This window comes from Phascolarctos cinereus, unplaced genomic scaffold (genome assembly GCF_003287225.1).
Source record: "Phascolarctos cinereus isolate Bilbo 61053 unplaced genomic scaffold, phaCin_HiC Scaffold_4;HRSCAF=312, whole genome shotgun sequence".
Taxonomy (NCBI): Eukaryota; Metazoa; Chordata; class Mammalia; order Diprotodontia; family Phascolarctidae; genus Phascolarctos; species Phascolarctos cinereus.
Genome location: NW_027555847.1, coordinates 58,606,106 through 58,838,411, shown reverse-complemented (window position 1 = coordinate 58,838,411; position 232,306 = coordinate 58,606,106). Strand labels below are relative to the sequence as shown.

Sequence of the window (232,306 nt, the reverse complement as noted above, 5' to 3'; positions counted from 1 at the left end):
GCTCAGAGATGTTATGTAATTTGCCAGGAGTCTTTGCAACTACCAAATGTCAGAGTCATAACTTAAATTTAGGTTTCCTATTTCCAAGTCCAGATCTACTTTCATCTCCTCTAGCCCAGTTCTTCATTTGGAATCAGCATAATCACCAAAAGCTAGAGTAAAATATTTCCACAAGGTGTTTGTTTTCAAGAGAAAGTCACCTTTCAATCTGTTCACTCCATCAATTTGATAAGTAATCCTCTACGAAGAAAAGCAAAAGGAAGTCCCTGCCCTCAAGGAATTTATAATCTAATGGTGGGGACAACATGCAGACAACCAAGGGAAGGCACTAAGATTAAGGAGGACTGGGCTTCTTGCAGAAGGTGGGACTTTAGCTGAGACTTCAGGGAAGCCAGAAGCAGAGACAAGGGAGAGCGTTCCAGGCATGGGAGAGAGCTCGTGAAAATGCCTAGAGTCAAGAAATGGAGGGTTATGTTCAAGGAACATGAAGAAACCAGTGTCACTGGATCATGGAGTATGTAGAGGGGAGTAAGAATGCAAGAAGACTGGGAAAGGAGGAAGGGGCCAGGTTATGAAGGCCTTCAAAAGCCAAACATCGGGTTTTATTTTTATCCTAATGGTAATATGGAGCCACCAGGGTTTACTGGGTATCATCATCAGACTGACACTTAAGGAGGATCCATTTGACAGTTAAGTAGAGGATAAATTGGAGGAGAAATGTAAAGAAAGAGGACCAACCAGCAGGCTATTTAAATAGTCCAAGTGTAAAGTGATGAGGGCCTGTATCAGGGTGGCAGCAGTGTCAGAGGAAAGATCATAAGCTGAGCTTTTGGACAGGTTGGATTTGGGGAGCTAACTGGACATGCAAGGAGAGATGTCCTCCAAGTAGTTAGAGATGTGGGTTTAGAGTTTTGGAGAGAGGTAAGGGCTGGAGATGCAAATTTGGAAATCATATCCATAGGTGTGATAGCTGAAACTAACAGGTTGAATGACATTGCTGAAGCAGAGAGGAGAGAGAGAGAGAGAGAGAGAGAGAGAGAGAGAGAGAGAGAGAGAGAGAAAAGAATAGGAGTAAGGACAGAACTTTGGTGGGGATAGGGGAGGACACTTTAACGAGTAATGCATTTGGTTATATTTTTCCTTTCATTTGTAAAGCCTTCCCCTCTGCTCCTTTTCTGTTTATCTAAATCCTACTCATCTTTTTTTTGTTAATTTTATTTAACTTTTCCTAATTACTTGTAATTTTTTTTAACATTTGGGTTTTTTTTAACTTTTGAGCTCCAAATTCTTTCTCCCTTCCTCCTCTTGAGAAGGTAAGCAATTTGATATAAATGATGCATGTGAAGTCACACAAAACATATTTCCATATTAGCCATGTTGCAAAAGAAAACACAGACCAAAAACAAGAAAAATGATTTTTTTTAAAAAGTATGCTTCAATGTGCATTCAGACCCAATCAGTTATTTCTGTGGAGGTGCATAGCATTTTTCACTGTAAGTCCTTTGAAACTGTCTTAGATTGTTGTATTGCTGAGAATAGGTAAGTCATTCACAGTTAATCATCATACAATATTCCTGTTACTGTGTGCAATGTTCTTCTGGTTCTGCTTACTTCATTTTGCATCAGTTCATGAAAGTCTTTCCAGGTTTTTCTGAAACCCCTATTGTTTTTTGGGGTTTTTTTTTAAGGCCCATCTCTTCAATCAAGCCTTTCTTGGCTATTCCAGCTCATGATAATCTCTGCCTTCCCTAAACAGTATTTATTCTCTATATCCCCACAATTCATCACTTACCTGTTTTCTTAACTACATACTCTGTATATTCTAGTTTTGTCATATATACATGAATGTCTGGACAATCAACAAGATTTACTCAGCACCTGTTATCTACCAGGCACTGTGCCAGGTTCTAGGAATAAAATAGACCAAATAATGAGACAATCTCTGTGCTCAAGGAGCTTACACTCTACTCACACACTTATACACGTATACAGAATAAATACAAAAGAAACACAATGTACTTGGAGGGAAATACACTTCAAAGACAAGAGATGTTGAAAGGCATACTGTAGCAGAAAGTGGTGCATAAGCTGCCATCTTGAAGGAAGTCAGGGGTACTGTGGGGGGCAGGCATGTCCTCCAAGAATGGAGGAGCAAGCCTGTATAAAAAGTACAGACACAGGAGCTGGGGTGCCATATGTGAGGTCAGAGAGAAGGCTGGTTTGGCTGGACCACAGAGTGTGGGAAAGATTGTAAGGTGCAATAAGGCAAGAAAGCTAGAACGGGGCAAAATTGTGAAGGGCTTGAAGAGTCAAACTGAGAAGTTTCCAGTCTATTCTAAAGGCAATAGGGAGCCTCTTGGGGTTTATGGAGTGAGGAGAATGACACAGTAGGATATGTGCTTAAGATAAGTCAGGAAGGTCAAAATAGGAAGCTGGCATAATAATTCAGGTGAGACATGATGAGTACCAGAACCAAGTAGTAGCCAGCTTTTGTGTCCTGAATATTATTGTACACATCTAAAGGGCTGGGGCTATGTCTTATAATTATAATAACCATATTTCCCCAGCAAAAAATCAGGACACATGGCCTGACAAAGCATTCCTTTTGCAAAGCCTTGTTAATAAATACACCTTTCTTTTCTTGAAATCGGGGCTACTCTGAGAGGTCAAAGAGATAATCTCTCTGTTTGTATTTGTTGCCCATGGTCCCAGAGTAGATACTATAGACGTGCTTCCTTATATGTTGTGGTTGTATAAGGATGTAGAACCTGTAAAATATCTTTATTTTAAACAACTATCAGTAAAACAAATAAACAAAGCAAGTAAAATCTTACATAAACTCTTAACATTTAGTAGGGTTGAGTTAAATGAACCAACAAACAATATATAAAAGTATTTTTGTCCTGCTAGACCTTTCAAGTCTGTCAGAAGTTGGGTTTCTTTTTTTAACCTCTGACGTTGTTTCTTGTCCCTTTTAAGAAATTACATTTAGTTGTGGTCGCTGTGTGTACATTTCTGGTTTTTTGAACTACTTTTGCACCACTTTGAGTAGTTCTTGACATTTCCCCCCTATACATTAGGTTGTGGGTTTTTTTTGCATCACCATTAAATTCCACTATCATACCATGATTTATTTCATAATTCTACAATTGAGGGATGGGTAGAATATCAATTATTTCCAAGTTTTCCTGTTATAAACAGAACTTTTGTGTATATTTCTGAACAAAGTATATCTTTTTTCCTTTTTGCAATGTTTTTGCATGAAGTAGTGAATACTTTTAAAACCACTAATTTTGTTTTTATTTTTGTTTCAAACTATTGCCTGCTTAGTTGGTTTCATTAGGCCTACAGCACCCTCTGCTGTAGATAATTTCTTAGGACAACTTTACGATCCAAGAATATTTTGGTCCACTGCTGTATATATAGGGTCATAGAGAAATCTTAGTCCCCAAATATTGAATTTTTTTAAGATATCTACTCAAACTTTTGCTCTCAAAATTTTAAAGGACTATAAATTCTCTGCATTTCTCTATAACTGACACAAACAAAATGTCATCTTTCAATGTCAATGTCTGAATTTGTCTAGGAAGCACTTGGCTCTTCCATCTATGAATTATTGTTGTAGTCTGAGAACTAGAGGGGCTTAACCGAAGTATCAGAAGAGCCAATCAATGCCAAAGGCAATCAACATCTTCACAGCAAGATGGGGAAGGACAGAGGAGGTATATGAGAAGGGTTATTTCCAGAAAGTCTCTTGTAAGTGAGAGTAACTCATTTGCATCATCAACTCATTAACATCTATAACTCATCTGAAACTTAGAGTCTTAGAAAGCTTTCTGGAAAAATAATAATAGGTGCAAATCTTCTGGTTCATAGAATTGTTACCATCATAGCTTTTGGTCTAGCTGCTAAACTCTAGCTAGACAACTACTGACCCATAGTTACTAGAGAGAACTTTTACCCTCAGATACAGAGATCTGTGAACGGAAGTCACAAGAAGCAATGTGATATTATCTTTTAACTCAGATAGACGGCCTTCTCATTTTCTCTTCTGCTGTGGAACTGAAAACAAGCCCCTTTTTTTTGAGGGAACTCAGCAGATATTCACAGAGCATCCACCACTTTAACCTGGCATGGTCCCAGGTCCTGTGAACCATAGGAGATAGAAAAAGACCAAGTCCCAGACCCTGAGACCCTAATAACGTCTCAAAGGGGAAGAAAAGATTCATATACAAACGATTTTACTACAAAGTGTGTATGTGCCATGAAAGAAATGAAAACAGTTGTGAGGGTTCAGTATTGGGGGGACATTATATCTGACTCTTTGTGACCCTATTTGGGGTTTTATTGGCCAAAGATACTGGAGTGGTTTGTTATTTCCTTCTCTAACTCATGTTAGAGATGAAGAAACAAACTAAGGCAAACAGAGTTAAGTGACTTGCGCAGGGTCACACAGCTAGTTAGGGTCTGAGGTCAGATTTGAACTTGGGTCTTCCTGACTCCAGGCAGGGTTTTCTATCTACTGTGCCACCTCGCTGCCCTGCAGGTAATTTACAAATCCATATATTCAACCCTAATCCGTCTGCTAAGCTCCAGTCCCACATCAACTAGTGATATTGAATATTTCAAATTAGATGTCCCATAGACACCTTAAACTCAGTTCCAAGTCTAACACTATCCACTGTGCCACCTCACTGCCTCTAAGCATCCGTAGCAATCTAGTAAAAACCCCTAAGGAGGTAAGGGAAAAAGAAGCCTTAGCTTCACCATGAGTCTCCTCCACATCCCTCCCCTTTGGCTGGAGGAAGACCTTGCAGTCTTTAGAGGTTCTAAAAGATTTGGGGCTTCCTATCTCCACGCTGGTGTTCTAGTGGCATCCCCAGACCAGCTATGGTGGTGCCCGTACTGGGCGCTAAGAACAGGCTGGACGTGAACTCAGACTTCCCGCAAAGAAATTACACTATGCTTAGGGGAGACTTCTGGAACACCCCACCAATGGGAAAAAGAGTTCTAGCAGCCACAAGCTGAGTTACCCCTTTGCTACATGTTGTCAAAGCCTGAGCACGCTTGCCCCTTAACTCTGTGTGTACTTAAAGGAGAGTCTGTCACAGACTGTGGAGATGTTTTGTACCAAATGTTCTTACTATGTCACTTTAGTGAATGCCCCTTCCTAAAATGGGCACATAAGGTTGGATGAATAAAATAATTCTCTGTACATCATCTTGAGGGGAAGCACACTAGTAGAGGTTCAAGCTAATGGCATCAGAGTAACACTGCCTACTCAGAGATATCTCTAAAACTATGAGGGGGAGGGGGGCTCAAACTAATCTGTGAGAGTAAGAGTTAGATTATGAATTTTTAGAGCTTATATAGATTGCACTAGTATTCCCTGCTTGATCTATTATAGTTTAATTTTTCAAAAAGCATTCCTTCCAGAGGCAAAGCAAACCACCTGCAGCAGAAATAAAGCAATTCGTTTTCTTGCTTTAAAAGTAGAAAGCTGTCAACTTTCCTCTGTCTGAGCCTTTCCCTATACCTTACTTCTCCCAAACCTATACCTTACTCCTATCAAAATCTCCATATCTCCCTACCATTTAGTACTTTCTCAATCCATTACCCCAGCTCTGACTTCACGTTCCTTCCTTTCTCATGTCAGCCTTATAGTTAGCCAAGTTAACTCTACACTGTCCTTGAATCTTGAATACTTCAGCCCCATTGTCCTAACACTGTTTGTCTTTTACCTCGGTTGAGGATTACCACCACTCTACCTTTTCTGCTCCTGTTCACCTGCTTTTGATGGAACTGGAAGAAGCTTCCCAACCCTGCTCTTTGAGTACATGTTATCCAACTTCAAATAGGCTCTCACTATATCAAGCTATCCTTTCACTCCTCCCTAGTTGATTCTCTAGGAATCCATTTCAAACCTTCTCTCCTCTCCTTAAGCTGACCTCATCCAGTCCTCCTTGGCTGAGGACCTCACCCTTTATTTTAGTGAGAAAATTAAGGCCATTCCCTATGACCTCTCTTCTACTTTTCATCTGAAAACCCCTTGACTTCAATCCCCAATCTCTCCTCTTTTCACCTAGTCTCTGACAATGATGTGGCTCTTCTCTTTGAAGAGGCCAGTCCCTCTATCTGTACAGTTGATCTCATCCCCTCCCATATTCTCCAAAAGATTGCATCCTCAATTATCTCTTCCCTCTCTGCTTTTCAACCTCTCCCTATCTTCTCATTCCTTCTCTACTGCCTTCAAGTATACCCAAGTCTCCCTCATCCTTAAAAAACCTTTACTAAACTCTACCATCCCCTCAAGTTATAGTGCTTTGACTCCTCCCTTTCTCAGCTAAAGTAGAAAAAGCTGTCTACACTTGCTCCTAATAATTTCTTTCTTCTCTTTTAATCTGGCTTCCAACTTACTCAATTAAAAGCTACTCTCCATAAAATTACCAATGATCTCTTAATTTCTAAGTCTTCTGGTATTTTCTCAGTCTTCATCCTTCTTGACCTATCTGCTGCATTTGACACTGTCAACTATCCTCTCATCCTGGATGCTCTCTCCTCTCTGGGTTTTCATGACATTCCCCTATCCTTTCATTCTTTATATTTGTATCCCTAGTGTCTAGCAGAGTTCTGGGTATATAGTAGCTGCTTAATAAATGCATGTTGGTTGGTTTGGAACCTCAAAATTTTTAATAATGATGAATAGACCATGTCTTCTATTGGTATCTTGAAAATTTAAAAACAATGGAAATTGATGGCCATACCAACTCTCCTGCCCATTTTCAAGGTTCATTATAGTCCAACTTCATACTATCTTACTAATTTGAACCTTCCCTTTTCCCCAACATATACCCTCTGCTTCAATGAAGCCCTCCTCCTCATTGATCTCAACATAAGCCATGGTCATTCCTGCTTGTTTAGATTATTTGTTTCTCAAGAAAAAACTCCTCCACTGGACTCCTATACAGCTATTTTCACCAAAATCTTCACTAGAAAGCAAAAAAAAATGCTCAATCCTTCACCAGTTTCATAAATCTTTATTACATCCCCTCTAAAATGTAACAATGAGGTAATAGGTGGTGTTCCAAGTCCCTCTGCTAAAGGTATTCATGGTAATGTAGTGGAAACAGCACTGAACTGAGAGCCAGGAAACCTGAGTTCTACTCTGGGTTATGCCCAGCACATAGTAGGCATTTAATGAATGCTTGTGGGCTGACACTTCACCTATCTCAGCCTCAGTTTCTCCCTCTGGAAAATGCAGGTAATGAGACTTAACTGAGATAATTGATAGGAAGATGCTTTTGAAATGATAAAGAACCAGGCAAACATAAGTGATGATAATTACTATTGTTGAAGAAATACAGCAAAAAGGCCTAATTTCTTCCTTGGATCCTTGCCTAGATTCGTAGAGCTTTTTCCAAAATGCTTTCATCTAGTACGTCATAAGGAAGGGTGACATTCAGTTTCTGATTTTCCTCCATTGTCTGGCAGATGATTTCATATGCCTTCTTATTTCCAGACCAGCAACGCCGGGCTACCTGTCAATAAGGGTTTCAAAATGAGGTGGATGGTGCTTCAATGTGAAAAAACAAAGAAACCCCCCCCAAAAAAAAACCACGTTTCCAGTATAGATTCAAAGACATGTACCACTGAATTTCTTTGGATGGGTACCACATAAGAAATTTTCAACTATACAAAGTTGTTCCTAGAATACTGGAGCCATGGTCCCAGACCTTGAACTTTGGGGTTGTTGAACAGTGACAAGAAGGTAGACATAGGAGAGTGACATGGGACTGATGTCCCCATGCTGAGACCTTTAAAAATATGAAGCTCATAGGTATATAATCAGTTAATTCTTCCCAATCCTGGAGATTGACCTCCCTTATTAAATATGTGTCCTTTGAGTTGCATCTTAAATTTTTATGACCTCATCTCTTTTTCAGGGAATCCTCTAATGTCTACTGATTTCACTTGGGGGCAAGGTATGATTTATCCCTGGTCTTCTGAGTCTTTTCTCAGGGAAGAGCTTCCAGATGGACAAGGTATATGTCAATGACCATGAAAAGGAAGCATCTGGCTGCACAGATGAATTTTTCCATGGAACCTGACCTATTCACTTCAAATTTCTCTATTTAAGTCATTGAGTTAAGTGACTTCTATTTTTTTTTTAATCTCCCATATGGCAAGTAACAGTTTCAGGCACACAGTAAATACCCAGTGCTCTTACTGAATGAATGCAAAAACATTTCTCTGATTCTAGTAAAATGGGAGATTATGAAGGGGAAAAGAGGATTTTTCAAATGCAGAACTTAAAAGCAGGACATGACCTGACTACCTAATAGCTTTACCTGAATAATATAATCTATCTACAAACACAAGAGGAAAGGTCTAGAGTTTGGTGACTCCAAAACAGAAGATTATGTTTCTTAGCATAGTTGTGGTAGAAGAATAGGCAGGATCAGGTCAGGTTGTAGAGGACATTGAATATTGGATCAAATGATATGAATATGATTCACTGTTGGGATGCCATTGGAAACTTGGAGATAAGCAAACTGATACAGTAAAATCTGTGTTTTAGGAAGATTGATTTAATGGCAGCGTGTGTGTGTGTGTGTGTGTGAGGGGTGGGGAAAGGAAGGAGGGGGAGGGAGGGAGAGAAAGAGGAGAAGGAGAGAGTTGGAAGACAAATTAGAAGCCTAAATTGCCTTTGCCATAGCCCAAGCTATAGGATAGTGGTCTTAGGAAAGAAAAAAGAGGACAAGAGCAAGACATTTTGAAGGAAGGATTTAAAGAACATAGTGACTATTTGGACAAGGGGAATGGAAAGGGAAGAGTCAAAATTTGGGACCAAGAAAAGATAATGGTGCCCTTGATAGAATTAAGGGAACAAGGTTTGTCGATCTGCTTACTCCGTTGGACACATCCCAACTTAGCATCATTCTAGCTTTCCGTTCAGCTTCTTCAGTTCCATCCAGCACCAGGCCAAATCCTCCATTTATTACTTCACCCCTGAAAAAACAAAAAGTAGATGCTTTTTTATGAAATTTACTTTTTCATTATTCCCTGAGGGTACCTTATATTTTTCTACTACCTCACCCTCAAGTGCCTTTCTACTTTCTGTCCATCTATTTGAATTCTAGCTGTCCTTCCAGACCCATCACAAATGTCATTTCCTCCATAGAAGTGGTCACACAAGTCTACCTTTCAGACCAAAATTTTCTTGTCCCTCTGATTTTCTGATTTTCTACAGCACTTCCTCATGGGTATACTAGAAAAAAGCAGTGAATATGACATAAGACCTACATTCAAATTCTGATTTTGATGCTTACTTTTTCTGGGTGATGCTGGGTGAGTTATTTAACTGACGCTTAGTTCCCTCATCTATAAAATGAGTATAATAGTTATAGTACTGCTTATTTGACAGAATTTTTTTGAGGATAGTATTTGGTAAACTTTATAGCAACATATAAATATTATTTTTTATGATCCTATCCCATAGGATCTTATGATCCTATTTTATGATTTTTATGATACCTATTATGCTATTGTCTTGAGCCACAATTCAAATCTTTTATCACTATTTTATTTATTTTTTACCATTTTTATTCATTACTATTTTTACTATTTACTCTATTACTATTTACTAAATAACATATTACTATTTACTATTTTCCAAAATTTGTATCTCATCTTACCAACTAAATTACAAACTCCTTGACAACAGAGAACACTTATTCATCTTTGTATACCCCACACCATAACTAGTACATCCCCTTCTCGTCCCACCTCCATTCCCTACCACCATCATGACCACATAATGGAAACTCAATAAAACTCAATAAATTCTTAGTATTGATCTTCTTACTTTGGGAAACTTGGCACAAAAACTTATCAGTAAGATACTCATAGGATGTGAGAAGATAAGATAGGGAGGAGGAGGTATGAAAAGAGGTTGGAACATTCTTTTAACTGGTTTTAGGATGATAACGGGGAAGACTACAAGATGTTTAGCATGAGAAACTCAAGTTCTGGCTAGGAAAAAACATGATCCAGTGCCAGGGCAAATACTTAGTGCCTTTTGCCATGACTCTCCCATTTTTCAACACCTCCTGCCCCACACCTCAACAATCTCCATCTATTCCACAGTTGTTCTTGGTAAAAACTATAAAGTAGGTGTAGCAGGTGCTCCACCCAGGGCTCTCCATGACTCATCTGCTGCGAATCTACTGATTGTTTGCTGAACTGGAATAACTGAGAACCCAAAGGACCTTTGAAAAAAGAGAGGATAGGGGGCAGTGGATAGAGCTCTGGCGTTGGAGTCCAAAGCACCTGAGTTCAAATCCAGCCTCAGACACTTAACACTTACTGTGTGACCCTGAGCAAGTCACTTAACCCTGACTGCCTCACCAAAAAACAAAAAAAAGGGGATAACTTCTGGCTTTTCCTGGCTACAGCCCTTAAGATAGTTTGACAAAATGTAATTCTAACAAGGGATGGGAAGAAACAGGGTGCCTCTCTATCCTGGGATCATGATGACTTTGCCCATTTGATTATCTAGGGCAGGGGAACTGAAGCCATATGAGCCTGTACTCTATGGAGTACTTGGCTGCCTTTGCCTACCTTTTGGGGTTTCCTCCCCATTAGTAGATCTGAAGTTTTAGCAGATACAAGAGCTAACTGACAATAGAGGCAATATGTACCAGAGCAATTGCAGTTTCAGTAGGAGTAGCAGAACTCAATTTTTGGAAAGGAAATTGTTGGCATTGATCAGAGGTGACCAAAAAGATCAAGCTGGGGGCTGTTTCATCTAGACGGTGCCTAGCATAGAGCTAAAATGTGAAATGACAATTAATGGCCTTGTAGGACCCGTTTTATGCCACAGTGAGGCTTAAAATGGGCTTTCCAACTGACTGTGCTAATAGTAATCAGTGAGCTCCCAAATCCTGTTCTTGTCATTCAGTAATGCAAGCTATGATGCACTGGTACTAATTATTAAGTAGGAATTAATTGTTGTTATGTTTGGGCAGCTAGGTGGCCCAATGGATAGATGGCCCTGCCTGGAGTCAAGGAATCCAGCCTCAGACACTTCCTAGCTGCGTGACCCTGGGCAAGTCACTTAACCCTGTTTGCCTCCATTTCCTCATCTGTAAAAGGAGCTGGAGAAGAAAATGGCAAACCACTCTAGTATCTTTGCCAAGAAAACACCAAATGGGGTCAAGTAGGAATTAATTACTTGTCCTATACTTAGTTCATATCTGTACATTCAGTATACCTATTTTACTCCCCCTTCCTTTTTTGGGAAAATCCTAGACTAGATCCCAAAATATTGAGAACTCAGGATTCCCATCTCAATGAACCCAGTACACAAACGTATGGTTAGGCTATGGAACAGGTGCTGGTACTGTTGCCAGCCCTGGGGCCTCAGCTGAGTGACCACCTCTTGCATATATTAAATAAAGTTTGACCTCAGAGTCAACCACCCTTCCTCCTCATTTTGAGGTAGGTTCTTTACGCTGCTTTTTTAATTCTTAGAACTCTCCAATGAAATTACTTCCTGCTCTCCGATTGCTGTCCTCAGGTAGCACTGCCATTCTGGATTTCTCTTTCTATCATCATGTGCATGAACACATACCTATTGTATGCCTCATTCTGTAATAGAGCTGTTCTCCTGAAAACATCCAGCTAACTAATTCAGACTAAAGTGATAAAGAGTAACTTTTCTTCCCAAGTGCATTTAAAGGAATGATCTTTTAATAGTTGAATTTCAACTATTAGCAGCTGTTGGAGGGAGATATTTTATTGAAAGTGGGGACCTGTCCAAATGTTCCTCAAATCCTACCACATAAGTGGCCACCTTTTCTGCCTACCCTGGTGCTGGTGCTACTCATAGTCTATCCTCTTTACCAATAAGGAAGTTGCCAATAACAGATCATTCATTCAGTCAACAAGTATTTATAAATGCCTACTGCATGCTCAGCCTTTTGGTAGATTTACAGTATACAAGACAAAAGCAAAACAGTCTTTGTCCTCATGGAGCTCACAATTCTACAGATATAAGCTTTTAGGTTTGCAAAGCAAACTTCCTGGGTGGCAAAAAGTATATTATTATTCCTGTTTTACAAATGAAGAAGCAGAAATGGAGAGAAGTGAGGTGGCTTGGCTGGGGTCACACAACTAGTAAACATCAGAGCCAGGACTGAAACTCAGATTTCCAAACTCCAAACCAATACTCTTCCAGGGTGCCATTTTGTCATTATAAAGGAAATCCGCCTGGTCCTATTCTGGGCCCAGTTGAAGTAAGAAATTGCTCCCTGGTGGAAATGTTCCTCAATCCTCTCTTCCCCATGTGCAGCCATTCTTGAAGTGGAGATTCAACTCTATTGTTAAGTGATAAAGTGATCATGATAATACTGAGTCCTAAGAACATAGGATTTTATAGCTGTACATCCCACCTTATATAATCTCTTATCCAACTCCTTACTTTGACAGATGAGGAAACCAAGGCCCAGGGAGGCTAGAGGACTTGCCCAAAGTCACAGGTGGTAAGTTGCTGGTCAAGCTAGTCAAGCTGGTCAACCCCAGGTTGTCTGATTCCCCCTCTCTTCCAATGTCCTTTCTACTCCTAGAAAGAACTACCCTTTGGCCCTGATCACATGTCTGTGGAAAGATTGAAAAAGTTTCCCTGATGCCCTATGGTATACCTGCCTTGTGAAACTGGCAATGAGGCAAAGTTTCTGGGAACTGTTTATAAAGAAATATATGAATGACATATGTCATAACTAAAGATCCTTGTTGTATAGTCATTTTTCAGTTGTGTCCAACCCATTTGGGGTTTCCTTGGTAAAGATACTGGAGTGGTTTGCCATTTCCTTCTCTAGCTCATTTTACAGATGAGGAAACTGAGGCAAAAAGGGTTAAGTGACTTGACCAGGGTTACACAGCTAGTGAGTGTCTGAGGCTTGATTTGAACTCAGGTCTTGTTAAGTCTAGACTGCTATCCACTGTGCGACCTAGCTGCCCGAAGATCCTTAATATCCACTAACAATGAGAAGATAGATTGTGCCTATATTGCTTCTTTGACTCTCAACCAAAATGTTAAGCTTTTTAAAAAAAATCTTCCTTATTAGGGTCAGTTAGCGTATCAACAAGATGCTAAAAGGCCAAGCATCTGCTTTGAAAACAGGAGCTAATTAGGCACAAATTACCATTTTGCCTGGCTCAGCAAACACATTGGATCATAAATGGAGTACTGGACAGGACTTAAGAGGTCACTTAGTCCAACCCCTTCATTTTACAGACTGGAAAACTGAGGCCCAGAGAGTGACTTAGCTCAAGATGACACGGTAATTAGGAGAGCCAAGATTTGAACCTGGGTCCTTTGGCTCCAAATCCAGCTGTACCAAAGAGCAGGGATTTAAATCCAGCTCCTCTGACTTCCCTAATATATCTAGAATGCAAAACAATTACGTGGACAAATATATATTGACATCTGTCTGTATATATGGAAAAAAGATATGGAAGGAGAACAACAGCATTTGATTGTCTCATAGCTTAAGTCTCCCATCACAAATTGTAAAGGATAATTTACACAGGAATTTAGAAGCCCTGAATTTTCATCCCTTCTTTTTAATTTTTCTTCGTAATCTTGGGCAAACTGTTTACCTATTATGCCTCAAAGGGTACAATAAGGATTTCTAAGTTGAGAATATTAATGTTAATACTTATCCTATACCTGCATAGAAAATGAGAGAACTAATTCAATAATGACATTAACTTAGCGTTTCTCATCCAAGAGGGAAAAAAATACCTAATTCTATCTTAAGTTCTGTCCTTAAGCATCAGTTTGGAGAATTATCCTAAAAGCATCATAAATTAAAGTTTGAATCTATTACATTGGCTCAAGGAATTTCCAACTAAGTCTCTCCCTCTTCATTCAAGACTGGGTCACATTTCTAACTAATTAAGGAAACGTGTGGGATCCTGACCACACTGCTGTCAACAATTCTCAGATGTCTATTTTGACAGGCATCAAAGGGTGCAGTGCAAAAGAGATAGGCTTCTCCCTCCTCTGGCCCTCAATTCCTCCCCACCTCCTCTTAGCAGATGACCTCACCTACTGCTTTGCCTAGAATATTGAGAATATCCATCCTGAACTCCCTCCTCTCCCCTCCTCCATACCTCAGAACTTTGCTCTCATTAACTCTCTCCTCTTTCTGTTCAATCCCAGAGGATAAGGTAGCCCTTGAAAACAACAACAATAACTAAAACTAGTCTCTCCACTTTATGCCCTTGATCTCACTCCCTATTGTCTCCTTCATCAACCATGAGCCTTCCTCTTTCTGACATCTGCCATCCTATCTCTCCTATCCTTTAAAACAAACTAGCAAAAAAAAAAAACCCTTTACTTGATCCTACCATTCTCTCAAGTTACCATTCTATCTCTCTCTTCTCTTCACTATTAAAATTTTAGAAGTATTATTATTATTTACTCAACTTTCTCACCATAGAATCATATGAATTAGATCTGGAGTTTAATTCAACAAAAATTAGTAAGCTCCTATTTTGTGTAAAAGTCTGTGTTAAACTCAGATATACAAAGACAAAAAAAAAAGTCTCTCCCCTCAAAGGGGCATACAACATAAAGGCAAATAAGTAAATACAAGGTAATTTAAGAAAGGAGAATGTGGGGGGTGGGGCAGGGAGGACTGGGATCAGGAAAGACTTCTGGGAGGCATTAATGTTTGAGTTGAGACCCAAAGGAAGATAAGCACAGGTGGGGGGGGGGTGGAGAATTCATTCTAAGAATAGAGATTGATTTGTGGGAATGCACAGAGATGGGAAATGGAAAAGTGGAACTAGGATTTGGGGAACAATTAGTACCTGGTTTGGCTAGAACATAGAATATAGAATATGTAGGTAAATGAAAAAGCATTTACTATTCATCATGTCATTTTGGGAATGTAAATAAAAAAATGAGGTAGTCTTTGCCCTCAAGGAGTTCTTAATGGGAGGAGACAACTCATATAGGGAGGAGAATGATTCCAGGTTAGGAAGTCTGCGTCTGGTAAGTCATGGGATGGTGAGTTGATCCAAAGGGAAATTGATTCACAAGACTTTCCTGAAGATGTTGATTTGATTACCCTTAACAAGATGCGGAAAGTTTGGAGAAAGAAGAGGAAAGCAGGTAATGGACTTAACAAAATATGAAGATGGTAGTTGTTGGAGGAGCTGTGGAAGGATAGGCACATGAAATCTGGTAGAGCTGTGAATTGGTCCAGGCATTCTGGCAAGCAATTTGGAAATGTACACACACAAAAAATCATTACATACACCATGATTCAGTGATACCAGTACAAGCATATAATAAAAAGAGATCAAAGAGGGAAAGACCTATACTTATTTACAAAAACCACTTTTTACTGTAGCAAAGAACTGGAAACAAAATGGATGCTCATCAGTTAAGGAATGGCTGAACAAAATGGTATATGAATATAACAGAATATTATTATACCATAAGAAATTATGACTATGACGGATTCAGACAAGCCTGAGAAGATTTGTCTTAACTGATGCATAGTGAAGTGAGCAGAACCAGGAGAACAATTTTTTTTAAATGACCCTGATAATGTAAACAAAAACAACTTTGAAAGACTTCTGGACTCTGATCAATATAGTAATCAAACATGACTTCATGACTTCAGAAGACTGATGATAAAATACACTTGCCATCTAATGGAAGAGGGATAATGGACTGAAGGTACACAATGAGACATTTTCAAACATGGTTAGTTAGTTATTGATTTGTTTTTGCTTGACTGTACTTATTTGACTCATTTGTTGTAAGAGCAGACTTCTGGGGGTGAGGGGTGGGTGATTGGGTGAGAAATGATAGAGATACAAAAAAAGGAAGACAAGCATCAAAAAATATTTTAAAAATAAATAGAGAATGGGTGGGACGTTCAGAAGGGGATGTAGACAAGTAAGGCAATTTTGTTACTGTGTTAAATTTGCTATATATTTTAAAACTACATATAACAAGTTCCATTTCATGTGTAACTTCTTTTTCTCTTTTACTTATTAAGATGTCCATGTTTTTGGATGTTTATTAAGCTCATAATGAAAAAATTTTAAAAGGAAGTGGGGGGGTATGCACGAGATGAAAGGGCAGTTGTCAAGATAGCCTGGGTATTTGTGGGAAGAGGAAGAGTTCATGACCAAACAAAAAATTGAGAGAATCACAGAAGACAAAATTGAGCATTTTAATTACATAAAAGCAAAAGGGTTTGCACAAACAAATCCAATACGTCTCCAAAATTAGAAGGAAAACAATTAACTGGGACAACTCTTTCTCACCTAGTTTCTCTGATAATGGTCTCATTTCCAAGGTATATAAGAAACAGAGTCAAATGCATAAGACTAAGAGCCATTCCCCAATCAATAAATCATCTAAGGATATGAACAGGCAGTTCTCAAAGGAAGAAATCAAGGCTATCTATGGACATATAAAAAAGTTGCCCCAAATCATTAACAATTAGAGAAATGGAAATGAAAGCAATTCTGAGACTCCATCTCATACTTGGCAAAGATAACAAAAAAAAGAAATGGCACATGTTGGAGGGGCAGTGGGAAAACAGGCACATTGATGTACTCTTGGACCTATGATGGACCTATGTATGGGTCCAACTATTCTGGAAAGCAATTAGATGTCATACACAAAACATTACTGAACAGCATGTCCTTTAATCCACTACTAGGCCGATACCCCAAAGAGATCAAAGAAGGAGAAAAAGGACTCGTGTATAAAAATATTTAGCACATCTCTTTTCATTGTAGCCCCAAACTAGAAATAAAGGCGTATTCACCTACTGGGAAATGGCTAAAGAAGTCATGATTTATGAATATAATGGAATATTATTATCTCAGCATAAGAAATGCTGAGATGGACAGTTTCAGAGGACACAGGGAAGACCTCTGTCAAATGGCACAAACTAAACTGATCAGAACCAGGAGAACAAATTGTATTATGATATCAATATTATAAAAATCAACAATTTTGGAAGACTTAAGAACTCTGCTCAACCAGATGGTCAACCATGATTCCAGAGGACTGATAAAGAAGAACAATTCCCACTTCATGATGGAGAAATGATGGCTTTAATATGTAGAAGAAATGCATTTTTTTTGCATGTGAATGATATGGGAATATGTTTTGCTTGTTGTGATACAGGGATTCTGTATTTCTTTATTTTCCATGGAGACGAGGGAAGATGGGAGGGAGAAAAAAATGAATGCTCGATCATTGAAATTTTTTTTTTGAAATATTTTTTAAAGATAGCATGGGTAGACGGCTGGATGAGATGTGAATCATGCTTTTATCTGGATCTAGCTACATCTAGTGGGCCAGATGAATTTGTGCTCACTCACCAATCAGTTTAGCCCTCTGAGGAGAATTTCAAATCAGAGTACATTAACTCCCTTGGGGACCTAAAGCATAGTGTCTACTCATCTGCTGGTCCAGGTAAGGAGAAGCAAGGCAACACATTCTGCATTTTTGTTATTCTCATTTATAAACATGGCTTGTTTTGTCTGTTCATTTGTAAGCTTCTTGAGGCTACGAATTCTGTGGTATTAGGAGCAGCTAGGTGGCACTAGCCCTGGAGTCAGGAGGACCTGAGTTCAAATCCAGCCTCAGACACTTGACACTTACTAGCTGTATGACCCTGGGCAAGTCACTTAACCCTGATTGTCTCACCAAAAGAAAATTCCGTGGTATTTGCATCCCCTTGTACTATATATAGTAGGCACTTTTAAAATATTTACGAAATTCCATTTAAGCGCCCCAGCTGGAAAGTGTGGTTCTGAGATGACTCTGCCCTTCTGATTGATAAAGAGATGGGCTTATCCTGCTAGAGAAAAGTTTGTAAAGCACTAACATTTGACAGTCATTAAACCAGTTTTCATATATGGTTAATAAATCTAACCTTCTCCTCCCTACCTCTTGCTTTGCTGATTTTCTTCAAAGATTAAACTTTGAGTTAGTTCAAACAGTTGCAAACTTTTTAGCCACAAGGGGGAGAATTTTAATGGAAACTCATTGAGAAGACTGAGGGAGTCAGCCTGCTAAAATCCACTAATGGGTGGGGAGGGGTTGCCCCCATTCTCTCAGCAATGGCCATTTTTTCCCTGGTGGGAACTGTAGAATCTTAAGAGCTAGAAGAGATCATTCAGCCAAATGTCTCTTTGCTCCACCCTCTACTTTACAGGTGAGACCCATATTTACCCAACATAATGTTGGCAGAGCTAGGACCAGAGCTGACTAGCTCTAGCTGCCTGTTGGGTGTTCATTCCTTTATACTGGACTGTCACATCACGTGCTCTCTGTTCTCCACTCTCCAGAACTTTTAGAAATACTCATTATCAATACAATTGGGAAATTACACTGTTTTTAAGTCATAAGGCTGGGGGGGGGGAATATCACAAAAGGTCAAGAACATAAAGCACAAATATCCCCATTTTATATCTGAGAATATAGAGGTCTACAAAGATAAAATAACTTGTCCAAGTTCATATAGACTAATTGGTAGCAGAGCCAGGGTTGAATTAGGGTGTCCAGATTCCTAGTCCAACAGCAATTCTGCTCAACTGAGAAAACCAGAGACTAAGAGCATCACCATCGAGATTTCAACTCTGACACGAATAACCTATTACACTTCCTTCTCCCGGTTCTGCTTACCATCCAACTCCACCTCCATTGTGTAAAGCCACCCATGTGGCACCTCGGAAGGCGTCTCCCACGAAGTTCTGCACCGCCATGTCTGGGTAGAAAGAGAGTTCCAGATCATATGATGTTTTTCATAAAAAAGAAACCCCCAACATGGCTATCTCTTTCCCAATGGCTAGAATAGTGATGGGAATAAAAGGTTCTCCATTTGTTAGGAGCCTGTTAAGGACTGGATCTGGGAAGGTAGATGAACCACTGGGTCAAATGAATGATCCTTAATAATATTAAATAATTTACATTTGCACAATACTGTAAACTTTCCAAAGATCTTTTAAAAAATGGTACTCAGTTCAATCCAATTCCGATTGACAAGTAATTACCAAGCACCTACTATATGCCAGGCATTGTGCTAGATACTAGGGATGTAATAGCAACATGGCTAATACGGAAATGTGTTTTCCCATAACTTCATATGTATAATCAATATATTGCTTGCCCCCTCTCAGGGGGTAGAGGAGGGGCAGGAATGAGGGAGAGAATTTGGAACTCAAATTTTTAAAAATGAAAGTTATTTTATTTTAAAAAGTTATTTTAAGTTATTTTAAATGTTATTGGGAAATATTAACAAAATAAAAATACATTAACTTTTTTAAATAAAAAATTAAACAATGCTGTGTGGTATTTCCTACCTTAACTAATTAACTCTTGCTGCCTAGGTGCTAAACTCCCTCTACTTGTGGCTTTGATCCCATCCTTTCCTGTCTCCTCTAGAAGCTTGCCCATCCTCTGTAATTATCCCCTCTCTCTAACTTTCAGTCTCTTCCTATCTGCTTACAGATAGGAAGCAGCTAGGTGTCACAGTGGATAGAGCACCAGCCCTGAAATCAGGAGGACCTGAATTCAAATCCGACCTCAGACCAAACACTTGTCAGTTACTAGCTGTGTGACCCTGGGCAGGTCACTTAACCCCAATTGCCCAAAAAAACAAAACAAAACAAAAAAACTCCTCCCTTGATCCTGCCATCTCCTCAAACTATGATCATTTCTCTCCTCCCTTTGACTCCCAGGGGGGAAAAAAAGCTGCCCCTAAGTATTCTCTCCTCTTCCTTTCCCCTCATTCACCTCTCAATTCCTTGCAATCTTGCTTCCAGCCTATCTCTCATCTAAAATTACTTACCCCAAAGTTAACAATAATCCCGTAATTGCCAAATCTGATGTCTTTTCTTTTCATTCAGTCTCTTTGTAGCATGTGATAATCAACCACTTTCTCCCCGCTCCCTGCCCCGGGACATATCCTCTTTGGTTTTTGTGATTCGGCTTCTCGGTTTCTTTTGCTGTGTCATCAATCATATCTCTCCCTTCATGTATAGATGTACTCCAAAGCTTCAAATCTTTTCTTTCTCTGTACTCTGTGATGTTTTATCACTCCTATGCTTTCAACAATAAGTTCAATGCAATATCCAGCCAAATATATCTATGGCTCTGTACCAAATATATCCAGCCCTAGTTTCTTTCCTGAGCTCCAATCACACATCACTAGCTGACCACTAGATATTTCCAACCAGATATCTTGTGAGCATCTCCAACCCAACACATCTAAAACTGAAGTCATTGTATCTTCCCTCAAATCCATCCCTCCACTGAACTTCCTTGTGTTTATTGAGGACATCACAACCCTCCCATTAAGGTACAGAATATTGGGGGTCAACCCTTAACTCTTCCCTTTCTGGTCATAAAAATGAAAATGAAAAAAAGCCAAAGGATTAGACCAAATGCACATAGAGGAGGAACATACTGGAAACTAGGAAAGATCAATTTAGGTTATCTGAAGAAAAAAGCAAAGGCATCATGGATCTTATTAATACTGAAAAATGGAAATTGAGAGAAAGTAACTGTGGAACTATTAAAAAAAAGAAAGAAACCTCCTTCACCCTGTATATCATTTGTTAAGTTTTTATCAGTTATATTTCTATAACATCCCTACCATCTGTCCTCTTTCTACTCCCAAGTTTACCTCATCCCCTCTTGTCTGGACTATTACAGTATTATACCAGACTGCTAATTGGACTCACTGTTTCCAGGATTCCCCCTCACTAATCCCTAGTCCACATAGCTGCCAAATAGTCTTCCTGTATCATTGGTCTGAACATATTTCTCACATGCTCAAGAAGCTCAGCTCTATATTATGTCTAGGATAAAATACACACCCTTATTTTGGTATGTGAAGCCCTTCACAATCTGTCTCCAACATACCTTTCCAGACATTTCATGTTATTTCCTTTCAAGTACTCCAAATTCCAGACAAGTCTATTTTCTGTACCTTGAACCTGGCATTCTACCTCCTGTGCCCTTTACCTTGGGCAGCTTGTCCATCACACATAGAATGTTCCCTTCCCAATTTGCTTTCTTAGGTTCCCTGAGTTCCTTGAAGGGTCAGATCAGGTACAATCTCCATAGGGAAGCTTTTCATGATTGCCCTGGTTGTTAGTGCTAGATCCATCCTCAAATTAGCTTCCATTTACTCATCTGTTTACTTGTGTAACAGTCCTCTTGGAAAGACTTGGACTGGCCGCCTTGTTATCAATAACCATGTGGAAAAAAATGTTCCAAATCACTAATAATTAGAGAAATGCAGATTAAAGCAACAGTTTCCACATTATGCCCACCATATTGGTAAAGATGGCAAAAAAAAAAAAGGAAAATGACTAGCTGTCTTCTGACGGAAACTAAGTTGCTAAGATGAAGCTATTACAGGGTCAGAACTGGAAGTCAGAGATTTCTGCAGCAGCTAGAGTTTTAAAATCACTCTGGAGAGAGTGAGTGGATGGTAACAGCAATGGCACAAAGTGGAAGACAGTTTCTGGGAAACTGACTCTAAGCCGTATAGTGGCTGAAGTCTTTTCCTTTCCCTGGGTTACTGCCCAGATAATTAATATAGTCCAACAAGAAGCCACTGAATTGTGTCTACTTGTCAGAGAAGCCACTGGAACAACAGTGAATTCATTCCACTGTTTCTCTCCCTTCTGTTTTATTGATGCATGCTACTGGTAGTATGGTTCATTCCTAGGAGTTTCTCTGCAAATTTTTAATTTTGCTTACTGGTTATTTGTATTTTTAAACAATGGTTTTCTAGATAAAGATAAAATATTTTAAACTGTATCATGCGTTGCTTTTTTTTCCTCACAATGTGTGATATGACAGTTGGAAAAGGAGGGGAAAGAACCTGTAGATAATTAATTACATCAAATTGAATTGGCTGGAAAAATTCCCTCTCTGGTCTGGTGATCAAAAGAATTTCCTAGGGGCTCAGAGTTCTATGAATTTTACTAATAATCTTTATGTTTATGCTTTTGAACTATTCAGAGAAGAGAACCCATATGGACTTTGAACTTACGTCTTAGTTAAGTATTTAAAAAAACTCTCTTGAGCCAGTTATTTATCTCCTAGATGACAGGTTGGTCTATACCAAGTACCTTTTAGGTTTTCTCCAACCGTAGAAATGAAAGAGGGAAGAATAGAGGCAATGACCTCCAAGGAAGGTCATGTCCTGAGCCAGGATGAAGGGTAGAGAGTAGAAACAGTAGTGGTTTAGTAAAATCAGACTGCCCTCCACAGTGGTACCTGCTAGACAGCCCTTGATTGTATACCCCTTCTTTGATTAGAACATAAACTCTTTGAGAGCAGAAACTATTTTGTTATTGTAGCTTCAGTAGTTAACACAATGCCTTGCACACAGTAGGTACTTAATAAATGCTTGTTGGATTTAATTGAACTGTTTCAATGCTGCTAAAGGAATTCATGTATGAAAATTCTGCACTCTAAATTTTGGTGCACTTGGTCAGAGCTGCATTTACCCTGCCCTGATTATATTTCTGACCCATGGTTACACAGCTAGTAAATGCTGGAGTTGGGATTTAAACCCAAGTCTCCCCACTTTCACTTTAATTCTTTAATTCTACCATGCCATGAAGAGATTCAAAAGAATGAGTCATAGGCTCTAAAATCAGATCCCCCCAGTGTTCTGAGCCAAATGTAGCTTATTAGTATGAGTATATAACTTCCCTTGAGGCAGCTAGGTGGCACAGTGGATAGAGTGCCAGGTCTGGAAGATTCATCTTGCTAAGTTCAAATCCTGCCTCAGACACTTACTATGTGACCTTGGGCAAGTCACTAAACCCTGTTTGCCCCAGCTTCTCCACCTATAAAAAATGAGCCAGAGAAGGAAACAGCAAACCACTTCAGTATCTTTGCCAAGAAAACCCTAAATGGGGTCATGAAGAGTTGGACACTGCTGAAATGACTGAATAACAAAATAACTTCCCAAAGGAACAACTTTGAACATGCTGACATTCATTTGAATATATATCTATATATCATCTATATATCTATATATCTCTCTCTATATATATCATCTGTATATCATCTATATATCATCTATATATCAATATATCATCGATATATCTATATATCATCTATATATCTATATATGTATTAGTTTCATTCTTATATTTACATTTCCATTGCTTAGCACAGAGCCTGGCACATAGTAGGCACTTAATAAATGCTAGTTTAATGATCGGTGGATATGTTTGTTTAAAACTTAGTCTTGTTATAGTCAATATTTTGGACTTTTCTCTTATTCATACACACTTTTCCAGTCAATACCTCAATTTATCTCCCAATCAAATGACTAGTTTACCTATCTCATCACTGAGCTGTATTAATGCAACCTCACTGACAAATGTGGGCACTGCTAAAGATTGTATTTGCCTTCTTGCCCAAAGAGCAAGGTCATAAGAATTTTTGAAAAATGTCATTTAACAGTTTTTTTAATGTGTCCTCATAATAATTTGATCCTTCTAACCAAGCCAAGAATGTGCCTTATTTAACCTTTATCTTACAGGGCCTGTGAAGAGGCATTGTTAGATATTATTTTTAATACAAAATATGTAGTATTTCATGCTGCTGATCCTTCCTGGATGCCTTTTCCTCTATCCATCCAAACCCTGCCCATACCTTAAGATACGACTCAAATCCTCTCTCCTCCTGACTATTTTATTCATCATAGAGCTTCTTCTCTGAGGACCTTCATCACCCCTCTTACCTGCACAGAAAGCAGATCCATCATAAATGTTGGATGTTTCTCTGAAAGGACTGTCTGTCCCACTGACATCATGGTGGTCTCGGCTGAGGACCACTGGGGCCTAGATAGTCAAGCACAAACACTCAGCAAAGCCTTCTGATAGATAAGGACAACAGTTTTCAAAAGGAAAAATATAAACTATCAATAACCACATAGAATATTCTAAATCAATAATAATAATTATTAATAGAAAATACAAATTAAAACATTCTGAGATTTTGCCTTACTCCCAATATGGTAAAAAAAAATAGTCAAAGTTACAGCTCTTGTGAGAAGACAGTCACACTGATACAATATTGATGGAGCTGTGAATTGATCTGTTTTGAAAACAATTGGGAATTATGCAAAAGTCACTAAACTTTTAATATACCTTTTGATCTAGTGATCTCACTACTGGCCATATACCCCGAGGGTGTCAAAGACAGAAAGAAGGGCCATGTGTATACCAAAATATTCATAGCAGCTCTTTTTGTGATAACAAAAAAACTGGAAACAAAGCTGATATTTGGGAGTGGATGAATAAATTGCAGCATATAAATGTAACGGAATATTATTGTGCCAGAAGAAATGACAAATAAGAGTAACAGAAAAATACAGACAGATTTGTATGAACTGATACAGAGTGGCGAAAGATGAGCCAGGAGAACAGTATCAGCAACGTTTGCAATAATGTAAGTGAAAACAATACAAAAAAGCAGTTAAACTTTAAGTGCAGCGACCAATCCAGGTCTTGAAGAAGCGATAATGAAACAAATTCTCTTCTCTTAGTGGAGAAGTGGGAAGAGGCTACATACAAGCTCGAAAGTGGTTGATATGGTGATCAGTTTGGCTGAATTATTTTTCTTTGTTACAAAGGAGGGTTCTTGTGGGATGAAGGATATGAGGAGCAAGAGAAGGAAACATTTTTATCAAGCGTTTACTATGTACCAGACATCGTGCTAAGTGATTAAGATGTGGCAAGGGTTATCTGTGGTGTTTTAAAAAAAAAAAAAGCAATATATTTTACATGTGAGGAAACTGAGGCAAATAGATATTAGGTGACTTGCCCAGGATCACAGAGCTAATAAGCATCTGAAGTAAGATTTGGACTCAGATGTTCCTGACTCTAGGTCCAATTCTCCATCCACCACTCTACCTAATTGCCTTCTAATAATAGTGAGCTCCTATTGTTGGATAACTCTGAATGTTAAAAAAGTATTTTCTGATGTTGAAACAAAATCTTGTTCAGTCTTTAACACAGAATGGTTCTACATTTTACATCTTTCCTACATGGCAGTCCTTCTGATGAGTGAAGAAAGCAATAACGTCACCAAGCTTTGCTTCATGAGAGGTATGCCGCTAATAATTTCTTAGAGAGCCTGCTCTCAATGGGACTAACATTTTCAGTGGAGTCCAAGTCTTCAGCTAATGGAATGAAACTCTAATGATGGAAACTAAAGCAGCAGCCAGGGGGAGGGAAAGGGTTTTTTGGAGAATCATTGAAATCATACTACTTGTCTTCTATCAATTTATGAGTTAATCAAATATGTAAATAAATATAAAATTCAGAAGAATCTGTGTCCTCCTATGAAAGAGTCAAAAGGGCGGGCAAGATGATTTCTTGAGGTATTGTTCAGGTCTTTAGCTTCAGTTGAATCGAACATATGCGCACACACACAAACACAGAGTTTGGTGTAAAAATACACAAAACTCAATAGTAAAATGGTAAGAGGGAGAATAATGCCAGATAGGGAAGAATCATAAGCAAAACAAACTTCCTGATCATGAAGGTGGGATTAAATGGAGAGTCAGTGGAGAAGAAAATAAATTAATCTGGGTTTTGATTGCCTCTTAGACAGTTGAGGAATGGCTGAACAAATAGTTGTATATGAATATAATGGAATATTATTGCATTGTAAGAAATAACAAAAGACACCATTTTAAAGAACCCTGGGCAGTGTGAATTGATGCAGGGAAAGTGAGAATAACCAGGAGAACAAATTATACATGGACATTATAAAGAAAAACTTAAAAGTTCAAATCAAAGCAATGACCAACTGTGTTCCCAGACATGGATGGTGAAGCATGTTATTCATGTCCTGACAGAGGGGATGGACACAGAGCATTAAGTGACAGACAATTTTTTGGACATGACCACCATGTAGATTTGTTTTGCTTGATTATATTTATTTGTTACAAGGTGTTTTTTTCTTTTCTTTCTCTTAGTTAATTGGGGATGCTAGACCTTCAAAAAGAAGGCCATGGAAACAGTTTTTAAAATGCACAGAAGGGAGTCAGGAAGATGGGAGTTCAAATCCAGTCTCAAACACTTAATATCTGTGTAACCATAGGCAAGTCACTTAACCCCAACTGCCTCCAAAAAAGAAAAGAAAAAGAAAAAAGAAAAAAATGCATAAGAGAGAACAGAAGGAAGCATAGCCACCAGGATAATTGAAAATAATGTGTAGAATTTAGTACATACTTTTAAAAAAGCAAATTATGTTAAATTGAGATTCACAGTTTCATATAGAATCCTGCTTTTGTTTTCTGCATTGTGTATGGAAAGGCTCTTTTTGGGGTGGGGAATGTTTCAGTTCAGAATAAAAAATAAAGTAAAATAAATTGTGAATGATTGATTGATACAACAAGTTCGGTGGGCATGTATCATTAGTTTCTCTTGGTTAAATCATGGTTTCTTGGGAAAGGCCTGGTCAGGACCTCAGAATTCTACTGATTCCCTACCATCACCTTTTTATGGTGGACTCTACCTCACCTTGATTTTTCCTTGAGCGATGCCTTGATTAATAGCCACAGCAATGGCCACTCGACCCCTCTGATCAGAGTACAGGATCCGTGCCTGGGAGCCTACCACCTAAAAGATGTGAAGCACAAGTTGATAAGGATGTGTGCGTGGCCAGTCTCTTGGGGGAAGGAGAGGGAGGGATCACACAGACAACTGAAATCCACTGATAGTCCCTAAACTTTGCAAAGCAAAGAGCTTTTCTCCAGGAAGGCCAAAGCACCTTTGTAGATGAATTCCATTCCCACTTATAATATCCCAAAGGGGAGAGAAGGGAATAGTGATGGTGGAAGTGGGCAGAAATGCTGTTTCTCCTCATTTTGTAAGTGGAAAAATTGTGGCATGAACAACATCTGGGACCCATTCAGCACCTACTGGACATTGCATTGTAATGGTAATTATGTGCTTATGTTTTATGAGCAGCAGCATGACATAGTGGTTAGAGAGAACCAAAAAGACCCAGGTTCAGGTCCCACGAACGATGCATAATGGCTCTGTAACCTTGGGCAAATCATTTAGCCTCTCAGTATTCTAAGACAACTCTCTCTATATCAAAAAGAAATTTCAAGCCTGCATTGGAGGAGAGAATTTGCTTATCTAGAGGTTCCCTATATCAGTGAAATCACTCATCCAATTGTTATCCCAATCCCTATGTAAAGATCTGTTCCTAATTCTCAAAATAATCGGGGGAGGCTTTTTTTTTTTTTTTGGCCACATCTGTGCTACTACATTCTCTAGTGCTAAGACTCAGGCTTGAATTTTGCATCGAATAGAATTGGGATGGCATCCTGACTTGGCTTTATTTGCCTACAGTGGTAGATCCATTTGAAATTCACATAGTCATAAAATTTCAGAGGTGGAAGGGACTTCAGTCCATCTTGGCCCAGTCATACCCAACCAATAATCCCCTGTAGAGCATTATCCAACAAGTGCTAATCTAGCCATCTCTTGAAGACCTCTAGTGACAGGGAGCTCACTACCTTCCCAGGCTGTCTGTTCTGTTTTTGGATGCCCCTCATTGATGGAAATGTTTTTTACCCTTATATCAAACCTAATCCTACTTGTCTATAACCTCTACCCATTGCTTCTTGCCCTTGCTCCTGTAACCCAATAGAACACGTCAAATCTCACTTCTATAGAACATCCTTGTGAATATGTCAAGGCAGCTGTCATGTTATCTTTAAACCTTTCTCCCCCAGTCCTTGCTTCCTTTCATCCAGAAACTGTTTGTTTGTTTGAAAGCATATATTAAGTATCCGTAGCAGTGTAATTCACTTGATCCTCACAGAATAACTAGCATAATTAGTCCCAAAGGATATGCCAATATTCTAGCAGATAGATGCTCTTATTACCTCCATTTCATAGATGAGGAAAGAGAAGTAGACAGAGATTAAGTGACTTGCTCAGGGTCACACAGCTGGAAAGTGATTGAGGCTGGATTTGAACTCAGGTCTTCCTGACTCTAGACCCAGGGCTCTATTCACCATTCTATGTAGAAGCCTGTTAAATATTCTTAATGTTTTTTGTGTCATGGATCCCTTTGATAATCTTGTGAATTCTATGGGCCCCTTTTCACAATAATTTAAAATGCAAAAAAATAAATAGGATTACAAAGGAATTCAATTATATTAATATCTTTAACAAAATGTTTTTTTAAAAAAAAAACAAGTTCAAGGTTCCAGATCAAGAAGCCCTCTGACTTAATCTGTTTATGCCCTAATCACACTTCCTCTTCCTACCTACAGCTCTCCGAACTCCCCCAATAGCCAGAATCTTTTATTCCAGGCTAGAAATACTTAGTTCCCTGGCTGATTGGTGTCTGCTTGAAAAGGATTTCAGGGGTGGGAAACCAATCAGACCCAGCTGAGTTGAGCTCTCTCTTCTCTACAAAATACCGAAGAGGCCTTAATCCCCAAACTTTAAGGAGCCTATCCTTGAGTTTCCCTGAAGCATGGACTCTGGAATCCCAGAGAGAATTTAGTGTGCAAGTCCTGGAGCAGCCTCTCTAAGGAAGCCTGTGGACCCCTTCTTCCTGCCATGGCCTGAAGACCATTGTGTCTAAAGTTCCCTGGAGATGTCCTTGATTATGTTCTTCTCCAACTCTTTCCCAACCCAGCTTTGTAGGTATCAGTCCTGGCCCTGGTGTGTGGGGTTTAATACCCTAATCCCTTTCCTTTCTTGTCCCTATCTCCCCCTCCTTGCCACCTTAGGTGTCTTCAGTTATCATCCAATTTCCCTTTAAATGGCAGATAAAAAGAGCTACTGTTTTAGCATTGATTGGTATATTTCTATTCTTATAATCCTTTTGGGATGTTTCCATTTCTTCCAAAAAGCACTTTTAATCCAGCAATGGTCTTTTATAACTCCATTAGCTTTTGGGGCTGCCTCATCACACTGAAAATTCATAGGGAACTTTCACTGAAACCTTCCAATCTCTTTGATTTTTTTCATATGAACAAGCATTTTCTAGACATGCCTCTCATGTTGTGTACTTGCAAAAATGATTGTTTTTGAACCCAAGTATAGGGCTTTTATATTTGTCCCTACTAGACTTCATCTTGTTAAGTTTGGCCCAATGCTCTAGTCTGTCTACATCTTTTTGGATCTTGACTTTGTGGCTCATCCAATGTGTTTTCTCCCCTTTCCCGATTTTTGTCTCCAAATTCGATATGTATGCTCTCATTGCCTTCATCCAAAACCTTAATAAAAATATAAAACAGCATATGGCCAATGACAGATTACTGCTGCAGTCTATTAGAGCCCTCCCTCCAAGACGGTGTTGGCTTATTCTTTGGGGCTAGTTATGCAAGCAGTTCCATAGGCACCTAAGTGTACTGTCCTCTAACTCACAGCTACCCATCTTATCCACAAGACTAGAATGAGAGACTTTGCCACATGCTTTGCTTAAATCTAGGTAAATTGTATCCACAACATTCTCCTGAAATTCCAATCTAGTTTGTTTGTTTGTTTGGCTGTTTTTTGCCAAATATGAACCTTTGGTTTCACTGCTAAGGTAATTTTTTTGGGTCAAAACTCCCTCTGCTGATGCCAACCAGAAACTTGTCTGTAACTTAATTTTAGAGTTTCCTGGGGCACTGAGAGATTAGGTAACTTCTCCACAGTCACTAAGCCAGTACCTGCTAGAGACAGGTCTTCTAAAGCTGGCCCTTTCTGTGACACCATGCTGCTTTTCCCTTATCTAGTTACCATGTCAACAAAGGAGATGAGTCTGGTGTGGAAAGTTCTTGCTAATCATGGCTTCCCTTTCAGATAGGTGGTACAGGGGATAGAGTTCTGGACCTGGAGTAAGGAGGAGCTGAATTCAAATATGGCCTCTGACACTTACAAGCTGTGATACTCTGGGCAAGTCATTTAATCTCCATTTGCTTCAGTTTCCTCAACTGTAAATTTGGGTTAATAACAGCACCTACCTCACAGTGTTGTTATAAGGATCAAATGAGATGATATTTTTAAAGTGCTTAGCACAATGTCTGACACATAGTAGGTGCTGTATAAATGCTTATTCCCTTTTCTAGGTATTGACAAACCCTCTTTTTAATAATGCTTTCTAGAATTTTGCCAGGAATAAAAAAATCAAGCCCATAGGCCTATAATTTGCAGACTCTACTCTTCCTTTAAAAAAAAAAAGACCAAAGTTAGCCCTTCTCTAGTCTTGTGGTACCTCTACATGTCCCTTCAAGAAGCTTAGCCATCATGCCTACAAGTGCTTTCAATACTCTGGGAGTCAACTTGAACTTGCCAAGGGCAGCTAGGTGCTCTTTTACTCTCCTCTTACTTATCCTGGGTCTCACCTGTCTTTTAACCATTTTTATTCAGTCCCTTCCATTTCAAAGATTATTCTACTTGGGATAGAAAACAGAAGCAAAAAGAGGATTTTACTGTTTCTTCCTTCCCTCTGTCATTCATTATAATTGTCCTATCCACCCCCAGTAGCTGTCCTCTCCAGCTCTAAATCAATGATCCAATCATCTTTTCTGTGATCTTTTTTTCTTTTTGTGTTCTTTGTTTTTTTCCTTTTTTTTCCCTTTGAACAACAAAACCTCTTCTGATGTCCTGAGCATTCACTGTAAACCTCAGTTCATTTTAAGTTTTGGCACTTGTGGTACTGTCCGTCCAGAACCATGTCACATTTTTATATTCATTCTTCATTACCTGCACTTGCTTTCAGCTTTGAGCCATGTCTTTGAAAATGAAAGCTGATGGATGGATTCTTTTATGCATCTACAGCATAAGGAAACTTATGCTGTTTCCCCATTTCTTCCTCATTGGAATTGTCTTGGTTTGAGTCTACAGGATTGTATCTTGTAGTTTCCTACCCCTCTTGGATTGACTTTCCCTGTACAATTTTTGGCCTTGGGATCCTATCTGTGTCTTCTCTGAACCTTTCATGTTATACTTAGCTACCATCCAAGGAACATGTCCAACTATACTTGGCTGTTTCTTCTTCTATAATGAATCCTTACATGGAATGGTTCAGTATTCCCCATGGCTCCCATTGCTTCATCAACAATGGGCTAAGAATTAAGTCCACATTGGTGTTTCCCCTTATTACTCCACTCTTTAAGGATGAAATCATCAGGGCAACTTAATAATTTATTAGCTGCTCTGCTTCTGGCCCAGAAACTTCCAGCAGATGTCTCCCATCTTTACTATATCACCTCTCCATGCCAGGCATTTGATTTATTTTCTGAGTACCTCATATGTTTCCTGCTATCCAAGTGGTCATTAATCAATGCCCATGGTAATACCATCCCTATTTCTCTCCTTTTCAATAGTCACTCAAATATTATATGCTTTGCTTCCCTAACTTGATTCCTGGATTTCATCACATGTATAATGTGGCACCATTCTCCTACCCCTTTAATTTGAATGTGCTGTGACCCTGGGCAAGTCACTTAACCCAGTTTGCCTCAGTTTCCTTATCTGTAAAATGAGCTGGAGAAGGAAATGGCAAACTACTCCAGTATCTTTGCCAAGAAAACCCCAAATGGCATCATGAAGAGTTGGATATGACTAAAAAAATGACTGAACACTGCCACCAACAAAAATGCCCATCCAGGACTATATTCCAGACCGACGTCCCATCCCATCAAGTCTCAGTGACATTGGTGGGGTCAAATTAGCTTCCTTTCTTTGGGGTTTCTATTCCACCTGGTTTATTGCCTATACTTTTTGTATTTATAGGTATTTGGAACCATGAGTTTTATTGCTGGCTTCTTTATTTCATTTTTACCCAGGTATCCTGACTATCTCTACTGCTATCATTCTTCCCATTATAGTAACTATTGCTATCTATAGAATCTAAGTAGATAGAAATAGAAGTAGGATTTTTTTTCTCTTCCTCTGTCTTTTCACTTTAAAGTCCTCTTGATCATATTTGAAATACTCTAGGCAAAAGTGTTTTCAGCCAGCCTTCATTAGGTGTCCTGTCCAAGAGTTCATTATTTCTATATTTTAAGGCATGGTCTAGAAATCCAGTTTCTGTTCTCAGTACCATCTTCTTAACCAACTGCTCACCTCCCAGATTTGCCTTTCTCCTGCTTTCCATCTACAGTGGTGATGAAAACATCACCTGTGCCCTTAAGGTCTTCAGTTTCTTGCTTAGAATTAAATAATGTTTTCTGAATCAGATTGCCCTCTATGCCTCCCTAAGAGCTGAAGCCCCTATTTCAAAGATAGTGGGGTGAAATAGGGGGAAAATAGTTGATTAGAAACACATTGCATCAGGAACAGCCTTATCTAGGACCGAGGCTCAGAGGTTGTGGGCTTGTTCCAACCTCTCTGAGAGGTCTTTGAGGCTGGGTGACCACCTGGGAGTGATGTCACAGAGCGCCTTCTCAGTCAGATACAGGTTGGACTGGTTGTCTCTGACTTCCCTTTCAACTGAGTTTCTGGGATTCTATGAGCACAGTGTAATGTGTCTGACCATGTTTGTAGCCCTTAAATTACCACCATTTTTTTCTGTAATCCACTCACCAGCTTGTGTTTCCCGGCTTCCCGGATCCAGCGGATATTATCTGCATATTGTTGCTTCACAGAATCTTTCACTACAACAAGAAAGGACAAAAAAGGAACATCATGAAGAAGGTGGGGCCTATTTTGTCTTTATTTGGCCCAGTGGGGCAGCTAGGAGGCTCAGTGGATAAATGGTTGGCTTCGGGATAAGGAAGATCTGAGTTCAAATCTTGCCTCAGACACTTCCTAGTGGTGTGACCCTGGGCAAGTCAGTTACATTCTGTTTGCCATCTATAAAATTGGATTAATAATAGTACCTCCCAGGGTTGTTGTGAAGGTCAGATGAAATACCATATGCAAAGCACTTTTTAAACCTTTAAAAAAAAGTGCTATATAAATCCTGAGGCAGCTGGGTGGTACAATAGATAGAGCACCAGGCTTGAAGTCAAGAAGACTACTCTTGGTGATGATGCTATTTGGGGTTTTCTTGGCAACGATACTGAAGTAGTTTGCCATTTCCTTCTCCAGCTCATTTTACAGATAAGGAAACTGAGGCAAACTGGGTTAAGTGACTTGCCCAGGGTCACAGCACATTCAAATTAAAGGGGTAGGAGAATGGTGCCACATTATACATGTGATGAAATCCAGGAATCGAGTTAGGGAATGCCTCAGGCATTTACCAGTTATGTGACTCTGGGCAAGTCCTGTTTGCCTCAGTTTCCTCATCTGTAGAATAAGCTGGAGAAGGAAATGGCAATTATCTTTGCTAAAAAAACCAAAAACAAAATGGGGTCATGAAGAGTTAAAAACAACTGAACAACAATAATATAAATGCTAGCTATTGTTTTTTTTTAAGTTCTCTAGCTCCATATGCTATAAGAAACTACTTATTCTTGCTTCTCCACATCTTCATTGTCTCTTCTTCTACATTTCAGTTGCTCATTAGGAATGTTCTAGACCCAGAATTTGCCCATTTTTTTTTATCCCTAACCCAAGCCCTATGAAAGCTGCTTGTGGTATTTATGCTTCTTCCTTGCTTCCAAGGTCCTTGTTGTAAGGATCAAAGAGATCATATTTGATGTTTTTGGTTTTGTTTTTTGCTAGGTGATAGGATCAAGTGTCTGAAACTGGATGTGAACTCTGGTCCTTCTGACTCCAGGGATGGTGCTCCATCTACTGCACCACCTAGCTGCCCCTATTTTATTTTCTTGAGGCCCCTCTCAGCTCTGAGGTTCTTTGTTCTTGGCCCCTTCCATTTCTAACTTCCTATTTTCTAAGGTCTCTTCTATGTCTGAAATTCTGTGGGTCCATTATTCCACTTTATAATGCAAGAGACAGAATCTGGATGGCCCTCAGTAACAGTGGCATTACCTCCACGGTTGACAGCCTCCTCCAGAACGGATGTAGCCAGCAGGTCTGTGGTCACTAGGTCCTGGGGGTCCCCGGATGTACAAACCCAGCGGAAAGGTCCAAAGCCCAGAGAAAATATGTCCCTGGGAAATGCAAAACGCTTCACTTGGGAGGCATACTTCACGTTCCTGCCTTATTTGTCCTGACCTCTGGCAGTGCTTTCCTTTCATTAGCCAAAGCACAAAGAATCCAAAGAATCCCCAACAAATTAATCTGAGCAGAAAGGGCTCTGAGTGGTTATTTGAAAATTCTCAAAAATGTTTGCACCCAGAAAAATAGCAAAATCAAAGCCAAACCCACATAAGAAGCATGGACCACAACACAGCCTAGCAGCTGGCTGTGGAGTCTGGGGGAAGCTTCACTAGGAAGCATTTTGAAATGGGGGGGGGGGGTAACGACTCAATTTGGACCGAGAACTCCTGATTTTGAGTCTCCACTCTGTGTGACTGTCAGCAGTTTCCTTCTCTTCTCTAGATTTTAGTGTCTTCTTCCATTAAAATGAGAGGGTTAAACAAGGTTTAATCTCTAAAGTTCCTCCCAGCTCTCAATCTTATGGTCCAGTGGTTCTAAGCCCAAGAATACCTGAGGCAGGAAAATAAAAAAAACCTGTCTGAAGGATGTGCTTTCTAGCTACTGGAGGCAGTGCCCAATAGAGGAAAGAACAATTGGGATTGGAAATAGGGAGAATCAACTACCAGGCCTGCCATGGTGTGACCCTGAGCAAATCATGAATTCTCTCGCCTCTAGTTCTTTTCTCTTAAAAATGAGGATAATAGTATTTGGCTGGTCTGAGGATGAATCCAGAAATTATGTGTATATGTATGTGTGTATATATATACATGTATATATATTCATAGACACACACACATATATACATACCTCTATGTGTGTGTGTGTGTGTGTGTGTGTGTGTGTGTGTGTACTCTGAAAGCCATAAAATGGTATACAGACACAAGGGCTTATAATTTGTGTTCTCATCTCATTATCATTTCCACCAATGTCAATCAATGTGTGTTTACTTCATCTACCTTGGGGAGGGTGTGGGAAGGGAAATGGGAAGATATTTTACCCCTAAAACAAGGAGGGTAGGAATCAGAGTTACTAATGGGCTGACTATATGTGTGTATATACACACATACATACCTAATGTATATGTTATGTATGTATGTGTATGATATATTTATATACATGCACATACATACAACATATGTGTGTTCTAAATAATTCAATTTTTTTTTGCTTCCTCTCACTTCTCTGTCTGCCTGGAGTCCCTTTCTTTTTTACATCTTTTATGTCATGGTGGACTAATTCTCCAAAGACCAGGCTCTAGTTCTGGTTCTGCCATTAACAAGCTGTGTGAGTTCAGAAGAGTTCATCTGATCTCCTTGAACCTGTTTCTTTCTCTGTTAAATGAAAGGGTCAGTATAGATTCTGACTAGATTCCTCCCAACTCAAAATTCTATGATTCTTCCATCATAATGACTTTGTTATATGTCCCTTCTTCATTTCCACTGTCGTCACTCAAATTTAGCCCCAATAAGGTCTTGTCCCATGAGTATTGATTGAAAAAGCCTTCAGATAGGTCTATCCAGTCTCTTCTTTTTTGTATTTTGCTGGCAGATTAAATGCTTAGCAATACATAGTGGGTGCTTAGGGAATAGTAATTACTTGGCTGTCCAAATCAGGTGGCCTGCCCTAAAGAGCAGATTCCTTCTAGGCATTACATGGAAATGGCTATAGGCTGCTTCTGCCCATTCTCTCTTACCCCATTATGTGCTGGACATAGGATGGATAGCGAAATTCTGTTTTATTGCCCCCCTTTTTCATCACATCAGCACCTGCAGGCAGACCACAAACACATTGCACAGAATGGTCAAGGCAAGAGCAAGAAGTATGGGACAAACACCTCAACGGAAAAAAAAAATTCTTCCTCTGAAGCTTTAATTTCTTTTCATACATCAGTGAAGTACATATAGCTCCCAATTCTTTTCCCCTTCCTAAATGGCAATGAGAGACGAGACAGCAAGTATTTATTGAGCACTTAGTGTAGTTAGGCATTGGGCCATACTCTGGGAATAAAAATACAAACAGAAAGACAAAGCCTACCCTCAAGGCCCTTACATTGTAATGGAAGAAGACAACATATAAAGATAATTCAAAAAGTGGTGGGAAAGTAGGGAGGAGGAGGGGAGAATAAGGGATGGGCACAGAACTCCTACTTTTCAGCTTGTGGCTATCCCTTCTTGCTCACATGACTCAGAGCCTTTGACTTCTGGTCCAGGGCCCTTCCCACCACACCATATTTCCATTACCCTTGCATAACACTGTAGCTACAAGGAAGTCTTTGTTGCTGTTGTTTTGAGAAATGGAAGGAATAAAAAAGTATTTATTAAGCACTTGCTATGGATAGAGCACTGGAGATACAAATAGAAAATTAAGAGACAGAGACAGAGAGAAAGAGACAACAAAAAATCTACTTTTCCATTTACAATTAATTTCTCCCTTTCTTCCCTCCCTGTGTTTGAAATTTTTCCTTTCTTGCATCAAGAAAAAGATACACATTGCTAATGTGGAAGTACGTTTTGCATATTTTATAATATATGTATTATATCAATATATTTTATATAATGGTTATCATATTTCTTGCCTTCTCAATGAGTAGGTAAGAGGTGAAGGAAGGGAGAGAATTTGGAACCAAAAAAATAAAATTTAAGAGAGGAAAAAAAGAAAAAGAACCACTTTTTGAGGTAATATAGAATTGAAGAAATATGGGTAAAATCTGAGGGAAGCTTATATCTGTATCTTCTGGACATTGAATGATCTATTTTTCAAAACTGAATGCTTTTATTGTTCTCCTAAACTTAAGAAAATTCGTGATTTATAGAGTAATAGCAACATTGTAAAAATAATTACCTTTCAGACTTAGCAACTCTAGTCAACACAATGACCAACAATAATTCCAAAGTACTCATGATGAAACATGCTGTCCACCCCCAAAGAGAAACCTGATAAACTCAGAGTAGAGATCGAAGGATATTTTCTTCTCTTTCTCTCTTTTCTTCTCACCTTTTTTTTTGGGGGGGGGTAACATGGCTAATTTGGAAATTTGTTTTGCATGACATTACATATTTGTGATGGATTCTATGTTTCTTGCTTTCTCAATGGGTAAGGGTGGGAGAGGGTAGAGATAGAGAATTTGGAACAGAAAATAAAATAAAATTTAAATTTAAAAGCACTCATATTTTTTAAAAAAAAACTTAGCTAGCCAGGGTTATTCTCTTAGTTTTTCTTGACTCTTCAGGGAGTTCTAAGTGGTGGGTTGGGAAGTGTCATAGTTGAACTTCCTGATGTCAACCTCAGAGATTAGGAAAATGCCCCACCATCAAATTTCCCCGAATAACTCACAGTCTATCGTATCTGAACTTTCCAGATTGCATTTGAACCCAATTAAGTATTCCATTGCTAACTAAAAACTACTAGCTCTTTTGTAGGTCCACCTTGTAAAGACTTGGGGTATACTCACCAGCTCTCTGAGCTTCCAAGAGGAAAGCATTGCCATAGTCCCAAAAAAAGAAGCTTTTCTCAGAAAGTCTGTTGATTGCTGCTACATGCCTTTTCAGACTGAAACACATAAGCAAAGAGAGATTATAGATTCGAAGGACCTTAGAATTCTAGAACCTCAGAGCTGGAAGGGACTTTGAACAACAAACAACAAAACATATATTGTCCTTACTATGTGCAAAACACTGGGCTAAGAGTTGAGCTAAAATAACCCTTGCCCTCAAGGAACTTTAAATCTAATGGACAGCAGAATGAGAGGACAGGGAGAAAGGCACACAAATAATCATGATAAAAGGAAGAATACGTGATGTGGAAAGGAGAGAATCCAGGCACATTGCTATGGGATATTTGTATAATCTTTTTCTCTCTTTGGGAATCAGTTGAAGAATGTAAGAAGTTACAGGATTATAAGCTCTACAGTGGGAATCTCATTGTTCTTTAATCACTTTCAGCCATGTCTGCCTCTTTGTGACCCCTTTTGGGGTTTTCTTAGCAAAGATAATGGAGTGGGGAAACTGAGAGTCTATCTAATCCAACCGCCTAACTTTGCAGAGGAAGAACCCTAGGGCTTGAGAGGAGATGACCTCAGAGGTCATTCTAGACCAGCGGTGGGGAACCTGTGCTAGCAGAACTAGCAGAAAAGATGTTGATGCCATCCATGGCTAAGAGAATAGCAGTCAGTGCTAAGTGAGCCCTGTGAGCACCACAGCCAGGGAAAGCACCAGCCCTCAGCATGGAGAAAACGCTTTGCAGAATTGTGCAGGGGTGGCAGTAGCTGGGGTATTGAAGAAGGAAGAAGGATGATTACAAGCTGCCAGTATAAAATGAGTCTGGTCAACCTTGATGCCTTTAGGCAATTTGGATTGTTCCCAGAGTAAGAATCTATTCCAGGTGATGCTTTGAGGGTTGGGAAGGGTGGAACTGAATTATCTGTAGCTTTCGTTTCCCCAAGGACAAATTTCCCTGGCAATGGTATGTCTAGCAGATAGGGAGCTGGGGGAAGTAAGTTTGTGTCTGTACAAGTCTCCTGGGCATTTGTCCAATGTGGCAATAGTTACTACTGTGACAGAGTTCCCAGGGTCAAAGCTCTGCTGTCTCTCCCTTAAAGGATCCTGTTATTTCTAGCACAGTTCACTCAGGAAGATAGGGATGGGCTCAGAAGTTGCTGTCAAAGATACAGCTGTCACTGACCTGTGACATAGCATCATTGCTACTCGTGTTCTTTGGTGTATGCTCTGCCTTAAGACCTTCTGCAGCTTAGAGTACAGAGAACTAAGAGAGAGTGTTCCCAGGTTCACACAATACATGGGAACACAAACACAAACACAAAGGAAAAACTACTCAGGCAGCCAGAAGCCTCAGGGCTGTGCCAGCTACCAGCTGCCACTCCTGACAATATGGATGGCACTACCATCCATATGAGGGACAATTGAGAAACACTGGCTCAGACTCCACTTTTATTGGCTGGCTGTTGAAAAACTCAAAGGTAGAAGAGGCTAATATCCTAGTCGAGGTCATTGGCAACACCTGTTTTCCTGTCCTACTGATCTAGTGTTCTGTCTTCCTATCCCGATGATGTATCACCTTGATTTTCTGATTGTGATGAAACCCAGTGACAGGGAATTAGCTTGGGAGTAAAGGGTAAATCAGTGATGTTATTACTAATAAAGAAAATGTCTTAGATTCCTCCCAGTCTTTCCCTCACCCTGCCCCCAGCTGCTCACGCTCTCTCTCTCTCTCTCTCTCTCTCTCTCTCTCTCTCTCTCTCTCTCTCTCTCTCTCTCTCTCTCTCTCTCTCTCCCCCCTCTCTTTCTCTCTCTTACACACACACACACACACACACACACCCCACACACACCCCACACACACCATACACCTGCTTCTGATGCTTGCTGAAGGATTTGACCAAAGTGGGAACCCTGGAGGCTAATTCATATAACCTGTACAGGGCTACCACTTCCCTTACACTAATTCTGCCCCAATTTTAAGGAGAGATTTATAATGTTACTTCTTCATGTAAAAATATTTACATTTTTTAAAAAACTCTTTAATGGTGTCATTTCAAGCAGTCTACCAATGTGAAAAGAAGAATTTCAGGTAGTATGAGAAAAAATATTTTGAGTGAAGGCAAAACCTTCCCAGACCTCTAAATTGCATTATTCATATTGACACTGAATATCTTTACAATTAGTCTTGGCCCCATAACACACCCCAAGATTTTGGGGAAAATTACCAAATATCCAAAGATTCTACAGATGGAGTTCCCTTTACCTTTCTTTCACCAGGTCCCGAAACTTGGCTGGATCTGTAGCCATGAGCTGATTGGCTTCCTGAAAGCTGAGCTGCACTGGGTAATATCCACCATTGAAAGGGTTGTGGCAGGAGGTTTGGTCAGATCCCAGGTCTACTAACAGTTCCCCAGTTGTGTCCAGCTCATAGACAAGTCTCTCCCTGCCCCAGGAAAAGATAAGGGATAAAATTAAGGGCAGTGCAAAGCGACAAGAGAAGACTTGATGACTTTTAGAATATGCAGATGCAAAGAGAAGTGAGCAGAACCAGGAGAACATTGTACACAGTAGCAGCAATACTGTACAGTGATCAACTATGAATTACTTAGCTATTCTCAGCAGTACAAAGATCCAAGACAATTCTGAAAGAGTCATGGTGAAAAACACTATTCACCTCTAGAGAAAGAACTGATGGAGTTTGAATGCAGATCAAAGCATACTTTTCAAAATTTACCTTATTTTTCTTGGGGTCTTTTGGCCTGTGTTTTCTTTTAAAATATGACTAATATGGAAATCTGTTCTTTGGGACTGCACATGTTGCCTTCTCAATGAGGAAGAAAGGGAAGGAGGGAGGGAGAGAATTTGGAACTCAAAATTTTAAAAACAAATGTTTAAAATTGTTTTCATGTGTGATTGGAAAAAATAAAATATATTTGAAAATGCTGCTTTAAAAAAATCAGACTCACAAACAGGATTTGGGACCTAAATTATTTGTCTAATTTTTGCCTGAAATTTCCACTTCCCTCTTTAACTATACAAACAAGGATATGAGATAGGTGAGACTGCAATCATTGTCCCTATATTACTGATGAGCACATTGAGACTCAGAAAGGAAAAATGACATAATCATGATATATAGTTGGTAATGATATATAGTTGGTTTTCTACCCTCTCACAGAATTATACTTTTATTCCATTTGGACCAGCCCAGTCTAATAGGGTACTGAAACATTCAAGCTGAACTTACCAAAGATCAACCACATTCCCATGGTAACCCAGGCTAAGGATCATCTTCTTCTTTCTTGCTTCCCTAAAGTAGAACCATAATGGAACTAGATATAACATTTCAAACATCTTAATTACACTTACTTACATTGACCCTCCTGGCCCACCCATACTGATATTTTTAAATCCCAGAGGAAAATAATCAGGTGACATCTAGTTTCAGGATAATAAGGTCAGAACTTTATTGGAACATTAAAGTGGGCCACAGCACAATTACTCTATCTTCTTCATAAGCCATTGGTATAAATGGGCCAAAATGGCCAAGACAATTTGGGCAGTGATGGCCAGGAAGGCAATGATGATGATGATGATGATGATGATGATGATGATGATATCATGATTTTAGCAACTGATATTTATGAAGATATTAAATCTACTTTGCCTGGGTCATTCTGTTTGATCTTCATGACAACCCAACTAGGCCAGTAAGGCTAATATTCGGATATCCAGTTTTCAGATGAGGAAGCCAAAGTCCAGACAGGTAAGATATTGTTCCCAGGGTAACATAGATAGTTGGTGCCAAAACCAGAATTGTAGCCCAAGTCTCTTGGCTCCCAGCTTAGTGTTCTTTTCATTCCGCCATATTGCCCCTACTTATAAACCAAGCTGTTCATCAGGCGCCTCTGCATCATGTCCTGTATCTTTAACATGAAGGACAGTAAGTCCTACCTGAGCCGCTTTATGCAGTGGTCCAGGCTATCTGTGATTTCCATCAGCCAGCCTTGCTGGTGACGCTTCAAGAGTGCAGCTTTATCGACCTACAACAGATAGCAAAGCATTTTTGCTGAGGTTAGTCCTGCCTTGTGCCCCCCTGTATTCCAAGTTTGAACGTAAAGCATCCTTTTTTGACCTAGAGCCATAGAATGTTGGTCCAGTAGGGGGCCTTAGAAATCATTTTGTCCAGACTCCTCATTCATTCCTTCATTTGTGTGTCTATTTATTTATTTGCTTATTGATTGATTACTCTTGAGAGTGGGCCTTCCTCTTTTGTCCTGTCTAGAAATTCATTGGCCACCTCTGGGCCCATTCCCAATGCCAATTGGTTAGAAGCTTTAACCTGCTCATTTTTTCTGACCTGGGCTGGTTGGGCCCTCCTTAGGCAGCCTGTTGGCCCCCCAGTCTCAAGAGCTCACCATTTTGGTATTGGACTTACTGCCTACTTTAGCCCTACTGTAACCTCCAAACCCAAGCAATCCAGGAGCCTCAGCCTCCTCCCAGGAGAAGGGGTTACAGATGACCCACTATCACCTGCTCAGACTCCTCATTTTAAAGAGGAAAGTAAGGCTCAGGGAGAAGTTCTTTACCCAAGGTCGCACAGCCAGTCAGGGTCAGAGATGGAGAAGTGGCACCAGAATCCAGGCCTGCTGCATCCTTCGTACCACGTTTTGGTACCTAACAGGCCTGTTGGAGCCTGAACCAGATGCTTCCCTAAACTATTTCCTCACAAATAATAAGATGCAAAATCTGAAACTGGTGGAAAGAATGAGATTAATAGACTAAATTTCATTACTTAATGAAAATTTTTTTTTGTTCCAGAACCAGGATTTGGAGCCTAAATCATTTGGCTAATTGCCTTAAATCTCTGTTTCCCTTTGTTATATACAGATCAGACTCAATATTATACTCCTTGATATGATATTTAAAAAGTATGAGTAGCTAAATCAGGGTGAGAGACCTTTTTTTCCTATTCAGGCTACAGATCTAGCTAGAACAAGATAAGTAACTGGGAGGAAAATCAGTAGAGAGCAATTCTCATATAAAAAGCAACATAGCTTAATGGGTTGGTTGATGGGGCTTTTTTTGGTTATAGAGAAGTATAAAATGTTCTAATGATTTAAATACTTAAATTCAGAGCAGACACACAGAACTTCAGTCAATAAATACAGACCCCTATATAAACATACACAACTATCTACCTAGGTGTATATATATGTCTATACATATATGTATTCACACACATATACACACACATATATGAATATATGTAAGCATATACATATATATGTATATATGTAGAGATAGAGATATGCAGACACAAATAGTGATTTCAATGCATGGGGACAGGATGATAGAAAAATGCGATGTAATATATGGTTCAGAATCTAGTTATAAAAGAGGCCAAAGGCATCTAAGTTATGTGGAAGCTTCACCCTTAGGTAGTGTTCATTGAAGAAAGTCAGAAGATGTGAGACTTGGCAATCACTGAACTCTTGACAGGTCCCAGCATTTAGAACTAGAAGGAGTCTTAAAAGTCACCTAGTCCTACTCCCATTTTACAGATGAAGAAACTGGGGCCAAGAGAGGAAAGGGATTTGCCAAAGATCCCCCTGGTAGGAAAGTTGCTGAGTGAGGGCCCCCATTCCCTGCTCTTTCCACTGTCCTATGACTTTAAATGCCTTATGGTATTTTTTCATAATAAACATAAAATAAATGGTCTCTTGATATTCTTCTCCCTGCTGGGTGAAATCAAGATGAAGGCCAGATCTGCCCTGAAGACTCTGTCCTTTCTCTCAGGGGTAGCAGTTGGAAAAACCAGAGGTCACATTCATATAGCACTTAGCAGTTTATGAAAGGTTTTCTACACGAGAGCCCCATGAAGTAAAGGGAGTAGGTGCTATCCCATTTCACAGAGAAAGATCCTGAGGTTCAGACAATGAAATGACTTGCCCATAGTCACATGATTAGTTAGATGGGGGACACAGATTTGAGTGCAGTCCCTTTCCCTCCCTCAGACTGTTTCTACCTCTGTAAAATGAAGGCATTGGGTTAAATGAGCTCTGAGGTGCCTTCTAGATTTAGAGCTATGGTCTTAAGTCCAGGCTTCTTCTTCTTCTTCTTCTTTTTTTTTCAAGAATGCTGGCCTCACCTCGGCTATCACCCCCACACAACCAGCAATGACAGAAGCCTTGGCTTGGGCACCACTCATTCCTCCAAGACCAGAGGTAACGAAAACCTTCCCACTTAAGTCTTCTACTCCCAAGTAGCACCGGCCAGCGTTGAGCACTGTCAGCTGCAGAGAGAACCACAAGAAAGCTTTTGTTAATTCAAAAGTCTTATACCTTGGGCAAATTCAGCCGGGAAATGGGAAAGGTTGGTCCAGAGGATGGTCTGCCCTGGGTACAAGCTTGTTGGGATAAAGGGCATCTATAGCCCAGACAGTACTAGCTGTATCCCTAGGGTACAGGTAATGGCTTCAGACCTTCCAATCCCCAGGAAAAGGCTGGATGGGAGGGAAAAGGGTTGGAGAGGAGGAGCTTGCAATCAGGGAGGTTTCGGGAGATATTAGGCATCATGGTGACCCTGTGTGCGATAGGGTGGTTGAAGAAGGGTCAGTCAGTTCCTCCTCAGAGTTCAGAGATGGTGGCCCTAGAATGATGTAGGGAGGAAGCATGGATTTCTACTCCCTTTGAGACTGAGACACTGGGGCTGGTCTGTTGGAAGCTCTGGCCTTCAGTAGGTCTTTCATTATTTTTGGCCTCCTGGAGATCTAGACTCAGATAAGCCATAAGAATTTATTTCCCTGTATGGCCAATGCCCTCCAGGAATCCCTTACCACAGTGCCATGAACTATTCCCTGGGGTCCAATGTAGCAGTAGCTTCCTGCTGTCATCTGTCCATACCTACCCACAAGAAAGAAGATGGAATGAACATAGCACAAAGTGGTAACTTAAACACTGGGCCTCTAGGTTTCCTTATCTGGGGATAAAATGAGGTTGATAAAAAATTTCACATTTGCATGACACTTCATAGTTTACAAAGCACTTTTCTTGCAACAGCTCAGTGAGGGAAATAGTTCTCTCTTGAAACTTTGCAAACCTCAGGTCTTCTGACTCAAAACCTACTATGCCTGACTCCTGGTAATATTTGCAAGTCCTGCCTCCAAGGGCTGTTGGGAGAATCAAATGAGGATGTGTATAGAAAGTACTTTTTTCCCTTAATTCTTTGGGTTTCTTTTTAATTAAAATGATTATATAGATGTGGGCAGCTGAGTGGAATAGTGGACAAAGCTTGGAGGCAGGAAGACTCATCTTCCTGAGTTCAAATCTGGCCTCGGACATTTAGTAGCTATGTGACCTTGGGCAAGTCACTTAACTCTGCTTGCCTCAGTTTCCTCATCTGTAAAATGAGCTGAAAAAGGAAATGGCAAGCCACTTTAGGATCTTTACCAAGGAAACCCCAAATGGAGTCACTGAGAGTCAGGAACTACTGAAATGGCTCAACAACAACGTATAAATGCACCCACAAACTTGCTATTTATAGATGTTTAAAATGTGCATATTAACTTTGACAATGTTGTAAATGACCCAGTTTGTTTCCCTGATTCCTTCTGACCTTTTTTTGTATGTTTATTAGTTTTGGTACTATTGTCATTGCCTTTATTTACAAAGCTGCAGCCAGGGTGTATATCATCCTCTGATTCTCCTTTCCTTACTCCGTTCATGTTGTAGAAGCCCACAATTATTTCTCACTGTGCAAGCCCACAATTATTTCAACCTCCTGTAAACTCCTACACTTATTATAACAACAATAGCTGAAGCTTGCTAGGCTTTATTTGCAAAATGCTTTATTTACTTATTTATCCAATTTGGCCCTTATCCAATTTTATGTGCATTCTCTGATTTGAGCTAGGTATTACAGGTACTATTACCCCCATTTTATAGATAAAGAAATTGAGGATCAGAGAGGTTATGTGATCTGTGCTTGGCCACCCCGCTAGTGTCAGAAAAGGGATTCAAATACAGTTCTCTCTTGACTAAAAGTCCAACGTTCTTTCTATTATGCCATGGTTTGGCACTGTGATATAGGTATTGCAGGCCTGGTTATCCCCATTTTAGAGATGAGAAAACTGAGGTTCATAGTGGTTAACTGATTTGTCATGGTCACACAGAAATGGCAGATATGGGATCCAGACTTAGGTCTCCAATCCCAATACTGTCTCTGTTTCATTTTCAAAACAACCTGGTGATTGGAGATTGGAAGGAGGGTGATAGAAGAGGAAGTAGTATTGCTAGGGTAGGTAGTGAAAGTATTTCCCCACCTTACTATTACATAATTGACATGGGATCATAGAATCACAGAGGCAGCTAGTGGCACTGTGGATTGAGCATTGGATTAGGAGTCCTGTGTTCAAATACTACCTCAGCTATACTAGTTGTGTAACCCTGGGCAAGTCACTTAACTTCTGTTTGCCTCAGTTTCCTCAAATGAGGATAGACAGCACCTACCTCCAAGGGTTGAAGTGAAGATCAAACGAGATAGTATTTGTAAAAAGTACTTAGCACAGTGCCCGGCACATTGTAGGGACTATGTAAAAGCTTATTCCCTTCCCCTTCTCTCATAGACAAAGAGTTGGAAGGGATAGAGTTTAGAACCCTAAGTCCTTCTCTCACCCTCTTATTTTACAGATGAGAGATGAGATAAGGCCCAGAGAGGTGGCCTTGCCCAAAGTTATCTAGATAGTAAATAACAGGTTGCACAGTGGATAGAGTTCCTGGTCTGGAGTCAGGAGGACTCATCTTTCTGAGTTCAAATCTGGCCTCAGACACTTACTAGCTGTATGACCCTGAGCAAATCACTTAATGCTGTTTGCCTCAGTTTCCTCATCTGTAAAATGAGCTGGAGAAGAAATGGCAAACCACTCTAGTATGTCTGCCAAGAAAATCCCAAATGGGTTCATGAAGAGTCCGATATGACTGAAAATGATTGAATAACAAAATGAGTCAGAACTTGGACCTAACTTCTCTGACTCCAGATACAGTACCCACTCCCCTATACCACACTACCCATATACATACAGAGTCTTGTTCACTAATTGTTTCATGTCTATAGATCCATTTCCTCATACCAATAATGAGCTCCCTGTGGACAAAGACAGGCTCTGACTTACACCAATGCCCCATGGATTTGGAGTGTTTTAGGGACTGAGTAAGTGCTCAGGTCAAGACCACGAATAAGATAACTCCCAAATGATCAAGTTGGTTGCCTTTTTAAAAATGTTGACTTACATTGTGACTCCCATTGCAAAGAGCTTCTCATATTCCATTCTGGAGGAATAATTGGGAATTACCTAAAAAACATCATCAGAAGATGTCTCACACAGAGATGCCTTGGTCCATTGTCCTGATCCCCCCTACCTTTCACATCAGAAAAGATATTTTCTTCCACCAAATTCACATAGCAAGCAAGGAAGGGAAATTGAATGAAGGGTTTGGAAAAGGCACATGACCTCTTACCCAACTGATTCTTCAGTGACTTTCTACAATGCCAAGTGACTATCTATATGGTGATCATTGTAGACACGGGAAAATAGCTAATGTACCTAACTTACTGAGCACCAAAGACAATAGTAGCTGGTTAGGTGAGTAAGTAGTCAGAAATGATGTAAATAAAGCTGTGAGTTGGATATGGGCATGTGCCAGTAAATGTTTAACTCCCACCTCTCCAAAAATGTAAATATGACAAACTTTTATGTGTAATCTTCACTGTCAATATTTTTTCCATCACTTTCTTAACTCTGGACAATCAACAAAATGATAAATCAAAGCCCTGATTTCTAGTGATTTCCAAGATGTAAATGTACCCTGAAAATTTAACAAGCTAGTACCAACTGACTCCAACACACCCCTGATTTGATCACCATGTAGGTCAGTTAGCTTGTTTTGTGACACAGTGAGAGAGACATCTTGCATATACATGCCCTTGGCCACAAGGGGGAGTGTGAAAATTCATTGTAACCCATCTCTAGTGCTAGAGATAAAAACTCAGATCCTGTTGAGAGGGATAGATGGGAGGGTCAGCAGAGCCATCTTGGTATGGGGAAGATGGCCCATTCTATTCTTCAAGGTTACTCACCATTCCATTGGTGATTACAAGCCGTGGTGCACTGGGGCTGCTGGGGAAGAGGCCTAATGGATGGCCGCTGTACATGACCAAGGTCTGCTCCTCTGTCATCTCAGATAAGTAGGACATGACGAGTCTGAACTGGAGGAACAGAGAAAGAATGGAAGTGGCTACATGAGTGAATATCATGTCTCAGTTGTGGAATCATAGAATGATGACTTAAAGGGATCTTGGATCTTCTAGTCTGACTCTTTCATTTTACAGATATGGAAAGTGAAACCCAGGGAGGGGAGATAGCTTATCCACAATCGCATAGTTAGTAATGGCAAAAGCATGACTAGAACTTAGGACTTCTGACTTGTAGCCTAGTACTCCCTTAATTATATTCCCGGGGGCTAAGTCAGAGGCAGATGAAATTATTGGCTCTAAGGGCTGTTCCCAGTATGAGAGGCCCCAAAGTTCTATCCTATGTTACAAATTAACGTCTTTATTCCTAAATACATTTAGGAATGACATCATGAGAAGGTTCTCTTGTGATTGTGTTTACCTTGGGCCTCTACCTGTTCTTTATTCATAGAAGGCCTGAAAGCTATAAAGAAGAACCAAAGCCTTCCCACTCCCTCCATTGCAAGATGACAAGATCCTTAGGCTAACACGACTCAGATCTTTGAAAAAGGTTTGCTTCCTGATTTCATCTTCCCCACCTTTGGAACAGATAGTGAAAACTGGGTCTAGAATGAGCCTAGACTCATGAAGCCCATCTCTAACTGATTTCCACACACCTAGAAAAAGCTCCCAACCCTAACTTGGCTAATGAAGTTGAGCTTCATCCAAGCAAATTAGGAGACAGGAAGTATATGACAAAGAGTGCAGGGGGTTGGGAAGGTGGGGAGGGACGTAAAACCAACTTTATTTAGGCTCAGGAGTCTCAACTCATCCTCTTCTACCTCTTTTCTCCATTCCTATTCCAGCACTCAACATTGATGAACTTTTCCTCAGAAAAGATCATGAAGCCCTAGACTGCCTAGCCCATCATAATAATGAAAGAGATCCTTGGGGCCAGAAGAGACTTTCCAGCATCCATAGGAAACAGGGGTTTCAAGTTAGATTTGATGGCAAATTCTTCTTCATCTAAAGGCAATATGGAGTGAGGGGAAGCCCGAGACCAAATTTCTATAATTTAACCAAATGATGAAATGCACTCTACCTGAGCCCAGTTGCTGAAGACTTGACCATTCCCTCCATAAGTCACGAGTTCCTGGGGAAACTGGGGGACAAAGATGAGGTCAGAGACCGGTTGGGCTTGTGTTGTTCTAAAGCAATGTTGGGCCTAGTTTTGTTACCCCTTTGGAAAGAGAGCCCAATGAAGTATCCTGGAGGATATGATGACTTTACTGAGTTCAAATATCTTAGAAGGGACCATAGAGATCATCTAACCTCATAACCTTTGCTTGCAAAGACTTCCCTGTCATCATGCTTCTCTCTTCTTCAAAAACTTTTATTGGAATATAAAATTCAGCGTTTGGATTTAAAGTCCTCCATAACCTGACCCCTTCCTACCTTTCTAGTTTTCTTATACCCTATGCCCAATTTGTCCCATTCCCTTCCTTGAACCAAACATTATCTCTCAGTGCTAGGCATTTTTGTTAGCTTTCTCCCATGCCTGAAATCTCCCTCCTCATCTCCACCTCCTGGCTTCCTTCAAATTTCAGCTACAATCTTACCTACCTCAAGAAGCCTTTTTTAAACCCCTTTAATGCTAGTGTCTTCTCTTTGTAATTATTTCCAATTCATCATATTATATATATATAATATGAATATGCATATATATACATATATATATATACATATATATAATGTGTATATATCTTGTTTGTAAATAGTTGTTTACATTCTGTCTCCTCTAGACTGTGAGCCCCATGTGAATAGGGACTCCTTATCTTTGTATCCTGTGCTTAGCACACGGGAAGAGCTGCTTAATAAATGCTTGTTGACTTGACTTAGCTACAGGATTTAATCTATTCTCCCTAGTTTGACATCTAAGGACTTTCATACTTTGGCCCTGACCTACCTATTCAAACTGATGTTCTGCTACTCCCATATACAAATTCTCTGTCTGGTTAAGATGACCTTCTCAATTGCATGACCATGCAATGCTCATCTTTGCTCGTGACATCCTACCCACCTTGAATTCCCCTGTTCAGATTGTATCAATCTTTAAAGGCTCTGTTGAGAAGACTTAAGGCTGGAAAGGGCCTTAAATGCCCTTTTCCAATTCCAACCCACTCATGTTACTGCTAAGAAAACTGAAGCCTAGAGAAGGACTAGGCCTGGGTCAGTTAGTCAGTTAGTGGCTGAGTCAGGGTTCAAACTCAAGTTTTCTCACTCCAAATCCAGTAATCTTTCCATTATATGCTGTCTCCCAGTCACTTCCAGTATCCTCTATGATGTTCTCTTTCTCTCCCCTAGTATAACTAGGGGAGTATTAACATAGAACTGTGAAAAGTAAGCTATCTTCTCTTCAATCCTTGATATATCCTTTAAAAAAAAGCATCCCTTTCTCTCAAAGGACTCTTTATTTTCATATTAATTCTTGGTAACCAATTGGAATCGAATTCTTTGAACTCTGGGCTTCAGAAGAGGTGCCATGGTTCTCATGTAAGGAGATGGGGGTAGGAGGTACTCTCCATGACTACACATACACATAGGTGAGAGGCAAGGGTCATGGTAGTGGATTACCTGGGCTACAGAGGGGTCCAGGTTGTTCATAATCATGTGCATTATTGCCGCAGCCGATTTAGTCTTACAAGGATAGTTCTCAATTGGGTAGGCCCTGAAAGACACAGATATACCCAGTATGACAGCAGGAAAGAGAAAAAGTGGTTGGAAAATTATTGTTGTATTGGGGCAAGCAGAAGAAAAGTCACTTCTCTTCCAGTGCCTTGTATGTGTCAGCCTAGAGGCTGAGACCAAAGATCCCTGTAAAGAGGAATTCGTGGTTCACCAAGTTCAGATGCATGTTTTCCTCTCTCTGACCTTTTCACAAAGTGTCTCTCTTGTACTCCCATCCCCTGATCAAAGTAATCAGGTCCAAAACAGTAGCCGGTTTGAGCTCACTCTTTTGAAGTTCAAATATTTTCAACGTCATCCAGTTTTGAATATTTTACCGCCATGTCATTAAATACAGAAGCAGCATAGAATAGTGGATAGAGAGCCAACATATTATTAGGAGGGGCAAAAGTGTTGATTACTGCTGCTGTTACTTCTATTAATTCCTCAGTAGGTGTTATGACCATGAGTTAAGAGTGTTCAGGAATACATAGGTGTCAAGGCGGGAAGGGAGACACAAGAAAGTACAGTTGGAGACAACTGTCCCCTGTCCTTGTCCTGACCTATCCCTTCTCAAAGCCTTTGGTTATTCTAATCCCTCACACCTGGAACAAGCTTCCCCTACACCCTTTTCTTTGTTGAAACCTCTCCTTTTATTGTATTGCTCACCTTCTCAATGAGTGGATGAGGGCCTGGAGGGAAGGAGAAAATTTGGCACTCAGAATTTAAAAATGAATGTTAAAAGAAAGAAACCTATCCTTTCCCTGATACCAGTTCTACTCCCAAGGTGAAAATGGCTTGTCTTTTCTCCAGTTCTTCAAAGCACTTATCCTGAATTCCTTAGCCCATATTGCATTCTACATTCAATTATACTTATTCCTGTACAAGTTGCATCCACCCTCCCATAGACTCTTTGCTTCTTGAAGGCAAGGACTGGGCTGTATTTCATTTCTGCATTCCTAGAACCTGGCCTACTACCTTACAGATAGCAGGTGCTCATTAAGTGTTTGGTAAGCTGAGTTGAAAAGACAATAATTTAATATTTTCATCCCTATTCACATCCTAGACAATTGATAGCTACATTGAAGGGTATAAAAGAGGGTCTGAATCTATAGCATAAACCATTTCCTCTCTTCTTTGAGAAGGATAGCGTAAGCAAAGTCGTACAGTGTATTTGACCTGGATTTGAGGGCTTGCTCTGCCACAAAGATGCAATGTGACTGGTCAATTAATTTAACTTGGTGAAGGGCCTCTAGCTTCCCAGAGGCAGTGGAAACACGTAGATATAGCTCATTAAGAATCTCTGAGGGGCAGCTAGGTGGCACAGTGAATAGAGCACCAGCACTGAAGTCAGGAAGACCTGAGTTCAAATCTGGCCTCAGACCAAACACTTCACACTTACTAGTTGTGTGACCCTGGGCAAGTCACTTAACCCCAATTGCCTTAAAAAAAAAAAAAGCTCTGGAATGGATGGTTCCTTCTTGTGCCAAGTTGGTGTTCTTTGTCTGCTAAATTAGGAGCTTACATCAAATGATCTCTAAGGTTTCTTCCATTTTTAATGGTCTATGATTTCTCTCCCCACCCCACCCCCACCAGAGGTTAATAAAATATTTGATTGAAGTCCTAGAAGGATAATCTATCTCTTTTATCCCCCAGAAAAGTAGAATGAGGGGATAAAAGATAAGAAAGGCTTGAGCTAATGGAAATTGTCTAATAGCCTGGCATTTTTCTTATTTACCCAGCCTGGTTCATCTTGGCAATCTGTAGCATTGCTCAGAACTTCTATGTCTTTCTTCTCCACTGCCTGCAATGTGATCCTCTAGATACTCACTTCATCTCGATATCTGGACAGAATCTGTACATGTAGATGTGCCCATATAGCTTTAGCTCCTGGGCAAATTCTGGTGCCAGAATCTTGTGGACTTCAGGGGGGAAGTACCGCAGAGCATTCTTCAAAGCCAGCTATCAGAGACAGAAGAGGAGAAGTGAAGAGTTATTAAGCAAAGACAAGCTATCTCAAAGGTCAGTCTAAACACCTGAGTCTGGTATTAAGACAATCTAGTACCAGCTTCCCTCTACAACCATCTCACTCACTGCTCCCCTGCCCCACAACCTCCAATTAGGTTAGTCTTTTCAGTGAGCTCCCCAGAATTATAACTCATTGAACCAGATGGTGTTGTTAGACACTAACCTGATTCTGTCCAATAAGAAGGCTTAAGAGCTAAGCCAGTTGAGGATCATACCGGAGATTACACACACATACACACACACACACACACACACACACACACACACACACACACACGCACGCATGTGTATGTATGTATATATCTCTATTATACATATTTTGTATTCATGTATAACTACACACATGTGTATACATACATACATGTATATATGTGTTATTGTGTGTATATGTATACACAGTTGATGCTCATTGTGGAGATTATGTACAGACATGTGTATGCATATTTATATGTGTATCTGTGTATATGAATCTCCTTATCTATATATCAAATCTCTATGTATGTAAATATACATATAATACACGCATGCATACATGTGTATAGGATCACCCTGAAGATTCAGAGACAGAGAGAGAGAGAGAGAGAGAGAGAGAGAGAGAGAGAGGTTATTTAAGGTCATTAAATGCTATGTATATGTAATTGAATCTCTTCTCCAGGGTGACACTACATAAAAATATATAAATGTGTAAATATATATTATATGTGTATATATATACATATATGCGTATAAACATACGTGTGTGTATTTGTTGGTGTTTAGTTGATTAGTTGTGTCCAACTCTTCATGATCCCACTTGGAGTTTTCTTGGCAAAGATATGGCGTGGTTTGCCATTTCCTTCTCTAGCTTATTTTACAGATGAGGAAATTGAGGCAAATAGGATTAAATGACTTGCCCAGAATTACCCAGCTTAGAAAGTATCTGAGGCTGAATTTGAATTTAGGACTTTCTGGCTCCAAGCCTGGCACTCTATCCACTGCCCCTCTCCTACCCTATTAGCAGCCAAAACCAGGCTGCTCCATATAGAAGAGGAGAGGGTCAAAGAGCAAGAGAGACCTTATGATAGCAGTTCTAAATCCTAGAATGTGCTTCCCAAAGTGTACTTTGGGCAAGCAGAATGAAAGGCGCCTCCATGACAATTTGGAGGAAAAGCTCTATTAGAAGGTTAGGGAGAGTCCTTAAGGAGAGAATTTAGATATCAAAGTACAAGGTCCCATGGAGAAACCACAGAACACTGACCAATACTGGAGGGAGACCATGAACCCAGGACTTCATATGCAGAATGAAGCACACATTTTCAGGCCTGGCCAATATGTTGATTTTTGCTTGACTCTGGTTATTTGTTATAAGGAAGGACTTCTGATGCAGAGGACAAAAAATTTGGCACAGCCACTCTGGGGAATGAAAGAGTAAATGAAGAATAAAATGGTTATTGAGCTCTAGGGAGGGTTCGGTGGAGGCTATAGAGCACACCATCTATAAAGAGCAAAGTCAACCTGTTGGTGAGGTCCAAGGTGAGATCCTATCAAGTATATGGCTAAAGTGGAAGGTTCTGTCCAGAATCAAAATTTAAAAGAAAAAATTTAAAGTATTTTTACATTAGGACAGAGAGTTTCTTTGCTGTGTTGAATTGATGGTTTGGTCCAGGGACGGGGAACCTGCAGCCTCGAGGCCACATATGGCCCCGTCATGTGGACAGGTTCCCCACCCCTAGTCCAATTATAGTGTTAAAAAAAAAAAGGTGATGCTTCATTTGGGGGAAAGTTTCTCTCTCTCTTTCTCTCTCTCTCTGTCTCTTTCTCTCTGTCTCTGTCTCTCTCTCTCTCTCTCTCTCTGTTTCTCTGTCTCTGTCTCCCTCTCTCTGTCTCTCCCCCCTCTCTCTGTCTCTCTGTCTCTCTCTCTCTGTCTCTCTCTCTCTCTGTCTTTCTCTTTCTGTCTCTTTCCCTCTCTCTGTCTCTTTAACTCTCTTTCTGTCTCTCTGTCTCTGTCCCTCTCTCCGTCTCTGTCTCTCTCTCTCTGTCTCTCTCTGTCTCTCTCTCTCTCTCTCTCTCTCTCTCTCTCTCTCTCTCTCTCACTTTCTCTCCCCAATGAATACTCCTTCATCCAGGCTCCACTGCCTCCTCTTCCTTGATGTCTTCCCTGACTCCTCCAGCACTTCTCATCTGAACCACAGGGTTTAGTCATGGTTTGCTTGCAAATATTTCATGCATAAAACAAGAGTTCACAGCTTCAAGCACAGGAGGTGTTCCTTCTCCTCCTTTTTCCCCGGAAGAGCTGAACAAAGGGCTGGGCACACAGTAAGTGCCAAATACAAGCTTCATGGATTGGTTTAATTGAAAAGACAGACAGAATCCAGTTCTAGTCCAGGGTCTTAACAGAGGAATACAAGCCTGGCACCCAGCCAAGAGAGTTATGTAAGAGCACAGGTCGTTAACCCTAACCTTTGACATCAGCACGAGGACATCGAGATAATGCTGGAGTGTGTGTGTGTGTGTGTGTGTGTGTGTGTGTGTGTGTGTGTGTGTGTGTGTGTGTGTTGGACGGTGGGAGGGGGCTACAACTTCTTTCAGTTCCAAATGCCTCTTCTCAGAGATCTCTGTGACTAGACTGATATTTAGAGTTTTTCTTCTTAATGAGACAGGTCATATCCTGTAGTGATGATAATAATAATAATCTCTTAAAGTGCTGTCTGGCATATTGAGCCTCACAACTACCTTATGAGAGGCAGCATGATAGCCATATTACAGATGGAAAAACTGAGGCATTAAGTGACTTGCCCAAGGTCATTGGGGAAGAGAAAAGAATCTGAGTTCATTGGTTTGAGAAACTCCCTCTCCCAAAGGGGTCATCTGCTCTGTAATTTTTACTTGCCAAGGGTACTCAGATGACATTTAGTGCAGTTTATGAACTTATGAGTAGAGAGTGTGTTAAAAATAGAGTCAGGAAGACTTGGGTTCATGTCATGTCTCAGATGCTAACCAGCTGTGTGACCTTGGGCAAGGTCACTTAACCCCTCCCAGCCTCAGTTTCCTCTTCTGTAAAAATGAGGATAATAATAGTAGCCAATTCACAAGGTTATTGTGAAGATCAAATAAAATATTTAAAGTACTTTGCAAACCTTAAGACACTACGTAAATACTAGCATTGTTATTATTATTATAGTGCTTTGCCCAAGGGTCACTCAGCTGCTGTGTGTCAGAAGCAGGACATGAGCAAGATGCTCCCACACAGTACATGACTTCTCAGCCTATAAGATTGGGATGCCCCAGAACCATGTCCAAAGGGCTCACAATTTTGCTGTGGATTTACTCATAGGGAAGAGATTAAAACTAAAACCCACTAGGGAAAACATGAGAAATATGGCCATGCTGGAATGATAAACCTGAGTCTTTACCAACTCCTAGGACTGAGAAAGGTACTGGGGGCTAGGCTGCTTCACACCCTGAATCTTAGAACCAATTCATTTCGATTCATGGCTTGGTCCAATGATAGTGGTCAATTAGATCCCTCCATAGTCTGGAATCAGACTCACTGTAGCTCATGTAAGAACCTCTCCTATGAGGTTGCATTTTGTTGACTTGTAGCTCTCCTCTTTTCATTAAAACCCCTATGAAGTAGGTCATACACATGTCATCTTCATTTTGCAGATGAGATTCAGAGAAGACAATGTTTTACAAAACTACCACCTGGTGTTTTGTCTACTAACAAAAGTTACAAAACTACTGAGCACTGAAACTGGGACTCGAACCCTGGTCATCTGAAACCCAGCCTAGTTAGGATTCTTCCTTTTATATCACAGCAACAAGAGTTCTTTCAAAGAGACTGCCATTCCCATAAGGAAAATGGAAAGACTCTTTGGCGGCTAAGAGAGTCCACAAGATGGCAATTATAAGAAGAGAGGAGGCCCAAGACTTCTTACCTGTTTTTCCTCTGGAGTAAGGCTGGGGGTTCTCACAGGGGCATGGGGCAGCCCATCCCTTCGTCCTTTGTTCTCTGGTAAGGGGTGTAAGGGAAGCCCCTTGCATAGCTCTCTCAGGTTAGACATTTCTGGCAGATACAGAGATGGGCAGAGGCAGCCTCTGGAGAGGCTTTAAGATCAGGCCTGGCAAAGAGACAGAATAAAAAATTCCAACATCTCGAGTCCTAAACTCTTAGGCACCACTGTGACCTTGGTCACCCACCTCCTCTCCCTAGCTAACACCATTGGCTACCTAGCTTCCCTTAAAAGTGAATCATTCACAGCTATCATTTGGCCCTTGATTGGGGGATGGGGATAGGGGAGTTTGCCCAGTTTTGACACTTTTTGGTATTGATCTTGCTCAATTGCTTGAGGACGAATGTCCTATCAACACTGAGTGAGGTTCAGGATTCCAAGGCACAGCACAGCACAAGGAGCTGTGGGTCACTTGCGTGACCAGGAGGAAAGCCCACCAGGCACATAGTTCAGTACAGGCGGGACGCTCTCCGGATCTGGGTTTGGGCCAGTTCTGGAGGTACCATTTACATCTTATGTATTGTCTCTCAGGGTTACTTTCCTTTACATGGAACATAGTGGAAACATCTATCCACAGGGTGAGAGGCTCTTTTGTAATGCTCTTGATCTCTAGGAGGAGCGGACAGGTAGCTAGTATTTGCCTCTCTAAGGGCATGTAATGCTCAGCATAGGGCCACTTTGTACCCAAAGCCCACAGGGAAGCTTTTGCTCTGGTACTTGGTCCAGAGGCATAATCAGGGGTGGTAATGGCCTCCCTAGTGTACAATATTCACTGTGGGTACTAGTGAGAGGGCACTGGAGACTGCCCATTGGACAGCCTGCAACGCCTCCATTACTATGGCCCCCAGTACATTCTGTTGACTTATGGGTGATTTGGTAAATCATAGTTAGCAGAATTCGGAGGGCGTGTGTACTGTCTCAAAGCCCCAAAGAGCCTTAGGAGGTGTTGTGTCTTCTGCAGAGTATCTGGGGTTCACAAGTTGAGGAGGTGGAGCTTAACTGGGTCCAGGTTCTGTGGCCCCCTGAGGACCAGATGATCCCCAGGAATTTAACAGAGTGAGGGGATCCCTGTATCTTGTTAGGAGCTATTGCCCATCCCCTCCTAGCTAGGTGCTCAAGTAGTATGGAGAGATCTCCAACTAGGCGCTCTCTTTGGATGCTCCTTAGGAGGATGTCACCTACACAATGCCACATTTTGGTCCTGAAGTCCAGGGAAGTCTCAGGTCCTGTAGGCACAGCCCAGTAGCTGTAGCTGGAGAATTTAGATAGCTCATGAGCAATCTTATCAACATGTATTGGGTTCCCTCATACATGAAAGATAATGGTGGCTGTTAAACCTTGGTAATAGGAATTGAATAAAATGAGTTAGCTGCAAATCATTACACTTTGAGATCTGATTCTTTTTAGTGACTTCTATGATACTAGGGATCCTGATGGGGTGGGGTAACTATGCTATTTAAGCTGCAAAGGTGAGGCACCACTCCTCCTTCTCTGGTTTCTTAACCAGATAGTTGGGCTTCTTAAAAGGGGATATTGTTTTCACCAACACATCTTCCTCTTCTGATTTCATCATAACTCTGATTTCAATTTCCCCACAATTCTTTTGTAATTTTCATATTTTCATAATTTTCATAATTTCTTTATAATTTCAATATAACTCCAATAATTCCAACTTCTTTGTGTCCTGGCTGTGGTTGGAGGGCAGAGGGTGGGAATGTTGTTAACTGTTTGACTGATGGGGGAAGTCTTCTGGGCCCTTTTTGGCCCTTCCTATGAATAGGGTGGTGATAGATTTAATCTTGTTCCATAGGATTAGATGGGCAGCCAAGAAGTCCATACTGATTACAGGAATGCTAATGGAGGCTATTGTAGTAGAAACTCAATTAATGTGATGATGCCAATAGTAAAAAGGAACCGGGACCTCTTACTTAATAATGGGCACCAGGATCTTATTGCCCATGAAGGCCTTGAGGGTCATGGAAGTGCCTTCATGTAGGAAAGGATTTCCTACCATTTTGGTGACTTGGAACCCTGAATCAATAAAGGCCAGGAAATGTTGGCGTTGCACAGGGATGAGTACACAATCACAGTAGAAAGGAGCCTTGGGGGCCTGCGGAGCTGTCAAAACCCTATCTATTTTTTGGGGTGGCCCTGCCATTTATGGAAATGGGCAATACCATTGAGAGCCTGCCCCCCTCTCTGTGGTTGGTATGTTGGAGAGAACATTGAGGAGCTCCAAGTTCCCCTGGGGGGGTGCCCGAATCCCACAGTTACCGGTAAAGTTGGGGCCATCCTCCAGCTCTCCACTGTCTCAGCCTTGCTTCTCCTGTCAGGACTGCGGGCAAGTGTGATGTTCTGAGCCATGTTTTCTGGCCCACAGAGCCTTCTGGGAGCTGTGTACTAGATTTGGGGTGTTGTTGGTGGTTGACCAACAGCCAGCTGGGGGTTCTTCCTCAGTCGCTACAGCGACAAAAGTGGCAGCGTTCAGTTCCCTGCCCCATACCTTAGTGAGTTTCTTGGGCTTCTTTGGGAAGGCTGTCTAGGGGTCTGAGCCAGGAAGCATTTTAAAGTACTAGACAGGATGCTTTGGGGCTAGCTATTTCCTTTCCTCCACTCACATGCAAGAAGCCACTCTTCAGGCAATTCAATTTGGGGGGAAGGCACAGTTAGGTGGCACAGTGGATAGAGTACCAGGCCTGGAGTCAGGAAGACTTGAGTTCAAATCTGGCCTCAGACGCTTATTAGCTGTGTGACCCTGGGCAAGTTGCTTAACCATGTTTGCCTCATTTTCTTCATCTGTAAAATGGAGAAGAAAATGGCAAACTACTCTAGAATCTTTGCCAAGAAAACCCCAGATGAGGTCACTGAGAGTCAGACACAACTGAGCAACAAAAGTTGGGAGTGTGGGGAGGATGTATCCCCATCCTAACTCCATTGCAGAAATGGCTCAGTTGTGCTTGCTTATTTTAATTTGAGAGGAATCAACCTCCCTAGCTTTGGCAGCAGAGAACATGAGCGTAAGCAATGTCCCTCTAGAACTTAGTCAAGTGCTTTATGTTGCCAAGAGGAAGTGTCTTAGAGGTCTAACCACAGTGTGGTTGGGGCAAGTCCCCAGTCCTAGCCTTGGTGTACAAGCTAGCCTTTGCCTTCTATGTTACCTAAATCTGCCAAGAGCATTAGTCCCAGTCATGGAAAACAGCAGATGCTTCCAAAGGAGAATGCTGGTATGGTTGGGAGGTGGGACACTCTAAGACAGATCACAGCAGGAGCCAGGACCTAGCAGGGACAAAGTGAAGCAAACAGGCTTTATAAAGGGGAAATATCCCCAGTATGAAGGGTACTCAGGGAAAACGGAAACATGTCAGGTCTGGGGCCAAAACTAGTGGATTTTTTTAGGGTTCTGAGTTGGGTCAAACCAAACCTGACATTGGGAGAAAAAAGTAGGAATCAAGACCTGGTAGGTAGGTCAAGCTTTTGGCACTGGTGCTGATCTATATTAGGGGAAACTAGAGGAAATTGGTGGATTGGTTGTTATTCAGACTCCCAACTGTCAGGAAAAGGGGCTTCTCACCATAACTTCAGACATACTTTGGCCAGGGCACTTGGGGGATTTGGGCTTCCCTGACTTCTTTGTTTAGGGGTGCAGTGAGGCTATTGAAGTCCTTACACATAATAATCAATGGAAATTTATTGCTTACTCAGGGATAGTACTCTGTGTCCAACCTTATGCTAGGTATAAGAGGGGTGTTGGAAGAAGCTTACAACATGTTTCAGTAATGCCCTGGCCTCAAGAGCTTTCAGTCTAGTTGAGAAGAGGAGACATACATACATATGAAATTAATTCTACAGGTACCAAATGAGTGGCCATGACCAGAGGTGTGAAATTGGCACACCAGAATCAACTCAGGCCTCCTTAAGTGCCTGCAATCCAGATTAGAATGTAATTGGGAAATGTGTAACAAAATAAAAATACAGTACAACCTAGATGTTAATTTGTGGTTTTCTAAGTGAATATGCAATCTACCAGAATCTGTTTCCATTTTAGTTTGACTCCACCAAGTCATACAATAAGTGCCTTAAGAAAGAAGAGGCAACATCACCTACTTCTCATTTTATCCCAGAAGTGGGAAATAGACATATGGTATGTGGGAGCAGCATGGTGTGGTGGGAAGAGCATCAGATCTTGAGCCAGTGAACCTAGGGCATTATCCCATCCCTGTTTGCAGTAAACAGTTATGTGGCAAATCACTTTGCCTCAGTATGTCTGAGATTTGTCATCTTATTATTTCAGTAAATATTAGTGTTTAGTAAAAGTTAATGATATACGGAAGAGCAAAGGATGATGCTTGAGGGAGTGACAGGTCAAGAAAAGGATTTTTTAAGAATGGATGAGACCCGATTATGACTATAGACAGAAGAGAGGGAGCCAACAGATAAAGCTACAACTCATTTGCAAATTAATTTTGTCCCTTTGTACATCATGTGTTGGTGTCATTTAATTAGTAATGAGTGTGATTAATAAAATTGAAGCATAAATATAATTATAAAAATGAATGAGCTATTAACATTTTGAAAGCATCAATATTGCCACGACATGAGCTTCTGGTCATTATAAATTAGGTCTTTGGCAATATCGTATTCAGTTTCTCCCATGACCTTTTGAAAGGTGGGTCAACAACAACAAAAAATCCATCCAGCATGCAGATCGCAATGGTGTGGATCACAACCTTTCCCTCAATACTGTCTCTTCTTCATTTCTTGTCCATGTCACACTTGTCCATGCTTGTCCATAATTGTCCACATTGGGTCCATTCAGCATGCTAGAGTGACCTTCCTCTGGACCTCCTTTTTCTCTCCATTGTATGGATGTCAGTAGAGTCCAGTGCTGATCAGAATCAATCAATAAGCATTTATTAAGTGCCTGCTAAATGCCAGAAAGTGCTAGGCACTCAGGATGCAAATACAAATGTGAAACAATCCATGCCCTCCAGGAGCTTACATTCTATTGCGTCATCCCTTCTACTAATCCACTTGACCTGTCCACTTCCTTCTGCTGCTCATACCTCTCTGATGACATGCTTCCTGAAAGTTCTCCTGATCAGTTCTTGGCTGGTAGAGGACATCAGCTTCCTCCCCTCCCACCCCCATGCGTGTCTTCATGTTCTTTGGGAGACTGGGGTGATCAGTGATTTGTAGCCATCTCACCTCATTTGAAAAATGCTGTTTAAAAGATGGGAACAAATATAACCATCCTTCACTCAGGTCCGGCCCTGACAAGGGGGGGTGCTTGTGGTCAAATTCACAATCCTTGATTTTCCAGACCTAACACTTTTTCATCTGAAGACCCTTCCCAGCTCTAATATTCTATGATTCTATGACTGATGATTGATTGATTGATTAGACGGCTTCTGCCAGCCATAAAGGGAGGAACCATGGTGTAGGGAAGGTATATTTGACGACAGAGAAGCATTGACAGAGGGCGCTCCTGAGACAATTTCAACGCCGTTAGAATGGAGACCCTAGGGAAGGGAGTGGCGACACCCACGTGCTGGGTATTTAATTTAAAGGGCCAGAAGTGTGCCCCCGCCCAACTTCCCCAATCTAGACTGACAAACCGCAGGCTTTACTGTGAAGCCAGTCTTAGGAGCCAGACTGGGCCGGGTTAAAAGAGCCCTCCCTGCAAGAGCGAGGGGGACTTTGGGGGTGACGGGCAGCTGCAGGGGACACAGGAGCTCTGAGTCACCGACAGGACCCGGACAAAAGGGATTTGGTGAAGCAGGGAAATAATGTAACTTTCCCCCTCCCTCCTCCTCCAAGCCGTCTTCTAAGATTGCTCTGATCTGCCCCTCTTCCCTTCGCTCCATCCCCTTCCCCAAAGCTAAGTATTGGCAGGCCTGGGAGCCCGATGCGGGAGTGCGGACAAGGCTCAGTGATTCCACAAGGTCCTTCTCGTTCTTTCTCCCCGCTCGCTGTCCGCACCCCCCACCCCCGTGCTTTTCCCTCTGCTAGCTGGGCACCGGAGGAAGTCACAGGACGAGCGCAGAGCAAGAAGCCCGGCACTAGGGGAGAGGCGACTAGGGCAAACCTTGAGTGCGCAGTGTTCTCCCAGGGCTAGTTCTGAGCGAGGGTCCTTACCTACCCCTAATAAGCCAGTACTAGTTAGCGAGTACCTTGGGAAGAAAGTTTCGGGAGGCTGGTGAGTCCGGGTGATCCTGACCTGTACTTTGATCTCCCCTCCGCAATCTCCCCCTCTTTTCTCTCCCTCCCCAACTTTCCAGAGTGCGATGCCTTCCCTTGCACGCCCGCGCCCAGTGAGCGGGTGAGAGGGAGCCCCAAACCTCCAAATCCGGGAAAGAGTGGAAAGGATGGCCCAGACGGCCGCCCCGCTGGCCTGAGGAGGGGGTCCACGGCTTGGGCTGCAGCTGCTGCCCTCAAAGGTGGACGAAGCCAGCCCTTCTAGCAACCATGGTGGCTGTAGGGCTAGCCCTGATCTTGCTTCTGGAATACGCGGTCTCTGGCTCCGGTGAGTCAGGTAAGGATGGGGCACAAGTTGCTGGGGTTACGGGGAAGGAATATGTATTCAGAAATCCCCTTAAGCAGTCTACCTTCCCCTTCCCCTTCCCGGGAAAGTGCTGGAATTGACCCCTTAAACCTCTCCTATCTCTCCGAATCATTTGATTTCTATTTATTGATTTTTTCCCACCTCCAGACTCAGGAGATATTTAGAGCTCAGGACCAGTCCAACAGGGCACTGAAAACAGAGTCACATTGTCTTCGAGGAAGAGAAAATAATTGGGTCGTATGGGGCGATAGAAATTCATGACCAGGGAATCTTGGAATGTTAGAACTGTAACGGACCTTAGAACCGAAAATAGTGGAACCAGAAAGGATCTTAGAACCAGAATGTCAGAGCTGAAAGGGACCGTGGAACCTAGAATTGTCAGAGCTGGCAGGGGTCTTAGAAATACAATGTTAGAACGTAGACTGTCAGAGATGGACAGTGTGTCAGAGATCACCTCGATCAAGGGTTCTTAACTTTTTTGTGGTTCTGGATCCCCCTGGTAGTCTGGTGAAGCCTGTGGACCCCTTCTCAGAATCAGGTTTTTAAATTCATCGAATAAAATACGTGTGATTACAAAGGAAACTAATTCTATTGAAGTGCATTGTATTTAAAATAGAAACTTTTTTTAAAAAATAAATTTATGGACACCAGTTTAAAAATCTCTAATCTAGTCTGACCTCTTCATTTTCTTGAAGGGGAAATAGGGGTTAAGCTATTTACCAGAGGTTACAGAAGCGAGACTAGAACCCAGGTGTGTTGACTCAAAGCCCAGTGTTTTTACCACTTCATTTACTATAGAATGGATTGGTTAGCTGGGCTTAGGGAGTGGTAAATATTTCTTTAGAGATAAAAATCACTAAATATTCCAGATGGGCTTGATTATCCTTTCAGCCTCCAATATTTTATTAATATTTTAGTCAGGCAATAAGCATTTATTATATGCCTACTTGTGTGCTGAGCACTGTGCTGAGCACTAGGGATATGAAGAAAAGTAAAAGACAGTCTCTGCTCTTCAGGAGCTCATGCTCTAACAGGAGGTGCAGTATGCAAATAACTAGGCACCTGACAAGCTAGATACAGGATGAATTGGAAATAATCCACAGAGGGAAGTGTATTTGTTTAGGAGAATGACAAAGTAACATACTATGTACTGAGGAAACTTGTGAGCATAAAGAATAGATTTTCATCTTTTTCTGGATGCTTGTCATTGGGATAAATGAAATTATAGTGAAGAGAAAGAGACAAAGAGAGAGACAGAGACAGGGAGAGACAAAGACAGACAGAGACAGAGAGACAGCAACAGAAACAGAGAGAAAGCTTCATGTAGCCACACAATTACCTCTCAGACTGACTTTCCTTGTCTATAAGGTGGAGGCAATTTCCCAGCCTCCTTCACAGTATTTTTGTGAGAATGAAATGGAATTATGAGTATAAAAGTATTTTGAAAATTATAAAACTATAGAGATTATATATTTACACATAATATATAAATGGTGATAATTATAACATATATCATATATAAAATAATTTATATAAGTGATAAGATGCCAGAAATGCTCAGGCATAGCTTACATTGATTATTTGAAGCAAAACTCTTTTTTCCCCACTCAATAGTATTTTATTTTTTCCCAATTGCATGTAAAGATAGTTTTTAACATTCACTTTTTTAAGATTTTGGGCTCCAAATTTTTTTCTCTCCTTCCCTCCCCAAGACAGCAAGCAATCTGATACAAGCTATACATGTACAATCATATTAATCATATTTCCACATTAGTCATGTTATGAAAGAAGAATCAGAACAAAAGTGAAAAACTATGAGAAAGAAAAAAACCAAAAAAAAGTGAAAATAGTAAGTAAAACAAAACTCTTAATTCAGGAGTCAAAGGCAGAATACCCTAACGGCTGTGCCAGGAATCTAGTGACCTAGGTCCTCCCCCTAACTCCTGTCTGCATTTTGTTTACCTTTGGGCAAAATTAGCTCTCCTTCCACTGTCTCAGGTTCACCACCACTCCCCCCCCACACACACACACATACACCATAGATAGAGACACATAAACTACAAAATTATTTTAATTACATTGGGGTTTGAGAAAATGGCGTGACAGAGTAGTGAATGCCAGGGGCAAAGGAGGAAAATTGGTTGTAGGCATTAGGCATTTGACTGAGTCATGGCAGATCTTTGTCACAACCGGGGTGGTGGGGGGGGATTGGGAGGGTGGAAGAGATGTTTTCTACCTTCAGAAAGACTGGTTTTGTTTGGACTGGGATGGTTATGATGCTAGTGCCAGAGACTGGCAAGTCCATCGGTCTGGCTCAATAGCTACCTAGGATAAGATTAAAATTCCAGATATACTTGACCAATTGAAAAGCCATTCAGAAATCAATAGACTGGAGCTAGCTTGTATAGGAGATAAAGTACTAGTCTTGGAGTCAGAAAGACCTGAATTCAAATCTGGTCTCAGACACATAACACTTACTAGTTCTGTGACCCTGGGCAAGTCATTTAATCCAGATTGCCTCACCAAAAAGAAAAAAAAAAGACCTGAGTTCAAATTCTGCCTCAGATACTTACTAGCTGTGCAGTTTTGGGCAAGTCACTTAACCTCTGCCTGCCTCAGTTTCTCATCTGTAAAATGGAGATCATAATAGCCCCTGTCTTCCAGGGTTGTTACAAGGATTAAATGAGATCATATTTGTAAAGTGCTTTGCAATCCTTAAAGTTACTAAATGTTAGTAATTATTGTTATTGTCAGGATTTATCATTATTTTTAGCAATAAGGATATAATTGAGGAAGGAAGTGTAGGGTTGGGGACAGAAAATTTTAGCATCTCGAGGTTGAACCACTCTGAACCTGAGCCCATAGAAGGAGAGTTAATCTTGTCCAAAGGTAAATAAAGTGCAGACAGTAGTTGGGGAGAAGACCCAGGTCACTGGCTTCTTGGTCCAGTCATTGGTGTGGATGAGAGAACCATGGAAAGACATATATAAACTGATGCAAAGTGAAGTAGTTAGAACCGCATAAATAGCATAGACAATGGCCACAACTGCGTAAATCAAAAGAACAATACAACAAATAATAAAGTCTGTGTCATTATAATGACCAAGCCTGGTCCTAGAGAAGAAGGGAGAAAAGCTCTTCCCTCCTTTCAATAGAGAGATGGAAGACTATGCTCAGCTGGCTTTACTGGTGTTTTCTAAAATTTTTGTTACAAAAGAAGGCTTCCCTGGTAGGGGAATGATGTAAAAATAACAGTATTAAAAGTATAATATAATGTATCTACTATATTTAATAATGTTATAATAGTGTACAATATATTTTAATAATATACTAACATAAAATATATTTTAATCATATGTAATATATTATAATCATATGTAATATAATATAAATTCATATATTATACATTGTGTATTATAATATAACATAATATAATAAAACATTAAATTTAATATTAAACAGTAAAATATAAAAATTCTTTAAAATAAAACTTTAAAAAAAATAAGGGTATTGGACTAGATGGCCTCTGAAATTCCTTCTAGCTTTAATTTTATGATCCTATAACTAAAGGGTCTCTAATCCCATCCAGCTCTACCATGATTCTGTCTAAAACCAATCACCCCTTGCAAAATACCCCCTTGGAGCTCTACCAATCTTCCAGAGAAATCCAGGTTTTCATTGCAAAACTTAGTGTGAAAACCCCTTCTCTCTAAATAGTACATGTCTTCAGAATCGATGCCAGACTCATAGCTGTGCTATAATGATGTCAGGCAGGACTCCTGTTCCCTTTAGAAGCTAAGCTGTGGACTGAGTATCATCTCTTGCTAAGATTCCCATAACTTTTTCTACCCCACTCAGGCACAACCAGGAAATGTCCACCTTTACTTAGTAATGATTTCCATCATTACTAAGACCAGTTCTTGGCCCTAGAGGGCAGTGGATGGGAGAAGAATAATTATATATTATATATTATAACAGTATATATTATATTTTAATAATATATGATACTAATATATTCTGCCATCCAATGACATTGGCCTCCTAGTTAGTCCCCATGGACGACCCTTCATCTCCAGACTCCGGGCATTTTCTTTGGCAGTACCTCATACCTGAAATGCACCCCCTTCTCATCTCCACCTCCTGGCTTCCTTGGCTAACTAAAACCCCACCTTCTACAGGAAACATTTCCCAATCTCCCTTAATGCTAGCACCTTCCCTCTGTTGATTATCTTCTATTTATCCAGTCTATTGCTTATTTATATGTAGTTGTTTGCATGTTGTCTCCATTAGATTGGGAACACCTCAGGGGTGAGGGATTGTCTTTTGTCTTTCTTTGGATCCTCAGCACTTAGCACAATGCCTGACACATAGTAGGTGCCTAATAAATATTTATTGACTGTTTCCTTCAATAGACTTTGCACTGTTTTGTTTTCATCTTTTTGTCCCCAGTGCCTGGTACATAGTAGGTACTTAATAAATGTTTGTCGAATTGAATTGATGATGAGACTGACATCAAGGGAGGTTCATAATATCCTTTATAAAAAGGGTCCTTAAGCTTCTTTGTGTCCTGCCCCTTTGGCAGGCTGATGGAGCCTATGGTCCTTTTCTTGGTATAATTTTAAATGCATAAAATAAAATATATCAGATTTCAAAGAAACCTGATTATATTAAAATACAGTTATTAAAATATTTAAAAGCAAGTTCAGGGAATAACTTACTCCACGAAATCATAGATTTAGAGCTGGAAGGGACCGCCAAAGTCATTCAATCCAATGCCTGAGTTTCATAGATAAGGGTACTCTGATTTAACCAGAGTCACACAGGTGGTAGGTGGTAGAAGTAAGATTTGAACCCTCCCCCTTTGACTCCAAATACAGTAGAATAAATGTCAGAGCCAGGATTCCAACCCAGGTTCACCGACTGCAGATGCAGGTAACTTTCTACTGTGCTGATCCAACCCCTTCATTTGACAGATGAAGAAGCTGCATCCCACAGAGGGGAAGTGACATGGCCAGAGTCAACAGGTAGTAAGGAGAGCTGGGACTGGGATATTCTGTCTTGGGCTTCTAATTACAATTCAATTTCTACTACATCAAACCTGGAAAGGAAAATTTGTTACATATGTTTTAGAGATACAGGCATGTCTATGATAAGGAGCTCTGCCTTTCATTGACTGGCTCCAGCCTCTTTTCAGGCTTGATTACGTAGTATTCTCTCCCAGGTACTCTGTTCCAGCCCAGTTGGCCTATTTATTGCTCCCTAGACACAATATTCCCTCTCTCACCTTCCTGTATTTGCATAGGCTGTTTCCCATGCCTGGAATGTTCTTCTTCCTCATTTCCACCTCTTGAATTCCTAGCTCCCTTTAAGGTTTATCTCAAATGCCACCTTTTCAAATGTCTTTCCTGATTCCTGAATGTGCCAAAATCCCTTTGTGTATATGTATGTAATGTGTGTATATATGTTTGTCTGTCTGAATATCTATCTATATCTATCTATCTATCTATCTATCTATCTATCTATCTATCTAGCTATGTGACCCTGGGCAAGTTAATTAATCTCTCAGTAGGTAACTCTCTAAGATAAGACCATAAATTGCAGAGAAAATGCAAGGGAATTTTTTCACCTGAGTGTTCCTTTTACCAAAGAAATTACTGGTCAACCTCTTTCTCTCTGTCTCTCTGTCTGTCTGTCTGTCTCTCTCTCACACACTTTCTCCTCTCCTTCTCCTCTCTTCTCTCTGAATATACATATACTATTCATGTATGTATAGATATGTCTGTGCAATATATGTATATGTGGACATGCATATGCATGCACGTGTATATACATACATCTAAAAATGTAACTATATCTTGTATTTCTGTATCTGTGAACATGTTGTATTCTCTCAGTAGAGTGTAAGCTTCTTAATCAGAGGGATTTTTACTTTTGTTGTATTCTCAGTGCCTAGCACATAGTAGATACTTAAAAAATGCTATGACTGATGGAAAGCCAAATTTTATGTCACTGTCTATACTCTTAGGTCTTACTACCCTAATAGTTTTATATATGTATATGATATATTATAAAATATATATTTATATTAAAGATAAATATAATTATAATTATTATCATTTTTATGTTTTCATTATGACTTACTGTGTTTTAAGCATCCTAGGCACTGCCACTGGCCCCAAATGGGTATAAATTTGGCTTTATTACCATTTGTCTTGGATATGTCACTAAAACTATTTGATTAGGATTCAACAATTTTATTATTATTTTTTAAATGTACAAGTTCAGTTACTTCAAAAAGTTGGAATAGCCTCACCTTAAAGAACATTTGCCAGTTTTGGCTCCATAATCACACAGGCCCCAAGAGAACTTGGAAGAGGTTCAGAAGAAAGCTCCTGAGATGCCTCCAGGACGGATAATGAGGCTCCTTAGAAGAGACTGAAGGAAGTGGATTTATGGCTTCTTTGGATCTTGGGGTGTTAGTTCAGAGAGAGAGAGATCTCAAAAGTCATTTAATCTCAAAATTGGGGGGAACTTTTGAAGGAGAAAACATAAAATGCTAGAATGGGAAGGGAGCCCCAGACCTGAGACTATTGGAACAGGAAGGGCCTTTTCAGAACATAGACTCTTGGAGCGGGAAGGAGGTCTTGGAGGTCATGAGTCCCAACACTCTCATTTGACATAAGAGACAATGGAGGTTGAGGCCCAGAAAGATGGTGGGCCTTACTCCAACTCACCCAGTGGTCCCATGGTAGCTATATGCTACTTCTTTTCTTCTTTCCCTAATTAGACTGTATGGTCATTGAAGGCAGGAGGCACGTTAGTTTCTTATAGCAACCAGACCAAGACTGGATGTACACCCTAAGCCTTCAGAAATACAGACAAATTAATAACAGTGAGAGTTCCCATGTTGATAGCTCGTGGAAGTTACAATTTGCATTATTCGCAACAATTCTGTGAGGTACATAGTTCAAGATTATTATTTGCATTTTTTAGATGATGGGGAGAAAAAAACCCAACCTGACTGAGAAAGGCAAAGCAATTTACCTAGTGACACAGTGTCCAGACCTGTAAACTCCAGGCCTTATTACTCTAGGTCCAGCGGTTTATAGAACTACATGGTACTCTATAGTGTTGTCTTTCTGATGAGGAGATGAATGAGCCTCGTGGGTCTCTCTGGCCCTGGCAGTTCAATGAGCCTTTTAGCATCTGCATGGAACTTCTGTGCTTTCTATGCACTCTCTGAACCTCAGTGTTCTTGCTCTTTGAAGGGCTCTGCTTTACCCATAGAGCCTAGCAGGACTCTAAAATGCCTCACTTGTCTGCCTACCTATACCCAGAATTATCCTGAGCCCTCCAGACTTGTTCTTGCTCTGAGTCAGTAGGACCTGAGTTCAAACCCCCGCCTCTATCACTTACCAGCTGTATGATCCTAGGCAAGTCTCTTGACCTTTCTGTGCCTGTTTCCTCAACTATAAAATGAGGGAGGTGGGATGCAGTGATCCTCTTGAGCTCTAAATTTGTGATCTTATGACAGCCCAAACTCCATTTCATTTACTTCAAAAATACTCCCCCCAACAATGGCAAACATTCTACCTTTAGCCATTCATACATACCTTTAGATGTTGAAGGTTTTCCAATGTTCTGAATTCCCCTAGAAGAATAAGAGAAACCTTGACAGAAGACAGACTGTGGCAGAGTTTAGATTTATGGATGAGAATCACTGATCATGGGACCATAAATTTAGAATTGGAAGATACCTTGGAGGTCACACTAGTCCAACTCTATCATTTTACAGATACGAAAGGTGGGAAAGGATTTGTCCAAAGTCACATGGGTAGGGAGTGGCAAAAGTTGAAAATGACCCCAGGCCCTCTGTCCCAAGTGCAGTGTTTATTCTGTGTGCTGGGCTTCCTTCCAGAATGTTAGAGCTGGAAAGAACCTCTTGTGATCAGCTGGTCCAGGGATGCTCAATCTGAGGTCTGTGAACTTCTTGGTTTTAAATATGTATATTTTGATAATTGGGTTCCTTTGTAATCCTCTGTATTTTATTTTATGCATTTGAAAACATTATTCTGGGGCCGCTAGGTGGTGCAGTGGATAGAGCACCGGCCCTGGAGTCAGGAGGACCTGAGTTCAAATCCGACTTCAGACCAAACACTTGACACTTACTAGCTGTGTGACCCTGGGCAAGTCACTTAACTCCATTGCCTAAACAAAAAAAAATTTTTTTTAATTATTCTGAAAAGGGGTCCATGGGTTTCCCTAGACTGACAAAGGGGTCCATGACACAAGGAAGATTAAAAACCTCTGATTAGTCCACTAGCTTTGTTGTAAAGATGATTTCTTTGTTCTAAAGTTTTTTCTAGCTGGAACCTTCTATCAGGGTTAAGTGTGGCCCTAATCCACCTTTACTCCTCTCTTAGCACCAATACCCTTCCTTTAAGAGCTTCCTTATTCTCCTTATTTCTGCTAATATACCCATGGCAATTTCTGCTGGGAACTCCCAGTGTTTTGTTTTGTTTTGTTTTTGAGCCAATGAACTTTCTGCCAGTTGGTAAGAAAGAAGAAGCAATAATTAGCTATTTCTGTCACTGAACTGTAGCCGATCTTCCTGCAACTGCACGTCCTAGAATGCCAAGGAATAGTTATTAACCATGACAGAACTACTAAGCAAGTACCTTCTGGGCAACTTTTTCATGTGAGATCTCAAAGCACTCATTAGTGTTCATGAATGATTATATCTTTTTCGTGATTCATTTAGTATTTTATTTTTCCCCAGCTACATGTAAAAACAATTTTTAACATTCATTTTTAAAACTTTGAGTTCCAAATTCTCTCCTTTCCTCTCTCTCTCCCCACCTTGAGAAAGCAAGCAATTAGATATAGGTTATAGATGTGTAGTCATGTAAAACATTTCCATAATGGTCATGTTATGAAAGAAAACATGGACCAAAAACAAAAAAAAATCCTAAAGAAAAATAAAGAAAGTTAAAAAAAAGTGTGCTTCAGTCTGTATTCAAACACCATCAGTTCTTTTTGTGGACGTGGATAGCATTTTTTTTTATCATAAGTCCTTCAGAGTTGTCTTAGATCATTGTATTGCTGAGAATAGCTAAGTCATTCACAACTGATCATCTTACAATATTGCTATTACTTTGTACATAGTACATTTCACTTTGCATCATCTCATGCAAGTCTCTCCAGGCTTTTTGAGAGCATCCTGCTCATCATTTGCCATAGCACAATAGCATTCCATCACAATCACATACCACAACTTGTTCAACCATTCCCCAGTTGAAGGACATCCCCTCAACCTCTAATCTTTTACCATGAGGAAAGAGCTGCTAGAAATATTTTTGTACATATAGATCCTTTTTCTTTGGGATACAAACCTAGCAGTGGTGTTGCTGGATCAAAGGGTATGCACAGTTTGATTGCCCTTTGGGCATAGTTCCCAATTGTTCTCCAGAATGGTTGGATCAGTTCACAACTCCACCAACAATGCATTAGTGTTCCAATTTTCCCATATCTTCTCCAACATTTATTATTTTCCTGTTTTGTCATGTTAACCAATCTGATAGGTGTGATGGGGTACCTCAGAGTTATTTTAATATGTATTTCTCTAATCAATAGTGATTTAGAGCATTTTTTCGTATGACATAGATAACTTCAATTTCTTTAATTGAAAACTGCTTGTTTATATTCTTTGATCATTTATCAATTGGGGAATGACTTGTGTTCTTATAAATTTGACTTAATTCCCTGTATATTTTAGAAATTAGGCCTTTATCAGAAAGACTGGCTGTAAAAGTTGTTTCCCAGCTTTCTGCTTTCCTTCTAATCTTGGTTGCATTGGTTTTGTTCATACAAAACCTTTTTAATTTAATGTAATCAAAATTATACATTTTGCATTTGTAATGTTCTGTATCTCTTGCTTGGTCATAAATCCTTCCCTTCTCCATAGATCTCACAGGTAAGCTATTCCTTACTCTCCTAATTTGCTTGTGGTATCACCCTTTATGTTTAAATCATGTACCCATTTTGACCTTATCTTGGTATATGGTATGAGATGTTCATCCATGCCTAGTTTCTGCCATACTATTTTCCAGCTTTCCCAGTAGTTTTTCTCAAATAGTGAGTTCTTATCCCAGAAGCTGGAGTTTTCATTAATTCCCTTGATATTTTTGACCTTTTGTTTTTCCAGATGAATTTTTTAAATTATTTTTTTCTGGCTCTATAAAATAATTTTTTGGTAGTTTGATTAGTATGGCACTGAATGAGTAAACTAATTTAGGTAGAATTGTCATTTTTGTTATATTAGCTCAGCCTACCCATGAGCAATTGATATTTTTCCAATTGTTTAGATCTGACTTTATTTGCTTGAAAAGTGTTTTGTTATCGTGTACATATAGTTCCTGGGTTTGTCTTGGCAAGTAGATTCCCAAATATTTTGTATTGTCTACAGTTATTTTAAATGGAACTTCTCTTTCCATCTCTTGCTGCTGGACTTTGTTGGTAATATATAGAAATGTTGATGACTTATGTGGGTTTATTTTATATCCTGTGACTTTGCTAAAGTTGTTAATTATTTCAAATAGGTTTTTAGTTGATTCTTTAGGATTCCCTAAGTATACCATCATATCATCTGCAAAAAGTGATGGTTTTATTATGAAATGCAAAATAGATCATTTTGATTACACTAAATTGAAAAGTTTTTGCAGAAACAAAGCCAATGCAACCGAGATTAGGAGGGAAGTAGAAAACTGGGAAAGAATTATTACAGCCAGTGTCTCTGATAAGGGCCTCATTTCTAAAATATATAGAGAACTAAGTCAAATTTATAGGAATACAAGTCATTCCGCAATTGATAAATGGTCAAAGGATATGAACAGGCAGTTCCCAGATGAAGAAATTAAAGCCATCTATAGTTATATCAAAAAATGCTCTAAATCACTATTGATTAGAGAAATGCAAACCAAAACAACTCTGAGGTACCACATCACACCTATCAGATTGGTTAACATGACAAAACATGAAAATGATAAATGTTGGAGAGGATATGGGAAAGTCTCATGATGGAAAATGCTATCCACATCCAGAGAAAGAACTATGAGCTTTGAATGCAGATTGAAGTATACTATTTGCTCTTTTTTTTTTCCCTTCTGTTTTGTTTTGTTTCCTCTTTCTTGTGGTTCCTCCTATTGGTTCTAATTCTTCCTTAAAACATGACTAATGTGAAAATTAGAAAAAAAAAGAGTGATGGTTTTGTTTACTCATTGTCTGGTCTAATTCCTTCAATTCTTTTTCTTCTCATATTGCTAAAGCTAACATTTCTAATACAATATTGAATAATTGTGGTGATAATGGGCATCCTTGATTCACCCTTGATCTTATTTGGAAGGCTTCTAGCTTATTCTCATTACAGATAATGCTTGCTGATAATTTTAGATAGATACTACTTATCATTTTAAGGAAAGCTCCATTTATTACTATGCTTTTTAGTGCTTTTAATAGGAATGGGTGCAGTATTTTGTCAAAAGCTTTTTCTGCATCTATTGAGATAATCATATGATTTTTTTTTATTTTGCTATTGATATGGTGAACAATGCTAATAGTTTTCCTAATATTGAGCCAGCTCTGCATCCCTGGTGTAAATCCTAACTGGTCATACCGTATTATTCTGGTGATAAATTGCTGGAATCTCTTTGCTAATATTTTACTTAAATTTTTTTTGCATCAATATTCATTAGGGAAATTGATCTATAGTTTTCTTTATCTGTTTTGGCTCTTCCTGGTTTAAGTATCAGCACCATATTTGTGTCATAAAAGAAATTTGATTAAGATTCCTTCTTCACCAGTTTTTCCAAACAGTTTATATAGTATTGGAATTAATTATTATTTAAATGTTTGGTAGAATTCACTTGTAAATCCATCTGGCCCTGGAGATTTTTTTCTTAGGGAGTACATTGATGGCATGTTCAATTTCTTTTTCTAAATTGGGGTTATTTAAGTATTTTATTTCCTCTTCTGTTAATCTGGGCAATTCATATTTTTGTAAATATTCATGCATTTCACTTAGATTGTCAGATTCATTGGCATATAGTTGGGCAAAATAGCTCCTAATAGTTATTTTAATTTCCTCTTCATTGGTGGTGAATTCATCCTTTTTATTTTTGATGCTGGCAATTTGCTTTCTTCTTTCTTTTTTTAATCAAATTAACTAAGGACTTATGTATTTTATTGTTTTTTTTTTCATAAAGCTAGCTCTTAGTTTTATTGGTTCAATAGTTTTCTTTTAATTTTATTAATCTCTCCACTGATTTTCAGAATTTTCTTAGTTTTATTTATTGGTTCAATAGTTTTCTTTCAATTTTATTAATCTCTCCACTGATTTTCAGAGTTTCTAATTTAGTGTTTAATTGGGAATTTTTAATTTATTCCTTTTCTAGATTTTTTAATTGCATGCCCAATTCATTAATCTGCTCTTTCTCTATTTTATTCATGTAAGCATTTAGAGATTAAAAAAAATTTCGACACATAACACTTACTAGCTATGTGATCCTGGGCAAGTCACTTAACCCCACTGCCTAACCAAAAAAACCCAAAATATCATAAAAAAAATTTCCCCTGAGGACTGCTTTGGCTGCATCCCATAATTTTTGGCATGTTGTCTCATTATTGTTGTTCTCTTTCGTGAAATTATTGATTGTTTCTATGATTTGTTGTTTGACTCACTCATTCTTTAGGGTCAGATTATTTAGTTTCCAATTAGTTTTTTATCTACCTTTCCATGGCCCTTTGTTACACATAATTTTTATTGCGTCATGATCCAAAAAGGATGCATTTAATATTTCTGTCTTTCTGCATTGGATTGTGAGGCGTGTTCCCTTTTAGATGAGATCGTTTTATTATTAGTTGCACTTAATGACAGGAAACCTATCATAAAGTGGAAGTAATCTGTAAATATTTGTAAGGTAAAACAAACCATATTGATAAAACTTTTAAAAAATCATTTTAATAAAGGAGATAAGACTCAGGGAGATAAATGTGTTAGCTGCCTTTGAGTAGCTGAAGGGTGATCTTGTGGAAGGGAGATTAGGCTTGTTCCATCATGGCCCCTGAAGTAAGGACTAGAAACAGATGGGTAGAATTTGAAGAAAGGCAGATTTTGGTTCAATGGAAGAAATGTTCCTAGGGCTTAGAGGTGTCCCAGAGTGGAAAGGGCTGCCCTGGGAGATAGCAGGTTTCTTACTGGAGGTCTTCAAGAAAAGATAACTTGTTGGGGATGTTTAATAAATGCTTGTTGGATGAATGAATGTTTTAGAGTCAAAAGATCTGGGTTCAAGTCCCAGTTCTGACATTTATTGTCTGTGGAATCCTGGGCAAACCACTTAATCTCTTTGTAAAATGGTAAATGTGTAAAACTGACTCTCTACCTTAGAGGGCTGTTGTGAGGGAAGTATTCTATAAATTGTGTTGTGTCATGGATGTCAGCTCTTCTTGTTGGGCAGGAGTTGAGCAAATTCTTGTTTAGGTATGTAGGCCGTGATGTCCAACCAAGGTGCTTTCCAACTCTGGGATTTTGTGGAATGGAACGTGAACTGGTATTTAGGGAGACGAGGGGGGGGAGGGGTGTTCCAGACATGAAGAACACTAACAAAGGCATAGAAGGGGAAATAGGGACTGGGGAGGGGAGGGGTTGGAATTATGAGCATTATTTGCTTGGCTGAAGAGGAGCAGGATATGAGATTGGAAGGGTAAGATTATGGAGGGTATAGAATGCCAGTCAGAGGTATTTGGACTTGACACTAGAGACTTAGTGAAACTGGGAAACTGGCAAAGTATTCTTGGCCAATCCAAACCTGACTTTATGAATCCTTTTCACCTCCCATCCCACCTTTAGGCTTCCCTTTCCTTGCTCCCATCTAAATTGAACTTTGTTAAATTCTCTGCCCTCTGTCTTCTACCACTCTGTGTGAATCCTGTCTTGTGAATCCTGTGTGTCCCTGGGCTGCCTCTCCCAAGGAGTTTGTACCCTCAGTCTCCTCTTAGAGGAGACTTTCCTAAGAAAGGTTCTGTCTCCTGGAGAAGGAAGGTTAAGTCTTAGCCTACAGGCAGAAAGGCCTTCCTTAACAATGGTGAAATCTTGGCTTAAGGAGGGGATGCCATACACACTCAATTGGGTATGGAAATCTATCTTACCCTACAGGAAGATAGGAGGGAAGGGGATAAGAGAGTGGGGGAATGATAAAGGAGAGAGCAGATTAGGGGAGGGGGTAATCAGAAGCCAACACTTCTGAGGAGGGATAGGGTCAAAAGAGAGAATAGAATAAACGGGGAGCAGGAGAGGAAGAAGGGAAATATAGTTAGTTTTCCACAACATGACTAATGTGGAAGTGTTTTGCATGACTATACATGTATAACCTGTATCAAGTTGCTTGCCTTCTCAATGAGGGTGGGTGGAGAGGGAGGAAGGGAGAAAATTTGGAACCCAAAGTTTTAAAAACAAATGTTAAAAATTGTTTTCACATGCAACTGGGAAATAAGATATACAGGCAATGGGGTATAGAAATCTATCCTGCCCTACAGGAAAATAGAAGGGGAAGGGGATAAGAGAAAGGGGGGAGATAGAAGGGAGGGAAGATTAGGGGAAGGGATATTCAGAATGCATGCCATCTTGGAGTGGGGAAGGCACGAGATGGGGAGAAAATTTGGAAGTCAAAATCTTGTGGAAATGAATGTTGAAAACTAAAACTAAATTAATAAATTTAAAACAAAAACAAATAAAAAATGGTGAGATCACCCAATGGAGGTGGGCAGACAGTTGCCTACTCTGCCTATATACATGAGGCAGACCCAGAGGAGTTGTAAGTTCATGAACAGTAGAGACCATTTGGGGCTCTCAGGAAATGGGGTCTGGTGTAGGCCCTGAACCAGGAGGGAGAGGATCTGGGTTCTAGGTATAGCTTTGCTATTTTGCTGATTACTACCTGTATAACCCTGACCAAGTCTCTTCTTTTCCTGGTCCTTGGTTTTCTCCTCTGCCATATTCAGAGGTTAATTAGATGATTTCTAATTCTAATTTCTAAAGCTTACTTCCATCTCTATCATTCTATCTTATAATATTTTGTGTTCTAAAGTTCTTTCTAGTTCTTGTATTCTATAAAATTGTAAATGTAATACTTTTTAAATAGGAACAAGAAGATGGAAAAATATGTATGAACTGTGAAGGGGAGGGGCAGGGAGGATGTGAGGTGAGATTACTAAATCTGACCTTTTTTTGGGGGGGTGATGTTTGTGTTGCACATTCAGGGAAGTTCCATACCTTTCACTGTGACCACCGTGCCTGCAACCCACCTGTGGGGAACCTTGCCACAGGCAGGACCCCTACCACATTCACCACCTGTGGGGAGAGTGGTACAGAGCTCTCCTGCTCCTATGTGGACCAACCTTCCCTCCCTTCCAGCACCTTAAACTGTGGTCATCTTCAGTGCACCAAGTGCAATGCTCAGCAACCCAACAATTCCCACCCACCATCCTCCATGACAGATGACGTCTTTGCCTTTCCCAACACGTGGTGGCAGTCAGCTGCAGGTGTCTCCCGAGAAGCGATTCATTTGGACTTTGAGACAGAATTCTATCTGACTCATGTCATCGTGGTCTTCAAGTCTCCCCGGCCAGCCGCCATGATCCTGGAGCGTTCCCAGGATGGTGGACATACCTGGAGGCCCTATAAATATTTTGCCACCAACTGTACGGCCACCTTTGGGCTCCAAGATGACCTCATTGAAGAAGGCTCTCTTTGTACATCTAGGTATTCAGATGCTATTCCTTGTACCAGAGGTGAGGTAAGTACCCCATCCATTAGTTTGGCACTCAAAGCCCTCCATAACCTGGCCCCAGCCTATCTCTCCTCTTCAGTATAAACTCTACTTCCAGTAAGTCTGGTATCCTCAAGGTCTCTTGCACAGGCCATGCTTACTAGTACCTCCCCTCTTTTGCTGATGTTTTCTCCACCATGCCCAAACTCATCTCTAAACCCATCCAATAAGACCCAATTTCTTCTTGAACATTTCCTCCATCACCTTGCCTCCACTGGGCTGGCTCCCTTTCCTCAGCACTTCTGCTCCACCAATTAGCTGTATCCAGGCTCACAAATTTAATTAGCACATTAATTTTAAGTTTATAGCACTTCATTATTACACTCAAATCTTTGTCTCTCTCCACAAAGACTTGTAAATCCAGGTCCACATTCAGCTAAACAAAGGGCTGCATGACACCTCTAAGGCTGAAACCCTTACCCCATGATTGAATTTAGTTTACTGAGCGTCTATTCAGTCTGACCTTGTGTGAGGCATGTGTTAGGATGACATATAAAGATCCTTCTCCTTCTCTAGTAAGTGTCTGAGGCAAGACTTGAATTCAGGTCCTCCTGACTCCAGGGCTGGTGCTGTATCCATTGAACCACCTAGTTGCCCCTCATCATGTACTTCTGAAACTGATTTTTCAAACATGACAGTAGGGCCCTTACATTCACTCCTATTAAATTTCATGTGGTCAGGAAAGTGTGGAATCATGGATAGAAAACTGGCCTTGAAGCCAGGAAGACCTGAGTTCAGATGCTCCCCCTGAGACATACTGACTGACCCTGGGAAAGTCACTTCACCTCTTGCTGTTCTAGGCAGCTCTCTAAGACTATAGATTGCTAAGAAGTTACCGAGCAGTTCTTACCTTCTATCCTTATAAATTTAAGAATTCTTATGCCTTTGTCATTGGTAAAAATGTTAACATGAACAGATCCCTGGGGCACTCCACTGTAGACCACCCTTCAAGAGATGTGGCGATATTAACGACTCCTCTTCTTGTCATTCAGCCAGTTCCAAATCCACTGGACAGTATGTTTATCTAGACCAGAGGTGTCAGACAAACAGCTCAGAACACTCTTGAGTGCTAAGAAAGCCTAAACAAGTTTAAAATGTAATTAGGAAATAATTAACAAAATAAAAATATAGTGAACACAGATAATGTCCATATGTGGTTTTCTAAGTCAATATGTGGCTCACAGGGATCTTAGGTATGGTTTAGTGGCCTCGATTCCTACTTGAGTTTAACACCACAGGTCTAGCTTATGGGTCAAAGAAAATGGAGGCCAAATGAGTTGAGTCATTTGGCCTTATCTCCATCATCCTTTTGCTATCTGCCCTCTTTTCTCTGGGATAGCTGAAGACCAAAATCTCTGTTTGCAGTCCACAGTATTCATTGCCAGCCTGGGATCTTTCTGTATTCTAGAGCCCCTAATTTTATTCTTATGGGATTTATATTCATCTTGGTCATTATCCTTGCTTTCCTCTAGCTAGTTCTAGACTCTAAAGCTAATATGGTGAATAATCCATTTCTTTCTGAAGACCCAAGAATATTTCTCTCTTCTAATCCAGTTCTCTTCCACCTTCACAACATCTCACTTACTTTTCCCCAAAACCACCTTAGCTGCAGAAAAGTAGGTGGTACGATGGATCGAGCACAGACCTGCAATCAAAAAGACTTGAGTTCAAAGCTGAAATCAGACACTCATTGGCTATGTGACCCTGGGCAAGTCACTTAAGCGCTGCTTTCCTCAGTTTCCTCAGCTGTAAAATGAGGAAAATAACAGCACTTGTCTCTCAGGGTTATTGTGAGGATCAAATGAGATAAGTTTATGAAGTACTTTGCAGACTTTAAGGTGCTATATAAATGCTGGCTATCAGGGTCATGCGCATGCATCAGAGCTGGGGTTTGAATCTACTATGCCATTTTGCTGTTGTTTCGTTATTCCAGTGTATCGGATTCTCCATGACCCAGTGGACTTTGTCCATAGGGTTTTCTTGGCAAAGATACTGGAATAGTTTGCCTTTTCCTTCTCCAGTGTATCCCCATTTTACAGATGAGGAAATGGAGGCAAACAGGGGCTAAGTGACTTGTAAATGTCTGAGGCCACAATTGAACTCAGATCTTCCTGACTCCAGGCACAGCGCTCTATCCACTGCAGCTGCCATTCAAAGAAGAGGAGCATAGCATTGTAGAGCCCAAAAGATGCTATGGAAAGATGTCGGAGCAAGAATGGATAGAGGCCAGGAGAGTGGAGGGAGGGGTAGAATGGGACAGGCCAGTAGCAGCAGGAGAATGGGAGCATTTGGTCCCATCAAGGAGCAATTTCCTGCCTCAACTCCTAGGCTTTATATGGTTGGGGGAGGGGAGAGGAGAGGGAAGGGAGAATGAAGAGGGAAGGAATGAATCCCACCAAAGCTGGTCTAGGTCCTCCAGAGGGGAAGCTCTTGGTGGAAATGGGGAATCATCCTGACACCCAGAGCCATTGTAAGGGACCAGATACTTGGAACAATCTCAGGTGGGATCATTTGCCTGAGACAGGACAGGTAAGTCCAGGGAAGAGTCACCCTTTCACCCCCTCCCACATCTCCCATATTCTGTGAGCCAGAATCAGAGGACCTTGCCCAAACTGGCAGTAGGACGGCTCTGATGCCCAGGGGACCTGCCTCTCGGCTGTGCTTGGGTAGGGGATGCTGGAACCTGGACCAGCCAGACGTCGGCTTACGGCTGCATGGGCTGGTGGAATGTGGACAGCCGGCTTCTGCAGCTGGGGCTGTTAGCTCATGGCTCCCTTGGCCTGGGGAATGTCAAGGCCCTCGGTGGTTTGGAGAGAATACGTGACCGCTCAGCTCATGGTGAGGAAAAAGGGGACCTGACACAATCCGGGGAGGGGGGGGCCTCAGGATGAAGGCCGTTGTGGGCCGGGCTGCTTGAGCAGGTGAGGGCTTGTGGCTGCATCAGGCAGTCTGACCGGGCTTTGATCGAGCCAGAGCCACAATAGAATGATCTCTGGGGCATCAGTTGTCACCCCCTCCCCCTCTCCTCTGGGCCCTCACAGAGCACAAAGGAATGGACAAAATATTTTCTATGCAGCAAGTTTTTCAACTTGCCTGTCCACTTGAAAAAAAAATGCAGAGATAGAGAGGCAGGGAATCTATGAAATCAATGGCAGATGGGACAAATGTGTCACCTCTCGGTTTCATGGGCCAGAATCCATAAGAAGAAGGACATAACCACCAGCTCTCAGGTTGTAAGAGACCTCAGAGGGCAGCTGTCCCAACCCCTCCATGAACAGGAAATCTCCTCTGGGATATCCCTGGCAGGCGTTGACACCCCGGTGAGTAATGGCAGGTCACAGACAGGTAACTTCACCTCCCTTCCCCCTCAGTTTCCCTACCTGTAAAGTGAGGGGTGTTGGCCTAGATGACTTCTGACACCTCTTCAGCTCCAGACCTAGGGTTCTGTCGTTCTAGGTGTTGGGCTGAGACCCCAAGTTTGAAATGGATGGGACTGAACCTTGATATAGCTCTTCTGACTCTTGGGAACCCCATTTGGGGTTTTCTTGGCAGAGATACTGAAGTGGTTTGCCATTTCCTTCTCCAGCTCATTTTACAGATGGGGAAACTGAGGCAGACAGTTAAGTGACTTGCCCAGGGTCATACAGCTAGTAAGTGTCTGAGGGCAGCTTTGAGCTCCCCTCTTCCTGATTTCAAGTCCAGCACTCTGTTCACTGTGCTGCCAAACGAATTTGCACGAGGCTACCTCCTACACACGTATATATGATGCAGCTTCTTATGAGGAATTTGTTATTGTTTCTCAGTCACATCCAACTCTTTGTGACCCCATTTGGGGCAGAGATACTGGAGTGGTTGACCATTTCCTTCTCCAGCTCATTTTACAGGTGAGGAAACCGAGGCAGACAGAGTTAAATGACTTGACCAGGGTCTCACAGCTAGTAAGTGTCTGATAGCAGATATGAACTCAGATCTTCCTGACTCTTGGCCTAGTACTCTATCCACTGCACCACTTAGCTACCCTGGATCTCGATAAGTCATGGCTGAAGTTAGTCGGCTGAGGTATAAAGAACTCCGTAAATGGAGTGAATGCAGTGAGAGGCAGTGATGGAAAGAGGCCTGGGGGGCAGTTAGGTAGCCCAGCAGATAGAGCACCAGCCCTGGAGTTAGGAGGACCTGAGTTCAAATCCGGCCTCAGACCAAACACTTGACACTTGCTAGCTGTGTGACCCTGTGTGACACTTAACCCCAATTCCCTAAAAATAAATAATAAATTTTAAAAAAGGTGGGGGTCCTGGATTCAACTTTTTTTCTCTCATACTTACAACTTGTGTGATTTGAAGCAACTCACTTGCCCTCTCTGGGCCTCTGTTTCCCCACCTGGGAAATGAATGTGTTGGACCAGCTAGCTGATCTCTTAGGTCCCTGAATTCAGGCTTGTGAACAGGGGGCTTGGGAGGCAGGAGACCTGGGCTTTCATCCCATCCCTATCAATAATTCATTGTGTTACCCCAAGACCTCTTTCGGGGTCTCAGTTTCCTCCTCTGGAAAGGGAGGGAGCTAGATGAAATGATTCCAAGGTCGCTTCCAGCTCTAAGACTCTCTAAAGAGGAATTAAGCCTGGAGAACAAATGTTGCTGAGTGGGCTGGCTGGCTGGCTGACAGAGAGCGTGCATGGTATGTCAGCCCACCCTCTGGCCCGCCCTTGGCATAAAGGGCCCCGCTGAGCAATACAGCCCAAGCAGAGAGTAAGACTGGGGCCTGATCTCATGGAGACAAAAATAGAACACCCAGATCTGGTCATGACTCAGAGCACCAGCCAGAGGCGCCCACAGAGGCAAGGGGCTCTTTTTCCTTTGGGAGCCCGGATGGAAGAGGGGGGAGTTCATAGCTATTCCAAGGGGGAAAAGAAGCATTCCTCTGTCTGGGGCAAAGGACTGTAGGTTGGCAAAATTCGATTTTTATGTTCCCAGCTCCTTTCTCTAGGTCTTCTCTGACTAAATGCTTGGCACATAAGTGCTTAATAAATGCTTTTTTTTATAATTCATTCATTCATTCATTCATTCATTCATTCATTCTTTCCTTCCCTTCCCCAATCCCTCAGCATCCTTTCCCCCTCTCCCTTCAGGTTCCTAATGACCTCCATCCCTTTTGTTTTCTCCCTCCCTCTCTTTTCTTCCTTTTATATTTTTCTCTTGGTAATAATTTACCATTTAGGCTGAAGATAAGTGATAGAATCCTAACCTATCAAAACCCAAAGATACCTTAGATTGAACCTGATAGGCTTCTATTATACAAAGGGAATCTGAGGCATAGAAAGAGGAAATGCACCCAGGGTCCCCCCGGGAGCCAGAGAAGAAGCCAGGTCTGACATTTCCGGGAGCCGCCAAAAAGCCTTAGCAATCACTGGGCTGATTTAATCCCTTCATTTTAATGGATAAGGACATTGAGTCTCAGAGAGATGGAATCACTTGTTGGAGGCCACACAGCTGAGCCAGTCGCCTTTGGTGATTCTATCTCACAATATCTTTCTTGGCTTGCCTCCTCACCCGCATTCAGGCCCTCATCATTTCTCGTCTGCACCATTGCAGCAGACTCCTAATTGGTCTTCCAGAAGCCAACCTTTCCCCTCTCCAGTCCTTCCCACACACAGCTGGAAACTGGGTATTTGTACCCCCCCACCCCCCTCCTGGCCAATGGTAGATACAGAAGAAACGTTTGTGGAATTGAGTTGAGTGTATTCTGGTGCCAGAGCTAGTGGGCTTGCCATTATACTGAACTCTTGAATTTTAATGCAGTGTTCTCTTCTCTTCATTTAAATAGATACGTTGCAAACACCTCTGGGAGAGTTATTTTCAGCCTTATCTGTAATGGTTGTGTGGAAGACTTTGTCCTTCTTAAAGGAATTTTAGGCATCGGTGAACTAAGTGAGGGAGATATTGGCTCAGGGTGGCTAGTGGGTGCCATAGTGCATAGAGTGCTGGGCCTAGAGGCAGGAAGACTTGAGTTCAAATTTGCCCTCAGACACTTACTAGCTTTGTGACCTTGGGCAAGCAAGCCACTTACGTCTGCCTCAGTTCTGTAAAATGGGGATGATAATCATAGCACCTACCTCCCAGGGTTCTGGTAAGGATAAAATGAGATTATATTTGTAAAGTGCTTTTGCACTACATAAATGTTATTCTTATAATTAATTATTATTATTATCCCTTGTTTTACATGGTTGCATATGTGTAATCTATATAAAATTGCTTGCCTTCTCAAGGAGAGGGGTGGAAAGGAAGGAGAAAATATGAAACTCAAAATTTAAAAAAAGAATATTAAAATTTTTTGTTTACATGTAATTGAGAAAAAAATTAAGTAAAAATAAAATGTTATTATTATAATCCTACCATGTAGAAAGCTTATTCTACCCACCTGCAGGAAAGGCTGGCTGTAACCAAGAATGAACACTACTTTAGGTCTTGACCCACAGAATAGGACCTTAGATATCTTCTAGTCTAACTCTTTTATTTTTACAGGAAGGGACATTAAGGCCCAGAGAAGGGAGGTAACCCAAGCAAGGTCAAATAGCTAGTAAGTAGGAGAGCCTTGACTTTAGCCCAGGTCTTCTGGCTGAATTTTGTTCTTACAGAACAGACCCTCTCTTCTCCATTCCATTCAACTAACATGTATTCAATGCTTGCTAAAATGCTAGTGATACAAACACAAAAATAAGAGAGACCTTGCCTGTGGGGAGCTCATATTCAATTGAAGTAGCTTGATTAGTGTTTTCATCTCCCAGGTCGTCTACCGGGCCCTGACGCCAACCAATCAGATTGACAATCCTTATGGCCCAGAAGCCCAGGATTTGCTAAAACTCACCAACCTGCGTCTTGTGCTGCTAAAAAGGCAGGATTGCCCCTGCCAGGGGGTGAGGCTTCTGGAGAAACCCCAGCGATTCACCCATTATGCCATCTATGACCTGATTGTCCGTGGAAGCTGCTTCTGCAACGGACATGGGGAGATGTGTCAGCCGGCAGATGAGACAGGGAACTCGAGGAGCATGGTGAGGCCGTGATCTAGGTGGGGCCGGGATCCCGTCTTGTCTGCATGCTGGGGACATGAGTGTTCACATGAGCTGGCCTTTAAAGGTTCCCAAAGTGGAAGGGAGGGCAGAGGACTTTGTGATGAATGGTGGAGAGGGAAGAGGGGAAGGAGCAAAGCCCGACTGATGGGAAAGATCTCATGCATTGTTTGTTCTAGATGGCCTAGGATAGAAGACTAAGTGCGTGTGTGCTTTATGGCTCTGCTCATGCCATTAGCTCAGGCCTCTCCTCCATCTTGTTCTATGGAAGTCTTTCCTATCTTGTAAGGCCAAGCTCAAATGCCACTGCCTCTATTAAGCGTCCCTCACCACCAAGGTAGAAATACCCTAAACACCTATAGTGTTTAGTGTGTTTCTCCCATATCACATTCTGTCGTGCATTACAGTGATGTGTGCACTTATCTTACCTTCTTTACTAGACTATAAGCCCTCTGAGGGCAGAGGTTATGTTTTGTACCTCTTTTTATCCCCTATGGCTTTTTTTTTTAGGTAATTGGGGTTAAGTGACTTGCCCAGGGTCACACAGCTAGTAAGTGTCAAGTGTTTGGTCTGAGGTTGGATTTGAACTCACTTCCTCCTGACTTCAGGGCCAGTGCTCTATCCACTGCGCCACTTAGCTGCCCCCCCACCATGGCTTTTTGCAGAGAGCATTAGATCATAGAAGGGAAGGAACTTAAGACACACAATATTAGAACACAGAACAAGGAACATTAGAGCTAGATGTGATCTCAGAGGCCACCTCTCATTCTACAGAGGAAGAAATTGAAGTCCACAGAGGGCATATGGCCAAACCACTGGGACATAAATTTGTTTGTTCTGAGGTAACCAGGTAATTATCTTCTTCACCATCACCATCATCATCATCATCATCATCATCATCCTAACTACCATTTGCATAGAGCTTTAAGGTTTGCAAAATGCTGTACAAATATCTCATTTGATCCTAAGAGGTAGGTGCCTTTATTATCCCCATTTTACAGATGAGGAAACTGAGGCTAAGCAGTTAAATGACTTGCCCAGGATCACATAGCTAGTGAGTGACTAAGGCAGAATTAGAACTCAGATATTCCTGACTCCCAAGACTAGTGATTTGTCCACTTCACCACCTAGCCACCTAAGAATTAGAGGCTATCTCTAGAAATCAGGTGCTATCCTTAACTTCTATTCTCTGACGAACATAGCAATTCCAGTGCCAGAAGATGAGAGTATCGATGAATGCATACAGATGGAGGCAGGAAAGCATTCTCTGGCCACCCAGAAGATGAGCCCAGTGACCCTTCTCGGGGCCAGTAGTGCTTTCATAAGCTCAGGGGCAGTTTCTTCTTTCCCTTAGTGGCCTGTGGGGCAGAGTTGGATGGAAAATTTGGAAAAGATTTCAGTGACTCATCCCTGTAAGAACATGAGGAAACTGCTGTTGGTGTCATGGAAAAAGTCCTGGATTAGTTATTTGGAGACCTGGCTTCTAGTTCCAACACAAATTGAGAAAGCACTTGTCCTGGTGTCAGGAAGACTTGAGTTCAAATCCAGCCTCAGGCACTTACTAGCTGTGGGACCCTAGTCACTGTATCATTGTCTGCCTCAGTTTCCTCAAATGTAAAATGGGGGTAATAACAACACCTGCCTCACAGGGGTTATTGTGAAGATCTAAAGAGATCTTATCTGTAAAACTCTTAGAACAGTACCCAGCACACAGTAGGTACTTAATAAATGCTTGTCTCCTTTCCTTCCTCTGTCACCACTTCACTGTGTGGCCTTTGTCAAGTTCTTCAACTTTCTTGGGCCCCAGTTTCCCCAACTGCAAATGAGGTGGGTTTAGACAAGCTGAAGGGATATTTTGATGGGACAATGACCTTCCTCTCTATGCTTCCTAGTTTATATATGTCCTTCCTAAAAGATGGCACCCAGGGGCAGGTAGGTGGTGAAGTGGATAGAGCACCGGCCCTGAAGTCAGGAGGATGTGAGTTCAAATCCAGCTTCAGACCAAACACTTGACACTACTAGCTGTGTGACCCTGGGCAAGTCACTTAGCCTCTTAGTGCTTCAGTCAATTCTCACAGACTGTAAGTTGCAGAGTAGATTCCAGTGTGCATTGGTAGAGGGAATTTTTCTCCCTGGGAGTTCTGTGTACTAATAAAATCACAGATGTGACCCAAAAAAATGCCTTCTCAGGTTTGGTGGGTCCAGGGCTCTATCCAGGGGTTGGCAGACCAAAGCCAGATCTGGCCTGCCAGCTGTTCTCATATAGCCAACAAACTAAGACTGATTCATGCATTTTACAGTACTTCCTGCAGGAAGGTGATCCTGGGCAATATGCTGAAGCCTGCTTGGACCCATCGAAGAGTCTTTAGGTTGTCCTTTTAGATCACTTGCAACGATAATTGTGCTGGGGTGGTATTCCACAGTTTATGGCCCTGGAAGATCCCCAGGAGGTGGGAAAAGACGTGCTTTTATGGTAGTGAGCCATGGTTTGTCTTTCTCTGTATCCCCTGTGCTTAGCAGTTCCTGGTTTATAGTAAGTGCTGAATAAATGTTTGATGACCAACTTCTAAATGTAATCCAGCTCGGTCTCTTCTCTGTGAGAGGCTGCATGGGCTCTGGAGTGAGGAAGACTTGGGTTTGAATTCTACCTCAGATGCTTGCTGTATCCCCCTGAGAAAGTCACTTTAGCCTCAGTTTTCTCATGTGCAAAATGAAGGTGTCGGACTCAATGACCTTTAAGGTCCCTTCCAGCTCTGAGTCTATGACCTCTATGTATGTCCTCCCTAATCAGTTCTGGTTCCAGCAAATTGTCTATTTGCAATACTTGTCCAAAGTATATATACTGATAGAGTAGCTGCTTATCCAGCTACTTGTTATAATCTGGGTAATATTCATTCTCCATCCACTTTGTGTTTCTAGTGTGGGTGTCTAGGCTGGTCTCTTTTAAATGAACATTGGTTTTATTGAGATGACCTGTAATGTTCCAAGGATCTAGGTAGTTGGCACAATACTATCTGCAAATAGGCACATCTGCAAAACCTCTCCATCAACAGGCAACCTCTTTTCCATTTGTATTTTGTAAGATAGGCAAGTTGGTAGTCCTGAATTAATCTTATATTTAGCCCTTCTGTGCACCGGGTTATGAGGGGAAAGTCATGTGGTGCCCCCTAATCTCCCCCCTTACCTTTTCAGATAGAATGGGGGCAAGTGAACAGAGCTGTGTTCGAGCATCATGACATTCAGTAACCCAAAGCAGCCAATCTGTGGCTGGGGTAGCTAGAGCCTCCTGAGATGTTGGGTTGAGTCCTATTTTCCCACAGGGCTCCTCCCTTGTTGGCAAGAGCAGAAACTTGCTCTGAGCAGTAGCTCTATAAACAAGCTTGTGTTACTGGTGACTGCTAAGTTCCCAAACATTCCTCTCTGCCCAGTGAGGACTCTGTCACAAGGCCATTCCTGGCTCCAGTTTCTAAACAGAGGAAGAACTGTGGCAGGACTTTTGTTGCGCTCCCTGGGGGCCATCCTGCTGCAAACGATGGAAATATTGTCGGGCAGAGCCAGTGAATCTGATCAGGCTGTTTGCCAACTGGAAAGCAAGGGAGACTTCAACTCAGCCGCCTCCAGTAGTTAGCAAGAATAAAAATGAAACATGGCCTGCCCTCAAGGAGCTTACATGTTACTGGGGAGACATACACAAATAAGTACAAAGTATGAGTGAAATTAAGTACAAAGTATAAAAGAAATAAGTACAATATGATTTTTTTCTAGGGGGAAGGCATTAGAAGTTGGGAGATTAGGAAAAACTTCATTTGGAAGATATCACCTGGGTGGAATTTTTAAGGGAAAAAGGAATATATAAGTGAGAGTCCACTCCAGGCATGGAGAATAGTCAATGCAGGGAAAGATAGGACACAGAGTAAAATCCACTGATTTCACTCACATGAGGCTAAAGACTATCACCTCCAAAACGGAACTCCAAAAAGGAAGGAACAGAAAGATGTGACCCAGAGAAATCACCAGGGAGCCCTGGCATGATGTTCTAGGACTCCTGGGATTCTGCTTTTATAGCATCTGGGTCACCTCAGGAATCTAGGCTGCTGTGATCAGAGTAACCCAGATTATTTTTTGTATATTTCCCTTAATTCTATCCTGCCCCCCATTTATTCCATTCTCTCTTTTGACCCTTAGAAGTGTTTGCTTCTGATTACTCCCTCCCGCAATCTGGCCTCTCCTCTATCATACCCAGATGATTTTATAAGGAGGACATTGATCTCATTGAGGGGAGTCTGCCCATGGCAGATTCTAACCTGGGATATTCCAAGCATAGAAGTTTCCAGTGAGGGAGGATTCAGACTAGAGGTTGGGGGGGAAGGGGGAGGTCACCAGGTAGGAAGAGGCACGATCAGGCAACAGACAATCTGTAAGATCAAGGAAAACAGAACTGAAAAAGCCAGAAATTTTTCCCAAGAACATCCAAGCTCTAAAGTGACCCTGGGGCTTACTGCCTCCTCAAATGGCTGGTTCCATTTTTGACGTTTTCAGCCATAGGAAATCCTTCCTTACACTATATGTGTGTGTATACATACTTACATACATACATATATGTATGTGTGTGTGTATACATACATACATACACACACACACACACACACACACATATATATATATTTAGGCAATTGGCCACCTCCAGCCAAATGATCCCTTAAAATATCTTCTGCTATTTACTCACAGATGCTTGAAATCCCTTGCGCGGGCAACAGAGCCTTTCCTTCCTCCCAGGATCAGAGATGAGGCTGAGAATTCCTGTTCCCCTGGGAGAGGGGCAGATCACAACCCCTCCATGCTCTTGTCTTTCCATAAATTCTTCATAGGGAATTCATCCAATGTCCTAGAAGACTTGCCCTGGCTCTTCTAATAATCTGCCGTTTTGGGGCAAAAGCCTGTCAAACATTTGACTTAACGTCATTTCATTTTAGCTTCACAACAATCCTTTGAGGTGGGTGCTGTAGATATTGGTATTCCCATTTTACAGATGAGAAACTGAGGCTCAGAGAGCAACTTACTCGTAGTTACACAGTTGATGGGCATTGAGAAGTGGGATTCGTATCCAGGTCTTCCCAATCTTGGGTTCAGCATACTATGTATTATCTCGATCCATAACCTTTTCTAAGAGTAGGTTTAGGGTCTGTGGGAAGGAGGAAAAAGATGTAAGTTAGACAGCATCTGGAGGGTGAGCATGTAGGCATGAAGAAACTTAGGTCACAAAGGGAATAAGTGTCGGGTGAGATTTGAACCCGGAGCCTGTGAGGTTGCAATCAGTGCTCTTTGTACCATACAGGAGCAGCTTGGGAAGGACAGTTGCAACCACTGAAGACAAACCTCCCAGGTTTGACCACTTTGCAGACTGTGGTCCTGGGTGCTGGGCCAGAGCCTTTGTTTTCCTATTGCCCTCAGGCTAGGTGACTTGGCCCCAGTTCTCCTCACCCTGCAAATAATCTGGACTTTCCACATGCCTCTGCAGTCTGCAGCTAATCCTTGAGCTGAATTTTCACCCTATCTGATCCAGCTTGTGCCAGGGTGGGTGGCCCCCAAGGCTGCTGTTCTCGATGATGATGCAGAAAACACACACACACACACACACACACACACACACACACACACACACACACACTGGGCTGGAAGGCAGGCTTATGGGATCTGCCTTAAGAGAGAGTGGGTTCCCTCTTCATGAAATTTTTCAATCAATCAACAGAGGAATGACCCCTTTTTGGGGCTGTGATGGAGGGGACTCTTGTTCAAGTTCAGAGTGGGCTAGATGGCTTCTGAGGTCCCTTCCTACTCAGAGACTCCATGCTTCTAGCTGGGACAGGGATGGCAATGCCCTTTGGGGGCTTTTGGGAAGAAAACCTAGCATAAAAAGTAGAATTACAGACCATGGGATCTGAGAGGGACTGAGGGCTGCAGAGGAGAAGTGACTTGCCCAAAGTTACACAGCAAGTTAGTGGCAGACATGTGGCCAGAGCCCAGATCTCCTGGTGTCCAACCCATGGGTTCTCCTGGTGGAGCAGGAGCCCTAAGAGAACATTCCCTTAGGTATTTCAACACTTTCAGTTTTGGACAGAACCAGGAAGTAGGGTTTAAGTAGAGGGGAGTGGGTGGGTACAAGAACAGCAAAGAGAAGGAAGACTTGACTAGGATCATAGATCTAGAGCAGTGAGGGTCCTTACTGGTCATCTAGTGCAGTGATTCTCCACCATTTTGTGCCCATGGTCCACATTTCTTTACCATGAGGTATCTCATTATACATATTACCCTTGTGGATAGAGGGGGAGATGTTGGCTAGATATTAGCAGAGTGAAATGGATTCAAAACGGGCTGAGTGAGAGGACCCCCAAACTGTAATACTTCAATTACAACTTGGAAGATGCTAGTAAAATGCCCTAAGGATCTTATGGAGGCCTCCATACCATGGTGTTCAATATTTTCATCAATTATTTGAATGGAGTTATGGAAGATAAGCCTATCAGAGTTATAGATAACATAAATCGAAGAAGGATAGACTGGATAATAGGCCCCAGATCCCCAAAATATTTCATCAACCTAGAATGAGGGTTGAATAGAATGAGATGACATTTATTTAACAGGGGAAAGCATGGAATTTTACACCTGGGTACAGAAAAATGCACTTCACAAGTACAAGACGGGGGATACATGATTAGGTAGCAGCTTGTCTGAAAAACATCTGGGGTCCTAAGTAGATGGAAAGCTCCATATGAGTCAACAGTGTATTATGGTGACAAAAAATCTCATGTTATCCTGGGCTACATTAAGGGATATATAGTGTCCTGAAGGAGGGAGACAATGGCTGTATTCTGGCCAGACCACATGGGGAGTACCATGTTCAGTTCTGGGTACCACATTTAGGAAGGAAGGAAGGAAGAAGGATGGGAGGGAAGGGAGGGAGAGAGAAAAGTAAAAAAAGAAGGAGGAAGGAAGGGAGGGAGGAAGGAAGGGAGGAAGGAAGGGAGGGAGGAAGGAAGGAAGGGAGGAAGGAAGGAAGGAAGGAAGGAAGGAAGGAAGGAAGGAAGGAAGGAAGGAAGGAAGGAAGGAAGGAAGGGAGAGAGAAAAGAAAAAAAGGAAGGAGGAAGGAAGGGAGGAAGGAGGGAGGAGGAAGGAAGGGGGGAGGAAAGGAAATAAGCATTTATTAAGTGTCTACTATAAGCCAGGTGTTGTGCTAAGTACTTTACAAATATTATCTCATTTAATCTTAACCCTGATAGGTAGGTACTATTATTATACCCATTTTACAGTTGAGGAAACTGAGGAAGACAGAGATTAAGTGACTTGCCCAAGGCTACACAGCTAATCAGTGTCTGAGGCCATATGTGAATTCCTAAATCTAGGCTCCATGCTCTATTCATACATGCCACCTAGCTGCCTCAAGGCCATAGACTGGAACATATACAGATGAAAGTGACTGTTCATTGAATGAAAGAATGATGAAATGAATGAATGAATGAATAGAAACCATGTCATATGAAGATCTGTTGAAAGAATTGGGGATATTTAGCTTGGAGAAGAAAGACTTAATGATAGATGTTTTGGGGTATTTGAAGGACTGCCATGTGGAGAAAGGATTAGAGGTGTTCTTCTGAACCTCAAAAGCTAGAGAGGAACTTGCAGAGGGACATATTTAGTCTTGATATATGGAAACTCTACTCAACAGAACTTTCCAAGAGTGGAATGGACTGCTTTGGAAGGCGGTGGATCCCCCTCACCGGAAGTCTTTCTTCAACAAAGTCTCATCACTAATGCTGTCAATGTGATTCTGGGTCAGATACAGATACCAGACTAAATGACCTCTGAGGTTCTTCCAACTCTGTAATTTGGCAGAGTGGTTTCTGCTTTCCTCTTCTGTAAAAATGAAGGAGTTGAACTGAATGACTCCTTCCCAGTCTAAAGTCCTACAATGTTCTGACTTGCACAAGGTCCCAGAGCTAGTAGTAAGTGCCAAAACTGGCATCAACATTTCAGCCTTGAAGTCTGGTGTTCTTTCTTCCATAAGGGGTCAAAATTTAGCACCCAGCAAAAAATCTCATGTTATCCTGGGCTACATTAAGGGATATATAGTGTCCTGAAGGAGGGAGACAATGGCCGTATTCTGGCCAGACCACATGAGGAGTACCATGTTCAGTTCTGGGTACCACATTTAGGAAGGAAGGAAGAAGGATGGGAGGGAAGGGAGGGAGAGAGAAACCAACAAAATTTATTCATTAATTCAATGCACCCTGTTCAGCCCCTGACTGGAGATGTCTAAATCCACAATGGAAAAGAGAGAAGAGAACCTACAAGGGTAATGTTTCCACATCCTTTGGCTCGAAACCACATCTAGCCTTCAAATTCTCCTTGTCTGATAATTACTGAAAAATCTCTTCCTCAGCTGATCAAAGGAATTCTGTCTGATCCTAATGAGATTCCCTTCTAGTCTCCTTGAGTTGGTAATAGGAAGAGGGGTCTTGCTCATGAAGCTGCAATTTAAGTGGGCTTGGTTGGATTTTGGCCAGAGGGTATAATGGGTCCCCTCAGGGGATGGAGAGCTCCCCAACCCTAAAGGTCTTCAGCCATAGATTGGATCACCACTTGTTAAGTGTAGGGGTTGAACCAGAAGAGCAGATCTAAGTAGCAAAAACACCAAAGTCCCTTCTTCCAACTTGGAGATCCTATGATTTGAAACAGAGGCTGATGGCATTTTCATTAGAACTTTCCTGAAATGTTCTGGCTGGAGCTAGAGGCTAAGGGGGTGAGTGGTTTTATTTTATTACTTAACTGCTTAATGACTGTATGGTGGTTATTTTTAATTACTTAATGGATGCTTTGGTTTACTTTCATCTTGTGGTTTTAAATATGATGGTTTTCTTTCCAGAAGATGGCCTTTTATTTTGTTAGAAACACTTATGAATGTTGTTGAGGATCTAATGACCTTGTGGCTCCTTTAGCCTGGGGTTTGCTTTGCTTTTCCACATATGAAAGGGAGTCAACTTCTTTTAAAGAGCTTCCTAGACCAGTTCAAAGTTAGAATGCTACAACTTTCAAAGCTGGAAGAGATTGTCCAATCCAGCCCCTTCATTTTATAGAGGGAGAAATTGAGGCCCAGAGAAGGGAGGAATTTGCCTAAGATGACACACCTAGGTAATGACAGAGCTGAGACTAGAACCCAAAACTTCTGACTTTGTTCTCTGCTTGTTCCGCCATACTTTTTACTGGCACAAAGAGAAGTTTTTCTATTGGGAACTTAACTAGTTCATTGAATGAATGGAGTGAATGAATGAGCAATCTAAACTTCTTTCCGATGTACAGCCATTCAACAACAAAGTATAGTTATTAAACACTTCTCTGTTCCAGGTGCCATGTTGGGTGCTGGAAATACAAAGAATAGAATGAAAAAGTTCCTTCCCTCAAAGAGCTTATATTCTATTTGGAGGATACAACATGGCTACAAATAAATAAATACAAAATATATACAAAGCAGTTTCATTGGGCAACAAGAGAAAAGCACAGGGGTGAATGGGAAGGTCCTTTTATAGAGACCAGCACAAAAAATGAATGTTGAAGGAAGCTTGGGATTCCAAGAGGTGAAGGTGCAGGGGAGAATATTTCAGGTAATGGAGGAAGCTGGTGAAAAAGCAGAGGCCAGAGATGGAATGCCATGGGTGGGGAGCCCAAGGAGGCCATTTGGGTGGGAATGCAGAATGTATGAAAAGGACTGAGGTGAAATCAATTTGGAAAAATTGGTTCTTTTCACATATCACTCAGTTGGTCTTTACAACAGCCTTGTGACGCAGGTTGTATAGGCATTATTGTGCCCATTTTGCAAATGGAGAAACTGAGGTTCTGAGGTGCTACTGCTTGAATAGCAAAAGGATCTGCTATTTGGAGCTGGAAGAGAGCTCAGATCATCTGGTTGAACCCTCTCGTTTTGCAGATGAGGTCCACATAAGTTATATAATTTGCCCAAGATCACACCAGTAGTAAGTGTAAGAAGTTCTCTCTCTCTCTCTCTCTCTCTCTCTCTCTCTCTCTCTCTCTCTCTCTCTCTCTCTCTCTCTCTCTCTCTCTCCAGCTCTCTCTCATTTCTATCATCTATGTATCTCTATCAATCTATGATAATAGATGATAATCTCTGTCTCTCCTTCCTACCACATACACACACATACACATACATAAATGTATATATAGTGTCCCCGAAGTCTCTTAGTGATTTGCCCAGGATCACACAGCCAGTTGGTGTCAAAGGCAGGACCAACCCTGACATAAATGGCTGGCCCTTTCATGACTAGTGGCTTTACAAAGTGGTCCTGTGGCCTCAACACAGGCAACATGAATCAATAGGAGTTGGCTGGCCTGGGAGAACCTTCATCTGAACCTGGATTGCCAGAGGAGAATTTCAAGCATTCTGGTAGCCTGGGCCAGAGCCACAGCAAACCAAGGCAACATTCCCACAAGGGTAGGAGGTGAAATCCAAGGGCAGCCATTGGCCCCTTGGCTGCCATAGAACTGGTTACTCTTCTGGTCAGGATTCTTCTGTAAAAGCATCCCTGGAAATCTAGAATACTGCCTTGGGAATCAGGACACTTGGGGTCTTAGTTGCAGCTTTTGTGGCTTTAGTTGTGTGACCTTGCCCCTCACTTCCCCCCAGGCTTTCCTTCTCTATACAGGACAATAAATCTCTTCCTCTCCTTTTCCCTCTCCCTCCCCCTCCCTGCCTCCTTTCCATCTCCCCACATGTAGACGGATGGTTCCCTGGCCATCCTCCTCAGCCCCTTCCCACCACAACCTTGGAAGTCAGTTGTCAGTCTGGACAACTAGAAGTCTCATATGAGGTGCTGTGTTCTGAGGCAGGGGATTGATACCAAACCCCAAGGAATTTGTGGGAGAGTGTTCCCCCCATGTCTCTCCCATTTATGTCTGCTGCTCTAGCAGGGTATGTTGGATCATAAAAACCCTCTTTGCCTAAGGATAAAGTCAAGACTCCTAAGCCTGGCCTCCAAGGTCTTCCTTAATCTGGCCTCATCTTACCTTTCCCACTTTCTCTTGCATTGCTTGCCTTCGGGTAAACTCAATTCTGGCCATGTTGCTCCATCTCCTTTCTCTTATATGCACCATGCTTAGTTGGACCTCCAAGGCTTTCCTTACTATTCCCTCACCTGGAATGTCATCTCCTTTCCTCAGTTGTATTACTACCCATCTTTTAAAAACTCAGTTCAAGGCTCCGCCTTCTATTTGAAGTCTTCTCTGGCCAGTCAACTCTATGATGACTTCTGTGTCTTCCAACCTCTGAAAGCACTGAGTGTCCAGACTCTTGTTTGACACTTGACATACAGTGCTTCATATTACTAGTTTCCCACATGGGTATGTATAGAGCTATAAATGAGGAATTCTTTTATCTGGGGGAAAATTGATTAAGGGAGGCTGGGTGGCAATGGTGGAGGCACAGATGATAATGCTAGGGGTGATGGCCCAGAAGACAGTCTTGTTGGGGGGTGCAATTGTCCTGGGACAGTGGGACACATAGTTGACGTTCACAAAATACTGGATTATTATATTTATATTAGAACATAGAATGTTAAGCTTGAAGGAGACATAGAACCTAGAATTTCAGAGCTGGAAGGGTCCTTGGAACACAGATTGTCAGAGCCGGAAGTGACCTTAGAACCTAGAATGTCAGAGCTGGAAGGGAATTTGGAACCTAGAATATCAGAACTGAAAGAGATCTTGAAACCTAGAAAGAGCTAAAAGTGACCTTAGGACCTAGATGATCAGAATTGGAAGGGGCCTTAGTACCTAGAAGGTCAGAACTGGAAGGGGCCTTAGAACATAGGAGGTCAGAACTGAAAGAGATCTTGGAACCTAGAATTTCACAGCTGGAACAGATCTTGGAACTTAGAATATCAGAACTGAAAGAGATCTTGAAACCTGAAATTTCAGAGCCAGAAGGGTCCTTGGAACACAGATTGTCAGAGCTGGAAGTGACCTTAGAACCTAGAATGTCAGAGCTGAAAGGGAATTTGGAACCTAGAATTTCAGGGCTGGAAGAGACCTTGGGACCTAGAAAGTCAGAGCTAAAAGTGACCTTAGGACCTAGAAGATCAAAATTGGAAGGGGCCTTAGAACCTAGAAGGTTAGAGCTGGAAGGGACCTTAGAACCTAGAAAGTCAAAGCTAGAAGGGGTCTTAGATGCTAGAAGATCAGAGATGGAAGGGGCCTTAGTTATAGCTCTGCATGTGTGGTTACCCCCAAATGAAACATTTCTGTAAGTCTGTATATTTTCTCCATACCTTAGTAAAGGACCGGGCCTTAGAACCTGGAATGTCAGAGCTGGAAAGGGACACAGAACCTAGAATGTCAGATTTCAAGTAAGAAGTTTCTAACCCCACCTCAACTGCTTGCTACTTGGGTGGCTTTGGGTAAATGCTTTGTCCCCTCTGTTTGTTAATCTGGGAGGTGGTTAGACCAGCCTTCCTCTGATGCCTCCTACAGCTCTAACATTCTCCATACTTTAATGACATGACTTGGATATTCAGAGGATTGCTTTCTACCATCAATGATAGTTCCCCTACCAGTGTTTAGAAGTTCATTCTACATTAAATACTGCCCTCTGCAGGCTTAGCTTTTAATAGATAGGCATGGGGTCCAGGCCTGTGATTTCAATGTTATGGGGAACTCCTGGATGAGGAAGCTCCCTCCACCAAGGCAGGTTGCCACCTCCACTCTCAGTATGGTCTTGGAGAGTTGCCTAGAGCGCTAAAGAGGATTAAGTGACTTGCTCAGGATCACCCAGCTAGGCTGTATCAGAGGCAGGATTTGAACTCAGGTCTTCTGGCCCTAAAGCTGGCCCTCTATTCACTTTACCATACTGCCTTTCTTTTATAAATAAATAAATATGTATGTATGTATATATATATATATATATATGAGTGTATGTGTGTGTATAAACACACATATATTTTATATATATATATATATATGTAATATATATATATATATATATGTAATATATATATTTTAATAAATTTCCATATGCCTGGAAACAATCTCCTTTCTCCTCTCTGCCTGCTGAAATCCTTTCTCTTCCTCTGCATCTGAGCCTTCACTCCATCTCCATCATGAAGTCTTTCCTTCCTGCACCTTGTCTGGATCTCTCCTTTGCTTATATGAAATAAGGATTAGATTCAGGCATTAGAAGGGTTATTTTTAGTTTTTTAGTTAGTTCTAGTCCCAGAGGGAAGGAAGGGGGAAGAAAAAGAAACGAGTATTTATTAAGCACCTACTGTGTTCCAGGCACCTTTTACAAATATTGTCTTATTGATCCTCACAACAACCTGGGAAGGTAGGTGCTATTATGATCCCCATTTTACAGATGAAGGAAATTGAGGCAGGTAAAGGTTAAGTTCCTCGTCCATGGTCATACTTGTTCCTGAGGCCAGATTTGAACTCAGATCTTCTTGACACCAGGCCCAGTCCTCTATTCACTGTGTCATCTAGCATACGTTAGAGGGACATGACCAGGAGCAAAGAAAGGGTGGACAGTGAAAAGAAGTCGACTTACATCTGATATAAAAAAGGCATTCCATTTCACCTTGTGTTACTTGTATATACATCTTAAACTGGAAGCTTCTTAATGACAGGAATTGGGTCATTTTTAAACTTGTATCCCTAGTGCCTAGATGCATGACTTGCAAATATAAATATGTCATTAATAAATATCTTGAAAATAGGGGCAGCTAGGTGGTGCAGTGGATAGAGCTCTGGCCTTGGAGTTAGGAGGACCTGAGTTCAAATCTGACCTCAGACACTTGACACTTACTAGCTGTGTGATCCTAGGTAAGTCACTTAACCCCGATTGCCTCACCAAAAAGCAAAGAAAGAAAGAAAGAAAGAAAGAAAGAAAGAAAGAAAGAAAGAAAGAAAGAAAGAAAGAAAGAAAGAAAGAAAGAAAGAAAGAAAGAAAGGGAGAAAGAAAGAAAGAAGAAGGAAAGACAGAAAATACAAGCAGCTAGGTGGTGCAATGGATATAGCACCAGCCCTGGAGTCAGGAGGACCTGGGTTCAAATCCAGCCTCAGATACTTACCAGCTATGTGACTCCAGGCAAGTCACTTAACCCCAATCAGAAAGAAAGGAAGGAAGAAAGAAAGAAATCTTGAAAATAAATGAATTGAAACTATCTGCTAAATTTACAATAGCAACAGTATACACTTGCATAGTGCTTTACATTTGGACCTTTGAATGTCAACTTGAAGTGACTTTGGAGATCAGCCGAGTCAATGCTTTTCTCCGTGATTGATTGAAGGCATGGATGACATGCTTCTCAACCTTGGGGGGGAGGGGAAGCCAACTAGGAACATGTCAGATTCAGTATCTAAGAATATCCCACCAGGCTAGAACAGTAGGACAAATTGTATAAAATGATAGTGGGGAATATAGAGTTCTCCACAGGGAACTCTTGGTGAGGAAATTCTCTTTCCTGGTGCAGGTTGCCACTCCTACTGTAATTCATAGTTTTAGAATATTGTTTAGAGCATTGAGAGGATTAAGTGACTTGCTCTAGAATGACTCAGCTCAGAATAATACATGTCAACAGAGGGATGTGGCAGCCAAAGAAGTTAGTGCTTTTTTTTTCTTCTCTAGTCTGCATTAATCACAGGATAGAGTCCAGAACAAAGGAGGTAATAGTCCCTTTCTTCTGTATTCTGGGAAGAGTGCTATGTTCAGTTCCGGGCACCATATTTCATAAACAACAGACAGTCATGGCCAAAAAAAGGCATTCAAGATGGTGAAAAGAACAGAGAGTGACATGTAAGAATTAGCTGAAGGGGGGCAGCTAGGTGGCTCAGTGGATAGAGCACTGGCCCTGAAGTCAGGAGGACCTGAGTTCAAATCTGACCTCAGACAAAACACTTGACACTTACTAGCTGTGTGACCCTGGGCAAGTCACTTAACCCCAATTGCCAAAAAAAAAAAAGAGAGAAGAAAAAAAGGAAAAAAAAAGAATTAGCTGAAGGAACTTGGTATGGTTAGCCTGAGAGGAAGACTTAAGAGGAACATGATAATTGTCTGCAAATATTTAAAGGCTGATCATAAGGAAGAAGAATTAGATTTATTTTATTTGTTCCCAAAGGGTGTGACTAGGAGCAAAGGGGGTAAAGTTGAAGAGAGGCTGATGTAGATTTGATATAAGGAAAAACTTCCTGACCATTAGAACAGTCTGAAAGTGGAAGGGGTTACCTTTGGAGGTTAGCCCATTGGGTTTCCCCACTATTGCTACTCTTGGAGCTAAGACTAGAAGACGAGTTATTGTGGATGTTGTGGAAAGGATTCTTAGTCATATATGGGTTATGGAACAGCCTATGAAGTCTCTTCTAATGCTAAAATTCTGGAGTAATTGCAACATCCTTCATTTTCTGGATGAGGAAACTGAGAAAGGAAGTGATTTGTTCAAAGTCACACAGAGAACCAGAGGCATAGAAGTCTGTGGGCAGGTTGTTTCACCTCCCAACCTTTGGTGGAGGGAAGGTCTTCCCTTGTTGGGACAGTCTGCTGGATGCTGGCATGCCAAGTGGGAATCCAAAAACTACAATCATTCTCTGAGAGCTCAACGCAGACCTTGGCTTTTCCCCTTGAATGACAGTCTCATTTTCTTGGTGATAGGTCCACGGGACGTGTGTGTGCAGACATCACACAGCAGGTGTACACTGTGAGAAGTGTTTGCCACTGTACAATGACCAGCCATGGAGGCCAGGAGATGGGAAAACCAGCCAGCCCAATGAATGCAAAAGTAAGTGGCTGGGGTGGAGACCTGAAACAGTCCTCGGTCTCAGACAGTCTCACGCCGCAGTATGTGATGAAGTGTATAATCGAATTTTAGGCTCACCTCCTTTGCTTCAAATTACCATTGTTAGTCATAAGAATGAACCCCAAAATCTGAAATAGTTTTGAAAATAAATTTATTACATCACTTGGTAGGGAGAATGAACCAGGAAGGGTGTAGCTCTTTCTCATTCAGGCTCTGGGAGGGTTTATATCATATAGGATTTAGACTTGGGTACCCACACACAAATCACATATACTTAGTTAAACAATTTTGCAGAGAGGGCAGCTTAAAAGCAAGGTCAATTGAGGTAGATATCAGTAAACATACACATTCAATAAAATTTAGATGAAGTCACAACATAAGGGGAGCCCGAAATACAAGCTTGAGTAGATCTAAAACAAGACCTGAGTGAGGGGTTCCAAAATATGTCGTTTGGGAAATCCAGGACCTGAAGGAACCCAAAATTCCTTAGAAAGTTACTGAGGTCAGTGTGATATTCTGGGTTCGAACAATCTCTAGTCACATTAAGTTAGATTTAAATAGTTTAATTATTAATACATTTTCCAAATAATATAATAAAGCATTTCCCATACCATCTTGTATTTCAATCTTAAAGGGCCTTCGTTGCTCTCAGCTGGCTGTCAGCTAATCCTCACAGAAGCCTAAGTGATGATACCCTAAAGGAATCACCCTCACAGACATATCTGCAATACTGTAGGGATGGGAGACTGAAAAACCTACCAGACCCAAAGGAATGAGTTCTCCTAAGGAGGAATGTCTCCTAGGTGTACTTCCTCCAAAGCTTAACTCATCTCATTCTCAAAATTCTCCTTGACTAAATCCACTGCAAAGTTACCTTTCACCTAATTTTCTGTTCCCTCTTCACACATATTATGATGTATAAAAAGCTCGAGAGACATAGTTTTGGGGTAATCATTTTATTAATCATGCTAGCATATAATTAATAAAAGGGGTCAATGACAGTCTCAAATGCTAAAGACCCCTCATGGAAGCTACCCAATGCTTATATGCCCTTGGAAGAGTGGAAATTAACAATTAAAGAGACAATGAATATTATAATAAGAGGTGGACCTATTCTAATGAGGATCTAGGGTACCCCACTCTGATCACTCAGTCTTGATCAAAGAGACTTATCTATATTCATATCAGTCACATGACAAAAGGGAGAATCCAGTTTTCCCAGGGACCAGAATCCATCAATTCACCTAAACTAAAATTTCTTTACCTCTTGAACAGATCTGCGTTTTCCCTCTCAGTACTAGCCCTGCACTTCAAAGTCTTCCTGAATAACCTACAGGGGCCGATTTCTGAATGAGGAAGTAGAAAAGGGGGGAAGCCTTGGTCCCAATTCAATAATTAGTTATTAATATAAGACAGAAAGAATAATTTCTCTCAATTGTCTATTCAGAGGAGGGAAGGGTAGTGTCTTTTCGCAGCATAGACTAACACAAGATACATGACACATCTAGGCTCCCAGTAAAGACTTATTGAATCAAATTCAGTGCTGGCTCTGAGTTCAAATCACGTGAGATGTGTAAAGTGCTTTGCAAATCTTAAACCACTAACTCAATGTTAGTTATTGTTATCATTCATGCCAAAATCTATAAGGAGATGAATCCAAGGATGTTCAGGGTACAGAGATCCCTTTCTGGCTGTCAAAGCTATCTATTGCTAGGGTAGAACAAGATGGCATCCTCACTTTGAGGTCTTCCACTTTAAGGGGCTTGGAAATGCTTGACTGAATAAGTGCCTAGAGCTACTTAGTGACACAAGGAGGGAGTAGATGAGGATGAGGATGAGGATGAAGGAAGGAAGGACCTGGGGCCCACGTGCAGAGAGTCAGTATGTAAAAGAGTAGGAAGGGCTGCAGGTGGCTGTCTGGCCCCTTTCAACTGGTCTATTCTCATTGTATGACTTCTTTCCCCCTTCAAGGAATGGCTGGATATTTCTTTTAATCTGATTTTACCTAGATACAGATGCTTGGGGGGAGAGGTAGGAGGTAGACCATGCAACATGACTTACCCAAGGCCCCATGGGCACAAAACTGGGGAGGGAGACCTAGAGGCTGTGGCCAGGCTCCCATGGTCTGTGCATATGGGTGAATGGGGGCTGCCTTCCACACAGAGTGCCGCTGTCACAACCATGCTGATAGGTGCCACTTTGATGGGGGTGTCTGGCTGAACTCCGGGAAGCGCACAGGTGGCATCTGTGACAACTGCCAGCACCACACTGAGGGCCGTCACTGCCAGAAATGCAAGTCAGGGTTTTATCGGGACTGGAGCAAGCCTACGTCTTCGCCAGAAGTCTGTAAACGTGAGTATCTATCTGCTGGGCATCATGGCCTGAAGCTTGGAGGGGGTGGGGTGGGGGGATATAATGAGGCCCAGAGCCTTCTTAGAGAATCCTGAAATCCTAGAACATCAGAGATGGAAAGGGCCTTAGAACCCAGAATGTTAGAACTAAAAAGATCTTTAGACCTAGAATGCTAGAGCTGGAAGGGACCTTAGAATGTTAGAGTTCGATGGGGCCTTAGAACCTAGGACATAATAGCTGCAAGAAATCGAAAGGCGTGGAATATCAGATCTGTAAGAGACCTCAGAACCTAGGACATTAGCGCTAGAAGCAAGCTCGAGACACAGCATGTTAGGGCATTAGCCTAAAGGGACAATGCTTAAATGTGTATACTATAGTGCTTTCCCTAACAACCCTGTGTGATATAGTGATAAAATCCCCATTTTTCAGATAGGGAAACTGAGACTCAGAGTTGAGGTGACTTGCCCATGGTCACAGAACTAGCCAGCAGGAGAACTTGACCTCAGACCCAGGTCATCTGGCTTCCAAGTGCATTGTTCCTTTCACTATATAATAATAATAATAATAATAATAATAATAATAATAATAATAATATAATATAATAATAATAGCAGTGGGGTATTGAGGGTGTGAAGGCTTGCTGAGCCCTTTTCAGGACTGCTCACCCACCTTTGGAGTCCACCTGGCATTCAGCTCTCACCTGTGGCCCCAAGAAGCTGGAGCATGTGCAGCAGCCACACCCCAGTCAAACTGCTTCAGCAGACAAACTAAACCAGGTTAAGGGCCTCAGACCCATCACTGAGTTAGGGGGGTGTCTATCCCAGGCCTGGGAAGGCATGCCAGAGGAATGGTCGGATGAGAACAATTTGTTCCAAAGGCCATGAAGGCAGCAGAAGCAGGTGCTGTGGAGCGCTGAGAGCTTGGGCAGATGTCAAAGAAACTGAGGTCACCCACTGCATCCCAGGCCATCCCCAGTCGACCTGACTTTTGTCCTGCCCCTGGTCTTCCATGAGTGTGGAAGAGAGAGTGAGGCTGAGGGCTTTGTGCCACTCTGCCTCACTTACATCCAACTCACACATGAGTCAGGACATCACCTGGGATGTCACTGGTCCAGACAAACAACAGTAGTTAGCAGTTACCTTGTTTGGTTCGCAAAGTGATTTACATACTTTATCTCCTTTGATCCTCACCGCTGCCCAGGGAGACAGATGCCATTTTTATCCCCATTTTGCCCAGGGTCATATTAAATGTCTGGAACGGGAACTGAATTGGATCTCAGGCCTTTTGGACTCCAAGGCCACCTGGGGGCCTCACACGTGCCCCTCCTGTCATTCCCAGGTCTCTCCCTCTTTAAATGCCTGGGGGACCCTGAGGCTGTGACAGACCTGACCATTAGGGTCCTTGATTATTTTGCCCGCTCCATCTTTCCAGCCTGCATGCTGTCATGGGTGATTATGCCAGAGGGGCATGGGTCAGACCACACTGCTTTGAGCGCCAGGATTGGGTTTCAAGTGTTACCTGTCCCCTGCTCCTCAGATATCTCCGTGTCTGGAGCTGTGGGTCCATCTAAGGAGCTGGTCCAAAGCAGGATGTGAGCTTATCACCCTATCTATGAAATCTTCAGGAGCAGCTGAGAGGGCATCACCTTATTTCAAAGTTCCCTCTGTCTGTGTGGAAACCTTACCAGAGGCTCCCGGAGTGGGTCTGGCTACATCCCCTTTGCAGGGTGTTGGCAGGCGTCCCAGGCAGGAAAGAGGCAGCGGAAAGGGTGTAGCAAGCCAAATTCATTTCATTTCAAGTGCATTCACCTGCTGCCAAGGCCAAGAAGAATGGAGAGGCAGTGTGATCCGGATCAAAAGCTGCCCTGGGAGCCAGGAAACCTAAATTCAAATTCCGTTTCTGCCATTCAATGGCCGGGTGACCTTGAGCAAGTCAATGAAAACTGTGAAGGGCAAGGCTGGGAACTGGTGCCGTTTGGCTTAGTGGAGAGTCAGAGGACCTGCTTTTTTTTGTTTGGTTGGGTTTTTTTGGCTTATATTCTACTGGAGAATACGGCCAGGGGTATGCTGGTAAATGTTTAACAACAGGATCTCCAGAAAGAAATGTACAGGACACACTTTTAAGCTTCATCTGTATTATTTATTGCATTTTATTAAAGTTTATATAAGCCACAGAACAATATGTCAAGCCTGACTAGCAGCATTTGCCAGTTCCCAAGGTGTAAGTGCTCACGTTGAAAGTTTGACAATTGGCTCTGTCAGTTGGAGCTGCCTCTAGAGCACCCCTGGATACCTGGGGAGGGGGGAGAGGAAAGGGAGTGTCCGCACCTTCATCTCCTCTCTCCATCACCCTTCCCCTTCAAACCTCACCTTCCCTGCCCCTCAGCCGCTCAGCTACGAGATCATCTGCAGGGTAACTGTGTCTCTGCTGATAATTTAGGCAGCTAGTGTTCTCCATCAGGCTCTCCCCCAGTTACCTTGTGCTTTGGGGGCAGATGAGCCTTTCTGCGCCCTTAGGTCACACTATAGACCCAGAGCCTTTTACATTAGGAAGGAACGCTTTGCCCAAGGTCACACAAAAAGTCGCTGGAAGGGCCAGGCTTAGAACTCCAGGCTCTTGCCTTTCAGTCCAGAGCTTCCTTTGCCTAGTAAACTAGGCACCTTCAGAGAAGGGGGCCACCTCATCTGCCTTCCAGGAGACCAGACTTGTGGGAGGTCCATCCTACCTCCATGCGCCTAGATTGAGAATTCTTACGAGAAGTAACTAGTAAGTCTTCTCTGGGTAGGTGGGTGGGTGGGAGGTGGCAGTGTCTGGGAAAGATCACTGCATGTGGGAGGCAGAAGACTGCCACTCACTGGCTCAGGAAACATCACCTCGCCGTGCCTCAGTTTTCTCATCTGAAAAGTGGGATAAGAACAGTCCTTAATGAATCTATCAGTGGCCTCATTTTGACACTTGCCTTGCCTACCTCACAGGCTTGTTGCAGGGGTGAATATCAGGGGGGCTATTATTACTCAATCCTCTTCACTTTGGACTCTGAAGGAGAAAGAGCTTACCTTCAGAAACCGGGGGAGTGAGACCCGGAGGAGAAGGGGGATGGACCGACCAATGGACGGAGGGACCTCTGTTCTCCTCCTTGAGAGAAAATATTTGGGACAAAGAGAAATGAATAAGTTAATGCAGCTGTCTGAGGTCTGAGGAAGGTGAAGGTCTATCTTTCCAGGTTAATGGATTCAGGGAGAGCAGGTCTAGGGCCGCTTAGGATCTTTAAACATTAGTCACAGCACTTGGCTGCCCAGCCTTTCCTAATCACTTCTCTTGGAACAAGAAGAAAAAGGAAAAAATAAGGCTGTATCCCGATCAAATGCCACCCCACCCATACTATTCAAACCTCTTCAATGACCTTCTCTTAATAAGGACTCAAAGACACTCTCTTTCCTCTTGCTGTCTCTGTCTGTCTCTGTTTGTCTCTGTCTCTTCTTCCTTCTCTCTCCCTGTCTTTCTGTCTCTATTGTCAGCTTCTGCAGTCTGTTCTAAGAAAACACAAACGAAATTAGGCTGTGTCCATGTTTTTAATTTCTCTCAAGCTGGCGACATGCATTGCACGGGAGTTAATGTCCAGAACTGGACCCCCCTAAGGGAGCCAGTCCAAAACTGGCTCGATTTGGGGGTTAGGGATACAAAGTTATATGCCCTTCGAAGAGTAGGTGTTCCCAAGAGGTGCCAATCAACTTTGATCGGTCAACACACTGGGAGGTGGGCTATATTAAAATGAGGGCCTTGGGGTAGTGAGGTCACTTAATCTTGGTCAAAGAGATATCAATTTACATACTGCGGTCTTGACCACAGGGAGGAATCAACATTTTCCCAGACCTGTCAGAACACCACAATGAGCAGGAACAGACCCATTTAGATTAGATCTTAATGTCCTCCTGAAGAAGAAACTGAACTTTGAAAAAAAAAAAGGGGGGCCGGGGGATGAGAGAATCTCTGAGTCTCCAAGATAATGATTTCTAAGAAAAATCATTTTTCACACTACCTCTGTCTCTTTCTTCTCCCCCTCTTTTCTCCCTCCGCTGTCTTGCATTCTTTCTTTTTTCTTCCTCTCCCTCCCTGTTTCTCTGTCTCTGTCTCTCTCTGTTTTTCTTTTAACTAAAACCATAGCTGAGGTCCAGTGCGAGTCCCTGTGTGACACAAAATTATTCCTGCTGCTACTTGGTAATCTCTCCGTCTCTGACCTTGTGGGAGGGAAAAGGTGCGAGGCCACCTGCAGAGCGCCCTGTTTAGCTTCCACTTCGGCCACGGAGACAAAAACCAGGCACCAAGAGGGAGGCAGAAGGCCAGGACAGACTGGGACTTGTTCTTAGGAGCACCAGGTGGGATTAAGCAGTCTGGATGTAGCCCGGGGAGGTCAGAGTCTTGGTCTGGTGAATTCACTGCCCCCCTTATTTCCAACTCACATCTAGGCTCTTCTGCCTCAGAGCCCCAGGATAACTGGTTAGAAAGCTTTCTGTCAGGTCTTGGAGAAAAGAGGCAGTGTGAGGTGATAGAAGGAGCAAGAGGAAAGGAATTAGCATTTATATAGCATTAAGAACTTCATGAGAATCATCTCATTTGATCCTTACAAGAACCACAGGAGGCAGGTACTATAATTATCCCCATTTTACAGCTGGGGAAAATGAGGCAAACACAGGCTAAGTGACTTGCCCAGGGATACACAGCTGGTATCTGAGGATGGATTTTAATTTGGGTCTCCCTGACTCCAGGCCCAGCATTCTATCTACTGTGCTGCCTATGTGCCTCAAGATGTGGACCCTAGGCCTGTCTCTAACTTGCTGGGTGACTTGGGCAAGTCATTTTATCTGAATTGTTTTCTCTTCTGTAAATTGAGAAGAGTGGACTAGATCAGATTAACTATTTTTTTTTTCATGGACCCCTTTGGCAGTCTGATGAAAACTAGTGACCCTTTCTTAGAATAAGGTTTTTAAATGCATAAAATAAAATGCATAATATTATGAAGAACACCAGTTATACTGAAAGACGGTCATCAAAAAATATTTTAATATTATATATAAATTAATATATTTATATTTTATCATGTATTAATATATTTAATATATTTTAAAAAGCAAAACAAAGGCTGATCCCAAATGAAGAGCTTCTGACTTTCAGGTCCCTTCTAGCTCTAATTTCTTTGATTTTCAATGCTGACCCACAGTTCTTCCAGAAAACCAATATGTTGGGTACAATTATGAACAGCCTTTGAAAGTGGTCTATTTCAGGGGCAGCTAGGTGACGGAGTGAATATAGCACTGGCCCTAGAGTCAGAAGGATCTGAGTTCATATCTGGCCTCAGACAAGTAACACTCACTAGCTGTGTGACTCTGGGCAAGTCACTTAATCCCAATGGCCTCACCAAAAAAAAAAATAAATTAAAAAAAAAGAAAGGGGTCTATTTCTTTTATCCCAATGGACAGAAGTGGGAATGGGTGGGGAGCCCTTTCCCCAGGGCTAAGAGGAGTCATCCTCTATGAGTGGGGTGATAGATGGAAGAGACAGCTTAGAAACAGAGATGGTGAACCCCCTCCCCAGCTCAATCAGCAGAGATTTCAGCAAAACTCATCGTGGTTGTTTGACTACTAAATTGGCAAAAGAGGAATAGGGGAATTGTCAGGGTCAATTACTTCCAGCTGCTTCATCTCTCTTCCCTCTTCCACAGTGAACCTAGGGGATTTCCAGCAGTGGGAAGATTAATTTCCTCCTGAAGGCTCAGTCAGAGTAGATGGAGAACTGTTGGACAGACCTTAAGAATTCAGATTTTGTTTTTAATGGCAGCTAACACCTCTTCAGGTTCTCTGATCAAGCCATCAGAACACTACTGGGGAGATTTTTGTCTCTTTGTTTTGAAGGCTGCTGCTACTGCCCTGTCTCCAATGAACAGGTGGGGATGGGGAGTATATATATTCTCAAAATTTGGTTTAAGGGAAGGCAAGGCAGGAATAGCCTTGAATAGATAATTCTGGAAGGACCAGGGATCTCATACTAGGAAACCTTTAGGAAGGATCATCTCATTTGGTTTATGAATTCATTATGTGTACTCATTGGTTCTTTAAAGGCCTAGAAGTTAATGGCATAGTCCCACAACCAGCTGTCACCTGTAGAAGTAGATGATTATTAATTAACTAAGCTCCCTTTACACACGTGACTGGAGACTCAGATTTGAAGGCTAGTTTGCAATTCACTTTGAACTGGGGACCAATTATGTGCTTAGCACCAAATGGGACCCTCAATACCTCTGAGCATCCTGTGGGCCATTTGTCCTGCCTTTGAAAATGGTCTTCATTTGTTTTATCAGAGATCCAGAGTGAGAATGAGTGGAGAGCCCTTTTCCATTTACAGGGGGCTAAGAGGAGTTGGCCTTTAGGAGAGGGCTGGTATATGTAAGATGTTGTAAATTTCAAATTGTGGGGGCAGCTAGGTGATGCAGTGGATAGAGCTCTGGCCTTGGAGTCAGGAGGACCTGAGTTCCAATTTGGCCTCAGACACTTGATACCTATTAGCTGTGTGACCCCAATTGCCTCACCAAAAAAGCCAAAAAAGACCCCCCAAATTTTCAAATTGTGTATCCCTTCGGTATCTCAAGCTCAACATGTCCAAACAGAAAGCGTTATATTCCCCTACCCCCCCAAACCTTCCCCTTTTCCAACCTTCTCTTTACTTGTTGAGGATGCCACCATCCTCCTAGTCCCCCAGGCTGACCACCTTGGTATCCTCCTCCATTCCTCTCCCTCGCTCATCCCACATAGCCAGTCACTTACCAGATCTTGTCATTTCTTTCTCTAAATCTCCTGCATGTCCTTTTCTCTCTGCTCACCCCATGACCACCTTAGTCTGATGCTTCATCACCTCTTGCTTGGATTATTGCAATGGCCTTCTAATTGATCTCCTTGTCTTTTCTCTCCCTTTCTCCAATCCATCCTCCACATAACTGTCGGGGAAAAGTGTGATTTTCCTAAAGCACAGTTCTGACCACGTCAACCTCCTGCTCAATAATCTCATTGGAAATGCTGCTACCTTCAAGATCAAATAAAATGTCCTTTGGCATTTAAAGTTCTTCATTACCTGGGCCCTTCCTACCTTTCCACTTCTCTTACATTCTATTTCCTTTCACAAACTCTATGATCCAGCCATACTAGACACTCAAAAATGGTGCTCCATCTCCCGTCTCCAAGACTTTGCAGCGGCTTTCTCCATGCCTGGAATGCCCTCTCTATCAACTTCCAACTCTTTGAATCCCTACTTCCTTTAAAACTCAGTGAATTGCCACCTCCAGGAGGCCTTTCTTGATCTCCCTGGGGCCATCCATCTACACTGTATTTATCCTGTACATAGAGATTTATAAGTTGTCTCCCCAATAGAATGTAAGCTCCTTGAGGACAGGGACTGTTTTTGTGTTTTCTTTATATCCTCAGCACTAAACACAGTGCCTAGCCCAAAGCACTTAATAAATGCTTGTTCACTGATTAATTGAGGTCTAGTTTTTTTCCATTGTAAAATGGGGCAATCTGCCTCCCAGGACCATTGTGAGGAAATCACTTTCTAAATGTTATGGTGCTATAGAAATGTGAATTATGATGGCCTCATTTGATCCTTAAGAACACCTGTGATATAGATGGCACCCATTTTACAAATGAGGGAACTGACTCAGCTTAGGAGGTTTGACAGAGGTTACCAGCTAACCAGCTGAGCCAGGATTATAACCCAGGTCTTCTTACACTCAAGTCAAGGATTTGTCCACTACACTATGCTTTCTGCATTTCTCAGACACCAATCCTCAGTGATGTCTCCTGTTTTCCATAGCTTGTTCATGCCAGCCCCTGGGCTCAGCCAATGAGACTTCCCACAAGGGTTTCCCTTGCCACCCCAAGACAGGATATTGTCTCTGCAAGCCTGGAGTGGCGGGCCCACGCTGTGACCGATGCCTGGTGGGGTACTGGGGCTTTGGAGGAAATGGCTGCCGTCCTTGTAACTGCTCTGGGGAATGTGATCCCCACACTGGGGCCTGCCTGACTGGGTAAGTGAACCTCCCAAGGGGAAATATGTCAGGGTAATTCAGAAAGCAAGCTTGCAAAGTGAATTAAAAATGGCTCCTCTATAATAGGCAGAGCTGGGATTCAAACTCTGGGCCACCATTGGGCCAAGGTCATAATCATACAAAAGGAAGGTAGAAAACGAATATTTCTGACTCACCTGGCACATAGTAGGAATTAGTAAATATTTATTGAATTGACTGAACCTACTACTTGCTAATCATGGTGCTAAGCCCTTTACAAATATTATCTCATTTGATCCTCACAACCAACAACCCTGGCAGGCAGGTGCTGAATTATTCTCCCCATTTTACAGTTGAGGCAAACAAAGGTTAAATGATTTGTCCAGGGACACATAGCTAGTAAGTGTCTGAGACTGGATTTGAAAACCCAGACTCCAAGCCCAGTGCTAAGGGGTACACAATATAGCATAAGACTTATCGCCTAAGAAGCTGATGTAATACAAGGAACAAGGTGCTCAGTGCCCAAGGATAGATAATAATGATAATAATACTTGCTGTCATTTACATAGTGCTTTAAGTTTGTAAAGCACTTTACAAATACTGCCTTATTTGAGCCTCCTGTGGGTCCCCTACTGAGAAGTAGGTGCCATTATTATCCCCATTTTACTGATGATGAAAACTGAGGCTGAGGCAGATTAAATGACTTGCCAAGTATCCATATGGCTGGTAAATATCCAAGGCAGGATTTGAACTTAGGTCTTCCTGACTCCTAGAACTCAAGCCACCATGTCACAGAGCTAGAGTTTTTTAAAATTATTTAAAATTTTAATTTAATTTTTTAATATTTATTTTTAGTTTCAAATTCCCTCCCTCTTTCCAGCTCCTCCTCCACTCTTTGAGAAGGCAAAAAATACAAACCCCAGTATACCTGTGAAGTCATAGCTATCTGACGATAGGTCATAAGGAGGGGAGAGAGCCTTGTGAGCTGAAGTAGTCAAGGAGGCTTCTCGGCAGAGGTGGGATTTCCCCTGGGCTTTGAAGGCCAAGACCAATTTTGATAAACAAATAGGAATTCAATTCAATTCGACAAGAGTTCATTAATGATAATGACAATGATCAATGACCTGTCACAATTTAAAGTTTACAAAGCCCTGTCCTCATAACAGCCAGCCGGCAGGGTGAGCATGACTGCTGCTTTTAGGGAGGCCTGATGTCAGGAAGACCTGAGTTCAAATCCTGCCTCAGACACTTACTAACCGTGTGACCCTGGGCAAGTTAATTGACCGTTCCTCCCAATAAGGCAAGGAGACTGAGCCAGAAATAGGTGAGAGGAGGTATTGGGATGCTTCCTTGCACTAAATGGACTTGGCCCTTGGGTGAGTTACTAAGGTAGTTTGTGAAAGATCTTTACCTGGGTGTCCTTAAAACAATGGTGAGGAAGTTTTGGTGCTGAACTTGGAGCCAGGAAGAGCCAGGTTTGGATCCTGCCTGTGACAGTCCCTGGCTGGATGGCCTGGGATAGGTCACATAACTTCTTTTGGCCTCAGTTTCTTCATCTGTAAAATGAGGATATGAGACTTACTAACCTCTGAGGTCCTTGGGGTTCTCAGTCTATGGTCCTGTGACCCCAAGTCTACCCATCTGGGATAAGTTAGGCGTAGCCCTGCCCCAAGGCAGCAGGGTTGACTAAATCAGAGATCTCCAAACCAGAGGGCATCTTATATCTCACCCAGATCGCCTTTGTACAAAAAACCAAAGATTTGTCAAGTAGGGGAGCAAATGAGTTGAGTAGTTGACCCCAGGACTGGCTGCTCTCCAGAGGTCTCTTCTAAATGTGGGGACCTCTTCATGATCCCACCCACTGCAGGGGGCTGGAGCATTCCAGGATCTAGTGACGGCTTTCCCTTTTCCTTTCACAGACATGAGAAGGAGCCTTTCTTCCACATCCCCGTAGGTGGGCAGATCCCTGACCTCGTCCAGGGACCAGGGAATGACAGTGAAGAGCGGCTGAGGTGGGATGGTCAAGAGCAAGGGTTTTCTGCCCTGAGGCATCCAGGTAGGAGGTTGAACTTCCATTCACAATTCAATTCAGTTTCTCAAATATTTCTTAAATGCCCACTATAGGCCAGGCACTGGGGATTATTAAGCATAGAGGAGAGAAAGATCACAGTGACATAAGCCCTGCCCTCAAGGAGCTTATGTTCTATTAGAGGAGAGGGGCAAGTGTTATGGCATGGACGCAGATAAATATGACATGAACTAGGAAGTCAATGGTGGGGATGCATGAGGGGGGAACCTTGAGAAGAGAGATCTAGAGAGGGGCTTTTAAAAATATTGTTATCGGAGCAGCTAGGTGGTACAGTGGATAGAGCACTGGCCCTGGAGTGAGGAGGACCTGAGTTCAAAAGTGGCCTCAGAACAAACACTTGACACTTACTACCTGTGTGACCCTGGGAAAGTCACTTAACCCCAATTGCCTATAGATAGATAGATAGATAGATAGATAGATAGATAGATAGATAGATAGATAGATAGATAGATATCTTTGGGTTTTACAGTCACCTTCATTTCCAAATGTATTCCTCCCTTTTCCCCTACCCAATCAGCCATTCCTTATAACAAAGAATTAAAAAAAAAAACAAGACAAAAAGTTGTTCAGCTAAATCAGCTAATATCATCTGGATCTGACAATGTATGTAGTGCTCTTCGGAATATCTCCACATAGTGCAAGAATGTGCTCACAAATGTTTAACGACCAGCTCTCCAGGGGAAAGATGTATGCACAGGACACACTTTTAAGTTTAATCTGCATTATTCACATTTACCCCCATTACTTTCTTAAGTCTTGACATCCACAAAACAATAAACCAAGCCCTGATTTGTAATGTTTGACCATTTCTGAGGTTTAAAGTGCCCACACTGAAAATCTAACAATCAGCTCCCCAAGCTGGTATGAGCTCTGCTCTGATCTCTTTTGATTCTCACACCAGCCTTGGGAAGTGCTATTATGATCCCCATTTTACAATTGAGGAAATAAGCCCAGGGTCACACAGCTGTGAGTGTTATGTATCTGAGGCCAGATCTGAACTCAGGTTCTCCTGACTCCAGGGCCGGTGCTCTATCCACTGCGCCACCTAGCTGCCCCTGTTTAAAATATTATTAAAGAGCTTATTGTCCAATTTCTCTGGTCCTTTTGTTCCCTCTGTTGCCTTGGAAGCAGAAGAATTTTTAACAACCTGTCTGATTTTAGGCAAGCCACTTGGTTTTTTGGGGCTTCAGTTTCCTCAACTGTAAAGTGAGCCGCTTGAAACAGATGACCTCTGAGGTTCCTTTCAGCTCAAAATCTGTGGTCCCAATGAAAGCAAAAAATCTGGCTTTTCAAGAAATCCGCTCTGCCTGTTAAATCTCCCTATGGGAAACGGAGGTTGGTGGTGAGCTTGGGAGGAATTTAGCTATTTCTGGGGTGAAGTTGACTCTTGATTTCATTTCTTTTCTTCTTGCTCCGGCCTCTCCTGGCTAGAAAAGTGTGTCTGCAAAGAGAAGGCTGTTGGGAAGGTCAGGGATTTCTGCCAGATGAAGTATGCATATGGTAAGTGGCTCCTGGAGAAGGGGTGGGGCTGGATGCTCTCAGAAATGGGATTCAGCTACAGGTAAATCTAGTGTGGCCAGAACTTTGGGATCAGACAGAAGTGCAGGAATGGGTTAGGCAACCAAAGAGGATCCCAGCCATGGCCAACAGGAAAGGGGCCGGGCAGGGGAGCAGTTGGAGCCTTGGGAGACTGCTGGTGGTAGCAGAGGGACCCCACTGTTGGGATTAGGGTTCAAGGGCAGGACTATAGTACCTCCAATGCCGAGGCAGAACCCTGGCCTGCAGCAACTGGTGGGCCTGGAAGGAGGAGTCCTCAGGCACTGGGGGTGGGGCATGAGAGCAAAGCTGAATTCAATTACTGGAGTTGGGCTAGGGTCTTAAGTATGAGGAACAAGTCAAGGGTCCTATTTAATTCAGTTCAATATTTTTAAGTGTCTGCTATAGATACAAGGCAGCTAGGTGCACAGTGTGCACAGAGCACTGGGCCTGGAGTCAGGAAGACTCATCTCTGTGAGTTCAAATCCAGCCTCAGGCACTTACTAGCTGTGAGACCCTGGGCAAGTCACTTACCCCTGTTTGCCTCAGTTTCCTCACCTGTAAAATGAGCTAGAGAAGGAAATGGCAAATCTCTGCCAAGAAAATCCCAGACATGGGAGTCAGACATGATTGAATAACAATAGATATAAGGTATCGTGGGTACAAAGATGAAGAACAACAGAGCGTCTGCCCTCAAGGAGCTTATAGTCAGTCAGTCAACAGGCATTTATTAAGTTATCACTATATGTCTGATACTGTTAAATGTTGGGGATACAAAGCCCTCCTTTTTCTGTTTCTTGGCTTCTTTTAAGTCTCAGCTAAAATCCCATCTTCTGCAAGATAGAAGTCTTTCCGTATCCCCCTTAATGCTAGTATTTTCACTCTGACCTTACCTCCTATTTTATATGTGTGTGTGTGTGTGTGTGTATGTATAGGTATATGTACATATATATGTATGCGTGTATATATGTGTGCATATGTATACAAACATATATAGTCTGTTCATAGTTAACATGTTGTCTCCTCCATTAGAATGTGAGCTCTCTGAGGACAGAGATAATTTTTGCCTTTCTTTATATCCCTAGGACTTAGCACAATGCATGGCATACAGTAGGTGCTTGATAAATGCTTATTGACCAACCGAATGGCATAAATAGTCCCTGCCCTCAGGAAGCTTATAGCCTACTAAGTGGGGCTATGAAATATATGCAACTGAGAATAGATCATAAGGGATAATGAGATAGAAAGAAAGGAGAGATCCAATCAAAATCACTCAAGGAAAGTGGGAAGCTTCACTCTACCACTTATTTATTACCTGTGTGATCTTGGGGAATTTATTTAACTTCTCTGGGCCTCAGTTTCCATATTATAAAATGGAGGGTTGCTACTTGATGGCCTGAGGCCCATTACTGCTCTGTCTAATCTATGACTTACAACTGGAGTTGGGGGAAGGGGAAGGGAATCTAACAAGATTGCATGTGAGAGCTGATGTTTGAACTTGGCCTTGGAAGAAGGGAAGAATTTCAACAGATGGAGAAGAGGAGTCAGGAGTCCTAGACGGTGCAATCAGTCAATCAAGCATTTGTTAAGTACCTACTACATGCCCAGAATTGTGCTAGGCGCTTGGGATCCTAGTACAACGAACAGAACAATCCCTACTCCTAATGAATTTATAGGGGAGATAATAATTACCGTCAAGTCCTCAGCTGGCACGGGGATAACGTTCCTGCAAAAGTCAAACACAAATGTTGATACACTGAACCTATGGGAAATAGGGGGATAGGTTCCTGCAACCACCCAAACTGGTAATCTTTTGCTAGAGACTGGTGAAAATATACTGTTCTGCATATAATTTTTTATAACAAAACATTAATTCTGATAATATGTACTTTTCCTAACATAGTAACCATGAAGTAACCCGCAAAATGCCGTACACAGAATAAAACTGGTAACATATAAAACATTTTTTTTCACACGTAATTCCTGGGAACTGTGACCTTTTGTGCTTAATCGCAATAAAACCCCCAGATTTCAGACAATACGATACTGCTGTAAACCTCTCCGCCATGACCACCCTCTGAAAACCAACAGAGAGGTTGCTGGGACTTCAGTTGCTGCTGTTAGATGATGCCAAGTGCCTCCAACATTGTGAATGCCCAGAGAGCTCTTTACAATGGTAGGGTGGACAAAACCAGCCAAATGCCTAGTAGGATATCAGCCTCTCTACAAACTTGCGGGCACCACGCTTCTCATTTTTTCTCTACTTGGAATAGCCTCGAATGTGCATGGTTGCCAACTCAAAAGTGAAAATGAGATTCCTAATAAAATCATGTGAATGCTTGATGTTGTGAAAGTTAAACCTGTATATGTTGAGGAGGACTAACTATATACATATATATGTGTATGTATGCATGTATATATATCCCACTCCCTTTTAGTGACCCTCTGACTTTCTCTATCATGACAGTGCCATGGGCAACTGCTTCTCTCTTCACTAATCTCTCCTGATGACATAGCTGTTAAAGTCTCAGCAAATAGGTCATGGGATTTAAAGCTGGAAGGGGCCTTAGAGATCGTTTAATCCAGCTACCTCATTTTACTGATGAGTAAACTGAGGCCCAGAAACACTAAATGATCTGCCCAAATTCATATAGGTTTTAAGTGACTAGGATTTGAACCAAGGTCATTTGACTCCAAATCCAGGGATCTTTTCTACTAAACCACATTGTCTTGGTTAAAGTGCAAATACTTTGGATTTTTTTTTAAAGGCAATTGGGGTTAAGTGACTTGCCCAGGGTCACATAGCTAGTAAGTGTCTAAGGATGGATTTGAACTCAGGTCCTTCAGACTTGAGGGCTGGTGCTCCATCCATCGTACCACCTAGATGCCTCTGTATTTTTAAAATTAAAAAAAATAAGTGAGGGGGCAGCTAGGTGGCGCAGCAGATAGAACACCGGCCCTGGATTCAGGAAGACCTGAGTTCAAATGTGGCCTCAGATACATAACACTTACTAGCTGTGTGACCCTGGGCAAGTCACTTAACCCCACTGCCTAGCCAAAAAAAAAAAAAGAAGAAGAAAAAATAAGAGAACCCCACCTGTGGCCCTTTTCCTCTGGTAACTGTCTCACATCACAGCCACTTCTTTGGACAATGACATAGCTTTACGTTCTCCCTCTAATCCCCAATCTTCACTTGACTGAATGAAGCAGTGTATGGAATATCAAATGAGAAATCAAATTAGTGGAAAAATCAATCCCAAATCTACTACTATTGAGCACAATCCATTTTCGCCTCTTTGGGCTTCAGTTTCCTTATCTATAAAATGGGAAGATCAGACTAGACAATCAATCAATCAATAAACATTTATTAAAAACGCTGTAACTGTGCTAGGTACCAGGGATATGGAGACAAAGAAATGAAACAGTTCCTGCCCTCCTAAAGCTTGCATTTTGTTAGAGGAGACAACATAGAAGTGTAAAAGTACACACAGGATAAACACAAATTATCCAAGGTGGTTCTGGAGGGAGGGCACTAGGAGTTGAGGGGGTGGGGATCAGAAAAGGGGACATGAGCTATATCTTGAAGGGAGTGAGGAATTCTGAGACAGAGATGAGGAAGGAGTGCATTCTGGGCATTCACACTGGGCACAGAGGACAGAGGGACATGTTTGACTTCAAAGTTCCCCTCTAATACCAACACTACATAATTCCATGAGTCCAAGTTTCAGAAAATACGTCTCACTTGGCTCTACTTTCCACCTTTTGACTGAGTTTGGGAAAGACTCCAATTTTGAGCAGGTGTGTGTGTGTCTGTCTGTCTCTGGGCAGTGATAAAGGCCAAGATTCTTTCGGCATATGACAAGGGCACCCATGCTGAAGTGTGGGTGAAGGTGAAGAAGGTCCTAAAGTCGGGTCAAGTAAAGATCTCCCAGAGTCACCAGAGCATTTACCCAGAGTCCTGGACCCACAGGGGGTGCACCTGCCCCATTCTGAATCCAGGTAAGCAGCAGACGAGGGTGGTTGCTATGGGCCTTGGGATGGGGGATGAGCTACATGGGACCTTTGAGGTGGGGTGAGACAGAGACAATATGGGGTGAGAGGAGGCAGTGTGCAAAGTGCTCTGTCAGCCTTGAAGGGTTACTTATTACTGAGGTAGATAGAACTCTGTGTGTCTATCTTATTAATCACATTCTTCACCATGCCAGGTATAGATTTAGATCTGGAAGAGATCTTGGGGGCCACGGAGTCTAACCCCCTTCATTTTACAGAGAAGAAAGCTGAGGTCCAGGAGGGTTGTGACTTGCCCTGGCCCCCACAGGTAGTAAGAGATAGCAGTGGGAATTGAACCTATCAGGAGTTCTGTAACAGCCTGTCAGGTTGGGGATTCTTCTTGGAGTTCAAGTTGGTAGAGCTGACCGAGGTCTCTTCCAAATCTAAATTCTGTGATTCTATGACCGGGTACAAAAATGCCGGCATGGTTGGAAGAAATCCAACCAGTGAAATCAATGAATCAATCAACAATCACGTATTAAGCATTTGCTATGTGCCAAGCCTTCTGCTAAGTGCTGAGTATTAACAAAAACATAAGAAAAAGAAAAGAAAAAGCAGAAACTTTCCCTGCCCTCAAGGAGTGTAGTTTCTTCCTTAAAGTCATATGCCTATGAGTTGTTCAGGGGATGAATTTTGAAGTGTTTAGTCAGTCAGGCAATAAACATTATAAGTGCCTACTGTATACCAGGTATAAGTGCGGGAGATACAAAGAAAGGCAAAAGATAGTCCCTTGTGTCAAGGAGCTCACAGTCTGACCACATGCAAACAATTTATATAAAAGGTTCGCAGGAAGTCACCAACAGAGGAAAGGCAATAGGATTCAGAGGGTTGAGAAAGGCTTCTGATGATCGATGGGATTTTAGCGGGGACTTAAAGGAAGCCAGGGAGGTCTGTAGTCAGGTAGGGGAGGGAGAGAGTTCCAGGCATGGTGGACATCCAGAGAAAATGCCCAGAGCCAAGAGATGGAATGTCTTGTTCATGGAGGCCAGTGTCACCGGGTGGAAGAGGTGTAAGAAGACTGCAAAGGTAGGAGGGGGCTAGGTTATGAAGGGCTTTGAATGCCAAACAGAGCATTTTGCATTTGCTCCTGGAGGTGCTCGGGAGCCCCCAGAGTGCGCTTGGTAAGCCCTCCTTCCTGGCCGCCATCCCTGGTGGTGGTGGTGGTTGTGTTTCTACCAGGTACAGACTACTTGATCGCAGGGCAGGAGGACCCCGGCAGCAGCAAACTCTTAGTCAACATGAACAGCCTGGTGAAGCCTTGGAAGGTGTACCTGGGAAAACAAGTAACAGGCATCCTCCGCATGGGCTGCAAGTAACCGAGGCAGGCGCCCCAGAGCCTTACTTCTCTGCCACAAAGCCTAGCGTCTTCACCGCTCTGAAAAGCCCAGGCTGCCCAGGCAATCCATGTGGACCGCCCCTCCTTTCCTAAGCTCAGGACGAGGTCCCTCCTGTAGAGCCCCACCAGAATCCCAAACAAAAGGTCTCACTCAAAGGTGTTCTGGGTGCCAGCTCTTCTCGTTGGAGAGGGATTCCACCAGGATTTCAATGCTGGTGACACCATGGCCACAATGGCGGCATCCCGAGGTGGAGGAGGCAGCACTTGATTCGGTCTCTGGAGACCTGGATTCCCATTCTGGCTCCTGTGGCCTTAAGCAAGTCACTTGAACCTGGATGCCTCTGCCACTGGCCTGACTTCTCTCACAGGGCTGTTGTAGGGATGAAGGAGGTAATGGATGTAAAGGCACTTGGTCAACTGGGAAGTTCATACACATGTAACAGGCTGCTATTATGAATCTCCACATCTGAAATTTAACACACAGATTACCTGTCAGGGCGCTGTATTTTGTCCAAGGGCATCTCTTGCTGTCTTTTATTCTAGTGTTACAAACAGAAAATATGAATTGATCATTGGACGCCATACTTTGCTGAGTTTGTTGTGGTGAAGCAAAGGCATCGTGGTTTAGTGGGAAAAGGGCTGGATTTAGACCCAGAAGATCTAGGTTGAAATCCTGCATGCACTGGGGTGAGTCACTCCACCTCCCTAGGACTTGGTTTCCTCATCAGTAAAGTGAAGAGGTCAGACCTGATGAAACAGTGCGCTGTAGAAGATTTGGCTTTGAACCCTTTCTCTGCTTGTTAGCACTTGTGTTACAATGGGCAAGTTTCCTGGGCCTGAGTTTCCTCATCAGTCAAATGAGGGACCCCGGAGAGGACCCTTCCAGCCCTACACCTATGATCCTAGAAATGTCAGTTCCCCAGAAACAGAATCCCCGCTCTTAGACCAGGATGTCAGCGAGCTCTTCAGCTCCCGTGGATTCAATGATCACCTCTATGCTTGTAGATGGCTCTGAGATCTGTTCAACCAGCCTCTACCTCTGTCTTGATTTCCAGTCTTGTATCTCCAACTTCCTGTTAGGCGCCCAGAACTGGATGACCTATAGATATGTTAAAGTCAACATGTTCCAAACGGAACTCATTCTCTTTTCTCTGAACTCTCCCCTCTTCCTAACGCTCCTATTACAGTCCAGGGCACCACCATCCTTGTTACCCAGGCTTGCAACTTAGGGCATCATCCTTGACTCTTCACTCTCTCTCTCTCATCCCTCCCTGCTATATCACATCTGGACTGTTGCAGGAGCCTTTTAGTGGGTCTCCCCGCCTACAAGTCTCTCCTTACTTCAGTCGATCTTCCACTCAGCTATCAAAGTGACCTTCTTAAAGTGCAGGTCTCACCATCTCTTCCCTCTCCACCTCCATTCAGTAAACTCTAGTTGTGTGACCCTGGGCAAGTCACTTAACCCTGTTTGCCTCAGTTTCCTCATCTGTAAAATGAGCTGGAAAAGGAAATGACAAATTACTCCAGTGTCTTTGCCAAGAAAACCCCAAATTGGGGTCACAAAGAATCAGACACGACTGAAATGACTTCACACACACACACACACACACACACACACACACACACACACACACACACATAGTGTCTCCGTTACCTGTAGGATCAAATATAAAAGCATCTGTTTGGTTTACAAAGCATTTCATAATCTGATCCCTTCCTGCCTTTCTAGCCTTCTTACACCTTATATTCCTCCATATACAATACTCTATGATCCAGTGTCATTGGCCTCTTTGCTGTTCCTTGTACGTGACACTCAATTTCCTAACTCTTTCCATCTTCCCTGGCTGTCGCCTATGCCTGGAATTCTCAACTAAAATCCCACCTAAAAGTAGCCTCTTCTGCCCCATCCTCTTAATGCCGGTACCTTTCCTCTGATCCTATCTCCGATTTGTCTTGTATATACCTAGTCTGCACATCGTTGTTTGCATGTTATCTCTCCATCATACAGTAGGCTCCTTGAGGGCAAGGACTGGTTCTGCTTACACTATCTCCAATGCTTAACGTGGTGCCTAGCACTTCATAAATGCTTGCTGGAAATGGGACTTTGGAGAAGAAAGGATCAGAACTGGAGGGGTCCTCAGAGGTCATGCAGTCCAAACCATACCTGTCCAAGAATCCCTCCTGCAACAAGGAGGAATCCCAGCCCAGATTTAGAGATCTTCAGCTCACTTTGCCCAATCCATGAGGCCAGCCTATCGGAGACCTTGCAGCCTGTTTCCAGATGCTGTCAACCTTTGAATATGATGCTTTCTAGCCAAAATGGACAAGCGGCTATTCCTCAACCCTATCCTGACCCTCTCCTGCCTCTGTACACTCAGGCAGGCTGCTCCCCCACACCTGGAATGAGCTTCCTCTCCTCTGCCTTGCAGCATCCTTCTCTTCGTTCAGAAGCTGCTCCCCTTGGTCCCCTCCTCCTCCATCCCACCCCGTGGTTTCTCTTCTCCATTTGATTTTCTTGGAGCATCTGGATTTGTTTATTGCTCCTCTACCCCTTACCGATTATAATATTTACTTAACATCTTTGTCATTCTCTTAGGAGAGAATACACTGCCTGAGGGTGGGGACCAGGTCAATTCAGCACTTAGCAGATGCTTACTTAAATCTCTGCTGAGTTCTCAGGCCCTCTATGGAGGCCCTCCAGGTAGACATCATCACCACCAGCATCAACATTTGAACATCTACAACAGAGAATATCCTGGGATTTGCCCCCTTCACTTCCAGTGTGGCTGTCTCGACATTTTATTTCTGGCTTTGTGAATTGGGACCGATGAGGCAGAAGGTCTGCTTTTGGGTTGGGGGGTGAAGCATTGTATCCAGGTGGCACTGGCTTAATAAAATCCTAGAAACTCAGGAAAGACTGGACCAACCTTAATGAGTGGTAGTGTGCGATACAAGAATGTTTGGCTTGAATCAAAAAGATGTCCAGGTCACTGGGCCTTCTTGGGGAAATGTCTATAGCTGCAGCCATCATGGAGGATGGACTGTTATGGTCACTCCATTCCTCGGGGTTTCCTCTTGGCCCTTTAATTCTGCACCGCATCTCTCGCACTCCGGCCCTTCGGATTGAAGTATTTACATGCATCTCTGTCACCTGATTTCTGGCAAACACCTGGTCTGTGTCTAGACACAGAGTTTATTCTGAGGACATGATAAACAAGGGCCCTGGGCTGAGAGTCGAGGCTCTGGTTCCAGTTTCGGCTCTTGCTGCGTGACCCTGGTTGAGGGAGAGCTTGTTTCCTTGTCTCAGTGCATGTTACTTACTGTTCAAGTCAGATAGCGGACATGAAAAAATGCTTCATTAAGCCATTAACGCAGGAGATGGCTACTGGGATATGGAAAGCGGGGAGTGGCCTTTTGTCCACACCAGTCACAACAAAGATGGGAGGCTTCCCCATTATCGGGGTCACTACCTTCCTCCCTCCCCCCCAGTATACAGACACTGCATCCTAGACAGCCTCAGCCCCAGTCCAGCTTGCTCCGAGTTTTGGAAGATGGCCAGGGGTTCATCACCACTGGCTATGACTGCACAAAAGGTTCATTCTTAAAAGAAATTCAATTTAATTGTCAAATGGCAGGAAAACACCATCTGGCCCGGCCCTTCTTAACTCTCTGTGCTCTGGGGAGTGTTCTGAGCCAGGCCTTCGGCTTAATAAAGTGGGGCAACGGTGAAAGCCAGCTCTTGATTTTCCATGAACCCTCTTTCAATGTCTGATCCCTTCCAACCAGCTCCATAGCCCTTCTTTGCAGACCCTGACATAATCTTCTTACAGGAGCGAGAGCACCAAATAAAGGATCATGGGATTTAGAGCTGCATTATCTAGGCTAGCCACTGTCCCCCTTTTGCAGATGGAGAAACTGAAGGCAGCTGGGAAATACAGGTTGATCTAGACTACTCCCACCATTACACCCTTTTAATATATGGAGATACTGAGGGCCTGACAGGGGAAACAACGTGGCCAAGGTCACACAACTGGGAAGTATAGCTTGAGCTGGGCCACCACCGAGGTCCTTTCCCAGTTTAAAATTCAATAGTTCTCAGAAATGACAGAACTGGGATTCGAAACCAGATCCTCTTGACATTAAATGCAGTGCTTTCCCCACAACGGTAAGGAGGAATAAGAATTATGGAATGAGCTGGAAGGAACCCCACTGACCATCTAATCTCACCACTCCCTTTTACAGAGGAAGATGAGGCCCAGAGAAGGTCACTTGTTCAAGGTCACCTAGTGAATTACTAATCTATCAACCGTGGAGTGCCAAGGCCAATCAAATACGAAATATAGCACCTGTCATTGTACCTTTTCCCACTGATTATTGAAATCCTCAAAAATGGTATTCAAACTGAGTTCATAAAAGCCCAGTGTTGAAGAGGGAATCTGATCCGGGCAATAGGAATCTTCCTGCCTTTTAGATTTTCCAGGCACTATTTAAACAAACAAACAAACAAAAACCAGATAGATCTTAGGGACTTTAAAGAATTAAATAAAGAGGATGAAGAGACTCAGAGTTAAATGGGACCTTAAAGCCATCTAACCCTGTCTCATTTTAACTGAGGGTCCTGAAGTCCAGAGTGCTTAATGGACCAGACCCGAGTGTCATGGTGAGTCAGTGACTGACACGGGACTAAAGCCCAGGCCCCTCGAGTCTCAGGCCAGAGGCTTTTGCACTATACCCCAAGTCAGCCGTTAGAGTAACAGGCCGTCATTCATTCCATTGTAATGAACAGCCTAGTTTCTGGGGCTGCACCTGGCATTGGTGTGGTCTGCCTGGTGGTTCTAGACGTGGGCAAGGAGAGGGTATTCTGACCCCTAGAAATCCATCCCTCCAGCCCTGTTGACAGTCTGTCCTTATGTCTTGTAACAAAGCATCTGCGCTGTACAAAAAAGCACACCAAGTGTACTCTTGATGACCAAGTGGCCTTCATGCTGTGCACAGGTTCCACTCCGTGCCAAGCTAGTCCTTTTCCCTCCAGTTCTTCCACCAGAAACCAGACACATGCCCGTGGAAAAGCCTTTCCTGGAGCCTGTGCTGCAAAGCTTTGGTGACACAAACTGGGAATTGTGGGTCAGTGGTGAATCCAGATCCTTGCTTTTGATCAGGAGTATGCTGGCTGCCAAGTTTTCTCTTCATCAGCTACCCTTTTATATTCAGTCCATAGGCGTTTCTTCTAATCCTGACTCCAAACTCTCACGGCCCACAGTCGGTCCTTTCTTGTCCTTTTGTGTGGAGACTTAGGGCATCTAATAGCAATGACCTGCATTGTCACATCTCTGCAGAAGCACCATGGTCAAAGATAATGTACATTAACCCCCCCCGCCCCATCCAGAACACTGTCAAAAATCCTAAAATAACACAATCTCAAAGAAGTCCATGCATTTTGCCCATAGGATCTCCTTAAACCTTTACCTGAACTACTGAGTCTTACTTTACATAGGAGCAGTGTGGAATGGAGTTACCTGGAATCCGGAAGATCTGAGTTTGAATTCTGACTCAACCCTTCCTCACTCTGTGACCCTGGAGAAGTTGAAAAATCTCACTGAACCTCAGTATCCTTGTCTGTGAAACAAGATCTGTAGCATTTACCTCATATAACAGTAAGGATAAAATGAGATAGTGTATATAAAGTGGTTGGCAAACCTCAAAGCAATGTAGAAATGCCAGTTATTATCATTATTATTATTCTAACTCTAACAAGTTTAGCTCAGTGGTTTCCTAGCATACATATTAGAGACAGAAAAAAAAATTGAGAATAAATACTCTGAAAACAAAAGTTCACAGCACAAGACACAGAGAAAAAAGACAAACCAAAGCTGGGGTAGCAGGTGGAAGGATTCAGTGTAACCTGGAAGTCTAAAAGGAGGCCCTGAACCACAGAGAAGTACCAAGGCCCATCATGCTCAGCAACTTATGATCAAGAAGGCGGGGGTGGGTGTGTGTGTGTGCGAAATGTAATGAACCATCAGCTATCTGGAAAACTCACTCATGTGGAACATGGAACAGCTTGTGGCCCAGGGAGGCTGGAACATAAACGAGGCATGTCTATGCCACACCTAGGGCCATTTCAGCCTTCAGAACACAACACCTTACTTCCCTAGCTGCCTTCAAAACATCAGTTTACTGACTTTACTCAGAGACCTGACTTGGTTCTTAGAGCCTTCTTGAAGATGTTTCCCCATTCCCCTTGGGAGGATCTAGTGGAAAGAACGTTGAGGTCAGAAGCCCTGAATCTGGGTCTCTGCCATTATTAGCTCTAGACCCTGGGCAAAATCATTTCATCTACTGGAATACGTTTCTCTCTTTGTAAAAAGAGTCTCAGTCGTCACTGCCTCCCTCACAGGGTCAAACGAGGTAATGGATGTCCAAGTGCTCCATAAATGATAAACTGGAATGTTCTGGTAAATGATCATCTTCTCTTACACGGAAAGCAATGCTAACCACAAAAACAAAGATGGTGGATTCAAAACCAAGTAAAAATATTTTTTCTTTTAATATGCACTTGAGGTCACACTATTTTCTCTAAGACCATTACTCCAGGTAACAGCTCAGTCTCCACCTCCAAAGGGAATTTTGTATGAACTGATAAAGATGGAACAGGCATTCACAAAGGGACCCTCAACCAGGGCATTCTCAACAGTAAAGGAACAGTGATAACCAGAGGCTGCCTGATGTACCCACACATCTGCACTTTGAAAATGTGTGAAAACCAGAGCTCAGTGCATAAATTAAAAACAAACAAAAATCCCACCCGAGCCATTTCTTTTCCAGAATCTGTCAGCAATATATATAGATATGTGTGTGTGTGTGTGTATATATATATAACATCTATCTATTCCTGATGTAAATGTATCATGAATCAGTACCTTTGCACAATATAAATTTGAGATTTTCTCTTAAAAATCAATCATCTCAGAAAATGGTCCCTCCTCTTTGATATAGATATTTTTTGCATATGTCCTAAGTAGACTATGAAATACACAAAAAAGGGACCTCGACAGAATGAATGACTCCAGCATGCCCACCCTCCTGGTCTGAACCTGGGGAGCAGTGGTTTAGGGGTTGCTGAGAAGCCTTAATACATTATTTCACATAAACCGGTGAGACTCGGGGTGCTCTGGACGAGAATTCAAAAGCAGTAGCAGCAACTATATGTGCTGAGAGGCTCACATGGTACACACACCCACACACAGACACATAGATACACGCACAGAACTCCCATCTTTTTTTCAGTGTTTGTGTCACAGGGTTGAGGCCCCTGCTCATCAAAATAAGTTACTTCACACAGTGCACAAAACATGAAAAGGTAAGAGACTTTCTGTGAAGACCCCCAGAGAGCCACTTGGCGTAAGGTCCACGCCTCTCTGAAAGGGGCAAAGGCAGGAGGTGGACGCCTCCGTCCGTCTTCATTAGCTGGACGCCTCCTCTTTGGTCAGAGCCGCCTCGGCGGTCATCGCTGCTGCCTCGGCCCCCTCCACGCCCTCGCTTGTTTTCTCTTCTTCATCCTCCTCCTGGGGATAGAGGTCTGGGTACTTTTGCATGCATTCCTGCATGGCCCGGAACTGATCCACACAGTCTGAACCTTTGACTTCCTCTGTGCTATAATGGAAACAGGAGAAAGCCGACTTGAACTGTTCTCCACAGGGACCACTGGCCATTCCCCCAAGACACGGGCAATTCCAATTAATGTCTCCATTGGGCAGTATCAAACCTGCAAGGAGGAGGGAACAGAGCTTTAAAACATCACAGGTGTTCTCTGAAGTCTGGGGGGAAAACAAAACTGTTTTGTAGGGATGGGCTGCGGACTGGAACAACTGGGAGGGCGTAAGGCAGTCGGGGGCCCTGGCCCAGGCTCAATCCTTGTGCTAGAAGGACTGGCCCCAAAGGGGAGGAATCCAGTGTTTTCTGGCTCACTGAGAGCATCCTGGTCATGGCCCAGAATCAGAGAATATTAGAACTAAAAAAGACCTTAGAAATCTATCCTGGGGCAGCTAGTGAATAGAGCACTGGCCCTGGTGTCAAATCCAGCCTCAGACACATAACACTTACTAGCTCTGTGTGACCCTGGGCACGTCATTTAACCCCATTGCCCAGCCAAAAAAAAAAAAAAGAAATCTCTCCCAAGCTCTCTCATTTCAGAGGTAAGAGGTGAGGGGTGATGGTCATGCAGTAAGGTAGTGTCAAAAGCAGAACTAGAACCCAGGTCTCAAGTTTCAGTCCAGGGCCCTTTCCTCTATACCACCTGTTCCCTCCAAAGCTACTTGATAAAGAACCCCCAAAGCTCCTAACCAGACCACTCTCAGAGGAAAAGTGGACATGGGCACATGGGACAGGGTCAAGAGCACTGTATTTGGAATCTAAGGACCTGAGTTCAAATCCCAGCTCCTTTCTCAGAGTCTCTGGACAGGCCACTTCATTATCTGGGCCTCAATTTCCTCATCTGTAAAATGAGAGTGCTTGACTTGAGGACCTTTACGGCCTTTTCTTGCCAGAAATCTGATTTCAATGCCAAATTCCAAATCTTTTCCTGAAACACGAGGCCAGTGGGGACAGGGGGAAGTTGCAGGTTTCCTTATCAGCTCTAAAACCCCATCTGTGACCTCACTTTCTGCCCTATGGATGGGACTGTGAGATAAAGGACAGCCACCACACGTTGTGAACCAAGAGAAGTAACTGGCTGTGGTGCTGACAGCCCTACAATGAGGGTGGAGGGCCTGGGTCTCTGCTGGCTATGGGAAAAGGGCATTTGTGAAGCTTGCCCTCTGCACACAAACTCCCTGTGGTCTCTCCCACCGACACTGCGAACGTGGTCGATGACGTGCATTAACAAAATGCTGCCTCGGCTGCCACCTCCACACCCACCAGCGGGAGGGCACTCTCCCTGCCCAGCTGCACCCGAGGAGCTGCCCCCACCGCACCGACCTCCAGTCATTGAAGGCTAATATGCTGCCCACCTCTCGGCAGACAGGTCTAGACTCCAAAAGGCTCTGAGCCACAGGTCCCAGAGGACCGCCAGGGCATCAGACAGTCCAACAATGAGAAAAAAGTGCCCGCCCCCCCCAACCATTACATCTGTACAAAAACATATCATGATTCACTGCCTTCTGCCCTAATTTTCACTTGAGTCTTCACGAAAGACAAAAGATTTGATGCTCCAGGGACTAAACTTCTGCCAGCTCAGAGGACCCCAGTCACAAGGCCCACAAGAAGCAGCCTGGAAAAGCACAGGCCCATTCATATGGATAAAAATATTACTTTTTGGGGATGCCAACTCATTTTCCTCTACCAGTAAGGCAAGGATATGCGGCTGGGTAGGAAAAGTAGTGGCTCTGGAGCCAAAGGTCTGAGTTCAAATCCCAGCTCTAATTCTTATCACTTATTCGACCTCCTCCAGGCTTCAGTGTTTTCTTCCGTAAAACTGGGGTGGGAGTGAAGGCAGCTCTGAATTAACCATCTAAATGATTTACAAACTTTCATTAGGGACCAAGCCAGGCAAAGGCTGCCCCCTAGAGGTTCTGGTCTGACAACAGACCTGCCCTCCCTTCAAACCCTCCTTCATGTCAATCAGATCCTCACGTGGGTACCTGACTGCCCGCATGCCCAGTGGGGGCTGTGGCTTTACCGACTCTGGGATGGCGTCACTGCACAGGACCAGACTCGTGGGCCAGTGTGGGAAAGGGAGCCCTGTTTGGTGGTCTAAAACCAGAACACCAGGATATGACAGCTAGCAAGGGGTATTCACTGAGAACATTCTGCTATCTCCCCAGTCCTGTACAAATCCAAGCTGGGTGGCTGCTTCAACAAGCCTTCCCGGTGGTACCTCAGACACTAGGGCAGGATGGACAAGCGCTGGGCTTTGAGCCAGGAGGGCCGGGCTCTCAGGCAACCACGGCCCCAGGACTAAGCCAGCCAGATGACCCCAGTGTGTCCTTCCTCCTTTCTGTGCCTCAGATTCATATCCATACTGGAAAATGGCCCCAGTGGGTCTGGAAGAATCCAAGTCTCTTTTGCCGTCCCTATCGCTCTAGAGACCCTCCCTGGCTCCACAGGTCTGCTTGCCACTCTGACTCTGTGCCTAGGCTGGCAGCTGAGTGCATCTGCCCAGAACCCCATCCCTAACAGGCGGCCTGGCAAGGAAAACCCTGTCTAGATAGTTAGCGTTCCAGACACCGGGGGAAAGCAGGAAAATTGTGTTAAAGAATTAAACCAGCTAACACCCCACCTGTCATCTCTCACATGCAAACAATACCAAAAATGGATTCTCCACCACATTATACAGCCCATACCAACAATCTCCTCACCTTGTTCCAAAAGGACAAAATTCACTGCATAAAATTCTTTTACAAGTCAAAACTATAACAATTACAACCCGCATAAAAAAAGGCAGCTAAGCCACACCTGACAGTTTATTTCAAGCATCACTGTCCATTACAACAACCCTCCTACACGAAAAGGACAGAGACAGGACCTTGACCTATTCCTCCCAGCTGCTCTGACCTCTTAACACCATTCTTTGGAACTAGACAAGGGGGTTCTACTTGCACCTCCCTAATGCCAACCTTGTGCCCCAATCTGCTATCTCAGGAAAAAAGAGGAAGGCAGAGGACTTCAGGGCCCATCCTCTCCTGTGCTATGCTGAGGGCTGTACGGCCCACTTGAAGCCTCCTGGTTCTCCTTCCACCTCCTTGGCCACGCACAAGGAAGAGAAGAAAGTCCAAAACAATTCATGGTTTAATGTAACTGGCCTACTTACAAATTCACATGGTTCCTCCTGGGACCGGTTCCTAGAGTCAATGCTAAACGCTGAGTACTGGTCTGAAGAATCTCTGTGGAATTTAGCGGAAATGTGCTTTTTGGATGATTACAGAGTTTTCTAGCTTTCAAATGGCTAACTGAAGATTAGAAGCAAAAGTCAACTCTTTATCTCACTTGACAGCTTGTGCCTTGACAGAGTCACACCTCCACTCTTATCGATGTGGGTGCTCGCTCCTCCATCAAAGACCAAACTCTTTCCCTAATTACGCAGATGCAGTGGGAGAGCTCCATCCCTCTGCTGCCCATCTGAGGATGCCATGCTCTTGTGATCCTAACTGGGCCAGGCCCACAGGCTAGCCCAGGCCTGTCCTGAAAGCCAGGCTTCACTCGGGATAAGCTCGTGTGGGCCCAGTCTACAGCACAGCTCCTTACCGGGCATCTGGGAACTTGTTTTAAAATATATTCTAGAAGCTAAGTATTTCAACATAATAGCTGTCCTCTGGAATCCAATGTATTTTATTTTGTGCATTTAAAAGCATTATTCTGAGAAGAGGTCCCCCCAGACTTCACCAGACTGTCACACCCAAAGCTTAAGAACCACTAGTCTAAAGGAAGGAAAACAAGGGGGAATGGCCTTCAGTTCATTGAGGACTTAATGGGGAGAGCTTGCCCAAGGTGGAGGAAGCATTCCTCAGGAGGCAGTGGGGTCCCCCTACTGGGGACCTCAAAGCAAAGGCTGTGCATCATCTGATGAGAGGCCTTCTGACATCTGAGGTCCTGTGAGGCCTTCTTGCCCTGGCGGGCCTTGTCACAGCTTGTGCTCTCCTTGCGCCTTCAAGTTGTCAGGGTCACCTCCATGCTATGCACTGTTATGCAGTGAGGACATTCTTAACTGTCAATGTCCTGCTCCTACAGCATTTTATCATGTCAGACTTCCCAAGAGCCACAGGTTGGTAAATGAGCAGATGAAACACAGGATAACAGGACCAGCAGCTGGTCTGACCACTCCAGGTTTTTTAGAAAACAAAACCCAGCAAAACTGAAGAGAGGTTTTAGAGGCTTTAGGTTACTGAGCATGGAGAAATGGTGACCCTCCCGAAGCTGACCTGTCCCTGCCAGAGCCCTGACTAGCTCCAGAAGTGCATGGGGGAAACTCACTCCCAGGCTCCTTTTTATGGGGGATGGTGTGGGGGAGAAGAAATCTTCCTCAACTCAGAAATGAAGTGCTACTGACCGTGGTCTTCATAGGGATCGTTGGGGTCATCTGCTACCAGCTCAGCGTTGCTTGGAGTCTCATGGTCTTCTTTGGTTACGAATATAATCCGATCCTTTCCTGACATTTGGGAGAAAGACCAAAAAAAGTCCCAGCTAAGTATTAATTTTAACAATATGGTCTACTGATGAGAGCTGTCATCTGGTATGAGTCCTAGAATTAGTCCACTTATTCATATACCCAGTGAGCCCCATGCCAGGTGTTGGGGGTGATACACCAGTTGCTGCCCTCACGGAGCTCATATTCATTTGAAAAGGCAATGATTTTGCTGCTTTTCCTAGTCTTGACCAGGGATCATGGAACCCTGTATTTAGTTTGGGGCACCCATTCTGTCAAGATGCAAGCTGGGCTCAGATTCCTTAAGAGTCTGGCCCAGTTGAACTGCAATACAATAAACCTGGCCTCTGACTAAAAGGTTTGCGTCGAATTCTTTCGAGGCAGGACCCATGTCTTTTGCCCTTGAATTTCAGTGTTCCCAGCATCCCTAGACCTCAACATATGGTTCCCTGCCCAGGAAAACTGCCTAATCTCAAGCTCTTCTCCAGCCAAGACTGGAAGGTGTGTAAGCCTCCTCTCTCTCCCTATCCCTTTCTGGCCCTGCAGTTGGGGTCACTCTCCAAGAACCTGGGAAGGTCTGGAGGTGCTTTTTTTTCGGCCTGATGCACTCAGGTTCCAGTCAAGTCAGACAGTTAGAAGGCTGTCTGTCTCATCAGCCTGATGCTCTCAGGCTCTCGGTCCATCAGTTCAGTTTGAGGCCGTGGACCTGGACACACCTTCTACAGCACAGAGGACAGATGGATGCCCCATGAGGAAGTGTGTGCCCAAGTCTGTCAATTCTCTCAATTCCCTCGGGAAAACCACCGGTGCTTTTTGGTGTCTTGAGGCTTATTCTCTTTGGTCTACACTGCAGGGCTCCCTGTCCCCACACCCCTGGCTGCAGGATCCCCCTTCCCTCCCTACCTCATAGCCACTAGATCCTTGCAACCAGACTCAGTGGGACTTCCCTAAGATTAGAACTGGAAAAAGCTTGGTCTCCAAGACCTTGAAAAGGAAAGCTTTGTGCCTGGCCTCTATGATTTACAGGACCAAGATAAACTGTACAAGTTCAAAGAGAAATTCTTAAGATTCTTCTAGAACAGCTAAAAACATCTTAGCAGATTCTGGAGATTTGTGATTGATCATTAAGGAGTTCTGAGAGACCTTATGACCCTGGTCACTCCCCTCCCCCACTCCCTTCCCTTGAGTCAAGAGGGTATGCAAACAGCCCCAGGTTTTTCTGTTAACCCCTCCCAACCAAGATCAAACTAGGAGAACAGAGTTTCATTCTTCCTTCCCCACCTTCGAATTTGCCCTCCCTCACCGGTCTAACCGAAGGAGGTAGGAGGCCAGAAGCTACAGCGTAGGCCCTACTGGTAATGGCCTTGGACCCAGGGGCAACCCAGAAAGCCTGAAGTATCACCCAGGTTCGGCATATCCTGCTCCTCCCATCCCCCCCTTCCCTCCTCCCCAAGAGCCATGGGGAGAGAGGAAAGCAATCTCATCAAGGCAGTATGAGATAAAAAGCCAGCCAGCCTCCGAACTTGGACTTCAGGCCATTCACCTACAGTTGGTAGCAAACGGTGGGTACCAGCCTATGTCCTCCCATCATCTCCTAGATGCAGCCTGTGCTCAGTTCCAGTCAAACTCCTCTCTGGGACTCCCCTGAGGTAGGGAGAGCTCTACTCTGATTGCCAGCAGGAAGCAGTTTCAGAAGCTGAGACCTTTACCCTTACCCCAAAAGAATTTGGGTCCCATTTGTTTGAGGGGGTAATAATGGGGTGCTAATGATGGAACCCTAAAAGGCCCTGTATTTTGCCATATGGCTTAAGTCCCTGGCATTCGCCTGGGGCACCCGGCCCTTTGCAGTTAATAATCCTTTCAGCTATCCTTGCATTGTGGCTGTGACCCTGCCCCAAACCCCAATTGTCTGTTACCTCTAACCTAGCCCAGCTCTTCATTATCTGTTACCTCTGGATCACTCCCCCCCCCCCTTAAATCGCTCAGAGTCTTAAAATCTTGCTCACCTCAGCCAGTGTTTTAATAAACCTTGCCTCTGACTGGGAAAAAAAAAAAGATGCAAGCTGGAAAGCAAAGACTGGGTACAAGAAAAACTGAGAAAGAAGCCCCAGGAAAAAATACCCAAGACACAATACAAACTTAAGAAAAATACATTGCATTCATCTAGAGAAAAATAAACATCAAAGCAAGATGGAAGAAAGATAATCCCATAATACAATTGTTGAGGGAAGAGGCATCACCCAACGACCTTAAGTGAGGCAACAGTGTTTAGAATGGAAAGACCTTTCTTTTGTAGCTTAATTGTCCTCTCAGAGTGCCAACAGAAGTTGAGAAAACAGTAGTTGCTCACATGCATATCACATTTTTCTGTTGGTCATTTTTTTCAATTGGGTCTGACTCTTTGTGACCCCATTTTGGGGTTTTCTTGGCAAAGATACTGGAGTAGTTTGCCATCTCCAGCTCATTTTACAGATGAGGAAACTGAGGCAAACTGGGCGAAGTGACTTGCCCAGGGTCACAGATTTAGTAAGTGTCTGAGGTAGAATTTGAACTCAGGTCTTCCTGACTCCAAGTTTGGTGCTCTGTCCATTGGGCCACCTAGCTGCCCATGTAACAATTTACAAAATGCTTTCCTCACAACAACCCTGAGGTGGTTAGTGTATTATTCCCATTTCACAGTTTAAGAAATTAGGGCTCATAGTGGCTGTGACTTTCCTATAGGGCTAATGACTATCACAGGCAGGTATTGATTTCAAATCCAGCACTCCACCACACTGCGATGATCTGCCTTCCCGAAAAGACGAAGGCCTCTGATTAACCACAACACCAATGGAGAGGTCAGACGAGATCCTAGCCTGATGTAAGCCACTAAATCGCTCCTTCCTGGACCAAATAATTCCATGTGAGGGTTTGGGGCCGCGTCACTCAATCAGCATTTACTGGCCATCCACCGCACCCTATCCTAACGTGTTGGGGTGATCCAGTCCTACACATACTCCTCGTCTTACTCCCATCCAGGGATCACTGTATATATTCCATGAGTTAACAAAGCCATTCATTGCACTGCAGAACCTAGATCAATGGGGCGTGAACAGACAGCACTAGGGAGGTACTCTGGGCTAAGAGAGCTGGGAGACTCACTCTTCTCAGCCTAGTTTTGTCACCAAACAGCTGCGTTGATGGGGGCAGGGCCCAAGCCAAGATCTTTTCCCTTTGCCCCAAAGGGAATCTGACTCACAGGCCCTAGACCCTCTCTCCCTTGAAAGCCCTAGCTTACCTTTAGATCTTATTCAGATGCACCTTCAACCCTTGCCCTGAATAGAATCTGGCTCCTATTTGTCTACAGGACCTGGAAATCCCTTAAACCTTCAAATTTCCTAATCAACTCCCCTCATATCCCTTTGAAAGCCTTAGGCTCCCTCTTGTCTATAGGCCCCAGAAAGGCCTTCCTTTATCTCCTTTTGAAAGTCCTAGCCCCACCTTGGTTTTGTGCAGATGCCTTTCAAACTTCTGCCTTCCTGTTCCTTCATTATCTATTCAATTTCTCAGACCTCCCCAATTAGAATTCTTACCTAGACCCATTTCCCAACCTCCTTCTCTGGCCACCCAAAGTTACTTAAGTATTTAAGATCCACCTTGGCCCTCATTCAGATGCTAAGAACCTCAAGCTCAAAAGGCTGAGAACCTCTCATGCCCGCTCGTCTTTACGGGCGTCACCTGGCTGAGAATCTCTCGTGCCCCAAAGGCTGAGCCTTTCTCATGCCCACCTGTCCTTATGGGCGTCACCTGGCCCTTGTGATTTACCACTAATAAACCTTTCCTCTGGCTGAAGAAGATTTGAGTTGAATTCATTCAGCAGGGCCTGGTACCGCGATCTTGGGGTCCCAGCACCCCAAAACCTCTAGACCTCTTCAGCGTGACCTTGCACAAGTTCCTCGAAGCTTCTGTGCCTATTTCCTCACTACCATCACATTTTCTAGAATTTCAAAGCAATTTGCAAAATATTTAAAAGTGATCAGTTGATGTGTAGAAACGAGGGAATGGATTACATTATTTCTTTTCCCTCTCTCTTTTTTTATATACTTAGTTTTTGTATCACTTTAATTTACCACTATATTTCTACCTCACCCACTGACCATCCCTTCTTAGAAGAAACAAAGCACAAAAAAGCAGTTCAATAAAATTAATCAATATCATTCCCTGAATCTTGACCCAGACTCAAGGCCTAGATTATCCTTCCTGGCTCTGACGTGCTGATCTTAGGTTGCTGCTGCTGGATGTCCACCTCTGTGTGGGCGCTGGGGGTACCTCGATCCTCAAGGACCTGCTTATCCCATGGAAGTAGAACACAAGAAAAGACTGGGGGGTGGGTAGGTGGCGCAGCGAATAGAGCACCGGCCCTGGAGTCAAGAGGACCTGAGTTCAACTTAGGCCTCAGACACATAACACTTACTAGCTGTGTGACCCTGGGCAAGTCACTTAACCCCATTGCTCAACCAAAAAAAAAAAAAAAGGAAGAAAAGATGCAGACCAGTGACAAAGTTGTGGCCTATGTAAGCAAACAAAATGACTGTGATGAACACAGAATAATCAATCAACATTTATGAAGCACCTGCTATGTGCCAGACACTGTGCTGAGCCCGCTAGCCTCAGCGTCCTTCCCCAGGAGTGGAAGGGGCGGGAGGAGAGGAGCTTTAAAGCCCCACGGCCTCAAACAGTCTAGAATCCTCTGCATACCAAGATTGTGCCCATGGGGGTTGGGCAATCACCCACCAGGTCACCTGGGAAAGAAACGAGGAACAAGTCGGATTCCGCCAATGGCACCTCACGAGTTGCCACGTGATTAACGCTCATTTTCTCCTTGAAAAATAACACAAACAGGATAAGAATCATCTAGATTCTGAATGTTCATGTGACAGCGGACAATGTTCCAAGTACCTGCTTCTGCTCTATCCTGATCCTACCTACTCCTACAGTTTGTAACTGCTGACAGTTATGGACTCTTGAGAGTTGGAAGGACCTCACGGGTCACCACATCACATCGGTTCATCTAGAACAATACCAATATAGCACCTGCTATGTGCCAGGAACTGTGCTATGTATTTTAGAAATATCACCTAAGTTGATCCTAATAACCTGGAGGAGGGGGTGGTTATTACCCCCATTTTACAAATGAGGAAACTGAGGCAGACAGAGCTGAAGTGACTTGCCCAGGGCCACACAACTAGTGAGTGCCTGAGGTCACAACTCAGCTCTTCCTGACTCCAAGCCCACCATGCTATCCACCATTCTGCCTGGCTGCCCCATCCAACTGTCTGTCCATCCATCTGGCCACTCAAGATTTATTAATCTCATATCCAACTTCCAACCAGTAACAGCTGATCCACAACACCTGGACACAGTCACGCAGACTCTTCGGTGCTCTGGGGTCAGAGGACGATGAGGGTGGAAATCCCAGGCCTTGGGTCACGTCTAGCTCTCAATCTTCGATCCTGGCCAGGGTGAAGAAGGGTATGGGCTAGCCAGGAGCGCTCCATCTGGTCTTGAGTGCTGGCTGGCTGCAGGAGCCTGGAAATCCTCTGCTCTTTCTGGCTGAAGTAACAGACCTTCCACCCCTTTCCCATGGTCCATCCTACCTGGTAACCCTACTCCTGCCCCTTTTCTGAAGTCCTCACCCCCCTGGAATTCTAGACTTGGCACATTTCAGGCTAGAACCTTCTAGTTTCTGAGCTGCCTGTGAGCTTAGGGGTGGCCGACTCATGAGCCTGCCTAAATAGAAAGCCTCCCTTCCTAATCACCAGAGCTGCCCTGACCCCTTGGCTGTGCCAGCTCTCTGGACCCCGGGACTGCCTGAGTTGCCCTGAAACAGAGACCCAGGTGTCCGAGCTCCTTCCACAGCCTGGGGACCAAGCTGCTGAGGCTCCCTGCTTATAGACCTTCCCTGTCCTTCACATGAAGGGGCTCAGGACTGCTCCCATCTGGAGGTGCAGGGCCTGGCTCCAGCAGCCCTTTCCAGGGCAGCCTTCCCTTGTCACTCCGGTCTTCCATGCCATCGGGTGCCTCCAGTTAAAAGCTCATGGCCTTCTCTTGCAGACTGTTCTTTAAGCTTGACAAATAAAAGTAGTTCCTGCTTTTTAGCACTGAGCAGCTCACCAGGCTCTTCTACGAAGCCCCTGATCCCACCACCTCCCTGACAATGGGCAAGACCCAGGCCCTCTGAACCTTACCTGCTTCTTTGTCTCTTAACATGTGAATAGTAATACATCCCCTCCAACTCAGCAAACCTGCCAGAGCGCTAGCAACGCAACTATTCTTGCTGGCAAAGCTTCCTCTTGTAAACCCGGGGCAGGTGGTGGCCATCAAACACTGCTAGAGACTGGGCCAGAATTGCCCTCCTGGTCATTTTTCACCCACCTCTTGTTCTCTAAGCTAAACCAAGCAAGCCTGACCTCTTCTATAGCCCTCGTGATATCTGACAACAGGGACCGTGTCGTCTCTTTGGCTTTAACATCCGCAGTTCCTTCAACTGCTCACTGGATGACATTTCACACTCAATGGCCTTTCTCAAAATGGGGCTCCCAGAACTAAACATGATACTCTAGATGGGGAGGGGGATGGAAGAGGGAATCAGAAGTTCTATAGCACCTGACATGTGTCCGTGCAGTGCTAAGCACTTTACAACATCTCCTTAGATCCTCACTACAACTTTAGGAGGTAGGTGCTGTTACTATCCTTATTTTAAAGATGAGGAAAGCAGAAATGAAATGACTTGCCCAGAGTCACACAGCTAGTAGTAAGTGTAAGTTAGTAAGCTAGTAAGGCCACATTTGAACTCAGATCTTCCTGCCCCCAGGCCTCACCAGGACTGTCTTGACTTGGCTGCTAGACTTTATTAATTCAGCCTGAGAAAGTGCCGGTTCTTTCAGCCCCCTCTAAATGCCTCTTGAACTTTTGCAGCAACAGCCTTGATCTAACTGGCCATGGCCGGCTTAATTTGATTTGAGCCAGTCAGAGCTGAAACACGTGGGTGAGGTTCGGCTGTGCCCTAACACAGCAAATTCACAAAGATGCACCAGACCAAAAGCAGGGCCTGAGAGATCACGGAGGCTTCTCTTCCTTTTCCCCACACCCTTACACTCCCTCATTTTGAAGATTCAGAAACTGGAATTCAGAGAGAAGGAAAGACTAACTTGGGCTGAGAATTAGAGTCTTCCTATTTTGCTGTCCAAAGCCTAGGGTTAACATTGAGGCTCTTAAGAGGAGCTCAAAGGAGACCAACGCTGTACCCAGGGTCTAAGTCGTTTGCCCCAGATCCCTGCCTGACCAGGGGCTATACGCTCTCTGCTTGAAAGACTCCAGTGGGAGGGCACCATTGAACAGGACCCCCCAGATCCTTTACCAGACAGCTCTAATGCCTCAATCTTCCCCCTAGCGAGTTCAGGCATGCCTGAAGCCATCTTCACAAGGTCAGCCCCTCTCTTCTACAGGACAGGGCTTTAGATAGGTGAATACAGCTAGAGATCCCCAAACACTTGTCTTATTAGAAATCATTCATAAGAGGTTGGGGTATGTGCCCAAAGGCATCTGGTAGGTGTCAGAAAAAGATCTGATCAGGAGCCAGAGGCCGGCTCTGGTGGGCTCAACCACAGCGTGTCAGTGAACTTGGATAAATCACTGTCCCTCTCTGGGTTTGTTTCATTCTTTGTGAAGTAAGGGTCTTGCCAGGGCCTGCCTCAGCAGCCAGTGCTGGAGAATGACTGAAGCAAGGCTGGCTGTACAAGATCTTCACAAACCAGGGGAGGAATCCTTCTTCTTACCAGGACTGAAGGGCAGGCCCAGGGACCCCCAGCACAGGAAGGACAGCAAGGGAGTATTCCGAGGTTCAGTGCACTCAATCTTATGGACTCTGAATCTTACAGAAGAGATTTGCTTTTGTGGATAGGTTCAAAGCTCTGCCTGCCTCCTGCCCAAACATAAAGCAATGAGACCTTTTACACCCATCTCAAGGAGCCTGACTCTTCAAGAAGCTAGTAGAAATCAGTAGAAATTAGTTTAGGGGCAGCTAGGTGGTACAGTGAATATAGAGCCAGGCCTGGAGTCAGGAAGACTTATTTTGCTGAGTTCAAATCTGGCCTCAAACACTTACTAGTGATCCCAGGCGAGTCACTTAACCCTGTGTGCCTTAGTTTCCTCACCTGTAAAATGAGATGGAGGAGGAAATGGCAAACTGCTCCAGCATCTTTGCCAAGAAAACCCCAAATGGGGTCACGAAGAGTTGGACATGACTGACCAACGATAAAAACTAGTCTGGCTAATGATAAGCAAAAGTAGACAGGCTCAATAGGTTGTGGTTTGTCCTTCATTCTCAAAAAGGCCATGGCATCGGAAAGATGATGCCATGCCTTACAAGTGAATTGGATTACAGTGAGGGAGGGCTGTGCAAGGTCACCAGCCTCACTTTCTCTCCTGGAGCCATCTGGGCCCAGTGGCCAGATAGAGATCAGGACTTCTAGGCTTAATACGTGAAAGGTTTAAAGAGGAGGCAGTCCCAGAGCTGTCCCCAATGCTGCTCACTGAGCAGGCTCAGAAGCCCCCTCTCTCCCCTTTTCAGCCAGCTGAACATTACTTTTTCATACAGCCTTTTCACCCTGTCTGCAGGTATGTTACATTGTGTTTTACAGTCATGGCTGTCTATCTCTTCTCTTCAGTGGCTCTGAGTAGGTTCCTTCCTACCACCAGCAATCACAGTGAGAAAATGTTGGTAAAGCAGCTTGTAACTGGAAAGAACCAAGTCAATGTGGGTGGAGTGTTACCACCTACTGGTAGAAGCATTGCGAGACGGAGGCCAGAAGTGTGCCGCTCTCCAGGAGTCTGAAGTCCAGTCCCTCCCTCAACAGCCTAGTGACAGACACCATCCAGAGGTACCTGGTGACCAAAGGGATGTGATTCAGAGAAAAAGGAGGGGCTACAACTGAGGGACTGTGAATGTTCTCCAGTTAGAGTCTGGGCAAGAAAGGTTGGGTTTAAAAAGTGGAAAGATGCTAGGGAGAATTCAGGCAGGTCAGGCTTCAAGGGAATGGAAGAAGGCAGTTTCTGCCAGGCATGGAAAGATCACACCAGACACACAAGTGGAAAGGATGGGGTGCTCTTTCGGGTCTGAACTGGAGATTTCACAAGTACAGAAGCTCTGGGTGGAGAAAACTCTGCTAATGAGAATCTGCCACCGTTCTAGAGCTTTTGATTTTGGCCAGGTTATACGACTTGCATAGGGCAAGTATGACTGTGGAGGGATTCGGGGGTTGGGGGTGTGGGCAGGCGTAGAATGCCCCTCAGCAGGCTGTCTACACTTGAAATAACAAAAGCATTTTGCAAACCCCCAAGAGCCACACAAATGTGGGCTATGATTGCAGCAGAACCACATGGCAAAAGACACAGGGGTGGCCAGTCACCCATCCTACCCCCATCTCAACACCATAGAAGGAAAGCCTCTCTGCCTGGCCTTCCAAGGCCATCCACAATCCGCTTTGAACTATTTTTCCTATTTTTCTTCTTTGTGTACTTTGGGTTCCAGCCACACTAGACTGGTAGATGTCCCTCTGTCTTCCTTTCTCCCTGAATTCCCCACTCTCTTCTCATCCCCCTCCCCTGCCCCTTCAAGTTCTCCTTTTTCAAGACCAATTCAGGTGCTATGTTTCCCATGAAACTTTTCCTGATTTCCATTTTACCATTTTGTTTTTGAATTTGTAAGCTTAACACAATGTCATATGCTAAAGAAAAGAATGCAAAATGCAGGTATGAGATGATGTTCAAGAAAATTAAGAGTCCCCAAAGGCCGGGCCAAGACTAAATGAAGATGATTCACGCAGAGTGCAGTGTTGGCACCCCGAATGTGATCACAGAATCTCAGCACTGGGAATGACCTCAAGTAGCCATCTAGTCCAGGGGTGGGGAACCTTTGGCCACCAGGCCACAAGTGGCTTTCTAGGTCCTTGGGTGTGACTTTTTGAGTTTTACAGAACAAAACCTTTTATTAAGGGGATTTGTTCTGTGAAGTCTGGATTCAATCAAAGGGCTGTACTAGAGGATCACTCGTGGCCTTGAGGCCACCCTTTATCTAGTCCAACCCATACCTGCTATTATCTTGCCCTCCACTGAGCTCCCACCATCTTGTTGGAACCTTTCTCATTTCAGCTTTTGGAGGGACTGTCACAACTTGAGAATGAGACTGCAGTTACTGATGTATTACTCTACTATTTCTCATTGCACCCCTTTCTCTCGACCCCAAATGCTCAGTACTCAGCACAGGTTTTTTGAGATGGTAGGCATTCATTCATTCAATAAGCACATGAATGCCTCTGTTGGGCACAGTTCTTTCATTCAACAAGCATCATTTAACAACAAAATGCATCTGTTGGGGGGCTCGATGCCTGCTCATTTATTCAGGAAGCATCTGAATGGGTGCTGGATGTCTGCTCATTCATTCAACAGGCATTTGCTAAATGAATTAATGATGAAACTAAGAAAATGAACTCAAAAGTTTAACAATCTGCTACAGTATTGGTAAAGGTGGCTCACAAAGTTCAAGAAACCCAGAATAACCAGAGTAGATTTTGGCAAAGGCATAGCAGGAAGAGCCTGAAGGAACCTATCCTTGCCCGTGACCCACAACACCCCCAGGGATCAGGATTGATTAGACAAAAAAGTCACAAGTACTCTAGATTTCCTAGGACTCTTCCTTCACCTGCAAGGAGAAACTGGGAAGACCTAACAGGTTTGGTATGAGTCAGAGACCCACAGGGACCGAATAAAAAGCCCACAAACCAGGGGCCGCTGTATGGCCCAGGGCCAGAAGGTGATACTAAAACATGTAAGGCCAGCCCCAGTAAGGTGCCCAGATGAATGAATACTACGGACTTAAGTACTGTCCTCTGTCTTGTAATTACATAATGATGGTCTCCATGTTGACCTTGGGAACTCTTCCAAGTGTTCCTCCGTTTGTGAAGGTCATTTCTTAGGGCCACTAGGACATTGGACCCTACACTTTTCCAGGTTTCCCTAGGCTAACCTGAGGGTCTTTAGGAAGCATGAGGTCCAATCTCATTTTACAGAGGGGGAAAATGAATCTGGAGGGGAAAATGACTAGTGCAAGTTCACCTGGGAAGTTAACGGCAGAATCTGGGCTGAAAAGCCCGGCTGCCTCCTGCAAGGAAGTCCCTGGGCTGCCTCAAGGTTGCAGGGGACGGGGAAAAAGCCCCAGCTTCCAGAAGGCCCTGGGTTAACTTCCTGACCCCCGTGGGGGAGCCCCTGCGCACGTGCGCAGGGAAGGAAGCCCCCGGACCAGATCATTCATCGGTAAAGGGGGCACAGAGGAGGTGGGGAAGGGCCCTGCACGTGCGGCCGCGCTCCCCGCGCTGGGCCGGGGGTCATCGGGCGCAGTCCTTGGCCGCGGTCCGAGCGGAGAAACGCGCAGCGGGGGAGCCGGCCGCCACCAGCAGCAGCCCCGGGCTGCACCACGCGTGCCGCGCTCCAACAGCCGGGGCCCCAACATTCGATCGGCTGCGCGCCCGCCAGCCCGCGCCTGCGCCCGCCGCCGAGGGGGCCGCGTGTCCCCTGCAAGCCCTAGTCTGCCCCGTCTCCATAGCAGCCCCTCGGCCTGGCCTCGCGCCCGCGCCCTCCCCGCCTCCCCGCCTCCTCTCGGCCTGGCCGCTCGCACCTTCCTGCCGGCAGTAGGACATGGCTGAGGCCCGGCGGCTCCCGTAGCTCCGGCTCCGACCCGCTCCCCAAGCTCGTCGCTCCGGCCTCGCGGTGGCCACTAGGCGCCGAGATCTCTCTTCGGGCTCCGCCCCCCTTCCCAGGACCTGCCCCGCGGCACACCAGCCGGGCCGCTCCCTGAGTCCCGCCGGCCAGCCAGGAGCCCGGCGGCCTACCTTCCCGAGCTCCTCTAGCCCCAGGAAACTACATGTCCCAGAAGGACGTAGGCCGGGCCAGGCGGAAGGGCCGGGCGGAGGCACCCGCAAGCATCCGCCCCCCAACATAGAAGACTACGTTTCCCAGGAAACCTTGCGGCGCGCAGGCGCAGTAGGGCCATTCGATGTCGTGGATGGTAACTTTGTAGCAGCAAGCCCAGCGTTGTTCGCCAGACTTTGTGCTTTCGAGGCTCAAGAGAAAGGGCTGAGTTTTCCCGGCTCGTGGGGCTCCCGCTGCTTCTCCGGCCAATTGCAGATCTGCCTGTCGCCCTCCGGCCCCTCTGGAGATTGAGGCAGCAGTTCGAGGCTGATCATGTCCCGGAATGTAAGTGTGTGTGTGCGTGCCGCCCCACCCAGCCGGGATCCCTCCCCGCTTGGCTCCCCGAAGCTGACCCAGGGTCTCGGCGACTGAAACTCGGGGGGGCCCTCGGAGCCGCATCTTGCTGCCTGTATGCCTGCGTTGCCTGCCAGCATACCCCCTCCTCTTTGTCTCTTGGGTGGCTGGGCTGTCGTGGGTTCCCTTTGGGCTACTTGAACTACAAGTTGGACACCGATCTCAACTTTCGTGCTGGGACTGGGTGGGGTGGGCCCCTCCCTCCTGTGCCACTTTTTCTTGTAAAGGTGGGAGGGAGTAGCTCACTGCTATAATGACTCACTGTGGCTTCAGAGGATTTTAAATCTGGAAGAGATTTTAGAAATAATTTTATTTTATTTTTTAAATTAAATTTTTTTCAACGAATATGTCTGTTTTTCTCCTTCCTCTCCCGTCTTGTAACAAATAGTTGGCCATGTCCAGAAAGTTATCTCCATGTGCCCCCTAAGTCCATCACCTCTCTGTCAGGAGATGGGTAGCATGCTTCATCATGGGTCCTCTGGAATCAGGGTTAGTCATTTTTTGAAAAGCTAAGGTCTTGTTTGTTGGAAACTTATCAGTTAGGAAATCAGGCTAGAATTCCAGCTCAGATAATCAGACTAACTTTGTAACCATGGATAAATCAGTTAATAATTCTAAGTTTCTGTTTCCCCATCTCAAAATGGGAATAACTCAGTAAATATTAAGTGCCTGCTGTGTGCAAGGCATTGTGTTACCTGCGGTGGATAGAACATTTGACTTTGAGTCAGGAAGACTTGGGTTCAAATTCTATTTCTGGCCCTTACTGCAGCTAGGTGGTATAATGAATAAAGCCCTGCACCTGGAGTCAGGAAGACTTGAGTTCAAAACCAGCCCCAGATGCTTAGTAGTCACTGGGCAAATCACTTAATATCTTTCTGCCTCAGTTCCCCATCTAAAAAATGGGGATAATAATAGCACCTACCTCACAAGAGATGTTGAGAGAATCAAATAAGGTAATTTTTGTAAAATGTTTAGCACAGTGCCTGGCACATGTAGGCATTGTATAAATGCATATTCTTTCCTTCCTTCCATCCTTACTGGCAAGAAGATCCTAGGCAAGTCACTTAACAGCTTTATGCCTCGGTTTCCCTACCTGAAAAATGATGGGGAGAGGGAGTAGACTTTTTGGCTTCCCATCTCTACATCTACAATTCTATCAGTGATTCTGTGATACAAAAACAAAAAAATCACAGACTACCTCATTGGACTGTTTTTAGAAAAAAATGATTTATAAAATTGAAGAAATAAGAGTTTGCAGGTGAAGACTGAAGCCATGTTGTCTTACTGCAGTTTTAGGGTTTTTTTCACAGCCTGCAGCTACTGCTTGTAATGTGGGTTTTGGTTAAGTTTAGTGCTATCTGCATTGACCTGTTGCTTACTAGATGCAAAACCCTGAGCCTTACATGCTGAGGAAGCCAGAGTGTTAGTAATCAGTCACATTCATGGAGGGCTTTATAGCTTACAGATCACCTTCCTCACAAGTATCTTGTGAGGTGGGTAGTGCAAGTATTGTGAGGCAGCATGCGTGACATAAGGGCTAGCAGGAGTCCTGGACTTGGCATCAGGAAGATCTGAGTCCAGATCTCACCTCTGATACTAACTGTGTATTTATGAGCAAGTCACGTAACTTTTCTAAGACTCAGTTTGCTCACCTGAAATATGGGGTCTTGGTGCGGCTCCGTTGAAATAATATATGAAAAATATAAATGCTGCATCAGTGTCAGTTATTGTATAGCTGTAGAAACAGACGCAGAGAGATGGATTGCTCAGATTGAGCAAGGCACCACCATGGCCCTCATTATGGTAGGGATGATAAAATTCCTGTAGTGGTAGTTACAGAATATGATACGAAATGTAATGCCAAGGGTGATGGAAAAAAGTGCTGGATTTAGAGTCAGGTCCTGGGTTCAAATCCTAGCTCTCTTATCAAGTATCTCTATGACTTTGAACTCATTTCTTCACCTCTTTGTGACTCAGTTTCCTCATTTTACAAATGAGGTTAGAGTAAGTGATGGCTGAGGTCCCTTCTAGCTCTAAATCTATCATCTGTAGCTTCAGCTAGGTCCTGGGGAATAGCTAAAAAGCTAATAGTGGAATCACAATGGGAATGCTTTCCCTCAAGGCATTGTAAGGAGATCAAAGTCCTGGGGTGCTTTCTCCTGTTGTCCTAAGACTAAGGGAATTTCTTTCACTTGATGAGGTGATGAGAGGCTTTCTTCAGTATATCCTACCCTCATGGCCCTCACTACTGGACTGGTTGTTCTATGCTTTCACAGCATGTTCCAGCCTCAGAGAGAACTCTTTCATGTTCATTTTACCCCTTGACTCCTATAGAAGCTATATGAAGTAGGTAATGCAAATATCATTGTCCCTATTTTATGGCTGAAGAAATAAAGGCTCAGACAAAAGGATATGTGTACCTTCATGGCTAGAGGTGTTCTACTTGGTCTCTCAGTGAACTCAACCGTACTCTGCACGTTGAGATTATTTCAGGACTGTCTTGGGATGCAAGCACTGTCCATGATCTCTAGAGGGAGCATCCTTGCAGTTAGCACTTTATCACCTAGTATCTAGGACAACTCAACCCATGAAATGCACAAAAGTTCTTTTATGGTAGGAAGGTCTGGAGTTGAATCCTGGCTCTGACACTTTCTAGCCGTTTGGCTGATTGCTTCACCACTTTTACCCTCGGTTTGCTCATCTGTAAAATGGGGATGTATGTATATGTGTGTATGTATATGTGTGGAGAGTGCATTACAAAGTATATAAGCTGTTTATTATTATTGCCATTATGATTATGTGCAGTAAATGTTTGTTAGATAATGTATTCTGGATCCTTTATAAACTTTTCAGTTTTTATTGATCTTACAACGAACAGCCATGGGAAATATAAGCTTAGGTGTTATAGTGGGAAAAAAATTGAATAGCTTCCATTCTTATAGCTATGCTAATGATTGCTAACGATTTTAAATTAATCACAGGTTGATTAGTACTATGATATATGCATACCATCTGTATATATTTTGTATCTTTTCTAGTACTCTGATACAAGTAACAGAAAAGAACATGTCAAAATTACAGCTGAGCAGCAGCCAGGCTTCTTGGAGCGTCTCAGTGAAACCTCAGGAGGCATGTTTGTTGGATTGATGACATTTTTACTTTCCTTCTATCTGATCTTTACTAATGAGGTGAGCATCCAGAGCATCAACCTTGCCTTTTTCCCACAAGAGTCTCTCCTTGAGCATAATGGGAGCTGGACACTTACCTAGAAATCCCCTTTCTCAAAGGCCTGATAGCTTCATTCTCAGCTTATGTAACACCGAGAGCTGGGAAGACGGCCGTGGAAGTTAGATTACTCCTCAATTTCTTGAGTTGGCAGGTGGGATGCTGAAGAGAGGGACAGTGAAGTAGAAAGATGACTAGAAGTGATGATTAACATTCTTTACCACTTTAGCCCTTGAATGATTCCTTCTCTCCTCTCTCTTGTCTTTTTAACTATGTCTATCTTAAGCCCCCTTTCTAGGGTCCATACGTGCCTCTGGGACTTGTATAAAACTCAGGGTAGTGAACCACGGGAGGAGAGAAGTTACCATCATTCTAGAAAATTGGGGAAAAATGTACTGATGCCAAAGGCATTGATAAAGAAAAGGATGTTAGAGGCATCATTGATATTTCATTGCAGACTGGAGAAACATATTTAAAAATCCATTGAATGAATTGCTTCTTTTCCCACCACTCTATTGGGAGAACTTTGGGGTAGGAGGAAGAAAGGGAGAATCTCATGGAAGTTAATAGAGACACCTTGGATCCATTATTACATGTGTATCTTGGGAGTGTGCAGCACTCTGAGGGAACAACTTCTTCCTGGGGTGTGGCAAGTGTGTCGAAATGCTGCTATGGCCAAGCTCTTGTGAGGCAGCCAGTTCCTGTTGTCCAGTTAGAGTGCCATCTTCCCCATTGTCCTGTCCCTTCAGGCTCTTTCTGGTCACTGCAAGAGAGAAAAAAGCAGTTTATTCTTGTATCCTTGGAAAGAGGTAGCCATTCTAGAAACAAGGTGTAGCCAATAGGCTAGCCCTATATTCTCCATGAAGCTTAAATAGTTGCCTGTGCTCAGACATTTGTGGGAGGCCAGAGGAGGGAGATGGAGTCCAGGCTGTGTGAAAGGCTTTGATTCTCTTCTACCTCTGAGTGGGTGAAAACAGCGCAATTCCTTTGTCCCTCCCAGGACTGGGAAAGGCACAGCTGGAAGAGGGCAGAAGAGAGAGAGAATCATCCGAACTGGTTAGAAGTGCCCTCCCCTCGTCCTTTAAAGCCCTGGGCATTTTCGTAGCATTATAGCTCCTCATTTGGTAACATGAACCTACTGGGTGCATAGCCCTGTGCCAGGTGTTGACAAAGTAGAGAGTTTAGACAGTTCTGGTGGATGGTGATGATGTTTGTGTGACATGTACAAATGGGGATAACCCAAAATAACACGTAAGATTGGTATTCAGCCTTCACAGAAGGGTAATAGGTGCAGGGATTTGGGAAGGCTAAGGAGAAGGCAGGATCTAAAATGGAGGATGGCCTTTTCAGGCACAGGCAACACAGATCAGGTCCCAGTAGCAGGGAAGCTGGACGGAGTGCCAGGGGAGCAATGGGTATGTGCTTGAGTGTCTTAGCAGCCCCTATGGGGGAGGGCGCTCTCCCTTTGGACAGACCAGACCTCATTTGGCTTTTCATTTCTTCCTCCTCTCTCCTTCCTCCCCCATTATTAGGATGTGATAGGCTCTTAATAAATGCTTGTTGACCTTGTTGAGGATAAATGTTTCTCCAGTTGAAAGGCATTAAGTGCTTCCCCTGTGGAGGGCAACGTATTTAATAAAGGTTTGTTGAATGAACGCATGTATGGTGCGTTCATTGTGATTTAGTTCTTCATATATAGGAGACGCTGTTCTGTTGGACAGCGTGTGTAATTGAACGCCAGATACTGTATGTATGCAGAGCCTTCTGTTAGCAGTGGCTAGAAACTTAAAAACTGCAGAGAAGCCACGGTCCTCGCCCTTGTAGAGTTTACAGGCTTTTAGGGATTCTAAGACAATTAGACAAAGAACTCTCTTATGGGTGAGAATATTCCATCGGGTGAACCTCTTATTCTTGGGAAGTAGCTTCAGGTCACTAACCTGACTTGTTCCTTGTGTTGTTTATAATAAATGCCCAGCACTGTCAAACTGCACTCTGGTGCGCTGTAGAGAGCAGCGGGTGAGCATCGCCTACTAGAGCTCTCTCATCTCCTTCTCTCCTGCTGTTGTAGGGCCGGGCCTTGAGGACGGCAACATCTCTTGCTGAGGGGCTCTCACTTGTGGTTCCCCTTACCACCATCCACAGCGTGGCCCCAGAGAATGAGGGGAGACTCGTGCACTTGATAGGCTCCCTCCGGACCTCCAAGGTAAAGCCGATGCCTCCTCTCCCTGCACTGCTGCCACCTCTGGCCCTGCATCTGCTGCCCTCTCTGTTCTCTGAGAGTTCAACGTCTGTATCCTGTCAGCTCGACCTAAGAGCTTGTATTGTGATAATTATATCATCCTTTATTATTTCACATGTCTGTATTTGTGTATGTGCGTCCTAAAATGCTTTGTAAATGTTAAAGCACCGTAAAAATGTGAGCTACGGTTCTTACAGTATAAATTCCTTTAGGGTAGGGATTGTGGTGTGGGCAAAGAGCCGTGGTTCTAGAGTTAGAAACACTGTGTGATTCTGGGTGAATCCCTTCTTTCCTATGGAAGAGACTATCTCTAAGGTCTCTTCTAACACTAACATTCTGTGATTCCGAATGACCACATGGGCCAAATACAGATTGGCCATTTTTTTTTCTTTTCAATAAGAAGTTTTATTGATGCTGTGTCTTTACATTACAGTTATTTCCCACACCTCTCCCCACCCCCACGCCCCAATTGAACATTCCCATGTGACAAAGAAAAAAATAATCCCGTGTAGAGACAGTGTCCAGCAACAGATATCATGTCCTGTCCTTTCCACCTTGAGGAAGGAGGCATTTCTCATTTTCTCTTCTTGGATTACCAGTTTTCAAAGAAATAGAATAAAATACATTTAGCAGTAAAACTAGACTGAATACTAATAGCTTACATTTATCTATCACTTCACAGCTTACAAAGCACTTTCTGCATTATCAGATTTAATTCTTATACACTCTTATGGAGTAGGTGGGCACAAGGATTATCCGCCTTTTCCTGGTGAAGGAACTGAGGGGAAGGGACTTCCTTTTCCCACACAGCTTGTAAATTCTGTAGCTGGGCTCAGACCCAGGTCATCTGGTGCTGCCAATTAGAGGATCACAGATTTCTAGCTTCTGACTGTCTCACTTTACAGATAAGAGACTTGAGGCCCAGAGAGGGGAAAGGACTCCACTGAGGACACACAGCCAGGGTCTGCTTTCCCTCCAGAGGAGCAGACAGGGAGTGAGCCTGCACGTTCAGGGCCTTTTCTACTACAGTGCACCTGCCTTTTTGCACCTGGTTTTGTTTTGTCTTTGGTGGGTTGAAAAACACTCTAAGACCACTATCCATATCATCATTATGGATGGGGTAATAATGTCACCACGTTTTTGGTTGTGCAAGACTGCAAAGAGAAAATCTGATTAGTGGAGGCGTCCTGAGGCTGGGGTGGGGTGGGTATAGGGGTCAAAGTTTTTCTGATCACTGAAAATGGACTGAGCCTTTTTCAAGGGCTTTACTTTGAGGTTTATGGTCAAAACTCAAGAAATAAACATACATAAATTTGAAAGCAAATATTATTTTCTTCAAAACAAGTTCCCCTCCCTAAGTTAGACATTTTCTGGGTGTCCTTGGGAGAGTAAGTGGCCTTCAAGTGTATTGGTTTACATTCATCTAGTGGCCTCTCCAGTTCATGCCTCTGATTTGGCTTTCCTTGGGATCTCAGGTCTGGCCTAACTTTATTCTTCTCATTCTTTTAAAGCTCTTGTCTGATCCCAACTATGGGGTCTTCATCCCTGCAGTGAAATTGAAGCGGCAAGTGGAGATGTACCAGTGGGTGGAGTCAGAAGAGTCCAGGTGAGTGGGGCCCTCATCCTGCTGGGGTGGGTGGGTTTTCTAGCCCACATTTCAGTTTGTTGGTACTACTTTCATTTTCTTAAATGCTCCTGCTTCCTTTGGTGTGCTGAGATTGCCTGACCTTTCTTCTATCCTCTGTTCTTCTATGGTCCATGAACAGCACATTAATCTCTTAATTGATCAGAGGGGCATTTAATATAAGGCACTGAAACAGAACAGATAATTGTGGTGGTTGGGATACAAGAACAGATCCAAGGGTCAGCAATTTATAGGTTAGGAAAGGTCTTTCCAGTCCTGTCATCTATCCCCCACCCCCAAGCATTAAGTGCCTACTTATGCAGGCCGCTTTAGGGGTATAAAGACAAAACTGAAGCAGGCCCTTCCCTCAAAGGGTTTACATTTTATTTGAGTGAGAGGAAGGCTGTACCGTAAACAAGCAAGGTACCAGGGGAAACGAGGTAGCACAGAACAAGAAGAGGTGCTTCAGAGTGGAGGGGTTTCATGTAGGAGGTGGCCTCTCAGCTGAACGTTGGAGGAAGACCAGGTATCTGTGGGGCAAGGATGGCAGAGGGACTGCATCACAGATCCAGAGAATGGCATGTGTCACAGCACCGGGAAGGAGGTGAACATCAAATTTAGAGAATGATTTGGCCAATTGGCTGGTAGGGGGCATTTGTGCAGGGGAATCTGGGGAAATAAAGTCAGAAGCTGGGGGTGGGTGGGTAGGAGCTCTCTCCTGCACCCTACTGGTTCATAGGATCATAGGATTTAGAGTTGGAAGGCTCCTTGGAGTTGGTCTAGCCTACCTTCCTTACTGGAAAGGTGCATCTGAGGCCCAGAGAGGTAAAATCCTCTGCCCAGGGTCAGCCAGGAAGGAGATGGCAGAGCCTGGATTTGAAGCTCCGTGTTTTCTAAGCGTAGCCGTTGTCTTTGTGATGCCCCCTCCTGACTCCTTGGCTGTGGCCCAGGCCTAGTCTGATCTTCCTTCCCCTCCAGAGCCCCAGTGAGGAGCTCAAGGTGCCGCTTGCCCTCCTCTTTCCTTCTGGAGTCACCCTACAGCTCCCCAGAGATTTCTGCGCGCTGGCCTCATTGGAGCCATCGGCTCTTTGGCCTGACCCAGTCTCCCTTCCAAATGGTCCTCCAAAGTAGGCTTTGTGAGTAACTATTTTGTCTTGTTCAGCCCTTAAAGAAAAGAAATGTCTTCTACTTCTGTTAGGATCCTTTGTGACCCAGCAGTTCCTTTGGGCCTGCACAGTCCCAGCTAACTTGTTCTCTACCTCAGAACTTGCCCCCCATAATTCCTACACTTTGTCAAATTAACTGACAAGAATAACTGAATGCTCCTGGAGACTGGATTTGCCCATTGGCTTTGGGTAGATCTTGGCCCTTCCTTGCTGAAGGATCTCCAGTCAGTGGCCCCATTTGGGCCCTTCTCTCTGATGGTGGATGCTGAGGACTGCATATTGTTATGATAATTAAAATAAGAAGCACTGCCTGGACACACAGAATTTTCATCATATTCATACCAGTTCTTGTTCCTCACTCCCCCTTCTCCCCAGATTATGCAGTGTCATTTCACCATGGGAGGAGTTGAGACTTTTGAGGCAAAGAAAATTGTATTTAAAGATGACCTGAGATTCCAGTTTTTCATTTTTTAAAAATTTAAAATGCTTCCTTCTTTTGAAAAATAAATCGCTTTTCTCAAGTCGATTAACAATTAACATTTTTATTAAGCATTTAGTATGTGTGAGGTGCCTAAATGCTGAGGTTACAGAAAAGATCACTTAGCACTTTTATTAGTAGCAAGCCAACATCACTGATACTCAGTTGGAAAATTCGATTGTTTTGCGTGTAGTATTTCAACTAAATGTAATAATGCTTGATGAGTTGGCACTTGTTTCTAGTAAGGAAGGGATGAACCTAACATAGACGTGTGTTTCTGCAATGTGATAGCTTGGGGGCAGCCAGCTGGTGTAATGGATAGACCACTGGTCCTAGAGTCAGGAGGACCTAAGTTCAAATCCAGCCTCAGATATGTAACAACTTTGTAGCTGTGCTACCCTGGGCAAGTCACTTAACCCCATTGTCTAGCAAAAAACCAGAACAAACGAACAAATAAAAATGTAATAGCTTGCTAATGCAGTTGCATGGCATGTGTAGGGGGAGTTAGGTGACCTTAGTTTTAGAGTGAATTTACCCTAAAGGATCTGGGGACCCCAGGCAAGTCACTTCTCTCTATGTGCCAGAGTTTCTCAGTATGCAAAATGGGTGGATTGCCTTAGATCAGGGGTTCCCCAAGGAGTCTGTGGGTAGATTTCAAGGGGTCCATGAATATGGATGGGAAAATTCCACTAATCTTAAACTGAAATTTGGCATTTCTTTCAATTATGAATGTAGGCAACAAACATTACTCTGTGAAGAGACTCCCCAGGCTCCCCCAGGCTCCCTGCCAGCTCTGCCGCTGCACAGTTGTAGGGGGCCCTTGCTCCAGGGTGATCCACGGGTATTTTCGAAGCAGACTATCTCCCTGACCTTGACCCCTGACCCTGAGATGGTGAGAGTTGGTGTGGATTCTGTTTGGAATTCTCACCTCCAACATGTATCTTGGCACCTTTGTTCTCTGAGCCGGTGCTCACATCAGGTGCAAATCTGCTGTTTTCCTCTGTCAGTGAATTATCTCATTTCTGCTACTGTTTGTAAGTGGCTTCTCCATGAATTCAAACTCTTTTTACTTCTCATGGATACATTGTTTAAAACAGCAGATTTGCTACTTGGGGCTCTATTAGCAATGATACTCTGTGTCCTTTTGCCGATCTGGCTGAACCTAAGGTACAGATTCCCTGCTGACCCAACCAGGGAGAGATAGGATTGGTCCCATTGGAGTGTTGGCCCAATATGGGATAGTAAAGAGACACCTCCTTGTGTTCTGGTGCAAGCGTAGTGATGATGTTTTTGTGCTGATGTTTGGGCTCGGGTCTGACCATTTTTGCTACATGTCTTTCCTTTGCAGGGAGTACACAGAAGATGGCCAAGTGAAGACAGAGAGGAAATACTCCTATAGTAAGTAGGATTGCAGTCTGTGTCTCTGGAGACAGGGGCTGAAGCATCTGCTGCAGATTCGGGCTTCTTTGTGCACTCCAGGACTGTTGTGGTTAAGTCTTACTGAGTGTGTCAGCACTGTGTTGAGCCCAAACGGGCCCTGATCCCTCCTTTCCCCAAGGAGCTCAGTGGTTCTGTGATGGCCCAAGGCATGCCTCTCAGGCTGTCTTCATGTTATGGCATTGAAGCTCTGCTGCCCCTTTCTGTTCCTGCTGTAGGAGAGAATGACCCTCAGGGTGGAGGCAGGCTCAGAGAGACCACTGTTCTCCACACTTTAGATCCCTTTTTGTGAACATTTAGGTGAACAAATGGATATAAGAAGTAGTTTGGGAGCATCTCAACACTCTCACTTGCTGAGAAATAGAGATTTGCAGTGTAAGGTCCTTGTGGGAATGAGAACGCTAGAAGGCATCTTAAAAATGAGCCGGTCATATCTACGCATTTTAGAGGAGGAAACTCATTTTACAGAGGTAGGAAAGGATTGATCCAGGTTCTTGTGGCAGATTAGTGGGTCACGTCTGCTGACTTCTGGCTCAGCACAGTCATCACCACTGCCACAGAAGCCTCCTGGTCTGGTCCTGTAACTGCAGCCTAACTAGGACTCCAAACTTGAATGAAAATGAATGTACCTGCTTAGAACAAAACATACAATTTCACTTAACAATAACATCATAAAACAGTACCCAATGACTTTACAAATTGTTCTTCCATTATTTAAGACTTTACTTATAGGAATAAAGAGCATGATGACATGCATGACATAAATGTGATGGGAGAAGCAGGTTTTTGTTGTTTCTGCAAGAAAATGAGATTATTTTACAATATAATTTCCCCACTTTTCCTTGTGAGATTGTATGGTGTCCATGACTTTAAAGTGGAGAAAATGTGTCCATTCTGCACACTTTAGATCCCTTTTGATAGGATGCCGGTAAGAGTTCCCAGAATAATGGCATGGGAAGGCCTGAAAGGGGGTGTATCTCTTTTGATTAGTGAGCTAAGGGTGAGGGATTTGGATAGGGAAACAAAATGGTGCATGCACGGCCCTGAGATGGGGGGGGGTCCTGGGCTCCAGCCCTGCAGGTTCCTACCCAGAGCTCCAGCTCTGAAGGAAGGGATCCCACCAAGACACCAAGCAGGTCAGTTGACAGACTTGTTCTTCCTCATGTCCCAAGTTGGGATCAGTAGCATCTGCCTGACTGAGAGAGTTGTGTAAAATAATGAGTCCAAAATGACCGTGCTTAGAAAAACATAATGCAGGCCATCCCGGTGTTGCTTCTGAGCATTTTTTTTCCCCTTTTCTCAGATACTGAGTGGAAATCGGAAATTGTGAACAGCAGGAACTTTGACCGAGAGATTGGGCATAAAAATCCCAGGTGAATAGAGGGCAAGGGCTTGAGGCCAAGTGGGTAGGGTGCTGGACCAAGAGGAAAGACATGGGCTTTATTTATTTTAAACTCCAGCCCTGAATATGGGCAGGCTTTTCTGGAAATGGGCCATCTTACTTGCCTGTTTTTCTTGGAAAGTGAGGATAACTTGCTTTAAATCTTGGAGAAAAACAGAACCTAGAAAAATTATGTCAATAAAAATTAGGGAAATATTTTGAGTTCCTCCTAAGGAAGATGCTAAATAAATATTTAGCTAAAAGAGCTTTAAAATCCTTATATAGGAATCCTTTTTTCTTTCTGATGCTCTTCTGGTATAGTGGAAAGAGTATTATAGGGGCAGCTAGGTGGTGCAGTGGATAGATCACTGGTCCTGGAGTCAGGAGGACCTGAGTTCAAATCTGGCCTCAGACCAAATACTTGACACTTACTAGCTGTGTGACTTAACCCTAATTGCCTATGCCTAAAAAAAAAAAAGACTATTATAGCAGAAGTCGAGTAACCTGGGGTTCTGCTTACTCTGCCTAATTTACTGTGTGACCTTGTGCAAATCACTTTCCCTTTCAAGGTCTCTCTCTCATCTGTAAAATGAAGGAGTTGGAGTGAATTCCAACCAGCATATAGGAGAGCCATTAGTCCTTATGCTACAAAAATTAGTTTCAAAAATAGAGACCAAAAGCACTTTACCAAATTCCTTTTCTGAAACAAATGTGGTTCTAATATCCAAGCAAGAGAAAGAGAGCTATTGACCAATCTCATTAATGAATACTGAAGCAAAGATTTTAAATAAGAAGGTTCCACTAGGTGACCCCAGAGTTGCTTCTCAGGTCTAACATTCTGGTGGTCTCTTCCAGCAGAAAAAATAAGCTGACAAATTTTTACAGTCTTGCCTTCCACTCGAGCCAATTCCTAGCAGAGTTCAGAAGTGAATTGGAAGGTGGACGTTTGGGCAGTTGATTTTGCTGTCTGGATTATAGTGTATAGTATCCTGCACCAAGTGGGCATGCAGTGGATGGGGCCAGTGCATGAGAAACACATTGTTCCTCCATTCCTTGGTAATTGCTGTATCTCTAGGGGAAAGTAGGCCTTCTGTGATGATGTGTGCATGGTGACGGGGGGAGTGGAGAACCTGCAGTGTGTCATGGCCTCTCTGACCCTTTCCTCTCCTTCCAGTGCAATGGCCGTGGAATCCTTCACAGCTGTCGCGCCTTTTGTTCAGATTGGCAGGTTCTTCCTTTCTGCAGGTAAGCCTCTTCTTGGGGCTGGGTTGTTTTTTCTGTGAACATTAGGATTTCACTAACATGCCAGTCAGGTAACCTCTTGCTCTTTCTGCTATGTCAGTCATTCTCAAAGGGCATGCCTCAAGTTTTTCCTGGGTGTGCTGTAAAATTTTAGATGTTAAATTTTGTGGTAAGTAAAAGAAAACTTAAAAATAATTTTTTTATTAAGAAATACAAAAAAGATAATTTTTTCTTCCTTGGCCATACATAATATATAGTAGATATAGTATTTGCAAAAATAAACAAAACTTGCCTATTACATTTACACACTGACATAAAAATACATTAGACCTTGAGCTTGCAAAACGAATTCAACAAAACAGCTATTTTTCTTGGAGGAAAACTGCACATTTGAGCCTGCCTCCTCCGGCCCTGATAATAAGGAGAAGCCCTACACCAAGGAAGAAGAAAAAATCCTGTCCCTCCCCTTCCCGCCCATCTGTTTAATGTGCCTTGCTTGCTCATGGCAGACACTGCTATGCTGAGAGTGAAAAAAGTTAGAGGACCACTTTACAGTCTCACTGTCAGGAAACAAGGGTGCCTTTTCCTGCCTTGATCCCCCCAGAACAGTTACATGGTGGGCCCCCCTCCCCCCCCGTGATTCATAACCTCCTTGTCATCATAAAAAACAGTGGTTTAGCATGGCTCGGTTCCCACAGCAGGCTGTGTACCCCTGCCTTAGAGCCTGCCCCTAACCATGGGAACCCTTCATGGCTTGACTGCAGGGTTTCTGGTACACGTTCTAAGTGCTGTTTTCCTTTTAAATCCTTTGACATAACAAACTGCTTCATTTTGTTCAGGTCTTATTGACAAAATTGACAACTTCAAACCACTGAGCCTGGCCCACATGGAGGACCCCCACGTGGACATCCTCCGACGAGGAGATTATTTCTATCACAGCGAGAACCCCAAGTATCCAGAGGTAAGCCCAAGGCTTTGGTGTGCAAACCTGCCCCAAACTGGGGACTAAGAGCCGCTGCCTCTGTAGCACTGGAGGTTAAACGTCTGCTTGTAGAGTAGACGTCTTGTAAAGATGAAGGGGTACAGTGGGTGTACAGCAGGCAGTGTTCCATGCTGCCACCTCCCTTAGGTACCTGAGCCTGTTGGCTTTCCCTGCCTGGCTTCCTCTCTGCCCAAACCTGGGCACAATCCCCAAACCAGCCAGAAGCTACCACCATCCTCCCGAGCCCAGGTGATTTTCCACTGACTAAACAGTCCGTCTTTCTTCTTTATTCCTAGGTTGGAGACGTACGGGTTGCCTTTTCCTATGCAGGCCTGAGTGGTGATGACCCCAACCTGGGCCCAGCTCACGTGGTAACTTGGTTTTCTTCTTTAACTTAGCTCCAGAGAAGCAAATGCTCCTTGGCTTTTTAGATGGCTTCCTTGCCTCAGGTCTCTTTCCTCTCCCAGCTCTCCTTCTCACAGCTATTTCCCTAAGGCAGGGGTCTGAGTGAGTCCCCTCCTCCACAAATCTGGTAGCTCCCTGTTAGTGTCAGATGAGATCCAGCTTTGTTATACGTCTGTCCCCTTTGCTAGCCAGGGCTGGCTGGGATGCATGCCTGGACCATGCTCAGTCCTCACCTCTGCCTCTCTGATGCTCCCAAGTGCTGGTGCCTTGCCTCCAAATTAACAAATTATTTTGTATATGTTTATGTGTACCGCTTGTCGCCCCTGTGAGGACAGAGATTGTTTCATTTTTGTCTTCGTATCTCCAGCGCTTGGCCTGTAGTAGGCACTTGAGAATTGCTTGTTAATGGTTGATGGCAGGCTGTTCTCCCTTCTTGGAGGTAGTTAGGTATAAGTGGACAAAGCAAAGCTCCGGGTGAAAAGAGCTGAGCCCCATCTTTCCCTCTCTTGCCTGCCTGCTTCTCTTCAGGTCACTGTGATTGCTCGCCAGCGTGGAGACCAGTTGGTCCCGTACACCACCAAGTCTGGGGATACCCTGCTTCTTCTGCACCATGGAGATTTCACTGCGGAGGTGAGTGCCTTCTGCCGGGTCCAGAAAGGTGAGGCTACAAAGCCGTGGGCTTGGAGTTAGGCTCCCACGTCTGACACTTGACCTGTGCCCTGGACCTCTGGAGTCAACGAAGCAGAGGGGTATGATGGGCACAGCACTAAAGTGGAATGTGAGAACCTGGGTTCAGGTGCTGCTTTACTCTCTGGGTGACATTAAGAGAGTTCCTCCGCTTCTGGGCCTTGATATCATCATCTGTAAAATGTGGCTTGGACCAGGTGGTCTCTGATCCACGAACCTTGTAAACTTTCATCTCCCTGTGCCATCTGTGGAGTGATGATGCCTGTTCTCATTGACCACATGGGTGCGTTATGAGGACACAATGATATTTCATGCTATGAAAAGTGCGAGGAGTGGCCCAGATGTGAAGGATCCTCATAATCAGCCCTTCAGCATGCTTGCTGCTCTGCCCCTAGCAAGGCTGTTGGATGTTACTGAAATGGCAGGTCTTGGGAAAGAGAAGCCCTTTTCCTTTCACCTGGGTGGGGAAGCCCTGGGGTGGTGGGCAGTCCTGGATGAGTCAGGAGAGCGTCAGGCTCAGACGGCTGTGTTTGTTACTAACATTGCTTGGGCGGAGCCTTCAGGAAGCTCCGCCTCCCCCCCCCCCCCCAGTGCCTGCTCCAGCATGAGTCATGCTTTCCACTGGCACGGACTCTGCCAAGGTCCATGGCTTTCAGTAGGAAGCCAAATAGGCTTTTCCTTTTGTCCTACCCAGTGCAACTATGCTTTCTCCTGCTCTTTGCTCACCCACCAATCCAGTACAGAGGAAGGGTATTCGTCGCCTTCTCCCTCCTTCATGGTTAGCCCAGCCAGTCGCCACACAGGCAGTGGCCAGTGCACACCTTCCACTGTGAGAGGAGCCTGGTTCTCAAGGACATTCCCTCTTGCAGCTTGTTTGCAGCCTGAACTTTGGGGGTGGGAGGTTGGGGTAGAGGAGGGGACAGTTCTGAGCAGTGAGGAAAGGCTTAGAGCAGTTGTGTGGCTGATGGGAGTCTGAATTCCTGGATGGTCCAGCTTTCCTGAGTAGTTCTCATACTCCAAAGAGATTATGTATTCAGAAAACCTCACCTGGGAGGATATAAATGTGGGATTTGGCCTGAGTGAAAAACGTTCAAGTAACAGATCATGACAAAGCGTGGCTGGTGTTTAAGGGAAGCTATTTATGGCAGAGGTTTCCTTTCTTCCCAGCCTCCACTTGATGTATGCTTCCTTGCCCTGGGTTTGGGGCATCTTTTGATCCAGGAGTTTGGGAAGTCTCCTAGGCCCTGGGGCCCCCGGCTCTGGGTGGGAGTCCTGAGGGGGCAGAAGGCCTTCAGAATCACATGCTAGTTTCCTCCAGGGCTCGGGACCTGCCTAACAGGAGCCCTGAGGCAGGTCCTGGCCTTTCTTTCCTGCCGTGGTTTAGATAGATGTTTATGTTCAGCCTTGGCCCGCTTGCATCCGTTTTATTTATCAGTCCAGTGCTCCAGACCCTTCTTGACTCTTTTTCTTGCCTGTGCCACCACTTGATCACCAGTGCTTCAAGTGTGTCACCCCAGATAGCAAGAAATGGCCATGTGGAGTAATCAGTGACCTTTCACTGGGCTTGGACTGGCTTTATTCAAGTGTCTCAGGATAGACTGTTGTTCCGGTATTTTGCAGTTTGGTGTTTTCCTTATCTGTGCATTGTGGTCTGGTGGAAAAAGGAGACTGATCTTAGAGAAGACCCGAGCTTGAGTTCCATCTGCCACATTTACTAGCTTTGTGATACTGGGACAGTTACCTAGTAGCTCTGTGACTCAGACACTAAACTGTGAAATGGGGATAGTACTATTGGTGTTGATTTCCCTCATGGGGCAGTTGTGAGAGTCTCATTTCATAAAGTGCCATAGAAATGTGAGTTTTTCTTATTACCTATAGAATGAGAAAATGAGTCCTCTCAGCCTTCCTTTCCCAGAGGATTAATTGACGTTTTCTTTCCAGGAGGTGTTCCAGAGAGAACATCAAAGCAACACAATGAAAACATGGGGCTTTCGAGGTGCCGGCTGGATGGCCATGTTTGTAGGCATCAATCTGATGACCCGGATTGTCTATACCTTAGGTAGGTGTGTACCCTCTGAGGACAGCAGATCTGTTCATAGGGCTGTAGAACTTAGACGTCATCCCATGCAACCTCCAACTTACAAAAAAATAAACTGGCACAGTGACTAAGGAGATCAAAGCAGGGTGTAAAAGCCTAGGAGGGTGAGGGACCGTACCTCCCAAAGGTTGATCCTTTCTGTGTTCTGGGCTGGTGGGCCCTGGAATTCTAGAATCCCCATAAAGTTTGGAAGATGATTTTGGATTGAGGGCCAGTCAGACATTGCATTGAACTCAGTTGAGGAGATTGGTGCTGTGAGTGATACAGAGTAGTGTTAAGACCCAGTCTGTGTCCTCAAGGAGGTTAGACTCTCCAGCAGGGAGATGAGACATGTCACAGTGCGGCAGCTGCTTGTCACGGCTGTGAGAATCTGACCAGTCACTGCTTCAGTCCAGGCTTCCTAGCTTTTCTTACAGCAGATCCAAGACTGACCCAGAGGAGTCCGATTTGCCAGGTCCTCACCAAAACTTCCACCCCTGGCACGCAGAGGATGTTCTGCACTTTGCTGTGCCCTCCTCCCAGCAGCCCATGCTTCAGGAAGGATGCTTGGACAGTTAGCATTTCTTAACCCTGCGGATACAAAGAAAATGCTTCCGCGGCTGGCTCCGATGCGCAGGTAGCCAGATCTGTGCCCACAGAACTGTTCATACCCAGGCTGAACCTCAGGTGTTGAAGCACAGGGCCTAGCAGGAAGCTGACTCACTTACCTCTGAGTCTGGATAACCAGCTGCTTGTCTTTGTCTCCCCACAGTGGACTGGTTTCCGCTTTTCAGAGACCTGGTCAACATCGGCCTGAAAGCTTTTGCCTTTTGCGTTGCTACGTCCCTGACCCTGCTGACAATTTCTGCTGGCTGGCTCTTTTACCGTCCCCTCTGGGCACTGGCCATTGGCTTGCTGGCCATAGTTCCTATCCTTATTGCTCGAACCCGGGCACCAGCAAAAAAGCAGGAGTGAAGAACACACTGGGCTCTGGACTGTCTGCTTTCACCTCAGAATGTCAGAGGAGAGTTTGGAGACTCATTGCCTCCCTCACAATTGAAGCTATCAGCACATCCTCATACCTGTTAAGTCACCAGCTCCACCTGGCAGAACAGCCAAACAGGACCTGTTTGAAACTTCACTCTTCGCCCCCATCCTCCAACTCCTGACTTAGGGACTTCAACATCTCTCTGGTATTTAGGCAAACTAGGGAGAGTCCTCTCTTTCTCTCTAGCAAGCACCTTGGGTTGGTGGAAGTGGTGCTTCCAGCTGGCACCACTGGCTTTTTGGAGCTTCCTTTGTTGAAAGAGTTTTATCTTTGGGGAAGGGGTCACTGCAGCACATAATCTGGATTCTACCTCTGATCTTCCAGGGGAGACTTTTTAGCTCCAATGCTGCAGCTGATGCAGCTGCAGTGCAGAGGTAAAAACACCATGAAGTCCACAGAAATCCACTGGTAAAAGGTGCTTAGTATTATTACTTTAGCAGCCCTTGTTCTAAGATATGCAGGGTGGGGAAAAGCTACCTTGACTGTCCTCTTGATTCTGATATTCTTGTATTAGCAACCTTTAGTTAGTATTTTCATTTATATCCATTAGGGCTAAGCATTCCTTCTCAGAGAAAGTTACTTGAACTTAGCTGTGCAACCCTGGGCAAGTCATTTGACCCTGATTGCTTCCCCTCGGCCAAAAAAAAATTACTTGCAAAGAAAGTAAAAAGAATCTAGGAATGTTTAGCATCTGTCAGTCAGTGTTTCCAGTTGTTAGAGAACACATTTCTCTGTCTGCTGTACATACAGAGATGTTCAACTGGGCTTTTTTTTTTTGTACAAATGTTATAAAAGGCTTTTCTATTTTCCATTTCTGCGTGTACCACAGGAAAAATTTCAAATTATTTTGAAACATTACCCAAGCAATTTGTTTTTCTTCTGGGAAGAGGAAGAGTGGCAATTGGTGGTAGCTTCTAAGCAGGAGGTAGCCTTCCCTTTTGAACTCAGCTGATGAACTTTAAGAAACCTGTTGGAAATACTCACTTTAAAGCTTTATAGGGGCAGCTAGGTGGCGCAGTGGATAGAGCACCAGCCCTGGAGTCAGGAGGACCTGAGTTCAGATCTGGCCTCAGACACATAATACTAGCTGTGTGACCCTGGGCAAATCACTTAATCCCATTGCCTAGCCAAACCAAACCAAACCAAACAACTTTATAGAGCTTTTTAAAAACTGATGGCACCAAGAGTTAGAAGCAGTACCAAAGACACAACCATATTGTTACAGTATTAGAACTTGGTGGTTACAAAGGTGCCTGCCAGCTCAGCTATTGATAACTGTTGGAAAGTGCCTTTTAGCAGAGCTGTGTATCATCCTGTACAAGTCAGGCAGGCCTAACCGTGGTTTGGAGGTAGGTGATAGACTTGACTTAGAACAGTGAAGTTTGTGTTTTACCATTGTAATAATTGTAGAGTTGACAAAGGTACTTGCTAACTAGAGATCTGCTCCTTGTTTGTCTGTTACATTTTTCCACAACTTAACTGGTTCTACAGTAATCCACCCCCATTCTTCCATTCAACTCACCTCATCTTAAATTTCCCAACCACTCATACATAGTTTTAAAGATGGGTGTTTCAACCTTCTAGATTCTTTGTGCATCAGAATTATCACATGCAGTGGTTGCCTTAGCAGAGAAATATGTGGTAGGAGTTGAGATTTGGGTCAGAATTTCTGAAACCAGTGATTCCATTAATTCAGATTCTCCCTTTGTTATCTTGGAGGTGTATCTCTGTAGGAAGTTGAGGCTCCTCCCAAAATAGGGTCCCTTTATTGTTTAGGGACAAAAACAACACTGCTAGTTGAATAAGCAATTTACAAATAGTATTTTTTCAGTCCTTTAAATTCCAACCTTATGAAAGGTTCTATGTTTTTTTTCTTTTGTAACATAGACAATGTAACCAGATTCCATCTAGAAACACTTGGAAGGCACTGATGGATGGGATCGTTGAGCTTTTTTCTTGTGTGGATTTTAATGCCTGGCAGTTTCTTAATAGTGAAAGTTTTGAAGTCTTTTGGAATACTTCCCCGTGAATTTCATTCTGACTGTATTTTGATCAAGATAAATGTCTGCAGTGTGTTTTGGTACCCAAGACATCAACAGTTGTTGCTTTTCTCTGTTCTGTTTGCAATTTCTACCTTAATAAACTGGGGCATTGAGCACCTTGTTACTTTCTCGGCACACTTTATTAGAATTAGACTATGGAAACAGCTTTGACACTTCAGATTTTTAGTGGTTAAGATATTTTGAAGCCTTTCAGCCAACATTTACTTAGTGTAACCAGCAGAGGAGGCTTTGAACCCGACGCTGGATTCAAGTCCAATCAGAAGACTCACAGGGAATAACTTTCTGACAGGCCTTGCCTTCTGAAACCTGTGCTCAGTCATGAAAGAAACTGAGGCAGCGTGGCATAGCAGGTAGTTAAGGAAGATGGGGCTGGCTGGGTGGTCCTGGGCAAAGCACTTATCCTCTCACTACCCCTTAGACAGCTCTCTAAGCATAGCAGACAGAATTTCCTCACTAGGTTCAATGAAATCAGGTGATTTGTATTGGGTCCTCAGCGAGTTCCCCACCTTGCCCCAAACTTTTATGTACTTTCATGACTGGCCAGGCATTCCTCTTGTACAACTTAAAAATCAAAGTTGAGGTAAGATGGCTTCTATAGAAACTGGGGCTGCCTTTGCAGCAGTGGGGTTTCTATGGGAACATCAGTTGTTTCAACATGTTTATACTGGAGAAGGTTTTGTCACACACGAGTCACACCCTACGTTTTGTTTTGCCAAAGTTTGCTCACTCAAATTCCTAACGGAGCCTGTCATAGGGCCATACTTAATAGGCAAGTTAAAAATATGTTGCTGTGTAAAGATGAGTTATTGTCCTACAGAAAAAAAAAAAAAATGAAAGGTTCAACATAAACAAAAGTATGTTTTACTTGTCACTGGTTGATTGGGTCTGTCATGCCTTTCGTTCTCCAAGGCCCACTACCCTGCTTTCTGTTCAGAAAGGCTTAATGAATGACCAACTGTGTGAATGTACTTGATGTATATACTCACGAAGGAAAACAAAACAAAACAAAGCAAAAGTATCTCTAATGAATGTTGAATGATGTTTCTGGATCACCAATCAACTTGAGGTATTTGCATGTGAGGAAAAAGAGTGCTCAGGGGCTGAGGAGCTAGAGATGGCAGGTGATAGGTTAGAGCAGAGGTATCAGATACCAACACTCCTCAGTACCCCAGAACCAGATCAAGATTTAATTGGGAAGTATTTAACCAAAATATAATAGAACACAGATGTTAATACATGAATTTGAGTCAATCTGGCTCTCAGGAATCCTTCTGTAGGATTTAGTGGGCCCCATTTCTATCTGACTTTGACTCCATTGGGTTAGAGGACAGGACTAGTTCTCAGACCAGCTCTGCCCCTTGTGGTGTGGGTAACCCAGAGCAAATCAATTTCCCTTTCTGGGACTTAGTTTCCTCATTTGTAAAACTGAGCAGGAAAGGGGTGGGGAACCCTTTGGACTCAATCAAAGGGCCACACCTGAGGACCTAGAGGCTACAGGTTCCCCACCCCTAGAGTTGGACCAGATAATTTCAGATCTTTTACTGTAACATGTTTCTATGAAAGAAAACAATGAAATCAGTCTTTCTATAAACTTTATTGTTCCCCCTAGTGATTTTTAAAAATTATCCTCCTTGACTATCTACAACATAAAGCATTTTCTATTTAACTAGGACAGTAGTTGGGGGCTCAGCGAAGACTGTTGCTGTTTCTTCAGTATTCAACGTTTGTAGAATTTGTTTCCCTCTGATTTTAGCTCTTTTCATAGGTACTTACATCCTAAAGTGAATCCAAAGGTCATAATATTGTAGGAACTAAACTGTAATTCTTCTGTTTCAATGAAAATTCAGGGGAAAATGCAGTTAAGGCCAGTGAAGAGGTATTTGCATTAAACCTCTGCAGATGACAAGTCAGTGAGGCAAGAAGACGGCTATCTGTTAAATGGAAGTTGTGTTTAAACTGATGGCAGAAGCCTTTTGCATTTGCAGAACACATGCACAATCTATTAAAATCTGGCACTTCTCACAAAGAAAATTATCCAGCATTTGCCCAAAGTTCCTAAGGGCTTCTAAAGAAATCCATTTACTCAATATATGTCAAATTGTTGAAAGATACCACTTGAAAGGCAAGATTCCTAAGTAGAAAAATACTCCACTTAAAAGATGACAAAGGGCCAAGGGGTTGAGTGAAAGCTAATGTCTTATGTGAGGAGTGGTCCCGCAGCACACCTGAGCCACCCTGGGGATTTGGAGCCACCTCCTCTTCCCTTCCTCATCCTAAGTCTACTGAGCCCTGCCCAGCTGTCTTTCGGCAGTCAGGGGAGCGTATGGCCACGGTGCTGGGAGAACATCTGAGTGCCACTTTCTCAAAATTACAACTTTTCAAAGGGGAACAGGTGCTTGGCTTCCTCCCTCTTTTGCCTTTTGCTCTTCCTAGTTCCTTTCCGTTTCTGCTGCTCTTCAGTTTCTCGGTTCTGGGGCCAGGAGGCAGCCAGATCTTGGGCTGCTGCTTGTGAGCTGGTCCCTTCCTCATCCGAGGAGAAGCCGGCTCCCCGCTCTGAGGCTGCTGCAGCAGCTTCACCCTAAAAACACAAGTGAGCGGTCACAGGAGAAAGGCTGACTCTCCTCTAGGCAGCTGAATCTCACGGTGTCCTCTCTCACATGGAGGTAACAGACCTGTACCACCTCTCGCACAGGCACTGCATGGCAGTGTCACTGTGACAGTGACCTGTACAATGCTGCTTGTGTATGACCTGTAGGAGACAATCAAGTGCACTTGCTTAACTGAGTTCAGTGGTCATCTGTGCTGCCACTTTGGGTGGGACATTGAATGTCACAAAAGGTGATGCTAAAAAAGAGACTAAAATGCCCAGAGAGTCTTCTGCTGGGCATATCCCCCCGAAGGTCAGTGACAAAAAAGAAAGGCCCCATGTAGCCAAAGATACTTATAGAAGCACCATTTATAGTGTCAAAAAACTGGAAACCAAGATGCCCATCGATTTGGGAGCAGATAAACTGGTATGTGGATGTCAAAGAACATTATTGTACTGTAAGTAACAATGAACACGATGACTAGAGAAGAATGAAAAGATTTACACAAATGGTTGCAAAGTGGAGCAAGCAGCACCTGGAAAACAACCTGTGCAGTGACTATGACAGTGTCCACAGGAAGATTACAGCTTCCATGCCCCTAAGTACTGGGACTAGGCCCACTAGTGGCCATTGTATTTTCAGCCTGGGCAAGATTAGGGAGACCCAGTCTTCGAAGGGACAAAAAAGGAGAGGGAAGGGGAAGGGAAAGGAGGGACTGACATGTAAGTCTGTGGGCTCTGGACCCATGGAGAGCTTTAAGAGTTAGTGCAGGAGTCCATGTACACTCCTAGCATTACTGTTTTGATATTTAGGTCACTTTTTAATAAAATATAAAGCATAAATAAAAACATTATCATATAGGGCAGAGAGGTGTCTGTGAAATTTTTTGACATTAAAAAGCGGTCTTTATATTCAAAAAGGCTAGGAACCATTGATTCTATGGTTTTTTCCCACTCCCCTCATTTTGCTGATGAGTCTGAAACCAAGCTCCCAAGAGGTGAAATTAGCTCAAAACAGCAGCAGACTGCAGACTTAAACTTAAGTGCTCTGACCCCAGATCTAGAGTGAACACAGATTTACTCATCAACGGAGCTGCAGCAGGAGGCTCCCATGACTTTAGGAGGGGTATGGCGAGCTCTAGGTGGGGAGAGCAAGACAGCTGCCTGCCTCTGCCACCCAGCTCTCTGGGCTCTGCTTCCATTGCTGAAAACTTCTTGATGCATCAACTTATCTGGGACCCAGTCTAGTCCAGTAGTCCACATACAAGGAAAGTCTCCCAATGCCACTACAAAATTAATACCTAAACTTAGCCGTCACACTGTGAAACCCCAATGAAACACGGTACCCACGTGCCCTTTATAATTCCATCCCCCGATAATACTGGGACGACTGCATTTTCTCTGAATCTGCTAGCATTAGGTGGGGCCTGCCCGTATGGAGACCAGGCTGATTCCAGGGGATGCTAGGTGCTTAATACTATGGAACAGCCACTCAGATGCTTAATGCATCCATCACCTCAGAAATCTGATCTGGGATCTTCCCCCATAACCAGGTGTCTGAAGAGCCTGTATTTACCTTGTCACCAAAGCGTAGCTTCAGCCTCTCTCTTATGAGGAGTCCTTTCACTAGTAACTTCCAGTGCCCCAGGACTCTCTTCTCTCTTTTCTATGTTGAAGAGCAAAAGGGTAGTAGAAAAAGAAGGTTCTATGTTAATGCTGGCATTTTTAGGGTAAAAATAAAGATGGAACTCTAGAAGGATGTGAATGATTGCAGTTTAGAAATTAATATTCTATATCTGGCCTAATTTTACATAATTTAACTGATTCCCAAAATTGTATTTTGTTTTAAATTAAAAAAAAAATTTTGGTCTCTTTACAATTCTGTGACAGTCTTGAAGACCAGATCCAAAGAGGAATCATTTATGGTTTCATGACAACTTGGAAGGTTTTTAGTGGAGAGCCCCAGGGATCAGCGCTTGGTCCTGAGTTGGTTTATATTTTTCTCAACCACTTTGATAAAGGCAGATATGGCACAAACGTGTAGGATGGGGACCCAATAGATTGGATGAAAGTCAGGATCCCAAAAGATTGTGACAGGCTCTGACCTGGGCCAAAATGAGTTAAGACAGAGGTTCACAGGGCAGTATGTCAAGTCCTACACTTCCATTTAAAAACCAACCAACAACCAGATTTGGTGAAACATGCCTAGACAAGAGTTTCTCTGAAAACAATCTGCATTTTTAGTGGAACAATGAATATGACAGCAAGACACGCTTGGGCTCCATGAAGGGAGGAATAACCAGAAATCAGGAAGTGACAGGTCCAAATGTGCTCTGCCCCAGGCTGACCCGACACGGAATACTGTGTTCAACGCTGGGCGCTGATACGCCAGAGAATCCTGAAGAAAGTTAATAAGGGAAAAAAAAAGTCCATGTCATGAGGACCAGCTGTAGGGACTAGGAATGTAGGGTCTGGAAAAGAGAAGATTCAGGGGAGATACGAGATGGGTTATGTCAAAAAAGGGCTGGACTTACTCTGCTTGGCTCCTGAGGGCGAAACAATTCATGGAAAGGTTTCAGCAGCAGACTGAGGCTTGATGGGGGCAAACTTCATTAGAACTAACCCTACCCCAGACCTGGGATGTGGCTGGCTCCCCACCACTGAAGGCAGGTTTCCAACACATGCTGGATGGCCATGTCTCAGGCCTATTGTGCAGGGGATTTTCTCGGATTTTCTCAGCAGTACATAGTGGACCAGATGCTACAGACATTCCCTGGCCTGATACTTGGTGTTCTGAAGTGGAAGCATGCAGTCCCTGTGACCAGGACCCATACAAGCATGATCTGGTGCTAAGAGAGCTGGCCTTGGAACCAAACCTCTTAGAAGACTCGAGTTCACATCTGAGTTTTGACACTTGCCATTTGCATGACTTTGGACGAGTCACTTCCCCTCGATAAGCCTCAGTTTTCTCCTCTGTAAAATGAGGTTACCTCTAAAGGTCCCTTCTAGAGCTGACATTTTGTGATTACAAAGTACCCAATGCTCTTTGATTTTCTATAAGTTTTAGGTTCCTTACTGTGTTTTATACAGTCTTACTTCTCTGTGCTCCCTGCCTGACAAACTCTTGTCCTCTTTCAGGGCTGGAGGCATCCTCTAGGACCCTATCCTTTTTCGGGATCTCAGAGATCCTCTAATGTAACTCGCTTATTTGATGGCAGAATCTGAGGCCTAGGAAGCAGGTCATGTCTGTGTGGCCACAGTGACCAGAGCTTCATCCTCCATGCTGCCACAGTGCCTAGACAGCCTCTAAGGTAGAAGCTGTTTACCTCTTTCTCCTTTTGTTCAATGAGTGACTGTTCATCGTCCCAGGCAGCCAAGAGCACGTCTTTGTACTCTTCACACACGATGTACCCATCAGTGCTGCAGAAAAGACAACACAATGCGTATTCTTAGGAGGCAGAAGGAGGGAGAGGCCTCCCTGCTGGCAATTAACCTTCCTTCCTTCCTTTGGTAACATCCCATGCCTACTACTTCATAACAGTCATCGAGCGTTTATCTAGTGCCTACTAGGCGCAGAGCACTGGAGTTGATTTTGAGAGATGTCAAATTTGACATCAGACACTGTCATTGCCCTCCTATGACACATACACTGGGGGACGGGGGATGCAAAGCAGAGAGCTATGTGAGATCTTGGGGGGAAAATCCTTCCTTTCTAGGAAGGTACTGGGAAAGTTACATGGGGGGGATGGGTGGCATTTGATTTGTACTTTAAAGATTCTTCCATATGGACTGAGAGAAACAAGGAAAAACAGGCATGACACCGATCTTCACTGCTTACAACAGAAATTTCTATCCCTGGACTTGGAGTCCCAATTCCTCTCTTTCCCTCTCCATCCTCATCCCTCATTTTGGGCTTTCAGGGTAGCACTTCAGTCTCATAACTGGCTACATCCACGACAGAGGGTGGGGATTTTGGCTGAGAATAAAAATAGCATTTTGGCTCACCTCTAAATATTCAGCTTTTGAAAGAACTACCTTTGTTTCCTGGGCTAGATCAAGATATAGCTCAGGGTTTCGCAGCAAGAGGTCTCCTGTCCAACAGTGCACCTTGTCCCAGCCACATCCCACACCTAACCTGCCCCCCCTTCATTTCCTGGGGCCCCCGATGTTTCAATCTAAGCCTGGGCTAGCTCACATCCATGCTGGCCCTGGAATGACTTTTTACTCCCACACTGAAAACCACCTCTATCCTGGTGTTTAAGCTGGACCCCAGCTGGTCTGGTGCCTTCCTTACACAGGATGCGAATAGCCACTGTGGAAGTCAAAGCCAGTGACAGCCTGGACACAGTCGATACCCAGCTTTCGGGCAACTCGATGCAGGTTGGGCAGTTTCAGCTGGACACAGCCAATGGGCAGCATGCTGGGTACAAAGAGGTAAACATTTCCAAATTCATTCCGGGGGACCTGCCACAGAGAAAAGATGATGAGGCCAGCCCTGGGAGACTGGTTCAGGGGAGGTTTGTGCCACTCTTGCGTGGGGCACTTACCTTCCCATCCACTGCCACGGGCGGCTGGTACTCCTCGGTCTGCCAGTGGCCAAACAGACCCAGGTCGTCTGGTCCCGGTACTTGGGATCAGCCAGCCGGGCCTTCCGGGCACGATTGGAATATCCTTTCACCATCTGCACCAGAAGGAACAGTGGCAGCTTATGAAACAACACAGACCAAACAATGAGGACCCTCTGTTCACAGAGGGTCCTGGGGGACAAAACCTCTATTTTCACTTGATGGGAGGCAGGGAGAAGGTAGAAAAAGCTGAATAACTTGTTTAAAAGAAGAAGGTGTCAGTGGGAAAGCTAGGGATTATATCCCGGAGCCTGGCTAGCCAGCCTTCCTACCCTGTGAATGTAGAATGAAAGGGCACACAGTTGTGGTTCAGAAGCAGATGTGGAAATAAACCTGAAAGGAAATATCAGGGACTGAAATGCAGGGAGAATGATCTGGAATGAATGGAAAAGAGCTAGAAGTTACTTGTGGCCAGCAGTGAGGGCCAAGGGATGAGAAGGTCTAAACAATGAAAGAGGATCCCTAGATGGAGCTGGACCTAGGCTCCAGAGGAGAATGCTTGGGGTACAGTGTGAGCATGGCAAGTGGGCCAGCCCAGGCCCAGAAAGGGTGCCCAGAGATAGGGCTGACAGGAAGAAGAAGGGCCACAGCCTTGGCTGCCTCTTCCCTTGAAAGTGAGTCCCTCTCTCTACGCCCCTTCCCCATTCTAGCAGGGAGTCAGTAACTGGCTTCAAGGTCTGAGCTATTAGAGACTGGGGGCTTCCTTGATGCAAAGTTTCTCTTCCCTACCCTGTGCCAGTCTGAAGCTGCTCACAATGTAGATAGCTGCCTTCTTCTAGACCTCACTGCCCCAACCATCAGTGCTGCTAACCTGAATGCCAAAAATTCAGCTGAGGACTTCGCCTGAGGGTATTTCTCAGTGCTTCCTGGGCATTCTGGCAAAGTGTGTTAGAGGGAACAATAGGCTGGGAATCAGAAATTAGAAATCCTCATCTTTACTGATGTTTCTGTCACCAAGTTTTAGGATGATATTTTGCAAATTACTCAATTTCAAACCTCAGTTTCTTCCTCTGTAACATAAAGGGGGCAAGCAATTTTTTTTTAAATTGTAAAACTTAGCATTTCATTAAGATCTTAGTTAAAATGTTGGAACTGAGAACCAGACATATGTAATAAACCTCCAAAAAATAGGTCCTAAAAGACACTTTATGCTTAGGGCAGCAGCCGTGGACTGGGCATGTAAACAAGCTGGCTTCTCTGTCCCACACCAGCCATGGTCAGTCAGCTGCTCCAGCTCTGCCTCCCCTTCTGTTAACACCAGCCAGATCCCACGGGTGTAACCCAAAATTCTTCTGTAGGACACCTGCCCTACCTGGGAAGGCTAGAAACACGCCAAAGGAATTAGGGTATCGAGGATTTTTTTTTTAAAGCTGCCCAGCTCTGACATTCTTTGATGTGCTGGAAGAGTCACTGATTGACCATCTGTTGTCAACAGACACACAATCAGAAGTGTTCTGCTCCTTCCCACACTGACCCTGAGCTAGATCTGGCCATTGTTTTCTGGACTCAGATCCCAGCCAAAGAGTCTCTCAGATAACACGTTAGCTTGTTCTCAAAGCTTGCAGCCCCTTCTCTGGTGCTCATTCCACAGCAGGCCGAGTTTCAGTCTCCTCTCACTTAACGGCCCCTGGACGTGTTCCCTTTGCCTCAGTCTTGACATCCAAAGTGCCACGGTCATGGTGCCACACCAGGCGCCTCTCTACCCAGCTCCCAACCCAGCCAGAGCCCAGTCACCTTGTACGGAACTTCCCCAAGCCTGACCACTCGCGCTTCCTTCAACCAGGTGTCCCTCGAGTGCAGGGTGTGGACGCAGTCCCTGAAGACATCACCCGCGGGAGAGAAATGTGAACAGTCAGTTATTCTCAGCTGATCAGAGACCTATATTTTTTCCTATGTTGGTCATTTTCGGCAACTACAGATATTAATTAGTAGAATTAAAACGAGGAAGTTATCACCTCTGATATCCAGCTACAGAAAGAATGTGAAATAACCCCTTGGAATGGGCTCTGGGGCTGCCTGAGTTAGGAAGAATAATCCTGATTTTGACCTCCTGTCCTGCCTGGCAACACGTCCGTCTAAGGGTGCCACGACTCGCCTTCTGTCTCACCAGCCTCTGGTTTTCCCTTCCCTTCCCCAGTGTCCCCCACTCCTAGGTTTAGAGATAACCACAACCTTGGGAATCTTCATACAATTATATTTCCAAAACTCAGCAGGCATTTACTAAGCACCTACTGTGTGCGGCACTATGAATAACACCGGGGAAGACATGAAGATAAATAACAACCCACAGGCATTTATTGAGCACCTACTGTGTGCAGCACTATGATTAACACTGGAGTAGACAAGATAAATAACAATCCCTTTCTCAATCAACCCACAGGCATTTATTAAGCATCTACTGTGTGCAGCACTACAAATAACACTGGGGAAGACATGAAGATAAATAACAACCCACAGGCATTTGTTGAGTGCCTACTGTGTGCAGTACTATGACTAACACTGGGGAAGACATGAAGATAAATAACAACCCACAGGCATTTATTAAGCACCTATGTGCCAAGTACTGCGGCCAAGCCCCTTACAAATGTTCTTATTTGAATGGCAGCTCAACACTAACATTTGGACATGTCCACCACTAGCATGACTCTAGCCTCCAATTCCCTTTATTGTGAAGTACTCTGATTGGTGACAGATAACCTGGCGCTGGTCCACCACATCCCTGATAAAACATTTAACTTTTGAGGAGGGTTTCTTTATCTCCCAAAGACCCTCCCACTCACTTCCCCCTTCACAAGTCTTCTACCTTACTCACTTTCTCCTCACCGAACTTCTATTCTTCCTCCCCTCCCATCCCCATTAACTATCCTCTTTTACTCACCAGACCTCATCACTGAAGCTGTTAATGTTTAGAGGCCACTGGCCTCTGGCTCACTAGCTAGAATGATGTGCACATTGACAGTGGTCCTCTTACCTAGAATATACGGCTTCCCCACGACAGTACCCAAGGATGGCAGCACTCTCTGGGTATATGGCCTCATATTTCAGGAGATGCCTCTTCAAGGCATAAAGAGGGTGGTTCTTATACATTCCTATAGCAGTTGGCAAGGGCTGGCTCTGTAGCTTTGCCTGAAACTGCACAGGCCAAAGACAATGTTAATTAAGATCTTTATAAAAGGAAGCAAGTTTGTTGTTTTTTTTTTTTAAATAAAATTTGGACTTCTCTCAACTATCACATTGGTTACCAAGTGCTATTATGGATTAATGATCAAGCTTGTTAATAATTTTGAGATGATCTATGTTTACCTCTGTCCCACCAACAAACAGGTTTTCAATAACATGAAATTCTAAGGTCAGATTAGACTTTAGATATCATGTGACCTGCTCTCTTTGGCTACACATGTCAATAAACCATTCTAGGTGGATGGCTAATCATCTACTTGTTCAGATCACCAGTCTCCACTGTAAGAGAATGTACAACCTCCTTCAGGAAGCTGACCAGAAAGTTCTTTAATGTCTAACTTAAGCCTCTTTACTAAACGGAGGTGCTAAATATAACTCCCAGTAGAAGTAGATAAACCAGTGGTCCTGAGCTATTCACGGTGCTTTGCCAATGAGCCCTTCCAGAGGTCCTTTAGCCTTTCTTCAGAAAGTTGAATTTCTAGTCTTTTGGTAACTTCTATCGCTGTCTCACTTCCCACTTCCCTATTTCTCTGTGGGGGAGGAAGCAAGAGGCTGGGATCCAGTTCTCAAACAGGGGCCACCTTATACACCACAGACTATGAAGGTTCATTCCCCTTGGATGCACTTTGGTTTATTTGGAACAGACTATGAATCACTGTTAGATTATGGTTACTTGTAAGTCAAATGAAGAAAGAGGCACCCCAGGGCAAGCTCTCGGTGGAAAGACTTCTCTGCTCCAGGCACATTAAGAAAATCACGTTTGCTAGTTCTCAGTGACCACGAATAAGGTGACTGTCCATTTCCGCATTTTCCCTTGGCACTGCAGGCTCTCACTACAACGTTTCACTTTGGGTCCAAAAGTGAGTCATGGACACACACTGCATATTTTCTCCCTTTCCTTCCTTCTCCAACATTCATGAATCATACAGCACATGAAAGGCCCTGGGTCACTCCCTTGCCTGGCCCTCACGTTGTAGGAATACTGAGCTAAATTAAGGAACTGCGCTCCCCCCCAGCAGCTGGAAGCCCTTGTGGCCCGGCTCTTTTCTTTCTGGGCTGTGTCGTGGGAAGGTAATTGGGGGGCCAACATCTTACTCATCCTCTCAAACGTCTTTCACTTGATATTACCTGTGTCTGTAACAGCTTGACTCAACAAGCAGCAGTGAGGTTCCCAGGAGTCAAGGCTTACCTCCATTTCTTCTTTATTTTCCCTTGCCCCGAAAGGGCTTTGGTAGGGTCTCAAGGTCTCAGCCCACCACTCTGAATCTACACGGCACTTGCGGGTAGCTGTCATCCAGGCTGGGTCATACCGCTGTGTGATATCCCGGGCACAGCCATCATTGTCAATGCCAATGATGTAGGACAAGGGCTTGGTGGCATATTTATAACAGGTCAAGGGCTGGCCCACCACGCCATGGACACAATCTACGCATACCCACCTATCCTCCCCCTCACAGAACACTTCTAGCCACTGGTCCACACCAACTGCTTTCCCGACTTCATCTTCTTCTTCTTCATCACTAGAAATGATCCTGCCCCTCTTGGTGCCCGAGGCCTCTGGGGTCGCTGCTGGAATGATGAAGGGATGACTATCATCTCTCTTATTCTTTGCTGATGTTCTGACTCTCCTTCTGCTGCCCACAGATGCTGCCTTTGTCCTCTGGGACGGAGCTGACCTCCTTGGTCTCCGGATGCCACGCTGAGAATCTTCATTAGATAAATGACTGTCGTTCTCACTGGAGAGCTCGAAATCGGAGCTGCTTTCGGCCCCATCGCTCCCACTCTCCTCTTTGTAGGACACCTTTGAAGTCCTCCGTCTTTCCCTTACAGGTCTCTGGGCTCCTTCCTTCTCTACTACCATGTCTTCTTCCTCATTGGGAGAACACTGTGCATGTTTTTTCCTGCCCACTGCTGCCTTCTGAGGCTCTGGTTTTTTGTCCTCTGCTGCCTTCTTAGAAGAGGCTGCTGCTCGTCCTGTGCTGGTCTTTGATCTGATCTGGGTTTCGGCCTTTTGGCTGGGGGGTTCAGAACAACTTCCAGGATTCTGTAGGGAGCTGTACTGGGATTTTTTCTTGGCCTGGAACAGAGAAGGTGATTATATATTTGCTTTTTTTATTTTATGAGTACTAATTATTTTGTTTACTCAACATTTATGAAATCTACTATATATAATGTCCAATAATAGGCATTAGGAAAAATACAAAGATAACTAAGTCCCTGCCCTCAAAAATCTATGGCAGAGATATGGCCTAGCCACTGACTGTTAAGAAACCCAAGGAACCTGAGATCTATTTCAGTTTATTTAATATCAGATTTAGTCAGTCTGACATGGTGCAATGCACTGGCTAAAAACTATAACAAAGCCAAGAGTCCCATGATGATAACAACTACATAGCAAAAAGCAGCTTCCATCACCTGTCTCTTTGAGACAAATGCCCCTTCTTCTCCCTTGTCCCTCTTTACCACACTAGCCACTTTGTAGAAAAGTCTTCTTTTGGAATTTTGGAAATGGAGAAGTTAGAAAACTATAAAATCAACAAGTTTTCAGAAAACAGCTGCAAAAATAAGGACCACAACCTCAACACAGACAGAACTTGGCATCTTCATCTGAGAATCTTAAAAACATGTTTTACTCAGCCCAGTGTCTGTCCCATAGACTCCTTCATCACCTTAACATTCTAGGAGGTGAGAGGACAGTTACTCATTTCACAGAAGGGAGATCAGAGTGCCAAGAGATGCCACATGATTTATGTGTGGGCTCTTGACAATTTAAGGACAAAGCTAAAAACAGAACTCAGTTCTCTCGATATCACCTCCAGTTCCCAAACCATTTGATCAATTTCCCTGCAACTGAACTGCGTGGTAGATTTGGAAAAAGCTACATCATGGAATCCCAACTCTAAGGTGTCAGACAAAGGCCTTCCTTCTTAAAAGAGTGTGAGATAACTGTTCTCATTTCTCCACTACAACCCACCCCTGTGAGGCCCCCTAAAATCCCACCTTTGCAGCTAGCAACTTCAGAGGAATGGGCTGCAGAGACAATACCAGGCGGGCCAGAAGTTGCAGTGATCGTAGAATCAATAAAAATATCTGTATGGGGAAAAAAAAAAAAGAAGAAGACTGTATAAAGCCTCATCAGCTAAGACGAAAGTCCACATCACTCAGAAAGTTCATGCAAAATTCTACCCAATTTCTCACACAAATTCTTTCAGTAAGGACCATAAAAACAAAGATAAACAGGCAAAGCAGCGAAGATTAGCATCGGTGTAAGTAATTTCTCACTGAGTTATAATGATCACTCAACAAAGCTTAATTGAGAGCTAAGTGCTCAGCCCTATGCTATCTTGAGGGATAGAGAGATTTAAAAATAAAACGATTCCTCAGATAAGCTATCAAAAGACAGGAATAAACAGTTTTTAGAAGAGAAGTGCAAATCACAGAATCAGAGAATCTCAGACTAGGAAGTGGCTATTTGATCCAATGAATACTTCGTGTAATTCGGCCTTTCACTTAACTCCCATCACACTTTCTTGACACCTTCTCAACATGGCACATCTGACCATGTTCTGCCTTCTTTGGGCATAATGTCATATCATTAGACTGGAAATATAGTCATTCATATCCATGTCTGAATTTTCCTTTGAGATCATAAGGTCCTGGAGAAAGGCTTTGATCTGTTCCTCACTGTACCCTCAACAGTCTCTAGAACAGCACCTTGCATCTGTTCACTTAATTAAAAAACCATCTGGAGAACTGATCTACACCACTATTAATAAAAGAACTATAAATTAAAAGAATGTTGGGATTCCATCTCACACCCAGAAAGATGACAAAGAGAATAACTGAAAGTTTATACTGGAGGGGAGGCCTTTGATAAGAGAGGGTAGGGGCCCCATTTTGCACAATTTTACCCCCACCCAACACGTGGCCCATTGGAGATGATCCTATCAGAGGCAGCAAAGCATTGACTAGGATTCAGAAGACCAGAGGCCTGGCCTTGGTTTCACCACTAAGTAGCCCTGTGACACTGGGCAAGTGACTGAACTCTTCTGAGCCCCAGTTCTCTTATGTGGAAACATATGGAACCTGCTTACCACACAGAGCACTGAAAAAGAGCCAATGTGTGTGAAAAGGATATAAAGCTCTAAGGAGTTATTGTTACCAAGCCAATATGCACTGAATAGCTACCCAAAAAACCAGATCTGGGCTCAAGGATAACAACTGAGAACAGACAGAAGGCTAGAAAGCCAAAGAAGAAAATGCTCCGTTCTTCTTCATCATGTCCACTGTCAGGGAGCTCAGCCTTTTCAAATCAAAGTGAGAAGGTGACACTCAAGTTGCTGCTCCATGGCCTTTGGAGCTGTTTGGGAAAGCCCGGCCCCCATTTCTCTGCTCAGTGAGTCAGGCCGAAGGTCTCCAAGGTGAACAAGAAATCAGTGAGGCAGCCAAACACGCAGCTGTGCTCTGGCACTACTCAACGAGCTCATCTGGGCAGCCTTTCTGGAGGCATGCTTATCTGAGTAGAACACTGTCTGCCCTCAGCGTCCAAGACTAAAATCTATCACATGAACTAAACTAGGAATCTTCTTGGGGTTTCCAAATACAGTTACTGAATAATTAATGAAAAAGTTTCTAAATCCCTTGCCCCCAAATTAATCGCTACATAGATTTAGCATTACTCAGAACGTTAGTGCATAGCCTAACACCAACTGAGTCACTTACATGGACCAATTCTTCATTATCCTGCGCTGAATAAATAGCAAAACGCCTTTCCAGGGTGGAGCGAAGGCTGTCTCGCTCATCTATGGAAAGCTCTGCATTGACAGTGAATGTGGCGATAAACCTGCAGGGGAACAAAGCACCGAGGTGGTTCTTGGTTTCCTGGATCAAAGGGGCCACTGGCTCCACCGACAGGGGAAAGGGAACTCCCTGACTAGGAGCGATCACTGCCTTTCCATGGATTCCTGAGTCAGATGACTAGATGGCTGCTCTCTAGGCTAAAGGAAAGCCCCTGGCTCAGGCTGGGCAGGAGATGGGATGGAGGATCATACCATTTTACCAGGTTTGAAAGGTAAGGGACATCCACTTTATTAGGAAGCACTTTGGTGAAGTGAGCTGGGATGATGGAAAGGCCGATGGCCTGGAGATCTGGCTCATTACAGATGTTATTCCGAAAGAAACCATTTGCTAGCAGACAAAGTAGGTGTACCTATTAGGCAGGGGAATAAGGACAAGGAAGACAAGAAGGAAAAAAAAACCCTTGAGCCAAAGAGAGTTTTGAGCTGTCAAACTGACGTCCCATTTTAGCCTGAAAGACGTGTGCTTTTGTGGTTTGTGTCTTCCCTGAGGTTTGGTATTCTGCCTTGCCTTTTGGTTTATATTGCCAGCCCCACATTCAGCAGCATCTTACCTCATCCCTAGATTACAGGAACAGGATCCCACTCGGTTTTCCTGCCTCCAATCTGCTAGTGTACTAGTCTGCTGAAAACTCTCTAGTGCCTCCTGGACACAGCTCAAAGTCCTCCTTCTGACATTTATAGCCCGTATCAAGGTCACCAATCGGTCCAATCTTACTTCCAAAAATAATCAGGCCATTTCCAAGTGTGTCAAACTCACTCTACCTTTAAATGTCTGTTTATGAACTTTTCCCAAAAAGTCTTCTACCTTCTGCCTGTTCGTGTCACCAAGTCCCCTGCTCCCATCTCACCCTTGTACTCAGACCTGCAGTGATCTCCTCCTTTTCTGACTTTGGGGAAGCAGACCAGACTCTGTCCCTGGGAACCCAAGATCTCCAAGAGATCTCAGAGGCCGCTGCATCTAAGTCATTTCTGTATGAGAGAAGTGCCCCTAGTGCTAGTTTGGTGAGATCAGAACCTCGCCTCTTCTTTCCTCTGCCCTGGCACCAAACACACATAAGGGGCCCAATGAATGTTTGGAGAATGGAATGAATACTGAGGCTCAGACCTTGTGTGTGTTTTCTCGGACTTCTTTATCGAAGCGTTTCATCATTCTCCGAAGGTATGTCTCCAGTTCTGTCTGCCTTTTTTCTCTGCAATGGGTATCCAAAAGCAAATGCTGAACTCAGAAGGTCATGACTCATCAGACCATTTTTCTTACTCAGACCACAAATGCACGATTACTGTTCCTCATCTCAGTGATTCTCCACTTCATCCAAGCAAGTGATTAATCCGCCACAGATCTAGTGCGGATGACTTGCTCATTCTCACTGCTATGCCTTCGTCTGGCTCTTCTCCCAACCTCGTCTCTAGTACAGTGAGTCAGAACACTTCGGTCGACAAGCATTTATTAAGTGCCTACCATGTGCCAGGCACTGTGGCCTTCCCTGATTAACCAACCTATCACCTTTATTGCACGACTTCACGACCCTTCACACTTGATTACACACTTGGGGGGCACTACATTCATTTGCACTCATTTGTAGGTTGTGTTCTATGAGTAAGCTATTCTCCCATGTGTATGCTGGTTTCCAGTTACCTGAAAGCCCCTCGTGGGCACAGAGTACAGCTTCCATTTCTACACAGCCCCCAATGTGCTGCTCATCTGACAGATGGGCACTTAATGAACACTGACTGACTACATACAATCTGCTAGGGATTTCATGCCCCAAACCACAGGGTTCTGCTGAGGAGCTCTGCCTCTGGCTCAGAGACAGCCAGGGCCACAGGGGGTGATGGAAGAAAATAGGGGCTTCCCTCCCATGGCTTTTGAGGGCTGCAGCATTATGGGGGACACAGATCTAGAAGGAGGGGCCTGGTCTCACCTTCTCTCTCTTGCCTTCACCTGCTCCGGTGTTTCAATCTCTATCTCCACTGGCTTGGTGGGCAAAGTTGATTGAAAGGAGGCTGCAGTTCCTCCCATTTCATCTGGCACAGGCTCGTTAAGTTCTAGCAACAAAATGTGAATATCAGTCTTACACGTGGTTCAGAAAAACTGCAGACACTCACTGAGAAGGAGTGAAGCTTGCTATTTTCGGAAATATCAGCGGCTTGATCTAAATAAAGCCTCTTCTACCACTTTATCAATTATAATATTTGGCAGTTCCTGGAAGGCCAGCTGTGAGTCTTCTACAGATGGGGAACCAGTCCCATGTAACTGAAGGCAGACAAGGTGGTGACTCAGTGGTGCAGCTGTGAGCCTCCCGCTGGCAGCCTGGTCATTCAGGCACCAGCCTAACCACCGGTGTGGCTCAGTTGGTCAGTATTTATTGACACCTGCTATGTGCATGGCTCTGTGCTAAGTGCTGGGGATATGAAGAAGGCCAAAAGGCAGTCCCTGCTCTAGAAGAGCTCACAATCTGATGGGGGAGATAAGAGGCAGATGGCTCTGTACAAACAAGCTGTAGACAGGATAACTAGAAGATATTCAACAGAGGAAGACACTAGACTTAAGAAGGACTGGGAAAGGCTTCCTTTAGAAGGTGGGATTTAAGCTGGGACTTGAAAGAAGCCAGGGAGGCCAGCAGAGAAAGTATTCCAGGGAAAGGAGACAGATGGAGAAAATGGCCTGAGCTGGGAGATGGAGGGTCCTGTTTGTGGGACAGCCAGGAGGTCGACAGCTCTGGATCGAAGAGAACACGGTGGGGAGTAATGTCAGACGACCAGAAAGGTAGGAAGGGGCTGGGTGATGAAGGGTTTTGAATGCCAAACACAGCATTTTATATTTGCTCCTGAAGGTGATAGGAAGCCACTGAGTGAGGGGTGTGAGTGACATGGCTGGACCACCCAAAATACAAGGACAGAACCAACCCCTCCAAGTCATCCAAGACTCCCAGCAAAGCAACTGTAATTTTCAGCTCCTGCACAGGTGAGGAAAGGATGAAGGCTCTGGGCGCACTGAAAAGTGGCCCGAGGTAACCCTGAACAAGACAATCTGCTGCTTGTTGCAGGATCTCGGGAAAGTCTAAGCCTCAGTGTTGAGTCTCCTGAACAACACCCATCCCGCACCTCCCTTGTGCTAGGGTTGGGTGAAAACACAGGTAAGACGTGGCCCTGGCGCTCCAGGAACATGGCACATATGCACATGGATGGGGAGAGGAGGGGAGTGACTTGTGGGGTGCCTTGCAGCCCCAAGAGCCTAGGATTCCACTGGAGTCACCAAAGTCCTGAGGCTCTCTTGGTCACAGTGCTGACCCCACTATTCAATACACATGGACGAGGCAGCTACAATGGAGGGCGCTTTCTGAAAAGCGTGAGCCCAGGGGAAAACCTCAAAGAGGCAGACAGGACAAGCATTTATTCACAAGATAACAGCAGGGCTACAATATGGACTGCACGACTGCCATTAAACAGACCACAACCAAAAAGAAAGGTTTAAGGGGCAGGCCAGGCTGGCGCTAAAGAGCCCTACCTTCGACCTCCTCCCAGTCATCCTCGCTTTCATCCTCTTCATTCTCCCTGCTGCTGTCTTTTTTCACTGATGCTTCTGTCTTTGGTTGGATCTTCTTCTTGGGGACACTTGCGAAGTTACTATAAGTATCGCAGCAAGAAACAAACAAAAGGCTCAAACATCTCTATTGTTTCAGTGTTTGCCTTATCAAATTTAAGGGGAAGAAATGACGACCCTTTAAAAATTGTCATTGGCAACTGGCTAAAAAACATTTTCTGTTTACAATGAGCCTGATTTCTCCCTTATGTATTTCTCTGAAATTCTCATTAAAAGATGGAGTTTTATTTATTTATTTTTTTAATTTTTAGGCAATTGGGGTTAAATGACTTGCCCAGGGTCACACAGCTAGTAAGTGTCAAGTGTTTGGTCTGAGGCCGAATTTGAACTCAGGTCCTCCTGACTCAGGGCCGGTGCTCTATCCACCGCTCCACCTGGCTGCCCCAAGATTGCGTTTTAATACCGAATCTGCCACTAATTCATCGGCTGGCCTGTCTTCCACATGCTATCTCAACACTGATGACCCTAAAAACAAACCAAGTCAAAAAGCAATGGAAAAAAGGCCACAGACTAGATTATAAACATTCCAAGTTGAAGATAAACATGAAGGCAATCACAAAAATGTAATCAGTGAGCCCCAGGTTACAGTCATGGCCCCGGAGCACAAACAGGAGAATCAAAATTTTCTGGCATTGTTAGGGAAGGTCCTTGATGAATTTCCCCGGTAACTGGCACTTATTCTTTTTTTTGGTATCTTAACCAGTTTGGATGTAAACTTTCTAAAATGCATGACACAATCTCTCACTCCTTAAACATATTACTGAAAAGAATTTGCCCTTTTCTTTCTTTTGCCTTACTTGTTTTTGTTTTCATTGGCTCTCTGCCACTAGGAGAAAGGAGGTCTTGTGCAGGGGGGAAGTCCTCCAGGTGCTTCTGCTTGCAGAAGATGCTGTGCTGAACTATGCAGAATCTCCTGGAAGAGCTGTAACTGCTCAAGAGCATGGCTTCACCACCCACACAGGAAAGACCAAGCAGAGAAAGAATGTCTACTGTTGAGACCAGGGGCTCTCCACCTTCGCTGGGCCAGGGACCCCTTGGCAGTCTGGTAAAACTCTCTGTCACCCATCCTACCCAAGCTGTGGCCCAGGCCTGGGCATCATCTCTCCAATACGCCCCCTTCTGTCCTCTGACACTGCCCCCACCACAGTGCAGGCCCTCATCCCCTCACCCCTGCATTACTGCAATAGCTGCTGGTGCTCTGCTGCCTCAGGCCTCTTTCCACCGCAATGCACCCTCCATTCAGCTGCAGAACTGATCGCACCACAAGTCTCTGTTACTCCTTTTCTCTCCCCATTCAACAAACTCTGGTGGTTCCTGTTAACCTCCAGGATTAAACATAACATCCTGTTTGGCTTCAAAGCCCTTCCTGCCCCTCCGGCCTGAAACCCAGCGACTCTGGCATCTTTGCTGTTCCTCACACAAGACCTCCCAGCTAGAGCCCCACGCATGGGATTCTCTTCCCCTTGTCTCCAGTCCTGGCTTCAAGTCTCGGCTAAAACCCCCACTTCTCCAAGAAGCCTTTCCTAATCCCCTTAATGCGAGGGCTTGCCCTCTGAGCTTCTCTCCACTTCGTCTTGTGCCGACAGAGCTGTCTGCATACTGCCCCGCCCCTGCAATGTGAGCTCCCTGAGGGCAGGGACTGGCTTTTGCTTTTCTTTGTATCCCCAGCACTAAGCACAGTGCCTGGCACACTGGGTGCTTACTAAATGCATCTGCAAAACCGGCTAAATACAGCTCATATTCACAGCAGGAACAAAGCACTGGCAAATTCATCAAGGAAGGTTTCTTTGATAGATTAATATTTACTAACTTAAGTAGGCTTTAATTATAGGCATCAACAGCAGCCAGGTGGTCCAGTGCTAGGGCAGGAGTCAGGAAGCCCTGAGTACAAATTCAGCCTTAGAGACAAGACTAGTTGTGTGACCTTGGGCAAGTCACTTAACCTCTGTGGCCTCGGTTTCCTCAACTGTAAAAATGTGAATATCAATAATAATAATAACTACATCCCCAGGGCTGTTGTAAGGATATTCGTTGTAAGATATCTGTAGAGCATTTAGCACACTACTTGACACACAGTAGGTGCTATATAAATTTTATCTGTTACCTCATTTTCCTCAATTGTAAAATGGGGCTAACAAGAGCCCTTGCTTCCCAGAGTCGTTGTGAAGCTCAGATCAGCTCAGATCTGTAAAGTGCTCAGCACAGCTCCTGGCCCTTAGCAGGGGCCAGATAAACACTCAAAACATGCAAAAAAAATTAAGAGAGTAGACATGCCAATTCAAATATGAATGAATGAATGGATTTTTAAGTCCTCTCCTCTCCTCAGACTCAAAGACCCCAAAGTCCCCAAAGACCGACGAGTTGTAGTAGAGAAAGCACTGGATTCAGAGTCAGAGGACCCGGCCTTGAATTACCCTTTGTGCATCTCAACTTCCTTGTCAGTAAAAGGAAGGGGCCAGATGAAGTGATTTCTAAGGCTCCTTCTTTCTGTAAATCCTACCCTACATCCAGGCCTGAAGCAGAAACATCTTCTCAATTTTCAAAAAGAGAAGAGACTGGAGTCAGCAGGTGAGAAGCAAATGATTGTGACTTGGATTGCTGAGACAACTCTGTGAAGGATCATTAAAGGGATGGTTGGTGAACATCTAGAAAAGGAAGCAGCGATTACAAAGAACGAGCATGGCTTCCTTAAGAATGGGTCATGTGACACTGACTTTGCTTCCTGAAATAGTTGGAAGAAAGTCACGGGTAGTTTATCTAGATTTTAACAAAGCCCCATCACCATCCTAAGTGGATAAAAGGCTCTACAACAAAGGAAGTCCTAGATGGCTCCAGCTGGGTGGGGAGGTGTCCAGGGCATGGCCTTGTGCATGGCCTCACATCTCTAGCACAGACTGGAACAAGATAAAATTCAAGTTGCAAAGAGGCAAACTTATGTTTTATGTTCTAACAGTCAGAGCCATCCACATGTGGAAGGGATGGCCACTGCAAGCAAAGGCTGAATGGCCCCTGGTCAGGGGGGTCAGAGTCAGGGTCCTCTTTCCTGGATGGGCTGGACTGATGACTGAAGTCCCTTGTAACTCTCAAATTCTGTGCCTGTTTCTGGGGCCCAACATTTTAGGGCAGAAAGAAAGGCCCTGGCTTGGGACAGGTTCTACTGGTGGCTCTTCCTAGTCTCCTCCCTGGGCCTCACTTTCTTTATGTAAAATGAGGGGTCTGAACTAGATGATCTCCAAGATTTTTCTCCCACTTTAAAATTACATAATTCTATGCTCTTAATGCACAAGATTTCAAAGTGTTTTAAAGCTAGTAGTTATAGAGCTCCGGCCTTGAAGGTTCAAATCCGAGCTCAAACACTTGACACTTACTAGCTGTGTGACCCTGGGCAAGTCACTTAACCCCAACTGCCTCACCAAAAAACAAAAAAATAAAAAACTAGTAGTTACACAGCACTTTGCAAAGTGCTTTACATACATCATCTCATGAGAGCCTCACAACCACCCTGGGAGGCAGGTGCTGTTATCATCCCCATTTTACAGATGAGGAAACAGTTGAAGTAGCCTGCCAGGTTCATACAGCTACTGAATGTCTGAGGCTGAACTCGAACTCAGGTCTTCCTGACTCCTGGCCCAGTGCTCTATATACTGTGGAACCCCCACACTGCCTGGAACAGCTTCAGTGAGGAACAGAAAGGTAGCTCTTAACACTACCATTTTCCTGAAGGGAAATACAGAGAAACTCAGAACTATCTTACATGAAATCTTCTCCCTCGCTAGAGGCCTCCTCCTTCACGCCAGGATGCTTTTCAGATTTCTTCTCTGTCTTGACTCCTGCCTTCTTTGATGCCCTACCTCGGGTCCCGCCAGGGTCACTGCTCCTCTTCTTCCTTCTCCCACTTGGGGCTCTGGGGACACGAGTCTTCTTTGGCTTCTGATCTTCAAAAACATCTGTATGAGGGAGGAAGGAGAAGGCAAAGGCGCAGAGGGGAAGGACAGTCAAAGTGCTACCAAAGATTCTTTCACTCTAACTTTTCCCCAGCCCATCATGGCATTTCCATGGCCACAACCTGGCGCACAGCCTCACTCTGTGCACAAGCATTAGACTGTAAGCTCTCTGAGGACAGGGACTGTCATTTGCCTCTTTTAGCACTTAGCACAGTGCCTGGCACATAGTAGGTGCTCTTAATGCTTACTGAGTGATCGACTGATTGAAAAAAACAACCTGATGCCCATTTCCCTGACATGGGACTGATTATCAAATGTGCTAATATCTGTAAAAAGTGCTTGGCACACTGCATGGCACATAGGTGCTCTAGAAACACTTATTCCCTCCTCTTTATTATCTTCACCCCTGTTTTGTATTGATGAAGCCACCACTGCTCTATTTACCCACGTTTTCAACACCTGCCCCTCTCCCTCGGCTCCACATCCAATCAGTTGTCAAATCTCACGGTTCTACTTCCACAACACCTCTCACGTTCATTTTCTTCCCACTTACACGCCACCATCCTAGTTGAGGGCCCCATCACCTCTTTATTTCTGAACTGTTCTTCCTGATCCTACTGTCTTTCCTCTCTAATCTGTTCTCCACCCATAATCTTCCTACCACATAAGGGTGACCGGGTCAGGAGAGACTGATCTGACTCCTCTGCTCAAGATGCTGCAATGGTTCTCTATTGCCTCCAAGATAAACCACAAGCCTTCAGCCTGGCATTCAAACTCTTCACAGCCTGGCTCTGGATGTAGTTCTCATCGCCACCCCTCGGGGCGCTCTCAGTTCTAGCCAAAGTGGCCCAGCTGTTGTTCCCTGAACTCACAATTCCATCTCTCCCTGGGACGCCACAGGCTTCCTTCAGGTGCACCTCCTAAGGAAAGCCCTTCTGACTGCTCCTGCAGTTGGTGCTCTCCTCGAACTGCTCAGATTAAGTGGCATTCATTTAGGTCAAAGGCACACGTCCTCCCCTAAGGGCAGGGGCCCGCATTCCTTTCTGGCTGTTGTACACATGGTGTCTGCTGAACTAAAATTTGTTAAACAGGTAAGTTTCAGGAGCAACCTGGGAATCAAGATTTCTGGATTCTATTCTGGGATCTGGTCCTAAGCCACTGGACTAGGCTAGTAGTGTTTCAATTTTTCCATCCTGAAGATGGGGACAATACCTCTTCCAAAGGTAGCAATCATCTCTGCACCATTCTTTGAGTTAGCAAAAGCGACCCCTGTGTATGCACAGTGTCTGTCTGGTGCTTTGAAGGTTCAGAAAAGCACCACAGAGCAGAAGGACCCCTGACTACAACACACTACGTGGACATTCAATAAGGATGCTAAGAAGAACATAAAACCTAGAGAAGAACTGGGAAGAAAACAGAGGTGTCCTAATAGGAACAAGAAAATTATAATGAAGACAGTCTGAGGGTTTTGATCTGTGATTTTCTACTGACAAAAAAAGCAATCCCCTGGTTTGCATTTGAGGAGGATGCGCTGAGATCAAGGAGAGAAGCTTCCCATCCAGGAGCAGCCGCCTGCAGCCCAGCTGTGGGCATCTGCTGCTTCTCTGCTCTCTGACTCACTCACACCAGACAGCTTGGCCTCTCACGGCTAGCGCTGGGCACCCAGATTCTCTAACTGGCAGGACTCAGGGGAGATCTGATTACAGCTCTGGGGACCGCGCTTCCTGCAGCATTTTCATCAGTCAGACCTCAGGAATCCAAACGCCGGAATCCATAACTCATTCAGAAGGGCCTGGCTCAAGTGCCTGTTGGGGCTGGTCCTGGGTCACTTCCTTTGTAACTTCAGCCATACAGCGTATTTCTAGTAAGCACTTTGAGTTTTGTTTTTTAAAAACTGGATTAGAAAAGAAACCTAGGATTTTTCTAGAGGGGACAAGAGGTCAAACCTTGGCTTGAACACATACTTGCTCTGAGACAAGAGGCAAACCTACTTTAATATCTCTAAACCTGTTTCCTTACTTACAGAACGCATATAAATATAAAATGTATACGACAGCCTGAATTTCCTATCTCAGAGCTGTTATTACAGTTAGAATTATCAAGTAAAAATCTCAAAATAAACAGCATAATTTAAGTTTTGCAAATACTATGCAACATAAGCTTACTGGGGATTCTATGTCCTTTGGGGTAATAGAAAATGAACCTGCTATGGGACAACTTTTCAGATAACTGGGATAGTGTGTCAGAGCTCCAGCTCAACCTTTATATAGGCAATGACATCTTTCAATCCATACTTTCTACCACTACAAGACTAATTTTCCTTACATAAAGATACGATCAGGTCGCTGCCTGCCTCCAAATATTTCAATGGCTCCCTATTACACACCAAACAAAGTCCAAAGGCTTGGTCTAGGATTCATGGTCCTGACCAATTTGGCACCACTCACCACCCATTCAGTTTTATTTCACAATACTCCTCTCCTCAAACTCTATGCCCCTGGCCAAAGTAGCAAGCTATTCTCCATAATATGTTTTTTGCTTCTTCCCATCTCTGTTGGTAACTTTTCTCCTACATGTTATTGTCTCCCATTCCCAAGCTCAGTCTACAAAAATCCTACATAGCTTTCAAGACTTGCATTAAACTTTCCCACCCTCTGAGAAAAATATTCCTTGACTGTGCCTGTTGGAAATGAACTTTCCTTTCTTTGATGTGGCACAGAAGCTCTCTCAGGCATTTGCCCATGTTTTATTTTGAATTACAACTAACCGAATCATAAATCTCAGAGACAGAGGAGTTGGAGCCTCAGTCCAACCCAATTACACGTGTGTAGGACTTCCCCTACGGGAATGTAAATTCCTTAGGGCCAGGATCTTACCTCCTCTGAGGCGGAGGACACAGAAAATATTCTCTAGCAAGTATCTGTGGAACTGAATGGACACTGAGGCTCAGCCACCCTTTAATGCCTCAATTCGACAGTCAAGCAACTGACAATCATTTATTATTAAATGCCAACTTTGTGCCAGGCTCGGGGGCCACATAAAGAAATATGAAACTGCACCATCTTCTGCATGAGCTCTTCTTGATCACCGCAACTGCTGCTGCCCTTCCTCCCAGACAGTCTCTTATTTAATAAATGCGGGCACAAATAACAACATGTTTATTAAATTATCTTTATATTGGCCACATTTTTACATGTACTTGTTGCCTTCTACTTCAGAAGGTAAGCTCACTTGTTTTCTCTGCCCCAGCACAGCGTCAGGCTTAGTAAATACCCGTTTGACTGACTGATTTACAACAATAATAATAACGGTAATGGCTAACATTTACACAGGCACCTACTATGTATCAGACACCGTGTTTAGGCACTTTATAATTAACACCTCATTTGAACATCACAACAACCCTGGGCGGCAGATACGATTATTAACCCCATTTTACAGGATGAGGAAACTGTGGCAAACAGAGGTTAAGTGACTTGCACAAGATCACACACACTGTCAGTTTGAACGCGGCAGATCTGACTCCAAGCCCGGCAACTCTACCCACTCTCTCGAATGGATCGACAGATCGACACAGATGGGACAGATATAGACAGATGGAGGGACATATAGACACACACAGATAGGACAGATAGATGCTGATAGACGGACAGAGATGGACGGATGGATAGGCAAATATTTAGATGAATGACAGATATTCAGATGGAGAGGTTCGGATGGATGGGTGGGTAAGATGGATATTTAGATAGGAGTTGGATGGATAAATAGATATTGAGATAGATAGCTGATATAGTTAGTGTGTGTGTGTGTGTACCTATATATCTATATCTATGCATACACAAAAGAATACAAAGGAATTTCAGGGTGAGGAGGCACTAGCAGCTTCAGAGATCAGGACAGCCCTCCTGTTCAGAAGACGGTTTTCGAACTGCGCTTTGGAGGAAACTAGCGCACCTGAGCGGCATCGTGGATTGGGGGGCGTGCACGCCAAGCATGGGGGAACAGCCTAGGCAAAGGCTCGGAGGCGGGAGACAGCATCGCGTGGGCTGTCGGGCGAGTTTTCCCAGACGGGGGAGGGGAGGGTCCCGCCTGGCTCATCCCCGCCAGTTACACACACTAGCCCGAGGGGACGCCAAGCACACTGCCCCGCCCGGCCCCCCACTCACCGGGCACCGCTTCCTGGGTCCGGGCCTTCTTGGGGCGCCGCTGCCCCCGCCGCTCCTCGCAGGACGCCCGCTTTCGGGCCATGCTGCACGGTCTAGCCTAGGGACAAGCCCGGGCAGCTGCTCAGGCGTGGGGGCGGGGCCAGACGGGCACTAACTCTACCCTGCGGCTAAAGCCACGCCCCCGCCGCGGGTTTCCGCCAACAGACCTGAGGTCTAAGTGAAATCCACTGGGCGAAGACTGGGAACCGACCCGAGCAAAGCTTACTTCCGGTGACAGCAGCCCTCGCTCTATACGCCTCCGGGGGGCATTCGTCATCACGTTCGCTCCCGCTGATAGGCGGGCTGCCGCGAGAGCGTACACGTCATCTCGCGAGAAGCGGGAAAAGGAACCGGATTTGAAACATGGCGGACGACGCGGATCAGGTATGTTGCCGGAGAGACTCCCAATCCTTTGGGCCATTTCAGCAGCGCCCCAAGGATTCTCTTTGGAGCAGCCCTCTGCTCCCTTTTCTTGGATCCCGTCCAATCGTTCCTCCCCCCAGCCCTACGCAGAAGTTTCCTACTAACAGGGAATCTCTGAAATTCTTGGGCTCGGAATGGAGAAGACCACGCCCTCCTCCGCTTTGTCACTGGCTGGCTGAACTGTCAGTTACCTGCAGGCTAGCCAGCCAGAGTTTTCATTGGCTTGTCTTCTGGTCGTTGGCTAGAACGCCTATTCCTGATTTACGGCTCAGCCAGCCAATGACGGAGGAGAAAGTGTGTCCTGTCCTCCCTGTCCCCACCTGAGCCAGGAGCTGAGCAGCCAGCAGCCTCTGGAGCCTTGGGTTTCGTGTCCCAGGAGCTCGTTCCCCTGGCTCACCGGAAAGCCTCCATGCTCCGCAGTCCCTTCGGAGTTCCTGCGTGCCTCCTTCAACCGGCATCTCTTTGGTGGACAGGCTTTCTTGCTCCTTGCCTCTTTTGTCTCTATTCCTCAGCAGATGCTGTTGGAGAGCTTCCTTCCATCCAGTTGAGGTGACAAGGGTCTTGGGTGGGGGTGTCATTAATAATTATACTCTGACCTCATAACGATAATAATAGCATTTTATAGGGCTTTAATGTTTGCAAAGTTTATTTTACAAGTATTACCTCATTTGATCCTCAACAACGCTGGGTGGTAGGTTCTGTTATTATCCTCATTTTACAGCTGAGGAAACTCAGGCAGGCACATATGAAGTGACTTGCCCAAGGTCACACAGTTAGTGAGTGTCTGAGGCCAAATTTGAACCTAGGTCTTCCTGTCTGGTTTCCTCTTTACCCACCTGGAAGTCCTAGATTTGACTCTCATTCACTTTCATTTTCAGCTTTTAGTTGCCACTTGTCTCTTCACTGTGTATCTGTAAATCTCAGCCCAGCCTGATAAAAAGGACACATACGTTTTCCCCATCCCTCCACCCTTTTTTGCAAACATCATGTCCTCTGTTGCTGAAAATGTGGTATTCTGCATAGCACCCTTAAAAGTTTCCTGTCTTTAAAGTGTATTGGCCTGGCACTCTTGCCTGCCGTGAGAGCCGTAAATAACCTTCAGGTGACAGTACCTTGGCAAGGGCTGACTTCTCATAAAAGGGAGTTAAAGAATTAATTTTTAATTGAGCAGCCTCTTGTAATCTATAGGTCAGGTGGAAACTATAACTGAAGATTCAAATTCTTTAGTTTGGGTTTTGCAGAGAACAGGTGGGTAACGTTCTAGCACTTCTGGTGGGTGTGTATCATTGCAGTTTTTCTTTTTAACAGCAACAGACCACCAACACTGTAGAGGAGCCGCTGGATCTCATCAGGCTCAGTCTAGATGAACGAATTTATGTGAAAATGAGAAATGATCGAGAACTACGAGGAAGATTGCATGTGAGTTCAGCGTATCAAATCTTGGACAGATGAGGAATGTTTCTGATAATGCATAAGTTTTCCTGGAGATAGGATTTGTGATTTCATTGGTAAAAGGAACTGAACACAGGGAGACTTCGTCGATCAGGGCAGATCTGTACCTTCTTTGTCAACAGCACTAAGATGTTAAGTTACTTGCTCAGGGTCACAGTAGGTATATGTGTCAGAGGGGCCACTTAAATCAGTTTCTGAGTCCAAAACCAGTTCTTTTATTTGGTACAATGCCCTGCCTCTCAGTAGGCTTTGTAGTTTCCTCTAGATGTTATATCATGTAGAGTCAGAAGAGACATCATCTAGTCCATTCACTTCATTTTACAGGTAAAGAAGCTGAGGCCCAGAGAGGTTAAATGATTTGGCTGAGGTTACACGGGTAATAAGTGATGGAGACAAAATTTGCACCCAGGTTCTCTGATTCCAAATCTTGTATCTTTTCCCCTTATGACATGCTAAAGTGATATGGGTGTTCTTAGGACCTAGATTTAAATCCTGGATCTGCTGAGTGACTTTGGATATGTTACTTAATCTCTTTGGGCCTCAGTTTACCCATCTGTAAAATCGAAGGTACCTTTTAGTTCTAAATCCTATGAAATCTGTGGGATATAAGAAGATTTTTAACAGCATATTAAAGCTGGGAAGGGATTTCAATTCAATACCGTTAGACACCTAGTAAAGATTTTAGGCCAGAGGTGTCAAACTGGCAGCCCCAGAATTCCAAGTGTAGAGGGAAACGATTAACAAAATAAGTAAAAGTACAGTGCAACATAGATTGTGTTAATGTGACCCACAGGGATTCTTTTCTATTTGACTTTGGCGCAACTGGTTTAAGGAATTGTGCTGAGGATTCAATCCTGAATCATGCCTGCCCCAGGGGGCTTCAGTTCTACCAGCAGGATTAAACATGTACATGCATAAAGGGTGAAGGGAGGCGGCGAGATCAGACTCTGTTTTGGATGGTGTGTGTGTGTGTGTGTGTGTGTGTGTGTGTGTGTGTTACCTGTCCTCTGACCGGTGAGTTAGTCACTTGTGTCTTTGCATCCTCAGTGCGTGGCACATAATAGACGTTTAAAAGATGCTTGGTTAAGTAAAAGTTAATTAAAATATCCTAGAATATTTAGGGAAGGAGAGAACCATCACATATGAAGGTGTCAGGAAGGAAGCAATCCCTACTCAGGACGAAGATTAGAGGCTTTGTCTGCAGATAGAGGGCCTGGCCTGAGTTTTAATCCTGATTGTGCCTCTTACTAGTTGTGTGACTTGAGGTAAGACATTGAACTTCTCTGGGCCCCATTTTTTTTCCAATCTATGAAATAAGGACATTGTACAAGATGACCCTGAGATCCTTTATGATTTTAAAATTTGTAAATTTACTGAATAAGGAATCTAAAAGGTCAGTCAATAAACATTTATTAAGCACTTACTATGTGCCAGCTATCGTGCTAAGCTCTGGGGATAAAAAAGATGCAAAAAACCCCATCCCTGACCTCAAATAACTCACAATAATAATCCAAATAGGGGAGAAAACAAGCAAACAAATATGTACAAGCAAGCTATAAACAAGATAAATAGGAAGTAAATAAGAGAGGGAAGGTATGAGAATTAAGAGGGGTTGGGAAAGGCTTACTGTAGAAGACAGGATTTTAGTTGGAACTTAAAGGAAGCTAGAGAGGTCGGTAGGTGGAACAGAGGAGGGAGAGTGTTCCAAGCTCTAGAGAATGCCCAGAGATGGAGAGTCTTATTTGTGGAACAGCCAGGAGGGCAGTGTCACTGGATCAAGGAGTATGTGGTGGGGAGTAAGTTGTAAGAAGACTAGAAAGGTTGGAGTAGCAGTCAGATAGGTAGGAGGAGAACCAGGAGAGAGGATGTCCTGAAAATGTAGGCGGAAGAGAGTGTCAAGGAGGAGAGAGTGATCAGTAGTGTCAAAGGCTGCAGACAGGTCAAGGACAATGAGGACTGAGAAAAAACCATTAGTTTGGCAACTAAGAATGGGGCTACAAGCCTGCAGAAATGCGTGGAAGCAGAATATAATAATTTTTTGTTGCTGTGGCACTATAAGCAGCATTATATAGCACTTTACAAAGCACTTTGTATATGTTAACTCTTTTTTTATCTTTACTATTCTGCTTTTTTCCAATTTTTAAACATTTTTATTTAAAGTTTTGAGTCCCAAATTCTATGCTTCCTTCCCCTCTCCCTGAGATAAGCAGTCATATATAGGTTATACATGGCAATTATGTAAAACATTTCCATGCTAGTCATTTTGTACAAGAAGACTCAAAAGAAAAAAAGTGAAAGTGAAAAATAGCCTGTTTCAAGTCTATTCAGTCAATACCAGTTTTTTCTCTGGAGGCGGATAATATGCTTCATCATTTGTCCTTTGGATCATTGTATTGCTGAGAATAGCTAAGTCACTCCCAGTTCTTCATTGAACAGTATTGCTGTTACTGTGTGCAGTCTTCTCCTTATTCTGTTCACTTCAGTATGCATCAGTTCATGTAAATCTTTCCAGGTTTTTCTGAAATTGCCTGCTCACCATTTCTTGTAGAACAATTATATTCCATTATGTTTATATACCACAGCTTGTTTAGCAATTCCCCAATTGATAGGAATCTCTTTGATTTCCAAGTCTACACAAAAAAGAGCTGTTATAAATATTTTTGTACAAATAGGTCCTTTTCTCTTTTTTGGATGTCTTTGGGATACAGACCTAGCAGTGGTATTACAGGATCAAAGACAATGCACAATTTTATTGCCTTTTGGGCATAGTTCCAAATTGTTCTCCAAAATGGTTGGATCAGTTCACCACTCCAGAAAAAGCGCATTAGGTCCCAGTTTTCCCACATCCCCTCCAATATCCAACATTTTCCTTTTTTGTCATATTCAATCTTATAGGTGTGAGGTGGTACCTCAGAGTTGTTTTAATTTGCATTTCTCTGATCAGTAGTGATTTGGAGCATTTTTTCATTTCAAATCAAAGATAGCTTTGATTTCTTTGTCTGAAAACTGCCTGTTCATATCCTTTGACCACTTGTCAATTGGGGAATGACTTGTATTTTTATAAATTTGACTCAGTTCTATATATATTTGAGAAATGAGGCTTTTATCAGAGATACTTGTTGCAAAAATTTTCCCCCAATTTTCTGCTTTCCTTATAATTATGGTTGCATTGGTTTTGTTTGTACAAAAACATTTTAATTTTGTGTAATCAAAATGATCTTTTATATTTTGTAATGCTCTTTATATCTTCTTTGGTCCTAAATTCTTCCCTTATCCATACATCTGAAAAATAAACTATTCCATATTCTCTTAACTTGCTTATGGTATCCCCCTTTATGTGTAAATTGTGTACCCATTTTGACCTTTTCTTGGTCTACAGTGTGAGATGTTGGTCTGTACCTAGTTTCTTCTATACTGTTTTCCAGTTTTCCCAGCAGTTTCTGTCAGATAATGAGTTTCTGTTCCAGAAGCTTGGGTTTTGGGGTTTATCACATACTAGATTATTGTGGTCATTTACTATAATGTAATTTGTACCTAATCTGTTCCACTGATCCACCACTCTATTTCTATGCCAGTACCAGATTGTTTTGATAATTACCACTTTATAATACAGTTTGAGATCTGGTAGAGCTAGACCATCTTCTTTCACATTTTCTTTTCATTGATTCCCTTGATATCCTTGAGCTTTTGTTCTTCCAGGTGAATTTTGTTATTATTTTTTCTAGCTCTTAGACATAATTTTTTGATAGTTCGATTGGTATGGCACTGAATAAATAGATTAATTTAGGTAGAATTGTCCTTTTTATTATATTGGCTTGGCCTACCCATGAACAAGTACTATTTTTCCAGTTGTTTAGAACTGACTTTATTTGTGAGAAAAGTGTTTTGTAATTGTGTTCATAGAGTCCTGGGTTTGTTTTGGCAAGTAGACTCCCAAATATTTTATATCATCTACAGTTATTTTAAATGGAATTTCTCTTTTGATCTCTTGCTGTTGGACTTTGTTGGAAACATATAGAAATGCTGATGATTTATGTAGGTTTATTTTGTATCCTTCAGTTTTGCTAAAGTTGTTAATAATTTCAAGTAGTTTTTTAGTTGATTCTCTAGGATATTCTAAGTATACTATCATATCATCTGCAAAGTGATAACTTTGTTTCCTCATTGCCTATTCTATTTCCTTTAATTTCTTCTTCTTCCCTTCTTATAGCTAACATTCTAGTTTATTCTAGAAACATTCTAATTTATACAGTATTGGAATTAATTGTTTTTTAAATGTTTGGTAGAATTCACTTATGAATCTATATAGTCCTGAGAATTTTTTCTTAGGAGGTTCATTGATGGCTTATTCAATTTCTTTTTCTAAGATTAGGTTATTGAAATGTTTTATTTCTTCTTCCGTTAATCTGGGTAATTTATATTTTTCTAGATATTCCTCCATCTCATTTAGATTGTCAAATTTATTGGCACATAATTGAGCAAAATAGCTCCTAACAGTTGTCTTAATTTCTCCTTCATTGGTGTTGAATTCACTTGTTTCATTTAATACTAGTAATAGTTTTCTTCTTTCCTTTTTTTTAGTCAAATTAACCAATGGTTTATCTATTTATTGATTTTTTTCATAAAACCAGCTTCTAGTTTTATTTATTAGTTCAATGATTTTCTTCCTTTCAATTTTATTTATCTCTCCCTTGATTTTTAGGATTTCCAATTTGGTGTTTAATTGGAGATTTTTAATTTGTTCTTTTTGTAGTTTTTTTTTTTAGTTGCATGGCCAATTCATTGATCTGCTTTTTCTCTATTTTATTGATGTAAGCAATTAGAGTTATAAATTTTCCCCTAAATACTGCTGGCTGCATCCCATAAATTTTGGTATGCTGTCTCATAGTTGTCATCTTCTTTAATGAAATTATTGTTTTTATGACTTGTTCTTTGAGCTGTTTTTTTTTTTAGGATTAGATCGTTTGATTGTTAATTAATTTTTAATCTCTCTTTCCATTGTCCATTATTGAATGTAGTTTTTATTGCATTATGATCTGAAAATGATGCATTTACTATTTCTGGTTTTCCACATTGGTTGTGAGGTTTTTATATTCTACTACATGGTCAATTTTTGTGTAGGTGTCGTGTACTGTGGAGAAAAAGGTATATTCCTTTCTGTTCCCATTCATCTTTCTCCGGAGATCTATCATATCTAACCTTTCCAGAATTTCTTTAACTTCTTTCTTGTTTTTTTTTTTTTTATTAGATTTATCTAGTTCGGAGAGGGGAAAGTTGAGGTCCCCTACCAGTATAGTTTTTATTATCTGTAATAACTGTAGCTTATTTAACTTCTTCAAAAATTTAGATGCTATACCATTTGATACATACATATTTAGGATTGATATGACTTCACTGTCTATGGTACCTTTCAGCAAGATATAGTTTTCTCCTTTATCTCTTTTAATTAGATCTATTTTTGTTTTTGCTTTGAGATCATGATTGCTACCCTTGCTTTCTTTGCTTCAGCTGAAGCATAATAGATTCTGCTCCAGCCCCTTACCTTTACCCTGTGTGTATTTCTCTGCTTCAAATGTGTTTCTTGTAAACAGCATATTGTAGGATTCTGGTTTTTAATCCATTCTGCTGTCTGCTTCTGTTTTATGAGTTCATCCCATTCCCATTTATAGTTACAACTAACTGTGTATTTCTCAGTGCTGTATTTTGCTTGTTTACCCTCCTCCCCCCTCACCCCACTCTTTCCCTCCTCCTAAATGTTTTACTTCTGATCACCACCTTCCCCAATATACCCTCCCTTTTATCAGTTGCCCTTCCCCCTTTTATTATCCCCATTCCATTTTACTTCCTTATAGGGTAAGATGGGTTTCTATGTGCAACTAAGTGTGTATGTTATTCCTAAGTTGAACCAATTTTGATGAGAATGAGGCTTAAGCTTTGCCTGCCATCCTCTTCCCCAACTTCCCCTCCATTATAATAACTCTTTTATGCTTTTTTTATGTGGAATCATTTACCCCATTTCAGTCTCCCCCCTCTTCCTTCCAGTGCAATTTTCTTTTTCACCCCTTTATTTTGTTTTCGGGGTATCATCCCATCAAAGTCACCTTTATCCACATCCTGTGTCCACGTATACTCCTTCTCATTGCTCTTATACTAATGAAGTTGTTAAGAGTACCAAATATTATATTGCCATGTAGAAATTTAAACAGTCTAACCTTATTGAATTTCTTATGTTATCTCTTTCTTGTTTCTTTTTTACCTTTTTATATTTCCCTTGAGTCTGTATTTGGAGTTCACATTTTTTATTCAGCTCTGGTCTTTTAATTAGAAATATTTAAATGTTCTCTATTTTGTTAAATATTCACTTTTTTCCCTGAAACATTATACTCATTTTTGCTGGTGATTCTTGGTTATAATCTAACTCCTTTGTCTTCTGTTATATCGTATTCCAAGTCCTGTGGTTCTTTAATGGGGAAGCTGCCAAATCCTGTGTAATTCTGACTATAGCTTTACAGTATTTGAATTGTTTCTTTTTAGCTTCTTGCAGTACTTTCTCCTTGATCTTTGAGCTCTGGAATCTGGCTATGATGTTCCTGGAAGTTTTCATTTTGGGATCTCTTTCAGGCAGTGATCAATAGATTCTTTCAATTTCTATTTTGCCCTTTGGTTCTTATATATCAGGGCAGTTTTCTTTGATAATTTCCTGAAAGATATTATCCAGGCTTTTTTATTTTCAATCACAGCTTTCAAGTAGTCCAATAATTCTTATATTATCTCTCCTGGATCTGTTTTCTGGGTCAGTTGTTTTTCCAGTGAGAAATTTCACATTCTGCTTTTTAACTTTTTTGATTTTGTTTTATTGTTTCTTGATGTCTCATAGAGTCATTAGTTTCCACTTGTTCAATTACAAGTTTTAAGGAATTTTCTTCAGTGAGCTTTTGTACTTTTCCATTTGGCCAATTCTAATTTTTAGGGAGTTATTTTCCTCAGTAAATTTTTGTATATTGTTTCCCATGCTATTGACTCTTTTTTCATGATTTTCTTACATTACTCTCATTTCTTTTCCCAGTTTTACTTCTGCTTCTCTAATTTGCTTTTCAAAATTCTTTTTAAGCCTGTCCAGAAATTCTTTTTGGGGCTGTATCCTTCTGACTTTCTGTCTGTTCTCTTCTGTTCATTTGAAAAAGGTGTTTCAGTGACCTTCATTTCTTTTTTTTGAGAAGGACCCCCCCTCACTACCCTGTTCTTCATCCCACCTCCTGCTTTTGCCTCTAAATGAAAAAACAGTAAAGCTCATTTAACATATATGTGTGTGTGTGTGTGTGTGTGTATGTCTGTATCTATATGTAGTCAAGCAAAACAAATTCTCACATTGACCATATTAGAAAATGTATGTCTCAGTCCTCACTTTGAGTCCATCACCCCTTTCTGTGTCAGGAGGTGAGTAGTTGGTCCTCAGTTGGTCCATGAGCGTTGGTCCTCCGGAATCATGGTTGCTATATTGAGTAGCATTCCTGAGTCTTTCAGAATTGGTTTTCCTTTCCAAGATTGTTGTTATTATATAAATTTCTCCTCTCGTTCTACTTACTCTGCTCATATTTTTGTACATATGGGTCCTTTTCCTCTTTTTTTGATCTCTTTGTGGTATACTGCCTGTTTTTGAAAAATACGTGCATATTTTAAACATTATTGTTGCTCACCCCCCCCCCCCAGACTGACCCGACAACAGATAAGTACAGTTGAGCAGAACAAACAGCCTGGGGAAGGCCCTTCTTTTTGTTCTCCTAGCGGCTTTCTCGATTACTTGTGTGTTATAGGCAGTGTGCCTCCTTGAAATGACGTGTAAAGTCTCTGTCCTGCATACTGACGTTGTGCACATTCTAAGGAAATTTTTAAATTGTGTCCATTAAGGGAATTTTCTTGCCAAAAAAAGTAAGTCATGATTATATTAATGATCTCTTTGCCTCAAAACACACTGAAAAAAAATCATTAGTAATACCCTGTTTTTCATTTTAACAGTAAGGAGTATCCATTTTGTATATTAACTGAATTTCAAGTATTTACATATTTGTAATCTGTGTTCATTTATACGTGTTCCATAATCTAATAATTCCTCTGCATTTATTTCCCTAGGCTTATGATCAGCATTTAAACATGATTTTGGGAGATGTAGAAGAGACTGTGACAACTATAGAAATTGATGAAGAAACTTATGAGGAGATCTATAAAGTAAGTCATCTTGCCTGTTTCCCCTAATGGAATGATTTAGCATGGGTAACTCTTCAGTTCAGCACATTGCTTCCGTGCCTGCTGGTGCAGCCCCTGATAGTTCAGACAGTTGCTTCTTTCTTAACATGCTGTTCTTTGGGCTTCTGTAACACTGTAGGACATGGGCTCAGTTTTCTTCAACCTTTCCTCTTCCCATTTCTTGGTTCTGTTTCCCTGATGTTAGATCTCATCCTTCTGCTCTTTACCCATTTTCTGTTTGGAGGTCTGTTCTCATCTTCTTGTCCTACATCTTGATTTGGGAGCTTTCTTCAGCTCTCCACGGTCTCCTGAGCACCTTTACATCATCTGATCAAAGATGGAGAACCAGGATGCCCCCTAGAGGCCAGCTGGTCCAACCTCCTCTACTAGAGGGGAGTACACTGAGAAGCTTGGACAAGAGAAATGCCTTGCCCAAGGTCACACAGGCTGAAAGTGGCAGAGGCAGCGTCTGAACTCATTTCCTCTGTGTCCAGAGGCAGCTTTTTCTATCCCAGATCTCCCATCTGCCTGCCAGACATTTCCCCTTTGGTGTCTTGCCATTTCTTCAAATTTCGTGCTTACTTATTTAATTTTATTGCTATGTTTTGGTCTTATATCATCCTCATTTCCAAATAAATCCCTCTCCTCCTCCCTGGAGTTATCCCTTATAACAAAGAATAAAAAAGAAGGAAACTAGGGAGAAAATAATAGTTCCCCAAAGCTAATCAGCCCATCAGCTGAGCCTGACAAGTTATGACAGCTCCTGGCTCTGCAAAGAAGGTAAAGGGGAGCATGTTTTCCTCTCCTTTGGGCCAATCTTGACCATTATAATTACACAGCATTCAGTTTTTTTAAAAAAAATTTTTCATTTGCATTGTTGTAGTTGTTTTGTTTGTTTTCCTGGTCCTTCTTACTATATCATTTCATATAGTCTTCCCACTGTTTCTTGCAGCTTAGTAATATTCCATTCTGTCCATGTACCACAACTTGTTTAGCCATTCCTCAAATTGGTGGGCATCTATTTGTTTTTAGTTCTTTGTTACTACAAAAAAATATTGCTATCAATATCGTGGTGTTTGTGGGACCTTTTTATCACTAAAATAGTGGCATCTCTGGGTAAACCAACATTTCAGAAAATGAAACTCCTCATCTTCCCCTTCTCCTCCACAAAAAATCCCAATTGATTTTCCTGTTTCCCTTAGTGTTATATCCATTTCCTGGTCATCCAGTCTTAAAACCTCAGAATAGCTTTGATAGTTGATGTGGAGTAATGAAAATTGACTTAGTGATTTTTTTTTTGGCTAAGTACATATTGATAACCAGTTTTTAAAATTATTTCTCTGTGGTATTTGTGGCTAATCCAAATGTGTTTTTGATTTATTTTTTTTTATATTCACAGAATTTCCCTTTGTTTTAAAAAAGATCTATAAGTATTTGTTTAAAATATGTTTTATGAAGTTTTTTTTTCTTTTTTTTCTCCTCTCAGTCAACCAAGAGGAACATTCCAATGCTGTTTGTTCGAGGTGATGGGGTTGTATTAGTCGCCCCTCCGTTGAGAGTTGGCTGAAAGCAAGACTCTATCTTGTATGGAACATTGGAGACTCTGGACAGTACCCTCTACGAGAGAAGCTGGTGTTCAGAAGAACAGCCTGTGCTACTTTTTGATATTTAGAAATAATCAAGGAATCCTTCACCCTTAAAATGTGTTTATTTCCAGACAATTCCTAATCTAACTGGTATAACACTTATTCCAGTTGATGTAAGGTCATAAGGCAGGACTCTTTTTCAGTGATTTAATTTGTCTGTTCATCTTGTAGGCAATTCTATTTTTTTAATTAAATTTACTTTTTGGGTTTTTTTGACCAGGTGACTGTTTATCTTGTGGTTCCTGAAAAGTAATATGTCTAAGACAGTTTTTTAAATATAGGTCAAATATCTAAGCATCCCAAGGCACAAACATCTGAATCAGAGGAATAACGGAGCCTTCTGCTACACATTCCTTCCTCAGTCTCGTTCTCAGGCGCTTAAGCTTTAGTGGCCGCCCAAGAACGTGTGCACACACACTCATGGCTTTTGTGAGCAGCCCGCCACTGCTACCCTTGCACTTGAGAGTGCTTGAGTGGTTAACAGCAGAGCCATTCAGCCCTAAAGCTAAGGTGAAAGTCACGTGCTGTGTGGACTCTAAATCGCATCAAGTATCGTCCAGAAACAGAACATCCTGCCTCGCTTTAGTGAGCTGCGTCATCTGGGACTGGATGATGTTTAATTCGTGGCCAGTTTATTTGCAGATCTTCTGAGTGTGTGCTCGTTCTTCTGTTATCGGTATGATATAGAGCCACATGTTATTTTTGGTGATATGCTATAAAAAGGACTTTCTGTCAACATTCAGTAATAACGTGGAATGGTCCCTCTTTTCATCATTGCTTTTCATAATCCTGGCAGCGAGTGGTGTGAGTTTCCTCTTTCTGCCCGCTGTGTGGCGTAGTTCCCTTGTGCAGGGCTACCCCAGGGGAGGCAGTAGCTCGAGGAGGGATGGGACTACCCCCTCCTGCTGAACGTTTCTCATTTTTGAACAGGTGGGTTTGCTGTCCTGGGGTGGGATGGTTGAGGCCACTACTTCTGTTGTTTGACAGTCTCTATCCCCAGCAGGGTGAGCCCCTTCCCTGAAACTGCTCTGTTGAATGACTCCTAGAATAGCTTTGAGCCCCCAGCATAAGTATAATAGTAGCATTTCTGCAGTGGAGCACGAAACTCGGCAAAAGAGGCTGCCATTTCTCTTGCCCTGCCAGCACCTACAGTCTTATGATTCATTAGTTCCCTTTCGGGAACTTGGGATTACACATTTTTTAGGGCTAGGAAGGACTCTATTTTACAACGGAGAAAATGAGGCCCAGACGTATGAAGCAACCTTCCTGTATTCACTCTGTGTTAAGTCATATGGAATTAGAATCTGGATCTCTGGACTCCTAGCGCAGGACTTACCATTCTACAGTCCTGCCTCTCCTTTGTGAAGGCTTAAGCGTGTCCTGGAGCATCCATGTGGACTACAGGCTGCCCTCAGTCAGGTGAGGTAGGAGATGTGGGGGTACCCAGGCCTGGTGCTGGGTTATACGTGTCTGGGTGAGGCTTAGGGAAGGTCATGGAGTCACAGAGCTAGAGGGGGCCTACAACACTATTATTCTTGCCTCCTCATTTTACTGAGGAGTAAAAAGTCCCAGAGACATGAGATTAATGATCAGGTAGTCAGTGAGTGAGTTCAGTAAGCATTTATTAAGGGCCTTCTGTGTGGTAGGCACTGGAATACAAAGACAACTGAAATGGCCCTGCCCTCAAGGAGCTTACATTCTCCTGGGAGCTGGGAGGGGGAAACCGTGGGCCAAGGTAAGAAAGTGCCAAGTGCTTTGGAGATGCAAAAGTAGAATGATCAGCTAAGGCCTCTTGAAGGAAGAAGCACTTGGTAGAAGAGAGTGCATCCTAAGGATGGAGGACAGCCCTGCCAGGGTGAGCTTAGAGGCAACAGGAGGCAAATGGGCTTGTTCGGCTAGAATCGGGCCTCGTGATAGGAGCTCACTCTTGAAAGGCCCTTCAATGCTAACAAGGGTTTGTATTTTGTCCTCGGATCAATAGTGGGCTAAAAAGGGTTCTTGAGTATGTGTTGGGATGACGGGAACTAGTTGAGAGGTTCTTGGAAGGGTCGAGGCAAGAGGTGCTGAGCCCTGAGCCTGGGGCATGGCTGGGAGTGGGGAGGAGGGTGCAGGTGCAGAGTGGAGGGTGACAAGGCAGGCACCTGGGCCACCAGGAGGATGTAACCTGTTCCCTTTGGGGCATGTTGGATGTCAGACACCAGTGGTTCATCTAAGTGGAGGTGTCTAGAGCTGAGATGGAAGAGCAGGGCTGCACAGTGTATGTAGTGGGCAGACTTAGCAACAGAGTGATGATCATTGAACCCATGGTAGCTGGTAAGATCACCATGAGAGTACCAAGGGAAGCGAAGGAGCCCTAGCACAGAGCCCTGGGGAAATCTCACCCAGAGTCTAGGATCCTAAAAATGACTGAGAAAGAAGTGATATTCTGACCCCTCCTGCCCCACCTCCACCCCACCTTCAGGGATTCTGACACCCGATCCTCCCCCAGGGTCTTGCCCCCCATACCAGCCCCTTCCCTCACACACCTTCGTCTTATACTCTTTGGTTTTCTGTGCAAGTTATTTCTTTGCCCCCTCACGAACCCGCTATTTTTCATTTTTATTGTTTTCTGGAAGCCTTCTTTGCTCAGTGTTGACCCTTGTCTACCAGGTGTCACCTTTGGAAAGCTCTTAAACCAGCGATGATGATGATGTCGACGTTGTTGTCTGTGTCCACAGTGGGGTCATGCATAACAGACATAGGACATGCATTGAGAGAATAGAATATAATGTTGGCAGTAGGTGCATTGGTAAGACTTCCAGTGTGCCAAAGAACTAACCCATGGCAGTATTTAAGCATACTGTTGGTTTGAAACTTCCTATGATTAAGAACCTATAAAATGTTAACTAGCCCTTCTCAAACATGACCATTTTATTGTTTTCCTCTTTTCGTTTTTCAGAGGACCAGTGACATCACGGTCTGTTGTCTTGACTCTCTGGTGAATTAGATTTGAGTCATTGAAGTCCAGTTGTGATGGCCTGGGATGGAGTGAGTGACCTTGGTGTCTTTGATGTGTGACCAAGCACACGGTGCTCCACGGCGCCTGCTTCGGCCACCTGCATGGCTGTTGGAACAGATCGTTCTTATCTGCCCATTCCGCCCAGGGAAAGTCTTCACATGCTTAGTGTAGACATCCTCATCACTCAACACCAGGTTTGAGGCCTGTCAGTTACCCTCAACCTAGTTGAACCCATCTGCCAAGATGGTTTTAGTGGGGTATGGCCACTGTACAAGCTACTGCTTCGTGGAGCCACAGGTGAGAGCTGTGTGCCAGGTGGACACCGAAGGTGGTTGAGCAGCCCTGAAAAGGTTTTAGCAAGCCCTCACACCAGAGGTGCGAGGCCTGCCTGAATACCCTGTACATCCATGGGCAGTTAGGTGGTGCAGTGGATACGGTACACTGGAGCTGGAGTTCAGATCCAGCCCCATGCACTTGTTAGCTGTGTGACCCTGTGCAAGTTACTTCACCTCTGCTTGCCTCAGTTTCTCCATTTTAAAATGGGGATTGTAATAGTACTTTCATCAAAGGGTTGTTGTGAGGTTCAGTTGAGATAATGTAAAACCAATGGAATCAGTACCTCATGGTGTATAATGTTTCCTTCATTTCTTATAGCAACCCTGCGAGGTAGATAGTAAGTGTTGATATTCCCATTTTATAGAAATGGACATTGAGGCTTGGGCTGAGTCACTAGTCCGTTGTCACATAGCTAGGAAGTGGCAAATCCAGGTATCCTGACTCCCAAGGGCTTTTTCTATGATGCCCTAAGTGTAGTGTATCTTGTATTCCTGTGTTGCTAAAATTCTCTTTCATCATTTTATTGTTTTGGGGCTGGTCCTAATTTCTTTCAAAGTTTGAGCCTATAGATTGGCTTGCATACTAAAAGCCATATATTTTGTAACGTCTCACTGTTACTTCCTGGGTTTCTCAAGGGCTCTGCCAGCAGAGTGTAAACTCTATCAGGGCATCGGCTATGTGACATTATCCAAGGACCTCCTAGCTAGGTCCTGACGGCTTGTCTCCAGACCGGACTCAGAGTGATGAATTGTTCAGACAGACATAGCAACTCTGGAAGACCAGCTACTAAGGAGGAAGGGCAGCTGTCTGCTCCCAAAGAGGGAAGAGCCACATTGACCAAATCACACATTTTTGAAATGAAAGCAGTTTCTGACAATTCCCATTTTTAAAAGTTAATTTATTTTAATTTATCAACAATCACTTCCATGGTCTTTTGAGTTTTAAATTTTCCTGCCCCTTCTTCCCCGCCTCCCTCCCCAATCTTACTTATTCAGTGCCATATCAATTAAACTACCAAAAATTATTTTATACAGCTAGAAAAAACTACAACAAAATTCATCTGGAAGAACAAAAGGTCCAGAATATCAAGGGAACTAATGAAAAGAAATACAGGGGAAGGTGGCCTAGCTGTTCCAGATCTTAAATTGTGTTATAAAGCAGCAATCATCAAAACTACTTGGTACTGGCTATACATTCCTATTAAACATATTTTCACATTAGGGATGTTATAAGAAAGAATTAGAACCAATAGGAGAAACCACCAGAAAGAGGAAACAAAACAAAACAGAAGAAAAAAATAGCAAATAGTGTGCTTCGATTTGCATTCAAACTCCATAGTTCTTTTTTTGGACTTGGGTAGCATTTTCCATCATGAGACCTTTGGAGATGTCTTAGATCCTTGCATTGCTGAGAGGACGTCAGTCTATCAAAGTTAGTCATCGTACAATGTGGCTGTTGCTGTGTACAACGTGCTCTTGGTTCTGCTCACTTCACTCAGCATCAGAACATATAAATCTTTTCAGGTTTTTCTGAAGTCTGCCTGCTCATTGTTTCTTACAGCACAATAGTATTCCATTACGTTCATGTACCACAACTTCTTCAGCCATTCTCCAATTGATGGGCATCCCCTCAATTTCCAATTTTTTGCCAACACAAAAAGAGCTGCTATAAATATTTTTGTACATGTGAGTCCTTTTCCCATTTGTATGATTCTGGGATACAGCCCTAGAAGTGCTATTGCTGGGTTAATGGATATGCACATTTTTGTGGCCCTTTGGGCATAGTTCCAAATTGCTCACCAGAATGGTTGGATCATTTCACAACTCCACCAACAATACATTAGTGTTCCAGTTTTCCCATGTCTTCAACATTTATCATTTTCCTGTTTTGTCATGTTGGCCAATTTGATAGGTGTGATGGTACCTCAGAGTTGTTTTGATTTGTATTTCTCTAATCAGTAGTGATTTTAGAGCATTTTTTCATATGACTATAGATGGCTTTAATTTCTTCATCTGAAAACTGACTGTTCATATCCTTTGACCACTTGACAATTGGGGAATGACTTGTGTTCTTATAAATTTGACTTAATCCTCCATATATTTTAGAAATGAGGTCCTTATCAGAGACATTGGTTGTAAAAATTCTTTCCCAGTTTTCTACTTTCCTTCTAATCTTGGTTGCGTTGGCTTTGTGCAAAAACTTTTCAATTTTGGGGCAGCTAGGTGGTGCAGTGGATAGAGCACCGGCCCTGAAGTCAGGAGGACCTGAGTTCAAGTCCGGCCTCAGACCAAACACTTGACACTTACTAGCTGTGTGACCCTGGGCAAGTCACTTAACCCCAATTGCCTAAATAAATAAATAAACTTTTCAATTTAATGTAATCAAAACTATCCATTTTGCATTTCCTAATGTTCTGTATCTCCTGTTTGGTCATGAATTCTTCTGTTCTCCATAAATCTGATAGGTGAACTATTCCTTACTCTTCCAGTTTGCTTATAATATCAGCCTTTATATCTAAATCATGAATCTGTTTTGACTTTATTTTGGTATATGGTGTGAGATTTTGGTCTCTGCCTAGTTTCTGCCATACTCTTTTCCAATTTTCCCAGCAGCTTTTGTCAAATAGTGAGTTCTTATCCCAGAAGCTGGAGTCTTTGGGTTTATCAAATAGTAGATTAGTATAGTCATTGACTGTTGTTTCTTGCATCCCTAACCTATTCCACTGATCCACAACTCTTTCTTAGCCAGTACCAAGTAGTGTGGATGATTGCTGCTTTATAATGCAATTTAAGATCTGGAACAGCTAAGCCACCTTCCCCTGAATTGCTTTTCATTAATTCCCTTGATATTCTGGACCTTTTGTTATTCCAAATGAATCTTGTTATTATTTTTTCTAGCTCTATAAAATAATTTTTTGGTAGTTTAATTGATATGGCACTGAATAAATTAGTTTAGGTAGAATTGTCATTTTTGTTATATTAGCTTGGCCTACCCATGAGCAACTGATGTTTTTCCAGTTATTTAGATCTGATTTTATTTGTGTGGAAAGTGTTATGTAATTGTGTTCCACAATTCCCATTTTTGTAGCACACTTGGGTGTGCTCTGAATCAGGGAGTACAAGTAGTATCCCTCTATTTCAGGTGAGGAAACAGATCACACATGAATATTGTTCAGTCCCTCAGTGGATATTTGAGCTGAGAGCTGCCTCCGCCATTGCAGTGGACTGCTTTTCAGTAGCAGGCTGGAGAATAAGGCCGAGAAGTTTGGGCCTCCTGGTCATCTAAGTCACTAAGGAAATGACTAGCTCTTCTCCATGGGCCAAAAATAAGTCTGGTTAAATTTGGAGCCAAATCAGTGCCATGCTCTGAACTAGAGACTTGAGAAGATAAGATTGCTTTCTTCAGTCCCCCTAAGCTTTTAGTGATGTTCTGCCCATGGGATCAGCCTCTGAGCTCTGTTGCTGTAGACATAAGCCCTGCATTGTGCAGTGCTTCAGTTAGGATCTTTACTCAGTTTCACATTGCTAGAGTTTTATGTGAGGTCATGGGTCCCAGAGAGTAGCTTGGCACCTCAGTTTTCTGCAACATCTTATATGCTCCCTATGCCATCTCTCTCCCTCCTATCACCTGTAAGCCGACAGTATTGGCATATTCTAGTAACAAATGCTTCATTTCCTCCCAGAAATTTAAATTCGTCTGAAAATTAAAATCTTCAGGACACATGGAAGCAGAGACAAAATCTTTTAAACTTCATTATTGTCACTACTGAGGTGTCTTTGGGCCCCAGTCCCTAGAGACAAAGTATCTTCTTAGCTATTCATAGAAACATTTGGGAATGTTACACCTATTTGCCCCATAGATTAAAGAAAACAACACAACTTGGTGTGGTCTGTGAAGGTGGTCAGCTTGTACAGTATGGCTAAATCCCTTTGAAGGTTAGAAAGTCCTCTCCCCAACAACTCTGGAGTGGAGATGGAGATAGTACAAAGGATTATCTTTATCCCCAGCCTGAATTTTTTGAGCTGAAGAAATGGATAGAGAGAGGTGAAGGAGCTTGCCTGTGACCACAGAATTAAGATCTGTCCAAGCTGGAGTCCAAACCTAGATGTATCCTGGTACAGCGTGGCACCATGTTGCTGCAGATACATTAGGTTACTCCAGATGGCACTTCTGAATTGAGGTGGGGTAAGGAAGGGAAGTGAAGCAAGGAGGCCTAGGGTTGTTCTGTTTACTTAAGTAATAATCTTGAAACTCCTTATATGACTCCAGTGATTAAGTTATTCCCTAATAGCTCCCCCCTCCCCAACCAAAGAGGTGACAGTGGATGTTGGCCCTAGGAAAAGTTTGACTCAGGTTGTTGCTAATTCCAGTCTTTGTTTCAATTTCAACAAACCTCTATTAAGGACACATTTATTGTTACATACAGATGGCACCTTCTTGCTGATTTCACCATTTAACAATGGGCCCCAGATTCTAAGAATCACATATGTAGAGACAGTGTCTGTACAACTAACGACTGGGAGGCTAAGGATTCTAACTCATCTCTGCACTCTTTCTTGCCTGTTTGCCAAACACCCTGATAGTATTCAAAATGCTCCCAAGATTCTCCCTCCCCAGGGAAGCCTGAAATAGTGTGTGGTGATAACTCAATTAAAAAGCATTTAGTCAGCTCTTACTATGTGCCTTGCTCTGTGCTATGCACTGGAGATAAAAAGAAAAAGCAAGATATATCATTCAGATGTTTTGGTCTCCTCTCTCCTCCACTCGTGTCTCACCTGAAGAGATGGCCCTTCTCTTGGCCAAGGCAAACCCCTTCAGCATTCACCCTCGACCCCAACTCCTCCCATCTTCTGCAGATTGCCCCCTCTGTCATCCTTACTATTTCTCCTTATCTAATGGCTTCTGCTGCCTATAAACATTCCAATCTCTTCTCTATCTTTAAAAACCCCTCACTTGATCCATTCATCCTCACTAGCTATTGTCCTATCTCTCGCCTTCTCTTCTTGGCTAAACTTGAGAAAGCCATCTTTGTTATAGATCTCATTTCTTCTCTGACTCAGGGAGGGTCTCTGGAAGGACGGACAGAATTTGGGACTCAAAATTTTTTTAAAAGTATGTTAAATAACTTTAAAAATTAAAAAAAGCCTCTGTAATCTGGCTTCTGATCCCATCATTCAATCAAAGCTGCTCCTTTCGAAGCCACCAGTGATTTCTTAATTGCCACATCAAATGGTCTGTTCTCATCCTTGTCTTTCTTGAGCTCTCTGTAGCCTTTGACACTATTGATCACCCTCTTCTTGATACTCTGTAGGTTTTTGTGACTTTCTCCTAGTTCTGCCAGTCAGACTGCTCCTCAGTCTGCTTTGCTGGATCTTCATCTAGGTTAGATCCCACTAACAAGATTTCCCTCAAGGGTCTTTACTGGTTACTTTGTCTCATTCTACCAGGGGTTCTTGAGATCTGTCAGCTTGCTATATTCTTTTTTAAAAATTATAACTATTTCAATAAAATTGGTTTCTTTTGTAACCTGGTGCATTGAATAGTGTTACTTTGAGAAGGGTCCATAGTTTCACCAGACTGCCAGAAGAGGCCATGACACATACTTTGCATGGTGATCTCAGTTCTGTTCTTAGTTCAGTTATCTTCTGCAGATGATTCCCAGACCTATGTGTCTAGCTCTTGTCTACTGAGCTCCATTTGTGCATTACCAGCTGCCTTTTGGACATCTCGAACTCCTATCCAGAGCAGGAGTTCTTTCCCTCTCAAGCCTTCCTGCTCCTCCCATTACTCTTGTGGGCACCATCATCTTCCTAGTCATGCAGACTCAGCCTCACCTCACTCAAACTGACCCCATCCATCCAGCCTGCTGTTGTCTCCACCTTCACATCTCTCTTATTTGGCCCATTCTCTCGGCTCTCTGGTGTAGGCCTCCACCTCACCTCCAGTCCATCCTCCACTCAGCTGCCAAAGTCATTTACCTAAAGTACATCTGAGGATGTCTCTCCTCCAAAAAAAATCATGGTGGCCTACTGTGAACTTCAGAATCAAATATAATGTGGTCTGTTAAAAGTCCTTCACAACCAGCACCCTCACAGACTCCACAGTTGGGCAGCACTGGTCCTCTTCCTGTTGGTCACATGTGACCTTCCGTCTCTCCCAACTTGGCGTCTGTACTCAGTGTGTTGTCTCTGACACCTGAAATGTGCCCCCCGCCCCCATCCCCACCTTCTGGATTCCTCGGCCTCCTTCCAATCTCGGTTCCAGTCTCACCTTCTACAAGAGGCCTTTCGCAGCCCCGCTTGCCCCATTGCCAGTGTTTTTCCTCCGAGATTACCTTCTGCTTGCACAGCATGTATCTTCTACGTACGTAGTTAGTTGTATTTTGTCTTACCCGTTAGAATGAGAACTCCTCAAGGGCAGGGACTGAGTTATTTGGTTTGGTTTTGTAAGCGCTATGTGCCTGAAACTGTGCTAAGCACTGGGGGTACAAGGAACAGCAAAACGGGGTCCAGTGCAAAGGCCGTTTGAGGTGGGAAGATGGAATGTTGTGTAAGGTATGTCCAGTAGGCCTGGATGACAGGCTTGTAGACTGTGTAGATAAGAAAGGCAGGAAGGGGCCAGCCTTGGAGGGCTTTAAAAGCCAGAGGCGATAGATTTGATCCTGGAAGCAATAAGCTGGAGTTTCTTGAGTAGAGGAGTGACTAGTCAGACCTGAACTTTAAGAAATAATCCCTTTGGCAGCCTAAGGAGGTATGTATGGCAGTGCAGAGAGACTTCAGGAAAGGCCAATTGGAAAGAAAAGTAGTCAGGGTGAGAGATGATTAGGCAGCTGAGTTGAATACCTGATTGGAGTCCTGCTTCTGATAATTAACAGCTTAGTGACCCAGGGCAAGTCCGTAGTAGCACCTCTCTCAGCCTCAGCTTCTACAGGAGATAGTAATCATAGCACCCACTCCACAGCGTATTTGTGAAGGTCAAATGAGATAAGATGGTTTACTGTGCAAACCTTAAAGTGCTGTCTAAATGTTAGCTCTTATTAATTAGGGTTGTGGCTGTGTGAGTGGAGAGAAGAGAATGGGTAACAGGAGTCTTATGACCCTGGGGTTAAACCTGGGTGACTGGGAAGATGATAGGGACCTCAACAGTAATAGGAAGGTTTGGAAGAGGACTTGATTTAGGGAGAAATTCTGCTTCAGACATGTTGAGTTGGGAGTGTAGATGGCACATCTAATTTGAAATGTTCCATAGGCAGTTGGTAATATTGGATCACAACTCAGTAAGGATATTATTGCCAGATAGGTAGATTTGGGAATTAGGATAGAGATGGCCATTGAACCCCTAGGAGCCGAGGAGGTCATCACCAAAGGGAGAGAAGGGGGTGATAGGTGTGACCCGGATGCCTGCCGAGAGTCAGCTTCTTTCCCTTCTCACCAGTGTATGTGCCCAAGTATTTGTTCCACCTGGTCTCAGTATCTGCCGGGATCCGTGTTTGCTGGCTTCGATTGGAAACCCCCAAGGGGTAGAGACTGTCTTGGACAGCCGAGGACACTCTTTTTCTTATTCGTCGAGTCCCCTTTTTTCCTTGTGCTTTTGCCTAATGCTTCTGTTCTGGCTCTCCTTTTGTCCCAAAGGAGCTGGGACTTCCTAGAATCCACGGCTTGGTAACAGTGTTGGCTCTTTGGCGTGTTAATCCTCAATATCAAACACTAGATGGCGCTGTGCTCTCTCGGGTTTTAACTTTCCGCTGGGCTGATTTATGGGTGGTGTGTGAGGTCGGTCAGCCAGCACTTTACTTATCTTGTCATTTATTTCCTCAAATCTAAACTGCCCAGGGAGAGTGACCCTACAAAGTCTGTTGCTTGCCAGGAGCAGAGTCTGAAAATGCCTTTTGCGGTTTAAGCACCCGAGAGTGAATTGCAAGAAAACCTGGGTTTTGTGTGTGTTTGTGCCCACATCCTGTGGAAATAAATGCAGAGAAATTCAGCACGGCAGCTCGCCAACCACTCCGGGTACAAGGTTTCTTTTCAGAGCTACTGTTCCAAATGGAATCAAAAGCAGATAAAATGTATCTGTATCACACAGGCCTTCGACATCCCAGCATGATGTCGCAGAAGAGTCTTGGCTCTGCAGTTTTCAGGCTTTGGGCAAGGGCTTTCCCTTCCTTGGGCCTCGATTTCCCCACCTGCAAAATAAGGGCATTGGAACTGGAACAGACCCCTGTGGCTCAATGAGTCTGTCATTCTATTACGGTACCAGGACAGCTGTGGAGTGACCAGTTTAGGAAAGAAAAGATCATGAGGTTGGAGCTTTTGAAAAATGCCCAAGGAACAGACTCTGGAAAATAACTCCCATGTCCAGAGGTCCCACATAACATGCTTCCTGTCTCTCAAATTCCACCCAGGTCACTGTGTTTGGCCCATAGTGGTGAAAGACCACTTGTGAATATGTGTTTGTCTTTTTAACCATGTCTTGTAAGTTTATCCAGGGTGTCCCCAAAGCCTTATGCTATGAAAAAGCATTAATCAGTAGCTTAAAACTGCTTTAAGATTTGGGGGACATCACGTAGTCTCTGTGTGGTGGAGTCAACAGCAGCACTTTTCCAAAAGCACTTCTCATTAATCCTTGGTGTTTTTCCTCCTGACTTTTCACCTGCCCTCCTGACTTTTCACCTGCCCTCTGAGTCTGTGAGAAACCAGCCCAATCAATGCAGATACCTGAAATTGGAGGGGGCTGGGGGGAGCTCAGGCAGACAGGAGCAAATTCAGGGAAACTTCTTCCCTTCTCTATGGCCTTTTCTCAGTTCCTTTTTCATCCTTGTGGTCAAGGTCATTATCAACATCATGGGACTGGGACCTTACTGAGGTGCCTGCGCAGGAAAAGCCCAGAGCTAGAATTACCAAGGGGAAGTACAGGTCAGTGTCATGGCAAGCTGACAGGGCTTTGTCAAGACCCAGGTCAAATGGCAGGGGCTGGATGGGTGGCTACAATTACACAGGGAAGCTTGCATAACACCCGCCCCTGCCCACTTCCCCTCTGTCCCTTTTGGCTGCCTCACGAGTTCATAGCAGCAAAACCTCCTCGGCAATTTTTTTTTTCCCTAGAGGAAAGGTTATGGCCTACCAGAATCAAAATAGAATGTGGATACTGAAACAGTAGCTGTGTTCAATCCAAGCAAGGCCCTTTGGGTGATGGGGCAGATGAGCGCAGTCTCCAAATTCTCCCCAGTTTGGTTAGAATCGATATTGTGTTGAGACCCCAAGGACTGAGGTTTGCCTGTTTCTGGAAATCTGTATGTAAATGAAGTCAGGCCTTTAATGCCTCGGGGATGCAGGTTATTTAAAGACCAGGGGTGCACCCTTAACCAGGAGTGAGAGATTGTTTTGTAACGTGATTCTGTCATTCATATTTTGTATTTGAGGTTTTCTTATGGCAGGGTACACCTGCACATTTCTGTTGGGATTTGAAGCTTACACAGCCACTCTGGCTCCCCTCTCTTACATTATGTGTAGCAAGACTTCAGTGTAATGGCTGCCCTTCTTCTCCTTACCTAAGACCATGATACCTTAAGGCTCTGACAAGCAGCACCCCAAGTGGATGATTATACTTTTTTAAAAGTTGAGTTATCTGGAGAACAGCAGGAAACAAGCATGAGGCCACCGTGGCTGTGCTTCAGGGCATAGATATCCACAAAGGGTACCTCTCTGAGGAAATCATTCCATCCACCTATGTCCCCGGGTATCTGCTGTCCTTGTAGTCCTTATGTGGCTTGTGGCCAGTCACCATACCACCTTTTTCCTAGGGCCCTACAAGAACACGCAGACAGGGCTCCCTGGAGGTGCGTTTCTAGCATGATTGCACCCATGATCAGACTGTCCTCCATGCCACCCTTTCCCTAGCCCTGTACCACCAACCCTCCTCTGAGCTTTCCCTAGGCATCATAGTCATCACTAGAATTTATAAAGTGCTTTAAGATTTGCAAAATGCTTTACAGATTTCAGTAGGTATGATTATCATCCTAATTTTTGATGAAGAAATTGAGGCAGACAGGCAGATTTACTTAGGGTCATAAGTATCTGAGGCTGGATTTGAACTTGGGCCTTTCTGACTTCAGGACTGCTAGTGCCTATATCCGCTATTCTGCTTAGCTACACATCAGAATTTTGAGTTATTGCCTTGCTTATCTCAGTGTCTGCACAAACTCCTCTGAAATGGAAAGAGAGCTGGAATTAAAAGCAGGAGGTCTGGGTTCTAGTTAATAACCTGGTATTCATTCAGTGTATGGATTTAGGCAAGGCCCTTCCACTCCCCAGGCCTTAGTTTCCTCCTCTGGAAAACGAGGAGTTGGACTACATGATCTGTCTGCCTCAGCCCTCAAATGCTAGAATTCTATGACCACAGAAGGAAAAAAAAGTGACTTCAGGAAAAGCTAGTATAAGTTATTCAGCTCCTGAGGCTGGTCTGTCAGAGGAGGTGTTTTATTCTTTTTGATTCTTTTAACCTGGACCCATGTTGGAAACTAAAAAGGAACAGGAAACATGGAATTAGATATCCAAAAAGCCAAGACATAGGTTTACAACCAAGAATAACTTACATAGCAAAATTGAACATATTCCTATGGGGACAGGGGGATTGGGAAGGGATGGAATTCTTAAGAATTTTAATGAAAAAGAGGACTTCTAAACATTTTTAAGTATGGTGCTGGGTAGAAACCTTGAAATACAAATATGAGAGTAAAGAGAAATATGAAAACGTAAATGTAAGTGGTCAGTCAGAAAAGACTTTGTAGTCATGAAGTGTTCACCTAATTGGGAAAGAAAAGTATGGTATATGAGAACCGCAATGTCCACTGGGGTCATAAATACAGCCAAATTAGCAGCTATGCCTGGGAATGATTTTTGCTATATTTTGATGATCTCAATTGAAGAAAGAAAAGGGATGGGGGAAGGGATACAATAGGAAAGGAATGCAGAGGGGGGAAGTTTATTATCTCACATTATTCAGGGGCAAGTAGAAGTCTATAGACTTAAGGAAGGAGCAGAGAGAATGGGTTTCATTTGAACCTCATTTTGAACTGTTGTAAGGTAGTGAGCAGAACAGTTTATACTGTTATATATATATAGCAACACTGTAAAAATGTTCAATTTTGAAAACCTTGAGAACTCCATCAATGCAATGATCAACCACGCTTCTGGAGGACCAGTGATTAACAATGTTGCCCACCTCCTGACAGAAAGGTGACGGATGAGATGTGCACAGTGAACACATATTTGGATGTGGCCAACTGGGAATTGGTTTTGCCTGGCTATCTGTATTGGTTGCAGGGGTGTTTTTTTTCTTTTTTTTTCCCCCCACAGGGTGAAGGGAGATGAGAGAAAGAGAAGATAGATGCTTATTATTTGAAAAAAAAATTAAAGAAACAAAGTTGCCTGGGACACTGCAGGATTGTTGGCTTGCTCAGTGTCACATAGCCCGCATGTGTTAGAAGAGGGCCTTGAGCCCAGGTCTTCTTGACTTCAGGGCCGACCCCTTTCATTTGATCCATTCCATGGAATGTGGATCTAGAAGGGTCCTTGTCCATCATCTGGTACAACCTCTCACTTTGTACATGAGAAAATTGAACCCCAGAGAGGCAATTTAACTTATTCAAGCTCACTTCCAATCCACCAAGAGGCAGAGGGTGGCCCACAGCTCACTCCTTGGGCGTTTCTTGTAAGGTTTTTATTCTTTCTGACACTCTTAGTACCATTTATTTGGGTTAAGGGTAGAGACTGACTCTTACCAAAGGTCGAATTTAATTCAACCCAAGAAGCAAAAGCAGTTAGATATATAATTAAATGACCCAGCAAGTAAAAACAAAAACAAAACCCACTTTAGAAACATAGAAGGGAGACTGAGCATGAAGAATTAAAACAAAGAAAATGAGGACATGTTCCTAACATTTCATTTCCCTAGACTGTAAACCTCCCCTTCCTCATCCTGCTCCAATCATAGGATTTGTCATTAACCCATATTTATTAGTCTCTCTTTCCCTGAATTATGGAGTAGTGGGAAAAATACTGGACCTGGAAGCAGGTTAGAGCCTGGCTCTGGTTGTCGATGAGCTGTGCCATTGAGGTCTCAGCTTCCTGGTCTGAAAAAAATGGGTCATTACAAAGAAAGTACGTTATACATTTTAAAGTGAGTTATTACTATTGCTCTTACTCCCGACAATTCTGGTCTTGAGAATCCTCATGTGGGGACCTCCCATTTATATCGCACATCAAGGTTTGCTAAGTGCTCTACATGTGTTACCTTATTTGATCTTCACAACAACCCTTTGAGGAAGGTGCTATTATTATCATCCACATTTTATAAATGAGGAAACTGTCTTGGAGAAGTTAAGTGACTTGCCCAGGGCCGCACCACTGGTAAAGCATTGAGGTGGGATTTGCATTCAGGGCTTCTTGACTTCCAAGACCACTGTGCCACCTGGCTGCCTTGAATTTCTCTATGGAGAACAGTTTTGGAAATATTTATCTTAGCAGATTGAGCATGAGTGGGGAGGTCGGGGGTCCTTTGAGATTCAGTTCTCATTCTCATCCATTAGATGAGAGGATCAGGTTTCTGGAAGGCTGGAATGATGGGCCAGATTGAGTGGAATGAATTGAATAGGGGTCAATGTAAAGCTGGACTCAAAAAATCAAATGCACGAGTAAGATGTTAGAGGTATGACTAGATAATGATTTTCCAGGAAAAATGTGAGGAGTTTCAGGAGAATGCAAGTTCAATATGGATCAACAGTGTGGCATAGCCATACAATAGGCTATTGATAAGTCATGCTCAGTGTCACATAGCCAGCAAGTGTTAGAAGAGGGCCTTGAGCCCAGGTCTTCTTGACTTCCGGGCTGACTCTGTACTACTCTGTAACACCTTTCATTTGATCCATTCCATAGAATATGGAGCTAGAAGTGTCCTTGTCCACCATCTGGTACAACCTCTCACTTTATAGATGAGAAAACTGAGCCCCAGAGAGGCAATTTAACTTATTCAAGCTGATTTCTAATCCACAAAGAGGCAGAGGGTGGCCCACAGCTCACCCCTTGGGTGTTTCTAGAAGCACAATGTTCATAATGAAGTCGTTGATAATTCTGCCCTGCTCAGACAACATCTAGAAAGCTGTGTTCAGTTTTGCCGCATTTTAGAAGAGATACTGACAAGATGGAGCACACACACAACAGAACAGTGAGATAATAGGGGACAGCTGGTGGATGCCATGTCAGAAACAGCTGAAATAACAGACTATTTGTCATAGAGTAGAGAAGATTTAGTGGAGGGATTATAGTTATTCTTGAGTATCCGAGGTACTGAAGAGGTTTTGGATTTGTTTGATTTTGTTCTAGAAGACAAAATTCAAAGCAATGCATGAGATTTGCAGAAAGGCAGATTTAGTTTAAAAAGAAAACCTAACAAACAATTAGAGCTACCCCAAAAGTTGAATGAGCAACCCTAGGAGTGAACTGGTTTCCACTAACCGGAGGTTTTCAAGTCAAGGCTGGATAACAATTTTTTTTCAGAGAGGATTATTATTCGGATGTGTGTTGGCTTAGCTTCCAAGTCCCACTGAGAGACTATATTTCTGTTATTTCTGTCTCAGCACATGATGACCACAGGGACATTACTTAACTTCTCTCTCAGTTTCTCACTTGGAAAAATTATTATTACTTTTTTTACTCTGAAATAATGTCTGTGAACTACATTGGTCTCTCATAGATCAACAGAAAGTATGATTGTGATAGTTATGTATACCTAAGAAAGTTTTCCCTACCACCTCTGAAAGCAAAAGTTACATAGAGCTTTGAAAATAAATTCTTGCCTCTGATGAGGATTTCTAATAGAAGTGTTTCAGGAAGAATCTGTACTGGGGGCTAGTCAGATACAGAAGATTCAACAGATATTGATTAAGTACCTATTAGTATATATTACCTTACTTGCTATCCTGTGTGAATATTCTTCACTGTTGTGGCCAATTTGAGAGTTTAGTGGTTGGAAGGAGGGGAAGGAGGTCATGAAGCTGATGATGGCTTTGAGCTTCATAACCTTGCCTAGAACAGCTCTCATATGCTCGTTCTCTCTCTCTCTCTCTCTCTCTCTCTCTCTCTCTCTCTCTCTCTCTCTCTCTCTCTCTCTCTCTCTCTCTCTCTCTCTATCCCCCCTCTCCCCTCCCTTCCCCACTTCCCCTTCCCCCACTCTCTCCCTTCTTCTCTCCCCCTTCTCTCTCCTCTCCCCTCTCTCTCTCCTCTTCCCATCTCACTGTCTCTGTCTCATTGTCTCCCTTCCTCTTTCCTTCTCTTTCTCTTCCCATCTCTCTCCTTCCCTTCTTCTCTCCCTCCTCCTCCTTCCCTCTCCTCTCTCCCCATCTCTTCCCCCTCACTCTCTACATATCTGTATATATACATTATATATGTGTATATATATATTATGCCTGTATATATGTGCATATACACATATGTATATACATTATATATGTGTGTATGTGTGTGTGTATATGTGTGTGTATGTGTGTGTGTATGTATATATATATATATATATATATATATATATATATATATATATATTCATAGGATTTCAAGCCAATTTTCAAAACACAGAAAGAGAATGGAGTTTTCAAGCTCTAGGCAAGAAAATTCAACTTTAATTCCTGACAAAATTCTAAAATGTATTTTTAAGGAACTGGTTAGTGAGCAGTTAGAACAGGCAGCAGTGAATGCAGAGCCATCATGGCTTCAGCAAAAACAGATCCTACTAAGATTCCACTCAAAGACCACCTCTGACAGGAGGACTTTCCTGGTTCTCTCCCTACCTCCTCCCCTGGCCCCCTGCCCCAGCTGCTAATCCTTTCCTCTCTAAGGCTACCTTCCATCTAATCTGTATGTATCATATATGTGTGTATGTAGGTATGCACATATATGTACATATGTATGTATACACATATGTTTATATACATCCACACCTATGTACACACAGAGTTGTCTCCCCATTAAAGGACTGTTTCTCCTTGTTTATATCCCTAGCACTTTTCACAGTTCATAGGTTCTTAATAAATGCTTGTGGATTGATGCTAGACTTAGTTCATTTTCTCTTCTGACAGGGTTACTGGATGGAGACATGAGGGTTATCCTGTAGATAGAATATTTCTAGCTCTTTTTGAGGTGGCAGAGTTTGCATAGATTTTAGCAAAGCCTTTGACCAAGTCTTTGATGCTGTCCTTTTGGACAAGACACAGACATGGGCGAGATGGGAGGAGGATGAGATGGATATGGAATTGGTTGAATCTCCAGACCCAAAGAATGGACATGAATGGTTTAATATCATTTTGGAAGGATGTTACTAGTGGGGTGTCCCAGGGGTCTGTGCTCGGCCCAGAGCTGATTAACAGTTTCATCCATTATTTGGCTAAAGGCACAGGTATCAGATTTGGAGATGATACAAAGGTGGGAGGGATGGCTAACCTGCTAGATGATAGAGTCAGGATACAAAATGATCTCAACAAACTAAAATATGCACCTGGATATAATGATATGCCTGTAACAGGGATAAAGGAAAAGTCTTATACTTGGATTATTTTTAGAAATCTTCACAAGTACAAGATAGAGGAGATGTGGCTGGATAGCCATCCGTCTGGAAAAAGCCCTTGGTTTTTGGCATATCAAGGGCTCAATATGAATCAACAGTGTGACGTGGCAGCCATCCCTCACCCCCCCTCAACAACCACCACTAACTCCTAGGATCTGCAGCAGCAGCAGGAGAGGAGGGAGTTGTGCTCAGATTGAGGGAGTTGATGGCCCTGATGGCCTGGCCAGATAACGCTGGGCGCCATAGAGAGTATGCGGAGGAGAGCCTTAAGGGTGAGCTCATGGCATATGGAGACAGATTGAAGGAACTTGGGATGTTTACCCTGGAGAAGACTCCAGGGAAAAGGAGAGTTATTTTCAAGTCTCATGGGAGAGAGGTTAGATTTGTTCTGGCTGGCCCTGGAAGACAGAACTAGGAACTGTGGGCAAAAATTGCGAGACAGATTTAAACTTATTCTAAGGAAAACAACAATTTCCTAACAGTTGTTGTTGTTTAGTTGTTTCAATTTTTCTCAACTCTTGGTGACTCCATTTGGGGTTTTCTTGGTAAAACTACAGGATTGGTTTGCCATTTCCTTCTTTAGCTCATTTTACAGGTGAGGAAACTGAGGCAAACAGGGTTAAGTGACTTGTCCAGGGTCACACAGTGTTTGAGGTCAAATTTGAACTCAAGTCTTCCTGACTCCCCCATTCTGTGCACTATGGTGCCACCTAGCTGCCCTCCTAACAGTTAGATTTAAAGAAAAGTTGAACAGACTGCTTTAGAAGCTAGCAAGTTCCCCATCGCTGGAAGTCTTCAGGAATGACTGAGTGAACACTAAGAGGTTAAAGAGAACATTTTTATTAACTGTGGGTTAAGCTGGATGACTTCTGAATTCTGACAAGCTTCAGGCACAGGTCTCACCCTGTCACATGGCTCCCTATGCCTCTGCAATACCGTGCTTATGCCGGCTCTAGGCACATCCATTTGGCAGCAGTGTTCGGGATGGATTGAAGTTCATATCCAAGGCTCTTTCTGTCTTCGGTATGAAGTCTGCCAAAGTAGCTTTAACAAGGTGTCTTTTCAAGGTAGTTTCCTTACAGCGTTTCTTTCTCTTCTCAACCTACCCATCCTCTGCCCTCTGAAGAGGATTTTTTTTTTTGACAATTCTCTGGGAAATCCCAACAGAACTTTAAAATCCAGGCCTGAGATCTTAGCTGAGCTCCCAGCATTAGCCAGTGCTTTCTGTTCAGGTGGTAAATGTTATGAGTCATAGAATGGTTTTCTTGACCCACACTGCTGTGGCAGTCAAATGAGAGTCTGTGGGGGTGGGAGGAGATCTGGTTTAGGATTTAGCTGCTTCTTCTAGACGCTTAAACTGAGTATAAGGAGACAGAAATTAGAGCTGGAAGGGCCTCTAGACCTCCCTCTTGATTTTGCACATGAAGAAACAGTCCCACGGAGTCAGAGTCCTACAAAGATAAAGTACTACTGGTAGGAAATGGAGAGCCAGATTTTGAAACCTCGTCTCCTGATTCCAAATCTCATAGTGATGCCACCATGATGCCCATCTGTGTTTGAGCTAAGAAAAAGCTCTGGGCCTCCAGAATGACGGGACACGTTCCATCGGTCACACCAACTGTTTACCTGCAAGCTCTGTGGTATTATACTTGGCCCTCCTGGGTGGGAGCCTTAGGCATGGAGGGATCCATTAGGGGAAGAATAGATCGTGTGAGCCTTCCCAAAAAAACATACACTTGAGCAGGAAGAGTCTAGGTGGGAAACTTATCCCTCATGCTTAGGGATGCCCTCTAGTGAGGGAGATTGGCTTGTTTAGAGAGGACCATGAACATAGGGCCAGAAAACTGGGACTGGGAATCTGGGGATCCATAGTTCAAGTGTGATGTGGGAGAGGTGGGAAACCAGCAGTGCAAAGTCAGAAGATGCAGGTTCAAATCCCACCTCAGGCACTTAGTGTCGCAACCCTGAGAAAATCATTTTCCTGTCTGTGCTTCAACTTTGCCATCTATAAAATAAGAAGGGGAGATTTGACAGCTTCTGAGGTCCCTCCTAGCTCTAAATCTATGATCCTGTAAGCTTTAGGATGAACCATTAATACATGATTAATGTATTAATAAAAGTAATGAAAATAGTAATATCATTAATAAAAGCGTATAACCCTAAGCAAGTCACATAACCTATCTGAGCCTCAGTTTCCTTATCTGCTAAAAGGAGAAAATAACAATGATTATTATTAATAAAAATGACTGACATTTATAAAGTACTTTAAGATCTAAAAGGGTCTTTAGAGGAATCATTTCATAAGGCTCATAAGTGTATGTTGTTATTCACTCGTGCCTGGCTCTACATGATCCCATGCACTTTCGTCCATGGGGTTTTCTTGGCAAAGAGAGTGGTTTGCCATTTCCTTCTCCAACTCATTTTTACAGATGAGGAAACTTAGGCAAACAGTTAAATGACTTGCCCAGGGTCCCACAGCTAGCGAGAAAGACACACAGAGAGAAATAGTATTGTAGCCCTCAAAGAGATGGCAAATGGAAGGTGGGAAGACTGATTTAGTAAGAAGCCTTATAATGGCCAGGCTAGCAATAGGAGAAACTGAGTGAGGTGTTAGCTTAAGTGGCAAATATTTAGCACTATGCTACACTCTAACAAGGGTGGAGAATCTGAGACCACGAGGCCACATGTGGCCCTCTAGGTCTTCAAGTGTGGCCCTTTGATGGAATCCAAACTTCACTAGATCCAAACTTCACAGAACAAATCCCCTTTGGGGACTGGGAAGTTTGAATTCCATCAAAGGGCCATACTTGAGAACCTAGAGGGCCACATGTGGCCTCAAGGCTGCAGGTTCCCCACCCCTTCCTAGGAGGATAGAAGCCTAATAAATGCACACACATACGTTTTAGAAGATATAGATATACCTACATATGTATGTGTTTATCTCTATCTTCTAAAAGATATATATGAACATATATGTATGTATATATATGTTCATATATATCTATGTATCTTTATATCTTTTAGGGTCTTGCTTTGTGACCCTTCTCTTCTGATTCTCAGTCCGATCCCCCTTCTCTTGCCTAGGGAATCCTTTCCCTGTAGAATATGTTTGTTATTTTTCCATCAGCGGAGGATGGGTTCCTACCGGTCCAGCTACACTCTCATCTAATCTTCCTTGTCAAAACAACTTTGCAAAACTTTGCAAAACAGCTGGCCAGGGTTGGGGGTGCAGTCTGTGAACATGGAAGAAAACAAAGAGCGCTGGGATTAGGTAACTGCCCTGGTGACAGGGAGCTACATTCCTGAAAGAGACAGCTTTAGTTTCCCTCCTGAGCCCCCAAGTGAAGTCAGCCAGGTGCCTGTACTGGCAAGTTGAGGAGGCCTGGGAGATCAGGTGAGATACTGAGTAATATGATCACAAGGTGGGACGTTTCTTGGGGAGCTTAATCCCTGTCACTCTCAATCACATCTCCTATTGACGGTGCCCTTTCCTTAACGAGTCTGTCACTGCTCCTGAATATCAGTGAATCTGGGAGTGCTACTGATCAGGCTGGCCCCGGGATAGGGTGTCAGGCTTCTGGTAAGAGTCAGCCTCTGTGAAAAAGAGATGAGGGGTTTACAAAGTTCTTTTCTTATCACCTCCTTATGATGTAGGTCGGGCAAACTTTCCCACGTCCTCTTTACGGAGGAGAAAATCAGTGCTAACCTGGTTCCTCTCTTGCGGCTTCAAAGAGATGTGAAGGTACCCAGCACACCTGTAACTGGGAGTCAGAACTTCAGCAGGCAATTAGAGGGACAGTGACCCTGTGATCTAGCTACCATGTCCTTGCTCTTCCTCCTAGAGGACACTGACTTTTCCCAGGCTGTCCCCACGCTTGGAATGCTCTGCCTCCTCACCTCTGATTCCCAGCTTCTGCAGCATCCTTCAAGACTCAGCTCTCCTACCCTCAGCAAAAGGCCTTTCCCAGCCTCCTCCTCCACCCCGTACCTCCCATTTACACTGTATGTAATTTATATGCATCTAGTTATTTGCATGTTGTCTCCTCCATTAGAATGTGGATGCTTGAGAGCCTGTGCCATTTTTAAAAAAAATTTTCTTTATATCTTTATTGCTTAGTTCTGAACCTGGAATAAAGTAAGAGCTTAATATATGCTTGGTGACTAATTGACGGTTTATTGACTAACTGAATCAAGAGATGTGCAAGACTGGGTGTTGAGGCAGTAGGGTGCCCTAAGATCTTTCAGTGGGCAGAGGGCATCTGAGCTACCAGCAATGGCTGGCCGGATTTCCAAGAATACTGATGGTACAGAGAAGTGTCTGTCTCTCATCTCTCTTTCTTGATTCTAGAGATAGCAGACATTTCCTTCAACATATACATACCTGTTTATATCTTCTGTTTTAGTTGGTACTGAAGTCAGCTAGATAAAAGATTGATGCTAACTGTTCTTGGCTGTGCGTTCGTTATTTGTGGAGGGAAGGGAAAAAGGGGGAGGGAGGGAAAGAGAGACAGAGGGAGGGAGAGGGAGAGGGGAAGGGGGGAGTGAGAGACAGAGACAAAGAGACACAGAGACAGAGGGAAGGGAGATGGAAGAAGGAGTCAGAGAAGATAGACCTTCGTCTTAACGTCAGGGTGCAAGGAGTCTTTTCCTCCCACCTGAGTGAGAATCTTGAGCTAAATGAGAGTACCAAGTAGCCTTGTTCACTCCTTCATGGCTCTTTTGGCTCTGCTTCTGACTCTGAACTTTGCCACCCTGGAAGATCCCTCCAGCCTTACGGTACCTGCTCCTCTAACTGGCGCATCCCTCCTAGACCCTCGATTTTGAGAAAGCCCCCATTTTCCTGTTGGCTTCCTTCCTGACTCTCCCGATTTCCCCACTATGACTCCAAGTGGGAACGTTTTTCATGCCCCTCCCCCCTTGCACCTTTTATCTGTTATCTTTCTGCTGTTTGGATATAAGTAATCTCCTTGAGGGCAGGGGCTGTCTTTCTTTTTGTTTATGTTTGCATTCCAAGTACTTAGCCTGTGCTTGCTACATAGTAAGCATTTAATAAATGCTTCTGTACTCAATAATTATTTATTATTTAGGAAGCAGCTAGGTGGCACAGTGGCTGTAGCACTGGGCCTGGAGTTGGGAAGAACTGAGTTCAGGTTCGGTTTCAGACACTTGTGTGACCCTAGGCAAGTCACTTAACCTCTGTTTGCCTCAGTTTCTTCAAATGTAAAGTGGGGCCTCTAACAGCACCTACCTTCTGGGATTGTTGATGATTGGTAAAACCCTTGGCAAAATGGTTGGCACATAGGTGATATATAAATGCTTATTCCCTATTATTATATTTTGTATAATCTTAAAGCAGTATGTTAATGCATTCATCCCCCTCCCCCAAGTTGGAAAGGGAGCTAACTGCCATGGCTATCTGCTGGAGGGCGTTTCTTTATTTGTTTAACACCCAGGCCCCGGCCCCGGCCCCTGCCCCTCCCCCTCCCCTCCCCCTCCCCCATGAACTCAAAGGGCGTTCTCTCAGAGGGCATTGACTACAGAGCGAATCTTTCCTGGTGGGTCCCCAGGGAGCACCTGTAAAGTCCAGCCACACCTACATTCCAAGGTTGGGGAAGGGATCCCCCCCCTCCCCCGCAGCTCAGGAGATGAACCATCTTTGTTTCACCTTCTGTCCTCGAAGGCAAATGGCTACACCCCACTTATCAGTGACGTGCTGCACAGCCAGGAAATGCCGGAGATGGGATTTAAGCCCAGGTTTCTTTTGGTTGCAGGCTTTATGCCCTTTTTCTGCTATATACCGCGTGACTCTGCCCAACTTTCAAAGATTAGCATTCATTAAATTTGCCATAAAACTAGAGCTCCAGTAACCATCATTATTCTTGCTTTGATGATTCCGAGGGCCCTTCTTGACCTTGCAAAGCCTCTGCTTTATCATCAGGAACAGCACGGGCTAATTTGCGTATGCAAGTGCTGGTTAGTTTGGAGGTTTGGCGGAATCTGTGATTCTGTTGGGCCAGGAAACTCCTTGGTCACAAACTCCTTTGACCCACACAGATGGGCCACTTCTCTCTAACTCACAGTCTTAGCAAATTGCAACACTGAGATGTCAAGTGATTTGCCCGTGGTCCCGAAGAAAGTATGCATCAGAGGCAGGCGGTACTTGAACTCACATCTATTTGATTTCATGATCAACACTGTGCTCACTGTGTCACGTTATATTTCATTGGTAAGTAGAGATTTCCAAATGAGAGAATGATGGAAAAACTAGCTTTTTTCTATTTTCTAAAACAAACCAAAGAACTACAGTGCTATCTACTGGGGATGACCCCCTCTATTTTCCCATTCAGGTATTCTGAAAGGCAAGAAAGAAACAGACTGAGCACAGGAGGGAGCTCAGGGGCCAGAAAAGGAGCCTAAGGAGAGGGGGGAGGGAGAGAGGGGCCAAATGGGGGGGGAGGGGGAGAGTGAGATTAGCCGGGCAGAGGAGGGTATCTGAAGGTACAAGAAGGCGAATAGGCAGCCGGTGATGCTTGTGTTGTACTGGATGCCACGATCAAAACACTCAAAGAAAATGGAGAGAGGCGACAACAACGATTTGCCCTCTGAGAGGCGGCTCCCAGCAGAGCAAAGCAGGCGGAAGCGGGAGTCCTAAGACTAGTTCACTAGTAGAACCTTAGGCAAATCCCTTCCCTTCTGAGCTTCGGCTGAAATGGGGACAATAACACCGGCACTATTTTCTCACAGAGTTACTGTAAATGAAATATTTTATAAGTTGTAAAGTACCATGCAGATATTTTTACAGATATAGTATTAATAATATAAATTTATTTAGCACCTTGGAGTTTACAAAGACACACACATCCTCATTTGGATACATACACATGCTTACACACACACACATCTCATTTGATTTGATCCTGTGAGGTAGGTGTTATTATTATGCCCAATTTACAGATGAGGAAACTGAGGCTGAGAGAAATTGAATGACTTGCCCAGGTTCACAAAGTTAGTCTGAGGCAAGATTTGAGCTCCAGTCTTCCTGGCTCCAACGCCAACACTCTATTTACTACTCTACCAACTGTTTATTATTGTTTTTATGATTACTCTTATAGTGATAAGCTGTAAACCTCAAGGTGCTATATAAATATATATTGTTAATGATATGTCTGTAAAGATATTTGTATATTACTTTACAACTCATAGCTTTTTGTGACCCTGAGCTTCTCTCTGAAACAAAGGTCCACATTTGTAAAACCAATATTCTTTCAGTCAAGTCAAGTCAGCAAACATTTAATAAGCACCTTCTGTGTGGCAAGCTCTATGCTAAATGCTTGGGATACAAAGATAGGCAAAAAATAGTCTGCCCTCAAGGGGCTTGCAATCTAATGGGGAGTCAGTGATGCCGTTTGGCCCAAGTCTTTGGAAAACTGAAGCTGAGGCCCAGCCAGAAGTCAAAAGGGCAGCCAGTGGGTGGAATTCCAAAGGAGAAGCAGCAATGGGGGGGCCTATTGGATAGAACACTGGACTTGGACTCAAGAAGACCTGAGTCTGAATCTTGTCTCAGATACTTATTTATTATCTGTGTGACCCTGAGACAGTCACTCTCTCAGCCTCAGTTCCCTCATCTGTAAAATGAGGGTGATAGTAGCCCCTTACACCACAGGATTGTTGGGAGCATCAAATGAAATAATATATGTAAAGTGCTTTACGAACCTGAAGCTCTATGCAGAATGCTAGCAATTATTATAAAAATAGTCGTCATCTGTAACATTTTGAGGCTTACAAAACCTTCAGATTCATTGTTTTGTCATTATTCCCTATCTCCTTGGATCCTCACGACAGCCGGTTATTATTCATTATGATTTCCCCCAGATGACTTTGGCTGAATCACGACTTCTCCAGGTGCAGTCCATGGAATACAGATGAGGCAGTGTGGTACAGTGTGGTGCAGTGTGGTGCCATGAGTAGAGTTCTGGACTTGCAGTCAGGAGACCTGGATCTGAATCTCTAGAGGCAGGTCTTGTCTCCTCTCTTAGCCTCAGTTTCCTCCTCTGTAAAATGAGGATAACTAAACTCCCCGCCACCCCCCCCCCAAACTCCCTGACAGTGAATTTGTGAGGAAAGCAGTTTTGTTCACTCGGCCCTGGGTGCCAGAGAAATGGAAGCAATCATTCTTGTTTTTTGGGGGGCAGGTGTCTGGTAAATATGGAAACTGTTATCTCTGGACCCAGCATGCTCCTTTCCTCTCTTTTACTGAAGGACCAATGGCATTGTCTGGACGGTCTGTGCCCTGTAACTCCTCAGTGTACGTAAACACGGTCATTATGCTGATAGCTGGCTATTTTGGGTGCCCAGAGAATAACGCCAGTGTTCTCAGTGGCACTATTGGTTATCACATCTCTGCTAAGCAGGGGCTTCTGGCTTCAGAAAAGCAATGAGATAAGAAGGGGAAGTGATTCATTTGTGCTGCATGCTCCAGCACCAGCCTGGGGAAGTGACAGATCGACATGTCTGTGGAGAGTGGCCTTGATGTTGTGCAGGCCACAGCCCTGGCTGTGAAGGAAGCAGCCTTCTCTGGGGCCCTCAGGTTGGCCCACACTGCACCTGCTCCAGGGAGTGTATGCTCTACTGACATCTCAGCTCCTGCTGCCTTTTCTCTGTTCCTCCTGCCTTTATTTTCATATAGCATTTACATT

At 43.4% G+C, this 232,306-nt stretch overlaps 6 protein-coding genes across 12 annotated transcripts; 3 read left to right on the top strand and 3 right to left on the bottom strand.

Annotated features, from left to right (window-relative positions):
- Positions 1–7,021: 7,021 nt before the first annotated feature.
- UROC1 (urocanate hydratase 1) lies at positions 7,022–56,642 on the bottom strand. The gene is made up of 20 exons (XM_020981146.2): positions 56,498–56,642; positions 52,384–52,514; positions 50,463–50,556; positions 48,931–48,990; positions 47,736–47,864; positions 46,889–46,950; positions 44,437–44,503; positions 43,750–43,893; positions 41,553–41,641; positions 40,846–40,908; positions 39,862–40,041; positions 37,553–37,650; positions 35,795–35,867; positions 33,991–34,112; positions 32,641–32,711; positions 26,617–26,715; positions 23,826–23,925; positions 18,734–18,815; positions 8,910–9,009; positions 7,022–7,538 (listed from the first exon to the last, which is right to left on the bottom strand). Exons 1-20 carry the CDS (start codon positions 56,621–56,623, stop codon positions 7,398–7,400), a joined length of 2,031 nt encoding a protein of 676 aa, XP_020836805.1. The 5' UTR covers positions 56,624–56,642; the 3' UTR covers positions 7,022–7,397.
- A 5,515-nt stretch (positions 56,643–62,157) lies between these two features.
- On the top strand, positions 62,158–126,967 carry LOC110204914 (netrin-4-like). Of its 7 annotated transcripts, none has more exons than XM_020981141.2 (11): positions 62,158–62,360; positions 62,851–63,104; positions 78,447–78,982; positions 85,797–86,060; positions 101,782–101,908; positions 104,090–104,278; positions 112,139–112,352; positions 114,251–114,387; positions 115,852–115,920; positions 119,755–119,955; positions 126,837–126,967. In XM_020981141.2, exons 2-11 carry the CDS (start codon positions 63,038–63,040, stop codon positions 126,962–126,964), a joined length of 1,932 nt encoding a protein of 643 aa, XP_020836800.1. In that variant the 5' UTR covers positions 62,158–62,360; positions 62,851–63,037; the 3' UTR covers positions 126,965–126,967. The 7 variants fall into 7 exon arrangements, with proteins under 7 accessions (XP_020836800.1, XP_020836801.1, XP_078008351.1 ...); XM_020981142.2 differs by lacking the exon at positions 126,837–126,967 and adding an exon at positions 121,186–124,257 and having other exon boundaries at positions 62,159–62,360; positions 62,851–63,095; XM_078152225.1 differs by lacking the exon at positions 126,837–126,967 and adding an exon at positions 121,186–124,257 and having other exon boundaries at positions 62,159–62,360; positions 78,601–78,982.
- A 903-nt stretch (positions 126,968–127,870) lies between these two features.
- On the bottom strand, positions 127,871–145,468 carry CHCHD4 (coiled-coil-helix-coiled-coil-helix domain containing 4). The gene is made up of 3 exons (XM_020981145.2): positions 145,195–145,468; positions 133,386–133,484; positions 127,871–129,107 (listed from the first exon to the last, which is right to left on the bottom strand). The coding sequence occupies exons 1-3, from the start codon at positions 145,214–145,216 to the stop codon at positions 128,806–128,808; spliced, it is 423 nt and encodes a 140-aa protein (XP_020836804.2). The 5' UTR covers positions 145,217–145,468; the 3' UTR covers positions 127,871–128,805.
- TMEM43 (transmembrane protein 43) lies at positions 145,458–165,995 on the top strand. The gene is made up of 12 exons (XM_020981144.2): positions 145,458–145,772; positions 148,880–149,029; positions 151,135–151,269; positions 152,817–152,911; positions 155,922–155,971; positions 157,314–157,383; positions 158,566–158,636; positions 159,473–159,594; positions 159,912–159,986; positions 160,549–160,650; positions 162,649–162,766; positions 163,557–165,995. Exons 1-12 carry the CDS (start codon positions 145,761–145,763, stop codon positions 163,757–163,759), a joined length of 1,203 nt encoding a protein of 400 aa, XP_020836803.1. The 5' UTR covers positions 145,458–145,760; the 3' UTR covers positions 163,760–165,995.
- Positions 165,996–167,470: 1,475 nt separating this feature from the next.
- Positions 167,471–193,128, bottom strand: XPC (XPC complex subunit, DNA damage recognition and repair factor). The gene is given in 17 exon segments (XM_020981138.2): positions 167,471–168,473; positions 170,059–170,148; positions 171,809–171,902; positions 172,777–172,946; positions 173,030–173,097; positions 173,100–173,163; positions 174,842–174,923; positions 176,079–176,239; positions 177,477–178,364; positions 179,288–179,377; positions 181,010–181,130; positions 181,339–181,496; positions 182,252–182,336; positions 183,069–183,192; positions 184,655–184,773; positions 188,505–188,697; positions 192,861–193,128. Coding segments are annotated over 17 exon segments (2,799 nt in total). The 5' UTR covers positions 192,943–193,128; the 3' UTR covers positions 167,471–168,263.
- A 74-nt stretch (positions 193,129–193,202) lies between these two features.
- LSM3 (LSM3 homolog, U6 small nuclear RNA and mRNA degradation associated) lies at positions 193,203–204,885 on the top strand. The gene is made up of 4 exons (XM_020981137.2): positions 193,203–193,283; positions 194,631–194,741; positions 202,905–203,000; positions 204,505–204,885. The coding sequence occupies exons 1-4, from the start codon at positions 193,263–193,265 to the stop codon at positions 204,583–204,585; spliced, it is 309 nt and encodes a 102-aa protein (XP_020836796.1). The 5' UTR covers positions 193,203–193,262; the 3' UTR covers positions 204,586–204,885.
- The last annotated feature ends 27,421 nt before the right edge of the window (positions 204,886–232,306 follow it).

Coding starts and splice junctions, on each gene's coding strand:
- UROC1 (XM_020981146.2), bottom strand. CDS start 56,623: ATGTCTAACCTGAGAGAGCTATGCAAGGGGCTTCCCTTACACCCCTTA. Junction 40,042..40,845: donor GGGAATGTGGTTGATCTTTG/GTAAGTTCAGCT, acceptor TTCCTGGGGCAG/GGAGAGACTTGTCTATGAGC. Junction 34,113..35,794: donor TATGTCCAGCACATAATGGG/GTAAGAGAGAAT, acceptor TGCATTTCCCAG/GGACATATTTTCTCTGGGCT.
- LOC110204914 (XM_020981139.2), top strand. CDS start 63,038: ATGGTGGCTGTAGGGCTAGCCCTGATCTTGCTTCTGGAATACGCGGTC. Junction 86,061..101,781: donor CAGGGAACTCGAGGAGCATG/GTGAGGCCGTGA, acceptor TCTTGGTGATAG/GTCCACGGGACGTGTGTGTG. Junction 114,388..115,851: donor TTCTGCCCTGAGGCATCCAG/GTAGGAGGTTGA, acceptor TCTCCTGGCTAG/AAAAGTGTGTCTGCAAAGAG.
- CHCHD4 (XM_020981145.2), bottom strand. CDS start 145,216: ATGTCCTACTGCCGGCAGGAAG. Junction 133,485..145,194: donor GTCCTACTGCCGGCAGGAAG/GTGCGAGCGGCC, acceptor CCCAAATGTCAG/GAAAGGATCGGATTATATTC. Junction 129,108..133,385: donor CGATCCCTATGAAGACCACG/GTCAGTAGCACT, acceptor TCCTCCTTGCAG/GTTTGATACTGCCCAATGGA.
- TMEM43 (XM_020981144.2), top strand. Junction 157,384..158,565: donor ATTGGGCATAAAAATCCCAG/GTGAATAGAGGG, acceptor CTCTCCTTCCAG/TGCAATGGCCGTGGAATCCT. Junction 162,767..163,556: donor CCGGATTGTCTATACCTTAG/GTAGGTGTGTAC, acceptor GTCTCCCCACAG/TGGACTGGTTTCCGCTTTTC.
- LSM3 (XM_020981137.2), top strand. CDS start 193,263: ATGGCGGACGACGCGGATCAG. Junction 193,284..194,630: donor TGGCGGACGACGCGGATCAG/GTATGTTGCCGG, acceptor TCTTTTTAACAG/CAACAGACCACCAACACTGT. Junction 194,742..202,904: donor AACTACGAGGAAGATTGCAT/GTGAGTTCAGCG, acceptor TTATTTCCCTAG/GCTTATGATCAGCATTTAAA.